The sequence below is a fragment of the Anastrepha ludens genome, chromosome 4, assembly GCF_028408465.1.
Source record: "Anastrepha ludens isolate Willacy chromosome 4, idAnaLude1.1, whole genome shotgun sequence".
Classification (NCBI taxonomy): Eukaryota; Metazoa; Arthropoda; class Insecta; order Diptera; family Tephritidae; genus Anastrepha; species Anastrepha ludens.
The window spans coordinates 53838808-54127165 of NC_071500.1; the positions used below are offsets into that span (position 1 = coordinate 53838808).

Sequence of the window (288358 nt, forward strand, 5' to 3'; positions counted from 1 at the left end):
TGAGTGCCGACTGCCGCCTTTTGCGATGTTGTCAGTAGGTGTGTTTGTTGTTATTGCTTGCTTGGTAAGGTCGTATCTTGGCTGGAAGCCAGCAGGTTATCCGCCTCGGAGGAGGGTGTTGTGTCGCAGCGCCGCATGAATTTATTATTTTTATCTTTTGAGTTTTTATCCATTCTGTTTCTTACGGTTGCTTCACCTGACTGCGTCAAGCTCCACAACCTACGAGTTTCGAGGGGAAGTAATGGGGTCCCCTGCGACAGCGCCCCTTACCGCGGTAAGGCCACAGTTACTCTCAAAAGCGGCCAGGTATTCGAGAGGGAAACTCCGTTCGCGATGCACATGTTTCAATTCCCTGCACCATTCAACCCTCAGCACGATTCCAAGAACACCATGGCTTGGGAATGCGTTGGTACGATGTTGATGTGATGGTATAGATGATTGGACGAACAGCACACGCGCCCTTTCGCGAATGGGTTGTTCGCCAATCCCTATACGGAGACTCCCTCTTAGTTCATGGTGGGTTCAATTCCTAAGTAGAATCTAACCTCCATTTAAACCCCCTCCCCGCGGCAAGGAGGCCAACGTGAAAGGGTCGAGATGTCTTAGGGACAGAAATATGTTTGACCACCTCACCGAAATGAACGCATTGCACAGAACTTCATGCGTGTGTGTTCTTCGCGTGCTATATTTTTCATCGTTTTAATAGCGTCCACAGTAGTTCTAGCCCGTCTCAATTGTTTGTTAGAAAGCCGAGTTGTCAAACATACACACGGGTCTGTATGCCGAGAATTGGTCTGGTTGCTTGCCTGCTTTGAGTAGCCTCACTAGTCGTTGCAATTTCCATCGGCGCGAGAAGGACCTTCGCGAAGATTTTCGGCGACGCCAGCACTGTCACCTTAAAACCGATGTTAGGAACTTCGTCTGACTGAAGTTTGTTATTTGGCTACGGAAGCGGTTCTAATCAAGTGGGTCTGCCTTTTGAACTCGAATAACGAATTTGTCTGAAACGCATTGCTTTGACTAAATACAATGAATATTGAATATTTTGTGAATGTCCGGCTGAGGGAGGCTACAGAATAGTGAAATGAAATACATGTTTAAATATGTCAGATTAAATTAGAAATATGTAGGTCTCATTACAATTTTTTTCTATACTTATTTAAGTATATTTTTTTATCTTATCTCCTACCAAACCTACTTTTAATTTCACACGTAAATTTTCAAATACCAAATACTTATAGTTAAACAAGTCCACTTTTATAAATCAGTTAGCGATAAGGCTAATCTGTAGTTATTTAACTGTAGGAACAGGTTTAAAAGAACTTCTTAAAGCACCACTTGAAATAAACTGATATTTTCAATGGTAATAAATATAATTCAAGTAAACTTTCTGATAACCGGAAATGATTAACTTTACAACCAATATCGGAATTGGTATGCGTGTTAGGAAAATATATGAACGTACTTATAAATACTTTAGTATGTGTACTATTTATGAAATATTGCACGTTGACTGCGTTTGAATTGACGTAGTGATTTAGGTGACTTCGATACAGCTCATGCAATGGCATGAATATGTGGAATATCTCACATTTGCTGGGAAAATTAGAGAAACATTTTTTTTTACAACAGCAATCCGAAATTTTCTGTGGTATTTAACTACAGGATCAACTATTTATAAGTAGCAAGACACTTTTCGTATATTTACTCTCTATGTAAGTGCAACAAACGTCTAAAACTGTCAAGGACAACACAAATTACCAAAGTACATTCATTATTAAAATCTTAACATCCCGGGAGCTAATTTCATGATAGTAGTGATTTATAACATGCAAAATTCTACAACCAGATTTAGCGAAAAAATTTATGTTTTTGATTAAAATTTGCTTATCGTTATCGATTTCTTGCCTCAGAGATTTTTATGATTTCCGTTCAGTTGACTTTTGCGATGAGTATAAAAGGATTGAGTGAAATTGCAGTAATCACAGTAGTTTGACTGCATAAAACCAATCAACATGAAATTCTTAATTGTCTTAGCTTTAGCCGTGGCTGTTGCCAGCGCCTCTCCGGTCTACGAAAAGACCGCTTTCATCGAGGACTTGCCTGCATCTCCCGTTTTGGATGGACGCATCACCAATGGGGATAATGCCTGGGATGGCTTACTGCCTTACCAAGCTGGTCTGCTTTTGCAGAAAAGTTTCGGCACGTACTGGTGCGGTGGATCTTTGATTGGTACCAACTGGGTGCTGACTGCCGCTCATTGTACTGATCAGTAAGTTTGAAGTGAACTCGATATTAATTTTAACTTTTGAATTATTATTTATTTTATTCGTTGCAGAGCTGAGGCAATCACTGTATATTTGGGCAGTGTGGTGCGTTCCAGTGGAAACCAATATGCCACTACCATTCACTCCCAAGATATCCATCAGCACCCTAATTACAACTCACAAACTCTTAATAACGACATCACCCTTCTTTGGATCCACTCTGCCTCCACTTCGGGCAACATTCAACCCATTAGGTTGCCATCCTTCAACCAATACAGCAACTATGAAGGACAATGGGCTACCGCATCCGGATGGGGCACCACCTCGGGCAACAGCCAAGATCATTTGCAGTATGTCAGTGTCCAGATTATCTCTAACAGTGAATGCGCTAGCGTCTATGGCTCGAGCACTGTTACCGACAACACCATTTGCATTGCCACTCCCAATGGCCGATCAACTTGCAGTGGTGACTCCGGTGGTCCATTGGCTGTTGACAACAACCAAGTGTTGGTTGGTGTAACCTCATTCGTTGCTGCTAACGGCTGCCAGGCTGGTCTTCCAGCTGGTTTCCAACGTGTTAGCCAACACTTGGACTGGATTCGAGGTGTCACTGGCATCGCTTACTACTAAATTTTTGTCTAAACATTTTTTAGTGAAGACTAACGATAATAAAGTTTAATAAAGTATCACTCTGCCTTTTTCAATTCATCCAAATTTTTCGGCTGAAAGAACTCTAGTGCATTTGCTTGCGTGCAGACATAAGGATATACTTTTTTCTGAGTAAAGAAATTCGCAAAATATATTTAATGTTTTACTTCAATTTGAAAATGAGAGGTAAAACGATAAACTCAATTCTTCTTAGATGTTTGTGTTCAATATTTTTGTTACAAGTTCCACAACAATACCGCGATTCATTGGGGTTTGACCAACCCAAAGAGGATTAAATCGCTTGGTCGGGTGAAATTAAATAGTTTCATTGTGCAGAGGCGACTGTTGGAGAAAAGTTCTTCTTTTTTGATATGAGCAAAGGTTCGCATCTGTGGTGAATTTTCTATCGTAGGTAGTTGAGCAATTTCGTCAGTAACAGGTGCTCCTATGGCATCCTTTACTGACAACTTATTCCCACGAGATAAATATTTTCAAATTACTGCGTTTAAAGTAGAAAATTACTAAAAAAAAAAATTTACGCTGAAAATTTGTTGATTCTGTTCGAGTCTGATAAGGTAGGCACATAACTGGTCAGTATTGAGTTTTTTAAATGCAAATAAGCTGCCAATAGAGTTAAGAAATGATTGAGGCCTTCAAAGTTGTTACGGCAAAGCGTGTAGACTAAACGATGTGTCAAATTTGACTTTTCAATGCCTTCTTTCTCCAAATAAGGTATACCATATAAAGAAGAGCTGCTGACAATATCGCAAATTTAGCAAATTTCGATTCCGAATATGTATATTGGTCTTCCATGGTATGTGTTGACAAAAGGACACTATTCCACTAAAGGGCAGTAGCTTATAATGTAATATTATTATACATATATATATAAGTAATAAGTAATTTCTAAAAATCTGTAACAGATGTAAATATTTCGAGTGACCTTCGAACAGATCAGTGTAGGCATGCGGGTCAGACATTTCTTTTGCAGTCATTCCGTTTCCTTTAACAATTTTTCTAAATGTTAAAGAATTCTTTGTATTTTTAAAATTAGCGAAAAAATCTATATCTCACAATTTGTGTTCTGGTTTATCACTTAAAAACATCAACTATTTCAGTGACGACTTGTACGCTTATGTTATAAGTTTGATCTTTCGTGCAAGGGGAGGGCTCCTTAATCTAAATGCAAGGCCTCTTAAAGAAGTAACTTCTACCGCTCGGACAGTTTGTAACTTGGATGTCCCAAAAAATACTCAGCACGTCATTGGTACCTGTCCTGTCTATACAAATTTCTGTTGCGAACATTTTGGTGAATAGACATTGGATCTCTTAAATATAAACATGATTTTGAACTGTAGTGATTATAAATCTGTGTACAAATTCTTATCTCACTGCTTCGAATACAGAGAGCTTATTCTTAATGAATTCTCGTAATCTGCTTGTTATTTGTTTTGTACTGTTTCATTAAGCATTAATATGAAATAAAGAACATGAAACAACACCTGCCGCGATTTATGAAGTTGGAACTCTCTTGAGTTCACGCAGCAGCACTCAACTCCCAATGCAACTAAATAATAAAAGAATAACTTTACTCTAAAACAAGAAAATGTTATAAATTCTAATTTCAAATAGTTCAAAAATAGTTTTCTATAAGAACATAAGTGGGTATGTATATATATATATTTAATCATACATTTCCATTTCCTCGTGCTAGTATGACTGGCAAATAAAATAGTTTTACGAAGTAATTTAAATCTGACGTAATGCACAAAATTAAGTTAATTTATGGAATACTTTCTATAACTTGCGTGAATTGTGGGTACTTTTTAATTCCGTCTCACAAAATATGATCCAAAATGTAAGCAACTCTTGTGGTCATAAACTAATTTTTTGCACACAGTTTTTAATTCAAGTTTTCAATTCAGTTTATGCTATGCTTACTAATTTTTTTTAAATGTTTCAAACAACTGCAAATATGGCAAAGTGCCATAAATCGCCTATTTGTTAAATTAATTTATGTTTCAGGAAAAAATTAAATTAAAATCCTAATGGGCAGTGCGACCGCTCAACTCAAAATAATTCAACGTAAATAACCACTATAGCATACTTCTAGGCTAGAACTCAAATTCTGATAACGATTAATCCGTTATGTTACTTGCTTGATAACAGAGCCAACAAAACTGTAAGCTTCTAACTGTAGGCGTTTAGTTTCTAAATGGGTCAAAATTTTGAATTTGAGTTTATATTATTGAATTATGGGTTAATGAAAGCCATTTTCACAAAAATATCAGTGTATTGAAACTGTTTGTTTTACGCTTAATTTTTTTTTTGTTCAGAAAGGTTTGTTAAGTATTAATATGAGCTGACATTAATATGAGTGTGCCACTCATGATGGAAAAAATAATGAGATGGCGCCTATCGTGGTCCCGTTACTTTGCTCTCAGCGAATTTGACAACGAGTTACGTGATTTTAGCACCAGTATGGCCAGATTACCATTTTCGTAACTTGATTTAGAACTTTTTTTTTGTTATTTAGTCTAGGAGTTTTAGTTCTTTCTTCATGACATTTTTCTAGCCTTTCTAATTAAAATGTATTCTTTATAACTTTTTACCTAGTTAAATAATTCACTCAGTTTTATTTAGCTTTACTTTTTTTTAAATCTGGTGGCATTGCCGCGATTGCAGGTGTTGTTGGTGTTCTTCTGCTTTCGGCAGTCAAATCTCTCTCTCGCTAATGCAGTGTTGCCTAGCTTTGGATATAAAAACGCACTAAAATGCCCATTTAAAGAAAATAAAACACCAAATTTGTATTGAATTCCTTAAAGAACTTTGTATGCGTGACAAATTGGGTATAAAAACGCACTAAAATGCCCATTTAAAGAAAATAAAACACCAAATTTTTATTGAATCCCTTAAAGAACTTTGTATGCGTGTCAAATTGTCTTTAGAATGTGCGTTTTTTTTTTAAATAAATGTGTTATGCTTATGTACAATTTAATTTGTTAAGCGAGACTCCTTTGTTAAGGGAACGACTTATTTGCTATATTTGAGGATATGTAACTAGACAAGCTACTCTTTTTGTAAAAATGTCAGTATGGTTTATTTAGTGTTTTCTGATATTTTGTGGCTTATATTTACAATGAATACACCTCTAGATGCCCTATGTCCCACTAAGGATTGATGGCCGGAAGAAACGATAACACCTCTATGGTTTTAATCCGCATTCATTCATAAATTCAAACGCCTTTTAAAATGTGTAAAAAGGTTTTCAATCTTAAGAAGAGTTGAAAGAGGGGCATTTAATATTCTTGTATAACCTTAAAAGGAGCAAAAAATGAAATTCACACTTTCAAAATATCAAATTTTATAAGAACCCACTAATTATCATTAGCACTAAAATCTTCTCAGAGGTGCCTTTTTTAATCTTCTTTTGTATAATAATACAGTTTTTTTTTTTAACTTAAAGTTTCGGTAGCATTAAATTAAAAAAAAGAAACAAACACGAAACTTCAAAATTTTCGCATTTTCGGTATAAAAAAGCATTAAATTTATTGCGAAGAGCAAATGGTTGGCAATACTGCACAACTCGGAAAAACGTGACGTCACGCACTCTCTGATGGGCGCAATCTTCTTTCTATCATCCTTGTGTGCCACTTCTCTGTGTGCTCAAGAATTATGTCGTTCGCCAAGCGAAGTATGTGAAAGCAACAACAGTTCAGGTGGACACCCCTGCAACTTTGTTTTTAGCTCACTCGTGGGCTTCTACAAATTCTAAACCATAACTTTCAATAGTAACGATGAGGAATGCCAATACTTATACAAATCGGGTCAGAATTAAAGATATTGATCTTTTACTACTCGATTGGCAGCGGTTCGAAGACCATTATCGACATGGAACTTCTTATGGTAGAAAACAGTTTTTTCCGATGACAGTCGCCCATCAGGAAACATGACAATCTTTCGAACGGAAAAAAGTTGTCATAAAAACCAAACAGCTTTTCGGAAGCGACATAAAACTGTAGTAGATAGTCTCCTCTATTATTAAAACAACAACAAATTGATAAGTCAAATACGCTCGAAGGCCGTACGCATCAGCAGGCTCGGTTTACTTGAATAACTGCACAAACAATGTTATCTTAGAAATACCACCGAATAAAAACTACTCTCCAGAAATCCGGACTATCAACTTCCAGTGAACACTCCTCTTAGGCTCTTTGGAAAATTTTCGGGCGATTGCATATTTCGCAAAATAGAGAGTGCGGAATGAATGAGGTTTAAGACGGCATTGGCATAGCTTAGCGCTTTAAGATCCTAGGTCTTCCCGTCTTAATGGAAAGAAATGCAGCAGCATGATATGCAGCACTCGCGGATGGCAAACGGATTACAAACCGAAGAAGTTTTAAAACTTGATATGTTTCCCTTTAGATTTTTACAGAATGAGTGGGGAAACACTTCGCTTGGAAATAAAATGAATTATCGCTTCTTGTGCAAATTACGAGCAACACGCCTTGAATATGAATTTTTCGATAAAAGCGCAATTAAAAAATGCGTAGTGGACATATAAGAGTGTAATTTGTGCAATAATTATAATAAATGAATGAGTAAAGGCTCATACATGCCCTTTATACGTAAGACAAAATCTGAATGGCATCCTTCAAGGTCCAACTAATTTGAATGGAAGGGAAGATTTTTCCACAAACCAATATTATTCCGTGTTCCGATAATTAAAGGACCTTTCAAAAGGCACGCATAGATGTCAGTAGTGAATAATTCCTAGACGGTACCTTTTTTATGTTATCCTTAACTTTTTTTCAAATAGGCAGATAGTAAAATTTTATACGATAGAAATCGCGTAAATAGTCGTCTAAAATGAGTTTACAATTCAAAAGTTGGTGAAAAAATGTCAAAAAGCTGGTTCTGTGGAGGATAGAAAAATGGCTGGCCGACCAAAATATCGACATTATTGCTGGTGTAGCTCAAAGTGTTGCTGAACAAACTGCAACAATTACACATTCTCAACAATTAGACATTTATGAATCGATTATTTGGCGGATTTTGTCTGTGAAAGTGCGCATGACAGACATTTAAATGATATCATTTTTCATAAATAAATAATTGTTAAGAGCCGTCTTTAAATAAAAAAAAAAAAAGAAACTTGAAAGAAGCTGAATTTTTATATGTTTTATTTCGGAAATACGCTTTTCATAGAGTGGATAAAAAACGGTAACGCACAAGTTGATAAAATACTTCAAAATAAAGGTAGTGCTTAGGTACTCGTATATAGCTAAAGCTTTTACTTTCGTTACTTTAGTAGCCTGCATATGTTTAGTTTTCGAATTTTTATTTTGTGCCCTCAAAGCCATTATGTTAATGGATTTAAATCTTTTCAGACAGATTTCATATATTAGTTTCGAGAAAAAAATCCATTATTTTTCCGTAAAACTCCTAACATGTCGGTCAATTTCGATTATTTCTGTGATTTTATTAACATTTTCAACGGCGGGTCTGCCTGTGCGAGGTGAATCTTTAACATCAAAAATGCCTGAACGGAACCGACGAATCCAAAATTGCACTATAACAGCTTATACAGTATCGGCACCATAAACACCACTCACAACTTCAGTGGGCTGGCTTGTATTTCGCCTTTATCAAATAAAAACCCTAAAATATACCAAATTTTCTCTTTGTATACTTCCATAGTTAACATCCTGCAAGTCACAACTGAATGGAACAAACAAAAAGCGGCGAAATATTTTTTTTAGCGTGAAATGTCACCTTCACAACGAGAATAAATTTTAAATTGTTTGAACGACACTTTTACCATCTACCGAAAAAATATTGGATTTATTTTTCCATAAACTATCTAAAATAAGATAAATAATTGAAATATCCAGTGTTTTTTTATCGAGGATAGGTATCTTCATTTATTTTGTACCTCTTAGCGATCAGAATTTATTTAATAATAATATTTTCCCATATCAAAAGCTATGCAAAATGAGAAATTTGGCTTCAAGGACGCCACAAAAACAGCTTTCAATAGACAAAGCAACAAGCGCTTACAAAACCACTTTTCCGAATAGATAGATAGATAAATTCATTTATTTTTCACAAAAAATCTTACAAAAAGGTGATCCTTCCAAAGAAAACACAGCGGTATTGTTTTAATAGTCAAAGACATAGTAGGACATAGTCCAAGAAAATGTTGGATTGTTTTCTCATTTAAATTGCATAAGAGCAGTTTTTATTGTAAAGACCATTAAGCATAACGCAATTATCTCTGGCTTTAAAAATTCATGAATACTAAATTCTACTATGTCACCTGTAGGTCCCTACTTTGACCTACACTATGATCCAGTTCTCTATATTCTGTATTCCACATTTCTTGCCTGTAGTAGTGTTAATACTATACAGCAATATTTCGATTTTTTCTGCCCACTTGCTTTTTTCTAACACCGTTTCGTCCCATTTCAAATTGTAAGCCCATCCTATTTCAATCCAAAACTATTTTTGTTAAGAGACGTGGGAGCTCCAATGCTTCATATGCAAAGATTTTTTTTTTTATATAATTTAAATGTAATGCAAGCGTGTAAATGTGACCACACTCGATAGCTGTTTCTAAATAAATAAATTAAGTAGGTGAACAGCTTGGGAGCTTAAAAAATTCTCTTTATGAATTGCAGTTGTCATTTGTCAACATTCTCAAACATACAGTGTCGCCATACCAGCGCCGCATAACTTTGGACAGCTTGACAGACTGACTGAAGCATTAATTTTATTTCCTTCTTTTCAAAAAAGTTATTCCATGTGAAGTTTAAACTTGAATTGCGGCATTATTCCTTTTTTCTAGTTGTTTCTGGTAAACCATTTTGGGTGTAAGAACTTCCCCGAGGGAGCACAAAGAGTCTGTTATAATATTAATATTTTCTCGTTCATATTTCCATTTTCTTTTTTTAATAGTTTGTCTCCACGACGAAAACCCAACATCGCCGATTTGGCTAGGTTAATATGTTCCATGTTCCATTTTCACAATTGGCCTCTAGATTATTCATCATTTTTATTTATTTCATCCGCTAAAATGACTATATCTTCAAGTCCTATAATCCTATAAAAGCAAGTCCTTTAAATATAGCGCAAAAAGTAAAGGAGACATCAGACAACCTTGATTTATCCCAGAGAACGTTTCAAAACCATCCGAATAATCTTGAACTGTCCCTTTTCGCAATAAAGATCTGTAATACGCATAGCGTCCGATGGATTCCGTGCGTCAATACAAAACAAGCATTAAAAAGCTATTGACATAAGAAACAGACTTATTACAATAGACTTCTCGAAATACATGCCATCACGAGGCCACCTGGAAACTCAAATAGCACACCAGAGCATCACTTTCTAGTAGGAGAGAGTCTTTCCAAGAGGACCCGAGCCAAAATTCTTAAAAAATTTTATTGAAAGTGTTCAGCTGCATCATCCTCGAGCTCAAATATGTAAACGAACTCGCATAGAAGCGCAGGAGGCACTTCTTCAATCCTTATTTTTCCCATTCTCCCTAAGCTATTAATTTTCCCTATAGATAATACTGCCTCCGAGTTAAAGTATGGGATTTCTAAACATCTCTCATACACACACAATAGAAGTTTGGAATTTCACACTCAGCACCGAAATCTTTTTATACTTGAGAAAGTTATGCGCGCAATTATTAAAAAACATGAAAAATGCTTTAAAAACTTGTTCATAGTTTTTCTCTTCGGATTCGTTTTAGAAAACAAATGTATGGTATGCTATCTTGTTGGATTATCGTCAAATTGTTTGATAAGACAACTGTCATATTTTCAAAAATTCCAGATTTTCAACAAAGAACTTTACACATTAATAGTAAATGCCAGTTTTCTCTTTAATCCAGTTCAAGTAGCTGGTGACCCGCACGAATCCAGCTGGAGCACCGGAGGCGCAGCCGTTCTTCGATACGAATGACGTAACACCTACAAGCACACCATTCGATTCCAGAGCCAATGGACCGCCAGAGTCTCCTTGACAGGTGGAAACACCATTAGGGGTAGCTACACAAATGGTATTACTGGTCACAGTGCTGGTGCCGTAGGTGGAAGCGCAAACCGAGTTAGTAATGATGGGGAGACGCGCATAATTCAAATTTGATGCAACTGACGAAGCTGTGGAAAGGAAACAAATACTATAATAAAACAATGACTAGTTTCGAATGTGCCAACTTACTGTCACTAATGCGTCCCCAACCAGATATAATACCATAACTGCCAGCATAACTGGAGTACGAAGAAGAAATGGAAGGCAACTTAATGGCTGAAATTTCGCTGCTATAAGACACGGCTGGAATCTTAATTAATGAGATGTCATTGGCGAGAGTTCTTTCAACATAGCCAGTGTGCTGATAAATAGAGCTTGGGGTTACGGTATATGAGGCCTTCGAAGATGTGCGTCTGGTGCTGCCCAAGTATACAGTCACCTTGGTAACTCTAAATAATAAACATAAGAAAATAACTGAATTCCACAGAAACTATTTTGGCTACTTACTTGTTAGTACAGTGAGCTGCAGTTAAAATCCACGTGGAACCAATCAGCGAACCGCCGCACCAAAAGTTACCATTGCTTCTAGTCAGAGACAAACCAGCCTGGTAAGGGAATTGACCAGACGATGCTTGGATACCATTAGTTATGCGTCCGGATAACACTGGGGATGATGGTAAGTCCTCAATGAAACCAGGTTGGTCGGGAACGCTGTAAGCTAAAGCGCTAGCCAAAGCTAGTACGAAAACGATGAGGATCTTCATCTTGCGTTGTAATGGATCAAATGGAAACAACTGTACCGAACCAGTGTGTTGTAACAAGTTTTATACCCACAAAAAGAGTGGCCGATTTGGGGCAGTAAATTAGAGAATCAGTGATAAGGTAGTACGCAAGCTAAGCGATTGATGGAAATTGTAAATTTAACTTATCTGCATTAATACTAATGCCCACAATACAGCCAACAAGGGATTTTAATTTCCCAGTTTGTCTTATGTGGTGATTTATAGGGACAATCGTCAGTTATTACATATCTACTAATTCTATGGGCGATTAATTTGATTTTTATTACCAGATTTTGTGAGGTAAATAAAATATTTATGGTTCATTCCAGTAGAAATGAATGCAAGTACTGCAAGCTTTCGACTGGTTTCCATCTAATAATAACTCGAAAACGATTTTTATGCTCGTGCACTTGTGCGAATTATGTATTGAGTTGCAAAAAAACATGAAAAAAATAAATGTCTCGTGGAGCAAACAGAACTCCGTTTATTTCCAACACCTTTTTGCAACTGCCATTAGAAATTAAAAACTGAAATTAGAAATTAGAAAATAAGTTATTCTAAGGCAGACATTCCATTCTCACGTTAGCGTAGACGCCTACTGCCTTTGTCGTATCACCATCATTCCTCTTCTTTGGAAATATTATTGTTGTTGGTATTTGGTGTTAACTAAATAAAAGTGTCCTCACAACAAGAGATATTGACATATATTCAGACAGTCAATCGGCCCTAAAAGCTTTAAAATCACCTTATATTAACTCGAAGACAGTAAAAGAATGCATCGACGTTTTGACAGAGCTATCATAGTACTTTGTAATAAACCTGCTCTGGGTGGCGGGTCATAGAAACATAGAAGGCAACTGCAAAGAAAATGAACTGGCGAGATTGGGTACCACATTACCGATCCAACCAGACAAAGCAAACATACCTACACCTTTAGCAACTTGCAAGATGCTTATAAAGAAACACACTATCAGTGCTGCCAACAGACTATGGTATCAGTCCCTGACCTGTGCAACTAGTAGGATGACGTGGCCGGAATGGAACAAGGGCCGCACAAACCGATTGTTGAAACTAAACAGGAAAAACATGAGAAATCTTCTCGGGGTCCTAACGGGGCATTGTCTGATTGGTAGGCATGCCAGTAGACTGGGAGTGCCCTATAACGACTATTGCAGAACACTTTCTATGCGGGTGCATGGCACTGGATAGAAGAAGATTCAGTGTTCTAGGAAAAAGCTCCTTTAATAACTTGGCAGAAGTAGCCAATATAAAAACAACAAGTCTTGTTAGATATATCAAAGCCACAGGTTGGTTCAATGAGGACGATGTAGAGTGAGGAGAGGGAATAGCCCCGGTGGTATCACAATGGGTCTACAGCAGGATTAGGTGTGTCAAACGACAACCACTATACCTACCCTACCTACCTAGAATCGACTAGCACACACAGCTGGCGGCATCTATTGACAAACAGCGGGAACTTAGTTGCGCACCTAATATTTTTCTTATACTTTTAATACTTATTTCAATCAATTGCAAATTTATTTTATTTCATTTATACAATTTTCTCTTTTCTTTTCTTTTCATTTATTTCAAAAAAGTCAAATATTTATTTCTCATATTCTTTCCTTGGTTTTTTCACAAATTTATTTTATTGTTCTTTCTTGGAAATACAATTTCTTTCTGTTTCACAGTTACATTTTTTTTCTAACAATTTCTCTTAATTATGAAACGTACAGTAATAAAACTACGCGCATCCCTCGACGACTGTTCCGGATCCTGGGATCTCGTTTCTGTAGGGGGCTTCTTGATTTCCTTGCTGGATCGGTGCGTAGGCGTGCAGGAAGATGAGTAGACACTTTCCCTTTCACGTCCATTACTGTGTTGATACAGTATAAATTTCTATATTTTCCTCCTTTACACTAAATGTTCCTTTTTAAAATTAGTCCCATTGCCGATTTGGTATTTTTAATGTCACTCTCTACTTTTGTTTTTTGTTCCTAAAAACTTAAAGTCATTTTCTAAATTACCCCCGTGGCGATTTATTTTATTTAGCGGCACTCGTCAAAAACTGCAAGTAGTGGAAAACTTTATTTTACAGTTATTCAGTATACGAACAGGCCAAGCTAAATATTTAGCTCGAGCGCCAATTATACATATTTTGAGTTGCACAAAACATTCGTTTATTTTCAACACCTTTTTTTCAAGTGAACTTAGAAATTAAAAATTGTTTAAATGTAAAACTTAATTCTATGGTAGCGCTCACTTAAACTGTGGATATTCCACGCCCAATTAGTGTTAAAAGTAACTAGAACTAAACATAAATACAGCAAAAACGGCCATCGTAACATTCACAAGGAAATGCAAACTCAAACCTAAGCGTTCCAAGGCACATATATGGCCTAAAAAAGGGTAACTTCTTCTTTCTGATTCAGGTAGTAAAGGAAAGACAAAGAAGAACATACTAGGACGATCCACCAGGTTTATCGCTATCAAAATCAATGATAAGTAGTTTTAAAATAAACCGGTTCAAAGATTGTAGGGAATCAATAAATTAGAATAATTTTAGAATCCTCACAGGAGTTCTAATAGGGCATTGTAGATTATATTATGATCTTACTAACCTAAGAATATGCTTGGTTAGAATGGAACTTACGGACCTTGTAGGGAGGAAAATCATGCCGTCAAACATGTACAGGCAACCCCTTGGTAAACTTACACCACATCATAAAAAATTAAATAATCAATAGTCCATTTTTTAAATAAATTATATAATCAACTTGCAATAAAAATCAAGAGCATGATTAAGAATCCTTTAACAATGATAAGAGTATCTAAATCAATCAATAAGCACTAAATTCCAGACAAAATAGGTAGGCGAAGGCATATCAGGTTATTGTATTAAAACTCCGTTTTAAATTAATTGAAGGCATCGCCAGAAAGAAGAAGCTGGATGTTAATAGAAATGCCTAAGAACTAGGAGAATTGAATAAAAGAGTTATTAGAAAGTGCAGTAACACAGCAGGTAGGTACAGAAGTACGTTAAAATCTACGTTTCACGTAGGCCGATTTGGTCATTGATAAAAAGTGCAATGGAGTGATTTCAGATCATATCCGGTCGTGAAGTTCACGCAAGTGGGGAGTGGCCAGGAAGATTCTTCTACGTATGGTCCAAGCAGCTCACAACTTCCGGGCTTCACCCATGTATCTTCTGGGTAACTTCCGAACTACCTACACTAATGACGGCCACTGCGAACGAATAAGGATTACGACTTGAAAGCATGCTCCTGGAATGTCCGGTCCTTTAATGCAGCAGGTACATCTGTCAAGCTGATATCACTGCCGTCTTCGTCGGCAAGTAATTACGTTCACTCCGGTGGATAAGCGTCTCGCAATCAGACCCATAAAAGCGAGATTCTTTAACCTCTCGCTCATTTGCGTCCACGCACCGACAGAAGAAAAGGACAATGCGGCCAAAGATTCCTTCTATGATCGCCTAGAACGTTCCTATGAGCGCTGACCCCACCACGACATAAAAATCGTGCTTATCGGCTTCAATGCCAGAGTGGGCAAGGAGGGAACTTTTAGTCTCACAGTCGTGAAATTCAGCCTACACAACGAAACATCCGGTAACGAACAGAGGCTGATCGATTTTGCCGGGACTCAAAACATGGTAGTCTGCAGCCCCAGATTCCCCCGTAAAAAATACACCAAGCTACCATACGTGACTGTCTCCTAATTGAAAAATGCGAAACCAGATCGATCATATTGTAATAGATGGAAGACACGCTTCTAATGCTTTAGATGTACATACGATCCGAGGACCCAACATCGACTGACTCGGATCCATTACCTTGTTGTAACCAAATTATGCACACACCTGTGTGCGGCAAAAAACGTGCATCTAACACGTAAAGAATGTTCGACATCGGAAAGTTGCAATCACAACATATAGCCAGAAGATTCACGGCTCAACTCTCCCTCCTGCTCCCGAATAGTATTATTACTAAGAAGAGAATTGGCAATCTATCCAATTATCGCCTATAAAGTTCTAGTGAGCGTATAGTGTGGTTTTAGACCTGGAAAGTCCACCATCGGCCAGATATTCGCAACTCGCAAAGTCTTAGAAATGACCCATGAAAGAAGAATCCAAAAATTCGACAATGCAAAACGGGATGGCCTATATGCCGGGGAGTCTGAATTTGATATCCCCGCAAAACTAATACGGCTAAGCAAAATGGCGATGCTCAGTACCAGCAGGGCCGTCAGAATTAGGAAGGACCACTCCGAGCCGTTAGATACCAAACGATATTTCAGACATGTTAGTTCTCTGTCATGTAACTTCTTTAACCTGATGCTGGAAAAGGTCATTCGAGCTGCTGAACTTAATCCCTCGGGCACATGCTGATGATATTGGCATCAAAGGCCTTAACAACCGCGCTGTTAGTTCTGCCTCTTCCAACTGAATAAAGAAGCAAAGCGAATGGGTCTGGTGGTGAACGAGGACAAATCGAAGTACCCCCTTTCATCAAACAAACAGTCGTCGCACACGCGTATCGGCACCAACGCCACTGTCGACAGTTATTATTTCCAGGTTGGAAGAGACTTCGTTTATCTAGGATCCACCATTAACACCTATAGCAACGCCAACCTTGAAATCCAACGGAGAATCTCTCTTGCCAGCGAGTACTTTTTTGTACTAAGTAGGCAATTGAGTAGTAAAGTGGTCTCTCGATGAACAAAACTAACATTTTAGAAGGCTCTCACCATGCCTGTCCTAACTTATGGCGCAGACGCTTGGACAATCACAATATCTAATGCGATGTCCCTTGGAATGTTTGAGAGAAAGATTATGCGATAGATTTTTGGACCTTGGCACGTCCGCGACGGCGAGTACTGCAGGCGATGGAACGATGAGATGTATGAGCTTCCCGACGACATAGACAAACTGCAGCGAATAAAGATCCAACGGCTTCGTTGGCTGAGGCATGTCGTCCGAATGGATACAAATGCTACGGCTCTGAAAGTATTCAGTGCAGTACCAGCTAGAGGTAGCAGAGGAAGAGAAAGGCCTTCGCGTGGCTTCACTTGGTGTGTCCAACTGATGCCGGTTAGCATAAGAAAGAAGCAACTGGCGCGCTTTCTTCAACTCGTCCAAAATCGCTTAAGTGGTTATTGCGCCAATTACGGAGAAAAAGAAGATATTTCCTGCCACCTTGCTCTTTTAGTTTCTGTTTAAGGGACCATTTTTTGTTCATAGTCAACAGATTTTTGTCATAATTTGTAATAATTATTTCATCCTAATGCTTATTATGTCCCTACCACACGATGTGGAGAACTAAATGGTGATGCCATCCACAGTAACGCTACTTTGTTCTTAACGTCAGTATGGAAAATAAACAAGCCTTTGTGTACCAAGTAACTTATTTGGTAATAAATCTGTTAGTATTAGATATAATTTAAATACGGTTTTTTTCTTTGAATTTCCTTGCTTTTTCTTCTATACGTTTCATTTGTTTCTATGCTGACGTGTCGACCAAGGGGAGGCGCAATCGTGTATTCTATTATTATTGGGTATACTAACCGCGGGGTACTAACCTAACATATATTTTAATAAGCTTTGGATACCCTTTAGGTTCGGAAAATAGCCAAAATATGGATAACTCAATCTAAAAACTCTGACATGGGATGTAGTTATAGCCTAAACTAACTAATATTTTCGTTGAAACCAGTTTTTTGCTTTTATCAATCATAAGACCTCTTCTTTTCGCCAAGAGTTAGGAAGTGGCGAATAGATGCAGCTGCTGGTAGAAATGAACAACGCGGGAGGGAGCTGCCTTAAATTGCATGTGTTGGTAAGGCAGTGCGTTATACCCGTCTAATGAGTTATAGCCGAAGAATGACAGAGAAGCAGACTGCGCCTTCCGAATTCGCCGTGTCGTAAGAGTATATCAATAAACAAACAAAAGGAAGGGGAAATACTTGTTTGTGAAGAAGAAGAGTAGGCGGAAGAATTGAAAACAACCAAACACAAGAAATTATACGCACACACACATATTTTCTAGCCACGGCGTCTTCCGCATAAAAACGTAAAAAGCTTCATGGGGAGGGTTTATTTTAACTTGCACTTTAACAATTTAACAAGCGGTACTTTGTTTGTATTAGTTTGTTTAGTTTTAGTTTCACAAATCACAATATTCCCAGCCTTTCACTGGGTTTTCACAAACATGCAATTTCTCCTACTTTTGTTTGTTTTGTTCGTTTTTTTTTTTTGTATTGCGAAGAGAGCTGACCTCAGACTTGTCAAAACCGCGAAAAATAAAGTTACTGTTTTTAATGGCGCCACCTCCACTACTCAATTCGCCTTATCTATAGCCATACCCGCTAGCGGCGAATCTTACTCGATAAATTTGTTGCAGCCTTCGCATGCAATTTTCGTCAAGTTAATCGAGCATGTCGAGCGTTGCCGACATATGTTCACTTGCTAACTCTTGGCGAAAAGATGAGGCCTATTATTGAAAATAAAACAAGTCTGAAGACGAAACAAGAAAGGCGACGTTAGAATGTTGCAATCATATACATATGTTGTTATATTTATATTTATATACAACAGGCATACATATGTATAATTAAAAATATTTCATAGGGTTTTAATGGCCACATGGTTAGTGGCTGTAGCTGCTCTCCATTCTGGAGGAACATTGTTTTTAAAAGGAAATTTCATTCGCGCCCACCGTTGCCTCAATTTCGAGATGTCTTATCTAAATTTTATCATCATTCTTTCCTTCTTTTTTCCTTGATATCATTGCAGAATCCTTTGATTCGTTTGCAGAATTTCTATTAAATACTGAATTAAATAAAAAATTGAATTTGAAAACTTTAACAGAGAACCATCAACTTAGGGCCCTATATAATATTTTAGAAACACGTTTTACCCATTATAAAGGTAAAACTCTACTATTGGTATAAAATTAATTTTAAGTTTATTATAAAACCAAATTCAATCGGTAAAACCTTTGTTTTGACTTCCCTATGACTACGAGTCATTGTCGCGAATAACTATCCCGTTTATTTTATGGCAACAAGCAAATAAACAATCTGGCCTCTCCGGCAACTCTGTTGCAGTGCATTTCAAACTGTTGGTTGTTTGACAGGATTGTTTAAACGGATTTTATTTGACAGCACAATTTGACTTGTAGTCAGAAATGCACTTTTAGTGTTTTTTTTAGCAAATTATGGACTGTATTGTTTCTGGTATAGCGAAAATTAGTTTTCAACAGAATTTCGAAGATATTTTGGTGGAAAATCGGTGAGTAAATTATGATATAACTCTGTGTATTGAACTGAAAGCTGAAAATCATTTGTAGCACCGAAAACATGGCTGCCCGCGCAAATGATTTGACTGTAGCAGGTAGTAATGTAATGATACACGGCAATAACAAAGACAACATTGCGGATAGTGGTTCAGAATCGGAATTGAATATTTCCAGTGAAGCTACCACGGTGGAGGACGTTCATTCAGATAGTCTTTACAGCACCAGCACTGCCATGGTGAGCCTATCTCAGCGACGCACCTTACCGGGCCGCAGTTGCAAAGACAACATCTTAAAATTAAAAAGGCGAACAATCATGAAACCAAAACGCCACAATTCTAGATCATGTGATTTTTCTGTGCTCCGTCCTTCTGAAATCAGAAAAATATACTGTAATCAAAAACTTACCAGCTTTCGTCCCACTAGTTTAGAGACAATTTTCGAGGAGCCTCAACCAGAACCGCGTCGCGGTCAGGCTGCATCTGTGTCAAGCAATACCACCTTACGTTTTATTGGTCTGAAGAAAATTCGACGTTCACTCTCCTTTTCTGATGGACTAAATACAAATAAAACACTGGCAAAACAGCGACGCGCCAAAATAAAAAAAAATTTTGGCCGACGAAGCGTATGCAACAAAATATCCTTAGACGACTTTATTGACCGGTTAAACAAAAGCTTTGGCGACGATACCGATATAGAAGATGCCGCTTTAGACGTTGAAAAAAATAATTCGCCGGAAGAACCAATGGAGTCGGACACATCTTCTACATCAGTTGTCGCTGAACATGGGAATATTAGTACAAATTATGCAAATGCAACATCAACTACGAAGACTGAGTACGAATATACTAGAGAACGTATACAGCATGCGTTATATTGTATGCCATATTAAATTTTCACAGTGGTGTCTTCGACAAGTAGTGCAGATGTGAGTTTAAGTGCTGCAACATTGTAAGCCAATTGTTTAGGAGACATACTTTAGGTATATGTACATATATCCGATATTATAATTCCGCAGATATCAATTTATAACGTTCTTTACCTGTAGAATCACTACATATATAAGTTTTTATTTTAACCGCATATTTCATTCTGAAAATTGTAACCATTGCTTTTAACTAATTAAATTTAAGATGTTTAAACGGATGTTTGTGTGTCATTACATAGCTGATGAGTGAAATAAATGGTATCAAAATTGTATTTTTGACTCGTTAGCTATTTGAACGAGTAAGCGACTTCACAAACGAAAACTATAAGAAACTAGAACTTTATGGTTAATTAAATGAACAAAAACCACTTCATAAGATTTATTATATAAAAATTATTAAAACATGTTGAATACCGTGTACATACCTACCTGCAAGCTCATGAGAAAATCTTTATGGTGAACTCATTCCCCATGTATTCATTCCACCTACATTTGCCTAAGCTAAATAAAAATATATAAACACATCCATACAATTCTAAATTATAAAGTTGATGTTTATTTCACACTACTCTTCGATGTAACTATTCTTCTAATATTAAGTATTCAACCTTCTGGACTTAGAAGATCTATAAAGATGTTTGGTGATACCAAATGTAAGTGATTTTGTTCATGTAGTTTCCACGGGGTGAATCCAACGGCTGTTAGATGAGTAGGTTTAAGAGTGCATATGAATAGGTAGTGTCGTGCCTTACTTGCCAGACATGTTTGTTATGTCGCGATCGAGGAAGAAGGTTAAGCCGCTACAATATTCGGAACGTAATTGCGACAAAATAATGTTGGTATCATGAGGCAGCTGAAGATCTTCGTCTGCAATGTGCATCGGTTGGGCTCCGTTGGCGGCAATCGAACGACGGGAGTTTATAAATGCGGTAAGGAACTACCGATGAAGGTCGTTTATAACCTATCTGTATCATGGCAGGTCGAGAGGAACCCGAGTATTGTCCTAAATTTCGTCTGTCATGTCATGGAGATTTCTCTTGACGTGCCTAGGATGTGGCTCACTATTCAATAAGTGCATGCAGGGGTTCCTGCAGTAGTACACCAGCAAAGATTACTAGCTTAACATAGTATTACACTCATTATCTCCCCCATTTGAAGATAGATAGGCCCCGTGGCCGCCCTGAAGGCAGATAGCACTGGCCGATTGCCTTAAATGTCGCCAGCAATGTTTCTTTGTCTTCGCTTCAAGTTCTACCGGCTGGCAAATTGAGGATCTTGTGATGGTTTGGACTTAAGTGGTTGTTGCGGTTATGCGCGCCGAGAAGAAGTGCAACTACTGAAGGATACATCCAGCAACTTAAGGGGGGGTTATGGACTGTCGGTATTGGTGTGTCAACGACTTTAACCATTGGTGGTAGTTTGATCTCCTTCGTCCATAATAGGGTCGGTTCCTTGTAGTGTTGAAGAGAGAGAGAGAGTCTGGAGACACTTTGAATATAAGCCATCCATGTCATTATGGGACGCCAATATCGAACGTGAGCTGTCGGTTCCAGTGATTCCGTATCGATTGCTGAATTCTTTTAATTTTAAGAAGTAGCACAACTTCCAACAAGTGTGCGCTAGGATGGTCCTGCGTTAAGAACCCAACAAAGAGTGCTTTCCAAGGACTATTTAGTGCTCCATAATTGGTCAGGTAAAGCAAACTGCCTAAGCTAACCCTTACATTTTCCGTTTATTTATGGCCGGTATTGGCATGCCAAGTACTTGTGTGCCTAGTAAGATCTTAATATCCTTCATCCTAGTTGTGCCTAAAGTGGGCGTTGATTTCGTGAAATGCACTAGCGAGAATATTCAAAGAGTTGACTGTAGAAAACTACCTAAAATTTTTGGCAATCACAATGGAAAAAACCGCTGCAGGTTACAACTGCCATCCGGACATTCTGAAACGTATAGCCGGCATCGGTACCCTCAAAGTACCTATCAATAGCTCTTAACTATCCGCAGCAGTTCCACGCGGCAACATAAAAACTCTTACTCTGGCTCCCCAATCTCTCCATTATCACTTCGCTTCCACTCTCGTGTGAGATTCAGTCAGTAGCATTTGAAAAAAATTGTCCATCACTAAACTGGATAAATCTTCTAAACTAGTAAATTTTAGGATTTCGTCTCAATCTCTTCGTCCATAGTCCACTACGAGTTTGCAGTAGAATCTACCATGGAAGCTGTGACCAGCCGACTGAAACATGCATGTCGTCGTAAAAAAATCAGTGTTTAGCTTTGTGACACGATTAATTTTGCCTCTGCGTTGTTCACAGCGTTTCTACCTGGAACCGTTTGAACTTTGAACGCTTTGAAACCAGCCTCCTGTTTTGCATTGCCGACAAAAAAAAAAGAACATTCACCAGCCAGTTTTCCACCTGTGCAAAATGGTGGTGACTTTCATGTTCTATTTTTGGTTGTTGTTGCAGCAGCATAAATATATGTATATTTCCATACATGTGCTGTAGTGACCGACTGTCGTGCCGCTTTTTCTGTTAGAACCTGGCTTCCGAGTAATAAACAAGTCATCCTTAAAATTCTTGAATACTCGTGAAACAAATTTTGTGTATACTTCGAATTCCCGTATTTTACATATTTCGTACTTTCAATTCGCTTGTCATTTTTAAATTATTAAGCAAGGCGAATCTATAAATACATACATACGTATTAGTTTTAAAGCGTCTATCGGAAATATTTGAACAAGTTATTTTTCTCCCATATACATATTTCAAAGCTTACTTCGGAAAAAATGTCCAATATAATGATATGAAAAAAAAAAAATTTTATTGAATAATATGATCACGATTTAATAATTGAATCATGGGATTGGCGGAATTTGTTTCAAATAAGCCCACTTTACCATGGATGGATGAAGCGTCCAGAGGAGGCTTAGCAAAGTACAGTACCAGCACGAAAAAGCTTCTCATAAAAAACCATCTGCCAGAATCGGCTTAAAACTGTAGGTCCTTCCATTCGTGGAACAACATCAAGACACGCGCTACAAATAGGAGAAGGATCTCGGCCAAACAACTAACAGATTTGTACGTGCTAATTATTTATTTATTTCCAACAAAATATGTAGTTTCATATTGGGCAAACTTCGCAGGTGACTATTTTTTCAAACGCAGGGACAGAAAATTGGAAAATTCGAAAAATGGAAAAAAATGGAGAAAAGGGCCACGACAAAAAAGTGGCATTATCTAATTCTTAAAATCATACACGTGACATTGTTTTACCTGGTGGTACTTAAGAATCTAGAAATGCAGCATTTCTTATACTACGTTCACATATAAGTAGATTATCTGGTTTTTCGTGATTCACTCCCAGTCTGTAGTTAAAAAGCAATATTACCCAAACGAAATTTCTGTCCCGAAATCTGAGATTATAAAATAATCCTAGATTATAACCACACTATTTAATTACAACACTGTGTTACCGATAATTATTTTTATGAATGTAAGGAGAAACGTTAAAGTAAAAATAAAATGAAATGGTCACCGGGAAAGAAAACAGGTTTGTAAAGAAAATTATAATAAACTTTTTCTTATCTATTATTAACTATGAATTAATTTTACAGAAAAAAGCATGTGTCTACAGACGATTTGGCCTGTTATTGCTTATTCCAAAATGTAACATCGAATTACGCATGCGTATTGCTGCCATAAATTTTTGAAGCCTCAGTAAACGATCTTTACGGATTTCATCCAACTGTTTATTATTAGCAGCCAATTGCGCAATGAAATTAGCTATTCCTTCTCCTTGTCTTTTATTTATATCGTTAGTAATAGTTGAACAAACCAAAAACACCGAAATATTCCACCAAAATAATTTCTATGAAGAAAAACCCTTTCTCAACATTATTCACAACCGATAGCCAAATCTGCCGCATGTGAACGGGTAGATTAATTTAGTGGATATATTGCAAATTACTGCATATGTGAACATACTTTTACAATAAAAAACACATTAATGCAATTAAAACTATTTAAACAATTGAAGCGGAGCCGCGAATAACGTTGTAAATGCCAAAATCGTTTTTCTACAGGAAAGAAAAAAGCGTTTTTGGAGGCTTTGTGATTGTTTTTTGTTCCTGTATTTTTGACTTGTCCAAAACAATGAAATTAATAACTTATACGAAAAAAAATTTGGGAATTTCAATTTCGAAATACAAGTAAGCGGACCTTTTAAAATTTTTTTCAGTGGAAAAACGTTTCATATCCCACTCATTGGGGCCCACGCCCCGACGGAAGAGAAGGACGATGCAACCAAAGATTCCTTCTATGAGCGCCGCCCCCGCCACGACACAAAAATCATGCTTGGCGAGTTCAATGCGAGGATGGGCAAGGAAGGAATTTTAAGTCCCACAGTCGGAAAATTCAGCCGGCACAACGAAACATCCGGTGACGGACAGAGCCTGACCGACTTCACCGCGCCCGAAACACGGTAGCCTGCAGCACCAGATTCCAGCATAAGAATATACACCAAACTACCTGGCTGTCTCCTAATCGAAAATTGCGTAACCAAATCGATCATGTTGTGATAGATGGAGGACACGCTTCTAGTATATTAGATGTATATTAGATGCAGGAATTAATCGCTCAGGCAAATTTTTTTATAAGAGCGTGCAATTGTTGGCATTTGCCGATAATATTGACATCATATAACAACTGCCCTGTTAGTTCTGCCTTCTCCAAACTGGATAAAGAGGCAAAGCGAATGGGTCTGGTGGTGAACGAGGACAAATCGAAGTACCCCCTTTCATCAAACAAACAGTCGTCGCACACGCGTATCATCACCAACGCCACTGTTGACAATTATAATTTCGAGGTTGTAAAAGACTTCGTTTATTTAAGAACCAGTATTAACACCGATAGCAATGTCAGCCTGGAAATCCAACGTAGTGTCAACAAGTGGTACTTTGGACTAAGTAGGCAATTGAGTAGTAAAGTCTTCTCTCTGCGAACAATAGTAACAATCTATAAGGCGCTTAATAAAGTAACAATTTAATCTGTGCGCTTCCGAACGGTAGTTTCGCACCAGTCCATTACGGGGGGCGCCTCTTGATTACATACTATTATACTAGGTTGTTTAAAAAGTTTTGCAGTTTGATAAGAGAAGGCATTGCTTATAGCCTAAATTTTATTTTGTTATGTTGGTACGCTCTTCATTCTTTGTTTACAAGACATTTAATACCGACATGTCACAGTATATATAATCAAGTATTGTATATTGCAGGGATTGAATTTTTATTTTAGGAAGGCAAAGGAAATTTATGAACGATTATTCAAAGTGTGTGAGGATTTTTCGCCATCAAGGACGTCTAAAAACACCAGTAGCACCAAAAGTCGTAGGAAATCGTCGAGTAACTGAAAGAGATATAGTAGAAGCCCTAGGCATCTCGTTGGGAAGTGTAAGCAATATTTTGACTATTGGGTTTCATTCACTAACTATGGAACAAAAATACGTTCGAATGCGACTTTCTCAGTAACATTTAGAGCGTTTTCAAAAAATGCAATAGATTTTGTGCGTCAATTCATCAGTATGGATGAGGTCTGGGTTTAGCACCATGATCCTAAATAAAAACAAGAGCTTCAAAAGTGGTGTGAACCTGGTCCTCCGTAAATAAATTATTTTTTATCAAGACAATGCATCGAGTCACAAGGTTACGTTTAAGACCGATTTTCCAGTGATAGTTTAATTGTGGTGAAATTTTTAAACGGAAAATTTTAAACATGCAAATTTAAAGTGCTTTAGTGAGTGGTGAATAGATGCAGCAACGGGCATAAATAAACATAAGACCGCGTGCATACCAGGCAACTTTTGTTTCTTCAACTCGTTATTAGTAATGCTTCTTCTCAATGTTGGGGGTTACTGTAAATAAAAATAAAGTGGGCGGCAGGCCTCACTCAACATTCATGCTAAATGTTGACGCAGCCTACTTTATGTTTATATGCCCTTTTGCTTACTAGTCCACCCATGGATGATGAATCGGAGGAAGTCATAATTAAATTCCAATAGAGCCATATATCTTTGTGGGATATAATTCTCACTAATGCTTCTAGTGCTTTATTTGGGCATAATGAGAAGCTCGATCTAACCGTCACATTTTGTATACGCAGTAATCCCGCTATACTGTCATAACCGATCCTTTCCGTTTCGTATTTCTTCATAATTGCACCTTTGATATCGCTGATGCCGAATTCCCTAACCTCAAACTGCTCCTACAATTTAGAAAATCCGGATTTTATAAACTTAGACGACTAGCAGCTTTGATTTCAAAGCAAATTCCATAGTTTTTGATTACCAGTTTATACTCGTAAGTACATAATAGCAGCTATAAATAATATCCGACCGATTTTAGGTGTACTCTGTGCTATAAATTAATACTTATCTTATCGAGGTTCCTCACGACCATACATTTTCGCCCATGTGCCACAAGCACACAAGTACGACTCTAGATAATGCAAAAGTATAAAACCAATCAATGTAACATGAATCGGCTAGTTCTTTGTGAGTTAAACAGTAACGATGAAAGTGCTAATCATTTTGGCCGCATGCCTTATTGGCAGCGCAATCGCGTCCACCAACCAAGTTGATTGGTCTAAAGTGGCCTCGTTGGATGTACATCCACAAATACCATTAAATCCCCGTATGCCTATCAACGGTAACGCAGGACGTATTACCAATGGCAATTTGGCGGAACCTACGCAATTCCCCTATCAAGTTGGTTTATTGCTGCACTTTGCCGCAGGTTCTGCTTGGTGCGGCGGTAGCTTGATCTCTGATCGTTGGGTGGTTACAGCGGCCCATTGCACAGATGGAGCGTAAGTACGAGTACTTATAAGCGTGTGCAGCTATTAAATAACGTCATTGACGCTGTAAAACATTTTATTTTATTTGATGTTGCAAAACCAGATAAAGGCGCGTGCGTATTTCCTTGTTTCTTGTGTCAGTCTCACTACTTGACCGACACATTTCCTAATAGCGAGCACAAACATTCGTTCATACATACGTATTTATTTATATAATATTTCTGGACATTATACAATTTGAAAGCTTTTACACCATTTTTATTGTGTCTTATTTTTGCAGAACTGGCGTTGACATATACTTGGGCGCTTGGAATCGCACGGATAAAACAGAAAAGAACCAACAAATTGTTTACGTATCTGCGAAGAATATAGTCATTCATGAAGATTGGGATTCTAGTCTTCTTTTGAACGACATTTCCCTTATTAAATTTCCAGTTTCTATTGAATTTAACAGTACGTTATTTTACATTTCCTCAACAAAAAAAAAAAAATATCTACCTACAACATTCCAAAGTTTATTACCTTTTATACTATGATAATTTTGAATATTTTAGAATACATCCAACCAGTCGCTTTGCCTAAAATATCATCCTCATACTCGACCTACGAAGGCGAACAAGTGATTGCCTCTGGATGGGGAAGGATTAGCGACAGTAAGTTCAACAACCGGAATACAATGTTTTTGCTTATTAATTATATTTCACTTGCATCTCTGCATAGGTACCACAAGCGCCACCGATGTATTGCGCTGGGTTGAGGTACCCATTATGTCGAATAAGGCATGCAACAGGTGGTTCTTCGGCTCAGTTTACTCAACGCATATCTGCATTAAGACTACTGGTGGCACTTCCACTTGCAATGGTGACTCCGGCGGTCCATTGGTATACAACGATGGTGAAGAGACTGTGTTGATTGGAGCCACTTCTTTTGGCATTGCCCTTGGATGTGAAATTGGATGGCCAGGTGTATTTACTCGCATCACTTCATACTTGGATTGGATTGAATCCAAATCTGGTGTTGTAAATAAATAAAACAAACTGTTGACCCGTAAAAAAATATAGCGTACTTATACGTACACATGTATGTACATAAAAGATAAATAAGACCCAGTTTTATTCGATGTACTTAGATTGCCGCTTATATTGAATTGAGCATCATTAGTGGCGTTGGTTCGCATAGATTTAGTATTATCTGTGTTTGTGATGATACCCACTTTCTCAGATTCTTCTACGACCCGTGATATCGGTGATTGCATATGAGCATGACGATTTGTTATAACTACTAAATCAACGGCATACTCGAGGTTGCTTAACTTGTAACGGAACCCCATTTTCTATGCTATAACTTTCAAAGTTAACAGTTTATAGCACAGCGTCCATTACGTCATTCCCTCGTTGTCCACTACTGTTTTGGCAACAAGAAGCTAAAAAATTTGGTTAGAAGAGAAAAAAGCTGACGAAATAATTGACAGCATCGATGGTGGCAATGGAATGAAAAATGATAAATAATTAAAGGTATTTCATAATTTTTTTCAGTTGAAAGTTCTCAAACTGCAACTATCAACTATGAAAAATTGTTGTAAAACATCGATATAAACCTTCCAGAAATTATTGAATTTTACAAACATCCTAAAGGTGTTGTTGACGTAGTTGAGAAACTGAAATCTGACTAATCAGTAGCCCGCTTTATTTTTTTCAATGGTTCATATTGGTTGTATAAATTCTCATATAATATTTGACACTTTCCATATGAGCCAGAATATACATATAACGCAAATATTTCATTAAATCGTTGGCATTTTCCCTAATTGAAGCTTATCTAGCTTGACGAAGCACAATTAAAACATTGCGTCGGGAGTTGCGTCATTCAGCGTTTTACACGCACAAGAAATTATTCTAGAACTAAAACGAAAAGAAGCGTTTATGGGAATTAGACAGAAATTTTACAAAAACATGTGTCCATTGAGAAAATGTATTTGTCATGCAAACCATTTGCATGAAATGCGTAGCCTAAAAATGTTCAATTTTGGCCAGGGAACTTTTATGTTTGTTTTTTCCAATGTTTTTGTTTTTAATACCTCTTTTAGTTTCGAAAACTTGAAAATTATAGAAATCAAATATAAGTAAATTCAGTACCTCTGAAAGACGCAAAAAATGTTGTTGCAATCGTTCTGCGTGGCTATCATCAAGCCCCCGTAATGGATTGGTGAGGAATGTCTTGAAAAAGCGTTACATCTCTTCATTATTGCGAAAAAGGGGTTAAGGCAGGGGCAAAAATGTATCAGATTGATGTCTTGGAAGGCGTGTAGATACCGTTGAGCAGTATTCTCTGCAATGGAGAGCGTTGGATCTTTCAGCAAGATTCCGCTCCAGCCCATAAGGCAGAAACCACCCAGCAGTGACTAAAGAACAATATTCCTGGGTTCTTAGCCGTAGAAGATTGACCGTCTGGCCAGATCTGAATCCATTAGACTATAGTTTGTGGTCAGAATTGCAGAACGTGGTCTGTAGAAGACCTCACAAAAAGTTGGAGAATCTCAAACAATCTTTGGTTAAACTATCGACGTCAATATTCATGGAAACCGTGCGTGCTGCAATAGCTGAATAGCCGAATCGTTTAATGGCTTGTGCAAAGCAAATGGCTACCATTTCGAATGAAAATGAAATTTGTTTTGTTTTTAAATTTACATGGTTAAATAAAACTAACTTTGTAGAGTTGTAATTATTTTACAATAAATTTAATTTACCATAAATATAACTCTTGTATTTTGTAGAGTTGTGTTTATTTTAAAACGTATCGTTAACGGTAAGAAAAACGCCGGAAAACTAAAAAGAACAAATGCGTTTAGTAAGCTGCGCGAGCAAGAGCAACAACTGATTTGCAGCGGCCAGCCAACGCTGTCCACACTGCAAGTACAGATATGTTAGCAACAACCACCATATAGCGGCCAGCCACACTACAAAAGTAATCATTGGCAAGCACCTTGGCTCTGCTCATCGCCGATTACCAAACGGGATGTGTTCTTTTCAAGAGCGCGCAGGCTTTTTATAGGCAAAGGCAATCCTTTTATAAAATTCAAATTTAAAAGTAGAAAAAGACATCTAGTAGTTAGTACAATTTTAGGGCATTGCCATATAAGAAAAATTAAATCCTAACAAGTAAAGGGTTTTTCAGTAAGAGCGCTTCAACTTTTGAACTTTTTTGAATAAAACACAAATGGTTTGACTTTTTTAACACATTTTTTTTTATTATCGAGTTTGAACATATACATTTAAGTATGAAATTCGATTTCTTTTGCATGACCACCGCGTGCACGTTTTACGAAGTCCAATCGTTGAACCCAATTTTCGACCACTCTTTTGCATAAATCGGCCGAAATTCCAGCAATTTCGCGTTCAATATTGGCTCTGAGCTCACAAATCGTCGCCGGCTTGTTACTGTAGACCAATGACTTCACATAACCCCAAAACGGGACGGCTTGTTAAATGGACCGTAAAATGGCCGTAATGCTTTTAAAGTAGCAGCAACAGAACGATTATTTTCATAAAAAATTTGCACGATTTGCAATCGTTGCTCAAGTGTGTAGCGTTCCATGATGAAATGTATACTAATGAAGTTTACAAATGACAAGCGAAAAATAAAAAATATTGCGTCGTTCGCCCTCCCTATCGGAATAAAGTTGAAGCGCACCTATTGAATAACCCATTAGAAGGTATTGGCATATAGAAAAAAAAAGTATTTCATATCTGTAACGGACTTAACTTGTAACAGATATTATGGGAGGACTAAGTAATTAGTGTACTACACTTTTTAATCTCAAATATTGTAAAGTTTGTATTTTAGTTTGGCGGCCGCCGTAGCCAAATGGGTAAGTGCGTGACTACCATTCGCAATTCCCAGAGAGAACGTCGGTTCGAATCTCGGTGAAACACCAAAATTAAGAAAAACTGTTTTCTAATAGCGGCCCCCCTCGGCAGGCAATGGTAAAAATATCTGCCGTTCGGAATCGGCTTAAAACTGTAGGTCCCTCCATTTGTGAAACAACAGCAAGACGTACACCACAAATAGGAGGAGGAGCTCGGCCAAAAAGGGTATACGCGCCAATTATATATATATATAAATATATTGTATTTTAGTTTTGAATTATATTAATATTTTAAATGCCTTTTCTAAATTTTGTTAGACATTAATGTGGTAAATATATTAAATAAATATTTATTATATTTTCTCTGCAATAATCAAAATATTTATCATTATGAGCGATGGAGTTCGATAACTTAAATGTTTAGAAATTTTTCTTCATCAAGTTTTGATGTTTTCTCAGTTCATTAAAATTTATATCACACAAACTCTCTAAAGACAAAACTAGCAGTCTCAATATCAGTACAAAAGGCATTAAACTCATATAATTCTATAGACCAGGAAGAAATTATAATTCTATAGACCAGACAGGAAATCAAGTAAGGGAAACTTAATATTACAGTAATAAAATTAAGGTCTCGAATTCGAGAAAGAATATTTGAGAGGTTATCATTTGTTTAAAATAATTGTGAAAGAAAACCACTTAAGTTAAATAATTCACAATATGTCACCCTTAAATTCAAAATATGACCGTTACATTCAACTCAGCTCGCTTAATATGAATTTTCGGTGACCAAAAATTACAGGTGGAGTTAAAAAAATCATATGAAACGAGTATTTACTTAAAAACGCGCCTGCCTGGCACAGATTACGAACATTGTTGAGCTTATTGCCCAATAAACTTTGCTAGCTAAGCTAGAAGCCATATAAAAATGATTGATTGATAATCTAACATTATAAATTACAAATTTCCTACACAATCGTAATCTGGTAGTGGTTCGTCTGCAATCACACGTAAGTAGGTATGTATTTACGTGTGTTTTAGCATTCATAGATGAGTGCTTGTTTTTGTTTTTTCCATTACGTAACGTTCATACATGCATACATATACATACATATACAGGGTGGCTGATGAAAGCCGCTACCAAAAAAAAATTGAATAACTTTTTTTCTTTTTAAGTTATCTGTTCCATTTTTGTTTTAATTTGCAGATTGATCTTTAAAATTTATTAAAATGGATAACTGGGACACGCAAACAAGAATTTGGATAGTCCGTCGCTATCACGCACTGGAGTCCGTAGTTTTGGTACAGAGAGAGTTCAGGCGGATGTTTGGCGGCGATCCCCCGAGCAGATGGACCATAATGAGACTGGTGAATAATTTTGCTGAGCAAGGAACAGTCGCAAGAAGGCCTTATCGAAACCCACCAGTTCGGACGGAGGAAACGATCGCTGCTGTAGCTGCAGCTATACAAAGCAATCCAAGGGTTTCAACAAGAAGCTTATCTGCTCAACTTGGTGTCAGCCGACAGTCTTTGCAAACAATAATGCACAAAGATTTAGACTTATTTCCCTACAAAATTCAAATGGTTAACAAACTGAATGCAGCAGACTTGCCGATTCGCTTGGAATTTTGCCAGAAGATCCTGAAAATGGTGGAAGAAGACCAAAACATGTTAAACTGCCTTTTCATGTCTGATGAGGCCCATTTCGATTTAAACGGCAATGTGAACAAACAAAATTGTCGAATATGGAGTACTTCTAACCCACAGATGCTCCACGAGACGGAATTGCATCCTCTTCGCGTGACAGTGTGGTGTGCGGTTTCTTAACGCTGTATTGTCGGGCCTTATTTTTTTGAAGAAAATGGTCACACCGTTACGGTTACTGGAGACCGTTATTTGAAAATGCTGAAAGAATTTTTCTATCCAGAACTACGCCGAAAGAGAATTCCTTTCAACTCTGTGTGGTTTCAACAAGATGGGGCAACGTCTCACATAGCCCAGACTGTTATGACAGAGTTGCGACGAAAATTTCCCAATAAACTGATTTCAAGAAACTCCGAATTTCGTTGGCCCCCCAGGTCGCCTGACCTTACTGCACCTGACTTTTTCTTGTGGGGTTTATGTAAACAAGAAGTTTATAAAACAAAGCCAACAAATTTGGATGAACTAAAACAATCCATTCGGGCAACAATTGCGGCTATTCCTGTCGCAACTCTCAAAGCAGCAATGAACAACTTTTTACTAAGGTGCCGCACTTGTGTCAACGAGCATGGGGGCATTTAAATTCAATTATTTTTAAAACTAGTTAAGCTACATTTAATAAAATTTAATGACCTTCAACTTGAAAAAAACTAAATGAATTCCATACACTAAAAAAAAAGTTATTTGAGTTTCTTAATGTAGCAAAATTCATCAGCCACCCTGTATTTGGGCTTTGGAAGCCGTTTACTGGTTCTACTTTCGAGTGTCGCTCATCGTAAGTTTTTACTTTTATTAACGTCAAGACAATTCGATTTTATGCTCTTCACAGTGTAGGGCAGGTATCGAGTCCGGCATCTCTTGATTGTATATAAAGGGTTTTCCAATAACAGGTGTTATTTTGAATAGCCCGCTATTTCGGTATATGTCACTTTTGAAGCTGTCGTTTTTTGATAGTTGACAAGTAGAAACTACGCCATTAATAAATGTGGAACGATTCATGCTTAAACAACGCATTGAAAGTATTAAAATTCACTAAGAAAATGGTGAAAATTTTGCAGAAACGGTTCGTAAAACTCGAACATTTTTCGGTCACCGTGAATCACCTTGTCGGACCACAATACAGAAATTGGTGAAAAAATTCGACTGTTGGGACAAGTTAGTGATGTGAAGAATAAAACCTGTGCACGTCGCTCAAAAACAGCCGAAAATATTGCTGTTGTAGCCAAAAGTGTTGAAGAAAACCCAGGTTTGTCATTCCTCGTCTTTGGAATTAGGCATTCCTCAAACGTCATTACACCGTATTTTGCATTAAGATTTGGGTCTTAAGGCTTATAAAGTCCAGTTAACACAAGAACTCAAGCCGACCGATCATCAACAACGCCGTGTCTTTGCTGATTGGGTCGTTGAAATACATACATGAAAATGATCAGGAATTCCCTCAAAAAATCATCTTGAGTGATGAGGTTCACTTTCACCTCGATGGCTTCGTCAACAAGCAAAATTGTCGGATCTGGGGCTCAGAAAATCCAAGAGTTATTGTTGAAAAGCGTCTTTATCCTCAACGTGTGATTGTTTGGTGCGGTTTATGGTCCGGCGGACCAAAAATTCGAAAATGAAGCTGGAGCAACAGTTACGGTGAATGGATTAAGATCGAGATCGAGAGATGATTAACTATTTTTTATGGCCGGAATTGGATGGTATTGATCTGAACAACGTTTATTTTCAACAAGACAGCGCTACGTGCCACACAAGCAACGAAACCATTGACCTTTTACGGAAATAACACATCTTTTTTGAAAACCCTGTATATAATTGACGCTTACACCCTTTATTGGGTGTTTGGCGAACTTCTCCTCCTATTTGTAGTATGCGTTTTAATGGAGGGACCTACAGTTTTAAGACGACTCCAAACAGCAGATCGTTTTTTAAAATAAGCTTTTTCATGGCAGAAATGCACTCGGAGGTTTGCCATTGTATACCGAGGGGCGACCTCATTAAAATATACTTTTTCTATCAATTGATGTTCGTGCCCGTAATTTCGAACCTGTGCACTTCCGAATGGTGGTCTCGCACCACTCCATTATGACAGCCGCCTCTTGAGTACTATTGAACTAGGTTATGCAATAACTTTTGCGGTTCGATAAGAGAGGGCATTGCTTCTAGCCTAAATTTAATTTTTTTTTATGTTGGTACACTCTTCACATGAACGTACGTGAAGTTTCCTGTCAATTCATTCTTTGTTTACAAGCCATTTAATACCGACATGTCACAGTATTTTCTTCAGTGGAAAAAGTCAAGTATATTGCAGGGATTGAATTTTTATTTTTGAAAGGCAAAGGAAATTTATGAACGATTATTCAAAGTGTGTAAGGATTTTTCGCCATCAAGGACGTCTAAAAACACCAGTAGCACCAAAAGTCGTGGAAAATCGTCGAGTAGCTGAAAGTGATATAGTAGAAGCCCTAGGCATCTCGTTGGGAAGTGTAAGCAATATTTTGACTGCAATATTGGGTTTCATTCACTAACAATGGAACAAAAACACATTCCAATGCGACTTTCTCAGTAACATTTAGAGCGTTTTCAAAAAATGAAATAGATTTTGTGCGTCAATTTATCACTATGGATGAGACTTGGGTCTATCACCATGATCCTAAATAAAAACAAGAGCTTCAAAAGTGGTGTGAACCTGGTCCTCCGTAAATAAATTATTTTTTATCAAGACAATGCATCGAGTCGCAAGGTTACGTTTAAGACCGATTTTCCAGTGATAGTTTAATTGTGGTGAAATTTTTAAACGGAAAATTTTAAACATGCAAATTTAAGGTGCTTTAGTGAGTGGTGAATAGATGCAGCAACGGGCACAAATAAACATAAGACCGCGTGCATACCAGCCAACTTTTGTCGCTTCAACTCGTTATTAGTAATGTTCGTGTTATGTCAACACCCTTCTGTTCTCGTCCTTCTCAATGTTGGTGGTTACACTAAATAAAAATAAAGTAATAGATCCATTGTGACACCTGAAAGGCTATCCTGAAACGTACTCAAGGGCAGCTGGTAAGCTTCCGATTGCCGTATTGGAGTCTACTGAAAGTGATCTGACCATCCAGTTCATTGGCACTACAAATTCTCAGAATACTTCTATGTTTTGGCACTCATCATTGGTTTAATATGAGAACGAATGTTTGATTGTGACTAATGTCGAATTGATTGATGTTACAATAAACCAATTGAAGACAGCTCCTTCTGTTTGAAATAAACTACAGTGGGCGGCAGGCCTCATTCAACATTCATGCTAAATGTTGACGCAGCCTACCCTATGTTTATATGCCCCTTTGCTTACTAGTCCACCCATGGATGATGAATCGAAGGAACTCATCATTAAATTCCAATAGAGCCATATATCTTTGTGGGACATATTTCTCACTAATACTTCTAGTGCTTTATCTGGGCGTAATGAGAAGCTCGATCTAACCGTCGCATTTTGTATACGCAGTAATCCCGCTATACTGTCATAACCGATCCTTTCCGTTTCGTATTTCTTCATAATTGCACCTTTGATATCGCTGATGCCGAATTCCCTCCCTTCAAATTGCTCCCACAATTTGGAAAATCCGGATTTTATAAACTTAGGCGACTAACAGCTTTGATTTCAAAGCAAATTCCAGTTTATACTCGTAAGTACCATAATAGCTGCTATAAATAATATCCGACCGATTTTAGGTGTACTCTGTGCTATAAATTAATACTTATCTTATCGAGGTTCCTCACGACCATACATTTTCGCCCATGTGCCACAAGTACACAACGACTCTAGATAATGCAAAAGTATAAAACCAATCAAAATAAAATCAATCGGCTAGTTCTTTGTGAGTTTAACAGTAACAATGAAAGTGCTAATCATTTTGGCCGCATGCCTTATTGGCAGCGCAATCGCGTCCACCAACCAAGTTGATTGGTCTAAAGTGGCCTCGTTGGATGTACATCCACAAATACCATTAAATCCCCGTATGCCTATTAACGGTAACGCAGGACGTATTACCAATGGCAATTTGGCGGAACCTACGCAATTCCCCTATCAAGTTGGTTTATTGCTGCGCTTTGCCGCAGGTTCTGCTTGGTGCGGCGGTAGCTTGATCTCTGATCGTTGGGTGGTTACAGCGGCCCATTGCACAGATGGAGCGTAAGTACGAGTACTTATAAGCGTGTGCAGCTATTAAATAACGTCATTGACGCTGTAAAACATTTTATTTTATTTGATGTTGCAAAACCAGATAAAGGCGCGTGCGTATTTCCTTGTTTCTTGTGTCAGTCTCACTACTTGACCGACACATTTCCTAATACCGAGCACAAAAATTCTTTCATACGTATTTAATTATATTTCTGGTCATTATATAATTGGAAAACTTTTACACCTTTTTTAATTGTGTCTTATTTTTGCAGAACTGGCGTTGACGTATACATGGGCGCTTGGAATCGCACGGATAAAACGGAAAAGAACCAACAAATTGTTTACGTATCTGCGAAGAATATAGTCATTCATGAAGATTGGGATTCTAGTCTTATTTTGAACGACATTTCCCTTATTAAATTTCCAGTTTCTATTGAATTTAACAGTACGTAATTTTACATATTCTCAACAAAAAAAGAAAAAAATATCTACCTACCACATTCTAAAGTTTATTACCTTTTATATAATAATTTTGAATATTTTAGAATACATCCAACCAGTTGCTTTGCCTAAAATATCATCCTCATACTCGACCTACGAAGGCGAACAAGTGATTGCCTCTGGATGGGGAAAGATTAGCGACAGTAAGTTCAACAATCGGAATACAATGTTTTTGCTTATTAATTATATTTCACTTGCATCTCTGCATAGGTGCCACAGGCGCCACCGATGTATTGCGCTGGGTTGAGGTACCCATTATGTCGAATAAGGCATGCAACAGGTGGTTCTTCGGCTCAGTTTACTCAACTAATATCTGCATTAAGACTACTGGTGGCACTTCCACTTGCAATGGTGACTCCGGCGGTCCATTGGTATACAACGATGGTGAAGAGACTGTGTTGATTGGAGCCACTTCTTTTGGCATTGCCCTTGGATGTGAAGTTGGCTGGCCAGGTGTATTTACTCGCATCACTTCATACTTGGATTGGATTGAATCCAAATCTGGTGTTGTAAATAAATAAAACAAACTGTTCACCCGTAAAAAAATATAGCGTACTTATACGTACATATGTATACGTATGTATATGTAAAAGATAAATAAGACCCAGTTTTATTCGATGAGAATTTAGAATTTAGTAGAACATTTATATAAAAATCAGTGGGTATGTTTGAGATTATTTTAATTGTATTGTACATATGTTACTCATTAATTACTCATTGCTCATATATTCCTAGAGGCACAAATAGTTATAGAAGCTGGCGTAAAATCAATCATCCATTTTGGTTTTTAAATAACGTTTTTACTAAACAAATTTTTTTAACGAAAAAAAAAAAAATTGTGAGTATTTACTTAATTGATTTGCATGACGAGCGTTGTTCTCCTTGCCGTGGGGATGAGGCTTAAGTGGTGGTTCGACCCCCATATCATGGGGACCAACCAAACGCGAACTAAGAGGGAAGATCCATATGAGGATTGGCTAGCCATCCATCCGCTTTACGGCAAAATTGGTCGGCATCGAATCACCATATGAAGATCCCCTGTCAATCCTAAACCCCCATCATCCCATCATCTACTCTCTTCACCCCCCTAACCCAAGGTGTCATGCGACCCGCGCCTATTGGGTGGTTTGCAGTCAGGGGGTTTTCTGTCCGACTGTACTTCTACGGAGCTACCTCGATACCGGGTCACCTCGGGGTATAACCATGACCTTGCCGTGGTATGGGGCGCTGCCACGGTCGCTCATATTATGTTTCCCCTTCACCATGTCTGCCACGATGGGCGGTGATCGTACGAAACAGACAAGCAGTCCCTAAATGCAAAGGAAGCTGTAGCTTCCACCCCCAAATCTGGATCAAACCAGATTTCTACTAGTGCGACGGAAGCTGGGATAATCAAGCCTGGTGAAAGTGTCAGTACATCCAAGCCCTTCACGGCTAGCCCATTTCGTACGGTGGAAGCTGGCTTTGAGGCAAACCTGGCAACATCGGGAGTGGCGGTACAAACAATGAACCTCTGGCCAAGGAGTCAATTTCCTATACTACCAATACCGGGACTAGCCCTGGTAAAGGTGGTAAAATTTAGTCTGAAACGACTGATACCTCTGCAGTGGCAGAACCTGCATGGCATGGCTACAAGGGGAGACGTGCTGCCTTCAGGCTACTGGAGCGCTTAAAAACGAGTCCAGAGAGGGAGTGGTCTGTCAAACAGAAGCACTCATTTAGCTGGGCGACAAGGGTAACAGAGGAGTCCCCTCGGGGCTCTGAACCGGACTCAAAACGTCAGTTGTCGGACGACCCACCCAGCAACCCCAGCACGTTAAAGAAGCCTCGAAACACCAAGACTCCTCCAGCTACATACAGCGAAGCTGTCAGAGGCCAACAGCTATGGGCGGTGGTTGATAAAAGCAACCCTGACGGCACTATTTCGCCTAACCATTGGAAGAAAGTGGAAGCCAGCCGTTTTCTTCCAAACTCTGAAGGAGAATTCTGGTCCAGCTCTTTTCTGTCGCGATAGTGGAAGGCATCTGAGCCACGTGAAGCTTAGCGCCGATCAGAGATCAACTGATCTTATCAAAATAGCCATTTCAAAGATCGGCGAAGTATAGCCTGGGTGTAAACTCGAGGTAATTTCAAGGGATGCCATCCCCAGTTTACCAAGAGCTAGGGCCTGAAAGCTTGGCGATCTCAAGGGTGAGTACCGAAGCGCTACTTTCGTAGCCTGCAAGGGTTCGGTAGATGCACTGAGGGTCTATAATAAAGACAAGACGTCTAATTTTAAGGACCCGGTTGGAGCTGAGATAGGTCTCATGGTGGAATCTGTCTCCAGTCCTAACACTGCTACAGCGCTACGAAAGGCATCTGCTGACGGCAGTATCTCTTCCTTGTTAGATAGAGTACTTGATACTACTCTCACTGATGAGGAAGAGCTACTGGCGTCAGACTCAGATGATCCTAACAAAACGCTGGTGGAGAGGAAGCCCAGTAACCATGATGTTGCGGGTTCTTCAAATTAACCTTCACCACTCAAAGATTGCGTCCGTCAACCTCATAATCCACATGGCCAAAGGTGGACATCATATTGTCCTCATTCAAGAACCATGGGTATCATGGGTATCATATGGACTTGTGTACGGACTAAGGACTCAAAAATATAACCTGATGTATGATCGTAACAAAGGTAATCCTAGACCGTGCGTACTAATAAGAAAAGGGATAAATGCTTTCATGATCCCTAATTACAGCGACACCTATCAATTGACCATTAGCCTGGGGTCGGGAAATGAACGGATGTGGCTATCTTCCTGTTACCTCGCACATGATCATGAGGATCTACCGAGATTAATATTCAAAGATCTGGTAGCGCAGGCGCAGAAGCTAATTATTGGTGCGGATATAAATGCGCATCACGAGATATGGGGCAGCACTGATACTAACGCTAGAGGTGAGTGTCTCTTTGATTATCTGATAGGAGCTAAACTACATATTTGCAATAAAGTTAATAAACCTACTTTTGTCATTAGTAATAGACAGGAAGTGTTAGACGCTACTTTTGCTTTTGACTCCGTTATGAACAGAACTAGGAACTGGAAAGTTTTGGAAGAACATTCCATCTCTGATCATAGATATATCTCGTTTGAGGTTAGTAAAACTCTACCGAAACCTAAGCCTGGTAGAAATATCAGGAGAACAGACTAGGAAAAGTATGTAGATTGTATCGTGGTTATCCTAGGAACATGTCCATCTGTGGTACCACAAAGCATAGAAGGACTAGAAAATTTGGTGGATAAGATTACATACAACATGAAAGGGGTAAACTCAAGCCTAAGTGGTGGACGGTTGAACTAAACAAGCTTCAAAAAACAAGCCGAAGCGGTTTTAATGAGGCAAAGAAAACACGACTCGCAGAAGATTGGAAAGGCTATAAAGATGCTCTGAGAATCTATAAGAAGGAAATCAGAAATGCCCGAAGGCAATCTTGGAAATCCTTTTGTGAAGAGGTTGAGGGGGCAACTGAGAGCTCCAGACTTTGTAAGATTTTTGCGGGAAGTCCTCAAAATTGGGATCTGTTACAGAAAAGTGATGGTACTTTCACTTCAACCAGTAAAGGGCCTTTAGAACTTTTACTCCACACTCATTTTCTAGGCTGCTCAGACATTACTGTTCATGACATGGAAGATACAGTGCACTGTCGTGAAGTCAGAATAAACGCTATATCTGAGGATCGACTCTTATGGGCGATTGGAAGTTTCAAAGCTTTTAAATCACCGGGTCCAGATGGTATTTAACTAGTGGAACTGCAAAAGGCCGCCGGATATCTAACACACTGGCTACTAGCAATCTTTAAAAGTTGCTTTATGTACGGTCATATACCTCTTAAGTGGAGACAAGTCAAACTTGTTTTCATTCCAAAAGCTGGTAGAAACTCACATACCCATCCACCTACTCCCATAGCTAATACTTCAATATGAAAAAAATTACGAGCAGAGTATTCTAAAACTTTTGCATAAAATTTGATGTGCAACAGTGATTTTTTTGACGTGATAACGTCTTATAATTCGATGTAGCCGGCTGCACGCACCAAAAAATGCGTCGTTATCTTGCGCATGCGGCGTACCTTGCTTGAATTGCATGTTATGTTATGTTATGTTATGTTATGTTATGTTATGTTATGTTATGATATGTTATGTTATGTTATGTTATGTTATGTTATGTTATTTTATGTTATGTTAAGTTGTGTTGTGTTGTGTTGTGTTGTGTTATGTTATGTTATGTTATGTTATGTTATGTTATGTTATGTTATGTTATGTTATGTTATGTTATGTTATGTTATGTTATGTTATGTTATGTTATGTTATGTTATGTTATGTTATGTTATGTTATGTTATGTTATGTTATGTTATGTTATGTTATGTTGTATTATGTTAAGTTAGGGAGGTTGAATTAGTTTTAAAGGTCTTTTTCGAAGATTTGGGGCTTTATTGTGAAAAAACGGTACAAAATATTTTATTTGAAGTATTGGCCATCGCTAGCTACAACTTTCGCCCATCTTTCGGGCAATTTCCGGATGCCGTTTCTCCAAAATTCTGGCCGCTGCTTGGCTATCCATGACTCAACCCATATTTTGGTAGCCTCGTACGAGGAGAACCGCTGGTCCGCCAAATGGAGACTCATATTAAATGGATGCCGGCATAGAAAACAGGTCTGTAAACATAATTCTAATAAAATGTTTGTTAAATATTATTAATTAGGAATTCATTTTAGAGAAAAAAGCGTGTGTCCATAAACGTTTTGTCCTCATATTACTTATTATAAAATGTATTGGGAGGTTGAATTAGTTTTAAAGGTTTTTTTCGAAGATTTGGGGCTTTCTTGTGAAAAAACGGTACAAAATATTTTATTTGAAGTATTGGCCATCGCTAGCTACAACTTTCGCCCATCTTTCGGGCAATTTCCGGATGCCGTTTCTCCAAAATTCTGGCCGCTGCTTGGCTATCCATGACTCAACCCATATTTTGGTAGCCTCGTACGAGGAGAACCGCTGGTCCGCCAAATCGAGACTCATATGCCGGAACAAATGATAATCGGAGGGAGCTATGTCTGGACTATACGGCGGGTGGGGTAACACTTCCCAGCCAAGCGTTCCAAGGTATTTTTTGACAGGTTGAGCAACATGCGGCCGAGCGTTGTCATGTTGCAAAATAACCTTGTCGTGCCTTTTTACCGTTTCCGGCCGTTTTTCTTTCAATGCCCAGCTTAAACGCATCAATTGCAGTCGGTAACGATCCCCCGTGATTGTTTCGCCCGGTTGGAGCAGCTCAAAATATACGACGCCGACCTGATCCCACCAAATGCAGAGCATGATTTTCTTGCCGTGAATATTCTGCTTGGCCGTCGACGTTGATGCGTGGCCGGGCAAACCCCATGATTTTTTGCGTTTTGGGTTATCGTAGTGGATCCATTTTTCGTTGCCAGTCACCACCCGATGCAAAAAACCCTTCCGATTTTGTCGCTCGATCAGCAATTCGCACGTAAAAAATCGCCGTTCGACGTCGCGCAGCTTCAACTCGTACGGGACCCAATGTCCTTGCTTTTGGATCATTCCCATCGCTTTTAGACGCTTGCAAACGGTTGATTTATCAACGCCCAATGATTCAGCAAGCTCTTCTTGGGTTTGGCACGAGTCCTCGTTTACCAATTCCCCCAATTCCGCGTCCTCGAACTTTTTGGGCTGGCCAAGACGCTCCTTGTCTTCGGTGTGAAAATCACCACTTTTGAATCGTCGAAACCAGTACTCACATGTTGAAATCGACGGAGTATGGTCTGGGTAGGCTTCCTGCAGCAATTCACGGGCTTGGGCTGTATTTTTTTTCAAATTGAAGCAGAAAAGCAAAGCTTCCCGCAAATTGCGTTTCGACGGCACGAAAGTTGACATACTCGGAGCACGAAAACACTGCGTTGTTTATACTTCAGCGAAATGACAGATACTGATAAACAAAGCCTAGGGATGAGGCTTTGTCATGAATATATATTCAGTATTGCCAACGCGATAAAGTGATAAATAGCGCCATCTGTGTGTCACCTTTAAAACTAACTCAACCTCCCATGTTATGTTATGTCATGTTATGTTGTGTTATGTTTTGTTATATTTCGGTTTGTTTTTTTTTTTTTTTTTTTTTTATCCGTCAATATAGATGGCATGCACGATTCATACTGATCGCTAAGGGTGCACCTCATTCGGGACCACGCACAGTCAGTATTACTACTAAACTGGACTTGCGAAACAGTACACCTACGTACTAAACCCTAACTCCGACTTCTGTAGCTTTAGTTTGCCCTGCGGTACCGCCGTTTAAGCATTGCATCGCAGGGCCAAGCTAGCCATTATGGCTCTTCACTTATATCTCTCTCTCCGTCTACCCTTCATTATTTCTTTGTCTTCTTTCTTTACTGCGTTCCCATTCCTTTTTTCGCAGTTCCTGTAACGCATTTGCGGACCATTCTCTCATCTTGGCCCACACCAACTTCGACCGCAGCATGTGATCTACAATGTTGCCTGGGGTTATTTTTTCTTTTATGATTTCTTCAATGCACATTCTCTCAGATGCGTATCTCGGACAGGAGAAGAACACATGTTCCACGTTCTCACTACCGTTGCCGCAGAGCGAGCAGTCAGCTGCGTCCTCGTGGCCGAGTCTTTGGAGATACTCTCTATAGCATCCATGCCCCGTCAGGAACTGTGTGAGGTAGTAATCTGTGTCACCATGTCCTCTCTCAACCCAAGCCTGTACGCTTCTGATAAGCTTATGCGTCCATCTTCCTTTTGTCGCTAGGTCCCAGCGATTTTGCCACTCAGTTATGCTCCCCAGTCTTTCTTCTTTACGCTCTTCCGCCGTTAATCTCCTGTTTAGGCTTTTGGCTTTGTCGTAGACTCTACCCAGTTCAGAGGCCATTATATCTGGTGGCATGATACCCGATATGACACATACTGCTTCAAACGACACTGTCCTGAAGGCACAGGCAACTCTAAGGGAAATAAGTCTAAAAACTATTTCCGCCTTCTTCGCGTATGTTTTCTGTATCAGGGCTTTACCCCATATGGGTGCTGTATACATGAGTGTAGACTGGGTAACTTTAGCCAGGAGCGCTCTTCTACTCTGAGTGGGACCACCGATGTTGGCCATGATTCTTGACAGTGCCGCCGTCACCATGGCTGCCTTTCCGCATGCTTTTTTAATGTGCTCCTTGAAGCTTAGTCGAGCATCGATCATTACACCCAAATATCGTAGTGCCGCTTGTGTTGTGACGTTAAACCCATCAATGTTTAGTGTGGTCGTTTCTAACTTTTTTCTACTCGTAATGAGAACTGCTTCTGTTTTTTGCCCTGCTAGCTGTAGTTTAACCGCCGTTAGCCATTGTTTGACCTTCGTTGTGGCCTCGCTGCAGATACTCTGAATCTGAGGGATTGTTTTGGCGACTATGGTTAACGCAATGTCGTCTGCGTATCCTATTATTTGCACTTTCCTCGGCATTGGGAGTTGCAGTACTCCATCATATAGTACATTCCATAGGATCGGGCCCAGCACAGATCCCTGCGGTACTCCGCCCGTCACTGCATATCTCTTAGGGCCTTCATCTGTATTGTACAAAAGTACTCTTTCCGACAGATAACTGTTTATAACCCGTACTAAGTATGCTGGGGTTTTTTTTCCTTCAAGAGCCTTTATAATATGTGGCCAGTATGCCGAGTTGAAGGCGTTCTTGACATCCAGAGTGACAACTGCACAGTATTCTTTATCACCATGCATCCACCTGTCACCCTCAATAGCCTTACTTGCAATGTTTGTCACCCTCCTGACGGCATCGATGGTTGAACGACCTTTTCGGAAACCAAACTGATGTTCGGATAGTTCAGCCGGCGCTTTCTCCAGCTGCTGTTCCAGGCGCGTGCAGATTAGTTTCTCCAAGATTTTACCCATAGTATCTATCATGCAGAGTGGCCGATAAGAACTTGGGTCACCCGCTGGCTTATTTGGTTTCTGAAGTAGGACCAGTTGTTGTTTCTTCCATACTTTCGGAAGCGTGCCTTCATTTATACACTTGGTGAAGTGTTCTGCAAATGGCTTTGTGTTGCGCCTGATAGCGATCTTCAGCGCCTTGTTCGGAATTCCGTCTATTTCCGTATATTTTGGTTTTTTTTTTTTTTTTTTTTTTTTTTTTTATGGAGGTGGCACAAAGCATTGAAAGCCGAAAAGTGTGGGACTTGCCTTTCGACTCACCCACTAAAAACCCACCCCAGCTCCGTTTCCCTCCCACCGCGGGACAACCGTTAGGCATGACTTCGCGGGAGGGGGAGCGGCCTATTGCCAATTCTTGAAAATTTGCGCTGTGTTGTTCAGCGACGTCAACCGTCAAGTATCACTTGACGGGAAGGGGAACGGCCTATTGCCTCTTCATGAAGATCTGCGCTGTTGTTCAGCGCGACGCAGTTTGGAGATTACTATTTTTGCCATATTACATACAGCGGACCAATGTTCTTCTGCCTCTAACATAATATCGACTAGGTTATCAGCCGAAATTGGCTTCCCCACCCTAGTGCTTAATTCCTCCCTTTCGAACACAAATCGCGGACAGACAAAGAAAACATGTTCTGCGTCTTCTACAGCTGGTGCACAGTGAGAACAGTACGGGTCGTCTTCGTGCTTAAACCTATATAGATAGGATTTAAAACACCCATGTCCCGTCAGTATTTGGGTCAGATGGTAGTCTAACTGTCCATGCTTACGGCTAACCCATTTGGCTATTAAGGGAATCAGACGGTACGTCCAGCGTCCGTTCAGGGACGAGCTCCAACTTCCCTGCCATGAACGCAAGCTACGCTCTCTTGCTTCCTTGCGTATTGTCTGTCGTTCTGAAGTAGCTTTGTTTTGGTAAACTTCAGCGTACTCTTTTGCCATTAAATTTATTGGGAGTAGTCCTGCAATAACCATAATGGTGTCTTCTGATACCGTTCGAAACGCGCAGCACACTCTGAGGGCACTCAGTCGATACACTGATTTCATACAACTCACATATGAGCTGCAATTAGTTGCTTCCGCCCATGCTGGAGCTGCATACAGCAAAATCGATGAGACCACGGTATTAAGTAGTCTCCTACGGTTTTGCCTAGGGCCTCTAGTGTTCATCATTATGCGCGTCAGTGCTGTTACTGCCTCTGCCGCTTTGCTGCTTGCGTATGATAGGTGATCTCTAAAGTTCAGCCTATGGTCGATTAATACGCCCAGGTATTTAATGAACGGTTTCGATCCTATGGTATTTTCGCCCACCATTATATTTGCCGACTCTACCTTCTTCCTGCTGCTAATGAGCACTACTTCCGTCTTATGATCCGCGAGAGTTAGACCATTCTTGCGCAGCCATTCTTTTACCACGCCGACAGCCTGGTTGCAAGTTGCTTCTGCTTGCTGTAGTACTTTAGCTACGACCACAACAGCGATATCGTCAGCAAGCCCTATAATTTTGGACCCTGGGGGTAAACTGAGACGTAAGACTCCGTCGTACATAATATTCCACAGCAAGGGGCCTAGGACTGAGCCTTGTGGAACTCTGCCAGTTATTTTATACTCCCTAACACCCGCATCGGTATTATAGCGAAGGGTTCTGTCAGTGAAATAACTGAGTATAATCTTTCGTATATACGTTGGAACCTGGAAGCAATCAAGCGCCGTCAGAATCTGGTTCCAGTTCGCGGTATTGAAGGCATTCTTTACGTCTAGCGTTGCCATTAGGCAGTATTCCTTGCTACCGTATAACCACCGAGTTCCTTCGATTGCCTTCTGGGCAATGCTTTTAACCGCAACTACAGCATCTGTGGTTGAGCGAGCCTTGCGGAATCCGAATTGCGAGGATGATAGACCGCCTGCGTCATCAATGGCAGCCTCCAGACGATTAGCGATCAACCGTTCTAGAATTTTACCTGCGGTGTCGAGCATGCAAAGGGGGCGGTAGCCGGTAGGATCTTGCGCTGGTTTAGATCCTTTTGGAATCAGCACCAGTTTCTGTAGCTTCCACTGTGTTGGAAATGTGCCTTCTTTTAGACATGTATTGTAGAGATCTACAAAAATGTCGGTATGGCTTCGAATTGCCACTTTTAATGCCTCGTTGGGGACTCCGTCTGGGCCAGGAGCTTTATTGTTTTTGATCCGTTTAGTGATCATCAGGAGCTCATCTTTGTCTGTCAACTGCATATTTTGGTCCCCCTCACAACATTTTTCCGAATCAACGGCTCGGAGGGCATCTTGTGCTGGGAACAATGTTTCAACTACATTACGCAGTGTGGCCGGGCACGTTGTTGGGAGTGGCTTGAAAACTTTCAGTTTTTTCATGACTAGCCTATACCCGAGTCCCCAAGGGTTACTATCGACTTCGTCACATAGTTGGAGGAAACATTGTCGTTTACTCCCTTTAATTGCCTTTTTCAGGGCCTTCCTTTTTTGCTTATACTGAAGCTGGTTCCCTTGGAAACTGTGCGTGCCCCTAGAACGTTGATAAACTCGCCTTGCTCTGTTGCACTCGCTACGCAATTCCGCAATCTCCGCTGTCCACCAGTAAACGGGTTCACTATTATGCCTGTTAGGCCTTGTTTTAGACATGGCAGCGTCGCATGCTTTTGTTAGGTGCTTCATAGTTTGTGTAGCCTTATCAGTTGCATCACCAGTGAGTGTTACATCTGCCAGCATGACTTCGATTACTTCGGCCTCCATTGAGTCGACCCTGTATCTCGCGTCGTATGTATATGGTACCTTTGATGCGTCATGTTTCTTTATTTCGCAGATTATCGCGAGATGGTCACTCCGGGTATAATGCTGGCTAACAAACCATTTCGTCGAGCGAGCAAGGTTGGGACTCATGAAGGTAAGGTCTATTATCGATCCCGTTCCTGCCTTTTGGAATGTCTGCTGGTTCCCTGTGTTCATAAGGACTATGTCTAACATGGCGAAAGTTTCCAAGAGGGCTTGACCTCTTGGACTTGTTCGCGGGCATCCCCAGTTCACAGCCCAAGCGTTAAAATCACCAGCTACGACCACAGGTTTATGGTCTTTAATATCTTGGGCGAGATTCTCTAGGATGCTGGTAGCTTCAGTCAGAGTTAAGCTGGGTGGTAGGTAGCAGCTATAGACGTGTGTTTTCCCAATACGCGCTCGTACAAATCCGCGAGCTGCCTTCACGCTCATAAGTCGGGAGCTATTTGCCCCACAGTTCCAGATTGACGACTTGCCAGTAATATCAGAGGCCCAGCCATTGCCTTCTAGGTGTTTATAGGGTTCACTGAGTACAGCAACGTCTATTTTGTGTTCCCGTATAGACTGCGTGAGTAGGTCTTGCGCGCTTTCGCAGTGGTTAAGGTTTAGTTGTAAGATCTTCATTTCTGTCGTATTTCTTTCAGAGCTCTCTGGTACTCTGGGCACTTACTGCTGGTCATCGCATGTCCTGTGTCACTTACATTTTTCTTCTTGCATATAATGCAGTTTGCTGTTTGTGTGCAATTTTTGGCCTGATGATCTTTGTTGCCGCATTTAAAGCAGACGCTAGTGTAGTCAGCTGGGCTTTTGCAACTTCCTGCCACATGCCCATATTCCATACATTTGAAGCATCTTTTTGGTTCTATTTTCTCTCGTATGCGACAAATTACAAGGCCTATTCGAATTTTGTTTGCTTCAAGCAGCTTGGTAGCGGTCTCCGGCGTTACTCTTAGTGTCGCTGTTTGTGTGCCTCCATATGCTTTTCGTAGGCCCAGAATCGCTGAGGCAGGTACGTCAAGTTCCTTGAACTGTTTTGTTATCACCTCATGTACTTCTTCTTTCGTGGTGATTTCATCAAGGTCTCGTATTTCCACTTGCCGCAGCTCCGTTAGATCCCTGACTTCTACCGCTTCTCCTAAAGCCGCCTTAACAGCTTTATGGATTTTCAGGGTGTTTGGGTCAGATGGTTTTGCCAGCACCAAAAGTAACTCTCCTTTGGCAGTTTTTTTGACCCCTTGAATGTCATTATTCAGCTCCTTTAGGTTTGGCTCTGACTTAACCCGCTTCAAGATTTCCGCATACGATATGCTGCCAACGCTTTTTACTACTATGGCATCCTTTCGCGGTGGCCTCTGCCGTTTTCGAATTTTCCTTGCATCGTTTCTTTCTGTCTTTTCATCTGATTTGGGTGTATTTTGCGTTAAATCCTTCCGGGTTTTCTGGGATTTTACCATTTCCCATTTTTCGGTTGCAACACGCTCTGTTCTCAAAGCTTCAACGCGGTTATTTTTGTTTCTTTTAGCAGGACTGTTCCTTGCAGCGGCGTTGTCGATAGCCCTTTTTGGCGTAGAATCTATACGCTTAATAAGAGGTGAAGTTTGGGTACATCCATCTTTGACAGTAGATGGTTCACTATGCGCCCCTCTTATCGCCAGGTTTTCCGGAGTTAGGATAGATCCCTCCAGTTTCTTGTGTAGGTCCGTTATGTACGTGACCAAATCTCGCATTGGTTGGTTTATGTTCCTCTTCGGAAGCTCCATCATTTCGGCTAGTTCTTTGACCTTATCGCCGATGGCTCGATATATTTCTTCGGCCGTCATTGCTTTCGTGAAGCCAAAGTGCTGCATGCACGGTGATGCCGACCTGGTTCTTTCCGTGCCTGGTGGTGAATATGCCAACCTTGAGCTCCGTTGGAACGGGTTTTTGAGCAATTCACCGCTGCCGTTATTGCCATTTGCAATAGTTGTTGTTACTTTTGTTACAACTTCCCTTCCTTCCGTGGTTTGTTTTAATAATTGGTTTGAAGACATTTCTAGTTATTTGGGCCCCAACTCATAAGTCGTTATCCATATCCTGATGCGTAGTCACTTGTAAATGATTCCATGGTTATCTTTGCGAGCAGGGAGGCCATGCGAGGGTTGACAAAAGCTCCTTATGAGAGCTTAAGTTCAGAGCCGAATCAGTGTTAACTAGGAATGTTACATCTAGACCTACGCCGACACTTAATGGCGACAGGATATGGAGCGTTCTTAGAGACTTGCCATCATTTTAACGGGGCGGGGGCAACTGGATTATTAGCCTGGATGCCGTTTCAGCTAGATATCACTCCGCTTACTAGGGAAACAGAATAATACAGTCGTCAGTTCGTGGCAGTATGTCCTAACGTATTCCAGTATTCCATGATTAAGACCTTACTGGGCTCGGTCTTAATGTAGATCGTATTAAATTAACAGCCGCTCCTAACATGGAGGACAGACGCTGACCAGGGAGCCGCCCAATATGAGTCAGTCGCTTCTGGATTTTTGTATTTTTCACCATGCCTTTGCATGATGAGGGGGACACTTATTTTATTAAAGGCGGTGTCGTTTCGCCTTTGTCACAGGAACCTCTTCGGATTTGCTAGCTTTTAGACCGCTTCCTCCGTTTCTGCCGCTCATTGTCGGGGGCTGCTTATTTGTTAGAACTTATTCGCAACTAACCTGCTACTACAGGCCGTCCGGCTATCCGCAACCTGCCGACCCCCACGGTAGCTTAGAGCCCAGCTTAGTCGCCCGATCCCATGGGAGCGCGACCATTCGGTTTGTGTGCATGTGTGTGCGTTATTATGTTTATGTACAAATATATATAATAATAATATTTATATAATGGGTTATTTGTATATATAAATATAAAAGTATAGATAATGATATATACATATATACCGAATTTATAATTAGTGACGAAAAGTTGTTAATAATACCTGTTGTTTTAATGATTTTATTATTAATTTATTATTATATAGGAAGGAAAACATTTATGGTAATATTTACCACATATAAGATATGTTGTATACTAATATATGTATATAAACATGCATACATACATATACTTTGGTCCAATTTTCATAGTCTAATATAAAAATGTCCTATGCCAAAACATACAAACATGCATATGGGTACATATACAATTTCGCGCAATTTTCAAACAAAAAGAGCAAATATTTATACATATATGTAAAGATGCATACAAATCATATGGACATATCAAATGTTCGAATCTACGTGTCTTGAAAAAGTCAAATCGATGATGGTGCCTCTTAGTGTTGTTGACTTATTAACGTCTGAAGCACAGTCGAAATTGAACATATCTTTCATGAATTTCATAAATGTTTCGTCATTTTTCACGCTTGTGTAAATGTAACTTGATCAATTCCATTGCGATTCCATTTACCCCCTTCTCTATATCCATACAAAATATCTATCAAACAAATAAAATTAAAGTTTTCTTTTGAAAAATGCAACCATTCCATCACCGACTTTACAGACAACCTCTTTTTATCCACAATTTATTTGATAAACTTTAGTTTTATGTTTATTCCAGGCTCTGCTGGGCATTTATAGTGATCGAAAATATTCACAATTTTGCTAAATTACAGATTTTTTTTGTACGTAACTTTAATTATCTAGAAAATTGTAGATTTTCTATTCAAAAACTGTCAAAAACCGCATCGCGGTACGAAACTCGAGCTTGTGTGTACGTTTCGCCTGAATGGGCAATGAATAGCTCAACAGAAATTTAGATATCTCAACTGAACTTGGAATACGTGCGCTCTTGGTTCAAGAATGACGGGTGCGAGCAAAATTTAGAAACGTCATCCTGTGAATTTGCGGCTCTAGTTTGTATACAATGACATTTAATGGCATTTCCACCACGCGTTCTTTGTTGTTACTTGCAGCGGCGCGATAAGTGCATTTATTTGATAAGTAAATATAATTTATGACCATTAGTTATAAGCTTTTAAAATTAAACTAAATGGCAGACCGACAAATTATAAATGACCCCTTAACTCACTACTCATAAATATTTGCTATCAATACAAAATTTCGAATAAATCAAAGCTCATGGAATTTCCAAAATTTGATGTATGCTATTGAATTTTCCTATAAAACATAGAGTTGTAGTGTAGCAAACAACAGTTGTTTTCGCAGCACCATGAAGTTCTTAGTAGTTTTCGCTCTCCTTTTGGCTACCACCTACGCCTCTCCGGTACTCTACCAGAGGGATTTGGTTGTTCCCGTATTGGATGACAGTTTGGAAGGACGTATTACCAATGGTCAAACCGCTTCCGCAGGCCAATTCCCATACCAAGTTGGACTTTCATTGAAATTGAGCATTTTTTCGTCGGCATGGTGCGGTGGTTCTTTGATTGGTAACCAATGGGTCCTTACTGCTGCTCACTGTACCGATGGGTAAATAATAAATACCTGCATATATTCTTTATTTAATTTAGTAATTTACTTACGAAGCATATAACTAACTTTACTTTTTATTTATTTATTATACTTCTACAGCGTTTCATCTGTCACCGTCTACTTGGGTGCCACTGTACGTACCTCGGCCGCGGCTACATACACTGTATCCAGCAGCGATATTATCATCCACGCCAGCTGGAATTCCAATACTTTGAAGAACGATATCTCTCTCATCAAAATTCCATCTGTTTCTTACTCCAGCAAAATTCAGCCCGTCGCATTGCCCGCTGTTGCCAGCTCCTACTCTACCTACGCTGGAGAATCTGCCATTGCTTCAGGTTGGGGACTTATCAGCGATTCCGCTACCAGTGTGAATACCAACTTGCAATACGCCACCTTAAGCATTATTACCAACAAGGTCTGTGCCCGCACTTATGGAACTTCGATTGTTGCTTCTTCTAACATTTGCGTAGCCACAACTGGTGGAGTTTCCACTTGCAGCGGTGACTCAGGTGGCCCATTGGTGTTGGCGTCTTCGGGAGTACAGATCGGTTTAACTTCATTCGGTTCTTCAGCTGGCTGCGCTAAGGGTTATCCAGCTGCCTTCACCCGTTTGACCAGCTACCTTGACTGGATCAAGACCAACACTGGCATTTCTTACTAAATCGATTTTGTGAACTCAATGGTATATGAAATAAAATGACTTGCATACTTAAGTATTTGAGCATTTCAATTATTCCACGCTGCAGGGCCCATACCCCGAATATATGTAGCCAGATGTTCTAGTATGAAAATAGTTGTCAGGATTTATTGCAGTGTACATAATAAAATATTTCGTACTAAACACTTATATTGTGGTCAATTTAGGCTCATTTTGAGGACATATTTTTTCGGATATCTTAAATTTGCAGACGTTAAAATTTAAAACTAAATGATGTGTGTGATCTGGTATTTTCCAAGATTAAGGCGAATTAAATAATATCAGTCCCAGAGTCAAAATTAAGAAGGCTGATAACACAGTGGTTGGAAAAATAGTACGACCAGTTGATAGATAGACGTTTGCCCGAACATATGCTGCATACGAGTTGTTCCTTGCTTCCACAAGTAAATGGCAGCTTTCTCGGCTTCGCTAAGCTTTAGCCGTACATTTCTATTTATATTATATTTCGTAAAGGTGTTAGGATATTGATTTTGTCGGTCGTAGACTCGCTAAAGTCTTTGACGACGTCAAAGCTCCACCTCATCGTTTAGTACATATCAAGTGGGTTTATGCAATTAATTTTAAAATAATTGAATTAAAAGAATAACATTTGCGAGCAAAATTACTTAAAAGCTTTTATACAACCTGCATTACCCATGGCAATTCACAACAATGTGTGTCTAATATTTTTATGAGTGACTACATTTCATGTAGTAGGAAACATCATAAAGAATGTAAATCGCATATTTTGCACATTTATATCATTTTCTCAAAACCAAATTGGCCTTTGCTAATGTGTCTTGCACTAAACTACGCCTCTTTGCCACGAAACGGCATTTATGGATGGATTGGCATTCAAAATGAGTTTAGTGAAGCATGTTACGTTTTCCTACATGCAAAACACACAACAGGTAAATGGTATGAAAAAAGAAAAGTAAAATACTCGTATAACTAAAACGAAAGCTAAATACAAATCCAACCTAAAGACTAAAGGGCAAGAAAGCTTGTGGAAAAGTGCCTCATGAGTACAAATGCATTTAAGTACACTCATTCACTCTTGTATGCATATTTACAAACAGAGAGTCGAATTTATCTGAAAATATACATAAGGCATTAAAGAGAACATGAAACTGATCTTCAATACCCAGCTGAGCATATACGTTTACCCTGCAGGAAAATCCACTCGTAACCATTTGTAGGTTAACAGTCAATGTAATGCCCTCTCTCACTTTTACAACTGGTAAACATTACAGAGTCAAGCTTTAGGAAACATTTTTGGTTCCACGCTACATCCCCTTATCCTCTATATCAAAACTAGTACAAAATGCGACAGATTATCTAGTAGGGCATTCTAGATGCTGATGTTGTCGCAATCGCAAAAGTCGATAGAACGGAGTACCCTATTTATAATTGGTTTTACGCGGGGCTATCTGATGATCAGAGGTGAAAATATATCCAGAATATGTTTCAAAAAATATAGTAATTACTTTTAGGATCCTATCTGAATCAGTTACAAATTTGATTTTATGATGCATACAGTAAAATTAAAATTTACTTCTTACTATAAATCAAATATGACAAAAAACGATATTTTGGTTTGACTCAAGGGCTTATATATAGTTAGAAGGGCGAATAAAACAAATTTTCCAGAATTTTGTATGAGAAAACTTTTAAATTTATTGATCTAAAAATTTTTACACATATTTTGTTATCTTTTAACTGTATTTTAAGACTTGGTATTAGTATTCTACCTGTGGACGCTTAAATGATGAAATTTGTCCCCTACAATTGCTAGGAGCCGTATTTTGAGTAAAAATAGTGAAACCTGAAAGAATCTAAATTTATACTTGATTTTTTTTAAAAAACATCTACATATATGCGTCTTTTGGAAGCCCTTTAAAATACTTAAAAACTATCAACAAACAAAGTTGTTTTGAAAAGTTTTTAGTACTGCTTCCTTCAAACCTGTCTGAATACTTTCTGTATTCCACACTCGCAAAATAAGTTATGCCATTTCTCTGCCTTGCTGGCCGGCATTGCTTTAAAACACTCTACTGGTAAGTTATGTTGCCGCTTCCAGAAGTTTTCCAGGTTTGAGCGCTAAAATGGCTTCGCATATTTAATGTTTGCTGGGTGGTCTGCAATCTATTGGGGTTACGCCTTCTTAGCGATATTAATTGATCATTGCCCTCATTATGCAAAATGTTTAATGTCCTCTCAAAGTACGTTTTCCACACGACCAGGTGCTCGTCAACGTCAGTATTATGTATTAAATTTTTCTTTATGTCGAAATATAATATACCAATGAGAATGTTTCTGAAATGTAGAACGTATGTCGATTTTTTTTAATTTAAATTTGTAAAATACCTTTTTGATTTAAAGGTGAATGGTGTGGATGCAGACGACCAAAAAAAAAAAACAGAACTCCGTCTAATGATGTAATTAATGTATTAAAAAAATTTAAGACTAAGGCATGGTTGAAGTACTACTCTGGCACTCGCCGGGTAGCACCAAAGCGCTGTTTTGATACCATTATGAGACCTCCAGCAGACTGAGTGGTTGATGCAATGGAGAAGGTTAATGGCACTGAGGCACATAATTTAAACCAATTTAGGATAGTAGGTTGATTCAGTTTGCAATAAATGCCTCATATATAAAGGGATATATCGTCCCCTTAGTATTAAAATAGCCTATACATTTTTTGATGTTTTGAGAAAATGAATTTCAAACTTTTTGTCGAAAGTAGCTCTCACTCAAATCTAGTTATGTCTGTAAATATTTATTATTTTTTGAATGACGTTTTGACCCACTTTGTGGAACTAGAATTTGAGAAAATTTTGACCACATATAAAATCGACGATGGAGAATCCAAAAATTGCTAAAAAGTTGTCAGTTGTAGATATGTTTATATATTCAACTTATACAAGTACAAGTTATTTTAGTAGCACAATCAACAAAAAAATATTAACATATTATGTAATTAACCCGCCGTTCGTCGGTTGGGGTTAAAAAAAATTCTTCATTTTCAAAGAAGACTAATATTGCATCTTCTTCTACGAATAAACTTACCTACCAGCCTATAACTTCACGTGATGCTATGCTTAGCTATTTTTTTGTGGATTCGCTCAATTATTGCGTCGCTCTAAAAAAACAGTCGTTTTAAATTTCATAGGCTATTTTTTCGCCCCACGCGACGGTTTATTTTACATCTTTCCTTCCACTACTGTTCTGGCAATCAGAAGCTCGTTTTTTGCGGTGGTTATAAGAGGAAATTATTGATTTTTACAAACTTATTAAAGGTGGTGTTGGCATTGTTGAGGACTGCAATCTAATCAGTAGCCCGCTCTTGCTCCATGTAGCCACTTCTTTATTCTTTTCAATGCTCTATATTTGTTGTGGTCAGAATTGGAGAACATGGCCTGTCGAAAACCGAAGATTTGGAGAGTCTCTTACAATCTTTGGTTTGAGCAGCGACATTAATATCCATGGAAATCGTGCGAGCTGCAATAGCTAAATGACCTAAAAGTTTGAAGGCTTGTGTAAGAGCAAATGAAAATTTAAAATAGTGGAGTTTTTTCTTTTGTTTTTTTTTTGTTTTTTGGTTTTTGTTTTTGTATTATTTACATGATTAAATGAAACTTACTTTATTAAAAAAAAGTATTAAAATTTCGTATCTATAACGGTCTTAACTTGTTAGAGAACTTATGACAGTACTAAGTATATAAAATAGGGTTTACATAGGTACTTATGTCTTTATACATAACATATAATCTTTTGAGTACACGTGCGCTTGGTTGCTTTCATTGTTGGTGTTTTTAGTCTACGGAAGTTATTGTTGATAAAGTAGATTTTGGTGACGATGGTGCAGGTCATAATGTCGTTGGTTAATGGTAGGTGGTGTTGTTATAGATGGTGTAGCCATTTCAAGTACCGTTCCACTTGTGGCCGCTGCCGGGGACATCAGTACATAGGGTACGGTCGATGGACTTCTCTACTTCGGTCAATATTGAGTGTTGGAATGGACCGCCGCTCGCGACACTTAAATTTCTTTGCTTGTCAGCTACTTCCGTTTAGTTCGAATTTTCAACTCAGCCCAAATTTATGAATAAAATCGTACAAAGAATTTCGCATTTGGGTTTCTATGTGGATCTTCATATAGATACATACGAGTACATTTATTAATAAATGACGAATTTGTCACCGAGCTCGTAGCGGGCTCATATTAACCTTTTTCTATTTAATCCCACTTTTTTGTGGAGGTCCAAACGCATTTAATTTAGTGGCCACTTCGTTATAAACACTTCTTGCCATGTTAGGCTTAGCATCCAATTCTCTAACTAGCATCTGACAATAGTTTTTTTAGCACTTTCTTGAAATTCCATATTAAATATAATACAACGGTAGCAAAATTATTTTCGTTTAAACTTGGCATACTTTTCATGGTTTTGCTTGCTATTCGTTATACCCGCGTAAGAATCAACTGTTTTCGCCTGTTAGAGCCATTCAGCCACCTGTTGACTGATTTGCATGTCAAACTCATATACCCGCGTCTCATCACCTGTTATGATGCACTGGTTAAATGTTGGGTCCGAATTTACTTCCTCAAGCATGTATTCAGTCACCTTCTTCCGATGAGTTTTTTGAAAGAAAGTCGACTCTCTATTAACGAGTCGGTCAGCCAATTGATGGTGTAAAATGTTGCGAATTGATTCGGGAGACACGCTAAAGTCACGAGCTCCCTCCCTCAAACTTAAATGATGGTTTTCCAACAACACTTCCTTGACTTTGTCGACGTTTTCATCCGTTGACGACGTTGACGGGCGACCAGATCGGGGCAAATCTTCCACGACTTCTTGGCCCTCTGCGAAAGCCTTATACCACTCGTAGACCCGTGTTTTTGATAAAGCACACCCGCCATAGACTTTTTGCAACATTTTCAATGATTCGGCACACGAAATCCCGTTCAGAACACAAAACTTAAGACAAATTCTTTGTTCGATATTTTTATCCTAAGTGGAAATCGCAGAGTACACCTGCGGTTGACTGATCACGCTCAAACTCTGCGACACTATAGAGAATATTGGTACCAACATTCCAACAGAAAAAATGTGTAACACGCGCTTTTTAAATGAACAATTCCCGATATTTTTTTGACCAAATGTATATAATTTGCGATAATTTGTTTTGTATAATTTATTCCACAATTGCTTTGACTTTTCTGTAAACAAAAATTTTTTCGGATGCGGGGTTGAATCGATTTTCTAAAATGTTTTCAACCAGTGGCATATTAAAGTCATAAATAGGTATATACTGTCGAACAGTGAATTTCATACCGGGTTATCAAAAAATAATAAAACCCATAACCGTGAACCTAAATTCCAGTTTTCAGAGCGGGGGCTTGTGCACTGTAAGGAACATGCAAATTTTGTTAAGAGTTTTCTCCTAGACAATAAAGATATCTACAACTCCACTCATCTGATAACATTTCTTTGTAACCATTATATTTAAAAAGTTGTAGGGAAATTGAAAATTAAGTCAGAAACGCAATAACTTATTTTTTATTGATCTATTAAAAAGAATGTCTTAAAAGCTTTTTTAGAACTTTTTAGTGTAAATTTTGATTATTCATTTTTGCGTGTTTCTGTATAACACCAGTTGTTTTTTGGAACTTCAAAGCGAAGTAAAAATAAATTCACGTTTATCTAATTTTATTAGTCTCTTTTCCACACTATTTACCACGCCAGGCTCTTTCTCAAATAAATAGATACATAAGGTGTGTTAGAGCACAGAGATCCAACAGCTAAGCTTTGGATCCAATAATTTACTATGGTTACATTAATTAGGAGTTCTATGCAGCCTGAATGACCAGGAAATTAAGCATTACACCGAGATACAATATAAAGAATACTTCCTTTTCTCATGCCAGTGGCCGATTTTTGAATGCAAAATCAGCTCATTTATAACTTCAAGATATGTGGAAATTGCAAAAACAAATGTCTGTCCATGGATGTCACTCCTATACGACAGGTGGTCGATTTGCTATCAGACGAACAAATAAATTCTGAAGAGAAATGATGTCTAATCAATCATCATCAATCTAATCATCAGTTAAACCAACAATTACATATTGCAGATTCGGCACTTATACAAAAGTCGCGATAGTAGAGTAGCTGTGGTGAAGCGACATCGAAAGTAAAAAAAACCTACAGAAATTTCGGAAAGCTCAACTAAAGAAGCAAACTGTCGTCACCACTGGGATTAAAATACCAGAAGACGTAGCGGTAAAGTTAGGTGAAGAAGTGGCTGAAAGCGAGGCCACTGTAAGTTCCTCGCTGTTAACTCTCGCAAGAAAAGAAGTAGGCGAGGTTGGCAGCGAGATCGAGGCACTGAAGCAACGCAAAACTTAAAACCACCATCGTAGTCTGGCATCGCGTCCAGCACTGTTACATAAGCGGGACAAGCAACTGGGTAAACATACATATATTACCAGTGGAGGAAATAAAACGCAATGAAATAGGATAAATATGAACATTTATTGATGAAATCGGGCTCAGAGAAATACTTTGAATCAATGAAGGCGCACAATAGACTTTTCAGGTCCCACTGCTAAATCCCTTCATAATAATAATAATAATAATGCGAATGATGAAAAAAAAATCACATGCCTCGTAAAATTACTGTTAAGCTTCCATAGGTACTACCTCAATATGAAAAAAATTACGAGTTTCTAAGAGGTAGAGTATTCTAAAACTTTTGCATAAAATTTAATGTGAAACAGTGATTTTTTTTAATTTTTTAATAAATAAATGATTTTGGTTTCTTATAGTTGGATTTTTCAGATTTTAATACTAATTTAACAAAAAAATATCTTAAACGTAATAATAAATTTAACTTTTCAAAGTTGTAAGTTTCATTTTTGTTGAAAACTTAAGACGGTTCCACGATGAAACTTGCAAAATATAGACATGATAAAAAAACATGAAATTTGAGACCATGTACTTTTAAAATGGCTATTATTGGTTTTAAAAACTTGATTCAAATAATGTGTTTTTTTTTAATAAATAAAATGGTTTTTTCGTGTGGTTATTTTGCGATTGATTTCTGATATTAAAAATTTAAGTCGATTGATTTGAAGAAAAGTTCAAATATTTTATACCACCGCCATTTTTATAACTTTGAAAAAATATTTGACGTGAACTTCACCACTAGTACCTTCAAAATTTCCTCAGTAGGTTATATGGAACATTAAGAAAATTACCTTGATTTACAGGTTACTTCAAGTTCGAATTTATTTTCTATGTTCAAATGAAACAAATGGTTCTTTCGAAATTGTTATCTGTTTACTGATATATTTCTATGTAGTGGGGAGTCTACAATTTATAAATTATAAATGATAAAATTATAATGAAATATTCAATGAGGCTCAGACCTTATTGAAACTCTGTCTCAGTAATTTCATGTTATCAAATTTGCCAATATTTCAAAGCTTAATTTGCTTCTGACTTTTTCACATAAATCCTTCCTTTGAGATGCCTTCAAGGACGCTTGTTTTTCGTGGAAAATCGCTATTGGTAAAATTTCGTCTCCCAAGCTGTGCTGCCTATTTTGTTTTTATCCACAATTTATTTGATAAACTTTAGTTTTTTATTCTTGGCTCTGCTGGACATTTATATCGATCGAAAATATTCACAATTTTGCTAAATTACGGATTTTTTTATATTTAATTTTAATTATCTAGAAAATTGTGGATTTTCTATTCAAAAACTGTAAAAAACCGCATCGCGGTACGAAACTCGAGCTTGTGTGTACGTTCCGCCTGAATGGGCAATGAATAGCTCAACAGAAATTTAGATATCTCAACTGAACTTGGAATACGTGCGCTCTTGGTTCAAGAATGACGGGTGCGAGCAAAATTCAGAAAAGTCATCCTGTGAGTTTGCGGCTTTAGTTTGTATACAATGACATTTAATGGGATTTCCACCACGCGTACTTTGTTGCTACTCGTAGAGACGTGATAAGTGCATTTATTTGATAAGTCAACAGAATTTATGACCAGAAGCTTTTAAAATTAAACTAAATGGCAGACCGACAAATTATGAATGACCCCTTAATTTACTACTCATAAATATTTGCTATCAAAACAAAACTTCGAATAAATCAAACCTCATGGAATTTCCAAAATTTGCTGTATGCTACTGAATTTTCCTATAAAACATAAAGTTGTAGTGTAGCAAACAACAGTTGTTTTCGCAACACCATGAAGTTCTTAGTAGTTTTCGCTCTCCTTTTGGCTACCACCTACGCCTCTCCGGTACTCTACCAGAGGGATTTGGTTGTTCCCGTATTGGATGACAGTTTGGAAGGACGTATTACCAATGGTCAAACCGCTTCCGTAGGCCAATTCCCATACCAAGTTGGACTTTCATTGAAATTGAGCATTTTTTCGTCGGCATGGTGCGGTGGTTCTTTGATTGGTAACCAATGGGTCCTTACTGCTGCTCACTGTACCGATGGGTAAATAATAAATACCTACATACATAAATACTTTATTTTATTTTAGTATTTTAATTTAGTAATTTGCTTACGAAGCATATGACTAATTTTACTTTTTATTTATTTATATATTATTATACTTCTACAGCGTTTCATCTGTCACCGTCTACTTGGGTGCCACTGTACGTACCTCGGCCGCGGCTACATACACTGTATCCAGCAGCGATATTATCATCCACGCCAGCTGGAATTCCAATACTTTGAAGAACGATATCTCTCTCATCAAAATTCCATCAGTGACCTACTCCAGCAAAATTCAAGCCGTCGCATTGCCCGCTGTTGCCAGCTCCTACTCTACCTACGCTGGAGAATCTGCCATTGCTTCAGGTTGGGGACTTATCAGCGATTCCGCTACCAGTGTGAATACCAACTTGCAATACGCCACCTTAAGCATTATTACCAACAAGGTCTGTGCCCGCACTTATGGAACTTCGATTGTTGCTTCTTCTAACATTTGCGTAGCCACAACTGGTGGAGTTTCCACTTGCAGCGGTGACTCAGGTGGCCCATTGGTGTTGGCGTCTTCGGGAGTACAGATCGGTTTAACTTCATTCGGTTCTTCAGCTGGCTGCGCTAAGGGTTATCCAGCTGCCTTCACCCGTTTGACCAGCTACCTTGACTGGATCAAGACCAACACTGGCATTTCTTACTAAATCGATTTTGTGAACTCAATGCTATATGAAATAAAATGACTTGCAAACTTAAGTATTTGAGCATTTCAATTATTCCACGCTGCAGGGCCCATACCCCGGATATGTGTAGCCAGATGTTCTAGTATGAAAATAGTTGTCAGGATTTATTGCAGTGTACATAATAAAATATTTCGTACTAAACACTTAGATTGTGGTCAATTTAGGCTCATTTCGAGGACATATTTTTTCGTATATCTTAAATTTTCAGGCGTTAAAATCCAAGACTAAATGATCTGTGTGATCTGGTATTTTCCAAGATTAAGGCGAATTAAATAATATCAATCCTAGAGTCAAAATTAAGAAGGCTGATAACACAGTGGTTGGAAAAATAGTAAGACCAGTTGATAGACAGACGTTTGCCCGAACATACGCTGCGTACGGGTTGTTTTATGCTGTTCCACAACTAAATATCCAGTAATTGGCAGCTTTCTCGGTTTTGCTAAGCTTTAGCCGTACATTTCAATTTATATTTCGTAAAGGTGTTAGGATGGTGATTTTGTCGCTTCTAGACTCGCTAAAGTCTTTGACGACGTCAAAGCTCCACCTCATCGTTTAGTACATATCAAGTGGGTTTATGCAATCAATTTTAAAATAATTGATTTAAAAGAATAACATTTGCTAGCAAAATTACTTAAAACCTTACATACAACATTGCATTACTCATGGTAATTCACTACAATGTTTGTCTAATATTTTTATGAGTGACTACATTTCATGTAGCAGGAAACATCATAAAGAATGTAAATCGCATATTTTGCACATTATATCATTTTCTCAAAACCAAATTGGACTTTACTAAAGTGTCTTGCACTAAACTACGCCTCTTTGACACGAAACGGCATTTATGGATGGATTGGCATTCAAAATGAATTTAGTGAAGCATGTTACGTTTTCCTACATGCAAAACACACAACAGGTAAATGGTATGAAAAAAGAAAAGTAAAATACTCGTATAACTAAAACGAAAGCTAAATACAAATCCAACCTAAAGACTAAAGGGCAAGAAAGCTTGTGGAAAAGTGCCTCATGAGTACAAATGCATTTAAGTGCACTCATTCACTCTTGTATGCATATTTACAAACAGAGAGTCGAATTTATCTGAAAATATACATAAGGCATTAAAGTAATTTGAGAACATGAAACTGATCTTCAATACCCAGCCGAGCATATACGTTTACCCTGCAGGAAAATCCACTCGTAACCATTTGTATGTTTACAGTGAATTTAATGCCCTCTCTCACTTTTACAACTGGTAAACACTACGGAGTCATGCATTAGGAAACATCTTTGGTTCCATGCTACATCCGATTATCCTTGAGATCGGAACTAGTACAAAATGGGACGGATTATCTAGTAGGGCATTCTAGATGCTGATGTTGTCGCAATCACAAAAGTCGATAGAGTGGAGCATTCTTTTCATAATCGGCTTCACGCGGGGCTATCAGTTGATCAGAGATAAAAATATATCCAGAATATGTTTCAAGAAATATAAGATAATAAAAATATATATATAAGATCCTATCTGAATCAGTTAAAAATTTGACTTTATGATGCATATAGTAAAATGAAAATTTACTTCTTACTATAAATCAAATATGACAAAAAACGATATTTTGGTTTGACTCAAGGGCTTATATATAGTTAGAAAGGCGAAAAAACGAATTTTCCAGAATTTTTTGTGAGAAAACTTTTAAATTTATTAATCTAAAAATTTGTACACATATTATGTTATTTTTTAGCTGTATTTTAAGACTTGGTATTAGTAAAAATGTTTATTTGGAAAGGAGCTACAGCTGATCTCCGGGAGCTCCTCTAAAAAAGACGTTTTACAGTGACCACTATATCTCTGAACTGGATCCTTTTAAATTAAAAAAACCAAACTGATTTCGTTAAAGTAATGTTAAATCTAGTAATTAATCGAAGGAATAAGCAAAATAAATTTGTTTGTTTCGGTTTAGCCATTTTCGAGTAATGTTGGTCACCGACTTTGAAAACACCATTTTGAGAAAAACGCGTTTAAAGTTTGAAAAACACTTTTCGAGCACTCTGAAAGGCCTTTTCAAATTTGCGTGTAACTTCGAAAATATTCACCGGAACGATATTAAATTTTCTGTATGTATTCTTAAATATTCATAAATAAAAAAAAATAAAAATTAATTGTTTTTTTTGAAAATTCCAACTGTATATAGCCCCTCAAAATAGCCGCTTACAGTATTAGAAGCAATATTAATTGCACGTCACGTCACTTAAAAGATAATTATGTTCTCTTATTTTTGTGCTTTCATGCCATTACACTCTGTAGATAGATGATGTCACCTGAGCTGTGATGTGGATCGTAGTTAGCAAAATTTAATTCAGTGTGCACTATAAGTAGAACCTTCATTTTTCTCTGCTGGGTGTGTGCCATGGATGCTAATATTGCGGAAAATTTTAATCTTTGGCTTTCGGGATATTTTTTAAGTAATCCCGGGATTTGTACTACGTCTTGCGACACAAATTTTTTTCTTTCATATGAATAAAAATTCGATAACTGAACGCGTTTATTAATACGTTTTTAAAATTTAAGATAAACTGATTTTAAAAGTCACATATTTACCATTTTTTAAATTTATATTTAAAAAACCATCTGATTTAGGAACAAATAATAAGAATGCAAAGCTATTTTTGAAATTATTATAATTTATAATTATTTAATATAAAAAATATTAAACAAAATAAACCAAAATATAAAAAACCAAACCTCTGAACATATTTTTTATACTCCATAAAAATAAGCAATTATAAAGTATAATAACACAATAACTCGTAAACGAGCAAAGCATTTGAAAAGTAGTCACAACACTTGTCGGCTGAACTGGTCATTTGACCCCTACGGTGGAGGCATTTCACAAACAGACTGCGGCGGTAATTTATAGTTTCAAGCTTTTTACGCATTCGGTTTCGTGAGGAGCCAACCTTGGTTCTCAAATTGTCAATCTTACACACCCATAGTGTAGTAAATATTGATGATGCAGCTTTCGATTCAAATCAATTAAATTGCACAAGTTTCTTGTAAATTGAAAAGCATTTATTCTAATAAAATATTGTAATAAACAAATTTTTACTTCTTTCAATTCGATATTTCAATTTTTTTCGGGATCCCTGGATGAATACAAACTAAGTAGGAAAACACTAACATTCCGGTATTCACGCGCCTAGATATTTTGGTATATATGTATGTCAGCACATGTTTTTGAGGCTTCTAATAACCTTGACGTTTGAATCGACAAAGAAGATACTTGAAGCAAAATGCACATGAGCACAATGCTATAAAATATATTTGATTGAATTAATTGAGAAATTGGCTTGATAAATTTTTTACATTACAACTCGCTTTAGCAAAATCCTTATGCGGCAAATGTGTACATACATATGTGCATGGAGGCATGTGTAGCATGCAGCAGTATTTTGTTGCACTGGTAATCGATTACATTTCTGTCACACGACGTTGGAATTACTTCATAGCACTAGTTTACAAATTCTGGTTAATTTGTTTACCTTAACATATGAGAGCGTTTAGTAAAATATATGGAGAGTTTGTTGTGTTTATTTCGAATCTTCAATTCGTTTATTTAGCTTGATTGTAACTTTCGAATTTGTTTATTGCGCTGTCATATTAACTGCCAGATATTGGCATTCTTAAAAACAAAAAAGTATTATTATATATTGCTCTATTATTTTATTCTATTTCAAGCAACTGGTTTTGTTTAACATCGATATCTCGACGTTCTCAACAATCAGGCATTCACGAATTAACTGTTTGACGGATTCTTCCCGTAGACGTGTTCATAGTGGACGCTTAATTGATGTCATTATTCCCCTATAATTGCTTGGAGTCGTATTTTGAGTAAAAATAGTGAAACATGAAAGAATCTAAATGTATACTTGATTTATTGAAAAAAATATCTATAAGCGTCTTTTGAAAGATCCTTTAAAATACTTAAAAAATTATCGACACATAACGTTGTTTTGAAAAATTTTTAAATTTGAATATTTTTGTTGTCTTTGATTATTCTAATAGTGACTTAATTTGTGAAACTTTTCAGAGCTCAATATCATTTGTTCACTACAGAAGCCTTTAAATTTCAAAATATCTGTGTCTCTGCCCGCAGTTTGCACACTTAACATCAAAGCCGTCATCAAAAAAATGTTTCCAATGCGCGTAAAAATTTAGATACCAAGGAGTTTGTGAAAACATTTTGCAGGAAAGGGAAAGTTCTGAAAATGATTCTGGGGTGCAAAGAAAATACTTTCATTAACTGGCGCTGCACTAGCGAATTATGAAACAATTTTATAAGAAGGTTAAATAGCATATAGTTCGCAACAACTTGAAGCAAAGCTATTTTGGGTCTTAGTAGATTTGCTTCACGTCACCAAAATTCTCCTGTATCATACAATATAACTAACTTACTATGAAAACAATTTAAGAGTCTAGAATTAAATATGTAAAACAAGAAAAACAGTCTATAAAAATTGAAAATAAAAGCCGAATACGTGAAGGGAAGAAACTTAATAATCGCGAAGAACGCATGATTTTAAAGGAAGCAAAAAAAATCGCTTTGTGTCAGCCGTAGAGCTTAATGAAATATTTAGGGAAAATACTAATAAAGTGGCTTGTGAGGAAACAGTTTGAGGTGTGTTGGAGAAACACAACTTCCACGGCGAAATGGGCGAAAGAAACCCTTATTAGTCTGAAAAACAAAAGTGCCCGCATGAAATTTGCTACTGAATATAGGATATAGGTCAAGAAATCAAGTATATACTATAGACTTCTGGAAAACGGTAAAATATATTGTAATTAAATCTCTCTATAACTTTTTGAGCTTACTTTAGTATTTACCTAAATGTATTCTATACCGGTGAAAGAAATTATTTATATATTAATTGAAATGCAATGGAAAGTGTTTTGTCTTGGAAAAATCCCAATACTGAATTTGATTCGAAGAAACGAACGAGTACAAACGAACTGAAGGAAGGAAACCCGAGTGGTAAAATATTTCTTAAGATACATATATGGTATGAAAGAACTTGTTAAAATCTATGCAAAGCCATTTAAATTCTCTAATAAAAGCTAAGTGGCTAATCTCTTAATACTGGTAAGGGAGCTTTGTATCATATTTTAAGGGCATTCAATTTTGTATGATTCATCTTTTGATCATGATTTCCATGGCATTGCTTATTTTTTAACCCAGTATAAAAGGGTTGAATGTAAAATAGTTTATTCATATGAATAAAAGGGTCAGAATCTACAAAATATAAATGACAAAAATGTTTTATTGTCGAAAATGAAATAATTTATGGTTCCTGCATGTCTGTATTTTAAATTGAAACGTTTAAGTGGCTCGCATACCATGCATAGGTACTTCGCAAATTTACCAAAAATTGCCATTTGAGCCACTTGAAACTTGTACCTTATTTACCAATGGGCCATAAAACTGCATGCTAAAAATTGTTCTAGGAATTCTGATTAAAAAGTGCGAAATTTTGATAAAAGTTGTAGAATTTTTGTTTAATTGCACAAAATTCGAAACTTGCATGTATAAACTATAGGGCCCGGCGGTCGAAGTGTAACCAATTAAAAAGGTTATACATTTAGTTTGGAATACTACTTTTATTCAATTCAAAGCAAAATGGGTGAAAATAATATAAATTTAAAAATCAATTTACTTTTGCGTGATATGACCAACTTTTGCCTTGACTATGACCTTGAGACGGTCCAGAAACGAATCGCAAGCTGCCCGAATGTGACTTGCAGGTATTTTGGCGCACTCGCGGACAATAGCTTTTTTCAGCGCTTCGAGACTGATGAATCTTTTAGTTCGGACCTTGATCTCCAAAATGGCCCAAAGAAAATAATCCATAGGACTCGCGTCTTGGGAACGTGTGTGGACGTTGTGAGGTTCGGAAGGTTGTTTTTTAGCCATTCTTGGCTTACGCTTGGCTTCAAAGTAACCATCAGAATACTTCTTCAATAATATTTCGCACTTACCTTGACACCAGGCTCGATGAAAACGATTGGAGAGCGCCCATCTACGGTTACAGTAACCCAAACCATTACCTGTGGTGGATGCTGCCAATGACTGCTGGTGGCCAAATTCTCATATGAACGGTCGATTAAATAAACCTTATCATTTTGGAAGTTTACGAACTGCTCAATTTGAAAAATTTTCTCTTTCGGAATTTGACCGCTTTCAGCCAAGCGAAGCAATTCCTTCGCTTTCTCAAGTCTGATTTGTTGCTGCTTTGGTGTGAGAACAAGCACCTTTTGGATTGTGTAAGGCCTGACTATGAGATCATATTTTAGTATACGGCGGATGCTACGGTCAGTTGTTTTCGGTTCTTTCGTCATTTGATTGGCACTTCGTCGGGGATTTCGCTCATCACTTCTTGAACCATTTCACATGACGTTGCAGTCTTTTTTGACGTTTCGCGATGCTGCCGTTACTAATATTAAACAATAAACTGTTTAAACATGTCAATAAACCGCTGTGCTATAGTTATTTACGGCAATGTAGTACTAAATTATTTTTGTATGCTTCCAAATGAGATACCAAGTATTCCTGTCAACTGCACGAAATCGAATAAGTAATGTTTAGCAAAGCTAGACGCATATCTTAGTAATAAAAATAATGAACCTACTATAAACCGATCATGTAAAAATTAGATTCTTGATTCATACCTCATTTTTGAGAACGTCGAGATATTGTTGTTGAAGGTTTCATACTAAATTTACCATTTTCATACTAAATTTTAACAATTTTAACGCGCCGCTCTATCGGGAAAAATTGTGCATCTGCCTTACTTGACAAAGTTACATAAAAAGCAGATACCGTCTAAGAATAATTCGCTGCTGACACCCAGTCGTCTCTTTTAAAAGACCCTTTCCATCATCGCCAATCATTTGGTGAGAAAGGATGGTATCGTTTTCCAAATGGTGAAAAGCTGGTAAGTTGTATCAGAAGTAAATGCAATGAAAATATTTCGTGTCTACAATCGAAAAGTTTAAAGACATTTAGTTGCAAAGTTTTGCCTTTGCGATTATTTTAAAAATACGTGTACCCTACCTTTATTACAAATCATTTCTGCAGTATAAAAACATCAATTAACATTATTAGCAAGCATAATAGTTGCATTTATTATATATATATATGAACGCATATTGAAATATATTAGAAAGAAGTTCATTAAATAAATAATTGCTTATATTTTTGCGTTTAAAACGTGCATTAGGATACGTGAAGACCAAATAGCAGTAGTGAAAAAGCATATTTCACACACTAACCCAATTAAAATAAGTTCACGTGCACACAAATTTTGCCCTGGTTTAATTGCTCCAATGTAAAAAGGCGAATAATTGCGCCGGTGTGAACAGACTCATTGAATGCGTGACTGTATACATATGTACATACGTTTACATAATGCATATGAATTGAATGCGTGTATTTGATCCCAGTTATAAACTTTTCTACAATCACACATAACTGCCAACATATACGTACATATGGGTTTTTGTATGTATGTACATAAACTATAACACGTAACATTTTTACTTTTCCGCAAACCTCCAATAATTATTAATTATAATTAACATTTTACAATATAATAATATGTACCTACATACTTACATATTCACCTTTTTTTAAATCGGGTGCTAACTTAGTATTATACTCGTACAAATTTCGTAGTGCTATATTAGGGTGATTCTCCATATCTTGCATAATTGAAGAATAACAAGGAATGCACAGAGTCGCATTTATCTTCCCATACTTCGTTGGAAAGAAAGTATACTATGTGTGTACAGGAGTATAGGTACAGCGATAGCGGCCGGCATAGCCAAATAGATTTGTGCATCATTATCCCGGTTCGAAACCCACTGTGAACTTGAAACACAAGTAATAGCTGTCGCCCCTCGACAGGCAATTCACAACTTTCGAGTGTATTTATGCCATGAAAAAACTGTTCATTAAAAAGTAACTTCTGCGGAAGAGGAGTAGGTTCCTCAATTCGTGAAACAGCAAGAGGGCGCACAAGTTTAAGAGATTTTTATATGGAAGCAAGTGTACAACACCACAGCAAAAGAAATTGCCATAAACAACGACATTTTTGAGCTACTAGAAATTTGCACTTTGCTGTACATTTCTATTAATTCATTATAAGGGGTTTTCCAATAAGAGGTGTTATTTTGATATTCAAAGAAAAATGCTATTTTTTAATATAAATAATCGGATGTTTATTTCATTATAAAGAGGAAGCTATGCCGTTAACGTTAACGTCACTACGTCCACGCTTACAGGACAATATCCTTTTCATGAAATTTTCCATAACCGAATTGCAAAGTGGCTGCCCTTTGTCCTCGATAGCCTCACGAATTCCATCTGTGAGGTCTTTAATCGACCCTGGCCTGTTGGCGTAGACCTTCTCTTTCACGTGGTCCCAAAGTCACAAGGTGTTAAATCACAAGCTCTCGGTATCCAATTGTGATCACCTCTTCGAGAAATAACACTGTCCGGAAACTTTTCCCGTAAAAGATCAATGGTTTCGTTGCTTGTGTAGCACGTAGCGCCGTCTTGTCAAAAATAAACGTTGTCAAGATCAATACCATCCAATTCCGGTTATAAAAAATCGTTAATCATGTCTCAACAGCGGAATCAAATTAAAAATAACACCTGTTATTGAAAAACCCTTTACGTTCTACATAAAAAGTTGGAAGGCCCATAATCTTAGGTACAAGTGCCTTTCATAATGTAATATAATTTTTCTTTTACAATTATTCATTATTATATTTCTAATATTAATTACAAACACATAAAATAAAAAGTTGGGTTTTTTGATCTATTTTAGTTTTAATTTTCCTAAACTTTTGGAATTTTGTACACATTTTCGAGTCTTAGTTCTATAGTTTTTATCGTAGAATGCACTATATTTTTATTAAAATACAAAAAACGAAAAAAAAAACAAAATTAAATGCAAACAAAGCAGTTAAAACTTGGTAACTGCTCACGCTCCTATTATTTTGAACACAGATGTAAAGGGTGTTCAGATTGGAGCTACTTTCCAATAGGGCTTTTTTGACAGTTTACGCGTGACTACTGTCAAACTAAATACGTAATTTTTTCTGTATTCATGGATAATTTCATCATGAAAAGACTTAAGCCTCAACGACGTGAGGCTCGACGCTCTATGAAAAGTGTTCATCGCGCGCTCAGGCAAATTTATGGTGTACAGTGATGAGGCCTCTTTTTGGTTTAATAGCTACGTCAATAGACAAAATCGACATATTTGGCTGTAGAGCAACCCGAAGCCATTCCAGAATAGACTTTAAATCTATTGAAAACAACCGTTTGTTGCGGCCTATGGGCTGGAGTAATCGATGGCCATATTTCTTCAACGACGAGGCTGGCGCCAATGTTACTGTGAATGGCGAACATTATAGTGGCGTGGTAAACGACTTTTTAATGCCGGAAATTGTAGCCCGTGATTTCCACAACATTTGGTTCCAACAAGATGACGCTACTTGCCATACAGCTCATGAAGCAATGGATTTACTGCGCAATTTATCTCTCATTGGATTGGCCACCAAGATAGTGTGATATCTCACCTTTGGACTTTTATTTGTGAGGGTATGTAAACTTTAAATATATAAATATATAATTGGCGCGTACACCCTTTTTGGGTGTTTGACAAAGCTCCTCCTCCTATTTGTGGTGTGCGTATTGATGCTGTTCCACAAATAGAGGGACCTACAGTTTCAAGCCGACTCCGAACGGCAAATATTTTTTATAAGGAGCTTTTCCATGGCAGAAATATACTCGGAGCTTTGCCATTGCCTGCCGGGGGCAACCGCTATTAGAAAAATGTTTTCCTTAATTTTGGTGTTTCACCGAGACTCGAACCTACGTTCTCTCTGTGAATTCCGAATGGTTGTCACGCACCAACCCATTCGGCTACGGCGGCTGCCGTAAAATGCTTTGTCGATAAACCGGCTTCGATTGAGGCAACTGATGTTTACGGATGGCCGATTACGGCGCAGTTACGGCCAACATTTGAAATGGATTATCTTTAAAAAATAAATATCATGAATGGTTCTACACAAAATTAATAAAGATTGCACCAGAAATTAGAATTTTCGATGTTTTATTTCAATTTAAAGTCCAATATTTCTAAAATGATCACCCTTTATATACGATAGCTGACGGAACTTAATTTACTTCATTCTAAGTCAGAATAGTTTCGAGTCTTTGAATAAAATATTTAGCCAAAAAAAAACAGCAAAATTTAAGATTCCAGTTAGCCACTACCGACATAGGCGCTGTAATCACAGCTGAAAAAAGAGTGTTGGAAGATATTAGGCGCCATGTCAATTGTCATCGACGTTCATTTCTAAAACTACAATAAAAGAAAAACATTATATTTTATTGAGTATTTAGAAAACACCTCCATTTTACACAAATTTAAGCATTTCTTCTCAACTAAGTTGACACAAAAATTTACCCAAGGCATTACCAGTTACTGGATTAAGTCTCACCAGGCGTCTCTGCTTTGCGCGCACCTTCCACAATTTGTTACACCAAGCGATGATAGGGATTCCTCGACTTACTCCTTCCATCGGAGGCGAGGTCTTCCCCTACGTCTTTGTCTTTTAACTTGCCATCTTCTGCATCCATACGCTCTACGTGGCCCAACCAGCGAAAGCGCTGAATATTGATTCACTTAACCATGTCCATATCGTCGTAGAGCTCATATGAGTATATCTACCGTTTTTGATTACTTCTTCAAGCCGTCGCTTCATGTTTTCTACAAGCTTGTGGCATCTTTCCTTTGGGATCGAGTACCAAGCCTCCTCAACTGCGGCCCACAAATAATGAAAATTTTTAAAATTTTTGTTAGCGATTTTGACCACAAATTTTCTATTGGATTGAGATCAGGGCTCTGCGCCGCCCAATCCAGTACATTAATTTTTTCTCTTCTGAGCCATTGCTTCACTGTCTTTGCAGCATGCTTTGGATCATTGTCCTCCATAAATGTCCAATTTAATGGCACAAACTCAAACGCAAATAGCTCCATTTTATTTTGGAGTATATCCAGATACTGAAATCTATCCATTTTACCAACCACGCGAACAATCGGCCCAACACTATGCCAGGAAAAAGTTCCCCAAATCATGCTTTCGCCGCCGTGTTTAATCGCCTTTTTGTGAACCTAGCATTTAGCGATTCATTTTTTGGGCGACGTATAATAGTTTTCCCATCTGGTCCCATCCTCTTTATTTTGGTTTCGGTGTTTGATATGTCTTTTTGAGAGGAGTGGTTTTTTCTACTTATACGGCCAAAAAACTGGGCTTCGATAAGTCGCCTTCCTACAAGCTTTCTGGACACCTTCTTGGTTTATTTCAAGCATTATTTGCCGAGCCGACTTAAAAGGATCTGCTTGGGTCTTGCGTATTATAGCTCTATCCACATTAACATCAGTTTTTCGAGGCTTTGGCGGCTTTTTTTTTTTTTTTTTGCTTAGATAGGACGAATCTTTCTAAACTAAATTAAGAGCATTATAAACCATTTTCCGAGAGCACATCATCATTTCAGCTATTTCTACATAGTTTTTTCCATTTTGACTCATACGGTATATAAGAGCTTTTTCTCCGGCGTGCAATGTTTTCCACGCTCCACTTTTAGTAATTACTTTAAAATTGTGTTTAAGAAACAAAAAATTATACTAAAAATCGCTGAAACAATATTAAAGTTTCACTCTCCGCACAACTTAAGATGTGCTATTTTTGTGTCCACTTCAAAAGAGTAATAAGCATAAATAAAATGGAACGCAAAAAACCCATCAAAAAAACCGTTATTTCCTTGCGTTAATGTAAGCTTAATAACGGTAGTAAATTTAAAATAAACAAATTTATTTGAACAGAGTTCGTACTAAAAACTTAACATATAAGGTTCACATTTGTGCTATTTATTTGTCCATGGCTGTAGGTACATCTGCAAAACAATAACTAAATTTAAAACAAAACCACTCAGAGATTCGATTTCAGGGCTCCAAACTGTGCTGGAAACCAATTTTGATTTGCACAGGTCCAAATCTGTGTATACTTGTGTAATAAGACCAATTGCAATTGCAATGCCGGCAACAGGCAATGATCCAGCAAATTAAACCAGTAGCTTGGTTACTAATTGGTAATTATTATACAAATGCATGTATATTTGTATGCGAGTATTTCTGTATATGTATATATATATATATATGCGTGAACGCAGTTTGTGGCAAACAATTTGCTACCGCAGACACAGTGACGCAATTTTCGCCATCTTGACAAGCCGCTGAAAGCCAGCTAGCCGCCAGCCGTCAGCCCAATACCACCCAACAGCAAGCAATTCCTCAATTTATTGAAAAATGTGTCGAACTAATGAAATGGAATAGTTACTCTCGCTAAATAGTTCACTTGCTCAGCACGAAAGAGTGTTGCTGCGGTGTTGTGCGAATGGAAGGGATGCAGGCATGTTGAGGAGCAGATTGTTTATATGTATTTATTTACATTTGCTACTCACAGGGAATCCGTATCGAGTTATAATTCATTAATTTTTATATTTTTAATCCAAATGAGTAACTTTTCGTTATGGAGTTTATAAAAGTGACTGCCACAAAGCGGTCGGTGCTCAGTTGAAATGCGCGCATGCGCAGTAACGGTTCGTATACAAAGTACAAAATTTTAAACGGTGGATTTAGCAGCAGTTAGTGTACTTATATACATATACATATACAAACATACATATATGTATGTCTGCATGTAACTAAAAAAAAGTTCGTAAAAGTTTAGCTAAGGAAGTTCAAATTACATTTCACTATCGCGGTCCAAAATTGCACTATTTAAACTCATTGAAGTGCATAAATAGCTACAATAACAATAGCAACAATAACAACAAAAACCACATACGCAACTGAAAACAACCGTAAATAGGTGGCACAGTGAGCACCTTTCGCCTCGCAATTAAAACCATAAAAAAATTCAAGTAATAAACAAAAAACAAAACAAAGTGATGGTTCCATATAATCGCACATCAACAGCTTTTCAAATACTACTACTAGTAGCGTGTCTGGTGGAGCGCTATGCTGCTACCAGCTGGCGCCAAGTGAAACCAATGTATTTAGCAATGTACGAACGGTTCAATGAATATTCTACTAGTGATCCCATGATTTTAAGCCTGGAAGCGGATCCTGTGGAGGAAAATATGCCACCGGATGGTGGCGCACAGGCAATGGATCGCATTTTTGGCGGTAGTGTTGCACAGCGTCATAGTTTCCCCTATCAGGTCGGTTTGTTATTGCAACGGCCAAAGGGTCTGTACTGGTGCGGTGGTGCATTGATCTCGGACGAGTTCATCTTGACTGCGGCGCATTGTGTGGACATGTACGTACGCATACATATGTATGTTTGTAAATCTGTGCTGGATTATTAAGAGAAGCACAATTACATGCACATGTATGTACTCAAGTAAATATATCGGGTGTTTTTTTTAGCTGCATAAAAACGATCGATATTAATAACTATATTAAGCTGATGGCCTAGTCGCTAATGCTTTTTAATTCATTGTGATTGTAATTCATTACTTTTCCAATTTTCAAATAAAAAAAAAAAATAATAAAATAATAACTATAGTTTGACAGCTGAGAATGACTAACTGTATTGGCATTTCTGTTCAGTAAGGTTTCGGCAAGTCATCATGGATCAGTGAATACCGGAACGACGCTTCCAAATTGTGGAAATTTACTTGAAAAAAAAAAAAATAACAAATCTGTTCGCCAAGCTCGTAGAGCACTGGCGGCGTAATCAGTCCTTATTTCTTTCGAAATGAGAAAGGTGCTGCCATACGGTGAATTGCTAGCGCTATCAAGCCATGCTGACTCAATTTTTGTTTCCAAAAATTGGACTGATCGAATGGGACATGCAACTCGTAGCCGAGGCAAGCATATGCCGAATATCATTTAAAAACATAAATGCCATGAAATTATCTACCTGGTTATAATATCCCATTTTATTCATTCCAACATTATTTATGTTTCCTAATATCAATTTAAGTTCTCAAGTTCTCAAAAAAAAACACCCGATATTAGTGCGGATGCAATATCTAATCGCTGCATAATTTACACAACTCTCCTCCTTAGGGCGAAGCGTGCTTTAGTCTTTCTCGGTGCGCATGAGATCAAAAACGCTAACGAATTGGGCCAAGTGCGAATTATGGTGAAGCGTAGCAATTTCATTATATATCCAACGTGGAATCCTCGCCGACTCAAAGATGACATCGCTTTGGTGCGTTTGCCAGTACCCATCGAATTTAATGGTAAATTTGTGTGACTAAAAGCCACTCGCAACAGGGAGGCTTGCCAAGAGTTGAAAGAGTAAGAGTTTAAGTTCGAGTATTTAGAAATGCTTTTCTTTTAAATTATGATTTTTAAATATTTAATTGAAGAGTTCAAATTGAATGCGTGGCTTTCAGATACACATAACTTGCAGAGTTAGCGCCACACCCATTCATTTCTATTTAATCAGTTTTCATTTCCTTGAGACCAACTAATTTCTCCAATTTTAGTTAGATAAGAGTTGTGGTTAATAATTAAATAATTGTTTTCCTTTCCTTAACTCTAGTAAAGAAAGTTACACTAGAAAGGCTCGTGTACCATTTATATGAACGCCAGTTTGTAAGTTTTCAGCGGGTACATATGTACACACATCAGTGCATAGTGTAAAATGCTTTTGAAATTAGCATTTAGTGAAGTTTTTGGCAGTCGCTATACGAGGTGTGGCTATTAAGTAACGAAACTAGCTGGCATTTCTTGACAATACTCGAATATTCTATTGTTCGAAGCTGTGTTGGAGAATTTCTTTTACGAGTTCTTTCAGGACGTGTGCCTAAATTTTGCTGCCTTCAAAGCAGACTTTACCTTAGAAAATATATGAATTGAAGTTTATTTGGCACAAGATCTGCCGAATGATCTAGCACTCGGATGCTGCAATTGGCTGGAAACTTCTTAATAAACAATGAGCAATGAGCTGGTGCAGGTTTTGGTAGAGAATCCATGAATTTTACTTTCCAGAAAATAAATGAATAGATATGCTAACACAAGAAATGCATAAGATCGAACAAAAACATTTTTTTAAATATTTCATTCGTATTTGAAAAATATTTAAAAAATCTACATATGTCTTCTACATAAATGTGCGCGTAAAGATTCAGTACCACATACTTTTTTAAGTTTCGTTAACATGCGAACGAAGAATACCTCAGGCCACTATATCTTCACATTTGCGAACGCTAATACGGCCGACAAGCTATAGAACTTAAATACGTAAACTCTGAAAGATGTGCAATTCATACACTTTTTGACTAATACAATAAAAAAATTAAATAAAAAGGCTCACCTTCATTAGCTCAGCTGACTCTTTCAACATTCTTATTAGCACAAATTCTGCTTTCTGCATTAGACTCCGACTCCACTACGAATCCGTAATGTTTTATATGCTAATATTGTCCAAGATCAAATAGTTCATGAACCTCAGCACCGTTATTTTCTATCTATTTCAATATCCGGAGTGTTATTATTGTAAAAAGTGCAATATATAAAAACATTTTTCTTTCACATTTGATGCTTTCTATTTCAATTCAACCGGGCTATTCGGGTCATGCTCTTCGATTTCGATGTAACTCAAATATGTTGCTCTCTGGTCAAAATAATCACACACGTATTTTTTTGTTCGCCCGAAAAAATCTTTTTTCAAGAGTTATCGGCAATTTTGTTTTTCGGCTCAAAATTGATTTTTTTTAGTTATCTATATAAGAAACTTTTTTTTTTAAATGCCCATAACTTAGTCAAAAATGAACGTCATTACTTACACGAACGACTTCATGTAGAAACAGTTGCAAAAAAGTAGTTGAAAATCTTTTATTTTGCAAAAAACAAAAAGTGCGAAACAGGTTTTTACTCAAAAATTCATTACTCAAAAACAGCTAATTTTAGCTACTGGGCATTCAGCTCAATTGAAGTTTGAGGTGTCCTCTTGATTTGGAAAAAGTTATAAAAAAATACACTTTTTGAAATATTGAATTTCGAAAAAAAATTTTGCTAAATAAAAATATTTCAACTACGTTTTTGCAATTGTTTCTACATGAAGTCACTCGTGTAAGTAATGACGATCATTTTGAACCCAGAATTATTAAAATCGGTTCATTTTTGACTAAGTTATGGGCATTTAAAAAAAAATTTTCTTATATAATTAAAAAAAATCGATTTTGAGCCGAAAAACAAAATTGCCGATAACTCTTGAAAAACATTTTTTTCGGGCGAACAAAAAAATACGTGTCTCATTATTTTGACCAGAGAGCAACATATTTTTGAGTTACATCGAAATCGAAGAATATGACCCGAATAGCCCGGTTGAATTGAAATGGAAAGCATCGGTCGAAGTGTAACCAATTAAAAAGGCCACAAATTTAGTTTGGAAAATTACCTTTATTCAATTCAAAGTAAAAAATATGTGAAAATAATACAAAATTAAAAATCAATTTGCCTTGACTATGGCCTTGAGACGGTCCAGAAACGAATCGCAAGCTGCCCGAATGTGACTTGCAGGTATTTTGGCGCACTCGCGAACAATAGCTTATTTCAGCGCCTCGAGACTGGTGAATCTTTTAGTTCGGACCTTGCTTCCCAAAATGGCCCAATTGGGAAGCCTTTGTGTGGAAGTTATGAATTTCGGAACGTTGTTTTTTAGCTATTCTTGGTTCACTTGAGTTCTGCGAGACGGTGCCCAGGCCTGTTGAAACGTCCATGGTCTGCCACCGAAATGTTTGTCTACTAACGGCTTCAAAGTAACCTCCAGAATACTTTTCCCATAATCTTTCATATTTACCTTGTCGCCAGGCTCGGTGAAAACTATTGGAGGGCGCCCATCTGCGGTTACAACGACCCAAACAATTACCTGTGGCGGGTGGCCAATCAATGACTCAAATTCTCGTATGAACGGTCGGTCGACTAAATCCTATCGTTTCGGGAGTTTACGAATTGCTAAAGTTGAAAAATTTCTCGTCAAAAAACAAAATGTTCGGAAATTTACCGCTTTCGGCCAAGCGAAATAACTCCTTCGCTTTCTCAAGTCTGACTTGTTGCTGCTTTGGTGTGAAATCATGCGCCGTTAGGATCTTGTCGTAAGGCTTGACTATGAGATCATTTTGTATGCGGTGGATACCATGGTGAGATATTTTCAGTTCTTTCGCCATTTGATTGGCACTTCGAATGGGATGTTACTCAAGTCGCTTTTTCACTTTTTGAACCATTTCACATGACGTTGCAGTCTTTTGATAACCACCCCCATGATGTTTCGCAATGCTATCAGTATCATTGTAACGAGTAACGGTGCAGTAAACAAAAACTTTATTTACTTAAAGGTACTCGAGCTCACGAACAATCGCTGATTGTGATTTTCCAGCCAAATACAATATAATGCAATCACACTACTACGTTTGAAATCCATTACTGAGTTTGTTTTTTTCGCGTTTACTCTCGGCAAAATGCTTCCGTACCTTGTAAACAATACTCTGGACTGTCATTTAGCCAACTAAAAGACAGCTGCGCAAGCGTTTTGAAGTTGGTTACATTTCGATTAAATTATTGGGAAATAAGTCGGGATCGTTGAGATTATCTCAACATTTTATCAATTTTTTATTTGTTTCTTACTGAAACGTAACTCGCCTGTTAAGTGACTGTCGCTGCTAACGAATCTTGATTAATTTTAGGTAAAACAAGAAAGTCAGTTATCGCCACTGTTAAATAATTTCCAATAGAATTGGAGCGATATTAAAAAAAGTAATACAAAAAATTAAAAGAAATTGTCTAAGGTATTGGAATAGCCAATTCTTTCGAATAATTCTCTTACAACTAATTATCTTCCTCCTTCTCCGGATTTTGTGAGCTATGCAAAATAATTTTTATACTACTTCTCTCTTTACCTTTGCAGAACGTATTCATCCAATTCCATTGCCAAGTCGGAGTTATGAATATAAAAGTTTTCAAAATAAGTTGGCCATCGCATCGGGCTGGGGGCGCTATGCAATGGGTTCACATGCTGTTAGCAACGTGCTGCGATTCGTTAAACTGCGAATTATTGACGGTGGGACCTGTAAACGTAGTTTTCCACTATCATTTCGCAATACGAATATTTGTACGAGCGGTAAATATGCACGTTCCACCTGCAATGGCGACTCCGGTGGTCCATTGGTTGTGCGTCGTAAGTATACGAATAAGCGTATTCTCATCGGCTTGACATCCTTTGGTAGCATACACGGTTGCGACCTCGGTTATCCGGCAGCATTTACAAAAGTCGCCTCCTATCTGGATTGGATAAGTGATGAGGCAGGCATTGATTTGTGGGATTTGTCATCGAATACGATAATTTTCAAACAAATTTTAAAAGACTATGAAAAGAAACATAAAAAGTATGTCTATACTAATGAGGATGCAGCGGAGGAAGACGAAGAGTGGATCGATAACATAGAGGAGCCACCACAAATTATGACAGCTCGACAAAAACGTCCCTCTTGGGTCGGACATACATCATCTACGCCTTGGTCGCTACGTGAAAAAGTGCGTTATTCAACACCAAAAACTTATCGAAAATATTTATTTTTGTGAAAAGACTTTCCTTGTAAATATAGGTAATAGTGATTAATTATTGTTGAAAAATGGTTCTCTCTTTCATTATTTCCAATGGTATTTTTATTGACATTAGTTATGAAGGCGTATCCAACAGACTTACAAAGAGCAAAGTGCGACTTGGAGGGAAGTAGCAATATTCTGCTGGAAAATTTTTACTTGCAATAATTTTGTAGCAAGGGAAAACAACTCATACCAATATCCGAGTGATCTCGGGTCTTTTTGTACAAAAATTCATATAGAATCCTAGGAGAGTTCACTATTTTGATACAGTGGTTTGGATAGGGGTCATCCAGCAAAAAAAAAACCTAAAAAGTTTCAGCGATATATTCATTCTGGAGCCAATATATCTAGGCCTGTGCCGGTAATAAATCCACGTTGTTCGAACTTCCGGACGGAAAAATGAAATCAAAGTGACGACGGTATAAACCAGATCGCCGATCCAAAGTTGATCATTCTAATTACACTAAGAAGGATAAACTTCCTCCGACAAACACTACCTTTTTACAAACTCCTTACTTCTTCGGTAGTCCTATAGACTCCCATGTTTCTTTAGTATACGTATTTGCTCTTTCTTACAGAAGTGAGAAACTTTATACTAATCGAATGGGACATAAAATTAGCCTCCTTTTGAAACTCTATGCTTAAATGAGTAACTGCTCCTCTCAGGGATTCCTTTATCAATATTCTATGGCGGATCAACATATGTTCTCCGACAATTGGTTTTTCCACCACTTTCCGACAACTGGTTTTTTCGTTACTTCCCCATATGTACTGAAATAGTTTTCCGGCTTCCAAAAAAATATTGTAATCGATGTAACAATTCCGTTTAAGGTAAATGATCAGCGTTAAGGAGAGTTGTCAAGTCGCAAACCTTCTTTCATTATTCTAGGTTTCATAAGTTATTATCTAAAAACTGTCAACGATCTTCGTTTTAATCTGTTCGGGTTGTCCGAGTTTACTGTAATAATGGCGCTCATTGCTGCATCACCACCAGCAGTTTTACGCTTATTGTGCTAATCTAGAAGAAGAAGCGGAAGAATCATATTCATGCATAGAATGTCCTGAACATACACTAAAATATGGATGAAATATATGTAAATACTTAAGGGCGACGATTGATTTGCCATTCCGTATTCCGTAAACAGCAATATAGCGTAATGACTATTTCCATACTTGAACATGAGGTTATATATTTGTACCTAGGCTATGAGCTCTCCAACGTAAACGGGAAATAATTCAAATGCTAAAATACGTAAGTGTGCAAGTTATTTTATTTAGTTTTCAATTGAGTTCAACAAATCTAGTAAGAAATGCCAGTGTTGGTCTTGATCCAGTCAAGGTAGCTGGTCAAACGGGTGAAGGCAGCTGGATAACCCTTAGCGCAGCCAGCTGCAGCACCGAATGAAGTTAAACCGATCTGTACTCCCGAAGACGCCAACACCAATGGGCCACCTGAGTCACCGTTGCAAGTGGAAACTGCATCAGTTGTGGATACGCAAATGTTAGAAGAAGTAACAATCGAAGTTCCATAAGTGCGGGCACAGACCGTGTTGGTAACAATGCTTAAGGTGGCGTATTGCAAGTTGGTAGTCACACTGGTGGCGGAATCGCTGATTTTTCCCCAACCTGAAGCAATGGCAGATTCTCCAGCATATGTAGAGTAGGAGCTGGCAACAGCGGGCAATGCGACGGCTTGAATTTTGCTGGAGTAGGTCACTGATGGAATTTTGATGAGAGAAATATCGTTCTTCAGAGTGCTGGAATCCCAGCCAGCGTGGATGATAATATCGCTGCTGGATACAGTGTATGTAGCCGCGGCTGAGGTACGTACAGTGGCACCCAAGTAGACGGTGACAGATTTAACGCTGTAGAAGAATAAGAAAAAAATAATAACAACAGTTGCATTCTTGTTAAAAAATTACTAAATTAAATAGGCAATAAAATAAAGAACTTTGTGCTTTTATTATTTACCCATCAGTACAGTGAGCAGCGGTAAGGACCCATTGGTTACCAATCAAAGAACCACCGCACCATGCCGACGAAATAATGCTCAATTTCAATGAAAGTCCAACTTGGTATGGGAATTGGCCTGCGGAAGCGGTTTGACCATTCGTAATACGTCCTTCCAAATTGTCATCCAATACGGGAACAACCAAGTCCCTCTGGTAGAGTGCCGGAGAGGCGTAGGTGGTAGCCAAAAGGAGTGCGAAAACTACTAAGAACTTCATGGTGCTGCGAAAACAACTATTGATTACTCCTCTATAACTCTAAGCTTTTATAGCAAATTTTGGAAACTCAAGGAACTTCGATTCGGATTTGTTTTGATAGCAGACATTTATCAGTAGTAAATGAAGAGGTCATATATAAAGCTTCTGGCTATAAGCTTGATGATCATAAATTCTATTGACTTATCAAATAAATGAACTTACCGCACCTCTACGAGTAACAACAAACTACGCTTTTTTTTGTATTGCGCATATATATACGACGGAAAACGGGGTATTGTAAAGCTAGATAGATATTCTTAAGTCATCGCTCTTATGTGTTAGATACTGTAAAAAATGTGGTAACGGCTTCACGCAAAACAAATTGTATTCTTGTGGGATTTGATGGTTTAAATTGTCAATTTCAGATTGTATGAACTTGTAAAACGAAAAATTTATTTGTTTGATATATACATGCATAATATATGAAATATTGGTCAATATATAACACCTAAAAGAATTTCTTGGACGTACCGAGTACTTGTCTGTAAATGGTACGCCCCTACTCTCCTTACGATAAGCGGTTGGCGCAATAATCGGGCACTGTCAAATGGAGATTTAGAAAAAATGTTGGGCTTCCCATTAAGCAATTTTTTATATTGAAATAATATCCAGCATAGTAAAAAAAATTTGCAAAATTGCAAGTGATTCTTGAACTTGTATTTTGTTATCCTAAGATTCAGTGAGCATACTCGAATTATTCTAAGAGTTTTATTAAAAAGTTTGAAATTGTGATGAAAATTTCTGCACAAATTTTTAACTTTGATTTATATTTTATATGCGGGAATGAACTAATTAAAAAAAAAAAATCATGTGCAGCATCGTACACGTGGTAGAAGTGAAACTTCTGTGTGTGAATGAGTGTGAATAAGAGAGAGAGAGAGAGAGAGAGAGAGAGAGAGAGAGATAGAGCGAGAGAGGAAGAGAAGGAGACAGGGATAATTTCAAAAGAAATACAACAGTATACAATTTGTGTAACCAAAATTCGATTTTATTAACTATATATGCATTATGCTATCCTCTGTAGGTGGTTCAATTCATCTTGATTGTGGTAGATTGCCACACCGCCAGTTCTAACATTTAGTCGCTTATATTTGATGACGCAATTGAAATTTGGTACACTAATATCCTCGTTATCGTTTAACCAAGTTTCGGACAAAAGTACTATACTCGATTTGCGGATGACAGAGTCTGTTAAATCTGCGGAATGTGCTCGTAGGCTCTGACAATTAATAGTATATACAGATAGCCCTCTTCTTTGAGTCATGAAACCGATTATTTGTTTATCCACAGTTACCAGTCTATTTATCGATAATCTCCGGAATTCATCTTGTAAATGAGACATACTGACTGATGCTCGCCGACCATGGTAGAATCTAAAATCATTTCCGTTCGATATAATCCACAAGTCTTCAATACAAGTGACTCGTGATAAAGCAACGTAAACTAATGATTGCGAATATTTTTTATCATATTCGTAAACAACTTCAGAATACGTGCTTCCCTGGTCGTCGCACAAGCACAAACTAATGGTAAATGTGATCGTTTAGCGTTAATCGTTTTGTTGTTGTTAAGCGGGATTGTTTATGTGCGTCTTCCGATTGGTACCGCTATTTTACTGATATTATGCGCTGCAACATGACCAGCAACTTTTTTTCTGATTTTTTCTCTGTCGCGTAACATTCTCTTTCTCTCTATGCTATATATCTGTATACTCTGTCTTACAACGGAGCCTATGTCTTAGGTATAGAAAATGTATAACTTTCTTTCTCCTTCTCTCTACGTTGTCTCTTTTTTTCTCTCTCGCGTAACGAAATCTCTAAACGTTACATTTTTTTCAATTCACTCTCCATTCTCGCTCAAATATCAGACCGCCGCTAAAGAAGTTTCACTTCAAAAATTAGTAAAAAGAATAAAAATTGGAAGTGATTTAAAACGCATTAATAGTGGCTGAAGCGAATCCATGATGCCAACATCTGTAATATGGACAGATATAAAATATATGTATGTGTGTATAAGTATGGCGGTAGCCATAGCTGAATGGTGGCTACCATTCGGAATTCAGAGAGAACGTAGGTTCGAATATCGGTGAAACACCAAAACGAAGAAAAGGTTTTTTCTAATAGCGGTCGCCCCTCGGCAAGCAATGGCAAACCTCCTAGGGCATTTGGGAAATTTATTAGCTGTGAATTTGGGAAACTTATTAGCTGTCAGGGCTGTCAACATATAATTTACTGATTTAAAATTAATGAGAGTTTACTTTCGCAATGCGTTTGAAGCAACGCCGTCACTTCCGTAAGTGCAGTATGCTCGTATATAGACAATTGTCAAACTCCTTCTTTGGCATAGCACTCGTAGAGAGATCTCCCTCGATTTTGGCTCTACTCCACTAAAATTTTCTAGCAAATCTTGAATAATTTATAGTTACATATGCGTATACAAATTTCTTTACAGCTTGCAGCAGCGGCAGCCATCGTCGAAATCTGGGCCTTTTTCTTGACGAATTTATTGTGATTACTTATTGCAGCCCTGTTCACATAACGGTTGTGTGAAACAGCATAACATAATTGAAATGCATTTATAAACGTATTTATATATATTTGAGTGTTTGGCCGACTTCTTCTTCCTATTTGTGGCGTGGGTCTTGGTGTACTTCCACCAGTGGTTTTTAGTCGACTTGGACCGATAGATATATTTATATGAGTTGCCTTTTTATGGCTCGGGGGGCTTGCCTTTGTCTACCGAAAGGCGACAGCAAATAGGAGTAACGGTTTCGACACCAACCCATGTCTACCAAGCCAAGTCTGTCGGCCCGCCCGGCCGTGCGTAATTAATATATACAATTTTAATGAAACTTATTAGGAGTAAACATTTCACTATTTGTGCAACGTAGGTTGGTATTAAAAACGGGTGAAGTCGGTTAATAACCACGCCCACCTGTAATAGCGATATTTCTCAAATAATTAAGAAATGCGATATCTCTGTTATAAATAAAGCAACATTAGGTACTCCTATAGTATCATTTCACTTCGAATAATAAACTAAAAAAATGGTATAATGATCTTTTTCTGCAAAATAGCACCGGGCTTACTGTGGGGCGATTTCACCAGTTGTGGCACGCAATGCTAAACCTCCAAGTGTATTTCTGCCATGTAGAAGCTACTCATTGAAATATCTGCCGTTCGGGGTCGGCTGCAAAATGTAGGTCCCTCCATTTGTGAAACAACATCAAGACGCACGCCACAAATAGGAGGAGGAGCTCGGCAGTTATTTATTTATTTATTTTAAGGAACAGATAGAATTTTGATGAGAAAGATATCGTTCTTCAGAGTATTGGAATTCCAATAAGCGTAGATGATAATACCGCTGGTGGATACAGTGTATGTAGCCTGGGCCAAAGCACGTACAGTGGCACCCCAGTAGACGGTGAGGGCGTTGCAAATTTAAACTCAAGGGGCTTTAATTTGTTTTGAATTTTGTTTAGATAGCAGACATTTATCAGTAGTAAAAAAAGGTTCATATATAATAATTAGTCTGTTATTCAGCTTAATTTTAAAAGCTTATAAAATATGATCATAAATCCTATTGACGTATCAAATAAGCACACTTATCGGACTTCTAATAACGAACAATGCTTATTATCTTGTAGTTCCAGGAATGCCATTATACGTCATTATACACAATGCCGTCAATGTCGTTTCGGAATATTGTAAGACTTACACGTTTCTTATCAAGCAACAAAAATGTTCAAAACTCTGCTTGAATTATTCAATGCACAGGCCGACGAAAGGATGCGTTTACAGTCAGCGGTTACAAACAATCTTTATCAGCCCAGTTAATTTTTAATTACTTAATTTAGGTATGCAACTCCATACTTAATATTTTAGAAAAAATTGTACTTTTTTCGGGCCATTCTCCCCTCGAAATAATTTTAAGGCGTACTAGATTTGGGAGTTTGGGTACAATTTCAAGCAATAACCATTTACTTTCTTGCAACTTGTGGTAAGTGGGGAAGCAACAAATATTTTGCCGTTAATCTTAATGATTTTCTGGTTGAGAGATATTTCCACTCTGACCACTTTATTGGACTAAGCGTCCCTTATGTACTTACAAAATTGTGCTCTTTTTAACGCATATCTAGACCACAATATACTTATACTTACACCAAAAAATCCAAGCATTACATATAAAAAAATGTATTAGTAAGTACACCCGGGAACATCAACTTCGACACAAAGGACTCGCACATATAAATTCAATTCACCAGGGTATTTATCATTGGATATGAAAAAACACAAACCAGATAAAATCGTAAGAAAGGGGGAAAAGTGCATACTAAACGGCAGGGACGTGTTTGCGTAGCAAATAAAAATAAATGTTTTGTGGTTGTTTTCAAATCATATTTTCATTTTAAATTTTTTAAAGTACTAGTTTATCACTACATATTATAAAACAAAGCCGCTTTTTCTGTCCCTATGTCCACGTAATCGCTTAAATCTTTAAAACTACGCAACGGATTTTGATGCGGTTTTTTTTAAAGATAGATTGATTGAAGGGGAAGGTTTATATCTATATAATGTGAAGAAATATATAAAGGGGGCGTGGCAATCGGTCAAAATGTGGCAAAAAAACATAATTTTTTTGTTTTCACGGCCATAAATCATAAACGAATAAACCAATTAAAATGAAACTTTCTTAGAGTTTAACTTTGAAATATTTACTTTCGTTCTGCATCAAAAAAAAAATTGATATATTTGTTATTTAACCAAAATTGTTTAAACAAAAGCAGCTCTTTTTCCAAAAAAAAGCTGTTTGTGTGTTTGTTCGCTGTCAACCGAATGAAGCAACAGGCGTTAAGCGATAATCTCACCACACCTCATTAATGTTGAATTACATCATATGGTGACGTATGTATGTATGTATTTACGAGTCGCTCGCATTATTTCATTTCGGACGTATGTACATATGTATCTATGTATGTACTGAATTCCATGTAATTATATGCACATACAATTTTACAGCGAAATAAAACGCTATTTTCACGTTCTATATTAGTAATTCCCACATAATTAACACGTTCCCTGTCTGCTGAGCCACATATGGTTCAAGAAACGTGCGCCTGATAAGCACTGATACGTTCCTGAGCCATATGTGCGTCAGGGGGTATATAAACCACATGTGTTTCATGAACGTGCAGAAGCAAAAATGTCCCTCTACGCTCATGGACCATATGTGTTTCAGGTAGAAATACCCTACATCCGTTTTTTTTAATTATTAGTATTATATAAAGCTATGACTACAAAAAAACTAATTATTCAAAAAACGCTGTTGGACGTGTCGGTCAATTTTGCATTTTTGTATTGGGACAGGGAACGTGTTAAAATACAGTTTTTGAATAGTTTTTATTGATTCGGAGCGCGTTTAGTTTGCTATCGATTCCATACAATAACATTTTTTGTCATTTACTTTTTACGACATTTAATAGCTTATTTTCGAAGTGATTTCAGCAAATAGGTACATCATTAATCCTTAACCAATTAAATACCTTAAATACATTGTTGTTTTAATATAGATCTATGTATATGACTCTTTACAGCATATAATTGAAAAAAATATTTTTCAAGATATTACATCAGTAATTATCTTTTGTTTCTAAATGGTAAGTATTTACATATTTTTAACTGCGGCACATACTAATAATATGACAATTTGTGGATAGGTAATCATACATATAGAACTGAGTAAATTTTCACAAAAATTATAAAGTCATGGCTGGAAGACGTCGTCGTTCGAACATAGGTCGTAGTACAGTGGATGCCAGAAGACTACGTTCAGCAAGAGATGAAAAATCGTCAACGGAACGTGAGGCTCGCCGCAGTCAGATGCGGGATAGATATAGAGCTGAGAGAGAGAGCGTCAGGTTCGTTGCAGCCGGGATCGAGATAGGCATACGGTTCAGAGGGACAGAGAATCGTCAGCAGAGCGTGAGGCTCGACTCAGTCAGCTTCGGGATAGATATAGAGCTCAGAGAGAGGGAGAATCTTCAAGAGAGCGTGAGCTTCGCCGCACCCGAGATAAGGACAGACATCGAATAAAGAGAGCCAGAGAATCATCAGCACGAGTTACTAATTCATGGGTGAGTAAAGAAAATTCGGCCATGAATTATGATCCTTCGATTTCTTACAAGGACGACCGAATAGTATCAATAGGTACTATGTCAGTTCGCATTGAAATTCAAGGACGAATCGAAAGGTATGTGTTGTTTACAAGGAAAAGTCAAATTAGAAGAAATTCTCCCTCCACCTGAACCACTTCACTCTCTTCTTACGGGTGATCATCAGAAATCTAATCATTTCATGCGCTATATACGCCATTACAATAACGCATTTCAAATGACCTCTTTTAAGAGTAAGCAAGTCGTTGAGCGTGGCTTCATGCCTACATTTAAAATTCAAGGGCAAGTATACCACTTAGCTGGGAGCTTGCTACCACTTCGACCCGATGATCACAAATTCCTGCAAATATATTTTATTGCAGATCCAGATACACAAGCATCTACGAGGTGTTCAAGTGTTGCACGGCCAATTGATAGAGATTTGATTAGATCTCTCCAAGATATGTTACATTCTCATAATTGCTGCATACAGTCTTTCAAAACTGCGATTGAGAGTGTTCCAGCAGATACTCCAGACTTTAATGTCGTAATCCATGCAAATAAAGTTCCTGTTGGAGAACACAGAGGACGATACAATGCGCCTTCCACGAGTGAAGTAGCAGTGGTGATAGCCGGACAGCAATTTGACAAAAGAGATATTGTATTGCATAGTCGTGATGATAATTTGCAAAAAATTTCAGAGTTACACAGATCTTATGACAGCTTACAATATCCTTTGATGCTATGTCGTGGAGAAAATGGTTATGCTATTAATATTTCTCAAGTTGACCCAATCGGTGGTACACCTCTGCGTAAAACAGTGTCATGTATGAACTACTATTGCTACCGTATAATGACAAGACGTAATGATTTCAACACTTTGCTTAGATATGGAATGTTAACAAACCAATACTTGGTAGATCAATATGCTAAAATTGAATCTGAGAGATTGGCCTACATCCGTAATAATCAAACTAAATTGAGAGCCGAAAATTACGTTCATCTTCAGGATGCTTTACAGGCGAATGAACACCACAACGGCATTGGGCAGTTGGTTATACTACCTTCATCATGCCATGGCTTACGTCAGAAAGTACGGCAAACCTGATTTATTTATAACTGCAACATGTAACCCAAATTGGTCGGAAATCAGAGAAAATATTAACACCAATTCACCACAAGACAGATACGATATAGTTAACAGAGTCTTCCATTTAAAAGTACAGAAAATTCTACACCTCATTAACAAGTCTCATATATTCGGTCCGCCGCACTGTCATATGTACACAATAGAATGGCAGAAGCGTGGCTTGCCACATGTACACCTGCTGGTGTGGTTAGTGAACAAAATTAGACCAAACCAAATTGACAGGGTTATTTCAGCTGAATTACCGGATAAAGATGAAGATCCTATCCTATACGAAATCGTAAAGAAACATATGGTACACGGCCCTTGCGGGACTTTAAACCCGAATTCTCCATGTATGCGAGATTCTAAATGCACCAAAAAATTTCCGAAGTTGTTCCAAACTCAAACAATTACTAGCGATGATGGATACCCCAAATATCGTCGACGATCGCCAGAAGGGGGTGGGCAAATTGCTACCGTCCGAAACATTGATATTGACAACCGATGGATCGTTCCCTATAATCCGCTCCTTTTGAAAATTTTTGATGCCCACATCAACGTGGAGTTGTGCAATTCAATAAAGTCAATCCAATATGTTACTAAGTACATTAATAAAGGCAGTGATCAAGCCACTTTCAGCATACAATCACCAAATGAAGTGGAAATATATCAGTCTGGACGTTACATCTGCAGCTCTGAAGCTGTATGGAGGATTTTATCATTCGAAGTGCACGACCCGTCTCCCACAATTGTCCACCTTGCAGTTCATTTAGAAAATGGACAAAGGGTATATTTTACTGAGAACAATATACAAGAAGTTATTAATAACCCGCCGGATACAACATTGACAGCATTCTTCAAGTTATGTGCTCAAGATGATTTCGCGAAAACACTGACATATGACAGAGTTCCAAGTTACTATACATGGAACCAGAGTTCTAAAGCTTTTCAAAGGCGAAAAAAAGGTACTGCGGTTGATGGTTTCCCCGGAGTAAAAAAAACGGATGCTCTTGGCAGAGTCTATGTGATTCATCCCAACAACAGCGAATGCTTTTATCTGAGAATGTTACTTCATATTGTAAAAGGCCCGACATCCTTTGCTCACCTAAGAACTTTACAAGGTGTTGTTTACAATACTTATCAAGCAGCATGCAAAGCTATGGGGCTCTTGGAAGACGATTCTCACTGGGAAAATACATTATCAGAAGCAGCTGTTTGTAGTTCAGCTACATCATTAAGATATTTATTTGCCGTCATAGTAGTGTTTTGTCAAGTAACTGATTCTGTTAGTCTATGGAATAAATTTCAAGAAAATATGGCCAGTGATATTCTGATTCGGCGACGGCAAGAGTCAAACTCTGTTGATGTACAATATGACCAAAACATATTTGACGAAGCATTATTTGAATTAAACAAAATAGTGCAATTACTTTCGGGTAAAACGATCAAGGATTTTGGGCTGCCGATGCCAGCTAATACTACTAACTCTGATTTAACTAATAGTGCCGAGTACACAAGAGAAACATCATACGATCAAACGAGACTTTTACAAAATATAGCTCAAGATGAGCCACGATTAAACATCGATCAGAAAAAAGTATTCACTGCATTACTATCAACAATTGATAACAATGAAGGGAAATTGTTTTTCCTTGATGCCCCAGGAGGCACAGGAAAAACATTTTTAATCAATCTGCTTTTAAAAAAAGTGAGATCTACCGGAAAAATTGCGTTAGCTGTTGCGTCATCCGGCATTGCCGCTACTCTTTTGGAAGGAGGCCGAACCGCACACTCTACATTCAAGCTCCCGCTGAAAATCGCAACCGATGATGATAACAGCGTCTGTAGTGTTTCTAGACAGAGCAATACAGGAAAATTGATGCGTGACTGCTCATTAATAGTCTGGGACGAAGCTACCATGTCAAACAAGACGTCTGTGGAAGCACTGGATAGGACAATGCGCGATTTGCGCAACAAAAATTCACCTATGGGTGGATGTACAATTCTGTTCTCAGGAGATTTCCGTCAAATCCTACCAGTTGTGACTCGAGGAACACGTGCTGATGAAATAAATGCTTCGCTAAAAAGATCCCACCTTTGGTCGCATGTCAATAAATTAGATCTTGAAACTAATATGAGGGTTTCGTCATCTTCACGTGAGAACAGGCTATTTCCAGAGATGCTACTAAAAGTTGGCAATGGAGAATTAATACAAAGTGAGGGAAGGATTAACCTAGAAAACCTTTGTGTTTTGATAGACAACATCCAAGAGTTAGTCAACAATGTCTATCCTGACATTGATAACATAAGTTATAAGACAATATCTTGGTTTAAAGAAAGAGCTATTCTGTCACCAACTAACGAACAAGTAGATAAAGTAAATAACTTGATTATTTCAAAGATTGATGCGCCGACGAAAATATACTACTCGGTCGATACTGTTCTCGATTTGGAAGAAGCTGTTCAATTTCCTACAGAATTTCTAAATTCTTTGAACCCGTCTGGACTACCTCCTCACAAAATGGAGCTGAAAATAGGTTGTCCTGTTATTTTATTAAGAAACCTAAGTCCACCTAAACTTTGCAATGGCACGCGTTTGCTGGTAAAATCACTGAAAACTTTCATAATAGAGTGCACAATACTCACAGGATGTGGTACCGGAGAAGATGTATTGATTCCCCGAATCCCTCTGATACCATCGGATCTACCATTCCAATTTAAACGCTTACAATTTCCGGTAAAGACATCTTTTGCAATGACCATTAATAAATCTCAGGGTCAAACCTTCAACGTTGCAGGCTTAGATTTGAGTGTTGACTGTTTTTCACATGGCCAACTGTATGTCGCTCTTTCAAGAGTAACCTCTAGAGAAAACATGTTTGTATTGTCTAATGACAAGAAGGCTATGAACGTTGTATATAAAGACATTCTGTAATATAGTAATTGTTGTAAAAATAAAATAAACACATATGTAAAAATGCAAAAAGTTAATATGCAAAAATGTAGGGTATGAATTTAGATATCCCAAAGATAGCAGGAAATCTTCATGCTATAAAAAAAGGGGAATTGTTTTACTCCAAATTTAACGCGTGCGGGCCACGGGCAGTAATGAATAAGCCACAACTACTGGATCGATTTTAATAATTTTTTCAGTGAGTGACATAGGGTATATATTTTATACCCGTGCGAAGCTGGGCGGGTTGCTAGTTATGTATAAATCAATGAAATGTTCCTATGTGCTTTGTTAGCTTTAATTTGCTTATTTGTTCGAACATTAGTTGTTACTCAGGTTGTTTATTTAATCTTTTTGATAGTTATGCTGCTGCTCGTCAATGACTTTAATAGAAAAACAAATTATTAAAATATCTTAAATATTTTAAAAATGTTGGCATTTTATGCTCTAATTTTTGTCCGCGGTAACTCATAAACAGTTAGTCGCGATGTCCCGCATATATCAGGCCAGTCCATAAGATCGTGCGTTTTTTAAAGATGGTTTGAAAATTAATAAAAAAGATGTTTAATGTATTTATTAATCAATAATATATTTTCCTTCATTATTTACAATGTCTTCCCAACGTTTAGGCAAATTTTTAATTCCCTGCTCAAAAAATTTGTTGTCCTTGGAGCCAAAATATGCTTCGATATTCCTTTTTATAGCTTCTTTTGCGGAGTAGTTCTTGTTACTCATATGGAATTGCAGTCCACAGAAAAGGTGATAATCACAAGGTGCAATATCCGGAGAGTATGGTGGATGCGGCATTAGCTCCCATCCGAGCTCGTTCAGCTTGCCTAATGTTTGCCTTGCGGTATGAGGTCTTGCGTTGTCGTGGTGAAACAATGCTTTGCGTCTATTCACTAAAGACGGTCGATTTTTTTTAAGTGCCTCATTCAGGTTTGATAGCTGATGGGAATAATAAACAGCAGTTATCGTCTGGTTTGGTTTCAGAAGTTCATAATAAACAATACCGGCCACATCCCACCAAATAGGTAGGAGAATCTTCTTGGGGTGAAGGCCATCTCTAAGGGTCGGTTCTGGTGTTTCATCTTTATCTAACCATTGACGTTTGTGAACAGGTGTATTATAAAGGACCCATTTTTCATCACCAGTAACGATACGGTTCAAAAAACTTTCATTTTCAAGCCGTTGTAGGAGCTGAGAACACACATTCACTCTCTGCTGAAGGTTGGCGCCGGAAAGTCTATGCGGAACCCATTTTCCCAGCCTTGAAACCTTTCCCAACTGAACCAGGTGCCTGTAAACTGTTCCATGCGATGAATTTAACCACTGAGCTATCATATCGACTGTCTAATTGGCTCAGCTTCCAAGAGTTCGAGCAAGGCGTCGGAGTTAAAGACTTCAGGACGACCAGCGCGTGGGGCATCCTCCACGTCGCAGTTACCACTTCGGAATTTTGAAAACCACTTTTGCGCAGTCCTTACACTCACGGTATCCTCTCCGTGAACAGTGTTTATTTCTGCAGCAGCAGTTGTTGCATTTTTACCACTTTTATAAAAAAATACAAAATATGCCTCTTATACGCGTTCAAAGATTCCATTTTATTTTTTAACAAGACGTGCTTTAAATCAGTAGTTCCGTTATATTCCGCGAATAATTTTTGTATGCAAAAATCGTACAAAAGAGAAATTATGGGTAAAATACGCACGGACTTATGGACTGACCTGATACTTATGTATATCGTAATGAGCAACCCATTAAGTAAAAAGTTGATAAAAAAAAACGCGCTCAATCTGTTAGTAATCCGATATAATTAGCGAATCGTTTAAGACACATTGTCGTTGCCCCATTTATCAGCGTTCGTTGAACATATTTTGGCACTGCAGAATTTAATTAAAACCAAACTTAGGAACCAACACCAACTTTTACTAAGTACTTTCACAGCTTTAGTACAAGCTAATCATTTGATTGAAAATATTGATAAATACTGCTTCAATTTCAAATTATTTTCTGTTTAGAGAATTACAATTTGCATCAATGAAACTCTCTTGATGATGTGCATGTGATAATTTTTTGCAAAACTTAGGCCGCCGTAGCCCGGGTTCGAAACGCCAGAGTATAAAAACAAGTGAGGCAGTACTAAACTCAGTACGAACCGAACTTTTTATACCCGCGCATTTTAATCAAGTTTGCTTTGGGACGGACAGACGGAAATTTAGTCTCAATATATGATAAGTAGGCATGGTTTTCATCCGATCTCAATAATATTTATATCGTAAGTTCATAATGGGGGTAGTAATACCCCCATGTTTGGGTGAGTTTTATTAAGTCATTATCGATATACATACATACTTTCACTGGAAAATGTATGCGGCACCGCCCATTTCATCGTATTTTTTATTTTATTTACATATATTTATCTGGATTCCCTTATGCTGTCATATACAACCAGTATGCGTGCCAAGTGAGCGCGAGTATAAAAGAAATTAATAACGGTCGCTCCGCAGGCAGGCAATGGCAATTCGCTTAATGTGAATTCTCATAAAAAACATCTTCCGTTCGGAGGTGTCTTAAATATGTTCGTCCCTTCATCAAGACGAATACCACAATTTGGAGGAGGAGCTCGGCCAAAGACTGAACAAAGGATGTACGCACCAATGGGCCTTTGTTTCTAAAAATAATAGCAACACTTGTGATCTCTTTTACAACATTTATTTATCAATGTATACGTATGAAGGTTGACGTTTGTTTTTTTGTTTTTTTGTTTAGAAAAAAGTACAAATTTCATGTCAAATTACCATTAAAAACGAACTATCAACTACGAATATGTCTTTCCTAAAAATCGAACTCTGAGCCTGCTGAATATCAAGGCAATATGTTACCGGATCGGTCATTTGACACCAGCGGGAGCTAATTTGCGTCGTTTCTCCAAAGAACTGTCAAAACAGAACCAGTTCGAGGTGACATAGGAAGCTCAGCAGAGTGGGCCAATTGCCACACTTTAAGATAACGCCGCGTAACAAAATACAATTGAAGACCCTGCGTGAGGTACATATAGCGGTAACCGATACTGTCCCCAAGGGACTAGTTCTAAAGTGGTGCGATTTACTGCGGCGTAGTTATAAAAATATTATCTTCCATATAATTTTTTTGGTATATAAATTCTAGTCCACTTGAAAAGATTGCGCGCATTCACTACCGCTACCAAAAATTATCAGACATTTTTTAATAACAGTTTACTTCTTGCGACACGATGTAAGCGTGCCAAAAATATCTAATCAAAAATAATATTTGGTATTTTGAAGATTGCAAGTCATTCGCATTAACCCTTGTCTCCGCTATGCTTGTATAGGGTGGCCCATGACAAAATTTGCTTTTTGAATCGGCTATAAAAAAAAACTAATCAATATTTTTTCAAACTTTTTTTCATTTTGAAGATTGAACATTGTCATTTATGAATAAAGACTAATATCGTTCAAATGACTGCCACGATTGGCTTTACAGTAGGCCAATCGATCAACCCAATTTTTAAGCACATTTTCGATTGTTTGGGCTCCAATTTCATGAATGCCAACTTCGATTTCGTGTTTTAAAGCATCAATCGTCTCTGGATGGTTCGCATAGCATTTGTCCTTAACGGCTCCCCACAAAAAATAGTCCAACGGGCTTAAATCACAGCTCCGAGGCGGCCAATTGATATCGGAATTTCGGCTGATTATTTGGTTTTCAAAAACGGTAGCCAAAAGTTCGAGTGTAACTTTGGCAGTGTGACAAGTTGCACCGTCCTGTTGAAACCAAATATCGTCCATGTCATCCTCTTCAATTTTTGGAAACAAAAACTCGTTGAGCATGTCACGGTAACGCTCACCATTTACTGTAACCGCGGCTCCTCGCTCATTTTCGAAAAAAATGGCCCGATGATGCCGCCAGACCAAAAACCGCACCAAACAGTGACTCGTTGTGGATGCATTTGCTTCTCTACAGTAACGTGTGGATTTTCTGAGCCCCAAATCTGACAATTTTGCTTATTGACGTAGCCACCGATGTGAAAATCAGAATAGAAGAAGAAGACTCACTACTTTAGAAATAGGTTTTCAATATTTCCCAATTTTGTTCAATCGTATAGCGTCCCATTTCGTAAATGTCAAACCTTTAAGTAAATTATGAACACATTTTTCATGTCATTTGTGTTACCATTCTCAAAAAAATAGGTGGTTCAAAAAGCAAACGCTCAGGAGGTTGCGTAGATACGTAGAGTTTAAAGATTGCTTGAATAATGCCGAAACATGGAATGCTTTTCGTGACGTTGTGGATATTTTTCTGCAAAATAATAGTTCCTGTATTGTAAAATGTGTTTCAAATTACGCGCCTAGATTCTGTTTAAAAAAAAAACAAGTACAAATTTAGAGAGAATTAAGATTTTCAAGGACTCACTTATACATTAGTGCATTGAGTTCAGCAATCTCGATCCAAATGTTATGTTTCAGCTCTGGAATCATTGTTGATTTATACACATAGACTTTACTTTTCAAAAAAACCCACAATAAGTAGTCTAGTGGAGTTAGATCGCATGATTTAAGCGACCAGTTGAAGTCACCATTTTGTGAAACTAATCCATCGGGAAACTTAGGTTGCAATAAGGCAATGTATTCCTGTATTGTGTGACTTGTGGCTCCACCCTGTTGAAAATAAAGATCTTTTGTCTATTTCATCAAGTTCAGGCCACAAAAAATTTTCAATCAGTTGTCTACAGCGCTGTCCATTGAGAGTAACAGCTCTTTAATTTTCATCTTTGAAGAAAACGGGTCAATCATTCTACCAGCCCAAAAACCACACTGAACAGTAGATTTTAGTGGATGTAATGATTATTACGATCACTTAATATAATTACACGTTGTATAGATGAGTCGGTTATTTTATCCTGAAGAACTTCTGGCTGGCATAACTACTTCAGCGAAGCTGTAGTAATATACCTGTTAGGTTATCAGGAGGTTCATGGAAACATTGGCGGGCCAGGGAAAATCGTGTAATTCGATGAAAGTAAGTTTCTCACGAGAAAATATAACAAAGGTAATTTGGCTGAACAATGGAAAAATTGGTAACAGTATTACCATATTATATGTTTTATATTTCTCAAAGAGGGAAGTCGAAAGCCACTGGGCGCACGGGATGATTGCTGATAAGAAGAATGACCTCTATATGTATATCTGGAGGTGGGTCCGGACTGCATTCGGTCACCAGCGGTCCTGATCATACTGATTAGCATTACTACTGCAAAAATAATGATAATGAAACTCTTATTTTAACTTCTTCTTCTTCACAATTGGCGCGATAACTGCTTACGCGATTTTGGCAGAGTTTAACAAAGCGTGCCAGTCGTTTCTTTCACATGCTAACCGGCGCCAGTTGGTCACATCAAGTGAAGCCAAGTCCGTCTCGACCTGATCCTTCCAACGCAGAGGAGTCCTTCCTCTTCCTCTACTACCATCAGCTGGTACCGCATCGAATACTTTCACGGCCGGAGCGTTTGTATCCATTATTGCCAACATGATCCAGCCAACGTATCTGCTGGATCTTTATTCGCTGCTCTATGTCTGTGTCGTCGTAAAGCTCATACAGCTCATCGTTCCATATATATTCGCCGTTGTCAACGTGCAAAGGTCCAAAAATCTTCCGCACAATCTTTCTCTCAAATACCCCAAGTATCGCTTCATCGGATGCTTATTATTTTAACTATCACTAAAAAATTAGTGATAGTGTAATTTAGTAGTAGTTCAAAATGCCCAACCCTGCTGATTAGAAATCAATAAATTCGCAGATTTGGAGTTTCCACAGACACATTGACATTTTGCTTTGATAATTTATTTTTTCTTCTGCCTCTATCTCTACTATATACTCAAACTTATACGTTATATATATAATATAATATATCTTTTCAACGATATTTTAGAGCAATTAGCAAGTACGGTCTTGAAAGAATGTTATTTTTTTCGTAATTTCTGGATTTTCTCTAGTTTATAGAGGCCCTATCAGGTTAGGAGTTTGATAATTATACAGCTTGGTCGATGGCCTTCCAGATGGTGCTGGTAGGATGTGCCACGCTCAGACTCTCTTCGCCCGCCACCCAAATAAAGTGTAGCCGTAATGGAAAGTTTGGACGGTTTTTGATTATTGAGGAATTTATAAATTTTAAAATACGCTATCTTAAAGAAAGAAGTCAATAACTCGTATTTATCTACCTAGAAAGCCTGTTTGATAGTCACTCAAATCAAAAGTTCTATACGGCTAAAAAATTCAGCTGAATTTTATAATCGCAAATTATCTATCCGCATAGGAGGGCCAATATCGAGATCTCTTAATTAAAAGTTATTTATTTTCAAACCGCCTGATTAAATTTTAATATACCCAATAAGTGTTTCCCAAAAAGCGCAGAGCATACATTACAGGGTGCGTAGGGTATTTGAGGACAATTTGAGAGTGAAACTCATGAGCTTTGATTTTGAACAAAATTTAATGAAACTGCATGAATTTTTTACACAAAATTAACTTATACTCGTAGATCTATAAAATCATTCAATAAAATGTTCATTGCAATAACCTCCTTGATCCGGGTTTGAAAACGATTGCATGCCCGAATGAAATGCTCCTTATTCATATTGACCATAACGGTATTAATTGAAGCCTTCAGAGATGAAATGGTGGTATGAGGATACTAATTGGTTTCACGCTCAACGACGCCCCATACGTACAGGGTTGCCCATATTCGACGGACCCATCTGGCAACCCTGTATCTTTTGACGGAGACGTCAAATCGCTTAATGACATACCGCGTTGAAAGCATCAGTCCAAGCAGATTTTTACCACGGAACAGTACACGCCACACGAGCGCTCCCAAATTGTTAAAATTCTCACTGATTTTGAAGGTTCTCGTCAATAATCGCTTTTACCTGTTGAATAAGTACTTAAAATTGTTTGCGTTTTGCAAAAGATTCTGGACCGCCGTCTGATGCTTCCAATTCATGGCGTACTTTATAACCGATTGAACGAGTGCACTTAAGAAAATTAGAGATTCTATCATTAATCGGTGCGATTTGCACATACTCGTATGGCGATGATAACTGCTTGTGTCTTAATTTCTTGAGTTAAGTTGTAGTCCCACATGTTTTATCTGAAAAACACCAAAAAGAAAAGTTATGGTTTCGGTAAGTTATAGCTACATATATGCATGTTCTCAAATATCGTATGCACCCTGTATATCTACACCGGACATGCACACCATCACTGAAAAATTGGAAAAGTAATGATAGATACCTTTGTGAACAGATAATAGACATAGCGTTTTCATTCTCCTTATTCAATTGTAGATTTTTATACCCGCGCACTTGTGCCGCAGGGTATTATAATTTTGTTCATAAAACGGTTGTATGTAACAACATAAAGGAATCGAGTGAGATATAGACATATTTGCATCAAAATTATCAGAATGATGCAAAGGAGTCGACTTAGCCATGTCTTTCCGCGCGTCTGCCCGGGAGCACGGAAACTCGGACAAAAATTTATTTATTTGAATGAAACCCAATATAATTATTACTCCATATCTAAAGTAGGTTGGCGATGGAGTAGAAAAAAAAAAGAAAAAAAAAAACAAAAATGATATATCTGTTAAAGTAAGTCCAGCAAAACTACTCAAATTTCATAAGTCCCAAAATAGACGAGGACATAAAATTTTGGAAAAATGTTTGAGGAAAATCGTTCTTATCGATGATCATTTAATAAAACTCGCCCTAACTTTCTACACGTATTGCATCTCTCCTAATTTAATCCGACATTCCTTCTCTGTATTTCGTACTGATCTCTCCATCCGCAAACTGGATTTTGAGGGTTATGCTAGGGGAGAGTCGACTCGGATATACATAGGTATCTCTGTTTTCAATGACGGATCAAAGATGGAGTCTGGAATGGGAGCTGTGGTTATCCCTAAATCAGCCAATATTTCAGTCTCCTTTAAACTGCCGCACACGAGCAGCGTTAGGGATCGCTGTTGGGAGGGAGACACAATTTTTTTCTCTGATAGTAAAGCTGCGATCAAGGCCCTGTCGTCGCCTATTACAACTCTCTTCTGGTAAACTCCTGTAAGGAGAAACTCAAACGTCTCAAAAGTTCAGGAAATATTTCCTTTATCTGGGTTCCGATTACAATTGTCCCCTTCTCGGACATCGGTGTCCCCTTGACCGTTGTTAAAGGGAAACTTCACAATTTCTTTCTAAAAAAACGCAAGACGGATGGAGGTCTGTCCCATCGTGTGCTATTTCAAAAACAGTATGGCCTCAAGACGATAGAATAGATGGGAATTCCCCGCCATTCAATTTCCAAACTCATTGCGGTGTTCACTTGTCACTGGGTAATCGGTACTCATCCGGAGAAGCTGGGAATTCCGTACAACCCCTATTGCAGAAGCTGTGGGGATCCTGCAGAGAAAGAGACTGTTGAGCACTTTCTCTGCAAATGTCTGGCTCTGGCGGCAAGTGTCATTTGTAGTACATCTGGGGTACTCTTGCCCTCTAACCTACTTACCTACCTACCACGTTTAATATGTTAATACTAAATTTCTGTTCCTAATGCGACAAGCTATAATTCCCATTGCATATGAGCTTGTTTGTTTCCAAAAATGAAAAGCCAGCAAGAATTAAATTTTACTTGGCGGAGCGAATTTAGCCTTCCTTACTTGTTAACTATAATTTGCAGTATCTGTCATTTATCGCTTGGACCGTTCATATGTAGAAGTCTTTGAGTATATAAAACCCGATACCACTGTGGATAAAAATTATTCGTTTAAAATTTGTGTTGCAGTTATGAAGCTTCTGAGCATTTTCGCCTGATGCATTGCTGGCGCTGCACACGCCTTCAGCGTAGTGGAACTCACCCCGCGCCACATTGAATCGCCAGTGTTAGCCAATATCGTTGAATCAACTAATAATATCGAACCGAATGGACGGATTACTAATGGGGAAAAGGCTACTGCTGGTCAATTTCCCTACCAAGTTGGTCTTCTACTGAAATCGAATGCTGCCTCCTCGGCCTGGTGTGGTGGTTCTTTGATTTCGAACACGTACGTCTTGACAGCTGCGCACTGCATTGACAGGTAAGACAACTCTACATATTTTTTATGTATCAAAAATTAATTTTCAAAATATATTCTCTCAACAGTATCGCTGAAATTACAGTTTATTTGGGTGCTACTGAACGCACATCCCCCGAATTTACACACACAGTTACCAAAGCCGATGTTATCATTCATTCTGGCTGGAACAGAAGAACCCTGAGGAACGACATTTCACTCATCAAAATCCCATATACACCTTATACAAGTAAAACTAGTGCAGTCCAGCTACCCTCCATCGCCAATTCCTACTCAACCTATATTGGTGAGCGAGTTGTTGCATCTGGTTGGGGTCGCACTTCTGATTCTAGCAACTCAGTCACCAAACATTTGATGTTTGCCACCTTAGAAGTCTTTTCGAATTCATTGTGCGCTAAGCCCTATGGAAGTTCCTTTGTGCGATCGTCCATCATTTGTGTTGCGACGCCTAGTGGTCAGTCCACCTGCAACGGTGATTCTGGTGGTCCATTAGTATTGGAATCGTCTAAGATTCAAGTTGGTTTAACCTCGTTCGGGGCAAGCGTTGGCTGCGAGTTGGGCTATCCAATCACATTCACCCGTTTGACCAAGTACTTAACATGGATCAAGGAACATACTGGAGTTTCATACTAAATCGAATTAAGTATTGATGCATTCGAGAAATTCAACTGAGGCTACGTATTTACTTTAATAAAATGAAGAGTTAGTGATGGGAATTTACAATTTATGAGAATATTGGCCTTAAAGTGGTTACAAAGTAAAAATATTCATTGGTATGAAAAAAAAACGCCAGTTTAATCCTTAAACATATCGCACCCTAAATACAAAAGGGTCACAACTCAAAATGTTCCTTCTGCTCAAATATGAACGAGACGTTATCAATAAAACGGTCCGCGGATGACATATGGCAAAAATAATTTTTTTGTTTTTTGGTAGGACTGTTATAAGCTTACATGGCAAATTTCAGCGTGATATGTCACATAGTTTGTTTTCTGTGCTACTGTAAACAAGTCAAGCTCGAGTGTGGAAAATTTTGAGTTGTGACCCTTTTGTATTTAGGGTGCGATATTTTAAATTTGCCTAAGCTTTCTTTCGCTGCTTGATTTGCTTCTTCTTTCAAAAGCTATTATCTTTTATTTTATATAAGCAGGTCAATACCGGATTTTATTTAATAAATTAACCACTTATTTAGATGGGCTGTTTTTAAAGAAAATTCTTTGGGCGACATCAGAGGCCCATTGTGGCGTATAGAAAAGCTTTCTCTATTACTTTATCAAAGAATCTTTGAACCGTCCCGTTTCATTGGCGAATCCAAACCTTTTGAACAACAAAATTGTGCCAAAATTGTCCAGATTCTCAAAATTCAAGGTGTGTTCTTCGAAGTTTGAAGTACTGAATGTCTTCTGTCAACCCATACAAAAATGTTATTCGGAGCTCCGGATCTGGAGGCTATATAAACCATTGTCTTTTGTACTCTTCTCATACTCATACTCATAGTCATACACTTTCGTATTCCTGTGAGACCGAGTGCAGTCGTTTCTCAGAGCCTCAGTTACTATTTCATCGTTTATCACATGCAGGCCATAGATGTCCGGCTTAGTCAACTTGCTGTTAGTAGATTCTTTAATCTACTTCGCAATTTATAAAAACTGTAAAACTAGCGCACTTTACTCGGATCTCCCAAATCCGAGCTCAAACTATTTATTTACTATGTTCCGGGATCTAGCTAAAATTGAATAGCTGATATTTAAAAGAGATTTAGGGGACTTCGAAATTCTTGAGCATATGTATTTGAATTTGCTCTTAAGTTGATGCCTCTCAACAAAGCAGTCGAGTTGTGAGAGAGTGAGGTCCATCGTACTACAAGCGTTACGGCTTGTTGATTATCTAAATTTAAAGTACCGAATATAAAAATTCCATCATCCATCTATATCCAGATATTACTGTATTTTTCATTACATTAAGTTCCATTACCCGGAATACCAACCAAATCATATTTAATTCTTTATGATGAGTTAACGTGGGCTTCACCAGTTAAATTAAGCATTTAGCTTTAGGATGCATATTTTTAGGCACTTGCGAAACTGCTTTACCTACAATCACAATATGTGTTGCGATAACGGATGTGTACCGACAAAGGAAATCCTAATTGCTATCTGAGCATTGATCGTGGGAACATAGCAAACGACTGATACACACTCGGTTCACTTTTTCAATAAACGCCATGAATCAATTAGTAAAGATTACGTAATTGCCAAACCGTGTATTTGTAATCAAATTTGAGAAAAAAGTTGGTGACGCAGTGTTTCTGATATTTTTCGTTTTGTTTACATTTCACTCTGCTTTATAAACACTTTCAACCGATTTTAGTTACACACTTAGACTTGCCATACATTTTGTGACAAATTTTACATACGGCGAGCACAAATTCGCAGAAAAAAGTCGTTCGAAAGCATTGTCTACTCATTAACTACACTCAGCTTCGGGGCAAATTTCGCTTATTAACAATGTAGTGGGGAGCTAAGGAAAATCGCATTGCACGATTGTAGTATATGAATGTGGGAAGAGTGCAAGTGAGATTTACGAATTACTGAAAAAACTTAATATTCCAAAAATGTTTGTTTACCGCACGATCAATCGTTTTTCCCAAACGTCTGTCTGTCACAGAAAAAGAAGTGATCGTCCTCGCATGGTTCGAACCAGTGCAACCTTAAAAGCCGTTCGAGAAAGAATTCGCAGAAATCCCCATAGAAAGCAGAAAATCATGTTCAGGGAAATGATTGCATCGACCAGATCCATGTCGAGCCTACTTAGAGTTGATATCTGCATGAAAGCCTCCCGCCGCTCAACTGGTCTGCTTTTGACTCTACATATCCAAGCAGCTTCTTCGGTGGCACGCGCTCAACGGCCATGAAAATATTCTTTCACAGATGAGAAAATGTTCACTGTTGAAGAAGTTTTTATTAAGCAAAACGACAAAATCTATGCTAAAACTTCTAAGGACGAAAAAAATATTGTTCCAAGGGTTCAGCGTGGCCACTATCCAATATCCGTAATGATTTGGTGGGGAGTGTTTGTTAAGGACATTACATCTTTTCATTTCTGCGAAAAGGGGGTTAAGAGCAGGGCAAAAGTGTATCGGGAGGATGTCTTAGAAAACGTTGAGAAGCAGTTGAGCAGTACTCATTGATTAGAATAATACCGGTAATAAAATGATCAATTTGTCTGGAAGAATTCGAACTCTACAAAAGACTTAATTAGAATGAATGATAAGTTAGTGCCGGACAGATGTTCTATGATTGGGTGTTTTATTTTCGATCACAATAACGAACAAAAAATGCAGATTGTAAAATATTGTATTAAGTTTAACTTTCACAAATTAGAGCCCAAAGAGCACAAAGAACAAACAAATTACATAATATCAGTATTAATGTGAATATGTATTTGGTTTCCGGGCGCATAAAAATTAGTCTGAAAACTAACTAGCATAATTTTATTTATACCCCTAAAGTGAATACTTCAAATTTTATTTCTTTGTTCGTTTTTTTAATAAATAATCAGTTTTAATTTTGTTTAGTATTTACTAATAGTGTAAACAATTTTTTATTGTTTTCCTGAAGGAAGTCTCATTTATTTTAAGGGAAAAATTCTGTATACACGTTTGATATGAAATACAATGTTTTAAATGTTGAAATGGAATGAAATGGAAAACATCCTGTTTTTATTTATTTTATTTCAATTGGTCCAAAATTGATTATTTTAAAAACCTGGTATGGTATCGTATTTCCAAATGTATGGCTGGCAATTGACATTTCATTCATTTATCAAGCCACTTTCTACCTCGACAAACTGGTTGAGCTGATAAGTGAACTAGTAGTATTCTAGTTCACATTTAGTATTTTTCACTGCAGGCTGTTTTAAATGATAATACGAAAAAGAAACATTGCTGGAATGAATTTTATTTTTAGTTTAGTTTTATATTCTGGTAGATAATTTCATGTAATTGTTTTTTTTTTAATATGACATCCACCATTGTCCGCCGCAGTTACGAGTTACATGTTCGATTGGATTAGTCCAATTCTTGACTACTTTTCCAATAAATCTGAATAATAAATCTAAATGAGCCCAATTAGCAAAAATGAGCCACAAACCGTGGTCATTTAGCTTCAAGTCTTGCACGAGCTGTATTTTGTAGGCACGTAGGCCAAGATCCTTACGTAAAATATTCCATGTAGTCGAATGAGAAAGGCCAACAAGTTGAGAACGACGACGAGTCGACATTGCGGCCTCTTTTTCACAATTCGAAGCATTGTTCTGGGGTTAAACCATTTATGATAATTGCCAAACCTTACTGAAGAGAAATGTCAACACAGTTTGCCATTACCAGCAGTTCTCAAGCAGCTTAACCCTAGAAGGGTACTGTGAGTAAAATTTACTCACATAAGGAATAGATTTGTTCGTAAATCTGCAGGTTGGCCACATTGAAAGTCAAGCCACTAGCAGTGTTTGGCCCACTCTGTCATTAGTCGGCTGCCGCAAGCATTGAATGGTGTTGTTTGATTTATCGCGCTTGTGGACAATTTAAAAAAAGTTAGTGAGTAAAATTTACTCATTTGTACCCTTTACGTACTAAATTGTGTGAGTCAAGTTTATTTATCAGTAACTTACTACGTGTCTAAAAAATATATTTTGTGCTGAATTATGACAATTATGTTTATGTTTTGTATTATGTTACCGTAAAGAAAACTACAGAGCATACAAATGGCAGGTCGCGGGCTATCAGAACAAAATAGTTTGGATGCAATACTTGAACTAGAATCTGAGGAAGAAGACAATTTGGAGTTGGAGCTTTGTAACTTTGATGAGGATTCTTGGGACAGTGTTGCAGATCCGGAATATCAACCAGAACCGGAAGAATTAAATGATGTCGAAGAGAATTTGATACAAGGAATCATAAATGCAGAAGAAGCTGGAAAGGAAGAAAGGGAGAAAACACCTGGAAACAGCAAACGTAAAAAACAGAAACTTATTGAGGGGAGAAGAAATGAAAGATCAGCTGCCCAAGAAATTCGTGAAACAGAAGAGGTAATTACAATTATTACACCTAGTACCAACAATCTGATCGGAAAAGATGGAACTTTTTTTGGAGTAAGGAACCTGTTGCTGCGCTAGGTCAAAAAACTCCCTCAAAAAATATTGTTCACATTCGCCCTGGCCCAACAGCAAATGCAAAAAATTCGTTGTGTCCTGCCAGCTGCTTCAAACTGTTTTTACCGCAGACATATTGGAAGAGATTTTGGTTTATACAAATAAAGAAATAAACATTCAAAGGGAGAACTATAACGATAAATCTCACGCGGTTTTGTCAAATTTAGAAATGGACGAACTTGAAGCATTTCTTGGTTTGTTAGTCTTGTCCGCTGCTCTCAAAGATAATCACTTGGCAACACATATGATGTTTGACACTACCTACTGTGGGGAACCACGCCTGAAAGAAGGCAACCATGCCTGAAATTTATCCGAAATTGTCTAAGGTTCGATGACAAAGAAACAAGAACTGCTAGAAGAGAAATGACCAAACTAGCTCCAGTTTCTTCTATCTGGGACAAACTTCTAAACAATTGCAGAGTGAATTATAACTGGAAGCTATATAACCATTGATGAGCAACTAGTTGAATTTAGAGGCAAATGACCATTTAGGATGTATATTTCCTCTAAACCCAACAAGTATGACATCAAAATTGTCTTGTCTTGTGATAGCGGAACAAAGTATATGTTGGATGCCACTTCATTGTTTATATTTCATGAGGATTTGACAGTTGTATCATACAAGCCCAATAATAATAAACTTGTATTATTGGCGTCTAGTATGCACAGTACGGGTAGTATTCATGAGACGACTGGAAAACCAGAAATAGTGCATGTGTACAACTCAACAAAAGGAGGAGTTGACAGTTTTGACCAGATGTGCCAAAACATTAACCATGGCAGGAAAACCAGAAGGTGGCCTCTAGCATTTTTCCAAAATATGATGAACATAGCTGCAATAAACGCATACATCATTTACGGGCACAACATGTGTAGCCGTGGGCAAAAGCCAGAATCCCGACTTAATTTTATGTTATCTCTACACAAGGAGTTAACGGAAGGATTTCAAAGTAAAAGATTAGCAACTAATACAAACATGAGCTTGGCGTTGAAAAAATCCATTCAGAATAATGTAGGCGCAAGCCAAGAGGCCCATAGTGCCGGAGAATACCAAAAGGGGCCAAGAAAGTACTGTAATTTTTGTAGTTATACCAAACGTAGATACACCACCACTTATTGCAATTGTGGATTAGCTATTTGCGTTGAACATTTACAAAAAAAGTGCCCTGAATGTGCTTGAAAAACAATTTTTATGTATTCATAATCGTCAAAAATCAATAATAAAGTATTATTTTTGCTTATTTTACATATTATAATAAAAAATTACACTTATATTATATGCTGGCTTTAAATTTTTTTCATTTAAAACTACTATTTTACAAAATAAATCAGACAATAACGTAAAAATTCTGAAGTGAGTAAAATTTACTCATCGGTACCTATAAGCGCCTACAATTTAACCGTACCCTTCTAGGGTTAAGCAACTCCGATACAACGTTTCTACCGCAGCTAACCTTGGGATATGCTGACTCTAGTGCGTTTAAGCACAAATATCATCTAATACAAATGCAATAACCCAAACCGATTTGAAACGCAGTTTTCACAGCGTGTTTGTATTGGGTTCGCATGCATTTTAATATAGTTTGGGCGGAAAAAAATCCATTATTTTCTCGGTAGATGACTGTAGTGATTGAAATCTCGTAAAGTATCCATCGAATAATTTAAAGTTTATGCTTGTTATCTTGGTGTCATTTCAGTTGCGAGTTACAGGGTATTAACAATGGAAGACAATAGAGGGAAAATTTCAGTTTTTCTTTGATAAAGGCGTAAATGCAAGCCAGACCGTTGAAATTGTGAATGGATGCCGTTTACACATTTTTGATGTTAACGAAAAGAATGATAATATTGAAAATGTCGATAAAATCACTGAAATCATCGAAGTTGACCGCCAGGATCGACCAGGATCTAACGAGTCACCATAAAACAGTTTGAAACCTATTGCGAAAATAAAAAAATAAAAATAATGGAATAAATAATATTAAATGGTGGCAATAGTACATTTACGCAAGGAATTTACCGTTTTTTTTCGATGTAATATATTTTTTGCATTCTATTTTATTTATGCTTATTGCTGTTTTGAAGTGGACATTTTAACTTGTGCAGCGGAGAGTAAAACTTTAATATTGCTTCAGCGATTTTTAGCATAATTTTTTGTTTCATAAACAAAATTTTAAAGTAATTACTAAAAATGGGACGTGGAAAACATTGCACGCCGAAGAAAAGAACTCTTATATACCGTATGATTTAAAACGGAAAAAGCTATGCAGAATAAGCTGAAATGATGACGTGGTCTCGGAAAATGGTTTATAATGCTCATTTAGTTAAGGAAGATTCATCCTAGCTAAGCAAAAAAACGGAAAGAAAACCAGGCCGCGAAAAACTGATGCTAATGTGGATAGAGCTGTAATACGCAAGAGCAAAGCATATCCTTTTTAGTCGGCTCGGCAAATAATGCTTGAAATAAACCAAGAAACTGGTCTACTGGTGTCCAGAAAGCTTGTAGGAAGGCGACTTGACGAAGCCCAGCTGTTTGACCGTATAAGCAGAAAAAAATATATCAAAAACATATCAAACACCGAGTTGCCTTTGCAAAAGCCCACAAAGGCAAATATATGCAGTTTTGGAAAAACATACTTTGGACCGACGAAACCAAAATAAATAGGATGGGACGAGATGGGAGAACTATTGTAGGCCGTCCAAAAATCAAGCGTTAAATCCTAGGTTCACAAAAAAAGACGATTAAACACGACGGCGGAAGTATCATGGTTTGGGGAGCTTCTCCCTGGCTTTAATGTAGTGCATTGGCCGGCGCAGAGCCCTGATATCAATCCAATAGAAAATTTGTGGAATGACGTTAAGGTCAAAATCGCTAACAAAAATTTTACAAATTTTCATTATTTGTGGGCCGCAGTTGACGAGGCTTGGTACTCGATTCCAAAGGAAAGATACCACAAGCTTGTAGAAAGCATGGGGCGACGGTTTGAAGAAGTAATGAAAACGGTGGATATAGTAAAAAATATCATACTAATCTGGTTAAACAATATTATTACTTAGCTATCGGATTTGTTTACTATTTTTTCTTTTATTTGGAATTTTTTAGGATGTGCTATTTATGTGTCCAGAAGGTTTCGCAAGTTATCAACGTTCTCGTAAATCAAATCAGACCTGAAATTCTTTTTGACCATTTTTTTGTTTTAAAGTGGAAATAAATAAGATTTTTATCTTTTATGCTGCTTTTTTCCCAATAAAAAAAATTATTTAAAAACGTATTCATCTCTTTACTTTCAAAGTCTAAATGTGCTATTTAAATGACCATGGCTGTATGTTAGTTTTTAGTTTTTCGTCTAAGAAAAATTATCAGATCAAAATCAGCTCTTAATATTCAGAATAAACTTTGCCCCAAACACAATATATTTCCCATTTACATAACATGGGATTTTGCTACTTTTTGGAATAAACTTTTTTTTCTCTAGTATTTCAATTTACAGCTATGAGAAATACATATTCTGATGGCAATTTGAACTCTCTACAAAAAAGATCTCTTATAATTTTTCGATAAAGTGACTGCTTTAAAAGTTAATCGAAGTTAAAGTTGAACTGTGTGTAAATTTCAGACTTTTCACTTTTGCAAAGAGCAGATCTGATAATTTTTCTTAGACGGAAAACTAAAAGTTTAGTGGGCGTCGCAAGAAAAATAATCAAATTGGTAAATAACGGACACTATATGTGCACCAGAATGGCACCAGCGAAATACAATTTAAAGATAATTTCCATCAAACACGCAGTGGAAAAATTGACAATCCTTTTAAACGAAAAAATCTGCAAACCTTGGATTTGTCTTTGGTGGAAACGTATTATTACATATACTTGGATAATAGCAGTAATAAAATTGTCCCTTAAATAACAGTGTCCTTGACTAGTTAACTAATTGATTTAACCGATCTTTATTGATATATTTTTCAGTTATATGTAATTATTGTAATTAAAAAATTTAAATAATGTTAATAATGTATAGCTCACATAGCATACATATACATTCTTATATTTTCAACACTAGTATCTATTTTTTATATTTATTTTTGTTTTGTTTTTGTTTTTCAATATATGGCTAAACAAAATCAATAACATAAAAGTTGATCAACAATTTCACAAACAATCATAACGCGAATGTATGCGTTTTTAACATGACAAATACATACATGTTTGTATATATTGTTTATACAACGGCATAGGTGTGTGGATATGCATACATACATATATACATAAATATATGCATGCACATATATGATAAATATCACAAAAGATTACACTCGGTTTTTCCTTTCGAGATTCAATTTACAAATATTTGTAGGTATACTAAGTTTTCCATTAAAATTACTATTTTACTTTTAATATAATAATGAAATTGCCATTGATTTCTAGAAAGCTAATAAGACCAAGGACATGAAGTGAATATACACTTCACAGTTTAGTAAATTTTTATAAATTATTCGAGCGTAATATATACATATTTTTGCATTACACACAACCCTAATGGTAGACATTTTATTAAAATATATTGAGTTAAAAATACAATAACTATAATTTCTTATAAATATTTTGACATTTTCGGAAGCAAACTTGCATCTTTTAAGAAACCTGCATCTTTTTTGGACTTGGCCAAAATTTACGTTTTTTAAATAGCAGATATAAATTTAATATGAAAGAATTTTTAGTTATTTACAAATACATTAATATACATGATTTTAACTGATTGTTCATCCAAATATTTTCCATAAATAAAAAATCATAAACTGTCGTCCGTGAACTCTTCCATTCATCTTCTACACATACACCTCCTTCGTACCTGGCGAAGCTGGCTCAGGTGTGCGTTTCGCCAAAGTCGAGGGCGCCGACGTCCCACTTCCGCCCATACTCTCTCCATCTCTACTCTCCAATGATACTTCACGTGCTGTTGGCGCAACTTCACTGATCCCACTGACCGGTTGTCCTGCCGAACGCACCGATGCATTCCGCTCTAGTATATAGGAATCCTGTAGATTTAGATTTAAGTTGGCACTAAAACTGTTATTATGCGACATATTGCCACCGCCATTCAGTGGCTTAATAGTGAGTATGGCGTTATTAGTCGCCAGAAATTCACCGCCACCGGCATTGGCATTGCCTGGTGACCCATTGCTGCCATTGTAACTGTGGGTTACATCCATATTTTCATTGCCACTGAAATCGTTGATGGAGCGCATCGATGGGGTGCGTTGTATGGCCAACGAGACGGGAATTGTGGTGATGAGATCGTTGGCATCATAACCACTGGCGGTGGTGGTGATGGTCGGCACTTGCGTTGTACCGATAGGCATAATATTTAGGGTGCCAGCGGGCATTGTTTCCGCTGAACTGGTGGTAACTGTGAATGGGAAGGAGAGCGTTGTAATGTTGGTGGTGGCTGGCGTCGTTGCTGCAATATCGTGAAATAAAGAAAAAAGTACAAATTATTTCCTACCTTGACGGATTATACATGAGAAGTGACTTACGTGAGGCAATGCCAAAGTTGACATCCTTCATATTGGACGGCAATATGGCTTGCGCCAGCGCCGTTGTCGACGGATGCCCTGGAATCAGAGTGTTATTCGAGGATGAGCTATCCATTTCTTTAATGGGCGATAACAAAAGTGTGCCCAAAACGGGTCCATCCTGATTGTTGGTGCTCGTGTACGGATACATGGAGGTTTGTGTGCTCAATTGTGGTGCCATAATCACGGTTTTCGTGGCTATGGGTGCAATTAAATTTTGAGTTTGTGCTATAGCAAAATGCGTATAATTATTGAACTTACCATTGAAATCTTTTTCGCTAGATTCTTTGGTAACATCCGGCGTGGGGATGCGTGGACGTGTTTTGGGAACGTTCGCATTCATACCGTTCAGCTTGGAATCTGATTAAAATTGTTATTTAAGAGAAGTTAGAAAAATTACTGATTGCAAATTAAATAGTTGTACGAAAAGGTTATCAAATTTCGAATATTGAAGGCTTGGAAATGGAAAGACTAGGCCAGGAAGACTGTAGTCAAAAAGTTAATATGGATAGAAGAAACATGAGAGTAAGTAGAATTTTTTGTATTCAATGCATATATTTTTATATCACACCGAGTATGAGATTTATGTAGCCACTGAATAGTAAGTAAGTAGAGGGACTTTCAAAAGACGCGCCAAGAAGTTGTTTAAAATAAAACATGTAAAAATTTATATTCTTTCAGTTCTCATTATTTTTGTTCAAAATACGGCTCTTAACAATTATATGTGAAAAATTACTTAATTTAAGCGTCCACCAGTCTATTCATGAATGCCTAATTGTTGAGAATGTGAAGATATCGATGTTTAAGGTTGTTCAGCAAAATTTTTGCGCTGTAGCTGCAATATTCTCAACAGAACGTCTAGTTGTTTGTCTGTCAGTCTTTTTTCTATTCTCGGCAGAACCAGTTTTGAAATTTTTTCTCCACCTTTGAATTGTGGACTGATTCGAACGATTATTTCCACCAAAACAATCACGAATTTTGCGACATGTTGTTATTCATTATAAAGGGAGGTTAAATTTCAAGGGCTGATGTTGAACGTGAACCACACCTAAACGTCAACGACACCGTTAGACTTATTTCTTTGAAGTTATTTGGAAGAAAAGGTGTACGTCGATAAGCCAGCAACAATTCAAGAGCTAAAAGATGAGATAATTCGGCACATTAACGGCATAGAACCTCAATTAAGCCTCAGCGTCATCGAAAATTTGGGCCATCGGATGGAGGTGTGCCGCCGAGGCCACGGCGGCTATTTGCCCAATATTTTGCTCTATACGTAATTGAGCCATACCAATATTATCATAATAGAGAGAAATGACAATAATTTCTCAAAAAAATTGTATTTTATGCAAATTCAACACCGGCCCTTGAAACTTAACCACCCTTTAGATAAGGAACAATTTGCATTTGGTGGCCTTTGGAGGTGCGCCGCCGAGGCCACGGCGGCTATTTGCCCAATATTTTGCTCTATACGTAATTGAGCCATACCAATATTATCACAATAAAGATAAATGACAATAATTTCCTAAAAAGATTGTATTTTATTCAAAATCAACAACGGCCCTTGAATCTTAACCACCCTTTATAATGTATATATGCACAAGGTTTGTTCAAAAAATAAGGTGAATTTTCAAGTTTCGCGGGCTACGGGTTTTTCAATTGGCGCGGGTCGATTTTGGCGCCCTGTGGCAACCATTTTGTTTTGGTGACATCTGTCAAATCTTTTGTTTATTATTCAGTTGTTTATGCGAAATCATGATGGCAAGTTACACGATTGAACAGCACGTTCAAATGATAAAACTTTATTATCAAAATGAGTGTTCATTAACGCAAACGTTGCGCGCATTGCGCCCATTTTTCGGTAGACGTGGTGGCCCTTCCAATTTCTTATGGCCCATATTGAACCATATGGACCTAGACGACATGTGGTTCCAGCAGGACGGCGCTACGTGCCACACATCAAACGCCATTCCATTCAACATCAACCCGCCCTTATTGAAAAACCCTTTACAATCGACTTTCGATTATTATTTTGGTTTTTATGTTGGTACACTCGTCTCGAAGATATGTTCAAGGTTATAGTTTGTTTGTGAGAGGCATAAATAAGTCAAATGTTTTGCGTGTTCAGCGATTTTCTGCTATCGAAAAAAAATGGAACACAGCAGTTGCATAAAATTGTGTATAAAAAATGGAATAAGGTGCTCAAAAATACGTGAAATATTGAGAGTAGCTTACGGTGAGAGTACTCTGAGTAAAAAAAATGTTTATATGTGGTACCAGCTTTTCACAGAAAGTCGAAAAAATGTGAATGACGGACCTCGATCTGGACGACACAGCACATAAACAACCTATGAAAATGTTGAGAAAGTGAAGAAAAAACCAAAAACATCGTCGCATTAGCATCGCTCAGGAATTGTTGAATGACGTCAACGATGATCCAGATTTGCTTAAAAGGGTCATAACTGGTGACGAATCATGGGTATCTGATTATGGCATCAAAAACAAAACCCAATCGTTCCCATTGGAAGAGTCGAGGAGAGCCAAGACTAAAAAAAGCACGCCAAATTCGATCAAATGCCAAGATTTTGCTGACTGTTTTCTTCGATTACCATGGTGTAGTGCATCAGGAGTTCTTAGCACAAGGTCATACGGTAAATAAGGAAGTTATGCAAGTTATGCGCCGTTTGCGTGTAGCAATACGAAAAAAACGCCCGGAATTGTGGAAAAAAAGTGCATGACTTGTGCATCATGATAATGCACCTGCTCACTCATCTTTGTTTGTGAGAGATTATTTGGCCAAATTTGGCCATCTGTGACTTTTCCTGTTTCCGAGATTGAAGAGACTTCTTGGGTCGGTCGCATGGACGGAATTTTGCGACTATTGCGGGGATAAAAACCGAATCGATGAGAGAGCTCAAGGATATGCTAAAAAGTGGATATCAGAACTGCTTCGAGATTGGAAAAAGCCCTGGCAAAAGTGTATAATGTCTGAGGGGGACTACTTTGAAGCAGATAAAATAGAAATTGATGCATCAATATATATTTTTCCAGAAAAATTAAAATTCACCTTACTTGAATACACCTCGTATAACATTGCACATATATTTACTCGACAAGTGTCAAATATGACATAAAGAAAGGTACCGGCTCGGAATTATTTCCTACTGACATCAAGGCGTCACTTTTGAAAGACCCTTTATAACCGGCACTATTTACAAGAAAAAAAATTTTGCAGTTTGTGGCAGTTTTCACGAGAGAGGCTTTCTAAATTCCATATTGAAAGTGCTATCGACAGAACACATGATCGACAAGATTTTTGGAAAAGTGTGTGCTACCCAAATTCGATTCTAAAATATGCGATACAAATTTGTCAGCACGTAAAGTCACGGCATTATTCAAATCTTATTTGAAAAATTGGATTTTCTGCTTGGTGATTTGGTTGAATGAATACCATTTTTTTAACACTGTGCATCTAACTAATGCAAAACTTTCATCTGCCCCCATTCACAGAATGAGGATGTTTCGTCCATCACGGCAAAGTGTTTTCGCTTTTCGTGAAACGCTCATACAGGTATATACATACAAATGTATGTATGAATGGCTTACATTTTGAAAAACCTTAGAAGATCCATTATTTCCACAATACTAATATCTTCTAACTCATTAGATAATAGTCTATCCAAAGTGATGAATCTTCATTTGGACAAGGGAGAACAGTGGCACAGAAGGCGTTGAATCACTTGTTGCTCTTCTTCATCTTGAAAGTTTCATGTGCCTGCGCGCCTAGCCTTTGGGCGTGTCATCCCATTAGACAGTGCCCCACTGTAGTAGAAATCAGTGTGCTAAGACTATGCTTATTTTAGCTCAGCTAAGATTCTCAGCATTTAGTATTGAAAATCCGACACATAACAATGTGGAATTGTACACGCCATCTTTCATTCGCTATTCTGACATGTTAGTGTCTTATTCTATGTACTCCTTGGGCAGTTTGTTGCCAACTCTCGTTAGTTCATCTGCCCTACAGTAGCCCTCGATGTCGCAGTGGTCATGAACCCATATTACATTTAGGCGAAATAACTCAGCCATCTCGTTAAGAGATGTGCGGCATTTCATGGCTACCTTAAAGGTTGTCGACTGCTATGTGAGCGATTTTATCGCCGCCTGGCTGTCAGTGAAAATGTAGATATTTATCATCTAACACACCCTCACGTACATACATATTACATGCTTGTAATTCCACAACTTACTTTGCTTGATAAGTTGCTTTTGAGCGCGTTGCGATTTGCGATTTACAAATTTGCCATAAAAACTTGGCTTCGATTGCATTTGCGTTGGTTGGCCGTGCTGCTGCTGTTGCGCCTGTTGTTGCTGTTGCTGTAGTATGTTGACTGGTATGCCCGATTCTGGGCTGGAGTAAACTGAATTTAGACGATTGCGATTAAACGCCATGCCGCTCGATGAATAGGCGGTGGATTGGCTGCGTATGGAACCCATGCGTGAGAGCTGACGTACAAGCCAATTATTTTTGCGCCGCTCCACCATAGGTGTATCAACGCTCTCCTGCAATGATTACCAAATAATTAGGGTACTTCAAATTATAAAAACAAACAATGAAATATTTCTCTACTAACATAATCTGCGTAAACATCATCGACGAGTCCACGTTTCCCACCACCTGGCACAATATTCGCATACATGGCATCCTCCTTCTTCACTTTGTAATTTTCTGCTGAACCTTTGGGCTCTTCACGCCTATAATGCTCTGAGGCGACGGTGTATGGCAATTCCTTTGGCACTACGCATTCCCAATACTGGTCGCGCAGTAATTCAGGATGCTCTTCGTGCATCTCATCGACAATCATATAGGCAGCCTAGAATAAAATTAAAATACGGTCAGATGGAAATGTATTATTAACCATAGAAAATTATGCTTGAATTATTAAGGTTTTATTGACATTGCACTTTCTTTGAAAGTGGTGTAAATCAATTTTCACAAAAAATTATTTAATGATAAAAATGAATACAATTTACTATGATTTTTTTATTTATAAACTTTTTCCAAAACAAATCTGTTCAAATTTTCATAGTTTTTCACGGAATTTCGATTTTCCCCACTAAAATCATCCAGGGGTCTCCAAGAAATTGCTTCTTGTTGCTTGAAGCATTTAGAAAATGGAACCATACAACAACATGTTACAGCGATATGTGTACTGGACAAAATAGAAATTTGATATTGGCGTTAATTAAGTTTAAAGTTTTTCAATCCCCCAAGAAAATATAAAAAGTTTATTTTGCTTGAAATAAAGCAAGTTGATTTTGCTTCTAAAAAATCCTTAACAGATGCTAAGAAGGGGAAAAATATTAATGGCGAAAAAGTAAATTGGATGCAGATATGTTGGATAAGTGTTTTAAACAAAATGTTCTGTAAAGTTTCATTTAGTGAGAATGAGGATTTTAAATTCACTCTGACGGGGAGACCCCAGAACTTTGAAAATGTAGTACTAACACATTCACATTATCGTTCTCAGACGCATCCCACTCCAAAAATTTACAGATATGATTGATTTATTACCATATATCGCTTAAATACATCATGACTATTTTCGAAAACTTGATCATAATGAACAATTTTTAAATGTATTAGAATAAATGTATTAATAGTAAAGAGTAAGTATAAATAATTTTGGTTGAAAAGTAAATATCGAAATAAAGCCTCTTTATTTTGTTATTTTTTGTTTTTCTTGTTGCTGAAGTATTTGAAAAAAATTTAATAAAAAAAATTGGTTTTGAAAATGTAAGATTTTTCCTTTTTTCTAACTTTGAGAGTAATGTAAGTCCTTTTATAGTCATTAAAAGTATACATTTTTGTTAATCACATTTATAAAATAGTTACATTATAAATTTAAATTAGTTTATTGTTGAAAAAATACGAAATGTTAACATATATCCATATTTTTCAAATTTTTCAAATGCAAAACCTTAAATATCTCAATAGGTATATACACCTACGCTACTTTCAAAGTGATTTCACCAATCGATTTTAATTTTATCAGACTGATACGAGTAAAATTTAAAATAGCAAAGTTTCATAATAAAAGTTTACCACTATATTTTACGAAATATGGGAAATTTTTTATGAAAACAGGTATGTTGTGATACCACTGTGCGATGTGTGAACCTCATTGTTTTACTTTGTGGAACCACTTTGTAGCGCTTATGAAGAGCCGGATTAGTTCATAAGAGAATTGAAAAAATATTTACCAAGAAAACCTGCTCTGATTTTAGCTAAGGCTGGATAATTGCAAAGGAAGTGTCAACTGTTTCTTCCTCTTCCCCATTTCTACAACTTCTACAATATTCATGGAAAACTGCCAAAGAGCCAATGTCCGGTTATATAAGCCACGAGCTTCGAGATATCCTCTCTTGAAGGGCTAAGCAGTTTTTGCCTTTTTCTTATTTATTTGTCTTCATCTCAACATGCCCTATTGGCCTCTTGGATAATTAATTTTAAATTATTAATGGTTATAGGTATCCCAAGGATACTTTTACCACCGAGCAGTTGAAGAGTAATACCTTTCCTGCCATTCCTGTGCAACTTTTGATTTTAGTATAAGCGCATTCATTGATTTAATAGCCACCTGGCTATCCGAGAATATATTTATAGTAGTCACTTCTTTTATATCTAAATAGAACTTTTGCCTGATAGACGCTGCAGTAGTCTGGCAGCCGAATGGATGGTTCAATTCCTAATTCTTTCGAAAATATATTATAGCCATCCTTATCGTCCAGCTTGGAATCATCTGTACAGAAATTTAATTCCCACCTACTCCTTTCACTAAACAGGCCGCTCTTTCTATAGCGGCCACATGCAGGCAAGTTGATTGGCACTTCGAGCGCTTTGTTTGTTTGAGGTAGTCCTAAAAGCACTAGGAATGCATAAAAAAGCTGTTTTTTTGACCTTACTCATGATTTTAGCTTAACACACCTTTTGAGCAGATGGTCACCATACAAGTATTCTACAGATGTATAGAGCCAATGTGTAACACGACGTGTTAACCCCCACACCAGGAGAAAAAGCAGCGGAGCGACTGTTGACAATAGGCCGGTGGCAGCAGGAGTGGGATGAGTCACAAAGCGGACGTTAGACCTACAAACACGTACCACGTGTTGATGAGTTGTTAATGAGAAAACATGGAGACACCGACTATCACCTTTCGCAGTTGTTAGGCGGACATGGCTGTTTTAAGCTGGCAGACAACCCTTTCTGTCCAAACTGCCCGAATACTGACGAAAACGCAGAACACGTCATGTTTTATTGCGACCGCTTTAGAGAGGAACGAGCTATACTGGAGAAAGCGCTGGGTCATCAACCGTCCTCCAGCACCCTCATACAAGATATGTGCGCAACCAGCGGTAAGTGGAAGGCAGCGCAAACGTTCGCAGGTAAGATTATGACGCGACTTTGCCACATTGATTGGGAACGCAAAGCGTTTCAGCAACAATTTCAGCAACAGAGAAGGCGGACTCTTTCTGACGAACCGACAACAAGCACAGACGTTTGAGTGAAACACTCAATACAGTATCGTACAGAAGACAAGACTGTAGTAAGTTAAGATAACATTACTGCAAGTTTTCCGATGTCTCCTTTACTTTGGTACCACCTATAAACACACTGGGAGTAATTGGGACTATCGGCGGTGTATAACCCTCATATGTCTGCAGGAGAGGAACCTGGATGCAGGTACCTGTTGTGCCTTCGGACATAAACGCGGCTCTACCCAGAAATTATACTTTTGAAGTCCCAGGGTAGAATTAGCCGAAGTGCAATCCTCCATTAGTATATATAGCATTAGTGGAAGCGTGCCCCACATACCATTGGTGTGCCGGCACCATTGAGATGTTTCTGACATTTAGATTTCACCCTCCTTCCAAAAAAAAAAAAAAACAACAAAAAAAACCCATTTAATACCGACTACTTTTTGCAAGAATATAAGGTTCCTATCTAATATGAGTCCTAAGTACTTAACATTCTCCCTTCAAAGTAATCTCCACACCTTTGAAAACTAGCGGGGAGATTATAGGAAGCCTATATTTCTTTGTAAAGAGAATTAGTTCAGTTGTTGTGGGGACTATACCTAGTCCCCTACTCTTCGTCCAGTCATGCTAGACATCAGAATATCCATAAGAGATATCTGCCCTTAACCGGAATTGCTAGATCATCACTTGGCAACTCCTTCTCTCCACGGTCAGCAATAGTGTTTACCGCCAAAATCCAAACAAGAGGGGAAAGGACTTCACCTCGAGGTGTGCCTCTGCAGACCTGTCTACTTAGAGTAGTGCTGCTTAATTTAGCCATTACTTTTCTTCTGACGAGTATAGCTTCTATTAGGCAACAACGTTTAGTTCAACTACAAAATCTTCTAAAGAATCTACTCTAGTGTTTGCATTTACTATATATTGTGGAATGCGCTTTCTATCTATTCTATTTTATACCATTATTACATATTTGTTGAAAAGTGAACATTAATGATCGCAAGCAAGTCTAAGTCGGCAGTAGAATATATTTATTTGAAATGCTGGTGTTTCTTGACGAGCGTAGGCCGTAGCCTTGAAGAGAAAAGGAATGTTGAATGAACTACTTAATGTTAGTAATATTCGCAGTTTAGAACGCCTGGAGATTTGCAAACTCGCCCATACTGTATGCATGCGTCCGAACGTCGCCTTTACTTTGTTTAGCCTGCAGTTGGCATCTTCACCTCGTCCGTCGTCTACCGTGATAGTGCAGCCGAAGCAGCAGAAGCTTTCGACAAGTTAAGTAGATTAAAAAATATAAAAATTCTAACCCAGAACATAAAATTTGTGCTTGATTCCGAATAAGAAGGCAGATTTTAAGAAAGTGGAACACTTTTCGTTATATACATAAATTTTTTGAGTCCTGAGAAAATGGTTTACTACTATAAATTGTCATTATCTGCGGATATATAATAGTTAATCGATTTCAAAACTCCTTTTATGATATTAAATATAGGCGAAATTTTTATCCAACATGCATCGAACATTTTTCAATTAGACTATCGGCTTAGGACCTTCATTGACCAAAAATTTTAGTTTTTCAGTAAATTACGCATAAAAAAACCATATTTACGTCTGCTTTCTTTTACGAAAGTTGCAGTATGACTTTTTAAAAAGAAAATGCGCAATAAATAAATAAATATTAGCTTAGCAAAAACAACCGCTCTCAAATTTACACTTCTCTCTACTACCGGTTCATCCTAAGCTAAGCATACATACATTTTACGCTTTTTCATTCAAATTCTTGTGTCAATTAATTGATCAAAAAAGTGTGATTGAATGCATACAAGCATCACTTACGTATGTACCGTTATAAAAATCGCGGGTTTTATTACCTGCATAAGCAAGTTTCCTACACAAAAAGTCATAAAAACTCTTCAAAACCTATAACGTGCAACGAGCAAATCGTATTCGTTTGCATTTACTTTCATTAAGATTCATTGCTGTGAAAGCCAATAAAAAACTGCTGGCGAAAAGTGTTGAAATAAAAATCAGTGGTAGATCATGAAAAGGGGCAAAATACTACAAATTTGGAGCAGAAGTAAAGATAAGCACTCAATTTATTAATTTCACACACAATTTTATTTCGCTTGTATTCTATACAGGGTCGTTCATATTGTGGTTTTTCTTAGTCATATGTCATTTTTACACTGACAGCTCTTTCCCGCTGCCAATCTTGACATAAAGTCTGTATCATATTTCCGCGGATGGAAATCGATCGTTTTACTATTATTTTAAAAATATTGCAAACTAGTGGGCGGCCGCCCATTATTATTTATTTTATTTCAGTTACGACCTGAATAAGCAGTATAATAATAATATTACAATAATTTTTTAATTAAAAGTTTGCCAATTTGTAAAAATGTTATATTATAAATAGTATCTTTTAAAAACGAATTAGGTGTTTAAATACTATATTTTTAATACAAACATCTGGTTGCATATATTTTGGCCGCCACCAGTCGCCACCTTATAGGCGAGTGCAGCTCATATTGAAGAAGAGTTAAAGAGTTTTTTACGCTTGTTTGTGCATACTAATTCATACGCTTTTTGTTCCACTTATTATGTAACAACATTCAATGTGCTCCTAATATGGCTAACAAGCACGCTTATAAGAGTGAGAGTACGCACACGGAATTACCATCAGTCATTCACCGCCAACGCGAATTTGAAACGAAAATATTTGATATGTAGACCCCGCACAGCCACGTACAGTGGGGCAAAAATTAACAATGAAATTAACAAAAACCGCCTTTTTTAAATTTTATGTGAAGAAATTACTTTTCATATCAAATTGTGTACGAAACAATGCAGTTAGTACTTTATTATCAACGATTTTTTATCGAAACCTTTCGTTTTTGCTACAGCAAGGTTCCCTTTTTTCTGTACATATGAAGCAAACGCTCTACGATTTCTATCAATGGACTCTAAGGACTCTTTATAAACTGCGTTCATTGCCACCTTCTGTAAGTTAGAAAGCTCTTGTAGGAGATGCCATCAATATCAATATCGTCTGTGGTGAGTGATCTTATTTTAAAGTAACTGTAGGGTATCCCTGCGACTGAAATTAGTAACTCACATGAAACTTTCTAACATAATATTGAAGAAGCTGAAAGAAAGTGAATTGCGTTGCCTAAAAGCGACCCTCGCTGTGTTCGAATGTTTTGGAGAGGAAATGTCCTTTTCAATGGGGTTAATGGGCAAGAAAAAAATAATAAGTATGAGTTTCTAGAAAGGATACAAAATTTAGAGATATCTATGGTAGGCGTGCTATTAAAAGCGACTTTTCTTCTTCATCTTGATTGGCACGATAATCACTTAAGCGAATTGCCCAAGTTTAACAAAGCATGCCAGTGACACAAAGTGAAGCTAAGACCTTCTCCACCTGATCATTCCAATGTAGAGGATGCCTTCCTCTTCCACTGTTACCACCAGCTGGTGCCGCATCGAATACTTTCAGAGACGGGGCGTTTGTATCCATTCGGACGACATGACCCATCCAATGTAGCTTCTGGATCTTTATTCGTTGCACTACGTCTATTATTGTTCGCTCATGTGCGATACTCGTACTCGTCAACGTGCTAAGATCCAAAAATCTTTCGCAGAATCTTTCTCTCAAGCACCCCGAGGGACGCCTGATCGGATGTCCAAAGTGATTATCCGTTGGATTTCAAAGCTGATATTATTATCGGTATTGATGCTATTTCATAAATAAACGAAATATCTTATACCTGCAAAATTATAATTGTCAACAGTGAAGTGAGTGCCGATACGCGAGAGCTCCGACTGCTTGTTTGAAGACAGGAGGTACTTCGTTTTGTTCTCATTCATCACCAAGACCTATTCGCTTCGTTTTTGTATCCAGTTTGGAAAAGACAGAACTAGCAGCGCGGTTTTTAAGACCGAAGGGTGTCAATATCATCAGCATACGGTAGGAATTGTGGGATTTTAAAATAAATGGTGTCTGAGCAATTAAGTTTTGCGGCTCACACGATCTTTTCCAACATCACGCGACACAGGGTCATCCTGACTGAAGCCTCGTTTAGTACCAATATCTATTGTGCATTTTTCAGAACTAATTTAGTCCTGATTGCACTTAGATTGTACTCTAACGGAGTTTTCAATAGGAACAATCAGTTTTTTTATGATCTGAAAACGTTATTTCTATCATGGGGAAGTTCACAAACTAGCAACGTTTAATATTATAAAAACTTAAAACCTTTATTTAAAAAAAATCTAACTTCTTACAAACCACCAGTGCATATTTTGCTGTGCATAATTTAAACGTCGTCGTACAAGGCTTGAAGACGGTCCACGTCAAGAACGTCTAAAAACTGCAAGAACACCAGAAATCTTAGAAAAATTACGGGATATCGCGTTGGAAAATCGTCGAGTAACTGAAAGAGATTTAGTAGAGGAATAGGTATCCCACTAGGCAGCATAAGCAATATTTTGACTAAAGTACCGGGTTTCTGAAAGCTGTGTGCACAATAGGTGCCGCATTCGCTAACAATGGGACAAGAACACATTCGATTCCGCCTTTCTCAGCATTTTCCAATGAATAAATTTGATTTTGTGCACCAATTTAGACTTGGGTCTATCACCATGATCCTAAATCAAAACATGAGGTTAAAAAGTCGGGTGAACCTGGTTTTTCGTATTCCAAACGAGAGTTCAAAAATCGGCCGAGAAACTATTAGCATCAGTTTTTTGTGATATGAAAGGAATTTCGTTTATGGAAAGGGGTAAAACAATAAATTCGTAATATTATTGTAAGCTTTTAGACCAGGTGCAGGCGAAAATTTGTGAGAAAAGACCCAGTTTGCAAAAGAAAAGTTTTTTTTTACATCTAGACAATGCCACAGAGCATTTTGACAATGGCTAAAATCCATGAATTAAAGTTCGAAATATTGGATCATCCACCGCATTCACCAGATTTGGCCCAAAGCGATTTCTATCTGTTTCCAGCCCTAAAAAATGTATGCGTGGAAAAGTGTTTTTGAGTCAACTAATGATGAGGTCATAACAGCTGTAGAAGCATATTTTGTAGCCCTTCCAGATTCTCACTTTTCAGGGATGGAATTCATAAATTGGAATCTCGTCGGAATAAGTGTATTGATGTTCAGGGAGACTCTGCTGAATAATAAAGAGTATTTCACACCATACAATTGTGTTTTTCTTGTCGAACCGCAAAACTTATTGAACAACCTAGTATTCTTTCATACTGCTACGTACAACCGTTTTGTGAACAAAATTATAATACCTTTGCGTATATAAAACAATATGCAAAATTTTTGTATGTATTTTTGTATTGCATACATATATGTAGATACTTATGTATGTATGTATTATGTATGTGGGTTTGAGTAAAGCACTGCTATTGTGACGCTTTTCGATTTCTATGCAAAATTGTCACGTTTCGTTGCAAAAGTTTGGATTACAATTAGATTTTTCGTTTTTTTTTTCATTGGAATTTAGCAACAACAAAAGTGGGACTTAAATTGTGCTCTACTTTCGGGAATATTTCCAGTAAACAACACGCGGAATGCATTAAGAAAAAATGTCTTATATCTTTGTAAGCATATATGTAAGTATGTATGTAGTATGTGCTGAAACTCCTGCAGAATCACGGGTTTGAACCTCATCGAAAGACAAATATAAGACAATATGACATGCATAAGAAATCTGATCTTAAAAAAGCGACACTTGGGGGAGTGAAACTATTTACATTAGTTCAGAATACACTAAAAATTGATTGACTCCATGACGCGTAGACTTCAAGCAGTAATTGTTAATAAAGGAGAAATTAAATAAAAACAATGAACAATAATAAAATGTAAACTGTAATAAAATGTAGAGCGTCGTCGAAACGGCGAAGAATGTATGCCTAGAGAATGTACATATGTATGTCTGCATGCCACCTCCACTCTCCTATGTGAAATACTTACATACCGATGAGTTTTCTTAACAAGCATTTGTCGCTTGTTATAGTTTATTTAATGACATAAATTTAATAAATCAGAGTTTAAAGCTTTGAAAAAAAAATTAAAAAATATTGAACGAACTAATAATTTTATTACGAATTTTGTATCAAAATATTTAGAAAAATTTTCAGTATGCAGATTTATAGCTAACCGCATTTAAGTTCAAAAACGGCAAGCATGAAATAACTAAAAATTTAATTAACTTTAATTTTTAGTAATTTTTTCCGCTAAAAAACATTTAACGCATGCAGTGTTCGTCGAATGTAGGTTTTTCTTTTAAATTGACTTTCGAGCCCAAAATGCCATCGCTTGGCACGAGGTATTCTTGACTTGCTCTCAAGGCTGCTACATTGTTTTAGTTTCTTTTTTTTTGATAAGAAGGAGCTTTGGTTTGTTCCATTCACAACGAACCTCTCCGGCCTCTTTCTTTTACCTGGAGAAAGTTACGCTAACGGCCCTCATGGTGAGGCTAATGAGGCCAATGAGTTTGCAGCATTGAATTTTTTTGTGTGTGTTTTTCCAGTATCCAACTGACAAGGTCGTACGAAAGTGAGCTGCCTAGTCTAACAGTCCAATGATACTTACTTCGTACACGCAGCTTCAAAGTCAACAAATGAGGAAAAATAAAAGTTTAAAAAGTGATCAAGAGTTTTGCAAGAATAAATAATTTTGATTTCGAAAATTATCTTCACTCTAATTTATAACGTTTTTCGCATATTTCCTTGACCTTGAGTTGAGAGCATTTACAACAAAGAAAAGCTCAGTAGTATTACTTAAGTTATAGCGTACATTTTTATACCCGAGCGCACTTGTACACAAGGGTATTATAATTTTTTTCATATAATGCTTGTACGGGTATGCAACAGCATAAAGAAGTCGAGTTTGATGCAGACATGTGAGACTTTTTTCAAAATCATTTGTTTCTCATTTAATTTAAATATCTTTTTATGTTTGTCGTAGAGTGGGTTAAATATTTGTTAAAATCCAAGTTTCAAATCATGTAGAGCATGCAGTTTTAGAGTCCATATTGTATAATTTAGGGTAAGTGTAAAGTGTCTCCAAAATCGCGTTGAATTTTTAATTTTTTTGGCTGGCGGTCTTGTGCATTTTTTCCATATAATGAGTGATCGATATTTTTTATATAGAAGAAAACACCCAACAGCGTCAGCGAAAAAATTTAATACAAATAATGAAATAAGCGGTGTCAAGCGCGATTTTTTGTGTAAATTTCGACAACGAATCAATAAAACTCCAATAAACGTGCACCCCACCTCTTTTAGATCAATCATAAATATTATACTCGTATTATTGAGATCAGATAAAAGTCACGCTCACTATTTTATTTGTACTAAATATGCTTTCGTCCGTCTGATATTGCAAGCTATGGCTCTCATTGTCAATTAAACACAATTTAAATTTTACTAAATTGGGAGCGGCTATATATAGTTCGGCCCGAACAGAATTTAAGCCTCCTTACTTATTTATCTCTCACTTGATCAAAAAATTAATTAAAGCCTTCTTCTCTCTTTCATTCTATTCTATTGCGCGGATAAACCAGTTTGTTTGCTTGTAAACTAACTCAATATTCGCAAACGTATTCAAAGTATTGGAAGCACTCGCCAATTTTGAGTATAGTTTAAAGGTGGTTCTGCTTCTTTACCTTGGAGGGAGTATGCAGGTAAGCATGAATGAACATACATACGTACAAGCATAATATTACTTATATACCGAGTATTGCCACAGGTAGTCGAGTTTGCGGCTTTGTTGTTATACAAACTTTGCCAAATCTTTAAATCGAAACAGAGTACAGTGATTTATTATTTTACACACACAAATATGTGCGTCGGTATGTATGCACCCAACAAACCTTTTTGTTTGATATCAACGTGCGATGAATTTTGTAATAAATAGCTTTCTCAAACCACCAATGACATAGTCAAAGGGATTTTTCTAATTGATATCAAATGAAACAATTTTTTGGTTATATTTCATACTTTTAATATTTGTTTTTCTTCAATATTTTCAATAAATGACATGAATAAAAATTTTAATTAGAGTTTTTAAATTAAAAACTTGCATGCAAAATATAATTGGCGGCCGCCGTAGCCGAATGGTTAGTGCGTGACTACCATTCGGAGTTTACATAGAGAACGTAGGTTCGAATCTCGGTGAAACACCAAAATTAAGAAAAACATTTTTCTAATAGCGGTCGCCCCTCGGCAGGCAATGGCAAACCTCCGAGTTTATTTTTGCCATGAAAAAGCTCTTCATAAAAATATCGGGTTCGGAGTTGGCTTGAAACTGTAGGTCGCTCCATTTGTGGAACATCATCAAGACGCACTCCGCAAATAGGAGGAGGAGCTCGGCCAAACACCCAAAGAGGGTGTACGCGCCAATTATATATATATATACAAAATAAAATGAGCTGTTCAACATTGCACTTTTAACAACGGCACATCTAAAAAAAATAAATCGAAATCGAAAAGAAGGGTATATTCACGATGTATTGATTGTGGAGGTGTGGCCAACATGATACCATTAACCGACTCTCAGCACTTTTGATTTCCTGTTGTATGAACAAATTGAAACCGGTTTGTTTGTGAACAAATTGGAACTAATCTCGTCATATAGCTCCGGAACACACTCATGCATTTGCTGTCCAGCAGCTTATATGTGTGCGTGTCGGGTGCATGACGCTGATGTCTAAAATTTTTGATTTTCATCATGCAAAAGCCGACAGCAAGTATGTGTGACACGAAACAAGTACGTGTGTCACCCGACACGCACACATATAAGCTGCTGGACAGCAAATGCATGAGCGTATCCCGGAGCTAAAAACTGGGAAACACTGCGCTCATGTTACTTCGTTGCCATCTGACCAACGACTGACTGGACGAGTGTGTCAGTGCGTGTGAAATGAGCAGGTGTCGAATCCCCGATTTCTCAAATGATCCTAATTTTCAGTACAAATTGAAGAGTAAGATTTGAGCAATTGGTCAAAATAATTTTAGAGGTGTACGAGATTTTGTTGGTGATATATGAAAACCATTAACCAATGGTAGTTCGTTGCCATCTGAACAACGACTGATTGGAGGTGTGCGTATCACTAACACATACTCAAACAAATTAACACAGATTTTGCTCATGTTGCTTCGTTGCTATCTGAACAACCGCTAACGACAACGAGTGTGTGAATACATACATGTGAAAGGATCATACAGAGCCCGGCTGAATCTCCCAAGTGACCCGGCAGCCGAAGCTCCTCTCACAAATTTATTTTTCACTATAGTTGAAGAGCAAACTTGGTAAATCTATCATCTTTGGCTATTATTGAACGGTAGGAATGCTGAAACTCCGCTTGAACTATGAGTATATCAATTTTTGGAGAGTATTTTTTTTGTGCTTGCTGGGTATTTACTTCTATATTACAATCACCAACATTGCCACAAAAACACATATGTACATATTCATATGTATATGCATCTATGAAGTAGCTCTTGCAATTGTTTGGTTCAAAAACCAGTTCATTGGGGAATGTCTTGGTCGTTTTTCCGATCATGTTCAAAAAAGCTGTGCTGTAATATTTTTAGATTATTTTCTTTGTTGTTACTTTTTGCACGTGCTTCCCTTGTATTGATATATAAGTAGATACTCGTACATTTAAGTGTTCGTCAATAAACGCTTGAGAGATTAAGTAGATAAAAGAAAACTGGATGAAATATTTTTTGTCTCATTAGATTACAATTTGTACAGTGGTGGGCAAAAGTTTCCGCCTATGCATCATAAGTTATATGTATTAAATAATTTAATATGTTTTTTAAGATCACAGAACCTATTCATTTTTTTTTTTAATTTCAGAATCATAAAAACACTTTTTCCGGTTCTGCACACAGAAAACTTATTGGTGGACAAACACAGTGCATTGTGATGCGTAAATTGCTATACGTCAGTGCCGATCTAACACACGAGCTCACAAATGCAAGCGAGATTTTACTGCAGAGTTCTTAAGTGAAGGATATGTCAAGCAGTGTTGCCAAATTTTGAATTCCGAAAAGCATCAAAACTTAAAAAATACCTTCCGGTTTAGAATCGTGTTGGTTTTTGATAAGTTTTTTTTTATTTTTTTGACAGTGTGATGTATTTTCTTCAATATAATGAATGCTTAAAATGTGTTTATATGGGAAAAATGAACAAGCCCGCCAGGCAAAAAGAAATTTTTGGAAATCAACGCGATTTTTGAGGCGATTTGAATTTCGCGTCACCTTGTAGCTCGAGAGTGACCAGAATTGGATTAGTTAGAAAATTACTAATTAGAGCTCTATTTAAAATAATATTCTTCAATTATTTTTGCTGTTTTTATTGTTTTTTTTTTTCGTTTTTAAATATGAAGCTGCTTTTATTTTATTTGAAAAAAATAAAAATTAGAAAAATATTATTAAAAAAAAAATGTAAAATACATTAAGTCAAACACATTTCCTATAATTTTAATTTTTTAGAAACATTTTTTTAAATGTTTATTGATCAATTTTTGTTTAATTTTCAACTCGCCCAAAACTGGTGAACTGTGTTGTCTATTATGATATAGTTCATAATCGGAAGGCTGACTAGTTTATTAACTGGTATAACCAAATACAGGATAATTGGCATTGATATTGGAAGGGCATTGCCATGTTCGAAAAAATATAAAAGGCGAATCACTTCAGATGCTAAGCAAAGTGATAAAAATAACAGAATAACACCGAAGTTTGACTGCCGGCTTATTTATGACTGTGTTTACAAACCCGTTTTATGATCTATCATTTTTAATTACTTAAATTGAAGAATTAAATCTTAAGTTTATAATTAGTCATAGTTTTCTTATCCATTAGAGATCAACACATTATCTCACATACATCTACATACATATGGACATACGAATACAAATTAAAATAAATTTTACTTTAAAAAACTAGCTACTAAAAAATTTTGTTTCGAATTTCCTTGAACCTAAGCGATGAAATTTTTTCTATGCTTGTCGTCATTCAAATAATCAAAATAACTATGAAACATAACTATTTGTATGTATATGTATATGTATGTACGTAAATATATACCCGTATGAAATTTATACCATAGTTACCACTTACATAGGAGAAACCGCAAATATGGTTTTACATATGTATGTATATAAAGATACATATACATACATATATATAAAGATACATCTAAATACATGTAGGTATGTAAATGTTAAATACCCCATTAAAAAAAATTTCTGTGGTTCTAATTAAACCATAACATTTTATGACTTCCTCCGAATTATTTTGGCTCAACGCAGTATTTTTCGTTAGTTGAACCAGATGTTAGAAATATCTCCAAAAATTCAGGTTTTCATGAACAAATTTATTTTAGGAATATTCTTATAGAACATGTTGCTTGGTTGCCTGTTGCTTAGTACGTTAATTTTAATATTTTGTTTTGTGTAACTATTTTGCTACTGACTTACTGATTAACAAATCATCACAGATTCTTAATGGAAAGCTTGACAAGTTCTATAAAAAAATGTACACCGTGATCAACTGTAAGCAGACTGGAGGAATCATAATTTATATTTTTGATAAATTTTCTTTACGGTAGCAGAGCTTTTAATAACAACGAGGAAAAAAGGGAAGTTCAAAGTTAAAAAGCTTACAGAATACCATATAAAAAGTAAAGCAACGGGTGAGAATATCTTTAGCACATTATTTATTTCCCATCAAATAGTCTCAAATCATTGAGTTAAATGTTACATAGACCGTTTCTTTTTATAAGAAAAATTAGTAAATACGATATCTTGAAAATATGCATATCTGAAAAGAAATTTAAAATACAGTCTGTCTAACAGAAGCCTGAACGCCAAAACTTAACATAAAAACCAAAGACCAATTCGATTCTAGCAAAACAGTTTTGTATGGGCTTATTATATTTATTATTTTGACTATATTCAATAAAGGGTGTGGATATTACCATTTTCTATAAAGGCTGCACATCTTCGCGTGCCATATTTTGTGTTAATTTCTGCGCATTTTGTAGTCGTAATCAGCTCCAAAACAACCGAATTGATCGCCGATATTTGCTTTCCTTTGAGTTTTGGCTTAACTATTGCCGAACATTTTTAATATGGCCGGCAACCGGTGACTTTGAAGGCCAATCCAATATTCCAATCCCATTTTGCGGTTTCCACTCTCCATACATACCTGCATCTTCGAAGTTTGGGATCGCTGTCTTTTTATAAAATCCATGTTTGGGTAGTTCTTCTAAACATCTACACAGATGACGGTAATAATGATTTTTTTATCAATTTTATTCATCAAAACTGCATTCAAATTGGCGGTTAGCCCAAATTAAAGTTAAGTGCTTTTTCGGAGAAGCAGCTCCAAACACGAACCTTAACGGGATATATTATATAACAGTTCCCTGCAGTGGTCATTTATCAGCAGTACACCAGGAAAGACCGACATATACAACAAGATTTATCCGTGAATATTCCGTTTGTCCAATTCCGCTCAGAATTTGTATAATAATGTTTCAATATGCTCCGGAATTGGAGGGCTTCTGCACGTAATCATACTCGAATCGTGCCTTTGGATGCATTAACACAACTTTTCCTTAAAATTGCTTCACGTTCACTGTACGATAAGTTCGGTTTTGTGTCTTGCTCTTGAGATGGACTTCTTCCGAGGAAGTCGTCAACGTTTTTATGTAATTTATTTATGAACGTCTTCGACTTTTTCAAATATTTTTCTGCAGATGCACGTGGTGTTTTTGGACCTTTAGGGTAAGTACTTAGGAACACTGCTTAAAATCGTTTTTCATACGTGGAACTCATTTTGTAGAAATCACGTACGCTTTACAAATTTCAACACAAAACTAACCTCCTAAAATGCTAAAAACCTAAATTGCAAAACGCGTATTGGGAAAAGAATACCCATGTTTGCTAGTGTTAAAATACATTTATAACGAAACCTAAGTTTGAATTTTAGCGCTCACGCTTTGTTTTAGACAGACTGTATTAAAGAATAATTTAGAGAAAACGCTATATTATTTGCGCTTTTAATTTTAAAATTTTATTGAAAAGTTTTCGAGCTTTTATACATATTGTACAAAGTTTGAAACTCGGCTGAATAGTCAAAAGTTGTTAAAATGTTGAGGTGTCATATTTTTTTCGTTGGCTGTAAAATTTGTGTAGCTAGTGTAACTATAATTCCAATCCTAATAATCGTACATAAGTACATACATATTTCAAGATATTTCCATTGGTGTATAAATCTATACAAAAGTCAGTTACTCACCTTTATGTGCCGATCGATAAGCCAGTTCAATTCGATATCATCATCGTCCTCTCCGAAAGGATTTATTAACACCTCAGCAACTTTAAGCCAGCCAACATAAAACACAAACTGTAAAAAAAAAAAATTTAAAAGGTTTAAAAGAGCTTTAAAGTAATTTCTCAAGTGCATAAAGATTTTTTTGTGCCATAAGTTACATAGTCTTCGAAGTGCATAGATTTCGAAGGTAATTTTTCTTTATCCTTACAAAACAAAAGGAGAACTTGTCACTTCAAACAGGTGGGCATTATAATAGAACCAGAGATGAACCCATTTGAACGGAATTAAGCCAAGGTTAGCAGGGAGTGATTAACATATAAGAGACATAATTAAACTAACAACAAATTTTGCTAGTACAGGGTGAACGATATGAAGTGTTACCATAACTTTTTTGTGTCAAATTAGTTTTTATTGATTTCATACACAAAATTTTTTAAAAATGATTATAATTGTAACAAATACAGGTATTCACTTTAGCTCGATATGACCACCTTTTGCTTTGACTATAGCCTTCAAACGGTAAAAAAATGAGTTGCATGTTGGACGAATGTGATCTCGTTTAATCGCTTTTTTCAGCGCATCCATACTGGCATGTTTTTTAGTCCTCACCTTGCTCTCCAAAATGGACCAGATGAAATAGTCCATCGGATTTGCGACTGGCGAATTCGACAGCCATTGTGTGGACGAAATGAAGTGTGGAACATGATTTTTTAACCATTCATGGTTCACACGAGCTTTATGGGACGATGCCGAGTCTGTTGGAATATTCATGGTCTACGACAGAAATGCTTGCGTGTCCACGGCTCTAAAGAAGCTTTTAAAATATCTTCCCGATAATAAGTCGCATTCACTTTGACACCCAGCTCGAAAAAACGATTGCAGAGCGTCCATCAGCGGTCACTGCGACCCAAACCATTACTTGCGATGGGAAATTGCTTCGAGTGGCCACACGTAGGCTCAAATTCTCGTATGAGCATTCAGTCAAGTAAACACGATCGTTTTGAGTGTTTATGAACTGTTCAATTGGGAAATTTTTTTCATCAGAAAACACAATGTTAGGAAATTCGCCACGTTCGTGCAAGCGCAACAACTCCTTTGCTCTTTCGCACCGAAATGTTTTTTGCTGGGGTGAAAGATCGTGTGCTTTTTGGAACTTGTAAGCCTTAACTTTGAGCTCATTTTTCAATATGCGTCGAATGCTGACTTGCGATATTTTCAGTTCTTTGGCCATTTTTCTTCCACTTCGACGTGGATTTCGTTCAAGTCGGGCCTTCACTTTCCGAACCATTTCAGGCGTCGTTGCGGTTTTTTTGGTCCACCTCCATAGCGTTCTGCAATGCTACCAGTATCATTGTAACGTTTTCTAGTGCGATACACGAACATTTTATTCACTTTGAGGTGACTGAGCTTACGAACAATAGCTGGTTGTGATTTTCCGGCCAAATGTAACGCGATCACACTATTATGTTTGAATTCCATCACAGAAAAAAAAATTCAACAAAACTGAGACGCAAATGTTTTTGATGGCTTATAAACAATATATAGAACTGTCATTAGAACAATTTTGACGTTGATGCCATGAGCTGTTGTACAGATACAAGCAGTGTCAAGTTGGTAACACTTCATATCGTTTATGTATTATGGTTAGGTGAGTTGCAGGTTGAAATTGGGTGAAAAACATCTTCGTTAAATCTCCCTCTATGGAAAGAGATCAAGTTTCATTCTGTGTTTATGGGTTTCAACAACCCAAACCGAAACAGAACCGAATGAACATAGTCTAGAGTATTTCAAAAATGCACTTAAATCTGTTTGTCGCCTATTATAATTTTACTCGTGGAATCTATGACATCTGATGTCAATCAAATGCGCATGCTTAGCCAACCTTAAATTAGAAATTCACTTTTATTTTATTTAAGTGACGCAAGCAAACAATTATGATCCACCCACACCCGCGAAATAATTATTTACTTGTTTGAAACTATGTATTGTATTTGAGTGTCAGTAAAACGACAAATATTTATTGAATTGTTGAATAGCGAAAACACGTGTCGCTGACTTGCCACTGTGCATACATATTTTCAAACTCTAAGCACATACCGACATAGATATCCATATATACATATGTACATGTATCCGTGCGCCTTATAAGTCTTCAGTGGGCACTCATTGAAATGTATCAGTTTCTAACAAATAACGAATTGAAGATAATAAAATATACATAAAAGGTCGTAATCACTGCAGTAAACCACTGAGAGGTCAATGCGCAGCACACAAATTTCGTCTCTTCTATAGAGAATTGCATACATTTTTTTTTGCAAAATTCTTTAATTATTTCAATTTCACTTCATTTCATTATTTTAGTTTTGCTTAGTATTCAACCGAAAGAACTTTTTGTTCATAATCGAGAATGAAATGAAATGTATGTATGGTAAGTTGAAAATTTATAGAAAAGTACACACAGCTGTACCCAAATTGGAGTAGAAGCGCGGCCAACCATCTATTTATTTATGGGATTAGGGGTAGTCAGACGTCGGAAAAAATGATGATTTTCAACGATTTTTTTGCTAGTCAGTTGCTTTATTTTACAAAACACAGTATTAAACATCATATTTTGACTTGACTTTAGCAAAATTTCAAACACCTTGCGGTGATCATCACAAGTCCTTGGAGAATGATCTAAAATCAATCGGACGAGAGAAATTATAAACTGATCGACGCTTTTTCTCAAAATTAACAATATGGCGGCCTCAGGAAATATTTTTCAGATTTTCGAGAAAAAAAAACGACAATTAATTGCTTAAAATATCGAAATTTTTGAAAAAAAATCCTTCGATTCGGCATGAGTTTCTTAAGTTTTTCAGAAGCAGTAACATTTTATTGAAATCTACCAAGCGGTTTTTAAGTTACAGCGATCACCAGTTCAAAAAACATAGTTTTGAGAAAAACGCATTTAAAGTATTGCTATCGATTTATGTCTGTTGCTTGCAGCTGCTGTTTGCTCTTAAACGCTCTGGAGCGTCCGAGCGCCCATTGTTCATTGTTGAATAACTCAAAAAGTATTTATCGGATTCACTTCAAATTTACACAGTATTTTTAAGGTATTATACTTAAAAAAAATGTAAAAAACAAAAATCCAATTTTTTGGAAATTGTGGGGTAGCCCTTATACTAAAAGAATGTTCGAACCCTGAAACGCATTATTGTTTATGAACAATTACCTCCCGAGTCCTCCTAAAGTAGACCAACATCACTCCGCACTTCGATAGACAATTTGTCTCAAAGAAGTATATCTACTCAGGCAAGAAATTGAGATTTGAACACAGGGCGTATACGCGTATTTTAAGAGATCAATTGCCTCGAGGGCTAACAGCAATTCCTCTACATGAGCAACATAATCAGCACTTTTATTGTTGACAAAAAACTCACCCATTTACTTCGGAATACAAGTTAAGCTTTCGGAGAATTTATGGTTAGAGGTCCACGCAATCTTATTGCTTGATTTTGGCCTCAAGAAATTATATCTCCTGCGTTGCCTATTGCTTTCACTAACTATTTGATCAATCTGAGTAGAAAATGCTAACGTCGCAAGTAAATATTATCCTTCGGGGAATAAAATTTTTTCGGACTCGACTGTCTTTTTCACGTAAGAAACAGCAATTTGTATTGAGTGTCTTGACGTTTCACAGTAGGTTTTTTTTAAGTTGCAGAAATATATGGCGAAATAGTTCAATTACAACTGAGTAACAAGATGAGATTGCTGACCCGCGGGTTCAATTGAATACTCTGAACCTGATTTCCTGATTTCTTTCTTTACATTAGGCCGGGTCGATTTGTGGGGAGGCAAAAAAATCGCCCATTGCTCTGTGCAAATCATATTCTAGGGATCAAAATAAGAAACTTTGCCGAAGGAACCATACCTCTAAAACGAATGCTGATGTCCCCCAATTTGGGTCGAACGTTTTAGTTTCTTTTCTATAACTCACTTAAATTAATTTTTTCATTTACATGTGTTCTGACTAAATAAATTTCTTAAGAGAAAAAATAGATATTATTATAAATAAATAATAAATATTATTATAAATAAATAAAAATAAAGAAAAAACATAGCCATTTAGCTGATTTTTTCATGTAAAGGCCAAAAATGGTGATATTTTGAAATTGGGGGACATCAGAATTCGTTTTAGCGGTATGGTTCCTTCGGCAAAGTTTCTGATTTTGATCCCTAGAATACGATTTTCACAGAGCAATTAGCGATTTTTAAATCGACCCGCCCTACTTTACATGCTTTCGAAATACTAAATAACTAACTCATATTAAAAATAAGTAAACTCGAGATTCATTTTAGAACTTTGCTTCCACGGACTTTTTTGTTCAGAATTGAGAGTAGAATACTTAAGTCACCGAAACAAAATAGTGACCAAATTTTATCCGTCCTAATGTACATAGAAATGTATGTATCTAAGTATGTATTATCTACTTTTATATGTATGTAATTTTTAAGCAAATGCATACGAATGTGACCAAAGTATAGCTTTGAAAGTTTCAATTTCATTAACAACGCAATTTAATAACAGTTGAATACTGAGCAGCAACAGGTAAGGAAGTACTAAATTCGGTCCGGACCGAACTTAACATACCCGCGCATATTTTAGAAAATTTTCATTTTGGGAATCAAACAAACTTGCATAAAATAAGAGTTATAGCTTGTGACTTCAGATATACGGACGGAAATTTCGTCTTGTCATATTAAAACTGGGTGTGGTGTTAATCCGATTTCTATAATAGGCGCCTTCGATACGCCACTTCTTTGCTTGTTATTCTGCTCGCTTGAAGAAAAATTCGCATGCCAAAGCAAGAATAAAGTTACCGACCAGGATTAGCGGCTAGCGAGAATAACTTATGAAACTAGTATATGTCACTATTTTCACTGCCAAATCTCGCTTCTGATATCAGATATGTTTCATTAGGCCGTGTTCATGCAGATCAAATATTGTTGCTTTGCCGACTTCACTTTCGGTGTTGCCCCATGCTTGCGATTGTTCATTTTTTGATCTACAGTAACCATCAACGCGAGCACAAAGGATGCTGACAGAGCACGAACATCACAAGTAACAGAGTTAAAACAACAATTTTTTACCTGTACGAAATCGTCTCACTGCTACTTATTAAAAGGCTCCAATCAAATGTAATTTTAAGCGGCTATTTTCCAGATTTTTGGAGAGTTTTATTAAGGCATTATCGAGACACACACATTTACTCAATAAAAACAAAAAAAAAAGTGAGCGTGGCCCCACCCATTTTTCACAATTGCTTGACATCATATTTATGTTTTCGTTTGAGAAAACTACCAAATTTTAGTAATTTTGATTCATTTATAGAATAAATATTACGTTTTCTTTTAATTTCCTTTATATAGCATCTTGAACACCAAAAGGCGTGTGACATGTGTGCCAAATTTCACTGAAATATATTAAGTTTTGCTCGAGTTATCGTGCACACGGACGAGCGCACGGACATACATACATATATAGATGGCTAAATCGACTCCTCTCAACATTTTTTTATTTCGATTATTTTATGCTAACGCATGTCAGTCAGCCGTTGTGTGAACAAAATTATAATACCCTTATGTACAAGTGTGGTAGTATTGAACAAAAAACGTGAAAACTAGAAATGAAGTCCGCGAGTATTGTTACAAAGCGAATACTGCATATTATTACGATGTTATCTGATTGTATAACAATGTAAGAAATGAGAAAATGTAATGCTAATTCACGATTGACTTTAATTTTTTGTGTTTTCTTTTTTTTTGTTTACATTTCGATGCTAATTGATAACGGTGACTCGACGCTTTGGCACATACAGTAACAAAGGCTTCAGATAACTATATTTCTTCGCTATGCGAATATTTAAGTTTAGTAGATTTTACATTTGCATTAGGTTAACAGACTCATCTGTAGACTTTAGCACAGATTTGAAAAAAAATTGTTCCATTGCGATTCAGTAACAGACTTTAATGAAAATTTGATACGGTAAAAGTTTTAATTAGCTTAAAAAGTTTTAATCAGCTTTTAAACGATTTACCTCCGAACTATTATTATTAATTTTTTTTCGTGTAATGACATACGGTGTGCCAGGTAGCAATAGTTTCAGTATACCGACTTGAAAGCTATGCAGTATTTTTTTTTCTTTCTGCCTCATTCTTCAAAACATATAATATTTTCATCGCTTCGTGCATGTTTTTTGAAATTTATTTAAATAAATAGAAAGAAAAGGTATGTGGTATACCGCATAGAATAAAGCATTTCAACAAAACATTGAAAAAAAAGAGTTACAAAAAAATTAATACAAAATAAAAATTGCTCAAAACTGTATTTTAAAAAAGCAAATAAATTTCATGTCGTAATTCATTTGTATATCAATCAAAAAATAACTTTTTTGAATAATTAAATTTTTGATTAATCACATTTTTGAATAAAATTATTAATCACAACGTCTACATAAATATACCTTATAAAATCTGAATGATATTTTTGTCATGCTTGATATAGTAAATATTACAATCATTCTATTGGCAACTACCTATGTACAGAAGGTTATGAAAGTGAAGCAAAATGCATCCCACGCTTTTAACTCTAATTTGAATTACTCTATTTGCATCTTAATTTTTCTTATAATTCTGTTCTGAGGTAGTTGACTATGACTGATCGTTCGATTTGCTATTACTTCATTATAAGTCTCTTTTTCATTAAAATTTATTTTCTACTTTTTAGTTCGATTAGCAATAAAAGCGTGTTTTTAGTTTTTTTAAACTATTTTTTATTTTCTACATTTTAGTTCGATTAGCAAAACAGCGTGTTTTTTAGTTTCTTTAAACTATTTTTTTTTATTATGAATGAAAATTATTGTTATCGTTGCAGTCAGTGAATAAATGATTCGATATATTCGTGTAATATTTGATTCCTTTCTTATCGACTGTGAGTCTAAAGCTATGCAGTTATCGGCCGTGATAAAGAAGTAATCGGGATGAAGAACTTATTTCGTGGAGGGAGCCTGAGAAACTGATTTACAAGAATGAATAAAGATTTTTCATTTTACAACCAAATTCACCTTACTTTTTGCCCACAGTAAAAAAAAAGAAAATATTAATCCTGGCAATCCTAATAAGGATAATGAAAAACTTTTATCAAATTATTGCATTGTCATCGGTCCTTGATAGGTGTGCAAAATTTCAAGTCGATCAGATTTTTAGAAGCCAGTGAAAATTATGGCCAAAGATTCCGTTACATACATACATACATACATACAACCCGACCTAATAAAAGTGTGTTAAAAAGGTAACAAACCTTTACGCACTTCATTGCTTGTCTTTTTGTATACTGCAGCATAAATATTACATATAACTGACGCACGACGTAATTTGCGAAAATTATAAAGCCTCCGATAGTGTGATTAATTTTGCGCGAGAAATCTTACATATGTACCTATGCAGTATCTGTCAGACGGATTTTGATCCAGAGCTCCTTAACCAATCTGAGCAGACTTTTGAACTATTGATCAAAAGGTGGCAATAACAGATTCGAAGCGAAGGTGCTTGTTGTGGATTCAATTGCATAATGTCTACGGCTTAACTTATCGCAGCATAGAAAGCCGCTAAGATGGAGTTTCTACTTCGTAGACAATCCAAAGTAAATGGAAAACAACGTTGGCTACACCCTCTTTTCTCTTATATGGAGCTGAACTGTGGGCAAATGCGCTAAAGGCAAATCACCGGTGTAAGCTACTAGCATCGTTACAAAGAACGGCAGCTCTGAGAGTTGTGTCTGCCTACTAGCCTTTGAGAGGTAAAAGTTGTGGACAGTAAAGAACGAGAGGTTGGAGGAAGGAGTTAGAAAAGCTGCAGCCCACGAAATAGTGGACGAAACGATAAGACTATGGCAAGTCCACTGGAGAAACGAAACCCGTGGCAGATGGACGGCTAGGCTAATAAAATACGTCGCTACATGGTACAGCAGGAACTTCGGCGAAGTAAATTTTTATACAACCCAAAAATACCTGTTCAAAATCAGGAAAGGCGGCACTCCTTTTTCCAATGCATACGTTGGAAACAAGAACGCCGAACGCTGGAGAATGCAGTCGGTCACATAACCGCTGAAAATGTTATGAACAAGATGCAAGGCAGCGGGGAAAAGTGAGTATTCATTAGTGGTTTCGCGGAAAAAATTCTATGGATGAAAATGCGGGATCTGGACGCAGGCACACAGGCATAGACTTTGTAATGCGGAAGATAGAACGCCACTCTGAAGTAATGCGAAATCGGTTCCAGGTTGGTGACTGTTCTAAACGAGGGGGAGATTCTGAGTCTCCGTACAAACCAATGCTGCGACGGCAGCTGCATTCGACATTTTAGTCCTCCTCATCCGCAAAAAAAAAAAACGATTGGTAACCTAAGCAATTATATTCAATTTATTTATCAATATTTAAGAGCTCTTATACTAATAACAATGAAAACTACTTCTCTTTTATGTTTAAAAAGGATGCCACCATGTTGACGGTAAAATATCTAGGACAGACATTTCGTTGAAATAGTAATGGATTCGGACCATCAGATTTCCGTTTTGAATGTTTCGAACAATATTCTTACATCACATTTTTAAGTTGGATGAAACATTCCATGATCGCTTTTTAATGCAATGCGGAGCAACGGAAAAAATTTCGATCGCCTCAGTGGGATACATTTTGCAGACTTTACAGTGGCCTTGTTGTTGCACCTATCTTAAAAGATGCAAGTAGTAATATTGTGAGAAAACCATGCCAAAATGTAGGGAATGACAACAAGATTTCACATAAAAAACTTTTAGAATGCCAGTAGAATGTGCACTGTTTTGAAGTAGGACTAATAAAGTAGGGCTAATAGAGAATTAAACTAAAAAATATGTGCTTTAAAAATAATTTTTAGTCTAATAAGAGATAAAAAAAGCGTACGTAAAATCATTTACTGAGCATGAAAATTTAGAGATATTGCCAAATAACGGTTTTGGATGAAAGAATAAGAGGTATATGATGAAAATTTCTAATATCTGGAGTATCCGTTAATCGAAGAAAACAAGTGACTTCAAATTAAATGTAATCAAATTTGCTGTCTATTTTCACAAAAAAGTTTATAAAAAATTTTTTTTTTTTGCAAGTATATGCAAATCTTCAATTTATATTTTAAGAAGAACACAAGAAAAGGATGTTTGGAACTTGTTTTTACTCATTCCATAAATAATAAATAAAATATCTGACAATATCCCTTGAAAAGACCAAATCCAAAAAAATTGTGTTTATTTGTTGCGAGTAACTTTTATATTTATTATATCATTTTTCTCATTTATATCCTAATTTTTTCATAGATATATTTATTTCATTTATATACTTAAATATAAGTATATATACAAATTTATATAAATATATATTAGAAATAAGTAAGAAAAAATTCGGAAACCGCTTTTTTTATGTTTATCACGATCGACTGCTTACATATTTTGCAAACATAAACAATTTTTTTTAAACGCACACGAATGAAGTATTGGTTAATTAGAAATATATGCGGCATACCTTTTTTTTAATCAAAAACGACCGAGCATTGAGTTTCAAGGCCGAACCGAACATTTTTAAAGGTCCAAGTAATAAACAAGCAATGATTTTTTGAACTTCAGTATTTTTTTTAAAAAAAAAGGTACATAAATCTTAAACATATTAATTGCATAATTTGTATTTATTTAATATTTTTATTTTTATTTTTTTTCTATATTTAATACTTATTTTGCAATACTTTTATTGCTATCATATTCACAGTGTTTTCTAAGCAGATCCAACGCTTTCGTTTTAATTGCTTGTCTAAGTTAATTTTAGTCATATTTTCTTATCGTTCGTAGTTTTTGGACATATACTGTATATACTCAAACACACATATCGCTCATTAACTTCAATAGTGCCATGATACGACAACAAAAAATCGATATCTATGTATTAACAAAATCCCATTAGATATAAATATGTCTTTACCTTTACTTAGACAGGTTACTATGCCTATTGAGAACTTCGAAGCCGTTTTTCTGAAAGTTTTAGTTTTTGGGATTATAACACTCTTGCAGTAAATGAGCAATATATTATTTCAATACTGACCAGAATCGATGAAACTAAAATTGCGCGTAATTAGCTGTTAAAGTATCGGCACCATAAACACCATTCACAATTTCAGCGGTCTGGCTTGCATTTACGTCTTAATCAAAGAAAAAGCGTAAAATGTACAGAATTTTCTCTGATGGACTTCCATTGTTAACACCCTGCAACTCACAACTGAAGTGAACAAACAAAAAACAGGAAAAGAGGTTTTTTAGCGTAAAATGTCACTTTGGCAACGATCATAAACTTTAAATTGTTTGATCGATGCCTTACGAGATATCGATCGCTACAGCCATCTACCGAGAATCTCTTTCTTTGGATTTCTTTTTCCGAAAACTAATATTATTGTAATATTTCTCTCTGGCATTTAGTTTTGTGATGAATTCCATCACTTAATTAAATGCATGTCGATCGACAGTATTCAGTGAACTTCTTCATTTTTTTAAAAGTTTGTAAAGAATTTTTTAATTGAATAATTAAAACTCACTTGCAATACGGTGAAGAGCGGAAAATACAAGTCTGGATCTTTGGCATCGGGCATGTTTGGTAACATTTGGCGTCCCACGAGCGCCGCGATAAAATATGTGTACAATACCAGCGTCACAACCTGCAAATAAACAAAAAAGTAACGTTAAAGGAATAAAATAAATAGAATAAAAAAGCAAATTAACCAATTTAACGGCACATGAATTGTATTGCTTAATTGCTGGCTATTCAAGCAACCCACCTGCGTATACACCAGCGGCACGCACACTGTATCATAGCCAATCAGACCACCCAGGCGCCGCCGTATATCAGACAATTCCATCAGTATTGTTTGCACAATGTGATCGGATGCTATCAGGCCCTCCTTACGTGCCCGATTAATGATATTTGTAGCCCATACCAGTGGCATCCAGTACTTGGACATGGGGCTTTTGGCGTTAAGTGCATCGAAAATTTTCGATTCAGACACGTGCATGAGACCAGCATCGACGAGATGTTGTGTGGTGGGAAAGCGACGTTTTACCCGCAGCGATATGCGTTGTAGTGTGATGACATAAGCAAGCACCATATACCGCATTATGTTACGGCGCATGAGACGACCCGTTTCATTCTGTAAATAATTGTAGATACAAGTTTGATATACACATATGTATGTACATTTGTATGGGCTTACATTAGTTTAACTACAGATATTAACTTACATTAACTCCACCAGTGGAGTTTGGTATTGCGGCGCTGATAAATAGCGCCAAAGTATCAGGCCAGGGCAATAATCTGTATTGCTCCCACCAACGTTGCACCACTTTGTTTACATAGAAACCCAGCACAAATGACATAGGTATACTTTCGCCCTGTTGGCCGAAATATATTCGCACTTTGGTAAAAATTCTGTAATGAAGTGGAGAAAAATTGAAAAATTAAATGAAATCTAAAAGAGTATATAACTATGGACATGCAAGTATGTAAATACTTGCACTTATGTGCCTGCATATAGTTATATGTATAATGAACTAAATAATGAATTAACTTAAATTGATATAATTTGGAATTAGTGTCGGACGTCTTCTTCTTGATTTGTACGACAAGCGCTTACGCGATTTTGGTCGAGTTTAACAAAGCACTCCAGTCGTTTCTTTCTCCTCCTTTCAAGTCAAGTTCACGCTACTTCTGATTAGGTTACTCTTCGTGTGGTCGAAGAAAATATTCTGGATAAAATTATTGGTGTCTATCGATTTTGCAGATGATGAAATGATAATCTACATATTTGAATTTTACAGTGACATACACATAACAATTAAGAGTTGAGTGTCTGCCCTGATAGTATTCGATAAGGTATCCTGTATCTGGACTTCTCTGCGTTGGAAAGAGCAAGTAGAGATAATTCGAGCCACGATCTTTTTTATTTTAATGGAAGAAAAAGCTCAGCATCGTCAGGAAAAAAAATTATCAAGAATCAACGCAAATTTTGTACGCTTCAAACTGACACTTGATTATACGAACATTGAAGAGGTTATAAACTGTATACTCGATACTATATTATTAATATACTTATATTATATATTACATATTTTTCTAGGCGTTTTGTTTAAATTGTGAAATTTTGGTCATTTTTTATTTTAATTTACACCAAGTTTGAAACATTAATTTATTTTTTTGTGTAGAAGAATGAAGTATATTTCCCTGAAAAGTACACAATTATGCTATTACGGAAAACAGGGAAAATGGGCACGAGACGTGCGGTTTTTTTACGAGGGGGTCAGTACTTTAGAGTCATATTGCGATGAGTGGCCTACATAAATAACTTCGAAACATTTAACCACCCACCTTTTCATAGTACAAACTTAGAGCCCTTTCAGACACTATTTGTGGCGTACGTCTTGATGTTGGGGATCCCTACAGTTTTAAGCCGACTCCAAATAGCAAATATAGGGTGGGCCATATAGCGTTTGCTTTTTGAACCACCTATTTTTTTGAGAGTGGTAACACAAATGACATGTCAAATGTGTTCATAATTTACTAAAAGGTTTGACATTTACGAAATGGGACGCTATACGCTTGAACAAAATTGGGAAATATTGAAAACCTATTTCCAAAGTGGTGAGTCTTCTTCTTCTTTTCTGATGAATCTCATTTTCACATCGGTGGCTACGTCAATAAGCAAAATTGTCGGATTTGGGGCTCAGAAAATCCACACGTTACTGTAGAGAAGCAAATGCTTCCTCAACGAGTCACTGTTTGGTGCGGTTTTTGGTCTGGCGGCATCAACGGGCCATTTTTTTTGAAAATGAGCGAGGAGCCGCGGTTACAGTAAATGGCGAGCGCTACCGTGACATGTTCAACGAATTTATTCTTTCAGCTGCCTCGATTGACCTCACAGTAGCGCATCCTATTAACCCAGTGACGGCTTTTAGTTCGAACTCGCCAATGGCTTGCTCGCTTAAGAATAGCTAATTGAAATCGTCACAATGGCTGATAACACAATTACCAACTTGACGCATAAAAGATCGCTGTTGCATGGACTGTGACGCACCATCCTGCTGAAACCAAAAAACGCCCATGTTTATGTCTTCAATTTCAAGCCAGAAAAAATTGCTTCTCATGCTCTGTAGCGCTCACCGTTGACCCGAAAGGTGTTCTCAGCCGGATTTTCTAGAAAAAATGGGCCAATGACGGCGGCGTATCAAACTGTCACTCTCAGAGGATGCATTGGTTTCTTGACGATCACGTGCTGATTTGTCGTTCTCTAGATACAACAGTTCGGCTTGTTAGAAAGAAAATAGAATTTTGGTTTGTTTTCAATAAACGCGCTGTTTGCGCTGCACAACATTGACTTTGGAAATAAGTTTGTAATATTTTCCAACATTCTTCAAACGCAAAGCGATTAATTTCGTTCTGCAGAGATATGATGCTATATTAACTTTCTGTCAAGATTTCCCGGGAGAGAGAGCTGCTACTGTCAAAATAACATATGATTCTAAACTCACTCACACTATATGGACCACCCTGTTTAAATATGTACACATAGTAAGTATACTTTATACCTGTGCCGTGATCTTTCGTAGTAAAATGTGGAAGTAAAACAAGATCTATGAACAATTTTACTCGTTAGAAGTGTAGCCAAATATTAATTAAATTAATACTTTGCACAAATTGACAAAATTTTACGGTTATAATAGTTCTCCGGCATACTCACATTTGTTGTTGTTCGTTTAATACGAGTCTATAGACTAAATTAATTGTATAATATAGACATAAATAAGCGATCAATTCACGCCACACCAATTTGTAAACACTGCCACGCCATCTAAAAATAAATAGAAAAAAGTGGTTTTAATTGCGGTATTGCTAAAATAACCAGGCTTTAGAAAATATTAATAAATATTGCAAGTAATGTATGCACATAATTAACCTGTTCTGTTTCACAGAAAATAAATAGTCAAATAAATATCTGCAACTTCGAACTTTTATAGAAATTATTTGCTTACAGTGTCTGCCCAAGAAATTACGAACGATAAGCAAATATTACTGAAACTAACTACGGCTAGCAATGAAAGAGAAAGTATTGAGTATACGAGTATATTAAAAAAATTAAGTTTTATTTGTTTCTTGTTCAAATAAAATCATTTTAGTATTCTATATATTTTTTAGTTTAATTATTTGCATACGTTGTGGTGTACTATGTAGAAACTTTTGATATGAAATTTATTTAAAATTTCCCATAATTTGGCCTCGATCTCTCACGTATTCTTAGGGCCGTTTTCTCAGCTTGCAAATGTAATACGCCGAAACAAAAAATTGTTTTGTACTTTAAAGTTAGGGTGAATATTAAACATATATCCGAAAATCTGCCATTTTCCTTTACATATTCATTTTCGATTGATTTTGAAAAAAATTTTTTAAACGCCTTCAACCAATCTGAACGATGCTTAGGGAAAGAAGAGTAGTAATGTAAAGGAAAGTAATATTAACGTTTTTTATATATCATAAATGCCAATCCATAAAAGATGACATTGAATTTGCAAATAAAATAATTTGTGAACTAAAGTCAAATTCTAGCTGAAAGAAGAAGCGGGAGAGAAGATACTCTCACTTTGACAAGCACCAATCAGCTGATGAAACACCATCACCTTGTATAGATTCGCTTAGATTCTTGCTTTTAAGGGCTTTGCTCTTTGTAAAAGAATTCAAAAAGAAACCCCTAGTTACAAAAATTTAAAGGAAATGTCAACTGACCTATATATATTGTATATCGGCTCAAGAGTTTAATAAACGCGTTTACCGTCCGGAAGAAATGGCCTGTCAAACTAGAGATAAGTTGAAAAGTGCCCTAATACTTCATTTTTGAATTGTTACTTTATAAATTTTATGTTAATCTCTTCTTCTTCTTCTTGTTTGACTGATTCTTCTGCGCCATACGACTCAATTGCCTACTTAGTCCAAAGTAACACTTGTTGGCAAGATAGATTCTCCATTGGATTTCAACGCTGACATTATTTTTCTTTAATAAATCTTCCTTTTAAGTAACAACGATTTTCGTTCGATCGCAGTCTACGATAGCGCTTCCAAATTTAGGTCTCGCTCGCTTAGGCTGAAGTGAAAAAATGCTGCATATTGCGTAGAAATCTGATTATTCCAGGGATGCCTCATACTATGGTATTTGAATATGATACCCGAGCATTGCTCAGCACCGAAATCTGCTGTTCCGGTAGTAAATAATCGAAATGGTGCAGATTTTCCGTCTGAAATAAGATTTCAATTCATTATCGAATATGAGTTCTTCACTATTGAAAGAACACCAGGAGTAGAAAAATATTTTCTGTTTATTCTTCGAATGTAATTTAAGACTCCGTCATGGCTGTAAGGCAGCATTCGCTTAAGATGACCTTTAAAAAATAAAGGTACTAATGAAGCTTTTATTATTTTTGAAATAAGGGAAAATGCTATTAATTTTCACCATTCTTACTTTGCTCAAATCGGTCCCGATCAATACTTTTCGACTTTCGAGCTGATCTCCACATGTATACGTACATATAATGCTAGATTTTGTTAGAAACGATTACCGTTTATAACTTGTTGTACAGATACTGTACACACAAATAATTACCAAAGTTCAAGTATGTCTTAAAAAATATTTAGCTGGCTTGGTATTGGCTGTTATTAATAGTTCACATCAATTGCGATTATTTTTAGACTTTTCGATTAGTTTTTCGCCCTCCGCATTAAACTAGACGAATTCTTGGTAAAAGTCTTGAAGTTACTCAGCATATTTAGAAATAAACATCTTGAATTTTTTATTCAGAAACCTATACACACAGTTTTGCATAATCAGTTTTCGCACAACAACCATTCCAGTTTGCAGGTCTGTAGGAAACTCGTTTGTGAGCGAACTTCAGCCGCAGTTGATTTTGTATTACGTACGAGTGTTAACAACAAACAAATGCCTTTTAATGCTACCTCATAGACACTAAATGATTTGTATCACGGTTTTAGTTCAATTGCTTTATCCAAAGGATTACACCGAGCCAGTGTCAACCCTACAAAGTATTCACGTTGGCATTAGAAACTGCCAAACTTCAAGTATCAAATTTTAAGTCTAACCGGAAACGCAAGAGTTCTGCGAACGATAATATAAATAGCATATCTCGTATAATGCAGCGAAATTATTTAAATATTCATGTGAACCACATAAAAAAATATGTTGTATTTACTCTGTAGCGATTATTTATTTCGAGTCTGCCTGACATGCATTTGAAATCGCCCATCAGAAATCTGATATCTTCAAACAGATTCAAAGCATCATTTATGTGACTGAAAATTAAAATGCAAATATGTTTCATAATTCTCGCCATAAATTATACTTATACTATTCTGTTTGTTTTTTATTTTCAAACATTTAACAACATACAGATGCAAGTAAAATATGGAAAAAATCAAAAAGTCAAAAGTCACACTTATGCGCATACTCGTATTTATAGTTTTGCATAACAGATGATAATCGTAGGACAAAGGAAAGCTGAATACCTGTAGTTTGTAGTTTTTGAAGTATTTTTACTCAGAATGATCTATGGAATATTTGTTTTTCTCATACAGGTGAATCTGCGTTAATGCACGTCTGTTAATATCCCATTAAGAAAGAAAAATAAAATGTCAAGATGTCAGTATATAAACAAAAAAACAATGCAGTATAACATATTTACATATATATAGTAAATATGAATGTTATAAAAGTGCTTTTATTCGTTTGTTTTTTTAGTAAACAATTTATTAGGCCCTTTCTGCTTGAGATATTTCAATTGGTAAGGTATACCAGCTTTTAATTAACACGTATTAAGACATGTATGCGCATATATACATACATAGATATTTATATATCTATGAATGAAACTCAAACATTTGTATCAAGTCAGTCCATAAGCTCGTGCGTTTTTAAAGGTGGTTTTAAAATTAATAAAAAAGATGTTTAAAGTATTTGTTAATCATTAATATATTTTCCTTCATTATTTACAATGTCTTCCCAACGTTTAGGCAAATTTTTAATTCCCCGTTCAAACAATTTTTTGTCCTTGGAGCCAAAATACGCTTCGATATCCCTTTTTATAGCTTCTTTTGAGGAGAAGTTCTTGCTACTCATATGGGATTGAAGTCCACGGAAAAGGTGATAATCACAAGGTGCAATATCCGGAGAGTATGGTGGATGCTGCACCTGCTCCCATCCGAGCTCGTTCAGCTTGCCTAATGTTTGCCTTGCGGTATGAGGTCTTGCGTTGTCGTGGTGAAACAAAACTTTGCGTCTATTCACTAAAGATGGTCGATTTTTTTAAGTGCCTCATTCAGGTTTAATAGCTGATGGGAATAATAATCGTTATCGTGTGGTTTGGTTCCAGAAGTTCATAATAAACAATACCGGCCATATCCCACCATTACAGAGGAGAAGCTTCTTGGAGTGAAGACCATCTCTAGGAGTCCGTTTTTGGTGTTTCATCTTTATATTTATCCAAGGATTATTGTAAAGGACCCATTTTTCATCACCAGTAACGATACGGTTCAAAAAACTTTAATTTTTAAGCTGCTGCAAGCTGAGAACACACATTCAGTCTCTGCTGAAGGTTGGCGACGGAAAGTCTATGCGGAACCCATTTTCCCAGATTTGAAACCTTTCCCAACCGAACCAGGTGCCTTTGAACTATTCCATGCGATGAATTTAACCTCTGAGCTTTCGTATCGACGGTCAAATTTGGCTCAGCTTCCACGAGTTCGAGCAAGGCGTCGGAGTTAAAGACTTCAGGACGACCAGCGCGTGGGGCATCCTCCACGTCGCAGTTACCACTTCGGAATTTTGAAAACCACTTTTGCGCAGTCCTTACACTCACGGTATCCTCTCCGTGAACAGTGTTTATTTCTGCAGCAGCATTCGTTGCATTTTTACCACTATTATAAAAAAATACAAAATATACCTCTTATACGCGTTCGAAGATTTCATTTTATTTTTTAACAAGACGTGCTTCTATCCGTGAGTAAAATCACTTATTGAATCCACAATATATCAAAGAAAATATAAATAGTTCCGTTATATTCCGCGAATAATTTTTTGTATGCAAAAATCGTACAAAAGTGAAATTATGGGTAAAATACGCACGAACTTATGGACTGTCCTGATAATTTCGCTGTATTATAAAAAACTCCCTCTGTACAAATATATTTGGTCACGGTAAAGTCCGTAAATGTGAAGCACATTTATAAAGTAAAATTTTTCAGAGTGAGAATTAATTCAAGCTTTTAACAAAATTTCACTTAAATGTGCTTCACAAGAAATTTGATTGAAACCTTGAATAACTTCTCGCTGTGAAAAATTTTACTTCATTTCAAAAGGGAATTAATAAAATAACTTGTCGCTAAAACTAAATATTTTCTCTCACTAATCACTACATTATGTCATCTTCAAATTCGGTTTAATCTGACCTGGGGAATCGCGGAAAATGCCGCTGTTTAACTTAATTCTTAAAAAATGCTTTAAAACAAGTAATTTCCCAATTTTCAACTAAATAAAATTACTTATTTTTACTTAAACATATTTTTATTATTGTATAAGACACAAAAGACAATATTTTATGCATAAAAACTATAAATTAACAATCAACACGATTGGTGATAGTTTGCAAGTAATACAACTTTTTCAATTCAAACGTGCTTTAGTTTTTCAATTGTGAGTTTAAATATTAAATATTTCCAATCCAAATGCTGATGGCTAATTGGTGACACTATTTCTTCAACGCACAGTGAAAACGTTTACTCTCGCTGCTACTTAGCCTAGTCGTGGTCGCCTTTGAATGGATTTTATCGATTGTAGTGGGCGGATCAAACAATAGCGAGTTGTTACTTTATCTACTTATATTAGTGATTAATCGCTCAAGGAAACTCTTCGTGGCATTAGAGTGAAGTTGGCAAAATACCTGCTAGGGTACAATCGCGACCTCTGCACTACACTTCGACCGCCTTTTGTCAGTCCCACTAACCATTAACAATTATTCATTTTTATTTTCTTATTTACATGAGAACTAATTATGAATAATTAATCCACTAAAGATAAGCGAAGAGCCTTTGGCGACATTAACAATTATAATTGCCCTAGCCAATATTACTTCGAACCCTTACGATTTTCTCCCATAATCACCACGTTGCGAAGCTAAAAACACGCTACTATTTTGTCTATAAATAAATTTCATACTTCAATAAAAAACCATAAAACTTAATGGTTTGAACTTTGTATAGGGCCCAGCACTCGAAATGTAACCAACTTCAAAATGGATTTCAGTAATGGATTTCAAATGGAATAGTGTGATTGTATTATAAAAGGTGGTTAAGTTTCATTGGCCGGTGTTGATTTTGAATAAAATACAATTTTTTTACGAAATTATTGTCATTTCTCTTTATTATGATAATACTGGTATGACTCAGTTACGTATGGAACAAAATACCGGCCAAATGGTCGCCGCGGCCTCGGCGGCGCACCTCCATCCGATGGTCTAAATTTTCGATGACGCTGAGGCATAATTGAGGTTCTATGCCGTTAATGTGCCGAATTATCTCATTCTTTAGCTCTTGAATCGTTGCTGGCTTATCAACGTACACCTTTTTTAGAAATTAAACATCCTTTATATTGCTGGAAAATCACATCCAACGGTTGTTCGTGAGCTCGAGCACCTTAAATTAAATAAAGTTTTTGTTTATCTCACTATTACTCATTACAATGATACTGGTAGTATCCGAAATGTTATGGAGGTGACCATCAAAAGTCTCTAACGTCACGTGAAATGGTTCAAAAAGTGAAGGAGCAACTGTAGCGACATCCACGACGAAGTGCCAAACAAATGGCGAAAGAACTGAAAATATCTGGCCATAGCATCCGCCACATACTGAAAATGATCTCAAAATCAAGACTTACAAGATCCAAACGGCGCATGATCTCACACTAAAGCAGCAACAAGTCAGACTTAAGAGAGCGACGGAGTTGCTTTGTTCGACCGAAAGCATTCAATTTCCGAACATTGTGTTTTCTGACGAGAAAATTTTTCAAATTGAGCAATTCGTAAACTCCCAAAACGATAGGGTTTATTTGACCGACCGTTCATACGAGACTTTGAGTCATCAATTGACCACCAGGAGGCAGCATCAGATCGTTTTTATCGAGTCTGGCGTCATGGTAAATACGAAATAATATCGAGAAAGTATTCTGAAGGTTGCTTTGAAGCCGTGGGCAGGCAAATATTTCGGTGGCAGACCATGGACGTTTCAACAGGACACGGCACCATCTCACAAAGCTCGAACGAACCAAGAATGGCTAGAAACCAACATTCCGAACTTCATAACGTCCACACAATTCATCGTCGCAAATTCATCTGACGCGAATCCGATGTATTATTCTCTTAGGGCCACTTTGGAGAGCAGGGTCCGAACTGAAAGATTCACCAGTCTCGAGGCGCTGAAAAAAGACATTGCCCGCGAGTGGGCCAATTTCCTTGCAATTCACATTCGGGCAGCTTGCGATACGTTTCTGGACCGTCTCAAGGCCATAGTCAAGGCAAAACGTGATTATATCTAGTGAAAGTAAATTGATTCTAAATTTTGTATTATTTTCACGCATTTTTACTTTGAATTGAATAAAAGTAATTTTCCAAAATAAATTTACGTACAATATTGGAACACACAAGCAGCCAAGTTAAACTAGCAAGATTTTTAGCAATTATTTATAAACCCTAAATACCTGAAAATTACCTAGGTAAAAAGCTGAAATATTTGATTTATTTTTGGGTTCTACTTAGATAAATACATATGTACACTGAAGAGCAAAACTGTAACAAAATGTAATACTTTCTATTTCAACACATTTTTTAGACATGTTTTAACAAATCAAATATTTTTTTTGCATAACTTTATTGGCATGTATGTACTCTCTCTCTCAAACCGGTTTGGTGTCAATGCAACAACAACAACACTAGTAGCAAGCAATAATGCAAATAAAGACAAATGTTACAGTTTTGCACTCACTCTTAATTTTCAAATTTTCCGTTATTTTTCTCGTAATTATATATTTGGTGGATTTTTAATTATTATAAACGTGACCGTGAATAAGACAAAATGTTAAATCGGGAAGTACAACGCCAAATAATTGATTTGCTGAAGAAGGGCGAGTCTATAAGGAAAATAGCTAAAAAGTTCGAAGTGAGCCACATGGCTGTGCAAAGGCTGCGGAAAAATGTACCAGACGCTGTTCCCAGTAACAAAGGAGGCCGGCCAAGGAAGATAAGCGACCGCGATGCCCGCCATCTGGCAAATTTGGTAACAAGCAGCAAGGCGGTCACTCCCAAAGAAGCACTAAAGATGCTGGATATTGATGCCAGTCAGTGGACAGCCAGGCGCAGCCTGTCAAAACTGGGGCTAAAGGCAGCGGAGAAGAAAACCAAGCCAATGCTGACAAAAAGACATGTGCGGTTGAGGCGGGATTTTGTTGCGGCTCACCAAAGCTGGACAGTTGAAGATTGGGATCAGGTACGTCTTTATAAATGGATTATAAAAGACCTTTTTTCAAAACGATTGCAGGTTATTTGGTCTGATGAAACCAAAATCAATCGATTTCAGTCAGATCGTCGGGCCTGGTATTGGGTTAAAGACCCAAATGCAGTCCAGCCACATCACATCAAGCAGACAGTAAAACATGGTGGTGGCTCCATTATGGTGTGGGGCTGCATTTCCAAAAATGGTGTGGGTCCTTTAGTACGAATAGACGGTATAATGCGGAAAGAGGAATACCTGGCCATATTGCAACAAAATCTGCCGGGTGTAGTGGAAAGTATGGGTCTTGCTGCTGAAAAAGTAATTTTTCAGCAAGACAATGACCCTAAGCACACCGCACATGTTGTACGAAATTGGATGCAACGCCAAAAATTTCGTAACTTGAAGTGGCCTCCACAATCACCGGACATGAACCCAATCGAAAATTTATGGAGTCATGTAAAATCGAAGCTTGCCGAATATTCAAGTCCGTCCAGTGGAGTTAATGAGCTGTGGGAGCGAACACGCGATGTATGGGATGCTATTCCGACTGACTTTGTCTTGAGGTATACACGAAGTATGCCCAATCGTATCCACGAGCTGAAAAAATCCAAAGGATATTGGACATCTTATTAATATTTATTTTATTTATTGTAAAAAATAAAAAATGGGTTGAGTGCAAAACTGTAACATTTGTCTTTATTTGCATTATTGCTTGCTACTAGTGTTGTTGTTGTTGCATTGACACCAAACCGGTTTGAGAGAGAGAGTACATACATGCCAATAAAGTTATGCAAAAAAAATATTTGATTTGTTAAAACATGTCTAAAAAAAAATGTGTTGAAATAGAAAGTATTACATTTTGTTACAGTTTTGCTCTTCAGTGTAAATATATTTATACATAAAAGAAACACCCGCTATCTGACGACAATTTCAGGCAATATTAGGGTATCTATATTTCTAATACCGCCACTGTAACTTAAAAAACAAAAAAAAACAAATATTACTTTGCAATAAGTACCACCGCTCATATTGAATTGTGAAGTAAATATCTGCCTTTTACGATAATTTGCCATTGTGTCAATGTGATGGTCGTGTTTTTTTAATTTATTCCCCTGAATGGCACACGCTTACAACTTCATATTATATAAAAAAATAAGCCTGCAATATTTCATTTTTTTGTTTTGCAATTTAGGGATTTAATGTTTGGCGGTCAACAATTTGATTGATTTTTTCATAGAGCTTGTTTGTATATTATTGTATGTTGTTGTTGGAGTGTTTTCTGAATCAATAATTTTTTGAACTATTTTTTAGGCTTCTTGACATTCAAAAAGTTCGCAAATATACGTCCTTGCAAAAACAAATTTTATATTTCCGCTACGCAAACGCCATATATACAAAGTTGTACATACATATATGACACATACATGCATGCATGCTTGAATTATGTATTAATTTTGGCCCATGTATTGTACTCTTTTTTCATTTATTCACACAAGGCAATTTTAAATTCAATACACGTACATGCGTATGCAGTTTCTAGGGAAAGTTATTAAACAAAAAAATGTCTTAAACGACTTAAGGGGATCCGGTGGTCTAGAAATTAAAAAAATCGATTTTTTGTTTTTTCGATAATTCGAAATTTACATGCGGAAATTCCCTATATAATATAATAGCTTCTACATTAGCTAGGTAGAGAGCGGTCTACGTGCTCCTGCACCTTAAACTTTATACTCATTTATCACGAAACGACTTTTTTCGGTCTGGTGTTGTCAAAAAAAAAAAACAAAACTATTCAACTGAATCGTCGAAAATTTGAATATGTTGTTCACAACATCAATAGCTATCGGCCGTACTAGAATCATATTATTATTTCAATTATTTCGTATCGTTTTGATTAAAAACTGAAAAAAATCGATTTTTAGGGAGTCAAATTCAAAACCGAACCATTTTGTCAAATTTTTTAACTAAAGGGTTTTTCAATTGGCGCGGGTCGATTGTGGCACCCTGTGGCACCCATTTTGTTTTGGTGACATCTGTCAAATCTTTTGTTTATTATTCAGTTGTTTATGCCAAATCATGATGGCAAGTTACACGATTGAACAGCACGTTCAAATGATAAAACTTTATTATCAAAATGAGTGTTCATTAACGCAAACCTTGCGCGCATTGCGCCCATTTTTCGGTAGACGTGGTGGCCCTTCCAATTTCTTATGGCCCATATTGAACCATATGGACCTAAACGACATGTGGTTCCAGCAGGACGGCGCTACGTGCCACACAGCAAACGCCATTTTATTCCATTTCAACATCTACCCGCCCTTATTGAAAAACCCTTTATTAGCGGGACATAGCTACAGTTATACTGATTAATAATTTTTTTTGGTTTTTGTGATTCAGATAAATAGAAGATCCAAAATGGACAACACCGTCCTATATTTTGGGAGGGTCAACTTCAGCACCATTTTTTAAATTATTAAAATGAAAAAAAAAATTGATTTTTTAATTTATTTTAATAATAATTTAGTAAAATAATAATAATTTATTTTTAAATTTTTTTCTTCATTTTTGTATGTAAAAGAAGTTAAATAAAAATCCTAAAAGATTTAAATATCGTTTTTCATTTTTTTATTGTAAAAAAAAAATCCTGAAAATACCTTAAATTTTCGGGCTCTAGACCACTTGTACCCCCTTATTATCGAATGTCAATTAAATTTGGTAAAAAATACGCTATATTTATGAGCATATATATGCATGTAAGTACATATAAATATCGGTTATAATTAGGAATGGATATAAATGTACGCAAACGTGTACATTTTTAAGCTGGCTGGCAAAACAGGTCTGACTCGGGTTTCAGTATCAGAAAAAAGTGTGTTTGTATATTTAAAGCCAAGATATAACTTAAGTACAATTTATAATACTTGAAATAAATAACAAATGAATGTACAGATGGCAAGTGTACTTACTTTTGAAATACTTAACGTATGCATAAGTATATGTGTGCCCATATGTGGAAATTTGACTTACTATCGCTTTCAGCGTTCTGTATCGTGACCAATCTCAGTTTGGTAATCAGATTATTTCTTTTATCTTCGAAAGATCTTGAAATACGCTTTATATAGTATATGCATTAATAATGCTTCCGTATGAATAGAGAATTTCAGTTTCTTTTATTTATTTTTTATTTTCGTTTTTATTTGCTACTTTTTATTTTGCTTTATTTTCTTTTTATTATTTTCTGTTCTAGCATTGCAAATAAAAGACTATCTTTCTCATTGTATTATTGGATGAAGTATTAATTTAGGCTATTAACATGTTTTATTTGGCATATCAATGATATTAAGTGAAGTACAGTACAATCGTGATAGTCCGACATTTCTTAATCCGACACGTTCGGTAATCCGACAACCTCATAACGTCTATGGATGCAATTGACATTATTTTATTTTGATCAGTCGTAGCAGAGCAGCAGAGGGGGACTGTGTTTTGTTTCCCGGTCACAACGTATTTGTCATTGAATTTGAACGACGCCAGTTCTCTCGTGATTTCTGACGGTGTTGATGTGATTTTTTTCTGTCTTTTCGTGTCATTAAATGGAACCTTCGGTAGTCCGGAATATTTGATAATCCGACAACGAGTCGGTCCCGTATGTGTCGGACTATCACGATTGGACTGTATATGTAAAGCAAAAATGTGAGCCATCGAGTCATACATAATACACACCACGAAAAAGCCGTAGCAACTCAACATTTTGACAAGCTTTGACAATTTATTTATTTCTGTTTTCATTTCATTTACGTTTTATAATAGCACAGTATACAAGATTTCTAAAAATTCGATAAATTCTCATCAAAAGTTCAAATTGTTTAACAGTGCTCCTAAATAAAATTGAAGTACGCAGTTTCACAGCCCGTTAAATTTTAGTATAAGTTAGTTTAGGTTGGCCTGGTTGGCATTAAGCCACGCATAGACCTTTTGGTCCCTAGCGGTACCAGATGGAGACCGACCTCTATGAATATTGAAAGTAGACGTCATGTAGGAGGTCAACGCTTTTGGCGAATCTAAGCAAAGCTGGTCTCTTAGGCATTTTAAACGCGTTTTTAATAATGTCGGACAAACGCACAGAAGGTGTTCTCTCTGCATTTCCTGCATTTATCCGTGTAATAGCAATCCCTATCTTGCACGCATGTGCAGCCAGATTACACAGGTCTGCAAAAAAATGAGTTCGGAATGTCCTATAAAAGTGTAGTGTCATTTCCGAAGTAATTTTTTGCGTAGAATCAGAATCCGGGGTTTAAATTGCTCTATCGTGAGATATCTCAGTGAAAAATAAAGATATTTGAGCAAACTCAACGGCATTTAAAAGAGGAAGACTTATACTTTAAAATGCTAGGTTTACTTTTTTATGAAGAGCAAAATCTGCGTAGCTACATAACCTCAAAAATGGGCAAAAACAGCGTTTTTTGCACTTTTAGGTTAGGATATCTCAAAATCCTGACGCGATAGAGCAATTTAAACCCCGGATTCGGATTCTACGTAAAAAATTACTTCGGAAATGACCCTACACTTTTATAGGACAAAACATTGTCGACCTGTGTTATGACCCTAATATAATAAAGTGAAAATTTAAGGCTCAAAATTACCGTTAATTTTTGAAAATTTGTTTCCCTGATGGTTTGCGTATTTTTTCCAATATAAACCAAAAATAAAAACCCAGGAATTGTGATGAAAACATTGCGAAACTTTTCTTGATGTTGCTTCACAAACGGACAGTTTGAAATTTGGATTTATAATATATGGTTTTGGTTAAGCAATGAGTTATAATATACTTTCTAAAAAAAAATAACCTAAAAAAATAAAAATATACCAAACTGATGAAGATATTGAGATGAGAGTTATTTTTTCGCAGGCTCTGCATATGGTAAATTAGGTATTTTTTAGTTGTATGAGAACTATCGATATCGATAACATGGTTTGACAGTTGAGAATGGCAAACTGTGTTGGCATTTCTGTTTATTAAGGTATGGCAAGTCATCATGAATCGATCAACGCTAGAACAACGCTTCCAAATTGTGGCAATGTAGTATGATAAAAATAAATTTGTTCGATCTTTCGGTCATCGGTCCTTATTTCTCTCGAACCAAGGAAGCAGCTGCCATTACGGTGAATGGTGATTGAATTTTTATTTCCAAAAACATTGACGATACTTGATTCCAACAAGATGACGCAACTTAACATACAACCATCCAGTGCGCTTAAAAATTGATTTATCGGTAAAAGTAATCAAAAATTGGACTGATGGAATGGACCATTGAATTTGTAGCCGCTGTAGAAATATACCGGATATCATATTCAAAAAATAAATGTCACCAAATTATCTACCAGTTTATAATAAAAAAAATCTTTCCAAAATTATTTCTGTTTTGCATCAATATTTTAAGTTCTCAAGCCCTTAAAAGAAACAGCTTTTATAACGATTCGTAGATGCAATTACGCATCGATATCTTTTAAGAACTCTTCGTTACCAGAAATCCGCTAAGCTCTCTTGGATACTTAAGTTTTATTTGGGAATTATTCCGTGTTATTCTAATGCCCAACCTTTGGCTCAGAATGATTTCAAAACTATATCCAAGAAGTTATGGTTTTACGTACATATGGGATGGGATTCCACGAGACTTGAACTATTTTCACATTAATTCAAAGCTTGTTTTATGACTTGATTGAATAATAAAAATGGCCGATATGTCAATTGAAATATAGAGCTGGCTATTGAAAAGTTTGTTTATCGTCGACCTAATCTAGTAGTAACCACTCGAAACGAGATAACGAGATTTCTGGAGTTGGCTAAATCAAAGAGCAGGAGATGTTAAATGAGTTAGTTTAAGGGGGCAAGTAAAGAGATGTTCCACGTCATGCGAGGTCCTTCCGCTGATTATGTAAAGGGTGATTTTGAATAAGTAAGTTTTTAACCTTATTGTGCTGCGCGGATTACACAGGGTACTAAGTTGTAGTTGCAGGCCCTTAAGTGCTCTCCGGATTTAGTTCACTTATGCTGGTTTCCCAATGATGGCCACTAATGAGGAATTTCCTAGCACCGGCTTGGTTTTGAATAGCTATTTAATAAAAAAAGTTGTGGAGAACATTTGCTATTCGTCCGACACGAATGTCGTGACCGCCTTGCTGAATTTACATTCCACAACTCGTACGTGAGTTGGAATGAGATCATCAGTCCATTCACGATAGCTTGAGAAACTCGACGGTTATCACCATGGACTACGCACCTACAACTATACCAGGTTTATCCCTAGCCAGACAGTAATTGCCACTATAGATATATAAATGTAATAAGAGAGGTTGTCAACATTCCACTTGTTGCACTAGACGCTGTGTAGGCTATGGCCTAATGGTGATAATATCATGGAATATACATAGAGGTAGAGTCAGTGTGTACTAAGAAATTCAGAGTATTTTTCTTATGGAATAATGCTTTAATCGCCTACGTGATTTGGAGCGAATTCAAGCACGTCATGTATCATGTCTAGCCAGCAACTATATTTGTATAGATATCGTTCTTCTTCTTCTCAATTAGCACAACAGCCGTTTGAGCGTCTTCTTTCTATTTCTAAACGACGTCAGTTAAACACACCAAGTGAAGCCAAATCCTTCTCTATCAGATCTTTCCAGCTCAATGGAGGCCTTCTTCTTGCTCTGCAACCACTAGCCAATACTGAATCGAATACTTTCAGAGCTGGATCGTTTGTATCCATTCGGACGACATGACCAAGGCGGCGGGACCGGTGGAACTTTATTTGCGGCGCTATGTCTATGTCGTCGTAAAACTCATGCCGCTCATTGTTTCATGCTCGACTCACCGACGTCAACGTGCTAAAGGCTAAAAATCTTCCGCAGATTCTTTCCCTGAAACACTTCAGATACATATATATAACATATTATTAACCTATTGAACTACAAGGTGAAAAATAAGAAAAAATGATTTTGAGTGATAGGATTTTTGTTCTTTATGTGTTTCATTACTTGGCTGCTGTATACTGCAGTTGTCTACTCCACAAATGGTAAAAAAATTGTAAATCTTTCGCTAGGGTGATTAATTTTATGCCACTTTATATGTATTTACTTTTAATAATGGAAGCGTATCTAAGAACATGCGCTAAGATTAGAAAGAAAATGATAATGCACATATTCATATAATTTATGTAGTGAATATGAGCCTCATTTCACAATCCATACAGTTGAACGTCTCGATTATTTCATTAGTCACTAATTTGTCCATTTTGATTGTTTTCGAAACTCGATGCAAAATATGAATTCCATTCACTGAACTTAATTACTGTAACTGCTTTATGTCCACATATTCTCATGAGTTAGCAATTAACATTCTTTATTATAAATATTTATTATTCAATTGTGCACTATTTTTCGACTCAAAAAATTCTCTCACAATATTTACTTTCTAAACAACAATGTAGCTTGCGAGTATCTTGCTAATCATTTAAAGTTATTAATTAGTTTTAATTATTGCTACCGGCCAAGAGAGTTGAGTGTGATTAACATTCGGATAGTCCAGAGTTCGATGCTGACTGTGGGCATAAAACATCAAGTACGAGAGTACAAAAATGTTCTCGTGGCAACCGTCTCTCGTCATTGCCGTCTGGAGAGCGCGTACAATTGGAGGAAAAGCACGGCCAAACAGCCCGCAAAGGATATATGCGCCTAATTTGTACTTGCATATATTTATATTTATATGCAAAATTACATTACACATATTGATGTGAAATTTTCTGTGGACAATCTCTACACAAGAAAATAAACAAAAAACTAAAAAACAAATAACTAAATTAATTCACACCTTCTCTGGTTGAGTAAGACGAAATGGAAGTTACTCGTAATTAGTGCTGGATACTTTGACAATAAAGTTGTTTACTCAATACCTAGCAAAATTAATCATGTGAGAACAAAACTCCTAATTAATGATGATACTTGCACTTATAGAAGCAGTACCGTCTAGAGACTGCGATTCGACCATAATTAAATTTTGTCGTACACTAGAATAAAAGCTACATAAAAACTATGAACCATGTTTGTAAAAAATTGCAGGGATTAAATCTTCACTGAAACAAAATTTCTTGCCTTATTACATTGACTTTTGTTTTGATGGATTGACTTTTATCACAATCTAATTACATCGGTTTTGCGAAAGACTCCAAGTTTGAGTTTAGTGTAATGCAATGGAAATTCAAAAACATGTACTTATACTCGTATGTTACAGGAGAGCGGATTTAAAAAAAAATTCTTTAACACAAAATTTCTGTTTTTTTGTCGACAATTTTTGTTAAAAACCCCTTTTTTGTCATTTTTTAAAAACATTGTTCTCGGTTTTATTTTTATTTTCTTCATCAACTACCTGTAAAAAATACCGACCTACTGCCTGTTTACTATATAAGCTTTGATGGATTTTCGGGACGTAATATTATACTTGTATAATCGTACGGCTGCGTATGGTGGCGCTTTGCTAGAGCAATATTTTCGACTGGTTCTTCACTGGTCCGCTGATCGTATTTGAATATAATTAGAAAAGTTAGGGGAATCCCACTATGAAACTTTCAGGTATGAGTGAGCATAGTCTCAGCTATTAAAAGCGAAATAAGAAAAACATCTGAGTTGGTGTTCAAAAATAAGGAAAACAAAAAAATAATTGGCTGGTGCTTTAAAAAATGAGAGGAAAAAAAATTCCCAACATATTAATGAAATGAAAAAAAAAACTTTCAGTTTTATAAACTGAAATATATTTGGTTCTTTTTAATATTTCTATATTTTTTTAATTGGGGAAAAAATACTTCAAATTTTTTCTATTATATTTCAAAATTAAAAAAAACAACAGTCCTTTTCAAAATTAAAAAAATATTAAAAAAACCACGATTAAAACAAAAATCAATTAAATTGAATATTTTTTTTATTGGAAAATTTTTCAAAAATTTTTTTTTTATTTTTTAATTTTGAAATAAATAAAAAATTGAAGTATTTTAAAAATAACCGAATATATTTCAATTTAAAAACTCTATACCAAACCTTTGAACATTGAATTTTTTCTGTTTACTTCTTATTACCATAAAAATTTACGACAATGTCCAAATTAATTGTAGTAATCTTAACCTACAGATACGTACATATATATTTGTAAATTAAAATACAAGCACACTAGTTGCTAGGACCTTGAGTACCATTTAAAAAAAAATGTAATGGAATTCGTCAAGAAATCACCCTCAATAAATTCTAAGTTTTACGTACGTTTGAAAATTTTGCCTATGCTTGATATGTGTAAAAAGTTTCATGATGTTTTATTCTTGGTTAGGTAAATGAATAAAAAAGTTAATGAACCCCTTCTTTACATACTTAATGAGATTAATTTCTATATGCTCCCTAAAAATTTAAAACACTTTAAACCATTGGCCTAATACAAGATTGATTTACTTCTACAGAGTGATTCACTTGCCGTTAAGAATTCAGTTTGATAATACAAAAATGTAAATAAAAGGCACATGAATATTTTTCAAAGAATTTCTTTATTGGAAAGAGTAAATCTCGTCATGGAATACAATTTTATTAAAGTGAACCACAGCTTTTCTGTCAAACCAATTTTTCAACACATTTTCGTGAGCTTGGGCACATACTTGTACATATCTCACTAATGGCAATTTGTATTTAATGTTTCAACTAAAAATTGATTTAATGGAATTATCCCGTAGACTTTCGAATGTTTTTAACATTTTTTTACTTTGTTCACGCGAAAAGAGATCCCTTTTTTGAAGGTCTACCCGTGTACTAAATTTTTGACAGATCAAGGATGTTAGTTTGGCTGTTATATGTAGATAAACAAATCAATAGTTCAAATTTTAATCGCTAGATACTAATCATTATGGTATAACTACGCCGTAGCCGAATGCGTTGGTGCGTGAGTACCTTTCGAAATTCAGAGAGAACGTAGGTTCGAATCTTGGTGAAAGACCAAAAACAAAAAATTAAGAAAAACAATTTTCTAGTAGCAGTCGCCCCTCAGCAGACAATGGCAAACTTCTGAGTGTATTTTTGCCATGAAAAAGCTATTCAAGAAATACAATTTTCTAGTAGCAGTCGCCCCTCAGCAGACAATGGCAAACTTCTGAGTGTATTTTTGCCATGAAAAAGCTATTCAAGAAATACAATTTTCTAGTAGAAGTCGCCCCTCAGCAGACAATGGCAAACTTCTGAGTGTATTTTTGCCATGAAAAAGCTATTCATAAAAAATATTTGCCGTTCGCAGTCCGCTTAAATCTGTAGGTCCCTCCATTTGTGGAAAAACATCAAGCCGCACGCCACAAATAAGAAGAGTTTAGGCGCCAATTATATATATAAATTAATGTACTATAGCATATGAAAATGTATCCAAATATGTTTTAAACTCTTAATACTTTTATATAGGTAATTTGTGCACTGCATTAAATAACTAAAGCACAAGGAACTATTGACAAATTGCGACAACTCAGTTTAAATTTTAATTTTCATTTTTTTTACTACAAATATATTTCATCTTGCTACAAATCCAAGTTTCTAACTATAAGCAAATTAATTTTTTTTTTAATTTTCAAGGAAATTTGACACTTTGTAATCAAAATTTTAAAAAACATTTTATGTATACAGTTTCATAGTTAATAATGAGTAAGTTTAAATAGGCTTAAAAATCGCATTTATTTTTGCAAACTGTTTTTTTTTGCTGACATTGTCTTCCATATAAAAAAATGTCGAGCATTGTTTATAAGAAAAAATGCAGACGACAGCAGAAGGAAAAAAATGAAAAAAAAACTGGTTTTACGGAAAATTTTTATAATTTTTTTCTTCTTCTTTTTCTTTTATGTACTTTTCTTCACACAATTTACATATATAAATGAAAATTTACATACATAATTTTATTATTGCTCTTCCGTTGATTTTGAAACCCAGCTTTCGCGCTATTTCTTTGGTGGCCCGGCCTGCGTCTTCCAGATGTTATACAGTTTCTCGCTATTCTAATAATCCTGGCCTTAATTTGCACAAAGCTTAAAACTTGGATTAATGGGTCAAAAAATCAATTTTTTTTCGATCAATATTACGAAAGTCTAGGCTCTTAAGAATATACTGTCAAATTTTTGTAAGGATATTACTAGTATTTTCGTTTCTACAGTCGTTTTAGCAGGTAGAGTCAGACTTTAAACTCAATTATCTCAACACTACTTTTTGCGGCCTGGAGTCATATTATTATTTCGTAAAAACCTGAGTTTTAGAGTGTCATTAAAATATGCGCTATTTTTTTTTTTTTTTTTGTTTGTTTTTATAGTTATTGTACGAGACATAACTATAGTCATACTGATTAATCATTTTTTTAGTTTTTGAGTTTCAGATAAATAGTAGAGCCAAAATCGACAACACGGTCAAGGTCTGGAGGGTCAACTTCAGCGTAATTTTTAAAATTATTAAAATTAAAAAAAAAAATCTTTTTTTCATTTTTGTATGTAAAAGAAGTTAAAAAAAAATGTTAATTTTTTTATTGTACAATAAAAAAAAAATCCTGAAAATACCAAATACTAAATTTTCGAGCTCTAGAACACTGGGACCACTTAAACGCTTTCTGTATGAGAAGTACATAACTATATTTTAATAATAAAATTACTACAATTAAATAAGCAACAAATAAATTGTTAGAACTTGCCCTAGGGCTACGGCTATTTAACGCAGTATAGGTTCTAGTTCAGGTGGCGCAAAATTAATCATCCAATTGAATAACTTTTGTATAAGGAACACCTTTATTTTGACCTTTACGCTCTCCATAGCTCGTCTGTTTGTATACTGCAGCTGTCTAGGTCCCAAGTGAAATATGTATGACAGAATTTGCAAAATTTATAAATTTTCGGATAGAGTGATTAATTTTGTTCTCAGCGAAAAGTATAGACTCAGCATACTTTTAGTTAATGGTTATTTGTTGTTAAAGTGCAAATTCGCTTCCACAAATCCACTTCTATACCGTGAGTGCCAACGTTTGCGCCCCAATGACACCAATAAAACTGAAGGCGTTAATTGACGGATCAGCAGAAAACTCGACAGCCCTGTGATAGATAATAGTTCGGACTCCTATATGAAATTTGTAATGGGACCACTTGGATACAATACACTACAGATAAATATCGAATACCCAGAATAATTAGATATAGAAAAATATTGGCTTAAAGCTTAAGCGCTGTTGGACGTAATACTGCAGACATATTACTAAAATAATGTCTTGGATAACAGTTTCTGTTTAAATGTGGTACCTACCTCGTATGTTACCCACCAAAAAAAAAATGTTACACTGCAACGAACTTAATATGAAAAACTTTATAACCTACTACAAGCTCTTTTTGCGACTTTTTCTTATCTGTAGGGCAGATCGCCTCCGCGTGGTGCACCCTGGGTAGCGCTAAATGATCTGCGGCCTCAACGGCCTCCTGAACGATGACGACCTCCCCTCGCTTTTTCGGATTTGGACAAATTCTTTTCACTACTTTTTCGACTTTTTCTGACCCCTGTGCTGGTAGTCGCGGCATTCTGTCACCTGAGTATGCTGAGGTGAAACTCAGCAGAAATGGCTGATGGGCTAATGACGTGACTGCCCCCGTCCCGTTAAAACCCTGGCAGGCCTCGGAGTACGTTCCAAATCCGTAGCCATTGGGTTGGCGGTGTAGGTGCGGTTGAGACGACTCCCGTCTTTGTGTCCGGTCTGGCTCTGAACGCATGCCCCATAAGGACATGCGTCAACCCTCGCATGGCCTCCCTGCTATGGCACAGACAACCATGGGACCATTTAAGGACGACTACACACTACGGGTTTGGATAGCGGCTTCGAGTGGGGACCCAACAACAACAACAATGAACAATAACAATAACAAAAACAAAAACACAACAACAACAAACAATAACAACACAATAACCCTGCAGAAAGCTTCAGGGGGTAGCGGGAGTTCGGAACCGAACCCCAAAACCACCTCTCTCAGGACTGGAGGAGGGAAATCACCTCCCAAAAAACCCACGCCCCGGGGGGTAGTCTCTAATGGGGGTAAGTCGTCGGAATCGACGAGTAGGGCAGTGACCAAGGGGGACACCGGGGGAAAGTCGGAACCGGCTTTCTCCATAAATTCGGGGGTTAAAGGTGGAAACCCACCTTTAATAGGTAGCGGATCACAGACGGAACCGTCTGTGACTCCTGGAGCAGTGGCGCTGGATGGGGTAGCCAGCACCAGCAAAGGACTTTCACCTAGCTTTCCGGGGACTTCGGGGGTATCTCTTCGGGGACCCTCTGTTAAGCCTAAACGGCAGCCTGGACAGAGTAAGCGGTCCTTCTCTGACCATCGTATGGCTACCAGGATCCTGGAGCGCTACGGTGGCCAGAATGACCCTCAGTTATCTGAGAGGCATTCTCAGACGCTCGAGTGGGCCAGGAAGGTGGTCAGAGGAGCAGAGGAGGGCAGCGGAAAGGGAGTGGAAGCGAGCGCTCCACACCCGGGCTCGGGAGTAAAAAGGCAACGCTCCCAGGAGGAGGACGTCTCCCAAGAGAAGAGACCCAAGATTGGTGGTGGCCCACCAAAATCGTTTAGCGAAGTCGCTAAGCAGGCGGGCTCCATCATTCTCGGGGTGATGGACAGCGGTAGAGAAGACGGCGCTATCTCTAGGGAGGAGTGGAAGAGGGTAGCGTCCGCCATCTCTGCCGTATTCATGAAGGTGGTGAGGGAAAACCCTGGACCACCTCCAAGCTGTGAAAGTGCCGGATGGCACTACGGTTCCTACAAGAGAATCGTCTGCGCTGACGAACGGTCAGCTTCGATGTATAGGGCGGCAGTAGCCTTGGTGGGAGAGGTATGGGAGGGAGCCAAGCTGAAGGTAGTGGACAGAAGGGATCTACCTGTGCGTCCGCGAGCACGTGTCTGGCTCCCCTCCGAACCCTCTGCTTCGAAGGAGATGGAGGAAATCCTCCGCTACTGTAACCCCAAACTTCCCACGCACAACTGGAGGGTGGTTAAGGTGGAGAAGACTGAGGGATCCTATCGGCAAGCGCTGATTCTGCTGAATGCAGAGTCTCTCAGTCCTCTTGCTGAAGCAAAGGGGGTCATCAACTATGGCTTCGAGAAGGTAGTCCTTAAGGTCTACCAAACCGATGCCAGAGGAGATGCCCCCGCACATCCGGAAGTGCTGGGAGAAGCAAGGCCCACAGTAGAGGAAGCTCCTGTGGACATGGAGGTAGATTCCGTCACGTCGGAGGGTGACAATGCTGATGACGTCCGCTCTTTACCGGGGTCCGTCATAAGCATCGGGTCGTTCTTCGACAGGGCGGAGGAGGAGAGGCTTCTGGCCTCGGAGAGCGAGGACGCCGTCCTGGAGGTGATGGAGAGGATCCTGGAGGATGAATATTCTTCAGATAAATCTTCAGCACTCTAAGGCGGCGTCCGCCAACCTACTTATCCACCTTGAGCAAGGTGGAGCTGATATAGTCCTGATTCAGGAGCCGTGGCTGAGCAGCAACGGCATTTCTGGGCTCAGGACGAAAAGCTACAAACTGGTGGCGTATAGCAGGACAGGTAAACCAAGATCCTGTATACTCATCAGGAGGGAACTTAACGCATTTATTTTGCCTAATTTCAGCAATGAAGACATTGTGACGGTGAGTCTGGAGGGCCCGGCTGGAAAGCTATGGCTGATGTCCGTATATATGGCACACGATGACGAGGTGGAACCACCTCCGGCGCTGCTAAGGGAAACCCTGGCTGAAGCAAAACGCAGGAAAATCGGCGTTATCATAGGCACTGACGCGAACTCCCATCACACCTGCTGGGGAAGTTCTAACATCAATGCACGAGGTGAGTCACTTTTTGATTATATTTTAAACGAGGACTTGTTTATATGTAACAGGGGTAAGGACCCCACTTTTATTACCGCAGCCAGAGAAGAGGTGCTTGACCTTACTCTGGCTTCTTCCTCACTGATAAACCGAATCTCCGATTGGAGGGTGCTAAACACTCATTCCTTCTCGGACCATAGGTACATTCAGTTCTCTCTCACTCAAACTCGTCCAATAAGATCCCCCTACAGGAACCTGAGGAGGACGGACTGGGATGCATATTATAGAAATTTGCTGAGCTTACTCCCCAAGGCACCGGGAGGAAATCTAGATCTATCGGAAGAAACGATCGACGAACTGGTGGAAACTTTCACCTCAGCTTGCAACACGGCCTTGGAAACTTCTTGTCCAATAACAGTTTTTCCCAGGAAGGAAAAACCGCCCTGGTGGACAACGGAGCTATCTGAGCTTAGGGCCTCATGCAGACGCCTTTTTAACAGGGCTAAAAGAATTAGGTCTCCCTCGGGATGGGAACTGTATAAAGCAGGGCTAGGAATATACAAGTCCGAAATTAGGAAGGCTAAGAAGGACTCCTGGAGAAGCTTCTGCGAAAGCGTAGAGGGCTGCCATGAGTCCTCCAGGTTTAGACGAGTACTCACGAAGAGTTCCGCTCCCTTGGGGTACCTAAGAGACGAATCGGGGCGTTGGGCGATGAGCGGCGAGGAGTCACTGAAGTTACTTCTCGACGCCCATTTTCCGACGAGCCCAGCACCTAGCAGCACCGGCCTGGATAGCATTTCAACTTGCATTCCGGACCGGGGCTGGTTGCTGGATAAGCGTCGCCTGGCTTGGGCCATTGACTCCTTTAGGCCCTTCAAGTCTCCTGGTCCTGACGGCATCATTCCTGCCCAACTACAGAAATGTGTGGAGGTATCATGCCGTTGGTTGAGCCCCATCTATGCGAGCTGCGTAGCCAGGGGCTACATACCAAGATCATGGAGGGCCGTGAGGGTTGTCTTTATACCCAAGGCAGGTAAGAGCTCGCACGTCTCCCCTAAGGACTTCAGACCAATTAGTCTCTCATCTTTCTTACTGAAAACCCTTGAGAGACTGATTGACCTGCACATAAGAAGCGAAATTCCTCGGGGTCGACTGTCGCATACTCAACATGATTATTGCAAGGGTAGATCGGTGGAATCTTGCCCTACATACAATCGTGGAAGAAATCGAAGAGTCTCTTCTTCAGAAGGAGTTTGCGGTAGGCGCCTTCCTCGACATTGAGGGGGCTTTTAACAACGTCCTTCCGGAGGCAATTACCAGGTCTCTAGGTAAACTAGGGGTCGAAACCGACCTTATAAGACTTATCCACAAAATGCTTAGCGACAGAACTGTCACGGCAGAGTGGGGCGGTATCTCCCTCCACCGGCAGGTGAGTAGAGGCACTCCGCAAGGTGGGGTTCTCTCACCATTCCTCTGGGTTGTTGTTCTAAATGATCTGTTGGAGGAGCTGGTGAAGGGAGGCTGCAGGGTAATTGCCTACGCGGATGACGTGGCACTAATTGTTAGAGGAAAATTTTTGGATACTCTGTACAACTTGATGCAGGGATATCTGAATGCAGTTGTTAGATGGGCAACGGATTGTGGCCTGTCGGTGAATCCTCTTAAGACGGAGCTCGTCCTATTTACGAGGAAATATAAAATACCCAGAGCTCAACTTCCCTCACTAGGGGGCGCTCCTCTGATGCTTTCTGACAAGGTGAAGTACCTTGGTATTATTCTTGACAGCAAGCTTACATGGAAGCCCAATATTGAGGAAAGGGTGAGGAAGGCAACAATCGCCTTGTATGGGTGCAAGGGCGCAATTGGCAAAAGATGGGGCCTCTCGCCTCGAGTTGTTTTCTGGCTGTATAATACCATTGTAAAGCCTATCTTGTTATATGGAGTCATAGTCTGGTGGAACTCACTAGAGAAGACGACATTGGTGAAGAAGCTGGAAAGAGTTCAGAGGTCGGCACTCATTGGAATCAGTGGGGCGCTTCGAACGACTCCTACTCTGGCGCTCAACGCAATGTTAAATGTGGTACCCGTAGATATCGCAGGCAGAACTGCCGCTACACGTACCGCAATCAGACTGAGGGGCTGGAGCTATAAGCTCAATCTCCCTTATGGGCACTCAAGCATCCTTAGAAACTTTGACTTCATCCCTCTGTCAACAGACCAGTGTATACCCTCATTTAGTCCAACCGGAACATTCACCACTCACATCCCGTCAAGGGAAGAGTGGACGGGGGGCTACACTTGGGGGCAGGGCCTGGTGAACTTGTTCACGGATGGATCGAAGTTGGAAGGAAAGGTTGGCGGAGGAGTCTTTTGCGAAGGGCTCCCCGTCAGACTAAAATTCAGGTTACCGGACCACTGCAGTGTGTTCCAGGCAGAGGTAGCCGCAATCAAGGAGGCAGCTGATTGGCTGCTCAAATGTGTACTAACAGTCAAGAAGGTAAATATTTACTCCGATAGCCAAGCGGCAATAAGGGCCCTCGGGTCTATGACGGTGCATTCGGAATTGGTCAAGGAATGCTTGACCTCACTTTCGACTGCGTCCGAATTCTTTGACATCAGCCTCATCTGGGTTCCCGGTCACAGCGACATTGCGGGAAACTGTGAGGCGGATGAGCTGGCTAGACAAGGGACATGTGAGGTGATTTCCCCGCGGAGGGAGAAAATTGGAATCCCCCTGACTACCTGCGGTCTGCTCCTGGAAAGATGGGCATCGCGCAAACTCAGCGAGCGCTGGGAAAATGCACAAACGTGCAAAGTCGCGAAATCCTTCTGGCCACGTGTGGACCGAAGGCGCTCGGGTGAGCTTCTGAGGCTGACAAAATATCAGCTCTCCAATCTAGTGGGTTCTCTCACAGGACACAATGCGCGAGGAATGCATGCTGTGAGACTTGGAATCATCTCGAGTCCTTTCTGTGCTGGATGTATGGAGGATGAGGTGGAATCATCTCAGCACCTTCTCCTTAGCTGCCCTGCCCTGGCGGGGCTAAGATTCAGGCATCTTGGCTCTTATTTCTTTGCCACGCCTGCTGAGATAGCTGGCGCTGACATTAAAAATCTGATGAGTTTCATCAGCAGCATTAAGCGATTGACGCAAACATAGTCATCGTTCATAATCCGCACGCTCCTAACCTTCCCATCACCACCTCTCCCCGCCCTCTCCCTGCACCTCAGCGGTCCTTCCCCTCTCCTCACTTCCTTGACAATGGTATCACAAAGGACGAATCTCTCTTCGTCCAAGTGTGCCCACTCCCTGGGCAACCATACTAACCTAACCTAACCTATATGAAATGAAATTTGCTCATGTAATATTTTGCTAATACCCCCACTTAATTCGCGCATAACACTAAGGGTAACCCCTCACAGGTGAATAATTTTTATACAATAATCTTCCTTCAGAACTACATAGAGAATGTATCGTTATTCAAGTGTACAAATGGCATAAACAAAAATGTTCTACCAATGCATGCAAAACCCAAATTTTAAAATATGATACTTCAGCATCTAGCAGGTCCATTTACTGCATTCTACAACCTGACTATGACTCGAAATGGACGGTAAGTATATATTTAAAAAATAACAAAAATCTCTACTATAGTGACAGCCAGCTGATGAACACATAAATTGTGCACAACGTTTGGATATACATATGTACATATATGAAAGATGAGAGTATTTAGGCGACCGCTATGGATGAGTGTATTTGTGCGTAACATTCTGGCAGTACGTGCTGAATTCGATCTTTACTGCGGAAAACATGAAATCGATAGAAAAATGAATAAAATTGTTTTCTTTACGGTCAACCTTATGATAAATTTGCTCTGGTACCCTGAAAATCATTTGCATATTACGCACCTACTTTTAGGAAAGTAGGCACACCACAAATCGGAGAAAGAACTCGGGCTAACACTTGCCAATGATGTACATACATATACGTCAAACTACTAATAAAGAAATTTGAGAGAAATACAAACCTAGGAATTAGGCAATTTTTAGAAACAATATCAATATATTTATTATATTTAAATACTTCCTTTTTGATATGTTGGCTGAGTTAAAATATATAAGGTGATTGAAAAACTTTCTTTTTATTTATTTTACTGATAAATAGGTAAGCTAATGCAACTGTTGTACTTAATAACTTCATAAGCATATCATACTCTTATGTACATATGTTAATTAGGACTTTTACTAACCTAATTTTGATCGATAATGATACACATTTTTTCCATTAGTAATCATTACCGCACAATGCGGTGTAACCGACGCCGTAGCACTTCACTGTACTTACCTATCGTTAAGCAACGATGACGAATACTCCCAATGTTTTCATCATTTACACAAAGATATGTATTGGTTTGTACACAGTGCCGGATGCAGAAAATAACCTACGCTTACCACCAGTGGTATTCAAAAGCTACACGGTTTTGTATTTTGTAGCACTTTTTTTGAATTTAAACTTAACCCAGAAATACCCAATGGTGTACTAACTGTAAACACTTATTTTTTCAGCGATTTGCTCAACAAAGTGTATGGATAAAAAAATTGTTTAAACTCTCTTCATGCCAGTTTGCACTGTAGGCTCGTCGGCATATCTGGGTTAAAGAAAATCCTGTGACGTGAAGTATTACTACATAGCCGTTATATATACTTCTACACTCGTACATATAGTAAACTGAAAATACGAAAAAAACCATGTTTACCTGCATATAAAATTAGGGCCTCCATTGGCAGCAAAACTGATCTAAATATCTTTGGAATATAAATTGAGACTAAACTCCGACGCAGAGTGGAATAAACTTCAACTTTCGTGGGTGAATGGGCACTGTCATATTTGGTAGAATTGATAAACAGTGGTTCTTTCGAGCATTTTGAATATTGAGCATTTGGACCAAAGTCAATTTTTGGCGCTAAGCATAGCGCGAACAGTCGGACACATTAAGAGTTTTATTAATAAAGCTGGTGAGAGCCATTGGTGCAGTACCTTCAAAACAACCAAATGTTTCCTAAAAAAGCAAGACAAGACGGTAGCAAAATTCTTTCTCTTCTTTCAGAGATGAAGACAGTGCAGAATATTTTCTTTGCCGCTGAACGGTCTTTGCTAGACCGATGGGCAATGAATTCGCATCCTACCAGTATGTCTCTTAACCTCTCCCTCTCGACCTTAATTCTAATGGATGATATTGCTTGAATGCTTGGAAACATCAAACCATTCAAAATTCTATTCATTCCATTCTGAATCATTCTTTATCAGTAATAACTTTAAATAACTTTAAGCGGAGCTGGTGTAAAAATTATTATTGATATATCTTATTCACCTAAGAACTTGATTAAATACTATTTTGAAATGATTACGTCCATTGTAAAATTGAAATGTATCAAAAACTATTATTGAATACTAGTAAAGATTTACAAGCTCCGACCAATTTTTGAAGCGGAACACCCAGAAGTTGTTTCTAACCATGCTGGCGTTGTGTTACGCGTGTGATCCACATTGTGTTCAGATGGTACGCGCGAAAAAATTAAGTCAAAACTGCTTTATGGCAAAGAGAAGAAACCCCTCGCAAGTTGCGGGCCAATTCGATACTAATGACTTTCTCTGCAGGGTATTTGAAATCTATCTTGATTATTTATTCACGGCTTCTCGGGAAATATGAGTATCCGACCACATAACAAACAAACAATATTATTATGTTTGCATGTATTGTTATACCCGCGGGTACTAGTGTGCAAAAGGGTATTATAATTTGACTCCTATAACGGATGTATGTGACAGCATAAAGGAATCGAGTTAGATATCGATATAAATATAAACCAAAAGGCTTGGAATGAGGAAAGGAGTATATTTAGCATTGATTGTGCGTCCGTTTGTCTGTGCGTTTGTCAGTCCGTGTGTACGATAACTCGCGCGAAAATTAATATATTTCAATGGAACTTGGTACACATTTTACTCTTTGCCCAAGGTGTTTTGCTATTCGGCCGATAACCATGCCCACCTCCCATACAAAGGTAGTTTTCAATCAAGCAAAAAACGAGATATCTCTGTTCTAAATAAAGCAAATAAACCCTAGAAAATACGACGTAATTGAAATTTAGGAAAATTACCCGTCTTGGCGTGAATGTTGGCGTAAATTCGCCCAAGCTTTGTACTCGTATTTTTCCCAACTTCATTTAGAACCGACGTATGTAATTATTATTGAGATCGGATTAAAACCACACCCAGGTTTTATATCATAACTTAACACTATTTTTTTGTCCGTTTGTCTGGTGTTACACAACAAAATGGTGCGGAAGCGCTAGTTGGATTCAGGATGAATTACCACTCTAACCAACTGGTGTTACAAGCTATTCTATAGTCTCTTAGTTTGTTTGATTCCAAAAATTAACAACCAGCCCAAATTGAATTTTACTATAATGTGTCGGTTGCTGTAGCCGAAAGGATTGATGCCCGACCACCATTCGGGAGTTAGTTCGAATTCCGTGAATGAACATCAAATAATAGAAAAAGTTTTTTCTAATAGCGATCGCTCCTCGGAGACAATACCAAACCTCCAAGTGTATTTTTGCCATGAAAATGCTCCTCATAAAAACCATTTGCCGTTCGGAGTCGGCTTAAAACTGTAGGTTCCTCCATTTGTGGAACGACATCAAAACCGATCTGGAGCTCGGTCACACACCAAACGAAAGTGTACGCGCCAATTACTTATTTATGTAATTTTATAATGTGCGCAAGTACACGAACCGAATTTGGCCCTCCTTACTTGGATTTATTTGCTTTTCTGAGTAAGTTAATTCCGCAATGAAGCGTCAACAAAGAGCGAAATGAAATCTCTTAGTTGCACCTATTTGTTTAACTGTGAAGTGTATGAATCATCGATGCAAACTTTTAATAATCACAACTACGCTCAAAACATAAGCAGTGACCTTTCGAAAATTAAATGTTGGTTTTCTTTAATTTGGAAAACACCTGTAATTTTGAATTATTTAATGGCAAACACGTGGACCAAAAAACTTGTTTATAAAAAATATACGCATTGGTTGGTTCCCGACTTCATACTCATTTATAGGGTAGCATTATTTTCTAGTATACGAAATAGAAGCTCAAACGAAAGAATATCAACCGTTAAGAGATTTTTATTCAAACGAACAAAATATTCAATAGTTTTTGTTTGAAACAAGTTTTATTCACATAAATCAACAAGTTTCTAAAGTAAACAATTTTAGTCTGACATTCATAAGCGCGGCTCATACATATACATACATACATACATAACTACTTACAACAACATATAACTACATCAATTTTAACACGATATAGGAAACAGCATATCAACTACCCTTTACAGTGCTTAAGAGAAACCAAACCAATACAGATCGGTGCGCTCTGATTTTGGTTCCTATGACCTACATATTTGAAAACATTAAACCCAAGCAGTACGCCGCTGGGCTTTTATAGCAAAGTTTACTAGTTTTATAGCAGAGGAGCGTCGCTTTTCCGTGCAGCTCACCCTTGAATTTTTCTTTCGATTATGCAACCACTGCATAGTTTTCCAGACTGAAGTGGCAGTCAACATGGAGGCTGTGGACCATAGGAATGCTAAATTAAAAGTATAGGTTGTGGTTTATTAGATTAAGAAGAATATAACAAATGGGCTGAAAAGTCCCGGACCCAACACATAGATGGAACTAGTTTTAAACGCATTCACCTCTTATTCAGTTAGTACTAACATTAAAACGACATCTGTTTAAATTTCAATATATTCTATTCATTAGTTCATGAGTTATTGTGCTAAGAGTGACGCTACTTTTGTTATTTTCAAAAAAAAGGGAATTTTTGGAATGGAAAAATTGAAAAAAAATCGTGTTTTAATTTTACACTGATTTTTGATGAGGAAAAATACTGTTCAAGCGAAGCAAAATTTAATGCGGGGAAGAAATCTCAAAAGACGATGTTGTTGTTGCAAAAATATAAATATAATAAATACTATACTTACTTCCATAGAATGCGCCAAAAGCAGCCAAAGTTGCTACCATTAGGCACTTCACCAGCATATGAGACCGTCATATTTCAGCTTTTATAAAATACTATCTATATAGGATGACTGCAGTAAAGGAAGAGGAAACTGTGCAGCAGCTCAGGAACAATCAGAAACTGTTTAGGAATAAAGCGACAAACTTTGCACTTATCAGCAATAGGTAATGATCAACTCGTAAATTGATGGTCGGCAACAGGAATAATCTTAACGCTAGCGGTGTACGGCCAATAACATCGTCTCGTATTATTTGTCATTTGCTGTTGTAGTTCTAGGTGAGCTCGCTATTTGCTGTTTCTTCGCTATTTAGCAGCAGTTGGCTTCTGTTCACAATCTTCCCCCTGTTGCTGACGCAGTTAACTCAAAAATGTGGCAAACAAGCGTCACCGTAACCGTCGCCACCATCACCATTACCGCCACCAATAATGCCGAACAGGTGAATTAATTACGATGATACGTGCCGCTGAACTACACCAACAGCGATTGTCCGTCGCATTAAGTTGAGCGAATGACGACGAATGCAACTGGACACGGAAAATTGAATTTGTATTGCAAAACGAATTTTCTACGATTGTCCCGCACGCGAGGTACGAGTACAGGCTCACTCACGCCTCATTATCGGAATTCCAACACGTCTGCGATGCGGGTCTTTTGGTTATTTTATTGTATTTCTATTATTATTTCTTTTGTTTTACGTGTGTAATGTTGTTTTGTATATGTGTGTATGTGTGTGCATTTATAAATGCATATAGTTAACAAAATTTTGTTGCTTTGACTTTAGGCGAGCTCGTTACTTTTTCTGTTTTGTTTATCGTTAATTTTGATGTTTTTGTTATTTTCTTGTTGTTGCTGTTAATGTTTAAATCACTTACTATTAACAATCACTTATGTTGATTTTAGACATTGATTGGTTAATATATTTTTTAGGTAGACATGCACATATTCAAACTTAATTACATACACATACACACAAATTGAGATTATATATTCACTATTTTGAAATGGACTTAATTTTTATTGTTGAATGGCATTAATGTTAAAAATTATTGATTCCTGACACTTTCAAATGCATAATCGACATTTTTTCTACTAATCTTTAATTTCACTTTTATCTGTTTTATCCAAAAAATTTCTTTTTTTTTTAATTAGTTTTATGTATCTCTTGACATATATTTTTTTATTTATGAAATAAATTAATTTTCACTAAACGCAAGCATATCATATTTTTCCCATTGCATAATTTTCGCGGTTGATGTTGAAATTTCTGTAATGATAAAAAATATTAATTTTAATTGAATTGCATTACAAAGTTGTACAAATACAGGGTGTTCAAGGTACAGGCATATTTTTAAATTATATATAATTTTAACGGTTAAATACTTTTACCACAAAAATATTTATAAAGAAATATTTTCTAATTTAAGAATATTAATTTTACATACAGCGTCCCTCAATTTGCACGGTACTCGAATTACACGATTTCGCTTTTAATCGATTTTTAAATCATAGGTCTACTTATTATTTTGCATTACGCCATTCATTTTCCAAAACGTCACTCGTAAATATTTAGGTGGCAGCGTGAAAAAGAAGAAACTTCGAAGCCAGTTGTCCTGATTAAATTCTAATAACAGTTGCAAATAGGCAGTTTTCTAGCTTTAAAAATGTCTTTCGTAATAGTGCTTTAACTTTATTAGAGCCCTATTATGTCAACAAAAAGAAAACCCATGGAAGGGAAAACAATCAGTTTGGGGCGAAAAAAATATTTTAAATAAATTTATAGAAATATTTTTGGACAAACTAAAATCTGGACAAAGCTCAACATCCGTAACAAAAGTATATGAACTGAATGAGACGAATCGAATGGAAAAGCTTCTATTCGAAAAAGTGTAGCTGGGGGAACTACTCTGAGAGCAAAATTTTACACATATCATCGAGATGGTTTAAGCTGTGGAAAAAGCTCTCATAATTTGGATCGGTAAATTGATAGATACAAAGCGCTTATTATTTTAGCTCTTTAAAAGAAAAGCAACAATCTCTATCTTTTAAAAAATTTAGTGCAAGCAAGAGATGGTTTGAAAACTAAAAAAAGACACAATCTGAATAAATTTTTTTCTCATTTTTTACGATTATAATGAACACATCTTTGACTTTTCTTTGTCTTCTTTAGATCGTTTTACACGGTTTTCAGGTCTACGGAACATATCGGTCGACTTTTTATGACACTGTGTCTTGTTTTACAGGATTTAGTTTTGCACGAATGTTCCAACAACGTATCTATATAAAAAGAATACATATTTTTCTTGATGCTCTATGGCCAAAAAATTAAGTCACCAATATTTTTATTGCTTCTTTTTTATTGAACACTTATCCGTGCCGCCGACGCTTTGAAAATTACCATTCAATTTTCATACGAAATGCCCAAAAATGATACTAATATTTCTGTTTTTTTTTTCAGTTTCTAAATTACTTAAATTTTGGAGAGATTTCAGGGTCACTACGCAAACAGCGAAACTTTTTTCTTTCAGTGGAAACTCGTGAAAGAAAATTAGAAGAGAAGACTATGAAATATCGATATGTAAACATTTCATATCAAATTTACGAAAAGCTGCATTTCTTCCTCTGCAAATTCAATGGCAATTTGCAAATCGTTGGCGGAACAGTTAAATATTTATTTAATAAAAAACCATCCTAATATTTATATAAACACAGGATAATCTAAATTAACACATATTTTAACCTACTGATAAATACTATTATTTTGACACTGACAGCGATTTACCATTCAAATCTCGGCTATCAGCTACTGTTATACAGTATGTGTCAGAAGAAAACAACAGGTTGTTTCTTGTAATTTCAAGAAATATTTCGTTCTGCATTTTGCTGCATTATAATCCCACTCAAAGGCTACGACCCCATTGCTAACTGAGGTCAGTGTCGTTCGAAACGATCGCCGTAAACGCAACCAAACAAAAATGAGTGTACGCGAAGTACACGAAGCGTTTTGAGGCGGTATTTTTATGCACGCATTCGAAAGGGCCAAAATTATCTTACGCCGTGGCTGTAAAAGTAATTAAAAAATCAAAAAGTTTGTTGTGATGTGGAATTATACCGCTGGGTGTACAAAAATATTGATGACTTTTCCGAGCGCGGCTTGAAGCGAGTGACGACAAAAAAGCAGGATAAAGTGATGGTCTAACTTTTTAAGCGAGACCCTTCTTTGTGACTACGTCAAGCACGATCAGTTCTTGCTAAAAAGGAATAGATGTGAGTATCAACACTATCGAACGACGACTGAAAGAGGTGAACATATCCTACCGTCCCACATCATTAAAGCCACTGCTCTCAGAAAAACACATTGAGAAACAACAAAACAAACAAATGGCGTCACAGTATTGGACTGGCCTTCCCAGTCCCCAGACGCCAGCATCTTTTGGAAAAGATAGTCCACGATTTCAAGTAACTCGTGCGTTAAGTTCGCAAAATCTAGTCCTGTTTGTCGACGCGATACGCAGAAAAGTTTCAAAGAATGCCGAGAAAATGTCAGGCTATACTCCACAACGATGAAGACTACACGGCTTATTGAGTAATTGCGACTCGTAGTTTTGTACATACATAGGTACTTAAATGTAAACATTTTTTTAAATATATGTCTTTTATAATTAATGAATAATCGCGGTTCCATTTTTCTGCCACAGACTGTATCTACACGAAACTTAATGAATCTCACGCTTGAACAACATTTACAAGTATTGCAAACTAATTTCCAAAATAATTAACATATGTTTTCCAAACTGAAAATAAGTTTTTTAGCGGGCTCATTTACATTTCAGCGTCTATGTTCACAAACAAAATTTTCAGATTGGCAAACCAATGCGGGCGCAGAAAGTAACGGCTTTGTGTGGATTTTGGAATAGTGGCATCATTGTCCTATTTTGACAGAGTTATGAATACCAGCTTTTTGTGTATAAAAATTAAAAGTATGAAATTGGGTGATCACGGAGCTTTCAACAATCAAACAATCCACCCTTTGCGTAAAAAGTTGGATTATTTTATTATTAGCCAGCGAAGTCAATTAGCCAGCACAGATCCGCTATACTATTTTTAGGGTATCGTTATGCAAAGTGGCGCAAAATTAATCACACAATTTTGATTTTGAATCACTTTTATAATATAAATAAATAAAACAAAAAAGTATTTTGAGTAATGGAACTCTTTATTTCACGCGATCCATTGCTCGACTGTTTGCATACTGCAAGGGCCTAGTTCTCAAGTGGCAATCTGCAAAAATCGGAAGGATTATACGATAGGATGATTAATTTTGCGCTAAATCGTATACTGACATGATAAATGCGATTACCGTCTCATCCATTCGTTAGATAGAGTCAGTGGTGGGCGATAAGGCAGCGGTAAACTGAGTTGGCCGGATGTATTAAAGTGAAGGCAGTCGTGCCAGCATACATAATTGGAAGTATTGTTTCTAATAAAGTCAAATAAAATATTACTAAAAAAGAAAATAAATGAAGGTTTATTCACACCCAAAAATTCACTTGTTTTTGTATCACCCTGTACTTAACCAATTATCACATATTTTTGTTCTTAGAAATGAGGTATGTATGTACGTATGTAAGTAATTTATGCATAACAACTAAGTAACACATTCTTGAAAAATCGTGTACTTAGAAATGTCATAGTAGAAGTATTAGCTTAATTTATGTGGCCTGTTCAGTTACACAAATTAGTGTTGATTTATTGGGATTTGATATAAATAAGTTGGTTGAATTTGAAATTAGGTAATGTCGTACCGACACCGGGATCCAGGAATTCTACTGAACAAAAATTTCGATCCGAAATTCCAAATTACGAACTTATTTTTATTTGTGCTTTCCGCATCTTGCTTGAGTCTCTCACCCGTTAGAGGTTTACTCTTTCATATTTCTTTTGTAATCAATGCTGGATTTACCGACCCGCAGTATCCAAATATGCTTGCGCGTGACTATCAGGCGGTGGTGTGAGATCGAAACTACATACGGAAGGCAATATTAAATCTACGAGTGAATTTCTGCCATGAAAAATATCTTAGTATGTCTTATAAAAATATGTGCCGGAAATTCTGAATATGTTCAGGTTATACTGATACTAGTAATGGGAATTAGTTTGGAAGTTTTCAATGCGATTATGTTTCCAGTACCAACTGTAATGTTAAGTTAGATTACACAGTTTGCTCTAAAAACCAGTATATCGGTCATCACTATATTGATATAATACCTTTAATATTCATAAGTGCTGCAAATTAAAAGGAAGGATTTACGTTTAACGGCATTTTCCATATTTATCGAATCTTTACTGTAGTTAATAAACTTATCATTCCGTAACTTTCCATCCCATTTCACGATTTTGCATTTAAATTTCAATTAGTCGCATATTAATTTTTTTTATTTTTAAATTTTTGAAAACAATACGAAGGGCATTTGTATACTCATACATCATGCACGTACGATGACATAAAATTCACCGAAATGAATATACTTATAAATTTCGTGAACAGAGAAGTGTTTATATTCAAGCAAAATCGAATTTTGGATTTACAAGCAACGCAAGCTTTTAGCTATGGGATTGTTTGAATATAATGATATATCAGTAAGATGCACAGCTTCCTCTCAGATATTTGACGAAATATGCGCTTGGTAGTAAAATATCCCAATTTGTCTCAAATACCCCACACGAAAAAGTTATAAGACCAACTAAATTGCTTATATTTTTATTATCAGTTTAAGGCTAAGTCTAAGGCTTAACGGCCTAAGGTCAGGGCGGCAGCCACGCCATTCTAAACGCGCCTGCGTTGTAATGCTGGAAAATCCACTCTTCATCGAAATCATCATCAAAAAATGTAATAAGTTCTTCATAAAGAAGTTCTATATATCTACGATACTATTAATTTTGGTGTATATGAAACACATATGTAGATGTTTTGCCTTCGACATCAATGGCTGCCCAAACCAGGACAAGCCACTTCAGAATTAGTTGGTTACGCGCTATTCTATCCTCCTTTTTCTTCCGTTTATCCTGTCAATACATTTGTGAACCTTGTGGACTATCCAGATTGAATTTGGTTTCATCGGCAAAAATTACTATTTCTCTTTCATCTTCCCAAAATTGGTATATTACATTTTTGCAAATGTCAATATGGCCTGTTTATGTCGTGTGGTTAACTTTGGTTTAGATACTCGATATTGGAAAATTTTTCTAATACTGCTTTAGTAGATACCAGCATAATTATCTTGGTTTTATAATACAATGCACTCGCGGTAACTCGAATAGCCGCTAAGTCGAACGACGTGCTAACTCGAACACATTTTTTTCCCTATTGACTAGTTTGTAACTCGAACAATATTAAAGCGCTATAACTCGAACAAAAAAACAAATTTATTTGTACACACATTCTTTTCAAACATGTACATTTTGTACATACATACATATGTAATAGTATATGTATATAAATTATATGTATACTAGTGTATTGTCCATATGAATATTTCGACGTTAATATCCCGTTAGTTTTCTGGGAACAACATCTTGCATTGACCAAATTGCTTTAAATTTGTCATTTGTAGTGTATCAGTGCATGTGAGTAATGGATCGTAAAAGGTTGAAGTGTTTAACATTAAAAGAGAGGGCTGAAGTCCTTAACAAAATTAAACGTGGATGTAGTGTTACTTCTCTAGCGAAGGAATATGGGGTAGCCAAGTGCACCATAAGTCTTATAAAAAAGAAAGACAAGGCAATTTTAAAAGCAGTAAACAACACGTTTTTGGGTCCTGGGAAGAGGAGAACTTTAAAAGCTTCTGAGTTTCCTAAAATGAAAGCCGCTTTATACAAATGGTGTCTGTCCCAAAGAAAAAAGAATTACCCAATAAGTGGACTCATCTTGAAAGAACATAACATGAAAAACATAATTTACAGGTCGAATTTACGCTTTATGATGTTAACAAATGGAATGATGGTGCCGAATTTACCGACACAGAAGTAATAATTGAAACTAGTGATTCTGAGTCTGAGTTTAACAACACAACTGAGCCATGTGAGCGGATATCATCTGAGGAGGCAGTTAGCTCTATCAATAAGGTAATTCAGTGGGCCACAACTGAACAAGTAAGCCCCGCAAAGGTTAACACTCTTCAATTGCTGCGTGAAAAAGTCATATTCAACATTGCTGCAGGCAAGAAAAGACAAACACACATTACAACTTTCTTTTCGGCCTAACTTTTCTGTTAAAGCCGACTTTTTTTGTGTAACTGACACAAAGACTGCCAAATATTTGATGAAAAATATTGAAACGAATTAATTATTTTAAACATATTCATGTTCACATCCATATGTAAATAAATAAATAAATTTAATTGAAAAAAATCGATATCGATGACTGTTTTTTTAACATAGCACACTCAATTGATAAGTCGAACAAATTCGATAAATCGAACAGCGCCTGTTTTAATTAGTTCGAGTTATCGCGAGTGCACTGTAGTTTCTTATGGGATATATCTGCATATGTATGTACAACTAAGTCCAAATGTATATCTAACGAACAACCGTTATATGAATCATCAATTATGCAATCAAAGTGCACTGGTGCCCTCGGGTATAAAAAATAATAGATACTATAAATGGCTCTTAATTAGTCAATTGAAGTATCAATCACTCCGCGCTGACCACTAATTTCTCATGAATTTCCGAAAAAAAAATGAAAAACTTTCCGCACACAGCAATATTCTAAACTTTTCAATGTACAAATACTAATTACATAGTTTTTCGATAGTTAGATGAAACAGCTGATTTGTGTGGATGCCGGAGGCAAAAAAAACTAACAATTGGTGTCACACAATTGTTTTGCATTTAAGTAACGGGTGCTTTTTACGTGTTTTGAAGTCGAATGTGCATAAAAAATAATGAATTTGGCTTTCTTATCTTAAAAACAAAGTGAGCTTTACTAAACGTGCTGATAAACTACGCTTCACTTTAAAGCACTTTTTAACGATTTTCGTTATGTCAGCTGCCTAACAAAAATATATTTGTACCGAACCTATGGCAAAATTGCACTAAAAATATGTGTATTATGTATTTTGTTTAACAACTTTCAAGCCAATCAATGCCGGTAAGCAAAAACATCTGTTCTTTATTTACAGTAGCTTAACTGATTTCACTTAAGTTCACTTCATTCAGAGCCCAACTACAAAATTTAAAGAGTGCTTAGACCACTTATGAGAGAATAAAAATAAGTGCGTCGACATAATGAAGTGAGCTGCAAACCTGGAAGTCTCAGTGTTCAAAAATAATTTCGGCCGTACCTTAGCCATAAACGTAACCATAGCAATCAGCTGTGGTGCTGATCAAACATATGGAAATCATTGTAAACGATTGTAGGTGCCGCATCATAACGCTATAACCATAACTGTAGCCGTATGTATCTATTGAATTTTGGTTTTCCCGTAACCTGTGAAATACATACTTTACATTTATTTTAATATTTGGGATAAAAATTTAAATCTTAGAAATGAATGACGAAAAATTAATTGACTTAGTGGAAAATTATTCGTGTTTTTACGTATCAATATCAGCTATTTATGGTTATGGCATGACTAATCGCCAAATGGTGTAATGTTGCGGCTATGGTTACGACTAAGGCGTTATGCCTGCGGCACCTTTAATTGCAGCCTAATTCACTAATATGTTACAAATACTGGATATACAATTTTGCACTAAGTACTTCATTCAGCATATCCGGTATTACCACCAACAGTCGGAATGCATTGAGGTTTCGAGAATCTTGTGAGAATATTTTTTGCTCCAAAAATGAGTTATTTACATAACGATTAAACCAGAAAATAGTGCCAGTGCTACAGACGGATGGACTGAAAATCCGGTTTAAGTTCACCTTAAACAATATACTAGTATGATCTGATGCAGTGTATAAACATGGCTCACTAAAGGTATATACTGGAAAATATTCGGAACTTACTATCTCGACTAAGATAAATGATAATCGGGTGTAAGCCTTTGCATACTACACAGAAAGTGTTTATTTGAACAGCTGTTGGCCATGTTGTTTAGGCATCATATACCAAGTCAGTAGTTTATTATTCAGTAACTCATACCGAGCCACAAAAGTAAGTTATATGTACGAGTGAGCAGCACGTGCAAATGATTGAGCTCTATTATCTAATTTGAGAGCATAGGAGCCTCGAGCGGAGGTGAAGCGTCATGAGGTGATCGTGAAATTTAAACCAAATAAACTGTTTAAACTTTAAAATACAAAAATGGAATTTCATTAATATCTTATATACAGCTTGGTAAAGTCCATTTTGGGCGCGCCTTGAATGGAAAATCCTATATCAATTCCTGAATCCATAAAATTCCTTTGTTGAAAATTAAAGCAGCGTGGCAATGTAGCAAAGTTTTGACAATTTATTTACTTTTCATTTAATTTTTTTTATTTTTATTTATAATTATATATATTTTATACTACAACAAAAACGATAAAATTTTAAGCTCCAAACTTTGCATAGAATTTAAGTTCAACATATTCTCATCAAAATTTCAAGCTTCTCAGTTTAAATTTTTAAAAACGTTCCGACCATGCAGTTCTATAACCCAATGGCTCAAAAAGTGTGTTCATTTTTGATATTTATTTTTGTTGTCTGTGATTTGCTATTTTTCCCCATAAAATCGAAATTTTTTTATATGACGAAAATGCACAAGACCGCCAGGAAAAAACACCCTTTATGTATGTATTATATGCAGGTACTATATCCATATCAGGGCGGCCGCCGTAGCCGAATGGTTGGTGCATGACTACCATTCGGAATTCAGAGAGGACGTAGATTCAAATCTCGGTGAAACACCAAAATTAAGCAAACGTTTTTTTCTAATAGCGGTCGCCCCTCGGCAGGCAATGGCAAACCTCCGAGTGTATTTCTGCCATGAAAAAGCTCCTCATAAAAATATTTGCCGTTCGGAGTCGGCTTTAAACTGTAGGTCCCTCCATTTGTGGAACAACATCAAGACGCACGCCACAAATAGGAGAAGGAGCTCGGCCAAACACCCAAAAAGGGTGTACGCGCAAATTATATATACATATATATATATAGTTATCTACGCAGAAACGTTTCTCAAATAAATGCATTCATCAGTATCTACTTATAAATAATCCTCTTATCATGGCTATGCATTGGTGCGCCCACCGACGAGTCTTAGACTTTCTTATCCAAAAACAGTCAACTAATTTGCGGAAAAATTGATCATTTTGGCACTGTTATTATACCAGTCAATTACAAGCTAATATGTTTTCCTCTATTAAATATCAGTGTCTGATCTAAAACATTTCCGCTTTAGTTTGGTTTCTCTCTGCAGGGTACATATATAGGGTTATTCAATAGGTGCGCTTCAACTTTTTTCCGATAGGGAGGGCGAATGACGCAATATTTTTTATTTTTCGCTTGTCATTTGTAAACTTCATTAGTATACATTTCATCATGTAACGCTACACACTTGAGCAACGATTGCAAATCGTGAAAATTTTTTATGAAAATAATCGTTCTGTTGCTGCTACTTTAAGAGCATTACGGCCATTTTACGGTCCATTTAACAAGCCGTCCCGTTTGGGGTTATGTGAAGTCATTGGCCTACAGTAACAAGCCGGCGACGATTTGTGAGCTCAGAGCCAATATTGAACGCGAAATTGCTGGAATTTCGGCCGATTTATGCAAAAGAGTGGTCGAAAATTGGGTTCAACTTCAAACTGGGTTCAACTGGGACTTCGTAAAACGTGCACGCGGTGGTCATGCAAAAGAAATCGAATTTCATACTTAAATGTATATGTTCAAACTCGATAATAAAAAAAAAATTAGTTAAAAAAGTCAAACCGTTTGTGTTTTATTCAAAAAAGTTCAAAAGTTGAAGCGCTCTTACTGAAAAACCCTATACTACACACACTAATACAAGCACATACACATAATTCGGTATGTCTGCATCAGACTGCAGAATCACTGAAATTTTTTATTTATCTGCTGTGCATGCGTGTAAAGCCTTGATTACATCTTTTGTTTGCGCATTTCACCTTGGCGAATATTTGCTGGTAAACGTGTTAAACCGCTATTCATTCTTTTTAACTTTATTTTCTTATGTGCAACTTTGAGCTGCTGGCAAAATTACCAAGTTAAGTTAATTTTATAACACTTCGCAGAAACTGAATGATATCAATGAACATCACTCTTTAAAGATTAAACTAATGGCGCGACTCTCATCTATTCTCTCCATGACTGTTTGGGTATTCCCCTCGACATATGTACATAAGTATTTAAGTGGAAATAACACTTTTCGACTTGAAGGCGTTTTGTATTGCATAAAAAATCCATAAATATCTTCACATACACGTACAAACACGGTATTGGTTAAATCTTAGGGACACGCTTAAGATACTTTTGTCTACAGTTTCATTTTTATTTTGCAAAAATTTATTATAAATATATTATGTATATACAGCGACCCAATCGCATGATCGGACAATCAGCATTGCGTTTTTCAAATCGCTGTTACTAATTTGTATACCAATTTTTTGATAATCATACACTGATAGTTCACAATGTACAGATGTCAAGAGTTTCAAATTTCAATTACCTTGGATGCTGGCTTGAATTGAATTTGAATTTGAAAAGGTCGAGCCAAGGAGCACCAGGAGATTTGGTGGCTCCTAAAACACTCAGGCTAAAAAAAAAGCCCATTGTATTTAAAGCTCTGGGAAAGGGGGGAGGGAGAAAGTATCATAGAAAGAGATAGGAAAGAATAGAGACAGAGATAGATATAGTTAGTCCTGTGAGAATTTTCCAGATTCTTTGACAAATTTGTAAATATCCTCCAGTTTTAGAGAACGAATAATACTCATTCTCATGACATCGGAACCCAATACTCGTAGTCGCGCTCTAGCAAAGGCAGGACATTCACAGAGAAAGTGCTCAGTGCTATCCGCCTCCTCCAAGCACGACAGGCATACCGGGTCCTCGATGATTCCAATGGTGGTCATATGCTGACCCCATGGGTTGTGTCCTGTAATGATGCCGACCATCAACCGAATGTCTTTCCTTCTAAGTTTTAGTAGAAAGTTTGACAGTTTTCTGTTCGGACTTGTCACAAAACACTTTGCAGTTCTGCAGCGTTCTAGACCGGACCATCGCTCTTTATGTAGATTGCCTACATAATCGTTGATCCAGTTCTTGATTCCTGCGGGACTGATTCCGATTATTGGCTCTGGTCCCTGTGGGGGCACCGCTGATCCACGGTTGGCCAATTCGTCGGCAATTTCGTTTCCTTGAACACCGGAGTGTCCTGGAACCCATATACGTACAAGCCTGTTCTGTCTTGCGACAGAATTAAGCTTTTTCTTACATTCTTGAACAATCTTTGAGGTTTGCTTCGCGTTCTCCAGGGCCTTCAATGCAGCCTGACTGTCACTGAAGACTCCAATCTGTTTCCCGCTCCATCTCCTCTCGATTATCCATTCGGCTACTTTTAGGATGGCAAAAACTTCTGTTTGGAAGACAGTTGCCATTCCCCCCATAGCGTAGTGATACTTATTACTATCGTTTAAGTACCATCCGGCTCCAGACCCTATTTCAGTCTTGGACCCATCGGTAAAGAAAATATCCGTCAAACCTCCCTGCATGCCTCCTGGATTGCTCCATTGCTCACGCAATGGAAATCTGACATAAAATTTCCTTCCGAATGAAACTGTGGGTATCAGGTCATCTTTAGGTGCCAAAAACAGTGGATACTGCTCCGACAGCAACTTAAAGATTTCTCTGTGTCCCGAAGCTCCATCTTCGTGCCAGAAACCATATTTATGGAGTCTACACATAGCTTTTATTGCTTCCTGTTGTATCTTAAGATCCAGGGGGAGCAAATCAAGCATAGCATTTAGGGCATCTCCAGAGGTTGTACTCATGGCACCCGTGATGCTTAAACATACACTTCTTTGCAGCCTGTATAGTTCCCGGATTGTGGACTTAACCATGCTCCGTCGCCACCAGACCACAGAAGCGTAAGTGATGATTGGTCTGATAAGTGCCGTGTATATCCATAGGACCACAGCAGGTTTCAGACCCCAAGTTTTGCCAAAGGCTCTACGGCATTGCTGAAAAATCTTCAATGCACGATTCACCTTCAGTGAAACGTGTGTCTCCCAAGTCAGCTTCTTATCCAAGATTACTCCTAGATATTTAACTTCGTTGGAAAGACCAAGTGTCACACCTTTCAGTGTTGGAAGACTGAGTCCATCCAATTTCCGTTTTCTCGTAAACAAGACTATAGTTGTTTTGTTTGGATTAACGGAAAGACCTTGTCTCATGCACCAATCATCGATTTTGTCAAGAATCCTCTGCACTTTCGTGCAAAGCCTCCTTAAGGATTTATCCGATGTTAGCGCACAGACGTCGTCCGCATATGCTTGGACGTGAAAGCCGAGTTCCTGCATCTCCACTAATAGGGAGTCTACGACGAAGCACCACAGCAGCGGAGAAAGAACACCCCCTTGGGGACATCCTTGCTTGGCCCTGACTGTGATTTGCTCGTCATCGCTCCCACCAGCGCTTAACAGCCTCTCAGAGAGCATGGAGTATATCCATTTTATAATGGCTTGATTAACTGCGTGTCGTTCGGCAGAAGAACATATCGAGCCGAAAGTGGCATTATCAAAAGCCCCCTCAATGTCCACGAACACGCCCATTGTGTATTCGTCAGCTTCCAGCCCAGCTTCAATCTTGCTAACAAGATCGTGTAAGGCTGATTCACATGATTTTCCACTCTGGTAAGCGTGTTGATTTCTACTAAGTGGACTTCTCGGCAATACCCCCACTCGAATATGTTTCTCCACCACTCGTTCCAGACTTTTCAACATGAACGATGTCAAACTGATTGGTCTGAAACTTTTTGCTAGGGAATAGTCATCTTTTCCTGGTTTCGGAATAAATACTACTCTTACGCGTCGCCATTGGGATGGTATATAACCAAATGCAAGACAGGCTGTGAAGATCCTTTTCAGGGCCTCAATCAGCCTGTCTCCTCCTTTTTTAAGCATTGCTGGATATATTCCGTCAGGTCCAGGGGACTTAAAGTTCTCAAAGGAAGATAAGGAAAACCTTATCGATTCACTTGATGCTGGCTTACCGCGACCCCTATTAGAAAAATGTTTTTCTTGATTTTGGTGTTTCACCGAGATTCGAACCGACGTTCTCTATGTGAATTGCGAATGGTAGTCACGCACCAACCCATTCGGCTACGGCGGCCGAATGAAATTTGAAAATTGGAATACATCAGCCGAAATAAAAACTATAATAGAAATGTCTAGATCTACATTATGTAAGTTCAGAAAGAACTTAAGCTGTCACGACGTCCATATGAATCTTAAAGTTCGTTTTGTGAAATGTTATATGTGGACTGTCCAAGTTTATAACATGGAACGTTGGACACTCAAAGTCGCTGACATGAACAGACTCTAGGCCCGCGAAATGTGGATTTTTAGACGAATTTGGAAAATTCCGGCAACCGATATGGTTTCTAACATAGAGGTTCTACGACGAGTTAGTCGAGACCGTGAAATTTTACAAATAACGAAACCTCGCAAGAAAGAAAACACCAAATACCACATGTTACAATTAATATATTGAGTTAGGGAAAGAGTTCATAGCGTTTTTATATTTTCATTTATTTTACAACGATTTGTTTGCTGTTTAGCAAAGGTAAGTATTCATTCGATAGAACTCTTTCTGCTTTACAAAACTAGGTTATTTGTTTTTTTGAATTATTTATTTTTTAATCAGTTTTGAGGTTTGGAAATGGAAAGCCCAGGAGACAAAAATCAACATTTTCGACAACTGCTCTTCTTTGATTTTCATCGAGGTCAAGCCGAGCAGCCCAGGACATTTGCGAGGTGTATGCTGAAGGTGTTATAGGTGAGTCTACTGTACGGAAGTGGTTTTGCAAGGTCCAAAATGGCATCTTCGACATCGATGACACGTCCCGCAGCGGACCTTCTGAATTCGATGAAGAACGTCTCTAATCACCTCTGAAGGAGGACGGTCACCAAACCAGTCGTGAATTGGCGGAAAAAATAAACTGCGATTATAAAACGATTCTCAATCACCTTCATTCAATGGGATTTCCGGAAAAATTGGAGGCCTGGGTGCCTCACTAGCTCAACGAAAAAAACCAAGAAAGTCACCTCCAAAATACATTTCAGCATCTCGTCCGTCATCGAGCAATACGCCACCAAAACAGCGTTTTTTGTACCGAATCGTCACGTGAGATGAGAAATGGTGCATATACGTCAATACGAAGCACAGAAAGGAGTGGGTGGCTTCAGAAGATACGTCCAAGCCGAGAGCCAAGCCGGATCTTCATCCAAAGAGGATCATGATATATGTTTGGTGGGACTGAGATGGTATGATGCGCTGGGAAATGCTCGAAAATAATGCCACGGTTAACAATGAGCTCTACATTACCCAGCTACACCTCGTGAATGAGGCTATTCGACTGAAAAAGTCTGATTGATATGTTCAAACCATACTTCTTCACGACAACGCCAGGCCCCATGTTGCACAAGTCGTCTAAGCCGCATTCCAAGAGCTCGAATGGGAGGTCATTCAGCGTCCGCGGTCTTTTCCAGATGTTGTACGGACCGATTCTCATCTTTTCTGCTCCCTGTCAAATCATATGGTAACGCCCACCTTCTATAACAAAAAGGTCCCTCAAAACTGACTCAACAACTTCTTTCACACCAGACCAGATGATTTTTGGCAGAACGGCATCAAGAAATTGGTCGAGAGGTGGGAAGAGGTTGTAAACAGCAACGGCGAATATATAATTGATTAACTAATTGATATAATTATTGTTTTTTGTTCGATAAAAACTCTACGAATTTATTCCCGAACCTAATAAATATACAAGTGACGCTTACATCCTTTGCCAAACGCTCAAAAAAGGTGTAAGACCCAATTATAGTTATAAATATATATGTATATATTGACATGCAAATACTAAGTGTTTTCTAAATTAATGGTTTGAATTAAAGGAAAATTTTAAACAAGAAAAATAAAGCAAGTACTTTTGGAAAATGATGTACAAATAGTACCTAACTAGTATCGATGACACACCCCTTAAACTAAACTGCATATGTACATGTATACCTTTACAGATTATTTTTATGGCTTGAAATACTGCTCTCTCTTTTTACAGTTTTTCTATTAATTTTTGTATCCAACAACCAATGCAATTTTTCAAAAGTATTACAACTGGGGGTGCTTTAGACCAATCAAGACCTTCTGTACTATATACATACATGTTTTAAGGGATAGCAATATCACATACTTTTATGTGCCAGTGTACATAACATTATGCGTAATTCTCCCAACGCCGTGAATTGGTTTAGTCACTTGACCGTGGAAGCTGCCTATGCCAAGTCATTATATTACCTCTTCCTCTTTAGAATTGGTTTTCCTTTACTTTTCCTTTCTTTACTTTTAGAATCTAATATTCTTGTCATATGCGTTCGGAACTTATTCGAACTTAAGTTTTTGCTTGTAAGTATTTTGTATCTTCTTTAACCTGATGCTGGAAAAGATTGTGCGCTCAAGTATGTTAACATCTTTGGCTTTAACAACCGGCCTCTTCTAAAAGTCACCGTAGATAGTTATAATTTCAAAGTATTAGGAGACTTTGTGCGGCTTTGGACAAAGTAGGTCATTGAGTCGTAAGGTACTCTCTCGACGAACAAAAGACAAATTCAGAAAATTGGATGTTTGGATGTTTTCATATTGCCAACGGTGATTGCCGCAGACAATAGCACAAAGAGCTCTATTAGAAAAAGCTTCAGCGCTGAAAGTTTTCGATGCAATCCCGACTGGTGGTAGCAGAGGTACAATACAACTTTTTGTGAAGATGAACTTGGCTTGTCAAAATCAGCCAAAATCGCTTAAGCCGTTATAGCGCCAATCAAGAAGAAGAAGGTATGCTTGATTCCAACAGTCAAATCCAATGTTCTTCTTCTTGATTGGCGCTATAACGGCTTAAGCGATTTTGGCTGATTTTGACAAGCCAAGTTCATCTTCACAAAAAGTTGTATTGTACCTCTGCTACCACCAGTCGGGATTGCATCGAAAACTTTCAGCGCTGAAGCTTTTTCTAATAGAGCTCTTTGTGCTATTGTCTGCGGCAATCACCGTTGGCAATATGAAAAGATCCAAACATCCAATTTTCTGAATTTGTCTTTTGTTCGTCGAGAGAGTACCTTACGACTCAATGACCTACTTTGTCCAAAGCCGCACAAAGTCTCCTAATACTTTGAAATTATAAATGTTCCAGGTAAATTAAAGATCGGGCTAATGATTTGAAAGAGCGTTTGGCTGATATTCGATCTCACGATCTCTATTCGGTTGAATAGTTTGATTTCAACTCACTCGTCATGTGTCTTTTAAGCACGCTTTGATCATTTCATTTTTAAATTTACTTGAACACTTGAGGAATGTAACAATTTTTATTTGTCAACTACAAACATTTGGATTATTTATAAGTAATTCAACAAAAACGGAAAACACTTGAGGAATTATAAAATTAAACCAAATAATTCAATAAAAATGATTTGCTAAAATATGAACTGTACAGATTTCCATAATGAACTTTTGCTTTATGAAATTTCAGAAGAAAAAATATTAAAGAAGTTTGCAAAATTACTGTGATTTGCAAAAACCTTGACTCCGCTTGTTGTTAATCCACTTCACATTTTTATTTCTCTTAATTTATTGTTTTCTGACTTGTTTTTATCCGCGTAAGAAGTTAATTATATTTTTCAAGTCCCAGAATAAAGTAGCTACATGCTTAGGTGCTTATTATTTTGCATTTAGTGGAAACACAAATACAGAAGCCATGAATTATTCTATGCAACCAAATTACTTTATTGAAAAAAAAGCATAAGTGTGATTTTGAATCCAAGTTTAGAGCAGCACGAGACAGCTTTAGATTGTGAAATTGCGCTTCAATTATTGGGTGTTGGATTTTCATTGCGAACATCAAGGACTAGATTAAAATGGAAACTGACCTGATTGCTAAAGGTAGGTACTCTGTGATCCAGTCCTCCTTGGAAGTCATCAATAGAATATGATAGCTCAATAAAGATATTAAAAATATTACCAAGTGAAGCCAAGTCCTTCTCCACCTGATCTTTCCAACGCTGAGGAGGCCTTCCTCTCCCTCTACTACCACCAGCTGGTACCGCATCGAATACTTTCAGAGCCGGAGCGTTTGTATCCATTCGGACGACATGACCCAGTCAACGTAGCTGCTGGATCTTTATTCGCTGCGCTATGTCTATGTCGTCGTAAAGCTCATACAGCTCATCGTTCCATCGCCTGCGATATTCGCCGTTGCCAACGTGCAAAGGTCCAAAAATCTTACGCAGAATCTTTCTCTCAAACACTCCAAGCGTTGCTTCATCGGATGTTGTCATCGTCCACGCTTCTGCGCCATACTTTAGGACGGGCATGATGGGAGTCTTGTAGAGTGTTAGTTTTGTTCGTCGAGAGAGGACTTTACTACTCAATTGCCTACTTAGTCCAAAGTAGCACTTGTTGGCAAGAGAGATTGTACGTTGGATTTCAAGGCTGCAATTGTTATCGGTGCTAATGCTGGTTCCTAAGTATACGAAGTCCTTTACAACCTCGAAATTATAACTGTCTACAGTGACGTGGGTGCCGATACGCGAGTGCGCCAACTGCTTGTTTTAAGACAGGAGGTACTTCGTTTTGTCCTCGTTCACCACCAAACCCATTCGCTTTGCCTCTTTATCCAGTTTGGAGAAGGCAGAACTAACAGCGCGGTTGTTAAGGCCGATGATGTCAATATCATCGGCATACGCCAACAATTGTACGCTCTTATAAAATATTGTGCCTGAGCGATTAAGTTCTGCGGATCGTACGAAGCTCTCCAACATCAGGTTAAAGAAGTCACACGACAGGGAGTCACCCTGTCTGAAACGTCGTTTGGTATGAAACGGCTCGGAGAGGTCCTTCCCAATTCTAACGGCGCTGCTGGTGTTGAGCAATGTCATCTTGCATAGCCGTATTAGTTTTGTGGGGATACCAAATTCAGACATCGCGGCATACAGATAACTCCTTTTCGTACTGTCGAATGCAGCTTTGAAGTCGACGAAAAGATGGTGTGTGTCGATTCTTCTTTCATGGGTATTTTCCAAGATTTGGTGTATTGTGAATATTTGGTCGATGGTAGACTTTCCAGGTCTGAAGCCACACAATACGCTAAGTTCAGTTACAAGTTAAGTCCGTTATACAGTCTGTGTCAGAAGAAAAGAACCGGGTTTTTTTTGTAACTTCAAGATATATTACATTCTGCTTTCTGCTGCATTATAATCCCACACAAAGGCTACGACCCCAGTGCTAACTGAGGTCAGTGTCGTTCGAAACGATCGCCTTAAACGCATCCAAACAAAAATGAGTGAGAAGTACGCGAAGCATTTTGAGGCGGTATTTTTATGCACGCATTCGAAAGGGCCGAAATTAGTGGCCGCAGCTGCAAAATTGATTAAAAAATCAAAAATGTGTTGTGTTGTGGAATCAGCAGTATGAGGTGCACAAAAATGTTAATGACTTTTCTGAGCGCGGCTAAAAGCGAGTGACGACAAAAAATGAAGGAGGCGAACATATCCTACCGTCCCACATCATCAAAACCGCTGCTGTCAGAAGAACACTTTGAGAAACAACAAAACAAGAAAATGGCGTCACAGTATTAGACTCGCCCCCCAGAAGCCAACCCCATTGAAAATGTGTCGGAAATTATGAAAACCCATCTTGCCGGAAGGGCGGTCTATGATTCAAAGCAACTCGTGCTGGTTGGCAGGCTATACTCCACAACGGTGGAGACTACACGGTTAATTGGGTAAATGCGACTCCTAGTTGTATACATACTTTCATGTAAAAAAATATTTTAAATATATATCTTTCATACTTCATGAATAATAGCGCTTCCTTTTTTCTGACACAGACTATAGGTATGAAATTATAATACTTTTTTTTTATGAAGTTAGTATTATTTAATCATGTAAATACTAAAAAATAAATTGGTGTTTCACGGAGATTCGAAACTACGTTCTACGAATTCCGAATGGTAGTCACCCACCAACCCATTAGGCTACGGCGTCCGCCGTGAAACACCAAAATGAAGAAAAAGTTGTTTCTATTAGCGGTCGCTCCTCGGCAGGCAATAGCAAACATCCGAGTGTATTTCTGCCATCAAAAAGCTCCTTATACGGGGTCGGCTTGAAACTGTAGGTCCCACTATTTGTGGAAAAACATCAAGACGCACACCACAAATACGAGGAGGAGCTCGGCCAAAAAATTTAATTTTCATTCGAAATGGTCATCATTTGCTTTAACGCAAGTCTTCAAACGATTAGGCCATTCAGCTATTGCCGCACGCACGAATTTCATGGATATTGGTGACGCTGCTCGAACCCAAGATTCATTGAGACTTTCCAAATTTCTGTGAGGCCCTCGACAGCCCAAGTTCTCCAACTCTGACCACAAACTGTATTCCAATGGATTCGGATCTGGACTTCCAGACGGCTAGTCTTCTGCGGCCATGTACCCAGGAATATTGTTTAGCTACTGCTGTCTAGTTTTTGCCTTAAGGGATGGAGCGGAATCTTGCTGGAAGACATTCCCACCAAACCATTACGGAGGCTGATTAACGTTGTTAACAAACAAAATTCGCCACGAAACTGAGTACAATTTATGAGTAGACAATACGTACGAACAAAAGAAAAAATAACGGTACTTTTTCGGCGAATTCGTTCTCGCCGTATGCATTGTAAAATTTGTCACAGAATTTATGGCAAGACTACGGATATGAGATATTCAGTACAGCCATGTTTTAACCGTGATGGGGGTTTTTCAGGTATTCATCAACTGGTATCGAATGTAAGTGGGATATTATAATAAATTGTGCTAATAACTTGGTGATACAATCACCTCTAAAGTCTGTGATTCAGTAAAATCGTATTTGACAAGCAGTAACTACTGCGAATTTCTCGATTTAATCCAGGTTTAATGATCACCCATTGGATTACGATTTTAGCATGTTTTGCGAGACTTTTATTAAACCGGTTGATAAAAATACTACATTTCCATATAAGCTTAAAGTGGGAACACAAAAATTTCTAAATTGAGGATTAAAATATGTAGACTTGCAACAAACTTGTCTACTATGTATTATGATGCCCTTTTAACGCAAAATATAAATACTTATGTATGTATGAACATAGTAGTTGGCGACCACTCGGAAGTTCACAAGTTAGAAACGCTGGGCACGAAACACCAATTGATAGAAACAATTTTTTTCTAACGACGGTTCCTCCTCGACTGGCAATAGCAAACCTCCGAGTATATTTCTGCCATAGAAGAGCTCCTTATTTAAACCCATTTGCCGTAGGACCTTCTATGTGTGGAACAACATGACGACGCATACCACAAATAGCAAGAGGAGGTCGCCAAACTTCCACTAACGGGTGTAAGCGCCAATTATGTGTGTATATAATATACAGGTTCCACAATATCTCGCAATAAAGGTCAAGTTGATATATACAGTTATTTTTTCATGAAAGATGGGAATGTATAGATTTTAAAAACCAAAACAGCCAAATTTATACAAAAAGTTGTGTCAAAAGATGACAAAAATGACGATCCGAACGTTTTAGTGGAAATGTGACTTTACATGATACATTGACTAAACCTGCATATATTTCATCCATAGAGAGAAAAAAGAGCATACATAATCTTCTAGGACAAGTAAAAAGTAAGAGCATTTTCCGCAGTTTTTTTATCTATCCTTTTTAATATAATTTAATAATTCACGATTGAAAAAGTGCTCGTATTGTCAATAAAGAACACGACCAGGTGATTTTCCCATGCCTTCGTTGAGTCTAACTAATGAAAACTAATATCACTGAAAAGGTTTTAAATTTCTAAATTCTTCTAATTTTCAATTTCTAAATCCTAATTGCTACCCACTTTAAAAATGTGACGACTTTTTTCATCTTCTTCTTTTATTAGGAATTTTTCTTCCTCTTATTTACCAAATATAATTTACATGAATATGTGATAAAGTTTAAACTATGAAATTGAGTAAAATGCTTTTTTGTACATACATATATTTATGTGTTACTTGAAATCATTTTGCAAACTCGATGCCCAGCATTCGTTTCATCGCGTGGTCTGTCGTCCTTGCGGTTTGGCGTTTGGCTTAGCTTTCATCCCTAGTAGTAGACCAAGCTGTAGCTGAAGAGAGAGGTGCATGCTCAAATACGATTATGTCAAAATGGAACTGTTTCTCTTAGATGGAGTGGTTCTCAACCATCTCTGTACCCGAATCGGGCGGCGGAATAACAAATGCCTAGTCAAGGTCTTTAAAAAAATCTAATTGATTGTAATGATTGCTTAAAATATAAAAATACAAAGTTCGTCTTTGTTACTCTCCGGAGCCAATTCCGTTTTTAAATAATGGAATTTATGTTAGGTCAGTTCTTTTGCGTCAATTCGCGTGGCATACACATATCGTGTTTCTTCTTAAGATCAGCGTTTTTCTAACATACCTTCAGTTTTTGGATAATAGAATTTATATTAGGTTGAAGTGGCTGCTAACAATTGCGCCAGCAAACATAGTCCTGCATTTGGGACCTTTGCACTTACTTCCCACACATTTGTTTTATCCCTTACATAGTTCTGGGTAATAGCACAATAAATGCTCTACAGTTTCTACCGTTTCTTCGTTATAGTAATTTTTGCCAATATTCTTGGTCCCCTGGTCATTCAGAGAAGAACTTCGTAACCCTTAGCCAGCAAGAAGCGACGGCTAACTTCTTCCAGGACAATGAAAGAGGTACGCTTTCTAGCAAGTTCGTCCGCCTTCTCGCTCTTCTACCCCGACACCTGCATCAGATATAAAGTGAACTCATCCGTCATTACAGTACGGAATCGCCAATTTGATTTTATAATTTAGATTTGCGCTAATGTTATTAAACACCATTTTTAATTTTATTGTAAACATACAAACTTATGATCAATACAAATACAATGCACATACACACTATGTATACTTAAATACAGATGTGTTAATACTATCTGTCCATTTTAATACTCAAAATAGCCTCCCTTTAATTAGCACCTTCGTTGGATTTTTACACCTAGCAATTATTTATTTATACTTAAAAGCTATTCTTCTTGCTTGATTGCATAGAAACACAAAATATCAATAAGAATAAAATTTTGTAAAGAGTGACAATTTGCGATTCAAGCAGAGACTTATACAGAATACCCAAATAAACTTTAGCTTCGACTCTTTTTTGTTTACTTAATAAATTCGCAACTTATTTGACAAAGAATGATCAGAAAATACGTATGGTATTTCATGCATATATGGTATGCAATCTCCTGGTATGTAGCGGGTGTTTTTATTGACGTGATATTAATAATTTAATTTAATGGTAGCCGAGCATTTACACCCGTGAACTTTTGTTTCCAATTCGGCCTTGCAATAATTTTTAGTGAAGATATTGGCTTTCATTCGAACGAAATCCAACTAGTAACCTGTTCTACAAATAAAGGGATCTACAATTTGATGCCTCCTCTGCACGCCAGAACTTTTTCATACCGGCGCATACTTGTACAGAAATTTTGATCACCGAACGGTGGTATGTAGCAGTAAAAAGGAATTGAGATAGATATAGACTCATACCGAAAGGCTCATAATCCTAGGAGGGCTTGATTTAGCTATGTCTGCCCGTCCGTTCGTCGGTGCGCATGATAGCTTCAGAAAAAGTAATATAATATATAGTATATCAATGAAACTTGGTACTCTTATGCATATAGGTATTACTCTTTGTTCAAGGTGAGTTGGTATTGAAATTGAGCGAAGACGTTTAATAACCACATCCACCAGTAATTTTCTAAAAAGAATTTAAAACTTTCGTACTTTTTTTATTTTTTTGCAAAATTTAATTTGCCTTTGTGAAAGCTACTGCAAACAGAATAATATAGGGTGTTTTTTTAGCTGTAAGATATGAGAACAATGATTTGACAGCCGAGAATGGCAAAGTGTGTTGGTATTTCTATTCAGTAAAATTTAGCAAGTGTCATCATGAATCGTTGAACGCCAGAATAACGCTTCCAAATTGTGGAAATTTTCTTTTGAAAAAAAAAAACAAAAATCTGTTAGTGAAATGAATAGAGCAAAGTGTGGAAGAATACACCGTAATGTAGACTCGTCGTCGTTTTCAACTTGATGGTCTTCGTTCTTCGAAAACATAAAAAATTTTACGTAAGAATCTTGGCTTACGTGCCTATAAAATACAGCCCATGCATGAATTGAAGCTAATTTTTTATTTAGATTTATTGGAAAAATTAGTCAAAAATGTATCAATGGACCATGTAACTCGCAGCCGCGGGCGACATATGTCAGATATCATGTTAAAAAAATATATGTCATGAAATGACGTGCCTGCATTCGACGAGCGCCGAATTAGTTGGTGCATGACTGCGATTCGGAATTCAGGGAGAACGTAGGTTCGAATTTAGGTGAAGCATCAAAATGAAGAAAAAGTTTTTCCCAATAGCGGTCGCCCCTTGGCAGGCAATGGCAAACCTCCGAGTGTATTTCTGCCATTAAAAAGCTCTTTATAAAAAAAATATCTGTCGTTCGAAGTCGGCTTGAAACTGTAGGTCTCTCCACTTGTGGAACAACATGAATACGCACGCCACAAATAGGAGGAGGAGCTCGGCCAAACAACCAGAAATGGTGTATACTTGTATATATACATATATATTCCAACAATATTTCTTTTTTATATTTTCATTTAAAGTTCTTAAGCTCTTAACTGAACACCCGATAATTCGATTCCCTCTCTTCTGCTTATTGTTCCTGAGATAATGCATCAGCAACAATTGTTTTGCTTTCGATGAGTTTTTATTGTGAATTATTTGTACTATCGCAGTTTTACAAATGAATTTACTAAATGCATTGTTTCATTGTCCGTTAAGACTTTTAGCTTTTTAAAAGCCAATTATTGCCAAAGTATATATGTATATAGATATGTGCGCGCAGTTGTGTTCACATCAGATATGGATATTTTCGTAAACAGCATTTTTATTATTTTCTGAATACCTTGCACGACCTTCGCAATTAGATTCGCACCCTTTTATTATTATTTCGCAATTTGTTTATGGGTTTTATTGTTTGTTGCTTGTTTAAATACACGTACTTAAATTTTGTTTTTCAGATTGAAATTTTGCATTTACAGCGTCCTTGTAAAGCTTTTGAGCTACCTAGTAATAAATATTTGATTATATAAATGCATGTATTGTATGTGTGTAAACTCATATCTGGGCCCTGAAGATGGATCGGCGAAATTGGATATTATAGATGTATCCATATTAAATTGGGTAATGAATTGGGTTTTTTTCGAAACAGATACTGCTTGTGTAACAAAAAAAGTTTAGTAAAATTAAAGTTAAATTGCTTCACTCACAAAGATGAATCATGCTAAGTTCCAATGTGTCCAAATCTGAGTGATCACAGTAAATCTTTGCACTTGATTGCGTATAACAGGTGCTACGAGTACTTACATGTACCAGTGTGTACATACATATGCCTGTACCAGTATGCGCATATATGTATGTACATATGCATATTAATTTACAAGTGAATGCTCTGCAGGCTTAGTCATGTGTACAAACATATCAATTATATTTTTACCTCCGCGCTCCGATTGTTAGTTTTGTTAATTTCATTTTTTATCTCAGTTTACTTAAGGAAGTTAGCTTATTCATAAATTAAATGTTTACTACACACATATTTTTTTCTTATATTCAAGAGTGCAAATTTTATAGATTTCGCGATCGCGATCAGTCTTACGCTAATACCATCAACACTGGCTTGACGTTCAGTATATTGTCAAGAAACAAAATAAATAGCAGTACAAAACAACTAACGAAGTACTAAAATCGGTCCGTACCGAACTTTATTTACATGCGCACATTTTAGTAAAATTTAATTTGCGCTAACTTTTAATTTTTGAAATCATCCAAACTCATAGGCTATGAAAGTTATAGCTTGTGTCATCGAATTGACGAACGGAAATTTGGTCTTGACATATAAAAAGTGGACGTGTTCCAGGTTTGTGCGAGTTTTATTTAGACATTATGGAGATAACGGGTGATCAGATTGCAAAATAAAGGCTACTCTACCCACAAATTATTACATCTTTACCAAATCCTATCTAAAAAGTCAGCACTTTTTTGTAAAACAAAAATAAGAACAATCTCAGCTCTGCGAAAGTTTGGTGTACCCCAAAGCAATGTTATGGGTCCCGTCTTATACTTTTTTAGGCTCACGATCTGCCAGTTACTGAGGAAACTATCGTCGGAACTTTCGCAGATGACACCGCTTTACTCGCAATTGACTCCTTTCCTGATGTGGCTTCTTTTAACTTCAAAAAGGACTTGATGGAATAACTCAATGGATCAAAGACTGGAAAATAAAATCAAATGAGACAAAAATCAATAACACAATCATACCCCAAAGTAATGTTACAAAATATCTCGGAATACATCTTGACTGCAAGCTCACATGGCCAACGCATTTTTTCACTAAACGCAAGGCACTAGGAATCAAACTTCAAAAGATCTCACTATACTCACTATACACATATACAGTCTGTGTCTTGTAACTTCAAGATATATTTCGTTCTGCTTTTTGCTGCATAATAGTCCCACTCAAGGGCTACGACCCCAGTGCTAATTCAGGTTAGTGTCGTTCGAAACTTTCCCGCAAACGCAGACAAACAAAAATGAGTGAGATGTACGCGAAGCATTTTGAGGCGGTATTTTTATACACGCATTCGAAAGGGTCCAAATTATCTTACGCCGCGGCTTTAAAAGTAATTAAAAAATCAAAAAGTTTGTTGCGTTTTGGAATCAGCGGTATAAGGTGTACAAAAATGTCGATGACTTTTCCCAGCGCGGCTTGAAGCGGGTGACGACAAAAAAGCAGGGTAAAGTGATGGTCCAACTTTTTAAGCGGGGCCCTTCTTTGTGACTACGTCAAGCACGATCAGTTCTTGCTAAAAAGGGAACAGAAGTGAGTATCAACACCATCGAACGACCACTGAAGGAGGTGAACAAATCCTACTCTCCCACATCATCAAAACTATTCCTTTCAGAAAAACACATTGAGAAAGAACAAAACAAGCATATGGCGTCACAGTATTGGACAGGCTTTCCCAGTCCCCAGACGCCAACCCCATTAAAATTGTGTGGGGAACTATGAAAACACATCTTTCCGGAAGGCCAGTCCATGATTTAAAGTAATTCGTCCTACAAGTTCGCAATAACTGGTCCTGTTTGTAGACGAGCTACGCAGAAAGGCTGGTTCAAAGAATGAAGAAGATAATAGGCTATACTCGACAATGATCAAGACTACATGGCTTACTGAGTAATTGCAACTCGTAGTTCTGTACATACTTTCATGAATAAATGCGTATCCTTTTTTCTGACACAGAAATACAACGCCGAAATACGTCAAAGATTCCAATCGAAAATTCTCAGAACTCACAAATGCCCAAATTCATCGTGACCTCAAAGTTACCACAGTAGTTGAGCAAATCAACTCAGCACACAATATAAGACTTCAATCGCACCCTAACCCACTAATTACAGAAATTACCACCAATCCCATTTCCTTTAACAGATTGAAGAGGAAATCCACAACAAATCTCATATGCTAAAAAGCAAAAATTGAGGAATGGTCGCACCACTGCGTGCTTTCCATGCATGTTTCGTAGAGAATCTCAGTTTTAAGTATAAATATTATTAAATCTTATTAAATGATCGCAATAAATAAATGATAATAAAACTAAATACAAAAAAACAGATTGCAGGTACTTTTTCCTTTAAGGTTTCTTTGACAGATCACGCGTGACTATTGTCAAACTAAATACTTGATCACCCGTTACATGAGTTTGTCTTAAAGTGGACATGACCCCACCCGTCGTAATTTTGTAGGAAATGTGAGTATGTTTGCGGTAGTTATATCACTTTTTTTTTTTTTAATTATCATTCTATGAGAGGTGGGTGGTTAAAGAGTAATATTTGTTCCAAGTTTCATTGAAATGTTTTAATTATTTTTCGATTTATCACACTACTCCCCACATCATTCTGAGATTTTAGGCGCAATCGAAAGGCTTATAATTTTTGCAAATGGCATTGCTGGAATATACAAACATCATTTTTTTCGTATTTAATAAAAAAGTTTTTCAAAAACGAATTTGGATGATAAATTTTGCGCCACTTGAATATGTTACTTATAGTCCTAGCACTATTGTAGAAAATCTGCTTGCGTCAGCTAAATTGATATCAGTGAAGCCATATGCTGGCGGAAAGTGAACGAACAGAAATTTGGGGCGATTTTCTGTTGGATTATTCTGTTTTTTCACAATTTAAAATATTCTGAAATATATACATATGTATGAAATTGGTATTGTAGTCAGCAGGAAATTCATAGAACGCTTTCATACTTTTAAACATGATTTTGTAATTTTTTGGAAACTTGAACTCATAAATCCTTAGATGACTGTTATGTAATACAATTACGACGTTTCACTAGAAACATTCACTGGTTATACTCGTATGTAAACAGTCCGGCCAGCACTCAACAACTTTTCTATTACTTTTCTTAATTTAGCGGCAATTGCAATTTGTTGCAGAATTTACGTGAATTAATTTAATAAATTGGAAGGCGAGTGAGTATATTAGCGTTTAGTACAATAAATTACTTACACATTTCATGTCAACACTAAATTTGTATCAATAAGGTGAATATCAAGACCGACTTAGTAGACAGTCTGAAATATGTTAATTGAAATCATCTGTTTGCTAAATGCTGCGATAAGATAATAGTTCTAATTTAAATATTTACAGCATTCTATTTAGAATGTAGAGTAGAAAGTAGATTTATGATAGCGTAGCGTTATACGAAATCGTATAAGAGTATTGGAGGCCGGGTATATTTTGTGCAAAAATGTATACGAATTCTGGGAATTATGGTATACAATTGCCTTTTACTGTGAACACACTCACTAAAAACTAAGTATATATATATAAAAATAGTCGGTAAAGCTCCAAGCTTTCAAGTAATTTCTATCCCGCTGAAAATTGTTCTACCTACAATTTCTATACCTCCGATACGTTGCTCATGAGAGGGGTTTATTTGAGTGAGGTGTGATGAGTTATTATAACTTATGCCAGTTCTTTAAGCAACTGAGGCTAAGGAATATACGAGTATTCCTTTTAGGGAATCCGCGAATTATTGCCAAATTATTGTACGTTTCGTGATTTATAATTTCTTACGACGCATACAAAATTGAGACAGGAAAATCCCTTTAACAGCAAAAAAACAATATTGAAAAGTTCTTTACGTTTGCATCACTTTTGTGGTAGAAATCCGTGGTGAAAAGATTTCAGAGATGCGGCCTAGATCAGAGAATCATATCATCAGAACTCGAGAATCATATCATAGAATGACAAAAAAGCTGACATTGTGTTGATGATATACGTAAAAAGTATATGCTAATGTTGTTCCATTGCCGTCAGCGAGGGTCCTGTGACGTGACAGCCGAAGTTGCTCGCACAATTTTGTTTTTAGCTTGGTAAATCTATGATCTATGCGTTAAATCTCGTTTATTTCAATTAGTTAATTACAAAATGATTTAAGGCTATGAGATGTAAAATTATGAAATATGTAAGAAGTTAATTCAAGAAAGGCTCGAGCGTTAGGACGACTTGTCGACCTAAACACCTACGACTTAGGCAACTTGGGGTACTTTTCAACGGATAAATATTATATTTTGGCAACATAGCAATTTTCTCGATGATTCGAACGCCTCCTGTGCTCTATAACTTCCCTACCCTTTTTTGACCACATCTTTTGTACTCCCACGGACTGCCAACACACTTTTGAACATTTATGATACTCGTATCTTCAGTTGAGAGGGAAAGTGAACCAAAACTGAACGATGACTAAGTTCTCTCTGTTTTTTGATGAAAATACAACTTTATTCTGAAAAAAAAAATGGTTACAAGTGAATCATTGAAAGTATTGCCCATTGCTGGCTACTACTTTTTCCCATCTTTCTGGTAGATCTCGTATACCGTCGCGGTAAAACTGTTTATCTTTTGAGGCTATCCACGGATCAAACCATTTTTGGATGTCTTCATATGAATGGAACTTCTGGTCAGCTAAACCATGTGCCATCGATCGGAACAGGCGCAATATCTGGAAAATATGGCGGATGGGGTAGGATTTCCAATTTCAGTGTTTCCAGGTAGGTTTTACCGGGTTTGGCAATGTGTGACAACGTGAGGCCGAGCGTTGTCATGCTGTAGAATTACTTTCTCATGTCTCTCCCCGTATTGCGGCCGCTTCTCGCGCAATGCTCGGCTCAATCGCATCAATTGTTGACGATACCGATCCCCAGTGATGGTTTCACTTGGTTTTAACAGTTCGTAATAAATAACACCAACTTGGTTCCACCAAATACATACGAGTAGCATAACCTTCGCAGAGTGGATATTCGGCCGAGGCGACGACATAGAAGCATGACCGGGCAGTCCACACGACTTTCTTTTCTTTGGATTGCTGTAATGAATCCATTTTTCATCACCCGTCACGATGCGATGAAGAAAACCCTTCCTTTTTGCCGCTGGAGCAGTTGTATACAGGCGAAAGAACGACGCTCAAAATCCCTTGGTTTTAACTCATAAGGAACCCAAGACCCCTGTTTCTGAATCATTCCCAAAGCATGCAATCGCTTGGAAATGGATTGGCGGGTAACTCCTAATACTGAAGCAAGCTCTTCTTGCGTTTGACACGGAGCCTCATTGAGCAATGCCTCCAATTCAGCGACTTCGAAGGTGTTTGGCCTTCCTTCCCGCGGACGGTCGTCAACATTAAAATCACCGTCTTTAAAGCGACGGAACCAAACTCCGCACGTTGTTTCACTTAAAGCAGCATCTCCATAATCTTTTTGTAGCTCTCGATACGCTTCAGCCGCTGTTTTTTATTTCGAATGAAAGATGAAAATCAACACTTCCCGCGAATGACGATTATTCGGCACAAAATTTCATTTTCATTTTCACAAAACCAAAAGTAGATGATACCAAAACGAAATCACTAATGTGTCGAAGCAGCTTGTTTACCATATGTCTAAGCTTGGTTTATGACGTTTAGATTATGTTAGAATCGACTAACACACACTGCTGGCGGCATCTATTGACAAACAGCGGAAACTTAGTTGCGCACCTATTGAATGGAAAATTATCATCAGAAACAAAGTTAGAATTAAAAAAGTCAGCAAAGAAATTAGCAGCGTCACGTGGAGGATACGCTGATTTTCCATTAAGGAAGAGCCTCTACTCTAATTTGTGATATGCATCTTGGTGGTGTTGCAAATGGAGAGGTCTACCATAATCGCGCCCATCTTATTTATAACGATAATTTTCAAATGTGTAAAAAGTGGCATACACGATGTTCATAAGGATAGAAATACCTTTAGGCTTCATTAAATCGAAAACAAAAATGGTTATTCAAATTAAAAAAAAAATTAATATAAAAATCGATCCCTCCCGAAACTTAGACACTCTACTAGATTTTAAGTTGTACTCCTTTCCTTCATCATTCGTCTTTTTTTTTGATTTTTGCTGGAACGCAATATGTTTTTTACAAGCGCAATATTTTTTTTTATTGTACTACGCAAGCCATTATTAATTAAGAAATGTGTTAATATAAATGGTTTACACTTTTTCAACGAGTTGCCTAACATATTGTTCAGTTCACTTTACTATTTTTCCGACGTAGTACAATATTATTTATTGTTGTTTTTTATTTGTGTTTTTAATGATTTTGAAAAACACGTTCGCAAAGTTCACTTAAATAAAAATAATGATTAACTAAACTTGGTCTGCTAGAATGGAAAAACTAGCTAATTAATTTGTAGCTTTTTTTATTTTTATGCTTGAATGAGGCTAACGATAGAGAAAAACTACAAAAACCTTAAAACACAATACCAAAAAATGCAAAAAGCAACAACAATCGCAAGCAATTAAATGAAACAAAAATTTCATGCATTTTACCAATCAACCAAAGCAGGCAGATCATTTTAAATTTCAACTAACAAAGACACAAAAACGAAACTTGAATTTCGTTTTGTTAAAATAAAAAAAAGAAATTATGAAATAAATAATTAATGTATTTAATATTACAAGTATACATACGGACATACGTGCCGTCGCGGTTGAGAAGTTTGTTTTCCAACGCTTGTTCAAGTGCAAGTACACAGCGAGATGATAAAACAAGTGTGCGCAGTTGCTTTTGTGTATATTGCAGTAAATCGAATTGTACAGAGACTGGTTCTCTTTTGAGAGACTACCGATCTGTCGCAAATTCCTTGATTGGCATCCATTTTGCGGAATTTTTAAACTAATCGTTAACAAGGACAGAGCTTCTGTGCAATTTTGTACTGTAATAAATCACGAAAGCTCACGAAACTGTTGGCAATACCAAGCGAATGAAATGCCAAAATAAAAAAAATTAATGTATAGGTAGGTTACGCTTTTCTTGTTCAAGTTAAATAAGATGCTCAGTTGCAGTTTGATAACAAATTTAATGGAACAAGTTCTGAAGTATAAATATATAATATACAACATAAAAATATAACAAATGCACCAATAACACTCAATTTTTTATTAATTTTTATAAGATAAGATATTACATTATAAAGGGTGGTTAAGTTTCAAGGGCCGGTGTTGATTTTGAATTAAGTACAATTTCTTTTTTAAATTAGGGTAATTTGTCCTTATTATGATAATATTGATTGTATTGATTGATATTGTCCTTATTATGACACGTACACATATAAGCTGCTGGACAGCAAATGCATTAGCGTGTCGCCGTAGCTTAACATTGAAACCACCAAAGCGAAAGAAAGAAAAAGCAAATTAGTTGCTCCAATAACACCACATTATGTATATGAATTCGTTTTGAAATGTACAAATATTTTCCGACATTCTTTAAGGGCAATATTTATGAGAGTAACACAGATATCATTTGGAACAAAAATCACATTTCATGGCGTTCTGATTCGCCATAGTACTAACAATAAACAAACTCTAATTGGAAACTTAGACTCATATACTTCCACTTTCATGGGAGGATGTGCAGCGATAATTTGAATATAAGAGAAATGATGTGTCTTTTTTACTCTAGTCCCGAACTAGTTCAATTTAGATAGTTTTCTCCTTTTTATTGCAGGGTAATAAGCTCTGCACATGCGTAATATTGTAACATAAGATACATACCTACATACATGTATAACACATAAATACCTGAATACATATCTACATACGTGCATACTTACATACACAAACATATTAACTTACATATTTAAATATTAATCTTAAATTTAGCAATAAGAGAAATTAGAGTAAGAGTAGAACTTTAAGAGATTTCGTTAGATGTAAGCTTTAGATAAATAAGGTTTACTGTAAATAAATTTGAATAAAGGAGTTGAGTTATTTCGCAGACACCGAGAAGTGAGTTTGTGTTTTAATAACGTTAATATATGCATAAAAAATATCCTTTTGACAGTAAGTATGTTGAAATAGCTGTAGGATAGATTGTTGTAGAAAAGAACATAAAAATATAGATGGGCATGCATTGATAGCTATTTATAAAAGGTAAACAGTTGGATAAAAGAGAAGTTCGATTAACAAGCCCTGCCAGCCAACTGCTTTACTCTGCTTATAAGGCATTTGTTTGTATGCATGTATATTCTTATACTTAAGTAAATATATGCTTTTGACATATGAACAACTGAAGCTTTTTGTTCGTGTTTCGTTTTATTCTTTAACGTAGCCTTCTTTTAACGCTGATGCATAGAACAAAAATATTCAAACGTGTTTCTAGCTTCTAGCGTGTTAGTTTCTAAATATTCTATGAGTTGCTGCTTCACTACGCTTCTCACTTCACTTCTTCACCTCTTTTTACTCTATTTACTTTCTGGACCGGAGTTATCATGACCTCTTTTAGTGCATTTGGAAGCACACCTCTCGTAATTGACATATTTACCATGACCAACAGTGTGAGTTCTATTTTGCTCCTGTTATCTGCTACCATACCTTTGCTTATTCTTCAAAAATTTGGCTTATTTTTCACGAATTTGCATATAGTATTTACTATGGAGCTCTCGTAATGTAATTTCTCTAAATTTAAATACGCTTTTTATCTCTCAAATGTAGTTTGCTTATTGGGCATACTTAATTGACATATTCATTCCTTCTACGCTTTGTATCATATGAAATGTTTATTAAATTTATTTGCGGAAACACTGTGCGACACAAATCAACTTATTTTATTATACAGCAAACATTTAATGTGCACGTGAATACAAGGTCCGGCACTCGAAGTGTAACCAATTAAAAAGGCCATAAATTTAGCTTGGAAAATTCTTCTTCTTCTTAATTGGCGCTATAACCGCTTACGCGATTTTGGCCGAGTTTAGCAAAGCGCGCCAGTCGTTTCTTTCTCGTGCTAACCGGCGCCAGTTGGACACACCAAGTGAAGCCAAGTCCTTCTCCACCTGATCTTTCCAACGCAGAGGAGGCCGTCCCCTTCCTCTGCTACCACCAGCTGGTACCGCATCGAATACTTTCAAAGCCGGAGCGTTTGTATCCATTCGGACGACATGACCCAGCCAACGTAGCCGCTGGATCTTTATTCGCTGCGCTATGTCTATGTCGTCGTAAAGCTCATACAGCTCATCGTTCCATCGTCTGCGATATTCGCCATTGCCAACGTGCAAAGGTCCAAAAATCTTACGCAGAATCTTTCTCTCGAACACTCCAAGCGTCGCTTCATCGGATGTTGTCATCGTCCAAGCTTCTGCGCCATACGTTAGGACGGGCATGATGAGAGTCTTGTAGAGTGTGAGTTTTGTTCGTCGAGAGAGGACTTTACTGCTCAGTTGCCTACTTAGTCCAAAGTAGCACTTGTTGGCAAGAGAGATTCTACGTTGGATTTCAAGGCTGACATTGTTATCGGTGTTAATGCTGGTTCCTAAATAGACGAAGTCTTTTACAACCTCGAAATTATAACTGTCTACAGTGACGTGGGTGCCGATACGCGAGTGCGCCGACTGTTTGTTTGAAGACAGGAGGTACTTCGTTTTGTCCTCGTTCACCACCAGACCCATTCGCTTTGCCTCTTTGTCCAGTTTGGAGAAGGCAGAACTAACAGCGCGGTTGTTAAGGCCGATGATGTCAATATCATCGGCATACGCCAACAATTGTACGCTCTTATAAAAAATTGTGCCTGAGCGATCAAGTTCTGCGGCTCGTACGATGCTCTCCAACATCAAGTTAAAGAAGTCACACGACAGCGAGTCACTCTGTCTGAAACCTCGTTTGGTATCAAACGGCTCGGAGAGGTCCTTCCCAATTCTGACGGCGCTGCTGGTGTTGAGCAACGTCATCTTACATAGCCGTATTAGTTTTGCGGGGATACCAAATTCAGACATCGCGGCATACAGGTAACTCCTTTCCGTACTGTCGAATGCAGCTTTGAAGTCGACGAAAAGATGGTGTGTGTCGATTCTCCTTTCATGGGTCTTTTCCAAGATTTGGCGTATTGAGAATATTTGGTCGATGGTAGACCTTCCAGGTCTGAAGCCACACTGATAAGGCCCAATCAGTTGGTTGACGGTGGGCTTCAGCCTTTCACACAATACGCTCGCTAGAACCTTATAGGCGATATTTAGAAGACTAATCCCGCGGTAATTGGCACAAATTGCAGGATCGCCCTTCTTATGGATTGGGCAGAGTACACTTAAATTCCAATCGGCAGGCATGCTTTCATCCGACCATATTTTGCATAGAAGCTGATGCATGCACCTTACCAGCTCCTCGCCGCCATGTTTGAATAGCTCACCCGGCAGTCCGTCGGCGCCCGCGGCTTTGTTGTTCTTTAGCCGCGTTATCGCTATTCTCACCTCGTCATGATCGGGCAGCGGAACGACAATTCCGTCGTCAACGATTGGGGTATCGGGATCTTCACTTTCTCGGTGACATGCGCAGCTGTCACTGTTTAATAAGTTCGAGAAGTGTTCCCTCCATAATTTAAGATTGCTCTGTACGTCAGTCACCAGTTCGCCGTCTTTGTTCTTACAGGAAAACGCCCCGGTCTTAAAACCTTCTGTAAGCCGCCGAACTTTCTGGTAGAATTTTCGGGCGTTGTTCCTGTTGGCCAGCATCTCAAGCTCTTCGCACTCACGTATTTCGGCCTCTCGTTTCTTCTTTCGGATAATACGTCTCTCTTCCTTTTTCAGCTCTCTGTAGCGATCCCACATGGCTCGCGTTGCGCCCGATCGCAGCGTGGCTCTATAGGCGGCATCCTTTCTTTCTGCGGCAGCATGACATTCCTCGTCGTACCAATTGTTTTTTCGGGCTCGCCGGAATCCGATTTCTTCTTCGGCGGCGGTACGTAGAGAACGAGAAATGTTGCTCCATTGTTCGTGGATGCCGGTTTGTTGGGCAGTACTCTCTGAGAGCAGGAGTGAGAGTCGAGTGGCGAATCTTCTGGCTGTCTGTTGTGATTGCAGCTTTTCGATGTCGAACATTCTTTGCGTAGGTAGATGCACGTTTTTTGCTGCACAGAGGAGTGTGCGCAGTTTGGCTGCAACAAGGTAGTGATCCGAGTCGATGTTGGGTCCTCGGATCGTACGTACATCTAATACACTAGAAGCGTGTCTTCCATCTATCACAACATGATCGATCTGGTTTCGTGTTTTTCGATCAGGAGACAGCCAGGTGGCTTGGTGAATCTTCTTATGCTGGAATCTGGTGCTGCAGACTACCATGTTTCGGGCCCCGGCGAAGTCGATCAGCCTCTGTCCGTTACCGGATGTTTCGTTGTGCAGGCTGAATTTTCCGACTGTGGGACCAAAAATTCCCTCCTTGCCCACCCTGGCGTTGAAGTCGCCAAGCACGATTTTTATGTCGTGGCGGGGGCAGCGCTCATAGGAGCGTTCCAGGCGCTCATAGAAAGAATCTTTGGTCGCATCGTCCTTCTCTTCCGTCGGGGCGTGGGCGCAAATTAGCGATATGTTAAAAAAACGGGCTTTGATGCGGATTGTTGCGAGACGCTCGTCCACCGGAGTGAACGACAGTACTTGGCGACGTAGTCTCTCTCCCACAACAAATCCGACACCGAATTTGCACTCCTTTACATGGCAGCTGTAGTAGACGTCGCAAGGTCCTATGGTTTTCTTACCTTGCCCCGTCCATCGCATCTCTTGGATGGCAGTGATGTCAGCCTTTATTCTCACGAGGACATCAACCAGCCGGGCAGAGGCACCTTCCCCATTAAGGGACCGGACATTCCAGGTGCATGCCCTCAAATCATATTCCTTATTTCGTTTGCAGGGGTCGTCATCAGCATAGGGAGGTCTCATCCGAGGCTTTTTCAAAGTTTTCATTGGGGGGGGATTTTTAAGTGGCGGGTCCCAAACCCAACGCACAACCAGCTATCCTGGAATGTTGCGCCTTCTCACGTTAGCTCACTCCCGAACGGGTGTTCGGAAGCTACCCAGAGGATACGTGGGCTAATCCCGGCCGTTGTGAGCTGCTTGAACCATATGCAGAAGAATCGTCCTGGCCATTCCCAAGTGAATGGCGATCAGTAACTTTCCCCACTTGCGTGGACTTCTACACATGGAACCATCCTCCTTGGAAGCTTGGAAAATTACTTTTACTCAATTCAAAGTAAAACATGTGTGAAAGTAATACAAAATTAAAAATCAATTTACTTTTGCTCTATATGACCACATTTTGCCTTGACTATGGCCTTGAGACGGCCCAGAACCGAATCGCACGCCCAAAGAGAATAATCCATCGGATTCGCGTCTAATGAATTTAAAACGTCCATAGTCTGCCACCGAAATGTTTGTCTGTCCACGGCTTCAACGCAACCTCCAGAATACTTTCCCGATAATATTTCGCATTTACCTTGACGCCAGGCTCGATGAAACCGATTGGAGAGCGCCCATCTGCGGTTACAGCGGCCCAAACCATTACCTGTGGCGGATGCTGCCAATGGCTGCTAGTGGCCAATCGATGACTCAAATTCTCGTATGAATGGTCGGTCAAATAAACCCTATCGTTTTGGGAGTTTACGAATTCCTCAATTTGAAAAATTTTTCGTCAGAAAATACAATGGTCGAAAATTGAATGCTTTCGGCCCAGCAAAGCAACTCCTTCGCTCTCAAGTCTGACTTGTTGCTGCTTTTGTGTGAGATCATGCGATTTTTGGATCTTGTAAGGCTTGACTATGAGATCATATTTCAGTTCTCTTGCTATTTGATTGGCACTTCGTCGGTAAAGCGAAATGTCACTTCTTCACTTTTTGAACCATTTCACATGACGTTGCACGCGTAATGCCCACCTCCATGGCGTTTCGCGATGCTACGAGTATCATTGTAACGAGTAATGGTGCGATAAACAAAAACTTTATTTACTTTAAGGTGCTCGAGCTCACGACCAATCGCTGGTTGTTATTTTCCAGCCAAATATAATGCAATCTCACTATTACGTTTGAGATCTATTACTGATTTTCTTTTTCATGTTTACTCTCGGCAAAATGCTTCCGCGCGCTTGTAAACAATACTCTGGACTGTAATTTAATCAACTAACAGGCAGCATTAGCTGCGCGAGCGGTCTGAAGTTGGTTACACTTCGGGTGCCGAAACCTCTGTAAAGAGTACTAAACGTTTTGGATTAAATTATTGGAAAATAAGACGAAAATGTTGAGATCAGCTCAACATTCTATCGATTTCTATTTGTTTCTTACTGAAATGTAACTCGCCCGTTAAGCGACTGTCGCTGCTAACGAATCTTGATTCATTTTAGGTAAAGCCTGTATCAATGCAGCATACTCAGTTTTTGATTTTCGTATCAATTTAATTTTTTATAGGACTTTAAAACGAACTTATCCATTACTTTATTTCATAAGAGAAAAGTTCAATTTTTCGTAGAGCAAAGAACGAAATAGCAAAAAGAACGCAGTTGTATTACTACCTTTGCGATATAAATTCAAAATTCTTACTGCATGTAACGTTTTCTTTCCGTACTGACGTCATGACTTTTGTGTTTTAACTTATATTACTTTATATGTATTCGTAGCAAATATTATTTTTTTTTTATTGACGTTTGTGCCAATACCAGTCAAGTTTCTATGTAATGAAATTATATTTGCACAGCTCTAAACATTGATAAGTAGATTGAATAGATTCCGGGAAAACCATAATTCCCAAGCAGTACGTGTAGCGGCCCTTTGGTTCAACTTATTTTTTATAGTATTCGTTTTGCCATGAAAATGGCAAACCGGCATATCTATGGAATGTATTATTGTTGTTATTAATTGCTAATGTCTTTAAATTCATTTATGTACTACAGTGAATATTATTTAGCTTATTTTGTCACTTTTAAAGGTAAATAAAGACTGGAAACCTCATTAAGCGCTTTTTTAAATACCAGCCATTTTGACTGGGTTTGGAAGAAATAGGTATGTATGTATATTTAAATAGCTGGTAAATCTAGTGTTAACATATTTTTTTTTTTAATAATTCATATGGAAATTTCGGGGATATTTGGGTATACATTTTTCAAACAAAAAAATTGTATTAGCTGGATAGTAGCTCTTTAATAGTAGAAAGTAGAAGCATATAAAATCATATTTTGAAAACGTTGCGCTTTGAAACTTTAAAGAACTTTAAAAAATTAAATTCATGAGAAATGAAAAACTGAGTATGCAGATTACTGTACAAAATCTATAGATTGTACATGTGCAATTTTTCCTGGATAATTTTTACGATCGCATGGTGTAATTCATAACGACATACATTTTTTTATAAGGCCGTTAACGTCCATCTTGTTTCTAAAGTAAAAATATCTATTTTAAAGTTCGTAACATAAGTGGGGCACTTCAAACCACGAAACGTGAAGACATAACCTTCAGAGAAAGTTCTCAGCGTGATCATTTTTAGCTCTCTTTCTATCAGTAAGATAGCTATGGCCTAAGCACGGTTCCTGAGAGCATTTTTACCAAAGAAAAATTTATCCTACATATTTTACATACATCACTTGTTTCAACCTTGTCGGCAGTCTGGTGTCTTTGTACAAAGTCCATCCCTCAGCCTTTGCTTCGGTTATTAACCAGCATATAGGCTACGGATTGGCTCGAAACCGAACGATTTCGCAAAGAAATGGCTAAAAAACAAGAAACTACACACTATATGAAAACTACAAAGTGCGACCAAACAGATTCGGCCGGGAATATATCGCTTTGGTATGTCGTATACCGCTTTCAAGCTTCTACCTTAGAAACTTACTTTTACGCAAGTAGAGGTGAAAAATTTAACCAAAGCTGAGCAGTTTGCCTAATTTTACAGCAAAACAATTCAGATCAAAATCAAGATCCACATATGAACTTGAAAAAGAGAGAACATATCTACATTAGGGCGGGTCGATTTAAAAATCGCTCATTGCTCTGTGCAAATCGTATTCTAGGGATGAAAATAAGAAATTTGCCCAAGGAACCATACTTCTAAAACGAATTCTGATGTCCCCCAATTTGGGTCGAACTTTTGGACAGGGGCAAATTTCGAAAAATCCCACTTTGACCCATTTAGAGTGCTCCAATCGAGTCCCCACTAACTTTGGACGGCCGATCCACCCATGCCAGTGGCACAGCCCCTGGAACTCCCCTGGGGGGTTCCCAATACAATCATTTCAAAATATCACCATTTTTGGCCTTTACATGAGAAAAGAAACTAAAAAGTTCGACCCAAATTGGGGGACATCATAATTCGTTTTAGAAGTATGGTTCCTTCGGCAAAGTTTCTTATTTTGATCCCTAGAATATGATTTTCACAGAGCAATGGTCGATTTCTTTGCCTCCCCACAAATCGACAAGGCCTAATCTACATAGGTACTCGAATGAAGGTATGCAGAAAGGTAAGGTTGAAAACATGTCGAAAAATGCTTCAGAAGTTGTTTAAATGGTGAGGGGAAAGAATCAATTTCTCATACCTCTGCAGCTGTGACGTGCTGCGCAAAAGCAAGCTTTGACATCTAGGAGCACCATCTTCAGTCCCTGTAATCAGGGCATCCATAATTTTTTAGTTTTCTATTACTGGAGGACCTCCGAGTTTTCTACACGAAAACTGTTTCAATTGCATTTAACATAAAAAATTTCAGAGTGGCTTGACATTCATTAACTGAAAAACTAAGCGGCATATTGAAAATATATGTTAATATTGACGTATACATATACATTATATATGTATATATATATGTATAGCACGAGCACGTTTATATATATATGAGTACATTATAAAAGAGTAGTAAATACAAACGTGAACTATATTTGGCTGAAGTTTAACATCAGAGCGATCTCACCTGTTACAGCGCTTATCGAATCGCTCTCGGATGAGAAGTTGATTAGACGCCTGTTTTCAATACGCAATGTTCAAATACACAGAATAAAAAGTATATCTCTGATATAATAAACTTGCATTCACGCGCACACTCTCGTGCTCACATACCCTGCAAGACATTACTAAGCATTTTAGACACAAAGGCGTTTGTGATGACAACAAAGAGTAGAGTTTTTTTTTATCAGCAGTGACCACATTTCAAGCATTAAAAACTATCAGTTTTTTTCAGGTGTGCAACAATAATTTTTTTTGTATAAAAATCTCTCATATACATATAAATACGTAAATATTTATAGGCTCTGTCACAATAATTTTTTTTTATGAAAAGGGAGAGAAACTCAAAAATAGAAATACATATCTGTGCTATAGATAATCGTATAAAGCTGTTAAATTTGCCCCATTCAACCGCAACTTAAATATGGTTTGAGTCGCCGAAGTGATGAAATTGAGATTTCACTCGCGCTAGTTGCTATAAAAGTAAAAAAATTATACATATATATTTGGGAATGTATCTTTTCGGCACAGTTCAATGGGTTTAAAAATTACCTTTCCTCGGACTTCATATTGAAAATTATTTTACTTCAAAGATTTCATTCCATGTTAACTCGATCAACATATTTTTTTAAGTCATCACTATAGCGAGACAAATAATATAAATGCATGTAAAAATGTAATATAGCTGAAGTTGTCTTTTGTTCGACGAGAAAGGACTTTACTACTCAATGGCTTACTTAGTCCAAAGTCGAGCGAAATCTCTTACTACTTCAAAATTATAACTGTCAACAGTGACAAGAGTGCCGATAGGCGAATGCGCCAACTGCTTGTTTGATAACAATAGGTTGTCCGTCTTGTCCTCGTTTACCGCCAGTCCCGTTCGCTTAGCTTCTTTATCCAGCGTAGAAATGTCCGTAACAGCGCGGTTTTTAAGGCCGATGGTGTCAATATCACCTACATTCGCCAGCAATTGTGCTCTATTATTGTATAATATTAGTTTCAGGAAAAAGAAATCCATTATTTTCCCGGTAGATGGCTGTAGTGGTCGATATCTCGTTAAGTTTCGATCAAACAGTTTAAATTTTATGCTCGGTGTCAGGGTGACATCTCACACTAAAACCATTATATTGCTGTTTTTTGTGTGTCCATTCAGTTGTGAGTTACAATTTTTCTTTGATAAAGGCGAAAAGCAAGTCAGGCAGGCCGCTGAAATTGCGAATAGTGCCAATACTGTAACAGCAAATTGCGTGGTTGGTTTCGTCGCTTCCGTTTAAGCATTTTTGATGTCCAAAAAATGTCAATAATATTGAAAATGCCGATAAAATCACAAAAATTATCGAAGTAGACCCACATCCTATTAGTTGTAGCATCACCCAGGAGCTAAAAATCAACCATAGTCGAACCATCAAACAGTTTTAAACCATTTGCGCAAAATTAATGGATTTCTGGAAGCACTAAGGATAGACTTTGGAACTGCTTTAGAAGTGAAGATTAAATACAGGTTGAATCTGTAAATGTTGATGTTGATGTCTAAAAAATTGTGTCTCGTTTTGCTGAAAACTAAAAGGTTCCTATAGAGCACACCATACAAAAACACACAACAACGACATTATTAACTGAAACAATAATGCCGCTGTTGTGTGTTTTTGCATGGTGTTGACTATAGGAACCTTTTAGTTTTCTGCACGTCATCGTTTAAGTATGCACCACATACTGACCACTGTGGATACCAAACGCACATTTTCTATGGAATCTCTTTTTGAATATTTTATATATATATCGCAATAATAACATAAATCGAATTTAGATGTGCGTTATCACTACATATTATAAAACAAAGTCGCTTTTTCTGTCCCTATGTCCCCTTATACGCTTAAATCTTTAAAACTACGCAACGGATTTTGATGCGGTTTTTTTTTAAAGATAGATTGATTGAAGAGGAAGGTTTATATCTATATAATGTGAAGAAATATATAAAGGGGGCGTGGCAAGCGGTCAAAATGTGGCAAAAAAACATAATTTTTTTGTTTTCACGGCCATAAATCATAAACGAATCAACCAATTAAAATGAAACTTTCTTGGAGTTTAACTTTGAAATATTTACTTTCGTTCTGCATCAAAAAAAATAATTGATTTATTTGTTATTTAACCAAAATTGTTTAAACAAAAGCAGCCCTTTTTCCAAAAAAGCTGTTTGTGTGTTTGTTCGCTGTCAACCGAATGAAGCAACAGGCGTTAAGCGATAATCTCACCACACCTCATTAATGTTGAATTACATCGTATGGTGACGTATGTATGTATGTATTTACGAATCGCTGGCATTATTTCATTTCGGACATATGTACATATGTATCTATGTATGTACTGAATTCCATGTAATTATATGTACATACAATTTTACAGCGAAATAAAACGCTATTTTCAGGTTCTATATTAGTAAATCGCACATAATTATTGTAAAATATAGTTTTTGAATAGTTTTTATTGATTCGGAGCGCGTTTAGTTAGCTATCAATTCCATACAATAACATTTTTTGTCATTTCCTTTTTACGACAACTAATAGCTTATTTTCGAAGCGATTTCAACAAATGGGTACAACATTAATCCTTATCCAATTAAATACCTTAAATACAATACATTGTTGTTTTCATATAGATCTATGTATATGGCTCTTTACAGCATATAATTAAAAACAATATTTTTCAAGATATTACAACAGTAATTAGTAATTGAGATCTACCGGAAAAATTGCGTTAGCTGTTGCGTCATCCGGCATTGTCGCTACTCTTTTGGAAAGAGTCTTTTGGAAAGAGGCCGAACCACACACTCTACAATGAAGCACCCGCTGAAAATCGCCACCGATGATGATAACAGCGTCTGTAGCGTCTGTTTCTAGACAGAGCAATACAGGAAAATTGATGCGTGACTGCTCATTAATAGTCTGGGACGAAGCTACCATGTCAAACAAGACGTCTGTGGAAGCACTGGATAGGACAATGCGCGATTTGAGCAACAAAAATGCACCTATGGGTGGATGTACAATTCTGTTCTCAGGAGATTTCCGTCAAATCCTACCAGTTGTGACTCGAGGAACACGTGCTGAAGAAATAAATGCTTCGCTAAAAAGATCCCACCTTTAGTCGTATGTCAATAAATTAGAGCTTAAAACTAATATGAGGATTTCGTCATCTTCACGTGAGAACAGGCTATTTCCAGAGATGCTGCTAAAAGTTGGCAATGGAGAATTAACACAAAGTGAGGGAAGGATTAACCTAGAAAACCTTTGTGTTTTGATAGACAACATCCAAGAGTTAGTCAACAATGTCTATCCAGACATTGATAACATAAGTTATAAGACAATATCTTGGTTTAAAGAAAGAGCTATTCTGTCACCAACTAACGAACAAGTAGATAAAGTAAATAACTTGATTATTTCAAAGAATGATGCGCCGACGAAAATATACTACTCGGTCGATACTGTTCTCGATTTGGAAGAAGCTGTTCAATTTCCTACAGAATTTCTAAATTCTTTGAAACCGTCTGGACTCCCTCCTCACAAAATGGAGCTGAAAATAGGTTGTCCTGTTATTTTATTAAGAAACCTAAGTCCACCTAAACTTTGCAATGGCACGCGTTTGCTGGTAAAATCACTGAAAACTTTCATAATAGAGTGCACAATACTCACAGGATGTGGTACCGGAGAAGATGTATTGATTCCCCGAACCCCTCTGATACCATCGGATCTACCATTCCAATTTAAACGCTTACAATTTCCGGTAAAGACATCTTTTGCAATGACCATTAATAAATTTCAGGGTCAATCCTTCAACGTTGCAGGCTTAGATTTGAGTGTTGACTGTTTTTCACATGGCCAACTGTATGTCGCTCTTTCAGGAGTAACCTCTAGAGAAAACATGTTTGTATTGTCTAATGACAAGAAGGCTATGAACGTTGTATATAAAGACATTCTGTAATATAGTAATTGTTGTAAAAATAAAATAAATACATATGTAAAAATGCAAAAAGTTAATATGCAAAAATGTAGGGTATGAATTTAGATATCCCAAAGATAGCGGGAAATCTTCATGCTATAAAGAAAGGGGAATTGTTTTACTCCAAATTTAACGCGTGCGGGCCACGGGCAATAATGAATAAGCCCAAACTACTGGATCGATTTTAATCATTTTTTCAGTGAGTGACATAGGGTATATATTTTATACCCGTGCGAAGCTGGGCGGGTTGCTAGTGTTATTATATGGAGTGTTTGTTATGTGTGTTTGATTGGTATGAACCCCCAAACGCCCCTATGGTTGCGCGAATAATTGTTTTCCCTTTCTTTAGGAATTTAGATACATATATTTTTCACTTACATAGAACTACTAAGTATTAGTAGAAAAGTGATTAGCTAATTTACTCATATCACAAGGCGAAAATACTCAGTTTTTCCCCCGAGGCTAGAACAAAAATGAGTAGTTTGCTAAGCACTTTTTAATTAATGATAATGGTAAAATAAGCTGTCTTGCAAGCTATGTACATTTTCAATATTTGTTGCATTTAAATCACTCTAAAGGTATTTTGGTACGCATGCATACATATCTGAATGTAATTAAATGTGTGTACCAAAACCAAAGCACATAAAAAATACAAGCATACATACAAACATATGTATGTGCCAACATACAGAGATCGCTTACATTCAAAGCTTTTCAAGCGTGTAATACATAATACTCAAAAGTATTAAAAGTATTGGCAAGAGCGCAGAAAAACAATAAAATGTTTAACAAACAGAGAGTACGCAGAGTTGATAAATATTTAGAAATGTGGCTTAAACATGTGTATGCACCCATACATGAATATAGATACTTGAATATCTTGCACACAATCCCATATGTATGTGGTAAATACCCTGTCGGGAAAACTAACTGAAGAAAAGATTAACTGATCACTAACTGATGTCTTGCGCTGCCAAAGGAGTAGGAATGCAGACTAATAAGCATGTCTATTTCTAAAAGTCAAAAATTTCAAGCTGTCAAAATTAAAAAGAGTTTAAATGTAGGGTTTTTTAATAAGAGGTGTTATTTTGATATTCAAAGAAAAATGCTATTTTTTAATATAAATGATAGGATGTTTATTTCATTATATAGAAAAATGTATGCCGTTAATAGTGGAAAATAACATCAGGCAAATGATCACTACGACCACGCTTACAGGACAATATCCTTTTCATGAAGTTTTCCATAACCGAATTGCTGGTGGCTGCCCTATGTCCTCGATAGCCTCACGAATTAAATCTTTGAGGTCTTGAATCGACCATGGGCTGTTGGTGTAGACCTTCTCTTTCACGTGGCCCCAAAGAAAAAAGTCACAAGGTGTTAAGATCTCGGTGGCCAATTGTGATCACCTCTTCGTTTTTTTTTTGTTTTTTTTTTTTGATTGTTCTAAAGTATAGACTTTTAAGAATATATTGTCAAATTTTTTTAAGGATATTTCCAGTATTTTCGATTCTACAGCCGTTTTAGCAAGTAGAGTCAGATGCGTCACGGGGCCACTCTCAAAACTTTAAACTCAATTATCTCAAAACGACTTTTTTCAGCCTGGTGTTGTCAAAAAATATACCTATATATATTCAACGAAATCATCCGAAATTTGAATATGTTGGCTAGAATCATATTATTATTTCAATTATTTCGTATTTTTTTGATTAAAAAACTGAAAAAAATCTCGATTTTTAGTGTCAAATTCAAAACCGCGCCATTTTGTCAATTTTTTTTATTCTAGTACGGGGCATAGCTACAGTCATACTGAAAATTAATTTTTTTGGGTCTTATGTTTCAGATAAATAAAAGAACCAAAATATACAACATCGTCCAGGTCCAATTTTTCGCGAGAGTCAACTTCAGCGCCATTTTTAAAATTATTAAAATTAAAAAAAAAAATTTGTATGTAAAAGAAGTTGAATAAAAAGCCTAAAAAATGTAAATATCGTTTTTCATTTTTTATTGTAAAAAAAATTCCTGAAAATACCCTAAATTTTCGCGCTCTAGACCACCGGGACCCCTTAAGATATGGTAGCCAAGAGTAATAACAAACGAGGAGCTCTGGAGAATTACACGCCAAAAAAGCATCAACGACGAAATTAAGAAATGAAAATATTGATGCACTCTGCGAAAGCCGTGCCATGAAATACCGCCTGCCGTCTTGACTTGGAACCTGCAAACAACGAGAAGAGGCAGGCCAATGACGACTTGGCAAATGACTACTCGCAATGAAACTGGAATATCGTTTAATGAACTGAGGTCTATGTCCAAAAAAAGAAATGTTTGGAAAACGTTTGTTGAATTCTTAAGCTCCTAAAGGAATACGGAATAAATAATAATAATAATTGACTAAAGGCAAAGTGTCAACAAAATATTCCTTAAACTAGTTAAGTATGTAGTATTGTATTTCCATTATTTTCTGTCTATAAGATAGCGTGACAGAAGATATTTAAATATAACAGAAAGGATAGTTGCTATTACTTGGAATATCGTTTGTATACGTCTCTAAGTCTGAGACTGTAGACTCGCTAATAACAGCCAAGAAGATTTTGGTAAATACAATTCTAGCGTCCATTACATCAGCTATGAAATTCGTAAGAAATTTTAAGCTAGATGAGTCAGAGCCGGGTATTCAGACATCCTTCTTAGGCATCGTTGAAATTATGTCTCAGAAGACAGACTACTATGTGATTCCTACTGGAAGGGCAGTAAAAAAATTTAACTTGCCAGAGCTTTTCCGATTACATCCCAATGCTGCTTGTAGCAGTATACCAACTCATATATTAGCGTTCAAGACGTAATCCAGCTAAGGCTATAAAATGATACTATTACGAAGAGAATAGCGTAAAAACTCCTTCTTGCTAGTTTCTCGACTACCTCGATTTATCTCTCAATGATGGGGTAACCAACATAGAATTACTATGTTTTTTTTCGCCAGAAGTTCCTGATAGCTTTTCTACTAGCCTGCTTGGCTATTAAAAAAGTTTACAATAAATGTGTCTTTCGGACCTTTTGCACCGTATACAGAGCTTGGTAACAGATCCATAATACCTGCGCGCACCTTTTACATAATTTCAAATTGGGGGACATGAGAATTCGTTTTAGAGGTATGGTTCCTTTGGCAAAGTTTCTTATTTTGGTCCCTAGAATACGATTTTCACAGAGCAATGAGCGATTTTTAAATCGACCCGCCCTAATGTACACCCATAGGCAAAAGTATTTGCACAAAATTATTCACAATGTTTACTTTGTTTGTTATGTTAAAAAGGTTGTTGTCGTTGAAATATTTAGAGTATGCAAAGATAACTAGTGCAAATTCAAAAACAACAACGGTACATTTCACATTAAAGCAAGCGCTCGAGTTAATGCGAAATATCAGCTTTGTGTAAATACTTTTGACGGTGGCTGTATTTCGTTTTGTCTTCGTTCCACAGAATGTCAAAATCTATCAAAAAGATTGACAATTCAGCGTAACTTAAACAAAATTTGACAATTTAGAGACCAAATAAATAGAAAAAAAGTTAAATTGCAACCCAACCGCTGCTGGCGGTTTGATGTACCTTGGATTTGGTTTGTATTCAGAAAATATCTGTGGCTTTTTACAAAGAAAAAAATCGTATTCCGCATTATGCTGAAAACAGTGACCGACGTACGCAGTCCCTTACCGCAGCCCCTAACGAGCACAAAACTGAGCAAAACTCATCCCGCAGAGAACAACTGCGTTCTTTTAGTTACATATTTACACAATACATAGGTTTGTGTGTGTATGTGTTTGGTTGTATCTACACAATGTTGCCAATGATATTTTGCTTACACACATCCGCGTTGTCAGTAACAATTTTTCATTGTGTAATAAACCAAAGCCAAAAACCAACAAATGCAAATAGTTCATTTATCTATAATTAACATTATTCAACAGTGTGTTTAAGTTATTTTAATAAAAATTATAATTTTTCTAAGTTTATTTTGTAAATGATTTCGAAATTTACTGCTTGGCAACACTGTGTGGTGAGAGAGCAATCAGCTGACAGGGTTCTACGGGAATTTTTAAAAATCGTGAAATAAAATCTACGATACCACGATACGGAAGGAAGGAATTTTTCATTTACATGGGGTTCTCATTAGTTTGATCGGAACAGCTGACAGAGGACTGTGTTTACGTCGGCCACTGTTTTCAGCATTAGAATAGTTTTTTCTTTAATTTCATGCCTTGAAGTTTGAAGGTATTTCAGGAAATATCTTTGAGATTAGCTTGCTGAAACTTCGTGAAAGCAATTCAAAAGCATTTTTGTGGTATTGTGTGGAATTAAAAAGCATCTGCTAATTAAATTAAATTTTCCAAATTATATAGAAATTAAACAATCGTTATTAATAGAAATCTGATTCACTTATTCAGATTTTTCCAGTAGGGTACCTACATACCAGATGTATACGGTTGGCAAGTGCTGGTTGGTTGCTCTCCAAGCAAAGATAGTTGGTCAGTGCGTAACATAGGAGATGGTGTAATGCAAGAAATTTTATAGCCGTCGAAACAATTTTTGATCATGTGCACGATTTTTTTTTTTGTTACTTGCGACATTAACTCATATGCAAGTATTATATTATGTATGTACGAACTTGAATATTCCACTAAAAAATGCTCTACGCGCTACTTTATAAATCCTCTTTTTTTTTAATTTTCAAGCAAGCTGAGCAGTTTTTGTTAAAATTACTATTATATTATAAATTCATAAGTTTATTAGTTATTCAACTAAACTATTTGTTGCGATTGTTGTCAAAACACACACATATACATACGTAGCATGCAATTTGCAATGGCGTAAAAATTTTCGCGAAAAATAACTGTTTCACGACAGCAGCTGTAACAAAATACGTTTCTTTGCATATCAATTTCAGGTTTTTGTTTTCGTTTCAACCAATTTCTAAAGCAAAAGCAGACATTTGTGCACTGAATATTTAGAACTTGCTTTATTCTTATGATCACATCAATTTTTCACTTAACATTTCATTCCAGTTTTACTCTTTACTTCTTTTACTCCTATATTTGAATTTTTTTTTGTTTTTTTTATTATTTTATTTATATGTATTTACATATATACACATATATGTATGTACATGTATACGTTTTCTTTTAACGCGCGTTTTATGCTTGCGTACGCGAAAGTTTCACTATTCGCCACAACTCGATCGCTTGCCAGCCGCGCTAAAACTGCGCTCCAACTTGCCGAGAGAAGCACTCTTAACATCCAAGTATTGTACTCGCATAAAAACTTCGCTTAAGACCTGCCAGCAATGCTTAAAAAAAATTAAATCTACTCACTGAGCTACCTATCTTGGCTTACAATACGACTACAAATGTGCCCAACGACCCAAGAGAACAAAATTCCATTTGGTGAGTGAATGCATTCGGCCAAACTGTGTGTGCTAGCCAACTGGTTATTCACCGACTGCATACGTGTACATATATGTGTGGACCGATTATATGTGTGCGTGTGCGATCAGCTGTGCTAGCCAACGATTATAAATTTCGTATAGCGTTGCCTACTTTCAGGCGCACACCTTACAAACAGTGAAACCTGTTTAATGTTTGTATAGTCAAAATTTAATTCGCTGACAAAGATGGCAAGGAAGGTAGTTTCCTCAACTGATTTTACTGTGAAATGTTTTTAGTGTTCAGTGTAAATATCCGAAAATGTTTCTTTAGCTAACATTTCGGCTGGAATGGCGGCTATTTCCGCACGGATGTTGTTCTTGGGCTCTTCTATGGTCTTTCGCTTATTAATATAAACCTTTGATTTTAAATATCCCCACAAGAATAAGTCAGGTGGCGTTAAATCGGGCGAACGCGGTGGCCAGTCAAAATCGCCATTTTTCGACATCAAACGACGAGGAAACAATTTCTTCAAAAAATCGATTGTGGTGCGAGCTGTGTGTGGTGGAGCGCCGTCTTGTTGAAATCAGAACTGCCTTATACGCTTTCGACGAATAATTGGCATCACAAAAGTGGTTATCATATCGCGATAACGCTCTTTCTTCTTCTTCTTCTGACTTCTTTTGTTGAATGTAAATTTAAACAATTTGGGAGGCCTCGCGTGGCGTGTACTGTGCCGTGATAAAAATCTGCTTGGACTGACGCTTCCAACGCTGTATGTCATTAAGCGACCTGACATCTCTGTCAAAAGATACAGGATTGCCAGATGGGTTCGTCTAATATGGGCAACCCTGTATCTTTTGACAGACCGACGGAACGTCAGTTTTAAGCGGCCTTCGAATGGCAAATGATTTGATGGTTTATGAGGAGCTTTTTTATGATAAAAATGCACTCGAAGGTTTTCATTGTACGCCGAAGGACGACCTCCATTCGAAAAAACTTTTTTTATCGTTTTATGTTTCCTTCCCGCGGTTTCGGGTTATAGTCATGCACGAACCCACTCAGCTGCGATGACCACCGAACAATATATTGTTCTTATAAAAAATATTTGTGGTTTTGATAAACAAAAAATTCTAAAGCAGGGTATATTTTATCGCGCTGCAATTAGACTTAACATAACGCCCCTCAAGGACATAAAAGCACACAAGTGCTAACAGGTTAAAAAAGTATAACATCAGTTAAATCTTCTATAGGCTCCTATTCAGTGGACACATTTACACAAACATGATTAAAAAAATAGAAATAACACATAACATAACCAGCGAATTTTGTTTGCCATTGTGTTTTAATTACTTAGGAACAAATTACTTAAGCACTAACTTTTACTTATTCTAAAGTCTTATGTTCTCATTTATGTAATAATTTATGGTCCTCATCACCAACGCATATGCTACACTAAATTTGTTGCGCTTCTGGAGACCATGCTTCGCTGATACTTTATGCCATATTCCATGAATGTGAAAGGTGGATTTGCTTGTGTTAAACAAAAGTAGACACCACTGGCCTTAGCAGGGTACTTCAAACCAATCGCCACCGAATCACTGAAATCGCATTGCCGCCTACGGAAATTTGACCAACTATCGCACTTCACTGCCGGTATCATAACACCCTCGATCAGCGCCTCCATAAATAATACAAACGCGTACATATGACTGCAAATCTTCGTGCTACAGCCTGGTTGTAATTTACGACGCGAAAAGAAACCAATGCCATTCGGATAGATATCGATGGTACCCCGTCGTTCGCGCACGCCAAACACATCACCCTCACCGTGTATGACTACGACGCGAGTACTGACATTGGCATGCACGTAAATGTCCGACGGTCGACACATCAGCGCCGGATCAATGGCTACTAATTGTCCCATACGCACGTCGAGCGTTGTCGCTTGGCTAGCGTAGATGCGCGCTGCTAATGCTGCAATGTTAGCGCCCACTGAATGACCCGCCAAGGTGATGCCCTCTGGGGCGATGCCTTGCTGAGTCAGCACGTTGAGTATTTTCGCCACAAAATGAGCCTGCACGACAACGTGATGCCGCACCGTATTATACAGTTGTAGCACGTCTTTGGCGAAATCCACAAGCACAATATTCAGATCGCGACGTGTCGCCTGTAGTAGCTTTAGGTGCGCTTGCACGCTGAAATAGCTATCGAGCGTGTAGAAAGCATTCACGTAGATGAGCGTTTTACGCTTGGGATTGATATCGAAATCGCTTATTTCAGAAATTGCTTTGATGGGCAGTCGAATGCTTTGATTAGTCAGCGTCATCACGTGTATACTGGCATCGCAGGGATTTATGCCACTGTGAAGGAACATAACAGACTCGTCAACGGGTGCTTCACCTAAGTACAGAGTTTGGAAAAGCATTTAGAAATATCTGTACATACATGTGTGCACGCAAGTATGCACGTATACATCTATTCAAATACTTATGCACAGGCATTTCTTGCACTACTCACAGAATGACTTCCAGCCCAGCTCCAGCGTTTCCTGCAGCAATTGAAGATTCTGCTGCTGTATCGATTCAATACTTGGGTATTGCTGCGCTCTATTGGTTTCCTGGAGCACACCATCATCGTTCAAGTTAGCGTGCGTGAAATACAAAAATTCGCTAAGTAACCATAAACAAAGCACATAAATTGGTTTTTGTTGCATTTTATTAAAATTTAATTTTAAAAATTCTACGTCTCAGCAAATCAACCGTCGCTCACCTGTCTGCTTGTCTAGTAAATATAGCCCACACTTTTATGCTATTTATGCGGAATGCATTGAAATGAGCGCAGAACTTACCAGTAGCTCTAATCGCGGTTTTTCATCGCACCGTTGCTGATGATTTTCTGGCCGCAGCACGTTTTGGACGTTGTGCGATCGGAAGTGTAGATGCGAACGGTTTAGTGTACATAGCTGCTGAGTAAAGTAGTTGATTACACTAGTTTACAGACAAAAAAAACCCAAGAAGCAAACAATCCGCTCCTATGTAAAATCGGGCGCTGAGTCTGAAACTCCCCACAATTCTTTCTTTCCACCATTCAGTTTTTGAGTTATCGCCAAATATCGGTTTGGGATAAATAAAAGCAGATAGGTCATGAAAATGTCTAGTATCTGGAAAAACAGTCAAGCGATTAAAACATATACTTGTATTGCTTTGTATATCAAATTCAAGGTAATGAAATTTGCTATCACTCGATTTTGCTTTATTTTTCATTAAAGTTAAAGATATTTACAAAGTTAAAAAATAGTTATTTTTGCAAAAATATGCAAATACAGTTGTGTCTGGATATAGTGAGCCCCCGATATAGTGAACACTGGATTCTTTTATATGGACTACTCTAAATAATGAACAAACTTTTAAAATCAATAAGAAACATGCAAAATAATCGGCAATGAATGCGAATATTCCCATGAATTGGGCCCCATTTGGGGCTGAAAGTGTGCTGCTTTATATATATATATATAATTGGCGCGTACACCCTTTTGGGTGTTTGGCCGAGCTCGTCCTCGTATTTGTGGTGTGCGCCTTGATGTTGTTCCACAAATGGAGGGACCTACAGTTTCAAGCCGACTCCGAACGGCAGATATTTTTTATGAGGAGCTTTTTCATGGCAGAAATACACTCGGTGATTTGCCATTGCCTGACGAGGGGCGACCGCTATTAGAAAAATGTTTTTCTGAATTTTGGTGTTTTCACCGAGATTCGAACCGACATTCTCTCTGTGAATTCCGAATGGTAGTCGCGCACCAACCCATTCGGCTACGGCTGTTTTGCGTACATTAAAAGGTTTCTAAATGCTGATTAATAGATAATGTCAACATGGCTTCGAAGAAATTCCTTTTCTTAAAGGAAAAACCTGAAATCGTTGAAAAAATCGGAAAAGGTATTAGTGTTTCACGTACCCTTTCACGTAAAAATATACTATTTGGGACAGCTAAACCAACAATTTGGGAAGTAAACAAAAAAAGTCGTAATATTGTCTCTCATCACATAATTTTTGCATCCAAGAGGAAGATTCTTCGAAAATGCAAGTACTTCTCCTGGTGATCTAGTGAGCAAATAAAACAAGTTTTTGAACAAAGTATTTTCGCCCTGATATAATGAACAAGCTGAGTACTGTGAACAAGCCTTGCAATAATTTGCTCATTATATCCAGACTCGGCTGTATAAGAAAACGATTTTCGGCAAATTAAGGTAATAGTGCAACGTTACCAAGGACTTTGGCATGCAGGAATGAAGAGTGAATATTGTTGGTTTCTCATGAGAGAGAGAGAGAGAGAGAAAGAAGCAAAAAGAAAACAAAATCAAAAAAAAACAAAATAAATAACCGATTTTGAATTTAAAAGCTTACATTCACTCTTATTTTTGATTAGTGCTTTAATAACAAAGAAAATAAGTGTAACTAATTTGAAAATGAAAAGCTACTTCTGAAAAGACTTAATCCGATAATTGAGCAAAGAAAACTCATTCCAACATACCGCAAACATCACCCCACTATGTGTGTACAAATTCGCTAGAGGAGCACTCGAAAAAAAAATAATACTGTACTGCAGGCTTTTCAGATATTACGCAAGCCTTTGATAAGGTATGGCACGAGGGCCTGATATACAAGCTTAAAATGAGCCTATCGCATAATTCTATATGCTTCTAAAATCGTGCCTGAATAGTAGACATTTTTTTGTCAAAATAAACGATGAAACTATCAATCCTCACGAAATTACAGCAGATGTACCAGGAAGCGTCTTAGGACCCGTTTTGTACACATTGTTCACAGCCGACCTACATTTAACGAGGTGCACATATACAGCCACTTATGCCGATGATACGGTTATAATGTTCAAATGTAGCCATCCCTCATTTGCTTCTTACTACTTACTACTAAGAAAACCTCTTGCCAAACAATCCTCAAAGCATTACCGATGTGACATCTTTATTCGTTAGGGAGGACCTAATTGAAAAAATCGTTTACGAAACAAATCGATATCATAATGCAAATAGCCTAAGTATAAAGAACATGAACATGGATGTAAATGGGTCGATATATTACTTATGGGATTAGTAAGAAAAAACGAAATATATAATTATTGGTCGACACACCCAGTTTTAGAAACTCCAGTTTTCGGTACTACTTTTGTACTTTCCTACATTTATCCAATAACTCAACTGCTTATTTAACGGAAAACAGGTTAACAAAAGTGCAAGAAATTATAGATTACTTTAGCAATAAATTTAAAAGTGTATACGAACCAGGACAGAATTTATCACTCGCTGAAGGGAGGGGAAGATTTCGATTCCGCACTTGCAATCCCGATAAAATTGTAAAATATGGCATTCTCAATAGACTGATTTGCAAATCGAGAACCGGTTATATTTGCAGTTTTATTTTATATTGTGGAAAGAGCGTTAGTTTGGAAAACACCATTTTGGAACTTTTGAATCCATACTTGAACAAATGGCATCATATATACACAGATAATTTCTACAACAGTGTTAAGATGGCTTCTACATTATTGCTACACAAGGTAAGAGTTTTTGGGACAATAAGATCAAATCGGGGAGTACTGAATGTTTTAAGAAATATAAAATTGCGAGGCAAGTTACAAGCGAAGAGATGAAATTATGATACAAGTATGAAACAGTAAAAAAAGCGCAATATTCAAATCATCTCTACTATTCATAATGCTGACATGATCGATTCTAATAAAATCGACCGAAATACGCAACTTTTCATCAAGAAACCGCACTGCATCATTGATTACAATCAATACATGAATTGTGTCGATCTTGCCGATCAATATCTTGCCTATAATCCCATCTTCAGAAAAACTCTCAAATGGGCTAAAAAGGGGGTTTTCTATCTTCTTCACTGCGCCTTATTTAATTCATTCCGTATTTATCAAATACTGAATTCGCAATCAAAAATTAGATTTCACGATTTCATGCTGAGTTTAGCGGAAAGTTGGATAGAAGAAATCCCTGATATATCACATTCTAATACAAAAGAAGCAACCAATGCGCCCTCAACTTCTACACGAACGCCCCGTTTTGACAAAAAGGTTATCAGGATATATAAAACATCACAAATTAGTGAAAATATTGAACAACGGTAAGACTGCTAAAAAAAGACGTGGTGCGTGTTATTCACACAAAATACGTCGAGATACGTCATATCTGTGCAAGAGATGTAAAATTCCCCTGCATATTGAAATATGTTTTCAAACATACCATACAAAAAAAGAATATTAAATTATATTATGAAATTTGAAAATTATTGGAAAATATGTTTATCTTCTTTATATATACTCGTATGTATATAAAAATGAATGTGTATGTTATCGATGAACTCAAAAACTACTGGACTGATTATTATAAAAATTGGTATATATATGATGTATTTTTCCACGGAGAAGGTTTGTAGAATATGCTCACTGATGTCACTCGCCACCAGGTGGCGCTGAAGAGTAGCAACTTCTGCCCCGTTCAACCGATTCGTCCCGTCGCGAATGTGTTAATATAACTAATACTAAGTTTTATTTTTATGACAGATTGTATGTAATAAATGGAGTTAAAAAAAAATTCCTTCTTGAAATTTTCAAGCAAATTTTTAGTTCCGCTGAAGTACGATCAATGCAAAAATGCAAAAATTAAACATTTTATTCTCATGTGAATAACTTTTATATCATTGAGGGCTTTTTCATTTTTATTTTTTTATTTTTTATTTACATTTTTTTTTTAAGATATGGTAGTTTTAAGCAATTAGTAAAAATAAAATTGTCCGAAAATCGTCTTCCTATACATATGTATGTATATTTCTTAAAACATAAATCGTAAATTTCATATCTTTGCAAAACCAAAAAAAAACGACTTTAATTTTTTAACATTGTAAATATCTTGAAAACGTTTATTTTTTGCGAAAAATTAGGATGAACGAAATACAAAAACTTAAGTTAATTTTGTTTTGATATATAACTTATTTTTAGCGCTTAACGTATTCTCGAGATTTTAGACATATTTGTGATCAAACTTTTTTCGTTAATCAAAAACCCGTAATTGGCGATATCTCGAAAGCTATCTCTGCAGAAAAAAATCATGTGATTGTCGTACTCAGTAACTGATTTTACATACGTTTTATTCTTGGTTAAACATTTTTTAAATTTGTAAACCGGTGTTATCTTTACATACATACATGTACCATAAGCCGATATTAATGATTTTCGCACGCAGCCCATGTATGCGTGCATACGCTTTGCCACATTTGAAACATCGTTGTTTATTGTCTTTCATCAGCCGTTGTTTTGCATAAACGCCGTAGACACGTTTCTTTAAGTACCTGAAGATATTGCATTTCTTAGTCAGTTGCCATCGAAATATCAGAAAGCATTTAAATTTTTTTGTTGTACCATTACAGGTAAAAATGAATTTCGTTCTGATAAAGTGACAAGGCCGCACGTGCCAACTTCATCAATTCAAGCCAGTTTCCATGCATCTTTGATGCATTCAAACGATATATAAGCAATTTTCAACCTGACTACAATTGGTAAGAAATATGAAAGTATACTGGCCAAAGTTCGTATAAAGGCAAACAAGTCCAATTCTGGTCTACTTGGCACACAAAACCTCAATTGATTCAAACAGCTCTGGTGTTACGACCGCGTTGCTCTAACAGAAGTGAAGTAGGAAAATTCGCCACATAAAAAACACACATCCGAATTTTGCAAGAATTAAATATCAGGCTTCCTGCTTCATCTCTTTAAGTATTCATGGTGTCATAATCGGAGTTTATTTCTTTCCTCATTAGGAAGAAGTTACCGTTGCAGTCAATGGTCTATGGCGCAGACTAACATACTAACTTACTTACTAACTTTCTGTTGTTGGGCAGTACTCTCTGAAAGCAGGAGTGAGAGTCGAGTGGCGAATCTTCTGGCTTTCTGTTGTGATTGCAGCTTTTCGATGTCGAACCATCTTTACGTAGCTAGATGTGCGCTTTTTGTTGCACAGAGGCTTCGGAAGCGAGTCTTCCATCTATCACAGCATGATCGATCTGGTTTCGCGTTTTCCGATCAGGAGACAGCCACGTAGCTTGATGAATCTTTTTATTCTGGAAACTGGTGCTGCAGACTACCATGTTTCGTGCCCCGGCGAAGTCGATCAACCTCTGACCGTTACCGCATGTTTCGTTGTGCAGTGAATTGTGAATTTTCCGACTGTCGAACCAAAAATTCCCTCCTTGCCCACCCTGGCGTTAAAGTTGCCAAGCACGATTTTTATATCGTGACGGGGGCATAGAAGGAATCATTGGTCGCATCGTCCTTCTCTTCCGTCAGGGTGTGGGCGCAAATGAGCGAAATGTTAAAAAATCGCGCTTTAATGCGGATTATTGCGAGACGCTCGTCGATCGGAGTGAACGAGAGTACTTGGCGAGGAAGTCTCTCTCCCACAACAAATCCGATACCGAATTTGCACTCCTTTACATGGCAGCTGTTGTAGACGTCGCAAGGTCCAATGGTTTTCTTGCCTTGCCCCATCCATTGCATATCTTGAATGGCAGTGATGCCAGCCTTTACTCTCGCGAGGACATCAGCCAGCTGGGCAGAGGCACTTTCCCCATTAAGGGTCGCACATTCCAGGTGCATGCCCTCAAATCGTAGTCTTTTGTTCGTTTGCAGGGGTTGTCATTAGTGTAGGGAGTTCACATCCGAGGCTTTATTGTTTTTCATTGGAGGGGATTTTTAAGTGGCGGGTTCCAAACCCAGCGCACAACCGGCTATCCTAGAATGCGTTGCCTTCTTACGTTAGCTCACTCCCGAACGGGTGTTCGGAAGCTACCCAGAGGATACGTGGGCTAATCCCGGGAGTTGTCAGCTGCTTGAATCATATGCAGAAGAATCGTCCTGGCCACTCCCAAGTGAATGGTGTCAGTACCTTTCCCAACTTGCGTGGACTTCTACATATGGAACCATCCTCCCGTAACCGTAAGCGCTTCAGTTCAAAATGAGCCAGGGAATTGGGAATCTATCGGCGAAGAGAGCGAAAATTCCTTCTAAATTTGGTAAAATTTCCGGGAATACGGAAATGCAAAGAGTTTAAGAAGCAGCTGAATGTCTTATTTTTGAAGTTTTAATTGACAAATGGAAATCAACACTAGGAATGCTTGTTCAAAGATGAATTTATTTGGGATTTATGTTTATTACTGTAGCTATACTAATATATATATTAAATATATATAAATGACGCTTACACCCTTTTTGTATGTTAGGAGGAGGAGCTATTATGGCGTGCGTCTTGATTTTAAGCCGATTCCGAGCGGCAGATATTTTTTATGAGGAGCTTTTTCTTAGCAGAAATACACTCGGAGGTTTCCCATTGCCTGCCGAGGGGCGACCGCTATTAGAAAAAACTGTTTCTTAATTATGGTGTTTCACCGAGATTCGAACCTACCTGTTCTCGGAATTCCGCATCGTAATCATTCCGCTTGATTAAAGTATTATAATTTCATATATATAACGGACTTAACTTGTAACAAAATTTATGGCAGGACTAAGTGCAAACATATGAAATTGCATACTTAAATATAATTTAACTGCCGCTATCACTCATCATTTTAAACGGTCTGCCAACTACTCAACAACTACTCACGTTTTGCACCAATCAGAAAAAGTATCTACCATAACCAATTACCTTCTACACTGTTAAGAACTACTTCCTCAGAAAATATATCAAAAATATCAATCAATCAGGATTGAAAAAAATGATTTGGTGTTTTCTTCTGTTACGTAGTTATTATATTTTTGCCATAGTCCTAATTAATTCGTTTTCCAGTCTCACTTTTACATGTAAGACCTCTAAGTTTACTTCCTTTTATTCCATACAAATATACTCATATTCATACTTTCGTCAGCAGAAGCTTTTGGTCATACAAAATTCGGCGAAAATAGAATTTGATAAAAGCTAACGGTCGCTGGTGTGTGTCTTTGCTGCTATAATTTGTGATACATTTTTGATGGAATAAAAGGTTCGGAATTTCGCGTGTAACCAACTTCGCGTTTTACCAACCAAAAATCTTTGAAATTCGTATTTTATGCTTTTGGGCGTTTATTAACCTTTTATTAATTATTAATTATTAAGTATTACTAAATGCTGGAAATTGTGAATTTAATTTCCCGTCATTTCTATTAAATAGTAATTTAGTTTTCTGTAGACCTAAAAGATAATTTGTGTCCCACTACATGTTTTAGAAGTAGTTAATACTAGTCTTCTTGATTAGCAGTACTACCATTAAATGTATTACAACAGGTTCTATTTAACCCAGATGTTCCCTGCCTCAGGTTGGGAATTGCGTACAAATCTTTTTGCAAGAGGATCATTCTTTATTTCATTCCGATCGACTTGATCGCGTTGAAAGATGTAGAGTTTTGTCTTTGCCGAGGCAATACAGTTGCCCAAGATATGCTCTATGGTTTCATCATCCTCCAGATAAAGCTGACACTTTTTCTCATTCCCAATTTGTGAGAGATGGTAATTTAAGTGATTGCGACATGCCAGGAAACCTCCTATTTTCCTCATGTCTAATTTACGTATGTATGTACGTAGGCGATTGCCTATTGTAGGTGAAACGTCTTATTAGCCTTTTGCTTGACGAAGTTCTTTAGGGACTTTCCAATTCTTTGAGATATCTCCCAACTGTTTTCTCTGCATTTCACGTTTGTCCAGTTGATGCCACAGTAGGGTTCTGGAACGCGAAAATCTGCTGCCAGCCATGCCCTAGCGAGTTCATCAGCAATTTCATTCCCCTTAATTCCCGAGTTAATCGTAACCCGTCAAAGTACAATTTTATTAGTTTATTAAGGTTGCTACGGCAATCGTACCCTACTTTCAGTTCGACAGAATGTGAAGCTGGTGCTTTTAATGCATCAGTTTGCATCCAAAGTTATTTATGCAACAACACCTTTTGACTTTTTCGCATTTTTGGATTTTTATATTATTTTAAACCATTGTAATTGGTGTTTTAATATATTTTTAGCCAAACAAGTATACTTACACAATTTTAAGTCATCAAAATATACAGTCAAATCGACTTAAGATACTGAAAATTACAAAAAAGTTGAGCTTTCGCTAGTAAGCTTCCGGCTGTTCTCCTAATTTGAACCAATTTGAAATAAGTCAAAATATTCAATATACAGGGTGGGCCAAATAGGATCTACTAATGTTAAACACAAATAACTTTTGCAATACTCATTTATTTTGTTTAAATGTTTTTATACATTGAAGATATTTTATGGAAATTATGTATGAAATATTACATCAGACAAATGTCCACCATTTTTTCGATATAAAGATTGGCTATTTTTAACGCGTTTTCCATTACACTACATAATGTTTCTGGTTGAAGGCTCAGTATTTCGTCTCGAATATTTTACTTCAGCTATCTAATAGTCTCTGGTTTATTAAGATACACTTTGTCTTTTAAATATCCCCATAAAAAGAAGTCGGGCGCAGTCAAATCTGGCGAACGAGGTGGCCAAGAGAAATCTGAATTTTTGCAAATCAGACGTTCGCCAAAAATTTCACGCAGCAGGTTCATAGTTTGCCTAGCAGTATGCGCAGTTGCTCCATCTTGTTGAAACCACAAATTAGAATACTGCTCCGCCATTGGCCGCAAAAAGTTTCCAATCAATGTTCTGTAAGAAGCTCCTCAATTCGATTCCGGCGTTTCATCCTCATTTTCGAAGAAATATGGACCGATAACTCTAGTGGCCTAATGGGTGCAACTGATGTTGGTGTGTTGCCCTTGGATTTTCAGAGCCCCACAATCTACAGTTCTGTTTGTTGACATAACCATTTAAATGGAAATGCGCTTCATCCGACATATGCCGATATTTACGCTGCGTTAAAACAATTGATCGTTGACAAGAATAGAAAAACTCGATAATTTTAACGCGTTGTGTTGTACTGTACGGTTCCGTAATAAATTTCCAACGATTCAATTATAATCCACAAAAAGAGAAAAATAAATATGTAAAAAAAATAAAAAAGTTATTTGTCCTTAACATTAGTAGGTCTTATTTGGCCCGCCCTGTACTATTTCTACTTTACTTTTTAATATTCAAATACACGATTTTTGACTGATGACCTTACACCCTTAAAATAATTTGCGTCTCGAACCTATTTGACATTTATTGCATGCGACTTGATGTACTTCTACAAATGAGGGGACTTACAAAAGACATTAGGCAGATAAAAAATTATCTCGTAATCTTTACATTTAAATTTGTATAAAGGGTGATCGATTTAGCGCTATCGGGTTTTAAATTGAAATAAAACAACGAAATTTCAAATTGATTGTGGGCCGCAACTGCGTCGTAATTCGGTCATCCATAAACACCGATTTGGAATGACTCGCTGGAGGACTTCGGTCGGTATGGCAATTTCGCCTAGTGACGTATCCAATAAACCAAAAATGGGCCTCATCACTGAACGGTTATGTATACCGTAAGTTGGCCTGAGCGCGCGATGAACACTTTTCAGAGGGCGTCCATTTTCGTAATATATAATTTTCGTAAGTATTTCCATGATAAAATGTCAATGAATACTGAAAAAGTTATATATTTAGTTTGATAGTAGTCACGCGTGATCTGCCAAAAAACTTTATTGGATAATGTTCTTCCAATGTGATCACCCTTTATTATCTTTCATTGAAATAAATTACTACATATCTCCTCTCATATAATCCTCAGATTAACCGAACGAGGAAGAACAGTTCACTAGCCAAATGCGAAGCTTATTAATCCTATTTCTGGAGGAGCTGTAGAAATAAGAAAGATACAGAGTCCATTCAAAATTTCGTAATTAGAATGCCATATTTTGAACCGAACAAATAATATGTTAGAAAATTATGAGTAGCGTATGATTAGTTCCCTAAAACATCTCAACAAAACCACAGATTGCAAGTCCTGAACTTATAAATAAATATGTCTAAGTGCAGTACGGGCCCAACTGGGATGGTTTCCTAAAAAAAAGACCTACATAGGATAATCCCAGCTAGGGGTATATTCAGAAACGCATTATAAATGCGCAGTAATTGCAGCGCCGGCAACACTGCCAATGTGACAAGTGATGCAATTGATAGATTTGTTGACGATTTGCAAAAAGATTTGTTGCATTTATGAACGCGTTTTACACTAAAATGGAAGTGTTATTGAGTTTAGTTGTTGACGATATATTTGAAGTAAAAAGTGATAGTTTTTTGCTAAATTTAAGAAAAAAAAGACGTGTAAAGCTAAAAAGAAGATCACATATAGTAAGATGTTCATTAAAACGAAAAATTCCCAAAAATAAATCTTTTTTTCCTAGTCGCTAATGCGTTTTAATTTATTGTGATTGTAATTCATTACTTTTCCAATTTTCAAAAAAAAAATCTTTTCCTCCTCCCTGAAGCAAATTCACTTTCCATGCTCAGTCGGACTCTGAGAAGCAACTTTACTTCCGATGCACTTATATAATAGCTAAAATCAAGAAAAATGTAATAAAATATTGTTTTAATAACGTATATTTAATATATCTTTGCATTAAAAGCTAAAAAAATTAGTTTTATAATCACTTTTCATCAGACATCATATTAGCGTAATCAGCGGCAGTATTAAAATTTTTCCTGTAAATAATGCATGACGTTTGATACAAAAATGGCGTTTTGGAATGCGATGCATTTGGCGTACTGCCATATTTGCATTTCTGAACGCATTGCCAACACTGCAAAAGTACGTTGCGCATTATAATGCGTTTCTGAATATACCCTAGGTGCAACTTTCAACAGGCTTTATCAATATGCAAGTAACGAATATAGAGCTAAGGGTTCTAAGTCTCCTTCCGATGAAGTATCTTACGAGAGTACCGGGGTTTGGGGATTTGGTAACGTAGCCCTTCACATCCGATTAAAGCCCCGCACTGACGGACGGTGTATAGAGGCATTCGAGCTTCCGCCACTCAAGAAAAAACACAAAAGCAAAAAAAAAAAAAGCACTAACATCAATAAAAACAAGTATTTACTGTATTTTCCTGAGTATTTGCTCCATATATTCTAATATCGTGCATTGGATAATGTATTACAGGGTGCAAATTTTGATAATATATATTTGTAAGTACATTTTTAACTAGTTTCATAATATTATGCCTATTTTTATTTTTCGGTTGAAAAAAGGTTAAAATTTTTACTACATTTTAGAAGGAATGGCAATGTATTTCGCTGATATCTTACTGCTGTGTGTTTTCGGTATTGAACAGATTTCAAACTCTTTATTACCTAAACATTTAAATACTAGATATCAATTTTTTTTTTTTTTTTTTTTTTTTTGAAAATTTTTACTAACAAGCGCAGTGTGCAAGCGATCATTTGCTTTTGCATATCATTGCCTGGCTTGACTGACGAGTGTCGCCACTGCTTCCGGTCTGCTGCTTTGCGCATTCGCGATGACCCTTTCCAAAAATTATGCTAATGAGGTAGCTGCGGTTGATTCATAGTATTCAATATTTTACAACGTCAACAATTGCAAATATTTTTTGTACACATTAAACTTTTTCTTGTTCTTTGTATGTACTTAGGCTAAAAAAAGAATATTCAATCCTTTCTTAAACAAAAAATCAAGAACGGAAATGAAAAAACTCAGATCGATTTCAATTTCATTAAACTAAAAAGTACTATTTTATTTGTATGTTTTCGCATTTTGGGACAAGGAACATTGAAATAAAAACAATTAAAATTAAACACATAAATTAATGATGTACAAAGCGTATGTGTAGTATGTATGTATGTTTGTATGTATAAGTTAAAGCAATTCAGATTGAATTTGGCTAGAAATAAGTAATAGCCCCGAGATTTTCTTATTACACATTAATTAAATAAATACTTTTGTAAGTTCTTTCAGCGTAAAAGCTTAATTTACAAATATTCTACTCTGTCATTTCTTCTTCTTCTTGTTTTCCTCTTTCCCTTCTAACTCTCATATATATGTATGTATGTATATCCACAGTCTGCTCTGAATTCTTCTTCTTGCAATAACGTCTTAGAACTTAATGCCAGCCTGCACTTGATCCATAATATTGGCCGATTTCTGCAATTGCTCTATTTCCATAGGTGTGAGTATCTGCTTGACGATCGAGGTGATGCCGTTGGCATTCAAAACGCATGGCAACGACAAAAACACATCCTTGTCAATACCGTGTTGGCCCTGATTTGAGAAAACAAAATTCGTTTTAGTTTTAATAAACAAAAATATAAAGCAAATTTCCATTCGATCAACTCACCTGCACCGAAGTTGAGACAGCAACGACGTTACTTGAGTTGCCCAAAATAGCCGAAGCTAGCGCAGCTGAACTCAAGCCGATGGCCCATGAGGTGTAACCCTTCAACTTGATCACTTCGTAGGCCGAATCGACGACCTTCTTGTGTACTTCTTCCCAATTTTCCGGATCTTCGGTGGTGCCAATGGTGGGATTCAACTCACGCAAACGTACACCGGCAACATTCACACCTGACCATACAGGCACAGAGCTATCACCGTGCTCACCGATAATCCAGCCGTGGCAAGAGGTGGGCGCTACATTTAAACGTTGTGACATCAAAAAGCGGAAACGTGATGAATCCAAATTGGTGCCACTGCCAATGACACGATTCTTTGGTAGACCGGACAATTTCCAGGCAACATAAGTCATAATATCCACAGGATTGGATACCATCAACAAAATGGTGTCGGGTGAGTGTTTCACCAAATTGGGAATGATATGCTTCAGAATATCAGTGTTGCGTTGCACCAACGACAAACGTGATTCGCCTTCCTTTTGGCGTACACCGGCTGTCACAATGCATAGACGTGAGCCGGCAGTCGCTGAATATTCGGAGCTCGCAGTAATTTTCGGGTTATTGAGGAAATTTGAGCCATGCTGCAGGTCCATCAATTCACCTTGCAACTTGTCCTTGCACACATCGACAAGGCAAACTTCGTTGGAGATACCCTGAGCGAGAATACTGAATGCACAGGCCATGCCAACTTGGCCAATACCGACAACGGATACTTTGTTTCCTCCCGAGGGCAAAGTTTCGGCAACATGAGCCATGAGATTCTCTGAGATGGTGGCCATTTTCGCTGTAAATAAGAGAAATTATAATCAAATTCATTAGTTTCCTAGTTATTCATGGTAAGAGGTTCATTCAAATAAGGGCTTCTGAGCTCAAAAAAATAAGACAAATAGAGGATTTTTATTCATTGTGGGAATATTAGCTATAGCAGAAATGCGTTATTTTATCGACAAGTGACTGCTATTAGAAAAAAACTTTTTCTTTTGTATAATTTTTATGAAATTTTAGATAAATGGTAAGCCGACCGACAAAGAGTGTGTGAAATTGAATAGAAACCAGAATCCTTTGGAGCAATACTGAAAAAAGTAAGCATGAAAATCAAAATGTGTTTACAGAAATTTTAATAATATTTTCTTAAATGAGGAAGAGCAACATTCCGCTCAGGGCCGAACGAGAATAATGGTCGACAAAATTTTATTTCATTTCATTACAGAAAGCCTTTCAATCCAGTATTCGTACCACAATAGTATGGACCACGTCAATTGACGTCGGCTGACGATCTATTCGTCTAATTTTTTTATAGAAACACAAGTGCGAGTGAAGTCATTGTGACGCCAAATCGACTATTCCAATCGATAACTTGATCGAGAATAGTTGCAAAAATGTTCTACTGGTATCTTAATCTAAAAGTGTGCTTAGATCATTGCCTCAAAATTAGATTAAGAATCTTTTCGCTTGCAAAAAATCAAGTTTGTCCCCTATTGCTTAAAAAATCATGAAATAAAATAGTTTTGAATTTTCGTTTTATGGGAGCTGAGAGGGTGTTTTTAACCCGGCTTTATAAACAACTATCTTTTCTTTTCTCTGTAGCTACGAGTAAAGTTTGGAAGCGATGAAAGAATGAAAATAGTGGCATACCCTCTTAGTATCGGTGCCAGCGCCAATTTATACGAGTACGCGGTGTATAAAAATTATCATTTAAACACTCCGGGTGGATTCGACAAGCACATTCGGCACATGCAAAAGACATGTGATGCAATCTAATGTATCCACACACAATTGACTCTGACTAACTGCTCATGTGACTTGCGTGAATGCCATTGTCGGATGGCGTCTGATGTAGATTAGGGTTGCCAGATGTGTTTGATGCTAAAGTGACATTCTTTGGATTTATATATATATAATTGGCGTTTACACCCTTTTTGGGTGTTTGGTCGAGCTCCTCCTCCTATTTGTGGTGTACGTCTTGATGTTGTTCCACAGTTTCAAGCCTACTCCGAATGGCAAATATTTTTATGAGGAGCTTGATGGCAGAAATACACTCGAAGGTTTGCCATTGCCTGCCGAGAGGCGACTTCTATAAAAAAAAACTTTTCTTAATTTTGATCTTTCACCGAGATTCGAACCGACGTTCTCTCTCTGAATTCCGAATGGTAGTCACGCACCAACCCATTCGGCTACGGCAGATTTAGATTGTTGTAAATTCAGTTTATATTCCTTAAACTTTTATGATGTAGAGGAAACACTGCGTCTCGTCTTGGTTTGCCAAATTGAACCAAATTATGAATTCACCTTCACACAAAATACTGCTGATCAGGTTAGGTTGTAATGGTTGCCTAGAAAGTGGGCCCACTTGAACGAGGAAGTTTAGTTCATCCTTTGTGATACCATTGCAGGGGGGAAATGATGTGGAAAAAAAACCGCTAGGACGAAAGGAGAGGGGGAATACTGTTGATTAATAAAGAAATACACTGTATCGTACTTTAAAAGTTTGTAGATGCATTTTAAATAGGGATATTTTGCATTCTTTGCGCTTTTTTAAGTCTCTGCATTGTTTTCTCGATATACTTGTAAAATTCATGGCATACCGCAAAGTTAAAAGAGAATAACAAAAAATAATTAATAGTGGGCATTAAGTGTCAAGCTATCATTCATAGTCTGAAAGTGAGGATGGGTTTGCAGTATAGCAAATATTTTTTCACTTGCACTTAGTTTTTGTATCAATGCATGCATTGTAAAACTTTTTAATTAGAGCAATTAACGCATCGGCTTGTCAAAAGGCTCAGATAGTTTTTAAGATAAAATAAGAGAAAATGCGGCTGTGCCTGCTGAAAAACCAATTCCCCACATAATAATAAAAAATGTTAATGCAACTCAAAATTCATATGAAAATGCAACTAAATACTTCCCATTTTAAATATAGCGGTATATTTTTATTAAAAGTATTTTTGTCACAATTAAATTTTATAACCTGAATTCGTTTCTTAGTTAGACCAGTACAATAGTATAAAACTGAGACACGTGCCGACAAATGCGTCAAGTCTGGTAACCCCAATAGTGACAAGGCATCCCACGCGCCACATGCACGTGCCACTCATTCAATCAAAGCGAAAGAAAATCAGCAAAAACAAAACAACTGACCTATATATTTAACACAAAAATAGTTTTACTCTCCACATTTCAATATATACTCGTACAAATCTTCTTTCTAGAACATAGCAAATTAGCCCCAAGGAGTATTGTTGTGTGGTATGTCCAATTTATTTGTTTTTCCTGTTTTGTTTTTTTTTTGTTTTTTATTAAAACCTATTTAAAAATAACTAACGAATTATAAATCATCAAAAAAAAAAAACTATTAGTAGGAAATATCTTATTAATTCTACATTTACTTATACTAAGCTATGGTATGTCATGCGCCACAACATTAACGCCAGTTTAAATTAACCTTCATGAAGGTCAGTTTAATAATGCATGTGCACGCATTATTAGAGAAATCGCCAAAAAATTTCAGTATTTGTATAATAGAGAAACACATTATAAAAACAACAATAGGCGTTTAAGCAATTTTCTCCTCCATCAGCTCAACGAAGAGGAATTTTAATGATACGGCATTAATGATGAAGCGCCGGCGGGACGAAGATGAGTTCGAACAAGTGTGTTCTAACTAAATTAAAAGTACAATAGCTGCGCTGTCTAGTTTTAATTGGTGGATACTACTGCATGCATGCCACACGTGAAGTATAAATTAATTTATAAAAAAAATGTATAATTTCCAGATACATATGAAACGAATGTGCAAAATTTCTAATTTACTTTCATATGGATTTTTTTTCATTATATTAGAAAGTCACTAATATAATATATGGCTGTGATAAAAATTGTTTAGAAAGTTACAAATTTTAGTAGCGATTCGCTTCATCAAACGTAACTCAGGCATAGAGTAATACAAATATAATACAATATATTATTTAGTACTAAGAATGAATGTAAATGACGTTTACACTGCGTTCTCCTCTTTTCTTTGTTTTGTGTCGTTACAGTGTCGTTACAGTACCTCACCCAAGTCCAGTTCCCTTAGTAGACCTAAGATATAGCCGGGTTCGGCGAGCGTATTTGCCTTTCTTCTGGCCGTATACGGCGAAATGTCTACCCCTTCTACTCCCTGTGGCATAACATTCGTGAAGAAGGTATGTTAGTTTTCGAGAATTGGGCGCTAAAACGGCAGGAGTCAGTGGACCATATCACAAGTCTATTCAGACGGCTACGTAATCTGCAGTGACCTGTGAAGATTCTCAGTACGCCCTTAGGGAGGGTTATAAGATAACTGAATCTCTCTTCTGATTATAACTCCGCAGTAAGGATTGCGTCAGGCGTAGCCCCATAGTGTGGTCCCAGTTTATATCTTGTAGTCTGGTGTTTTTCCCCCTAGCAAAGAAGGGCTCAGGTTCTAACGAGGCCACATCCTATCTAGCTAATGCATCCGCTACTTCGTTATACTCTATCAAATTCAATTTCTCGATGTACTCAAGAACTAATAAAGACTTAATCTCAAAGTATGACAACACCTTGAGTGCCATCTAACTGTTGCTCAGAATCGTTATGCGCTCACTCTAGGCGTTTTCGTCAAAGTTGATCTCTGCACATAGACAATGGCATACACTCCCGTTCATCGGTACAGAGTGATAGGTTTTAGGACCTTTACTATCTCTTAACCCGTTTGCATTACCGCTCGAAATGCGCGATGTACTCAAAATACCTTGCGCCGGCAAGACTTTTACTGTTTATTCGAATGAAAAAAGAATGTTACAGGATTACCAAAATTATTTATTTTCGTCAAACTTTTACAAACAAAGTAATTTATTCTCCGTTCTTGGTGATAAAAGATAGTTTTTGTTTGTGGAATATTTTGTCGAATGATGCAAACTCTGCCGCCGCGACAGTGAATGACTTATGCTCACGTCTATTATGGATACGAAATGCAGACAAGCTCAACAGAGTGCGGCGTGGCTTTTCGAAAGTGACTTTTCGATTGCCCTTATTGCAGAGCAATCCAATTTCCTTTCAGAGGTACAAGCAATAGATTAGAAATACTACTTAGTTATGATCAGGGCAACGAAAAATATGTTGCAACTTGTTTGTCGGCCATCATAGCCGAATGGGTTGGTCGCTCCTTGTCAGACAGTGGCAAACCTCAGAGTGTATTTCTGCCATGAAAAAGCTTCTCATAAGCCACAAAACTATCTTGAGTTCGGAGTCGGCTTAAGACTGTAGCTCACTCCATTTGTGGAGGGACCTACATTTTTCGCACACCACAAATAGGAGATGGTATATACAAAGGCATATTTTAGGTTAACCTGGCTTTGGGCTTTTGGTGCGATTGTATCTGCTGTAAGAATTGTAAAGGAAATGTTAATGGATTTTAGGTTGCAATAGTTTTTGTGAAATTAATTTACCGAAAACTCATCGAATTTAATTGTCTAAGCACCGTATCCAACGGGCATGACCCCTTTTAGCTTTTCGTTTTTATAAATAAAATTTTTACCTCGGGTAAGGCATTTGAGTCGATTGATGCTATACATATGCAAGATTTCGAAAACTGATGGCCTTACCTCAAACTGCCAAGTTTTTTGTTGAATCAATTTAAATTGAATGCTGCACTCTGCCCATCAAATGTGATATTTTATTACGTTATCTCAGCGGTGAAAATTAGTTACAATCGGCTGATAGATAACTCATTACTTGATTTGTGCACTGATTATTACTTTGACATTCTGGAGCTGAAGGAGGCTATATACAATATTAATTAATTCAAAGCACTTATGAAATATTATGAAGATAGGAAAAAATATTTTTTTGTTTTTTTAATTTTGAAAGTGATGTCTTTCATTTTGAAGAAAAATTTAAAGAAAAACTCCTTTCGTATGTAAATGCAGATATAAGAGTCCTATAAAAATTTGATTACTCATGATTTGGGGAGCCTACAAATTTATCAAAGTTTAATCTCGACGTTTAAAAGCGCAGAGGACGGGCCGGTTTTAAAATATCTGGCGTCACTTCCTGCTCGCTCGCTATTTTGGAATTTATAATTCACGTGTTTAAATTCCTTTAGCAATATACATTCTGGCAAGAGGAATGTTATGATAAGATTATTATTATTATTGTGGTAAATACATATGTATGTATATACATGCAAATAAATGTACTCTCATATCTGCCGAGTATTACCAAATTATTGAATCAATTTGCAACTTATTCATTTTTTTAATCATAAATATGTATGGGAGTATGTGTTTTTATTAATTTTGGTTTAATTTTTTGTTTACTTTTCTGCTGCATTTCGCAAAGTTCCTTATCTTATCACTGATATTTGTATACTTGAATAATCTATATTCTTAGTATTTGTTATGTTAGTAGAAAAAAAAGAGTATTAGAATCTATGATTAGTTGATACAAAGTTCGAGTGGACGGTTAAAGTGAGCGGCGAATGCAAAAAAATGCAAGCTGTTTTTTCTGGAGCTCTTTGAAGTTCGATTTCAGCGCAAAGCTTATATATATATATTAGGGTGTCCCAAAAAAATTAAAATGTTATGTTTTTAACGCATACCCTCTTATTTTGTTTGAATGGTCTCAAAACATCTAAAAATAAAGTTTCGTCTATTTAGAATCACGGCAACCCGTGCCGAGTTGCGCGGAAACCTAACGGTACTTGTATAGTACAGCGCGCGCGAAGTGTCGGATTGATTGCGATTGTTTGTTTTATTAGTAATCGCGTTTTTTTTCGTGTAGTCAACATGTCAGTGGGGTTACGAAGTTCCAAAAAGGAGATATTTTTAATAGGGGACGTAAAACATCAAATTACCGGTTCTAAACTTCCCTCTAACGGGCAAGTACTGGCAGTTTTGTTCTATAATATTCGTGAAGTGAACTTAAGTGTCAATGAAAGTGCAAATCTCACAATTCGTGAGTGTATTATTTATTGGGAAAAGGCACGTATACGGACCAGATCAATATCTAACTGTGGTAAGAAACTAGTTAACTTATACCAAGTTTGGAGAGAATTGCAAAAAAATGCGAAAAAAACTCAAGAAGTGTTTGAAAAGCGTCGACAGGAGTTTGTTTCAAACTTAAACAATTTGTTTGATATCGCACATGCCAATGCTCTTCAATCGATTAAAATAAATGAAGATAAGATCTTCTTGCAGCGCCAAAGAGAACCAGGTCGGCCCGGTCACTTAGCCGGAGTAGACAAAAAACTAACAAAAAAAGAGGAAAGGACGCGCCTTAGAATCATCGAGGAGGATAAGCGACGTGCTAAAAATTTTGCATCCTTAGCACCATCAACATCATCTTGCGAACCACCACTAGAAAAGTCATCTTCTGATTCTGAAATAATAGAATTAGAAGAAAATAGGCCCAGCGCAAGAGAAGCCTCCTCTCAGCCCGATAAAACTTCTATGCGGAAAAATATCATAACTCCCAAGTTAGTTGTAGCATTAGACAGGTGTCAGTTAAGTGTGAGGGATTCTGTCTTTATAATTGAAGCTACTATTGAGGCTCTGGGGCACAATACGGATGAATCCCCTATAAGCAAGTCCTCCATCCATAGAGTTCGTACGGAAATGCGAAAAGAACGGGCTGAAGCTATAAAAATTGATTTTCAAAACAAGGTCCCGGACACGGTAACTGTCCACTGGGACGGAAAACTGTTGCCAGCTCTAGATTCACGTAAAAGTAAAGAAGAACGCCTACCGGTAGTTATTACGTACGATAATAAAGAACAAATTATTGCTGTTCCTAAATTGGATAGCTCGACAGGAAGGGAACAAGCAGACGCAGTTTGGGATGCTATTACGAACTGGAACCTTGAAGACAAAGCGCAGATTCTCTGTTGTGATACTACTGCTTCTAACACAGGCCGCATAAACTGAGCATGTATACTTCTCGAACAAAAACTGGGTAGAGAAGTTCTTATTTTTGCTTGCCGTCATCACGTTTACGAATTAGTATTTAAAGGCGTGTTTGAGGCGAAAATCAGTCAAGTAACTACAAGCCCAGACATCCCATTATTCAAGAAATTCCGAGAAAACTGGAAAAATATCGATCCAGAGAAAAAACAAAGCTGTACTGAAAAGCTATCTTGCTTTAATGTTTCGGAAATTGACAAGCTGCTAGAATTCTACAATACAAAACTGAATTAACCAAAGAAATCGTTAGAGATGACTATCGCGAATTAAATGAGCTTTCAATTATATTATATTTCTTGGCGGAGATTCAGAGAAGAAATATAAGATTCGGCCTCCAGGTGCTATGCACCAGGCTGGATGGATGGCGAGAGCCTTTTATTCATTAAAAATATCGTTACTTAGCTCTCAATTCAGAATTTCAAACAAGGATAAGGCAGCTCTGTTGGACGTATATTATGTCTGTTCATCGTGACATCCTACGTAAAACCCTGGCTCCAATGTATTTTAGCAGCAAAGGCGCCGTATCAGGATTTGTGTTTTTTGAAGCTTTGATTTTGTTCTATGACTAAGTTTGCTAATAGGTATATTTGATAACTGATCTATCTGTTTTAATTTCAGAGAGAAACATTGATGACTTCGTCTCTGTCGCAAAGACTGCTTAATCGACTCCAGATTGCCGACAGTTTTCTGAACAAGTGCCCCTCTTCGTGGTCAAATGATGATTCGTTTCTACAGGCTAAAATGAAGCTGTTGGACTGAAAGCAGTTAATGATATGGCAGAAAGAGCTGTTAAGTTAATGCAAGACTTCCATGGTTTGATCACTTTTCAAGAGGAGCAAAAACAATTTTTATTACGTTGCGTACAAGAACACAGACAGGTATATCCCGACTGTAAAAAGTAAACTTTGAAAAGAAAATTCGATGATTGATGTCCCTTTTATAATAAAAAGAAAATAAATACGAAATATGTGTTTTATTTTTATTCATTTAATTAATCTAAAAATTCAATTAAACTTTTCTCTATTGTGAGCCTTTAGCTTTCATACTAACTTTTAAACTTAAAGTTTGACATCAAGTCGGCACGGGTTAATGACATCCGATCTCAATAATATTTTATAATTAAGTTTTTAGAGTCAAATGGAAAAAAAATAAAGGGTATGCGTATTGAAATTCCGAAAAAAAAAATCCCCCCTTGTAGCCTGGGACACCCTAATATATATAATTGGCGCGTACACCCTTTTTGGGTGTTTGGCCGAGCTCCTCCTCCTATTTGTGGTGTTCGTCTTGATGTTGTTCCACAAATGGAGGGACCTACAGTTTCAAGCCGACTTCGAACGGCAGATATTTTTATGAAGAGCTTTTTCATGGCAGAAATACAATCGGAGGCTTTCCATTGCCTGCCGAGGGGCGACCGCTATTAGAAAAATGTTTTTCCTAATTTTGGTGTTTTACCGCCGCCAGCTGCTGCTGATTCTTGTTATATCCGTGCGATTTCAAGGGTATTATCTGCGATAGATGCAGACATACATACATGTAAATTTCTCAAAATGATGAGAGGAGGCGATTAAAGACATGTCTGTCTGTTCGTTCGCCTCTCCATCCTGTTCATCCGACACTGCGCACGGTTACACAAATGAAGCAAAATTACTCATAAAAATTACTCATAAAAATAACGAACCCAAAAACCTAAAAATGATGCAAGTGAAATTTTGAAGAATATGGAGTGCCACGCCCACTTTTTGGTAAAACATGCATCTCGAAAATTACTCAGTAAATCTTGCCCAAACTGGTGGATGTATTCCTCTCCACCTCACTTAGATTCTACGTAAATATTATTGAAAGCGTATAAAACCCCGCCCACTTCTTTGTATGTTACGACCAAATTTCCTTCCGTCTGTGGTTAAAGCTATAACTTTAATTGTCTATTAATTGATGTGACTCCGAAAATTAACGACCAGCCCAAATTGAATTCTTCTAAAATGTGCGTTTCTATATAAAATTTGGTCCGGACCGAATTCAGCACTTCCTCACTTGTTTTTGCTTTGTTTGTGTGTCGGTTGACAGTTGATAACCAATTTGTAGCATAACGCCAATTAAAAAGTTCTATAAATAAAATTAAGTCGTACAAATTTTTCTGATGATTCATATTGTTAAAAAAAAAGTTGCCTGACCTTATCTGTTTTAGATTAACAGATCCCCTCTCTATCAATTCGCTTTAATGGCACTTATTCAACTTAATTATATTTAATTGCAATATATAAATTTATTAGAATTATTATCGCTAATGGTAATGATGAAATTTCCGCAATAAACTATTTGTTTTTGGAAAACACAACAACGAAATGCGCCCGGTAAGTGGCCACTACTATGGAACATTTTACGATCTTATTTACGTTTTATGCACTCAGTCATATGTATGTATGTGTGCATGTAACTAAAATATGAATATATGTATGCATACGTATATTTCACTTCTGCCTAAATATACTTACATACATACATACAAATATTTCTTGCATGTGTACCCCTAATAACAACTCATACAAAATATATTTATTTACAAACAGGAGACCAAGGCGTTGTAACCAAAAAAGTTATGTCCTTCAGTGGATATTTTCAAAGTCAAAAACATACCGAATACACAACTGAAAATGGGCGCGCATAGAGTAAATAGAAAAGAGGGAAGTATTTGTATTTTGCATCAGCTATATTAAGGCGCCATCAGACGTGGCAAAAAAGTGCTTTCAGCAAGTCTGGCAAATTGTAGAGTTTCGAAAAGTATATAATTGCAGGAGCAATATAACTTACCGCCGTGACCGAATAGTTGGTGCGTGACTATCATTCGGAAATGCGTAGGTTCGAATCTCGTTCACGAAACATCAAAACAATAAAGTTATTTCTAATAGTGTTTGCTCCTCGGCAGGCAATGGCACACCTCCGAGCGCATTTCTGCGAAGAAAAAGCTCCTCATAGAAAACTATTTGCGGTTCGGAGTTGGCGTAAAACTGTAGATCCCGCCATTTGCGGAACAACATCAAGACGCACGCCACAAATAGCAGGAGGAGCTCGGCCAATTATATATATATATATATATATTAACTTACTGAATATTGATCTAGCTGTTGATCGTAATGAAGAGGATTGAACAACAGGAAGAAATGTTTCGATTGGTTTGAGGTGATCAACTTTGAATTTGGGAAAATGATTTCATACAGAGAAATTTAAAATTTGAGATTCTACTTTAAAAATTGTCTGAAGTGTAGGTATTCTCATAAGCAAATGAATGTTTTTGTTTCGAGAAGGTTCAAATGCGTTACACACCAATTTTTCTTCAAGTATTTAATTTAATTTTATTATCCTAAAATAAACCTGCAAAAATATACATATATTCAATCTAAAATTTGTATAAATCATATAAGAAATATACAATAAGTAAAGTAATTAAATATTTAATTACAGAAAAATAATAGCTTTTACATTTTATTCACTGAGGTGAACCCAACATTTTTTATATGATTTCATTTCGCCAACAATGTCACACAATAACAGCACTTTCCAGAAAAATAAATACTTATCAGCTTAAAGTAATTTTTCAATTTGTTTTGTTTTCTTTATTTAAACAAGTTGCTTTTTCGAAATTAATTAATTAATTAATAATAAAATAAACTTCTAACCTTTAGTTGTTCAGATGAGAGAGTAAACAGTTTTGGATAGCGCGATGAATAAATGCAAAGCCTTTGCCTTGTCTGGGCGCACCTTTATTGTGCTGCAACATTCAGAATACATACACGATAGCTAGTTGTGTTATTAGGGATGCACTTAATGCATAACAATATTAAAAGATTACCCACGTAATGATAATTTGGTAACAGGTAAGGAAAGCGAGTCAGATATATGTATACAAATTTAAATAGGATAAATATTTTGTTTATTCTTGTATCAATGTATATATAAAAATAGTATAGTTATCTCAAATAAACTAAGTCTAATGCATTAAAAGTTACGCCTTTTTCTCATAAAACATTAGTAGGAATATTATGAAATATATTTTCGACTAGTGAGCAAGAACATTTAAACATGATATAGTTTTTGCACTCGCTCATTTTCCGACTTGATGATTTTGACGAGCTTTTAGTTAATATTTTCTGCAGAAAATGAACGACCACATTCGATTTGGTGAACATTATTTATTATTATATTTTTGGAACTATACAATATAAAGTGTTTTAATGTTTAAATGTTTTTATTTTAGGTAGAATTTACTTGTATGACTTGAAGGTTTTTATGAATCGAAATATGTAGATGGGACCACTTTAAAATTTATGCCAAAATTTTAGAATTTAATACCACAATTTCCGGCAGTCCTGAGTCTGGTGTGATAAGTCAAAGATTGAAAGGTCGAAAGCAAAGGTGCCGAAACCAACATGACGGCAAATATGATTGATAAACACGCTACAAAAAAATAGCTTTCATCAATCTTATTACCCGTAATACGGAAACCGAAAAGCCACAAATAGTGAGCATATATTTTATTTATACAAAAACAACACATTCGGCGTAATTTTACACACTGAGGAAGCGGAAAATATGCACCTTTAATGGTATACACCTTAAGGGCGCCCCTAATAGTGTGTATCGATATGCACATATGTACATATATTAAGTATAAGGTATATACATATGTATGTATGAAGCATGTCACAACCAAGTTAGCAGGAGGCCTACCATCTCATCTACTACACTGTGCATTCGTTGCTCTCATCTACGATTAAATCAGCTGTTTGCTCTGCACACACGTCGGTGTTGGTGACAACCTTTCGTCTGCGCATGACTTCAATGAAAGTGCAAGTGAATTGGACGCTCAGGCCAAGGGATTTCGGTGAGAGTGCTGTGTAAATTTAAATGTACATACATATATACTTATGCAATTTGGCAGCACATTGCAAAAAAATAAAATAAAAGAAAGAATTGTAAAGAAATCTCAATGTGAATGTTGAATGCAGCGTCTAAAGGTGAATGCACTTTCGGGCAGATGCAACAACCGATATTTACCTTTTGGCTTTGAGGGGAAGCCGAACTTGTAAATTGATGCTATCAGCTGCTGACAGTTCATTGACAGTATAGGATATGAAGGAATAATAAATAAAAACTACTTTGATTTGTAAAACTGAAATGTGTCTAAGCCGTCATTATATGAAACTGGTCTTGCATCAATCTCAGAAACTTTTTGCGTGTTCGAATATCAGGTATTCCGGAATATTTGTGTTACAATAAACTACATGAATTCTTCAACGACTTAAAATATTTTTTACCACCTTACACAAACTGCAAGTTAATCTATTGCCTTTGAGTGTTTACAATATTGCAGAGGACAGTTGGGAAGCTTTCGAAACTTTTTGCGGTCTTGCACAAAGTCATTACGTCTATAGAAATTTTCGTAAATCCAATTAGTTTTCAGCTCTCTTACCTCTTTAGAGCTTATGAAACGTATGTTAATCATCGAGAAGGACATTTAAAACCTGAGACAAATGCCTAAAGAGAGAAAGCGGCGTTTAACTTTTGTGATAAACAAGCAACGCAGAAAACATTATGTATAATGTTCAATATATTATATAACTTGTTTGCGATATAATTTGAAATGACTCAATGTAATTTTACTTTGACAGAAGAAACGCTACTCATCGTAAGGCAAAATGAAAGCTAAGCATTAGATACGTGACTAGTTACTTCAGATCGCAAAACGGGTACTCTAGCATTGAAAACACTAATTAATCTTAGATCCTCTTTTTACGGCAATAGTCAAACCTTTATCCTCTTAGGTCTGAAGAGAATAAAAATGTCACACAATCTTCAGAATAGAATAAAACTCAAGCGACTGCTGTGAAATCATCCACAGAAATCCATTCCACCCAGGGAATTGTTATTGTTACAGCATCAAAAAGATTCCGCACACATTTTTTGGTAACAGTCCGTGTCATTCCAGTAACGTGAACTTGATTTCCACAATCTCTCTGCTAACAACATTAAACGGGTTTTTAGATCTTTCAACAATTGTTCTTTCATTATTGTTGTTGCAGCAGCTTAGTACATTTCACATATATTTTTGTGCGAATACTACTGAAGTGACAGTTATTCTTGGTATGAGTGCTATATAAAAAACTGTAAAGGAGCCAGTTTGTACTCAATTCCCAATCTGATTCCGATCAAATGAAGTTTCTTCTCGTCCTTCGGTCAGCAATGACAAATCTCCGAGTGTTTCGTTGCCATGAAAAGTATAGTAAAGTTATAAAAAATTAACTAACGTTTAAAGGCGGCATAAAGCTTTAAGTCCCTGCATTTGTGGGGCAGCATCAAAACGAATACAACAAATTGGAAGAGAAGCTCAGCTAATCGACCTAACAGAGGATACTAATTTTTTATATGTACATAGATATTGTATATTTTAACATTTGTGAATTTATTTATAAAATAGTATAATATTTTTGCCCTTTGTGAAAAACAAACAATCAGGAAAAATTCCAAACGCTAATTTTAGACATTCTTCATATTTTATATCGAAATGAATATTTAGGCCGTCAGCCTCAATTTGTATCTGTATACATACTAATACTCATATTTATACTGGTATGCGTGGATATGCTTTGGAAGGTGACATTGACAAATCCAAAATTCCCTTAGAACAGGAAAAAAGAAGTTCCTCATATAAATATTACAAATAAGTACATATGTATAAATAGTACATCAGGTATCTACTTGGAAAAGTATTTTGAAATAATGGAAAAAAATCTAATTTCCGAGGCGCGCCAATGAATACGAATAGATATCTATATACATATGTATATACATATATACGAGCATTATGTATATATGTATGTATATAAATATATGCAGTATGTATAATATTAGACCTTTAAATACTCTAGTGTTTTTTCCTATTGATGATAAAACGTTCAAATTCGTTATTTGAAAATATTGAACTTTTTGGCAAGTTTATATGGAATCTAACTGATACTCTTAGCCAAATCGCGAAAAAATAAATTGCATACACATACGTATGTATGTATGTATGTACGTACATTTATAAAATTACTCAATATTTAGCATTTGAACAAAAAAAATTGTATTTCATAAAATGTTGCATGTGAATGAGATCACCACATTTTAGTAGGAATTGTAAAAAAAAATCACGTTTTCTTTGAACCGATAGCGTAGTCGAAATCACATGTCTGTATGTAAGTACGTATGTATGTATTCACGTATGCACATACCAAGAGAAATTAATAAATAAATAGATACAAAAGTGTAAACGTTGCGTATTCACCAGATACTAGGAGTTCAGTACAATCATTAAACAATAAATTTCATTTATAATGTACGTAGTTGAAACCACACAATACTTTTTATTTATTTTTTGTTCATTGAAAAAACTGCAGTTGAATTCATTTCATTTGCTTACTTTTTTTATTTACGTTGTTTTTTTTATTTACTCAATGAAACTTTTGCAAATCAAATTGGCTCTTAGCAAGTAACGGTTTGAAACACTGACAAAATACACTTGGCGGGAAATAAAAGCGCGTTAAACGTCTGCTCACGGCAAGAGCGTCGTACTGTTTGACTTTGACTGGATTTCGCTTCCACACTGAACTACTTGACGAGCACAATATTCCGCTTATAAATCGCAGCGGCTTTTCCTCCTGCATTGCTATGACTCGATGGCGACCGGTGTGTGATGGTGGTGACGCAAAGAGCCAACAGCAGAAGCGGCGGCAGAGGCAGCGGCAGCAATAGCGACAGTAGTCGACTCACGCACGCTTTGCTAGTGGTTAGTAACTATTGCTGGCTTCGGGTATCGTAAGTATAGGGACAGAGCGCTGCTGGGGGAGAGCGTTCCATTAATGACGAAATTTTGGATAAAATGCATGAAAAATCGTAGCGTCGGCCACGTCGCCTCGCTTCGTTGTGGCAGCCTTTGCTTATTGCTTGCTGTTGGCGTTCGTTTCTGCATACATACATGCATACTATGTGTACGGCTTTTTCGGTTGGTGTGTCAGCAATGTTTATTTGTACTTGTTGTTATTTTATGTATGCCGGCATACATACGCGTCAAGGTGACCTTTGGAGCGAGAAAAACGACGAAAGAGAGCCAGCGCTCATACTCCAGAGTTGGCAGGGGATTTTTGGTTTGTTTTTGCCATGTTTAATGTTTGTAGTTTTGTTGTTGTAATTTTTGCTTTTACATTTTCATACATTGCTTGCTTTGAAAATGCCGGGAGCAAAATTGTATACCGTATGTCGAACTTGACATGACAAAAAGCGGTGGCATACAATACGTCTAGAAATGAATTTATCATCACGCTTTGATTTCAAAAACTTACAGTGTATTTTTCTTTTCTCGAAAAAAATGTCATCCATTACATGTATGCATATCGAGATTATGAAAATATTGCTATACGCTCTGTGAAAATGGTTCGTATTCATACAAGAATAGAACAAAAAAATTCAACACTTCCGCAATACATACATATTTAATATAACAAAATATACAGGATGTGTACGGAATTTTAAGATATGCATATATGCATGTGGTTATAAGTTCCAGAAACCTTTATACAACTAAACTCAAAATATGAAAAGTCATGCAGTTATCGTCGCTATAAGTGCATACCGATTTAGAAATCTCGAATTTTCTTAAGACGCCGCAAAATTTGTTATAAAACGCAAAAAAAAACACGAAAAACCTTCTGACACTATTCGATCTACAGGATTTATTCAACAAGTGCAAACGCTCAGTGGCGAGGAGACTTCAAAATCAATGCGGGTCCTTGCGAAGGAACTTAATGTTTCTGAGGGTCTTATCCGTCGAGTTATTCATGAAGTTCTCCGGTATAAATCCTACGTTAAGCGCAGAATACAGTTTATATCGGAGCAAACATGAGATCAGCGATTTATCCGATCAAGACACATCCAAAACACCATGAAGTGCCTGAGAAGATCAAACTTATGGCCGCTTAATTCGTCACGTATGGGGCGAGGTGGAGCGTGAAACCAATGAACCTCCTCATTACACCATTTCTTCTCAGAAGGCTGTAATTAAGATCGTTATGGTCAATATGAATAAGAAGTAATTGATTCGGGCATGCAATTCACTTTTAGTAGAAGCCAGAAAGTGCTGCACATTCGCCTGGTCAGAGTATATCAGTTTGAGAAAAGAAAAGAAAATTTTTCCAGCTTTGGTACAGGGCGGAATAAATGCAACATTATTGCGCGAAAAGAACGCTTTTTAAAACTTTTTTCTAGTTGTTACTTCAGAAATCAAATGTGTGATAGTTTATTTATAAAACTGAATTATGGTAAAAAACTTGTAACCCTTAAATGGGGAATTGATACACTCCGTCGTCGACAGTACGAAAAGGAGTTATCTGTATGCCGCAATGTATGCATTTGGTATCACCGCAAAACTAATACGGCTATGCAAAATGACGTTGCTTAATACCAGCAGCGCTATCATGGTGGTCTCACTACTGAAACCTTGGAAATCCGCCAACCAAGTGGAATCTTATCGCCCGATAACTCCCAGTAGTGAAGACACTTGAAGCCCTCCTACTCCCACTCTTTACGAAACATCTGGGCCCAGCCCACATCAGCATGGCTTCCGTCGAGTGCATAGCACCACCACTGCACTCAAAGTCATAAACGCCCAGATAAACCGCGGGCTTAACCAAAACCGCCTCTGCGACAGGACTGCCCTAGTAGCGTTGGACCTGAAGAAGGCTTTCGACACTGTCACCCATTCCCCGCTACTAAATTACATTTATCAGTCGACACTCCCGCCAGAGCTGAAGAGGTGGTCCGCCAACTATCTGAGCGGTCGTCACTCGTCGTTAATTTTTCGTGACCATACATCTAAACAGAGCAAGATTAAGCAAAGTGTTTCGCAGGGTGCTGTCCTTTTGCTGTTCAATTTCTACATCTCGAAACTCCCCCAGCCATGGCGTCGGGCAATGACATCGATAGCCTGTGCTCCAAAGTGAACAACTACCTCACCGAGCAATCTCCAACTTTCCCCACTAAGTCCACGGTGACCCTCTTTACCACCTGGACAAAGGAGGTCAAATTGCCTCTCAAGGTAAAAGTCGATGACACACCAATTCCGACGGTAAACAATCCCAAAACTTTGGGTGTAGCTTTCGAAAGATTGCTTTTCTTCTCTGCGCACACAACCGTAATTGCCACTAAAGTCCAAAATCGCAACAAGGTCCTCAAATCGCTCGCCGGCAGCACTTGGGGAAGAGGGAAAGAATTGTTCCTATCGACATTTAAGGCAATTAGCCGGCCGGTTCTAAGCTATGCTGCGCCTGTCTGGCCGCCTGGAACTAGTTATACGCAGTGGATAAAGCTCCAGACATGCCAAAACACTGCCATTCGGACAGCGACAGGCTGCTTCTTTATGTCACCTTCACAACGAGGCCAATATGCTACCTGTTAAGGAGCATAACAAACTGTTCAGCAAGCAGTTCCTTCTAGGGTGCTACCGTAGGCTTCACCCTTGCAGACACCTGCTTGAGCCAGAGCCGCCTCCTAGACACGTCAGGAGACACCTACTACACTACGCTGACGATATCTAGGACAAAACAAACAGACACCTACTGGACCAGGCAGTGTTTAGACAGGCATTAAACGACATTCACCGAGAGACTGTTACCAACTTCATACTGTTACCACAATTACGTTCTGGATATTGTAGCAGGTTAAACTCGTACTCATCCAGAATTGACCCCGACATACCAACTCATGTCCGGCATGTGAAGCCTTTAAAACCCACTCATCTAACACCCCTCTCCTTCTGGACCCAACCAGTCGAAACAGCCTGTTTCCTGGGCCTACCTTTGGACGAGCCTGACGAAGACGACCGATAATATACTCTACACTGACGGGGCTTCTCTCACTGCTACAACAACAATAACATGACAATATCCGATGAGGCGTCACTTGCAGTGTTCGAGAAAAAGATTCATGTCGTCCGAATGGTAACAAACGCTACGGCTCAATAAGTATTCGATGCGGTACGCTCTGTGGTAGCAGAGGTGATGTCAGAGGAAGAGGAAGGCTTCTACTGCGTAGGAAAGATGAAGTGGAGCAGGCCTTGATTTCACTTGGTGTGTCCAACGTTATTTGTTAAACTCGGCCAAAATCGCGTAAGCGGTTATCGCGCCAATCAAGAAGAAGAAGAAGATTTGTAAACATTTTATCGTTCGTCAAATTATTATTATTCATAAACAATAGCCAAAAGTATTTTTTTTATTAATTCTGATTATTGAAACAAAATAGGGTATTGCGGCAATCGTACAAAGACCATTATTTAACAAACATAAACATTCTTGGTAGTAGCTCAAATACATGCAATATAATAAGAATAGTTAGAATATGTATTACTACTAATATATTATTGACACGAACTTCCTATTATAAATTTAAATTTGAGATAAAATTGTATATAGTCTTTTGAAGGTACGTAAGATTTTCCACCGATAACACACTGAGACGATTTATCTTCGTAGATTTAATTACTCGTATGTCCATTACTGAGAAGCGTCAGCAGTGCTACGAGGAAGGATTGCCAAATTGCACGGAGATTCCGATAATTCACTGAACACTCTTGTGCCAAGTGTTATATAATATTTAGTTTTGTTCGATATAGATATATGTTAGATACATAGGTATACGAAAATGCTCACATTGTCACAAAATGCTCATGAGAGAAGTCGATTTAGCCTGTACGGACATCCGCAAAAATTAATATATTTTAATGAAACTTGGTAGAAATAGTACGCCTTCGCCCAGGTAGTTTGGTATTAAAAATGTGTGAAATCTGTTAATAACCACACACGCCTGCCATATAAATGTAATTAAAGAAAATTTAAAAAAAAAATTATATCTCTGTTACGAAGATAGCAAAATTACTCAAATTTGGTAAAAATGATAAACCCACAAAGAGTTTCGCGGAAAGAAAACAGTTTAAAAGTGGGCGTATATCGATAATGACTTAGTAAAACTCACTTTAAGGAGGCAGCCTGATTTATAAGGTCAAAAAAATCAATTTTTTTTTCGTTTTAAGCGATTCCTAATATATTTCAGAATATTCACACAAAGTTACAGAGTCTAATTCCCAATATTTCCGTAGATACAAAGTCAAAGGTAGGCGAGCGTTAGGTAGTTACGCTGTGACCGGACAGCTATAGTACAAACTTTATCTTTCCTCGACTTTTCATTTTTATGATTTCTTTGAATTGGCGTACATGAATGAAAGAAAACTAATGAACCTTTTGAAATGAATCATAGTTTGTTCCCGTCAGTATTAAATTCTCTTCTATTTGAACTAACAAAATAGATTAAAAAAAAAATTTTCAAGATTTTTATACCAAGTTGAAGTGAATTTTTTTTTTATAGAAAGGCATTTTTTTCTTTAAAACCTCCAAAAAGTTGAAATTTTGGAATTTCTCTCAGTTTTCTTAGTTCATCTAGAATAAAAAATCATGATAATTATATTAGAAAACCATTTGAATTTTTCGCTTTAGATAATAATTACGAGCTCTATCTTGTACGCCAGTTGGAAACTCCAGCGTTGCAGCGCTCTACTAATTTCTATGTTAAACATTTTTTTCAACTTATTTTAACCAGTACAAAAATTTTTTATACTTTTTAAATTAATTTTTTCCTTAAAAAAAAAATCGCAAAGAGATTCAATTTTTAGACCTCATAAACCAGGCTCCCCCCTTAACTGCATGTATTGTTCTCCACTTCAGCTAAGTCAGACATAAATATTAACCTCACCCACTTTTTATATGCAAGACTAAATTTCCGTCCACCTCTCTCAGGCTCCATGCTGTAACTCTGTCTATCTACGCATTTATTTGATACCAAAAACTAAGAACCCAATATTAGATGAAATTTAATTTTATTGGAACGTACGTGGGTATAAAAAAATCGGTTTGACCCTAATTTAGCCTTTCTTACTTGTTTTTCGGTACTGTCTTTCGATGAAAATTTTAGCGAAAGCAATAAAACTTAAAGTAAATAAGGAACTATTTCGAATACCAGTTTTCAGACCCAAGTCTCCAAACCTGATACGGTGCGTAATACTATCTAGAGCGAGAGAATATCGTTAATTTTTCCAGCTAGTTGATTCTATATTTCCGCTTAATGGTTGTTGCAGAAACTACAGTGGCGGGAGACGTTGTGCAATTAATTGTATTGCTGATAACCAATTCAAAATCGATAAGAATAAGTGCATAAAAATGTATAATCGATTAAAATATTGTTTGTTAGGTTGAAATTTAATATACTGAGAAAACGTGTATGCAAAAAAAGTACGGAAAAATAATTGGTTCAGCAGTTTTAACTTTCCACTTTCCATGGAATGCCCCACAAAACCATAACCCTTTATAAATGTAGCGAAAAGCTCTAACTATACCTGTTAATATAATATATATCATAAGATTATATTTATTTCTTATCAGCGATAGTGGCACACTTATGGCCACACTTCGCTGTCTTCAGGGCAACTGTAGCTAGCCCACGATGATTTATTGTTTAAAAGTATTGGTGCTTTAGTCTGATCGACGTGTCCATAGTTTTATAACCACCGGCGCTCAACTTTATACTTGTACATATTTAGTTACACACATAATAAATTTATAATTATGCCCATACGAGTGTTCACAAATATGTATGTGTAGTTAAACGTGTGCGATCACTTACCTTTGAGCCACTCGGCTCTCGACATCTCACTGCCAATGCCGCGTACACTGTACGCGTAAATGGTGGTCAGTGAGTGACATCTTTGGAATCTTATGATTTTAAACATATTTGGTAACACTTTTGTTTCAACTTTTCTTTAGCTTCGTTTGTTTTATGTATGATGTAGGAACTACTATATAATTCCTACCTATTCGTACTTTGCCAACTATGACTGAGTTTGGCTACCGATTTTGTACGTCTACTTCAGCTGCTCACTTAGCGGCTGTCAAAAAGGTTCTGTCACCTACTTATTGCCTTTGCAAACAAATAAGTACATCATTTACTTGCATAATTGAATGTGAAGTATTTATAACCATATATAGTCTGTATGTATTTAAGTAGTTGAGTCTCTTTTATAAAAGGTTTGCAAATTTATCAATATAATTATCATCGGAAATCAATTTTCATTAGAATATGCGTATGTGTGTATATATTGACGGGCGCACCGTTAACAAATTATCTGAGGCAAGGCGAATGGGTGGGGAAAATTACCAAAAATTGAGTGGATTTTTCAATGGAGTACACGCTTTCAAATGATATATATATATATGTTGTATGTGTGTGTAGGTATATATGTATATGTATGTGGATAGGTGACTGATTATATTGACTCATTGACCAGTGCGTGCGCGTCTCCTGATTACAAGCTCAGTGCCGCATGAGCGATGCGGTAGTTTTCAATGGGAAAAGTGATCAGCATTGGTAAAAGCTTATTTCCACTTACAAACATACACACTTATATGTAAATTTGAATGTTGATGCCCACCCAGTAAACACAATTTCAAACTTTTGAGATAATATGATTTCTAATTTTGATATGATGATGATTCGGTTGAAAACGATTTTCAAATTAAAAATTCTGCTGGTGAATTCTTTTTTTAAATTAAATTTGTGATATAAAATTAATTTAAAAATATAAATCAATTTATAATATAAAACTTTTACTACGAATTTTACGAATTATTTTTATTATAATAAAAAATAAATAAAAATGGAATATAGAATTACCTCTAGGCATGTAGATAGATAGATTCATTTATTTTTCACAAACAATTTTACAAAACTATTTACAATATTATTTACTTCATTTAAATAAACATACGGCAATGCTTTTAAAAGTCGTCTGCCAGAAAAATTAGTTAGATATTTATTTACAAAACTATTAATCTATAAAAAATAATCTGTACTTTAAAGCACCAGTAATAAAATTGATTAATTTTTCCATTGAAAATCACTTACACCATTTCGAACATGGACTACTTCGGTATTACTAAGTATAAAAAATAAAAAATAAAAAAATAAATAATTGGCGCGTACACTTCTGTTAGGTGTTTGGCCGAGCTCCTCCTCCTATTTGTGGTGTGCGTCTTGATGTTGTTCCACAAATGGAGGGACCTACAGTTTCAAGCCGACTCCGAACGGCAGATATTTTTATGAGGAGCTTTTTCATGGCAGAAATACACTCGGAGGTTTGCCATTGCCTGCCGAGGGGCGACCGCTATTAGAAAAATGTTTTTATTAATTTTGCCTTCACCGAGATTCGAACTAACGACCTCTCGGTGAATTCCGAATGGTAATCACGCACCAACCCATTCGGCTACGGCGGCCGCCATTACTAAGTATACCGTTCCAAAAAAAGTGCAGGAGTCTTGTTTTAATATTGGCCATTTTCCAAGAAAATGTTGGATTGCTTCCTTCTAATTTAAGGGGGTATTCTAGTGTAGAGATTCGGAAAAATCGTTTTTTTTTTATATTCTCAGCTTAACCTTTCAAAAATATGTCCTTAAAAGGATTTGTTAAAATTTTAATTATTTCCAGAGAAGTAGCTATTTTAGTGTCACGACTTCTAAACTGGCTCGGCTGGAATGCCACAGGGCGTTTATTGCACCAAAAATTCTCAACGCGTTTTTCTCGAAACTATATATTTCAAAATGCTTACCTTGAGTTTCAAGTACTACTTAACCGATTTATTGATTATTATTGATTTCTATTTAACCGATTTATTGATTATTATTGAGAGCCTTCTCCATATACATATATATCTATCGTACTTACTATTATTATAAACAAAATAAAATGTTCACTATTTTTAAAAGATTCCGAAAAGTAACAAAAAGTATTGTAGTAAATAAATTTATCATTTTTTCGAGCAGCCGTAATTTGGCCCAAAAAAAATTTTTTTTTGACTTTTTTGTAGTAAGTACGATAGCAGCATTCATCAAGATTAACAATCTTTTTTATTTTTTTGTTTCAGATTATTAGAACGCTTGCAATCGTGGTAGGTGCGGCGCGCCATTTTTTGTTAACCCCCCACTTCAAAAACTTATAACTTTTTGAGTTTGTCGTTTTCTGAGATTTTTAATTTTTTATGTATTTTTAAAACATTAATAAATATCTTATTAAAAAATGGATGGTAAAAATATTTTTTATTTATAGCACCCGAAAAAACACCTCAAATGCATGCCTCTACACTAGAATACCCCCTTAAGTTATATAACATTAGAATCACAATGGATCTGTACCTTTGAGACCTAACCTTTGAGTACCAGGACGAATAAAGGATACGAGAAGACAGACTTTTATGCCAAAAGAGGGATCGAAGTGTCATTTATTGGACCAACCCCAAGCGTAGAAGCTGTGATCCGATCTGAAAAAAATTTATGAGCCTTTTATTTATTTCAGATGTACTATTGTGTATTAAAATTTTCATAAATAAACTTTCAAGTTGATTTAATAACTAAAATTTTGAACTAATTGGAATGCAAAATATCCTTTTTATTAGGTGATAACTGTGATATCATCGTTAAGCTATTGCAAGAAGAGAAGAAAGAGAATGTTGTGATTTCCAATCAATCTAAAATACTTGCATGTAAGTTTATAAAAACCAACCACATAATTACACTTTCTACTAAATGTGTCACCAACTGCCAAATTTCTGTTTTTACTTTGTACTGTTTTTTCATGCGGCAACATGCTGCCTTAATATTTAGTTTATAAAAATGGCACCAAACAAATCGGATACAGCGGCATTCGCGCGTTGCGAATATTAAAATTTAGTTATCAAGTCATGAATTAACAGCTGATGTTAAGACAGTGATTTAAAAAAATTCGGTGAGGCAGATATGTTTTAACAATAGAACTCGCAGCCATCACATGACATTTCTTTTTTAACAGAGTTTTTTAACATAATTTATAGAAGGTGTATGTAGTTGTGGGGTTAATGCTTGTTGGCCAATTCGATAATCATATATTGTAGATATATTCCTTGTATGTAGTAGATGCTTTCCATTTCAATTCAACCGGGCTATTCGGGTCATGTTCTTCGATTTCGATGTAACTGAAATATGTTGCTCTCTGGTCAAAATAATGAGACACGTATTTTTTTGTTCGCCCGAAAAAATTTTTTTTAAAGATTTATCGGCAATTTTGTTTTTCGGCTCAAACTCGATTTTTTTAATTATATAAGAAAAAAAAATTTTTAAATGCCCATAACTTAGTCAAAAATGAACCGATTTTAATAACTCTGGGTTCAAAATGATCGTAATTACTTACACGAGCGACTTCATGTAGACACAATTGCAAAAAATTAGTTGAACATTTTTTATTTAGCAAAAAAGAAAAAAAATTGAAATTTTTTCGAAATTCAATATTTCAAAAAGTGTAGTTTTTTTTTTTATAACTTTTTCCAAATCAAGAGGACACCTCAAACTTTAATTGAGCTGAATGCCTAGTAGCTAAAATGAGTTGTTTTTGAGTAGTGACTTTTTGAGTAAAAACCCTGTTTCGCACTTTTTGTTTTTTGCAAAATAAAACATTTTCAACTACTTTTTTGCAACTGTTTCTACATGAAATCGCTCGTGTAAGTAATGACGATCCTTTTGAACCCAAAATTATTAAAATCGGTTCATTTTTGAGTTATGAGCATTTAAAAACAAAATGTTCTTATATTATAAAAAAAAAATCGATTTTGAGCCGAAAAACAAAATTGCCGATAAACCTTGAAAAAAAATTTTTTCGGGCGAAAAAAAAAATACGTGTCTCATTATTTTGACCAGAGGGCAACATATTTGAGTTACAGCGAAATCGAAGAACATGCCCCGAATAGCCCTTTTGAATTGAAATGGAAAGAATCTATATAAGAAATTTTTTTTTAATTACTCATAACTTAGTCAAAAAAAAGCCGATTCGAATGATTTTGGGTTCAAAATAATCGTAATTACTTACACGAGCGACTTCGTGCAGAAACAATTGGAAAAAAGTAGTTGAAAATGTTTTATTTTGCAAAAAACAAAAAGTGCGAAACAGGGTTTTTACTCAAAAAGTCACTACTCAAAAACAACTCATTTTAGCTACTAGGCATTCAGCTCAATTAAAGTTCGAGATGTCCTTTTGATTTGGAAAAAGTTATAAAAAAAAAAAACTACACTATTTGAAATAATGAATTTCGAAAAAATTTAAATTTTTTTTCTTTTTTGCTAAATAAAAAATTTTCAACTACTTCTTTGCAATTGTTTCTACATGAAGTCGTTCGTGTAAGTAATTACGATCATTTTGAACCCAGAATTATTAAAATCGGTTCATTTTTGACTAAGTTATGGGCATTTAAAAAAATTTTTTTCTTATATAATTAAAAAAAATCGAGTTTGAGCCGAAAAACAAAATTGCCGATAACTCTTGAAAAAAATTTTTTTCGGGCGAACAAAAAAATACGTGTCTCATTATTTTGACCAGAGAGCAATATATTTCAGTTACATCGAAATCGAAGAACATGACCCGAATAGCCCGGTTGAGTTGAAATGGAAATCATCAGTATATAAATACATTAGACTTTAAACTTTGTCGGTATCGGGGGTAAGTCAAGCACAATTTTTCTGTTTTTTCGAAATTATCGAATTATGTTGATTCCGAGAGACGACCAGGAAATATATTTACATATCCATGCATACATCAATCAAGATATGATATCAAATATTGGGTATGCTGGCGTTTGCAGAGTGTCGGTCGCATTTTATAATATTCAGTAACAAATTTTTCAAACTACATACAAATAATATGAAAATATAGCTTTTTGCATACATACATATTGTTCAAAATGATTTGTTCGTATGTAAGATATTCATATGAACACGAGTTGCTTTAAATCATGGACTGGCCTTCCGGCAAGATGCGTTTTCATAGTTCCCCACACATTTTCAATGGGGTTGGCGTCTAGGGACTGGGAAACCAATCCATTACTGTGACGCCATTTTCTTGTTATGTTGTTTCTCAATGTGTTTTTCTGACAGCAGTGGTTTTGATGATGTGGAACGGTAGGATATGTTCGCCTCCTGCAGTCGACGTTCGATGGTGTTGATACTCACCTGTATACCCTTTTCAGCAAGAATTGTGCGTGCTTGGCGTAGTCGCAAAGAAGGGTCCCGCTTAGAAAGTTGGACGATCACTCTATCCTGCTTTTTTGTCGTCACTCGATTCAAGCTGCGCTCGGAAAAGGCATAAACATTTTTGTACACCAAGCGGTATAATTCCACATGACAACAAATTTTTTTGATGTTTTAATCACTTTTGCAGCCGCGGCGTAAGATAATTTCGGCCCTTTCGGATGGGTGCATAAGAATACCGCCTCAAAACGCTTCGCTTACTTCTCACTAATTTCTATTTGGTTGCGTTTACGGAAAATTTTCGAACGACACTAACCTCAATTAACACTGGCGTCGTATCCCTTTAGTGAGACTATTATGCAGCGAAAGCATAAGCACTTTTACCAAATGAAAAAAAAGAAACACATGATTTTGAGTGATGGAAATCTTTATTGTGAACTTTATGCGCTCCATTACTTTTTTGTTTGTATACAGCAGTGGCCTAATGCACAAGTGTCAAATACGATTGACGCACGCCGCCATTTGCAAAAATTATAAATCTTCAGACAGGGTGATAAATTTTGTTCGACTTTGTATATTGTGAAGCTGCAAAAATTTTCCGGTCAAACAGATTTTAAGGAATATGCCTCTAAAATAAGTTGTATGTACATTTCAAAAATTTCAAATTTCACCGAAATTTCTAACTTTTTAGTAAGCATTTTTAGAAAAATGTTAATATAGGTATGCAGCTTTGCAGTCCATTAATTTTTTGTGCAATCTTAAACCAGTTTAAAGAAGTTCAAAAGCCGCATTCATTTTTGTTATTTTTTTTGTTTTTCGGCAGTGTTATACATTTTCCCCCTATTTCATTCCTTGACGCATTATACGTGACGGAAGATGAGGTTGAAGAAGTGATTGCAACTCCAAAATCCTCATCCATAACCGATGGTGGTGGTCTATCATCTGTTCTGCTTAAAAACTGCTTCTCGCTCACAAAGCCATTAATGTTAATTTTGAATAAATCGCTCACCGCTGAACTACTTCTGCAGGATTGGAAAAGAGCTCATATAATATAAAAGTAGGTATAAGAAGATGTCAAAAACTGTTATGAAATTTTCAACAATTTCGAAATTCTTTCCGACTGTTATAGGATAACGCTGATTTTTGCTGTATCTAGTTTTACGAGCCCGAATCTGCATGGTCTTATGAATGGAACATCTACGGTGTCTAGCCTTGCAATTTTCTTTGAGGACTGCATCGATACTCTAAGGGCGGCTATAGCGGAGATGCTGTCTACACCGACTTTTCGACGGCTTTTGATAAGGTCGTTCATAAAATGTTGCTAACTAAATAAGTTTATTTCGCATTTCATTCAACCTTCCCAACTTGGATAGAATCATATTTATCAGGAAGGATTTAGTCAGTTAGACTGGAAAACTCAACTTCCCGTCGTTTCCAGGTTCTCTCAAGGTACGCCCTCTTCTTTTTATAATTTTTAATCATGATGTAAGCTGATGTTCTTAATGATCTTATAATTTACTCCGCCATATCGAATGTTGAAGATTTAGTTTTGTTGCAATCTGACCTTGACAGAGTGTATGTTTGGTGTGAGAGAAAGCGTTTATATTTGAATACTGACAAATGGTTTCAAGTAGTTTTTTCAAGAAAAGCTAGTACTATATATTTTACTTTTCATATTTCGGGGACTAAACTGAAAACTGTAGGTCAAATTACAGGTCTTGGGGGATATTTCGACTCTAAACCCACATTCGGTAACGCTAAAGGCTACTTAACTTCGAATGCATACACTTTTCTAACCTTTGTCCGGAGTAATTGTATACATTTTTCTGATCCTTAAACTCTCAAAAAGTTGTATATAGCATTTATTAGGACCCCTTTAGAATATGCTGGTTTTATTCGGAGGCAGGACCTCCAGGTCACTCATGTAAAAAGAATTGAGCGTATTCAAAAATAATTCATAAAATTTGCTTTATAGTCGCTGTATTTTTAGAGGCATTGCCTTCATACGATTCCGATGTCAGCTTCAATTCAGTTATGATATGAATGCACAAATTTGCTATTTCTGGTTCAAGCGAACTAAATATTGTCAAAGATACCGACTTGGCCTTTACTGGAACGGCATTGAAAAACTTAGCCCTAAGTCATATTTAAACTTATAGATCCTATTTATTCTATTATTTAGTTAAATAAATTGAATAAATAAATAATGAAATATTTTTTATGTGAGGAAAATGCACCAGATCAGCAATAAAAAAAATTGTGATTTTCTACGTGATTTTTCAGCTATTTCAAATTTAAACTTTATTATGGGGTTAGGGGTAGTCGGAATTTTCAAAAAATTAGATTTTTATTTTGCATTTTCTTAAAGCATTTCTTAAAGATATTGTGTGAAAATTTTAAGTGAATCCGACAAATACTTTTCGAGTTATTCAACAATTAATAAAGGGCACTCGGGCGCTCCGGAGCGTTTGCAAAACTTTAAACGCATTCTTCTCAAAACTATGTCTTTTGAACTGGTGATCACACTGTAACTTAAAAACCGCTTCGTAGATTCCAATAAAATTTACTCTGCGTTTGAAAAACATAAAAACCGCAAGCCTGATCGAAGGATTTTTTTTTCAAAAATTTCATTTTTTTTAACAATTAATTGTCGTTTTTTTTTCTCGAAAATCTGAAAAATATTTCCTGAGGCCGCCATATTTTTAATTTTGAAAACAAAACGTCGATCAGTTTATAATTTCTCTTGACCGATTGATTTTAGATGAATCTCCAAGGACTTGTGATGATCACCGCAAGGTACTTCTGGAGGAACGCGCTCCACACATACAGCGAAAACTTTTACAATTATAATTTTTTTTAAATTTTGCTAAAGTCAAGTCAAAACACGATGTATTAATGCTGTGTTTTTATTTTTGTAAAATAAAGCAATTAACTAGAAAAAATTATTGGGAATCATCATTTTTTCTGGTCTCTGACTACCCCTATATACATATATACATATATGTTTTAATGGGTACATACACCCGCGTAGCCGTTAAGCCGCTAAGCGCCATAAAAGAATGTGAAGATATCGACTAATTTAGAATCAATTGGCCTGTAATTGAAGCTGTTATAAGCGGGCATTCATAAGAAAGCAAATAATCGCATTGCGTATTCTTAAATGAGTTGATTATTAGGGTAAAAACTGTTCGCTAGGATTCTAAATGTTTCTTGAATTTGTACTTAAAATTTCTTGTTCATTTTTGAGTGAATGGAAACATAATTTGCGTAGCAACTTAAAGCAACAATTAGATTTGCATGTATTTTTTGTTTTTCAATTTGGTGGTTTTAACGACGAAATTTCAATCAATGAATGTAAATAAACAAAGCAACAATAAGAAGCAGAGCATGTGACATGCAAACAACCAAATTGCACAAAAAATAAAACACGTAACAGCTGCTTTAGTAGCAACACTTTGTATGCATGGATTCACCTTGACCCGATTCATTTAATACAAATTTACTTGACGTCTGGGAAGTTTGAGTGGATATTTACTGCAAACTTTTACCATAAACAACTTAAGTAAAGCTAAAATTTCTAATAGGCAAATTTAGTTAGACAAACGGCTTTTAAAATACCAATTTGGAGGTCACAAATGTCTCCTGAGAAAAATATTCCAAGCCCCAATATCGCCTTTCAATAAGTACCTATACATACAATCAAGATGCTGGAAAACGAGAATTGTTAAAAATATTGGGGGTCTCCAATAGGGACTAAAATTTTGTATTGAAATCAAATACAGCATAATTGTGATATCGGATCGTTCCAGGTTTGGTACGCATTTTAAATTTTAGTATGCAAATTGTTATTGTACAGATATATCTCTCAGTGTTTGAACATTCGGAGACAATTTTTCACCACTCTTCCACACATACATATTTGTCGGAACGTTGGAAATTTCGCTGTTTAACGAAGTTTCGGAATATTAAATGACTAAATCGCTCTTGTAAAAGTGTAAATTCCATTCGGCATTTGAATTTCATAAATCGACTAAAGATGTTCTGTCAAAAGTCCACATACTCATGTATGTATGCATGAAGATACTGTGAACACGATGAGGCAAATATCATGTTCCGATAAATATCATTATCAAATTTCATGCAATTAATCACAAGTGCCACGCGTTGTTTTATTTTTGCTAGCCGACTATGCGTAGTCATTGCCGGCAACCGCTGACGTCACAGCGTTGTTATCATAAGTAAGCGCAATGTATACACTTATGCATGTGTAAGTATGTATTGTTTTCATGCCATTTACAATACACATACTAGAACGGCTCAATGGTTTTATGTGATATTTCACCAAAGATGTTGCAATACGCAGCTCAATTATTGCAATTCTTACGTTGACTGCAGTAAAGTTCAATTGTACGCTCTCGCAAAGTTTTATATCTATTCTGAATTTCTATTGTGAAATTGTTCATTTATATGATAGTTAGGCTCTGTACTATCAAATAGCCAACACCTTTTGTAAATGTAACTCTAACGGACTGGTAATGCTAAAACGAACTGAAATGCTGGTGTTGCACATTTTACGGAGCGCTATTGCCACTTTGAGGTAGAATTTATTGAAAACGAGCTATGAATAAAATATGTATGAAATTCTATTTTTAGATTCTGTTATTGATACTGCAGTAATCATTTCGATTCTATATGTTTCATTTCTAAAATATTGTGAAATTAACAGCATTTTATGTGAAGAACAGAAAGGTTGCAGGAAGCGCACAATGGGCTATAAAGATCAGCTTATTATAGACACTGCAATCACAGGAGTCGCTCTGAGAAGAAGGCGGAATTAAGCGTCGCGTTTATTGACTACAAAAAAGCTTTTGATTCAATGCCGCATGATTATCTACAATATTAGAAATAGTTGTTTGCCTCTTGGACCGCATAATGAGCAAGTGGAATACAAAACTGGTTCTAAATGTAACTGTTTCAAAACAGATTTCAATCAAACGTGGTATATTCCAAGGGGATGCCTTAAGCCCCCTATGGTTTTGCATTGGTCTCAATCCACTTAGCAGGCTTCTCACACTTAAACAAAATGGCTTTATACTCAAAACGGAAGTAAGAGAGCACACGTTCAACCATCTTCTGTTTGTTGACGACTTGAAACTGTATGCAAACAAAAAGTAAAAGCTTTATGAGCTGATAGATGCCACTAAAGCTTTTAGCGATGTCGTGGGAATGGAATTTGGAACAGATAAGCTCAAAATAATACACCTGATTAGAGGTCAGCTTGATGAATCCGAAGAAAACTACGCAGTCGACCAAAATGTTATTACAGACAACTTGCATAGCAGCGAATCTTATAAATATTTAGGATTTCTGCAACTTAAATGCAACTTAAAACGCATAAAAAACTATCTGCCGTTTGGCGGCAACCTAAAATTTTATGTCCCTCCATTTATTGAAAAACATCAAAAAGCTCGCCAAAAACACTCAATAAAGGGTGTAAGCGCCAATTACATACAAAATACAGTATGCATTTATTTTTATTTTTTGTTTTTTTATTATATTTTATTTTGCCCCACTTTATTTCATTTTTTTATGTAAATTTTATTTTTAATAAAAAATATTCATTTCATTTTATTTTTTTATAAACTGTTTTTTTCGCGGTTTACTCATTTTATTTGGTTTTATTTTATTTCATCTTATATATATTTTTATTTTATTTCGTTTTATTGTATATTTTATGCAAACTTTTTCATTTTACTTCATTCTTTTTTATTTTATTTTGCTTCAATTTATTTTGTTTGATTTTATTTTGTATTTTTTTTTTTAATTTTATTTTATTTGAGCTTAATCCATCTCGGCTATTGCCGGAGATTAACATCCCGGATAAAATTTTCAAGGGATTGTGCTCTGGTGGAGCGTAGTCCAAGTTCTACGCCCATGCGATTACTATTGCTTAAATATTTAAAAATCTACTAACTATTGCACATGTGTCCAGTATGGTCGACTTCTGTATGTCTTCTAAAAGGTGTTGGCAGTCATACTTCTTCAAATTTTTGATTAGGTGCTTAGGCACTAATCCAGTGGAAGATATAATTATTGGTACTATATTAACTATCCTCGCTTTGTATAGGGTTATTCAATAGGTGCGCTTCAACTTTTTTCCGATAGGGAGGGCGAACGACGCAATATTTTTTATTTTTCGCTTGTCATTTGTAAACTTCATTAGTATACATTTCATCATGGAACGCTACACACTTGAGCAACGATTGCAAATCGTGAAAATTTTTTATGAAAATAATCGTTCTGTTGCTGCTACTTTAAGAGCATTACGGCCATTTTACGGTCCATTTAACAAGCCGTCCCGTTTTGGGGTTATGTGAAGTCATTGGTCTACAGTAACAAGCCGGCGATGATTTGTGAGCTCAGAGCCAATATTGAACGCGAAATTGCTGGAATTTCGGCCGATTTATGCAAAAGAGTGGTCGAAAATTGGGTTCAACGATTGGACTTCGTAAAACGTGCACGCGGTGGTCATGCAAAAGAAATCGAATTTCATACTTAAATGTATATGTTCAAACTCGATAATAAAAAAAATTAGTTAAAAAAGTCAAACCGTTTGTGTTTTATTTAAAAAAGTTCAAAAGTTGAAGCGCTCTTACTGAAAAACCCTATACATCCGTTTAAGTTCTATGGCCAAAACTGCATACTTCGATATTTTAGTGGAGTATGTGCTTTGGATGTTGCGATTAAGGGGCACCGCTATATCGCTTACTTCGATTGTTTTATTTATCTTGCCGAACAAGATGATGTCAGGTTTGTTGGCAGCTGCGGTTTGATCTGTAGAAATAAATCTGCCCCAGTACAGTTTAAAATTTGCATTTTCCAATATTGGCTTTGGTTCATATTTAAAATACAAGACTTCTTCCTGTAAGAGACTGTGCTTTATCGCAATTTGTTGGTGGATGATCTTTGCTATATTGTTATGTTTCATGACATATGTATGTATTCACGGGGGGCAAATACGCGACATCCAGCTATTACATGGTCGATTGTATCACCGTAAATGCCGCACCTTCGGCACCTATCTTCTATTGCCTCGCCATGTATCGACCTTCGGAACTTTCTTGTTGGAATAACTCGGTCCTGGATAGCGATTGCGAAACCTTCTGTTTCAGAAAATAGTTTATTTTATTTTATTTTATTTTATTTTATTTATTTTTTTTTATTTTATTTTATTTTATTTTATTTTATTTTATTTTATTTATTTTTTTTATTTGAGCTTAATCCATCTCGGCTATTGCCGGAGATTACACATCCCGGATAAAATTTTCAAGGGATTGTGCTCTGGTGGAGCGTAGTCCAAGTTCTACGCCCATGCGATTACTATTGCTTAAATATTTAAAAATCTACGAACTATTGCACATGTGTCCAGTATGGTCGACTTCTGCATGTCTTCTAAGAGGTGTTGGCAGTCATACTTCTTCAAGTTTTTTATTAAATGCTTAGGCACTAATCCAGTGGAAGATATAATTATTGGTATTATATTCACTTCCCTCGCTTTGTACATCCGTTTAAGTTCTATGGCCAGAGCTGCATACTTCGATACTTTGGTGGAGTATGTGCTTTGGATGTTGCGATTAAGGGGCACCGCTATATCGATTACTTCGATCGTTTTATTTGTCTTGTCGAACAAGATAATGTCAGGTTTGTTGGCAGCTGCTGTTTGATCTGTGGATATAAATCTGTCCCAGTACAGTTTAAAATTTGCATTTTCGATTATTGCCTTTGGTTCATATTTAAAATACAAGACTTCTGCTTGTAAGAGACCGTGTTTGTCGCAAGTTGTTGGTGGAGGATCTTTGCTATATTGTTATGTCTCATGACATATTCACGGGGGGCAAGTACGCTACATCCAGCAATTATATGGTCGATTGTTTCACCGTAAATGCCGCACCTTCGGCATCTATCTTCTATTGCCTCGCCATGTATCGACCTTCGGAAATTCCTTGTTGGAATAACTCGGTCTTGGATAGCGATTGCGAAACCTTCTGTTTCAGAAAATAGTTTTCCTCTTTTCAACCATAAATTGGATGACTGTGCGTCTATCCATTCCATTTCGAGATCATGCGGATGGGCACCGTGTATTGTTTTTGCCTTCCATGCTGCGATCATTTCTGCTGGGGATTTAACCCCCTCAGGTACTGGGATATTCTGCTCCATCAGACTTAGCGGGGTAAAGCCATTATCTGCCATAGCAATAGCTTTAAATAGATGGGACTCGCTGCTTAGAAAATATGTACGTAACTTCAAAGTTTGTGACAAGTGTAGGCGCGCTATATTAATGATTCCTCTCCCACCAACGTTTCGAAGAAGCGATATTCTTTCCACAGCGCTTTGAGGGTAATGGCTTTGGAACTTTGTGAAAGTGGTGCGTATCAGCGTTTCAATCCGAAGGATGTCTGTCTGAGACCATTTTATTACTCCGAACGAGTATGTCAAAAGGGGTATGGCCCAGGTATTGATTGCCTTGCATTTATTTCCACTGTTCAGACTAGTTTTTAATATAGCTTTCAGTCGTGCCTCAAATTTTTTAATGAGGTTTTGCTTTACTAGCGTGTGGTTGATTCCTTTAAGTTGCAGAAATCCTAAATATTTATAAGATTCGCTGCTATGCAAGTTGTCTATAATAATATTTTGGTCTACTGCGTAGTTTTCTTCGGATTCATCAAGCTGACCTCTAATCAAATGTATTATTTTGCACTTATCTGGTCCAAATTCCATTCCCACGTCATCGCTAAAAGCTTTAGTGGCATCTATCAGCTCATATAGCTTATGCTTTTTGTTTGCGTACAGTTTCAAGTCGTCAACAAACAGAAGATGGTTGAACGTGTGCTCTCTTACTTCAGTTTTGAGTATAAAGCCATTTTGTTTAAGTGTGAGAAGCCTGCTAAGTGGATTGAGACCAATGCAGAACCATAACGGGCTTAAGGCATCCCCTTGGAATATACCACGTTTGATTGAAATCTGTTTCGAAACAGTTCCATTTAGAACCAGTTTTGTATTCCACTTGCTCATTAAGCGGCCCAAGAGGGCAACAGTGGCAGCATCGATTTTGTATATTCTTAATATCTCTAATAGGTAATCATGCGGCATTGAATCAAAAGCTTTTTTGTAGTCAATAAACGCGACGCTTAAATTCCGCCTTCTTCTCAGAGCTACTCCTGTGATAACAGTGTCTATAATAAGCTGATCTTTACAGCCCATTGTGCGCTTCCTGCAACCTTTCTGTTCTTCACATAAAATGCTGTTACTTTCACAGTGTTCATATATTCGGTTAGCGATAATTTTCGTCAAGAGTTTGTATGTCGTGCTCAAGCAAGTAATTGGGCGGTATTTTGCTGGATCAGCAGATGGTGCGTCCTTTGGAAGAAGATAAGTTACTCCGGCAGTGAGAAATTCTGGGATAGCAGCTATATTTTTCAGTAGCTCGTTGTAGCATCTTGCGAGTGCTTCGTGCATTACTGAGAGCTTTTTAAGCCATATGTTGTGTAGCTGGTCTAGGCCAGGGGATTTCCAGTTAGCTGAAGTACATATATTATTCTTTATTTCTTCTGCTGTTATGTCGTAGAAGTGCATTGGTGCAACGTTATCCGCTTTTTCTTTTTCTTTGGCTAACCAATTCGCATCAGCATTGAAGAGTTTTGCTTGTGCCCATATTTTCTCCCAAAACTGCTCTAACTCTTGTTGTTGTGGATATAATGTCTGAGATTCTGCATTGCTGTTTTGTTGCAGATTTCTATAAAAGCTTTTTTGATTTTTGTGGAAAAGCTGGTTTTCCTTCCGCCTCTGATTACTTTTGAGGTATCTTCTTAATCGCTTTGAGTAAGCGGCGAGTTGCTGTACTTTCCTATCAATTATCTCTGATAATTGGTCAAGACCCACAGTCTGAGGCTTAAGCGGCGCGATGATACTAGATACATGCCTTAACAACCTTTTAGATTTAGCCCCATTTTTAAATGAAGTAAGCCTCCCTATAGATTCTCTTAGACCGGCAATTCGTGTTTCGAGTCTTCTTTGCCACCTGGGGACTACTGGCGTTTTTTGCGTTGTTTTATTTTTAAATGTCTGTACCTTTGGGTGCTTCCCCAGTAATCGTACAGTAGTAAGAGCAGAAACATAAAAGAGAGTGTTAACATATTCCAAGTTGGTGCTATTGGCGACATATGCCGGCAGAATTTTCGAGTTAAGTGTTTTAACCACTTCGTTTAATTTTTCCGATTCGCCTAATCGGGGTATCCTTGGTCTTAGCAAAGGATCCATACCTTCATAATTCGCCAGATAATTAAGGAAAATATCTTTCACCTCCCGTTCTTCATTAGTTTCTGGACCATCGCTTTCAATACTTTCATAGATCAAGTCATTTTATTTTATTTTATTTTATTTTATTTTATTTTATTTTATTTTATTTTATTTTATTTTATTTTATTTTACTCTATGTTATTTGCTTTTCTTAAGTTATTTTTCTAAATAAATTTTGTTTGCTGCTTCACAAAGTGAATACCACCAATATTTATAATTTTATTTGCAGTAAGTGCATTGAAATTCACAGACACTCCGTTCAATATTGATTTAAAAATGTTTAAATTTTTTCACTTCCTAATTGCAGGCACATGTACGCATATATATGCACATAGGTACATATATACTACAAATGTAGGTATATAGAATCTACCTAAAAAGAGCATTCTACATATATTAAAATCAAACTCGTACGCTTGCATTTAAATTCCCATCTAATTATAAACAATGCCCAGTATCTGTTTGCTTTTATATAAGTAAAGTTGAATCTTTTGCGTGCAATGAAGGCAATATGTTAGAATGTAAGTGTTTTTGTATGCTTGCATCATCCATTTCATGTATCTACAAATGTATTTACACTTGCTCATACATACTTGTAAATATTTTACGCTTTCGCTTTTTTGTTAGTATTTTCTTACCACGCGATCGTCGTCACGTTTACATTTGCCGGTTTTGCACTACTATTCGCCTTTAAACATCTGACGCATTGCTTGCATACAGTAAAGCTCATTGAGCTGCACAGTAAAAATAATATTCAATACTTTTCACAAAATAATCGTTCGAAGTATTTAATGATTGATATCCTAAATTATCCTAAATTCTAAATTATCCCGGAGAAAGTGAGTAATTTTACGCATTTGGGGGAAAAACATAAATCTCCTCCTCGACTCTTGAAGGTAAAATAAAATTAGCGAGCAAAATATTAATTCGCGTATATTGCCCAATCAAGAGAACTTCAGTTCATATCCGACAATTCAGAGGTTGGTGAAAAAATTCGAAGAAACTGGTTCTGTCGAGGATAGAAAAAGAAGTGGCAGACCAAGAATTGGACGTTCTGTTGAGAATATTGCTGCTGTATCGCATAGAGTTGCTGAACAACCTTAAACATCGCTATATCGACGTTCTCAACAATAGGCATTCACGAATCAACTGTTTCGCGGATTTTACCTGTAGACGTGCTCATGATGGTCATTTAAATGAATTAATTGTCACATGTAATTATTAAGAGCCGTGCTTTGAATACAAGTTTCGAAACAGGAAAGAATCTAAAGTTTTACATATTTTACTTTGAAACAACATCTAGAGGCGTGTTTTGGAATATCGTCTATAATAAGTAATTTCCTTTCTATTGCTTTTCTGAACTTGCCTTTCCACTCACATGACCCATAGTCAAGAAGAGCATTGTAAAGTGCGATAGTTAGTGAGTGACTTAATGCTTTATCTTTTGCCTTAAGAATATTATACAATTTTTGGCTCTTTAGTTAGAGCTACCCATCATGAAACAAATACTTCTGCTTGAGTGATAAATACTATTATAATGACCAACCAGCTATAGATTTCCCTTTAAATATATAGGGAAGCATGAATGAGAAAATTGTCCAATTTTGAATTAATGGGTTGCTTTATTAACCTTTGAATGTAACTCCAAAATCCAGAACATCATGCGCGCAAGGAACCTACAAATAGTTTATTATATCAGGAACCAAAGCTTCTAATTTTGCGAGATGAATAAACTTTCGCACTTGATTTACTTACCAAAATTTTAATTTTTACAAATGCATACATATGTATTTGAAATAACGATATCGTTATATCTTACTACATACCTATGTATATTCGTGAAGGTCCAGTGTCAGCGTCAGCGTGGTGACACATCAAACTCCATCTGTAGAGTGTCTTTGGTATTCGTAGGCCGTTTCCATTCTTTTCGGGTTTCATATGGTAGGCATTCCTGTTCACCCATAGTGCGCCAAGAAAAGCCGACACCTTTATATGCATCGTTCTTTTTTTACTATCGATATCGATAACTATGGTTTGAGATTTGAGAATGGCAAACTGTGTTGACCTTTCTGTTCAGTAAAGTTAGACAAGTCATAATGAATCATTTGACGCCAGAATAACTTTTCCAAATTGTGGAAATTTACTTTGGAAAAACTAAGTCTGTTCGTGAAGTTCATAAAGCGAAGTGTTGAAGAGGACGCCGAAATGTTGATTTGTCGTCCTTTTCTACTTGTTGGCCTTTTACTTTCGGCTCTCTAGAATACAGCTCTTGCAAGAGTTGAAGCCAAATTATCATAATATCGCCGTTTTTTTGCTGATTGGGTTCACTTAGATTTATGGGAAAAAGTAGTCGCAAATTGGACTGATCGAATGGACTATGTAATCGTACCCGGGGCGCAAAATGCCAGATGTCATATTCAAAAAAGAAATGTAATGAAGTTATTTCTGTGTTTGTATTATCATTTCAATTTCAAAGCCGATATAAGTATAATATGTATTATTCTTTTGAAAAAAGTTGAACTCATTCATCCTTCGTCGACCTCTTAATAAATATAAAAATCTATACGAATGGTTTTTAACAATTTGATTTCTTTACACATTTGATAATTTTTTGTATTCAAATTAAATTAGCATAAAATAACATATTAGTACGACTAATAAGTAGGAACTAACACTATTGATTTTGTATATCGTCTACAGTTGACACAAATTTTTCTTTTCATTTCTTCTTCTTGTTTTCCGCTGACTTCTCACTAATAGATTTTGTCGCCTTATCCAAAATTTCAGCAGATTTGCATAAGTTTTTTTGTTCCATCTCGCTTAGCTGTAGATTCACAAAAGATGTTATGCCATTCGCACCAATAACCACCGGCAAAGAGAGGAATACATCCTGTTCGATGCACTGATGTTCCTAGAAATCAAATGAAAAATCCTTTTGCAGTCACCTTATTAAATGAATCAACGCCTAGATTTACTTTTGCTAAAGTGGAAACAGTGGCAACTTCGTTTTTGTTATCCAAAATCATTGAAGCAACAGATGCGGCAGTAAGTCCAATGGCCCAGTTAGTGTAACCTTTGCCCGCAATCACTTCATAGGCCGCTTTGACAACTTGTTTGTGTATCTCATTCCATCCATCTGTGTCACCTTCACTGCCTATACATTTGTTAAGGTCAGAGAATCGCACACCACCCACACTAACGCCGCTCCATACCGGCACCGAGCTATCGCCATGTTCACCTATTATATAACCCTGTACGGAACTGGCTGAGACACCTAAACGTTGCGCTATGAAGTATCGAAATCGCGATGTATCCAAGTGAGTACCCGTGGCAAAGACACGCTCCACAGGCAGGCCAGACAACTTCCACGCGGCGTAAGTCAAAACATCGCATGGATTAGTGATCATAACTATCACAGTTTTGGGCGAATATTTGACAAGTTGCGGTACTATTTGACTTAAAATATCGACATTTGTTTTCAGTAAATCCAATCGAGTTTGACCCTCCTTTTGACGTGCGCCAGCTGTCACAATACACACAGCCGAATCTTTTGAGCTTTCATAATCCTTACTGGCAATTACTTTGGCATCCCTTAAAAACAGCGAGCCGTGTTGTATATCTTTGGCCTCAGCATTTACTAATTTTTCATTGGCATCTATTATACACACTTCATTTGAGACATTTTGCGCCAATATACTAATTACAGTTGCTATGCCCACTTGACCGCTGCCCACAACAGTGACTTTGCGCTTACTTTTTGTTGCAGGTTTGGCAATTTGTTCTATCAGCTTTTCTTTGACAAAATCAGTTGCATATGTCCTGAAAGAGAAAAAAGTTGATATTTGTAAAATTTATTTTTTGAATGTTCTTAAGAAAGGTGGTACGATTAATTCGGTGATAAAAGGCATGTTTTCAAGAACTTTGTTTGGCGATAGAGATAAATTTACTTCATTGAGTCAACGTCCTTACTTATTTTCTTATTATTTTTATTACTTTTATTCTATTTATTTATTTATTAAAAATATAATTATAAATAATTGTATTACATTATGGAAGGTACTAGCAGCTGAGACTAAAGGTCTAAAGTAATAACCGATTTTTCACTTAATTATAAAAAATTTTTCACTTAATTATATTATAAAAAATTATTAGAATAAAATTGAATTGTGTAGGAAATCAATAAGTAAAATTATACATAAATTATAGTCCAATTTGACATATAAAATGGCTGATCCAGATGCAGGTTATATAAAGGGTTTTTCAATTGGCGCGGGTCGATTTTAGCGCCCTGTGGCAGCCATTTTGTTTTGGTGACATCTGTCAAATCTTTTGTTTATTATTCAGTTGTTTATACCAAATCATCATGGCAAGTTACACGATTGAACAGCACGTTCAAATGATAAAACTTTATTATCAAAATGAGTGTTCATTAACGCAAACGTTGCGCGCATTGCGCCCATTTTTCGGTAGACGTGGTGGCCCTTCCAATTTCTTATGGCCCATATTGAACCATATGGAGCTAGACGACATGTGGTTCCAGCAGGACGGCGCTACGTGCCACACAGCAAACGCCATTTTATTCCATTTCAACATCTACCCGCCCTTATTGAAAAACCCTTTATTTTCACTTAGAAGAGGATGGCTACGCCTCTTCTAGCGAGTTTTATGGCAATCGACTTGGTGGTAAATATCCAGCTGTGTGTGAACAGGAGACCAGTCCTAAGAATGAGAAAATGAATTATTTTCTTTAAAGCCCTCAATGTATAGTAAATGAAGTTCCTGCCTTTGGCATACCAATAGTTCTTGATGTCTAAAAATTGCACTTGGGATGTGTTTTTCTTTGGGTACAAGAGTAGCTGGTAATGAAATTAGATGGAGGAAGTTCCCAGGATTGAAATTTCGATTGAAAAGTTAACATGGGTATTATGGAAATGTCAAATTCGGCGGTTTCTTCCACAGCTCTGTGTACATATGTATGTATATATTGTAATATAGCTGATACGTGCCTCAATCTTGTGGTTCTTTTAATGACATTTTTTAAGTCATTGTTGATAATTGGGTTACTAGAACAATATGTAAATCCTTGGAATTAGACGGAGTGTAATATACAGTCCAACTTCGGCTAAAATATTTCGGGTATTATTAGTATTATTGTTGGGTAAGCTGGCGAATCTCGAAGACTGTTACGAACGTCTGATTGGTAGACTGTTTACACGTTCGCGAGTATGGCTTTTGAACCCTGTTCATATATTGATAGACCGTTATCAATGCTTGATATTATTAACGTTTTTGTTAGATTTAATACAGAATTTAAGGAACATTACTGTATTCGAAGCAAAGTA

At 36.9% G+C, this 288358-nt stretch overlaps 13 protein-coding genes and 1 pseudogene across 18 annotated transcripts in view; 8 read left to right on the forward strand and 6 right to left on the reverse strand.

Moving 5' to 3' along the window:
- The first annotated feature begins 2012 nt into the window (after positions 1–2012).
- Positions 2013–2971, forward strand: LOC128862387 (serine protease 1-like). The gene is made up of 2 exons (XM_054100966.1): positions 2013–2272; positions 2339–2971. The coding sequence occupies exons 1-2, from the start codon at positions 2016–2018 to the stop codon at positions 2895–2897; spliced, it is 816 nt and encodes a 271-aa protein (XP_053956941.1). The 5' UTR covers positions 2013–2015; the 3' UTR covers positions 2898–2971.
- Positions 2972–10647: 7676 nt separating this feature from the next.
- LOC128862386 (serine protease 3-like) lies at positions 10648–11770 on the reverse strand. The gene is made up of 3 exons (XM_054100965.1): positions 11463–11770; positions 11145–11404; positions 10648–11083 (listed from the first exon to the last, which is right to left on the reverse strand). The coding sequence occupies exons 1-3, from the start codon at positions 11717–11719 to the stop codon at positions 10782–10784; spliced, it is 819 nt and encodes a 272-aa protein (XP_053956940.1). The 5' UTR covers positions 11720–11770; the 3' UTR covers positions 10648–10781.
- A 7127-nt stretch (positions 11771–18897) lies between these two features.
- Positions 18898–20515, forward strand: LOC128862381 (protein tantalus). Its single transcript, XM_054100959.1, has 2 exons — positions 18898–19043; positions 19102–20515. Exons 1-2 carry the CDS (start codon positions 18970–18972, stop codon positions 19937–19939), a joined length of 912 nt encoding a protein of 303 aa, XP_053956934.1. The 5' UTR covers positions 18898–18969; the 3' UTR covers positions 19940–20515.
- Positions 20516–26501: 5986 nt separating this feature from the next.
- Positions 26502–27942, forward strand: LOC128862382 (brachyurin-like). The gene is made up of 4 exons (XM_054100961.1): positions 26502–26838; positions 27107–27279; positions 27381–27479; positions 27547–27942. Exons 1-4 carry the CDS (start codon positions 26543–26545, stop codon positions 27855–27857), a joined length of 879 nt encoding a protein of 292 aa, XP_053956936.1. The 5' UTR covers positions 26502–26542; the 3' UTR covers positions 27858–27942.
- An 8326-nt stretch (positions 27943–36268) lies between these two features.
- Positions 36269–37740, forward strand: LOC128862383 (brachyurin-like). Its single transcript, XM_054100962.1, has 4 exons — positions 36269–36572; positions 36833–37005; positions 37106–37204; positions 37272–37740. The coding sequence occupies exons 1-4, from the start codon at positions 36277–36279 to the stop codon at positions 37580–37582; spliced, it is 879 nt and encodes a 292-aa protein (XP_053956937.1). The 5' UTR covers positions 36269–36276; the 3' UTR covers positions 37583–37740.
- A 14273-nt stretch (positions 37741–52013) lies between these two features.
- Positions 52014–53027, forward strand: LOC128862384 (serine protease 1-like). Its single transcript, XM_054100963.1, has 2 exons — positions 52014–52308; positions 52411–53027. The coding sequence occupies exons 1-2, from the start codon at positions 52052–52054 to the stop codon at positions 52973–52975; spliced, it is 822 nt and encodes a 273-aa protein (XP_053956938.1). The 5' UTR covers positions 52014–52051; the 3' UTR covers positions 52976–53027.
- Positions 53028–61257: 8230 nt separating this feature from the next.
- Positions 61258–62269, forward strand: LOC128862385 (serine protease 1-like). The gene is made up of 2 exons (XM_054100964.1): positions 61258–61525; positions 61653–62269. Exons 1-2 carry the CDS (start codon positions 61269–61271, stop codon positions 62215–62217), a joined length of 822 nt encoding a protein of 273 aa, XP_053956939.1. The 5' UTR covers positions 61258–61268; the 3' UTR covers positions 62218–62269.
- Positions 62270–75031: 12762 nt separating this feature from the next.
- Positions 75032–80979, forward strand: LOC128861834 (chymotrypsin BI). Its single transcript, XM_054100208.1, has 3 exons — positions 75032–75703; positions 76459–76634; positions 80306–80979. The coding sequence occupies exons 1-3, from the start codon at positions 75333–75335 to the stop codon at positions 80977–80979; spliced, it is 1221 nt and encodes a 406-aa protein (XP_053956183.1). The 5' UTR covers positions 75032–75332.
- Positions 80980–82256: 1277 nt separating this feature from the next.
- On the reverse strand, positions 82257–83256 carry LOC128861462 (serine protease 1-like). The gene is made up of 2 exons (XM_054099603.1): positions 82975–83256; positions 82257–82868 (listed from the first exon to the last, which is right to left on the reverse strand). The coding sequence occupies exons 1-2, from the start codon at positions 83229–83231 to the stop codon at positions 82304–82306; spliced, it is 822 nt and encodes a 273-aa protein (XP_053955578.1). The 5' UTR covers positions 83232–83256; the 3' UTR covers positions 82257–82303.
- Positions 83257–102358: 19102 nt separating this feature from the next.
- On the forward strand, positions 102359–103278 carry LOC128861463 (serine protease 1-like; annotated as a pseudogene).
- An 8495-nt stretch (positions 103279–111773) lies between these two features.
- On the reverse strand, positions 111774–229981 carry LOC128862392 (uncharacterized). Of its 4 annotated transcripts, XM_054100972.1 has the most exons (13): positions 229171–229981; positions 201271–201400; positions 178977–180279; positions 148171–148281; positions 145679–145865; positions 145219–145587; positions 144979–145098; positions 134287–134394; positions 118052–118291; positions 117668–117980; positions 113685–113783; positions 113385–113621; positions 111774–113308 (listed from the first exon to the last, which is right to left on the reverse strand). In XM_054100972.1, the coding sequence occupies exons 3-13, from the start codon at positions 179045–179047 to the stop codon at positions 112677–112679; spliced, it is 2487 nt and encodes an 828-aa protein (XP_053956947.1). In that variant the 5' UTR covers positions 179048–180279; positions 201271–201400; positions 229171–229981; the 3' UTR covers positions 111774–112676. The 4 variants fall into 4 exon arrangements, with proteins under 4 accessions (XP_053956947.1, XP_053956948.1, XP_053956945.1 ...); XM_054100973.1 differs by lacking the exon at positions 201271–201400 and having other exon boundaries at positions 229546–229981; XM_054100970.1 differs by lacking the exon at positions 201271–201400.
- Positions 229982–231458: 1477 nt separating this feature from the next.
- On the reverse strand, positions 231459–232881 carry LOC128861465 (pancreatic lipase-related protein 2). The gene is made up of 2 exons (XM_054099604.1): positions 232640–232881; positions 231459–232522 (listed from the first exon to the last, which is right to left on the reverse strand). The coding sequence occupies exons 1-2, from the start codon at positions 232833–232835 to the stop codon at positions 231570–231572; spliced, it is 1149 nt and encodes a 382-aa protein (XP_053955579.1). The 5' UTR covers positions 232836–232881; the 3' UTR covers positions 231459–231569.
- Positions 232882–244837: 11956 nt separating this feature from the next.
- Positions 244838–267481, reverse strand: LOC128862393 (L-lactate dehydrogenase). Of its 3 annotated transcripts, none has more exons than XM_054100975.1 (3): positions 267244–267481; positions 245470–246308; positions 244838–245393 (listed from the first exon to the last, which is right to left on the reverse strand). In XM_054100975.1, exons 1-3 carry the CDS (start codon positions 267347–267349, stop codon positions 245229–245231), a joined length of 1110 nt encoding a protein of 369 aa, XP_053956950.1. In that variant the 5' UTR covers positions 267350–267481; the 3' UTR covers positions 244838–245228. The 3 variants fall into 3 exon arrangements, with proteins under 3 accessions (XP_053956950.1, XP_053956951.1, XP_053956952.1); XM_054100976.1 differs by lacking the exon at positions 267244–267481 and adding an exon at positions 260942–261175; XM_054100977.1 differs by lacking the exon at positions 267244–267481 and adding an exon at positions 251131–251300.
- Positions 267482–285450: 17969 nt separating this feature from the next.
- The window catches only part of LOC128861835 (L-lactate dehydrogenase-like), a 5839-nt gene continuing 2931 nt past the window's right edge, over positions 285451–288358 (reverse strand). The window contains exons 2-3 of the mRNA XM_054100209.1: positions 285992–286835; positions 285451–285927 (exon numbers count right to left, since the gene is read on the reverse strand). Coding sequence (XP_053956184.1) covers positions 285736–285927; positions 285992–286835 — 1036 coding nt within the window. The 3' untranslated portion in view covers positions 285451–285735. The remainder of the gene's footprint in view (positions 285928–285991; positions 286836–288358) is intronic.

Coding starts and splice junctions, on each gene's coding strand:
- LOC128862384 (XM_054100963.1), top strand. CDS start 52,052: ATGAAGTTCTTAGTAGTTTTCGCTCTCCTTTTGGCTACCACCTACGCC. Junction 52,309..52,410: donor GCTGCTCACTGTACCGATGG/GTAAATAATAAA, acceptor ATACTTCTACAG/CGTTTCATCTGTCACCGTCT.
- LOC128862387 (XM_054100966.1), top strand. CDS start 2,016: ATGAAATTCTTAATTGTCTTAGCTTTAGCCGTGGCTGTTGCCAGCGCC. Junction 2,273..2,338: donor GCCGCTCATTGTACTGATCA/GTAAGTTTGAAG, acceptor TATTCGTTGCAG/AGCTGAGGCAATCACTGTAT.
- LOC128862392 (XM_054100973.1), bottom strand. CDS start 179,047: ATGACGGTCTCATATGCTGGTGAAGTGCCTAATGGTAGCAACTTTGGC. Junction 145,866..148,170: donor TTAAACGAACAACAACAAAT/GTGAGTATGCCG, acceptor ACTTCATTACAG/AATTTTTACCAAAGTGCGAA. Junction 117,981..118,051: donor ATGATGTTTACGCAGATTAT/GTTAGTAGAGAA, acceptor TAATCATTGCAG/GAGAGCGTTGATACACCTAT.
- LOC128861834 (XM_054100208.1), top strand. CDS start 75,333: ATGGTTCCATATAATCGCACATCAACAGCTTTTCAAATACTACTACTA. Junction 75,704..76,458: donor GCGGCGCATTGTGTGGACAT/GTACGTACGCAT, acceptor TCTCCTCCTTAG/GGCGAAGCGTGCTTTAGTCT. Junction 76,635..80,305: donor AGTACCCATCGAATTTAATG/GTAAATTTGTGT, acceptor TTACCTTTGCAG/AACGTATTCATCCAATTCCA.
- LOC128862385 (XM_054100964.1), top strand. CDS start 61,269: ATGAAGTTCTTAGTAGTTTTCGCTCTCCTTTTGGCTACCACCTACGCC. Junction 61,526..61,652: donor GCTGCTCACTGTACCGATGG/GTAAATAATAAA, acceptor ATACTTCTACAG/CGTTTCATCTGTCACCGTCT.
- LOC128862382 (XM_054100961.1), top strand. CDS start 26,543: ATGAAAGTGCTAATCATTTTGGCCGCATGCCTTATTGGCAGCGCAATC. Junction 26,839..27,106: donor GCCCATTGCACAGATGGAGC/GTAAGTACGAGT, acceptor TTATTTTTGCAG/AACTGGCGTTGACATATACT. Junction 27,280..27,380: donor AGTTTCTATTGAATTTAACA/GTACGTTATTTT, acceptor TGAATATTTTAG/AATACATCCAACCAGTCGCT.
- LOC128861462 (XM_054099603.1), bottom strand. CDS start 83,231: ATGAAGTTCTTAGTAGTTTTCGCACTCCTTTTGGCTACCACCTACGCC. Junction 82,869..82,974: donor GCTGCTCACTGTACTGATGG/GTAAATAATAAA, acceptor ATTCTTCTACAG/CGTTAAATCTGTCACCGTCT.
- LOC128862393 (XM_054100975.1), bottom strand. CDS start 267,349: ATGTTTAAAATCATAAGATTCCAAAGATGTCACTCACTGACCACCATT. Junction 246,309..267,243: donor GAGAGCCGAGTGGCTCAAAG/GTAAGTGATCGC, acceptor TCTTATTTACAG/CGAAAATGGCCACCATCTCA. Junction 245,394..245,469: donor CTGTCTCAACTTCGGTGCAG/GTGAGTTGATCG, acceptor TTCTCAAATCAG/GGCCAACACGGTATTGACAA.
- LOC128862383 (XM_054100962.1), top strand. CDS start 36,277: ATGAAAGTGCTAATCATTTTGGCCGCATGCCTTATTGGCAGCGCAATC. Junction 36,573..36,832: donor GCCCATTGCACAGATGGAGC/GTAAGTACGAGT, acceptor TTATTTTTGCAG/AACTGGCGTTGACGTATACA. Junction 37,006..37,105: donor AGTTTCTATTGAATTTAACA/GTACGTAATTTT, acceptor TGAATATTTTAG/AATACATCCAACCAGTTGCT.
- LOC128862381 (XM_054100959.1), top strand. CDS start 18,970: ATGGACTGTATTGTTTCTGGTATAGCGAAAATTAGTTTTCAACAGAAT. Junction 19,044..19,101: donor GATATTTTGGTGGAAAATCG/GTGAGTAAATTA, acceptor AATCATTTGTAG/CACCGAAAACATGGCTGCCC.
- LOC128862386 (XM_054100965.1), bottom strand. CDS start 11,719: ATGAAGATCCTCATCGTTTTCGTACTAGCTTTGGCTAGCGCTTTAGCT. Junction 11,405..11,462: donor GCAGCTCACTGTACTAACAA/GTAAGTAGCCAA, acceptor TTTATTATTTAG/AGTTACCAAGGTGACTGTAT. Junction 11,084..11,144: donor TTGGGGACGCATTAGTGACA/GTAAGTTGGCAC, acceptor TCCTTTCCACAG/CTTCGTCAGTTGCATCAAAT.
- LOC128861465 (XM_054099604.1), bottom strand. CDS start 232,835: ATGCAACAAAAACCAATTTATGTGCTTTGTTTATGGTTACTTAGCGAA. Junction 232,523..232,639: donor GCTGGGCTGGAAGTCATTCT/GTGAGTAGTGCA, acceptor CTCTGTACTTAG/GTGAAGCACCCGTTGACGAG.